The sequence below is a fragment of the Leuresthes tenuis genome, unplaced genomic scaffold, assembly GCF_036924035.1.
Source record: "Leuresthes tenuis unplaced genomic scaffold, fLeuTen1.0.hap1 SCAF_9, whole genome shotgun sequence".
Classification (NCBI taxonomy): Eukaryota; Metazoa; Chordata; class Actinopteri; order Atheriniformes; family Atherinopsidae; genus Leuresthes; species Leuresthes tenuis.
The window spans coordinates 20,619,284-20,907,641 of NW_027325363.1; the positions used below are offsets into that span (position 1 = coordinate 20,619,284).

Below are 288,358 nucleotides of genomic sequence, written 5' to 3' on the forward strand. Positions count from 1 at the left end.
GAACATATTTTTCCCCAAGTAGAACAAGATCCTTTTTTTTTCAGTAAACAGTATGTTTTTTTTGTATGTATGTACAGCATGTAATAACATGGATTTTCTCTCCTCTTATTATTATTTTCCTCCTCTCAAACTTCTGAATGTTATCTGGCTCGTTGGCTCTTTTTTCACTATGTGGTCACTATCTAAAACAAAAACTATCAGCTGAGAGTTGCTGAAATAGAGTATAAAGTGACAACAAAGCTGGGTAATAATTTCCCTCCTTTTGTCACTGCGGGTGAACTCTGACATTGAGATCATTGTTTAATCAAATAGACTTTGGTTGATCACTGAAAGATAATGGTGATTCATTTACCACAGCTTTTTAGCTCGAGGGAAAGATAAGCACTGCTTAGTCATTGACATTCAAAGGAACAACAAAAGTGAGCAAGTAAAGTAATTTATTGCTTTAAGAAGAAAAACACAGAAGAACATTTATTACATGATTAGAAATTAGATTGGACTAACAGAGTTATACTCATTTGTATCACATTTACAAGATTTTGTGGTATTATGAAGCTAAAGTTTGAAGCCAAAAATGTCATGTAAATATTTTGCTTAAAAAGAAAAGCTAAATGCAGGTAGTTGACAGTTTAAATGGAGACTTGGGTTTGAAAATCATTTGACATGAAAAGAGCAGCAATAAGGTGTCTGAGGTAATTGGGCCTTAGATTTAATTCAACTACAATAATTATTCGGCTGCATCTTTGACAAGAGACTGAACGTGTTGAGGTTTAGTTGTTTTAGTGTGTTTTACCTTTATGAAGCGAACAGAAAGTTCCAATAAAGTCAAAACGATATAGTTGAAAAAGACATGCTTTTGAAAAATGCATTTTGGGGATTTCAAGACATTTAGTTATCTCTTTCCCTGTGGTTTTTGATTTTATTCTTTTCTTAATGATCCCTTCCACACCTGTAGCTACACCTTCATATGAGCACATTTATCAATATCATTTTACCTTTAGTCAAAACAAATATGTTTTTTTTTCTGTGTTGTAAATATTATCTGTTAAATTAAGCATCAACTTTATGCTCATTTGAATAACAGCACTATGAACCTGAGCAGTGGTTCAATGAATCAGTCAGGGACAAAGCTGCATCATTTTCAATTTTGGGGATCATTATAGTTTTATCTCGCCTGATCGTCAACAGCAGTTGATGCAAATGATGCATTGACGTCAGTGGCAGTTGTAGCAAGAGAGGCTGAAGTCCCAGTTGAGGAGCCGTCACGGGGTTTGGCGCGGGGCCTCATCATCTCCTCCTTGTTGCGTTCGGGTTTCACCAAAAGAATGTAGCATTTGGGAAGGAAGATGCAGGTGAGAAGGCCGAAGCTGGAAGCCAGGATTGCGAAAATCTGGACGGCAACCATGAACTTGCCACGCGTGCTGAGGTAAGCCGGGACAAAGGAGATCCACACAATGAAGAAGACCAGCATGCCGAAGGTCACACACTTCGCCTCACTGGAAGATACATAAAAAAACATACGTAAAGGTTCTGAAGTTTAAAGAGCAACATCATTGTCAAATATGCCAAACGACATGCCTGACTTGTCATATTTGTTTTTACGTGTTCCTGGGGCTTGGTGCTCACAGAATATGAAGAAACATTAACAGAAGTGTCTGTGAATAAGTAATCCCCGACAATCGCAAAATATTCAGTTTCACCTGAAGTGGTCCTCCAGTTTGCGGGCTATGAAGGCAAAGACGAAGGCCAGCAGAGCCAGCAGGATGTCATACGCGAAGATGCAGCAGATGAAGATCACAGAGCCTTCGTCACACTCAAGAATGATCTTTATATTTTGGGAAGAGGTGTTCTTCACAGGGTGTGGTGGGAGAATAATGAGCCACACTGTACATGCAATTGCCTGGATAGAGGGACGATAATGTCAGCAACATTTCAGGGGGATGACCTGATGTTTGAAACGTTCAGAGGTCAGTTGTGGATGTAACCTGAAAACATGATTCTCAGCCTGTGATCAATAGATTTAAAAACACAAAATGTGCTAGTTTCCTTTTTGTTCACCTGTATTAATGTTGCCACAGCAGCTATTGCCCTCTGATGGGCGAAGGTGAGCGCGTCAACTTCAGAGTTTGGTACGGCACTGACATCGTTGTTATTTATGTTGGTTACAATCACATCGGGACTGCCACTGTTAACTGCAGCTTCAGCTGCAGCTTTTGCTGCTTTGGCGGCTGCTTTGGCTTTGGCTCGGACTGCTTTCAGGGCTTGAGCTCTTAGCATCAACACTGATGCCTTACCTGAAGCAAAGAGAGGTCAAAATAAGACACATTTTAAGATGAATAAATATCCCTTCTTTGCATTTGAACTGTTTGCAGAATCCGAAAGGGCTGAGGCCAAAGTAAAGGTAAATTAATTGGATCTGGTAACTCACCCATGATAGAGGAAAGGCATAGAGCAAAGCCTAGAGCTAAGGCTACTTGACTGGTCATGCAGCTCCAGTGCTGCGGCTCTCCGAGGAAAACAATGGAGCAGAGGAAGGTCACCACCAGGGCGAATAGAAGCGAGAAACTCAATAGGGCATCATTGGCTTTGACCAGTGGGGTGCCAATATGCACAAGAAACACCACCTGAAAAAAAACAAAAAAAAGCAAGTGAAAGATGTCATTTTAGGTTCTAATGCTCGACATCAAGAGATGCACCAGTAAGTGGGTTTTTTGTTGTGCGTTTCTCACCCCAACTCCAATGGTTACTAAAGCTCCAAAGGCAGAAATAACGATGAGGGTGATTCCCAGTGGTTCTCCAAAGGCCAGGAACTCAATTATTTTAGGCACACAGGCATCATGAGCATCGTTGGACCAGTTATCTCCACTGCACAAGATGCATTCACGGGCATCTGTCCAAGAGGGAGGAGAGGGCAATAAGAGGGCTGCAGGGTTGTGTATTTCTATAGTAAATATATAGTTTTTTTTTCCAAGAAGACATTGATCACCTTATTTAAAGTTTAAGTTGATGGGGATGATCTCTTTAACATAACACCAGGAAAAGTGATGTGTCTTACAGTCTGGTCTACCAGCAAATACAATTTTGTATTCTTTAATTTGTACAATCCTGGACTTTGACAAAAAGGGTTAAAATGACATTTTACCTTAAACAATAGTGTAGTGCATGAGCCCAAGTAAGGCCCATGTGTTGTTCATGAAACACAACAAAAGTTTCAAGGCACTGTCAAGTATTTAACTCAAGTAGAGTTAAAAAAGGAATGAAAAAGAACAACATGAAACCACTGGAGTAGTGGATGTTGCGATATACCTGCACTGATGATAACTGTGACATTAAAAGAAAGTAACATCAAAATTGCGTTGACAATACTCGAGATAACATTGTGATTTGACCTTAGCAGACAAAATATAAAGCTAAAGGCATGAGTCTAATTCAAAGAGAAAAAAAGAGAGAAAGTAAAACCTAAAATAGAATTCAATAAATTATTCTGATAACAACATATGTATTTTCATGTTTTCTGTTGATATTGCAATAATGTTGTTATGGGGAATGCTTTTGGCCATGATAATCATGCTCTAAAAAGCAGATGTTGAGGCAGCCCTACACTGGACTAACACATTATTTAAAGAAATGCCAGTTAATACAATGTATGTTGAAATCCGGCTTGTTAAAGCCTGACATTTACTCAGTTGATCTAATGGTTTAGACTATTCAGGAAGATTTATATTGAAGGAACAGTTTTAAATGCTAGTATACTGACTGGTTGTGTTGCTGATTTCTCCATCAGCACATGGGATACAGTCAAAACAGCAGACTGGCTCTCCCTGTCGGATCCCCTTCCTGGTGCCGGGCTGACAGTCCTCGCTGCACACTGACCGAGGAGGCTTATGCACACAAAAGCACAGACATCTCCCATGTGGACTCATACATGAGAGAACTAATACTGACATGCAGAGCATGTGTTTAACTGCTGTTAAAATCAATATGCAACTGACCTCCGTCACTTCATTGTTCCAGACAATGGAGCCATTCATTATGTGCAGTCTGTCCTCTGGAGCTGCCGATCCATTAAAGAGTCCCACGTTGACGTAAGAAATCTCCCCATCACTATTGACTTGCCAGTTAATGATGTCATAGAAGCCCTCTATGTCCCCGTCAACAAAGTAGATCTCCTCCTCCGTGTTTGGCACTTTGAAACGCACATTCTTCAGGTAGTACATCAGCTGTCGAAAACACAGATGGCGAATTACAAGTACAAAGAGCGCCGCACACACATGTGAAAGAGAGCTGTAGAATATGCACATGCTTACCTGCCATGGTTCAAAGTTAGTGATGTCAGCACAGCTGTTGCCAGCAAAGGGCCCTTTTCCTGCTTCACAGTGCTCCAGGTTGTGCAAGGCGTGCGCCACAGCATACACTGCTTTGTAGACACTGTGGGCAATGCTTTCATCTTAACACTATTACTGTCATTCAAATTTACGCTTTGCACAGATGACTTTGCATTCAGGTCCATTGTGGGAGATGGGTACTGCATTATAAATCTCAAAACAAAGAAATAATCGTGGTAAATTAGAGATTAGAGTTAAACAGCAGCTGCCGTTGCGGTTATTTGTAGCATTAATTATTCCCCAAGTGGTTGTTTGAGTTGTAGGAACTGACCTGTAAGTGATTCGTAACTGGGAGACGTCGGAGTAGGTGTTATTGAGCTTTACCACAGACTCTCTCCCAGTGCACAACCCGTCAGGTACCTCCCCCCCTGTTCTGGACATGGTGCTGTTCACCTCCTTGGCCCTCTGACTGGGTATTCTCAGTGCTCTTTCATAGTTCAACGTGCAGTTGAACAACTAAGAGACAAAATTGAGGTTACAAAATTAGCATCCTTTAGATGTGAGCGTAATTTCTTAGTTTTCATTTTGCCTCTGAATGTGCAGCAGCTGTGTCTTAAGTTATTTGTCACAGCAGAGAGGTTTCTCTCTTGTTTCATGGGAATCTATTGACACAAATCAAGTGCATTCAGTGAAAGAAAACGTACCATCTCCCAGAATTCCTCAGTGAACGAGTCAGTGTAAGGATCCAGATCTAGTAAATGGTGCTGAAGACCTGGGATGTCAGCCCTCTTCACGCCAAAACCCAGAGTACCAGCCAGGAGTGAGCTCACCTGAACAAAAGAAGGCACAGCAACTAAAGTGAAAGTGTGATACAAAGCTCGGAAAGTCTCAGACAGCTCAATTATCGCTTTAAACATCAGTTAGTTAATTGCCATCAGTCGACCGAGCGCTCACCCCAGGCTGGTTGATGAGAGCAGAGGTGACCCAGGCCTCACTGGCAACCCAGGTGCGATTGGTCACATTGTGGCGAAGCAGCTCACTGATGAGAGGACTGAGGTCCACATCTGATGAGAAGACTACAATGATCTTGGCTGTGGACTCGACTACAGTTTCAACAATACTCTGGATGGCCTCTGGAGAACTCACCTAAACACAGGAAATAGTTTATATTATCTCTCTAATGACATTCCACTGAACACCAAGGCAATGGCAGGGATGCTGAAATATCTGAGATGTGAGGATTCTGACTGAAAAAGACTTACCTTGGGCAAAGTCTCAGAGAAAGATATGCATACACCAGCCTCCTCCACCTGTTCCTTGAATTCTTTTATGCCGTACTTTCCATAATCATCATCCGCAGCTATGATGCCCACCCAGGTCCAGCCAAAGTGTAGCACCATCTGGGCCATAGCTGAGGACTGGTGCTTGTCATTAGGAATGGTCCGTAGGAAGGTGGGGAACTGAAACTTATTGTTCAGGGCAGAGCATGTTGAAGAATAGCTGACCTTAAAACCAGAGAATACAAATGTTATTTCCTTATTCCCCTTTTCTCTTGAACTCATCTGCTTTTGTGGCAGCCATTAGTGGCCCTACCTGTGGAAAATGATAAAGCCCCATTATTCTGGCTGTGGCAATGGACAGATCAGATCCACCGGCGCCCACTAAAGCAGCAAGAGGCGGCCCATTGCCACAGCGGTAGTTGGGCACCGCTTCATCTTGGCCCGTCAGGTAGGTCAGGGTTCCCTCCACGGCCTTAGAGATGGTGAAGCAGGAGTCATAGATGACGTAACCCAGGTCAGTATTGGGCAGCAAGTCCTTCCTTGTATTAATTTCATTGATGGCAAACAGCATGGTCTGAGTCCAACGGAAGGTGCGGAAGTTAAATCTGGGGGATGAAGAGGCAGCGATTAAGTGAAAGCTCATTTCAGTGGAAAGTTTTATTTTACTATTTCCGTTTTGTTTTTATAAGAAAACGAAGAAAAGCACAATTCACAGATTTGAAAACTGAAAGATCAATTTCACACACACTATGTTGGTTGTGTGGTGTTATTATCCTAATTAGGAGTCCACAGACTTGTCAATTATTATTGCAAACTACACTGTAAAGACTTTTCTCCATGTGCTCTTTGTGCTCTTTGTAGCAAACAGATCCCAGATCCCAGAGGAGCTGCAGCCCTCTGTTTTGATTTCTTTGGTAAAATCCACAGGTTCCGAACAACACTGTAGGCTCAAGTAAAAATGAACCACCTTAACACAACTAAATACAAAATGAATTACTCTGATATGCTCAACACATTATCTGTTGGAGGTTTTTTTAAGCCATAAAAGTCTAAACAAGCTTAACTGCAATAATGAAAAAGCTACATGAAGAGGTTTCAAATGACTCAGCTCACCCTTCACACCCCGAGGAGACAGGCACCCTTGAAGTGTTGCCATCACTGGAAGCGATACGCATGTGAACGGGAAACATCCCCCCAATAACAACCTTCTTCTTTTCTACATCCTTGTAGCCGTTCAGGTTGAACTTGGCCTTTAGCTTGCATGTAGATTGTGCGGACAGAGAGCTGCAAATGCAGAAAAGCCCAAAAACTCCAAGCAAAAAGCCTCTGATTTCCATGCTTTGTAAGCGCTAAAAGAAGATGGAAGAGCTCTTTCTACAGCAGACAGAGACGTGTGACAGGTGTGTCATCGATTCTCAGAGGAGAAAAGTTGCAGGAGGTAGCACAACAGATTCAGCAGAGCAAAAGAAGATGGGAGGAAGCCAGGTTGCAGCAAATGGCTGCTGGCATTTTGATTTAGGTTTTTTTTTTTTGTGAAATACAATATGTAGCTTCTGTAGTTTTAACAAACAGAAAAGCTTTATTACCCATCATTAATGATGTGAAAAATCATGTCACACACGTTTAGTTTCCTTCGAGGGAGCACAAACTGGACCCTGGATCACGAAGAAATGCAGAAATATACACATACAAGCAAAATTTCCAGGAAACTTCCCAAAATTTCTTTGAATCTGTCCTGTCTCACTTTACCTCCTCTAAGGACACTTCATTACTCTGCTGAAGATAAACTGCCACAGGCCACAAGTTAATTGTCAGCTGCATGTGGTAACTTGCTCAGTCTTTATGCAACAGGTTATTACACTGCAGTAACTGATTCAAAATCGTGCCTTTTCCCTTGAGTATGGGTCAGCAGAGAGTTGAACTTGTCTGGGCTTGTCTCTCAGTCTGAGGGGAGCTACAGCCACCTGAACAACAGCACACGACACGACACACTATCAACAATATAACAGTTTAGCTTGTGTGTCACTTTTATGGCATTCAAGCTAAAAATATATATAAGCTCTCACTCAGAAAGCAGCTGTGTCAAAACAGAAAATATCTAAGTGAATTCTATGCAAAGTTTCGGGGGATATGTATCCATCTTTAGGCTGTGTGCATGTGTGTTTTGGTTGTTGAGAAATTTACAAATATGGTTCATTTCAAAATCCAGCTGTCTGCAGAGACTTTAAAAGAGACATCTGGCCAAAGAAATCTGCCATATTTCCCTCTGAGAGACTCTGCCTCCCTAAGGTGCTCTTGTTGCATGCACAACCATCACACTGTCCAGTTGCCAGTTAATGTTATTGGTTGCAACCTGTTCCTCCCGCTGTTTCTTTTCAGCCCAACTTGATTAGCCCATCTTTTAACCCCTTCTCAACTGTTTTTGAGACACGTTGTTGACATAAAATTAAAAGAAGCCAATATTTTTCATAAAACGTCAAATGTCTTTCTTTCAGAATTTGATACGTTTCCCTTGCTCTATTGAGCACACAGTATTGGACGATGAGATTTGCAAACCATGGCATTCTGTTTGATAGGTGGTAGAGAAGATCTTGGAATTTTGCTCATGAAGCCACTTCACTCCCACTACAGCACACTACGTTTACAGCATTTTTCAGTAGGAAAACCAGAAAACCTGCCAAATAAGTGAGAATTTTAAGCTAATAACTGCGTATGCATTACCACTGTCAGGACAGGCTGACAAAATCAACTTGTGTGCTTTCCATTTTTGTTTTGGAGCCTGAAAGTGCCCCCTTACAGTTTATCTCTCTGAGTAATACAAAACCACCGTTTCTATTACAGATGATTTATTTCTCACATACCTTGAAAGAAGAAATGGCTGATTGTAGAAGTTTCAACATTGAGATCTTTATTAAAGCTCAGTTTTCCATTGTACAAATGTCATTGTTGAAACTGCATGCAGTGGCTTGGATCGAGGCACGTTACTAAGGAGAACGAACATTGCTGAACAAATTAAAGAAGAAAAAAGAATTGCATAACTTAATCTTATTGGGTATCAATTAAATGTCCACTGTTAGCTGTTCTATGGAGATGTGTGAGAGAAATATATATATGTGTATAAAAGGCGGAACAGAGAGAGAGAAACACAAATAGCTGTTAAGACAGGTTAGGAAAACCATCAAGTTTGTATTAGGAGTTTGCCATTAAAATTTAGGGGTATAACAGAGTGATGCGAGGCACAAAAACAAATTCTCGAAGCAGGAAAACCACCATGACTGAGTGAAATGTCTGTAACGGGGATAAAATACACCTTTAAAAACTCAGTTAAACCTGAGCACTGTATTCACTGAGGTCTACGTGACAAGACTGACGAGAGATAATGATGCACTTAATGTTGTGAGAGGACACAACAGCGATAATAAGCAGCATTCTGAGACAGTGAACTTATGCTGATGGCAATGGAAAATTAATTTAACTCGACAGTACTGTGATACACTTAAGGTGAAGTTTCCACTTGGTGTATGATCTGTTATGGTGATGTAGCACCGAGGCTTTACGAGTGAAAAAAAACTAAACAAAAAGAAAAACGTGCAAAAAAATGCGCACAACACAAGAGCAGCCAAATCATGAAGTGACAACAGCAACTGACACAATGTGGTTATAAACTCTACCGTAGTTATAAGTTTGATATTAGTCCTCTTGTCTTATTCTTCTTCATAAAAAGCCTACAGTTTGCAGCGTGAGGAGAACAGTGTTATATCCTCCTCTCTGGACGCATCAGTCCAGGTCAGGTCAGGTCACACCAAAGAAAAACCACAGAACAGGCACGTACGAAGTCACCAGTCATATCGGGGTCCTTCACAGCTGCACAGGAGTCAGTACACTGCAGGTATTTCTTAGGATGACGGCCGTCCCTAACGGGCGCGGCTAAAAGTCAACAGCTCCTGTCAATAAATGCATTTTGGAATAATGGTCAGGAGCCCAAAATCTTATAGGTCACTACAGCATATTCTACTTTGGCAAAACAAAGACAAAAAAATAAACAAAAAAAAAACCCCAAAGCTTAAAAATTGTTGATTGGTCACATGGGCCGTCTTTTCAGACAACCTTTGTCATAGCACAGTATACAGGCAGGAGGTGAGGACGAACAAATACAGGGGGCACAACAGTAAACAATAACATCTGACAAAAAAAAGAGCAAATGCAGAAGATTTGACACCCCTCCCCTCGTTTACTTTTTTTTTTCTTTCTCTCCTTTCATGACAATATTGTTTGCTTGTGTGTATACTTTAACTCATTCTATAATGCATCTTGAGGCACAGCATCAAGTCCACTTAACTGTCACAGTTCCTCGCCGCTTGCCTTTCATGGTCGAGCTCACAAAAGGAAGCAGCAATTTACCTTTTCATCACAGCGAGGAAATACATTGTTGCACATGAATCAAAAGTGACAATATATTATCAATAACCAACATTAGATCAATCTCTATCGCCAAAAATATTAAGACCAGGGAGGAGTGGTGGGGAGAGCAGAGCAGTGGCGCCTCTGCACGTGCGCCCGTCACAGTACGGTCTGCCTTCCGAGGGAATGTTGAAGATACAGGGGAGATACAGGAGGTGGGATGGGAGGGGGGGGCTAAGGAAGGAAGGACAGAAGAGGAGAGCAGTTCACCAGCCCTCTTACATATGCTGAGTGTGTTTGTGCAGTGTGTGTGTGAGAGTGTGTCCTATCCAGATGAAGTCATGTTGTGTTCTATTCCCACTCTGTGGTGCCGGGTGGCTTGGAGGTCAGGTCATACATGACTCTGGAGATGCCGGGGATCTTCTTAATCTCATTTACCATCTTCAGCACCACCTGCGGAACCAGGCAAGAGAAACACCTTTCAAAAAGGGGCTGATTTAGACAGAGTTAAGAGTTAAGATGTTACCCAAAAAAAACAAACTTGGAGCAATCATTTATTCCATTCCAAATCCCACGTTTAAATCAAATGTTTTACCTCCTCAGGGATATGGTTGCCAGGCATGGCAGGGATGCCCGTCATGAAGTCGCTGGTGATGAAGGTGCGGACCACCACAGAACGCCGACAGGACGGCTGTTTTTGCAGGGGGTCGCGGTCGAAGTGCAGAGGGGTGAGGATGACCGGCATCTGGCTGATCTTGCCGGAATAACCTGAGGGTGAAAGAGGGAAACTGGTAAATTGTGCCTGTCGGTAAGAATTTACCGTGGCTCTAAGGGCGCCTCGCCATCTGCCACCCAGAAACATTTACGATGTTAGCCAGAATGCAGCAGCCTGACAGCCAACGTCAACGTAGAATCATATTATTTAATGTTCTACTCCAATCATCGCTGCTCTACTAGGCAGAAACCATATGGTGCTGATTGGTTTATGGCTTTGATGGGTCACTAAAGTCGGAAAATTAACTGGGTAATCCTTGAAAAAAGCCTTCATATCGTAGATAGTGCGGTTTTTTTCCAGTTTGCAGAAGCAGGATCGACTTCCCTGTGTTTTGTCAAAAGAGAAACTTACTGAAGTCATTTTTTCTAACGATTTCAGATCGTGGTGATATAAATCACACAAATGCTTTAGCTCCCACTCTCCAGCTTTTGGATAATGTTGATCATTCAGCACTCGGGTTCATTTCTGGGGGATGGCTGCACCCCTTATTACTTCATCCTTAATAACAGAGTGGAATAGTCCTCTCTGGCTGCGAGATGTGATAAAAACATTCATGACAATTCATCCACAAAGCTCTCGTAGGAAAACGTCCGCTGCATTGAGCAACATTGCAAGACTGGAGCCATACAAAGACGAAGAGGTATCAGATCAACTGCTTCAGCTTCAGAGTTTTTATAAGGTTACTAGAACTATTACTAGTAACTTTCAAGCTGTAATCCAAAAACACACATCACTTTAAATGTCTGAAATGACTCACCAGACTCTCTAAGAATAGAATGAGCTACGAAGTCTGCCTGTCTGAGCGTGCTCAGAACACCTGTGGTCAGGAAAGTTGGGGTAATGTCTGCTGGTGGCTCCTTTACGTGGGACCCAAAAACATACACAACTCTGGAAAAAGGAGAGAAATAAATTAATCATTGACTAGATGGGTTTGTAGGGTCCAGTGATCGCTGAAAACACTGAATTCTTGCAGTTCTTTTAATCATTAGAAGCAGTTAGGATGGATTTCTGCGTTACCTGTTGATGGTATGGCACATGCGAGGGATGAGTCTGGCTAGGAACAAAAGGGATTCCCAGTGTGGGGATTCTTTACTCGTGACACCGCACACATAACTGTAGGACCGGCAATCACCCTGAGACAGAGACGGACAAAGACTTTTATCATAAAGCCCTCACAGAACCGGTCCATAATGAACACAGAACATACAGGAGAAATCTCGCAGGACTATTTGATTTCTTTTTTGTTTCTTTTAAACTGACAGTAGATGGTAGACTTCAACAGTCTCCATAAACGGTAGGTTTCCGTTTTCAGCAAAGGCAATGAAAGCTGCTTGTGTTTATCCTCAGCGTCCCGTCTGGCCCACAGTTTGAGGTTTGAGTCAAATTTAAACCTCTGATGTCAGACAGGAAGTAAACGCACACACCCACAGACTAACACACACAGTTATTGGCTGACTGCAATGTTTGTGTGAGGAAAGAATTCGGGAGCATCTCTCTCTGCGGTGAACAGACAGTTTTAACTTTTGGACAGTGGGTTATTTATGTCCCGCGTAACCATTTATAGCGGATACACCCTTTCCTAAGCTGAACCGACAGAGGAGCATAAAGAACTTAGAATTTGAGAGGCTTTGTGTGGGTGTGTCTTGTGGTTGACAATTAAATTATAGTTCTAACCCAACAAGAGACAAACAGCTAGTGACAGATAGTGTGTCATGGTCTGACTGTCTCGGAAAACACATCGATCTCCACACATATGCAACAGCTGGGAAGTCTCAAACCAAAAAGCTGTGTTTGTGCTGACCTTTATATTGTTTTTTTGTGTGGAGCCACTTAAGCTCTACATCAAAACTATTCTGAGTTCAGATCCGACCACAACAGACGTGAAAAAAGTTGGAAAACAAATCCGTAGATGCTCATCTCCTTAAACTGTCTCATTACTGGGCCCAGAACAGGCAACAAAAAGAGAGTTAGTGATATTTTTGGTGCGTTACCTGAACACCAACAGTTTTGATGGGCAGCAGGAAGGCATTGAGTGAATGAAGGCTGGTAATCTGCATGAGCTTCTCTTCCTCCTCATCTGATATACATGACTTTACTCTCTGGAGCAAGGCGTGGGGCTGGGGGGGGGAGAGAAATACAGGAAGTTTGCACATATACAAAGGGAGGGATAGCAGCCAGCATCGTACTGACAAATGTTAAGGTGTAGCTGCCTTTCCTTTAGCAGCAATGGGAAAGCACATGTAACTTTAATCAAACTTTCGACTTCACTCTTTAAACTTTCCTGGTTCTTGGTGCAGTGTGACTAATCAACCAGCAGAGGCTGCAAATCATCAAGCCCACAATTAAACCAGACAGGGGAAAAAAAACAGCCCCAAAGGTTTTCTCCCTAAGTACGTAGGCAGAGCTGCCATAGTACGGTTTCCTTTCGAAATAATTACAGCTAGATGTTGTTTCTCAAGTGAATCTGTAAAAATCAACCTTGTTGCTAAGGAACTACAGGGAGTCTTCATCCGGTCAATTCAGAGGAACGATTCAGACGTGTGCATGCACTGTTTATGTATGCAACAACATTCTAATGAGCAGATTTTCCACAGGTCTGTGCACTGCTTTGAGCCGACTTCCTTTTTTACACTTACAACACGGAATACAGAAGCTCTAATATCCGTTTCCGTTTGTACTACCACTGCTGTTTGAAAATCTACAGGGTCTACAGGACCTGTTGCCACTGTAGCCCGGCTGATTGAGAAGAACTCATCAGATTAAGGCTGTCGGACAACGTTTGCCAGTCCACTGACCTTTTTGACACTTGCAGAAAAGTCTGTGACGATTTTGAGGATGTTGTTCGTTTCAGCAAAATCCTTACAAATGTAAGGCTCCTCTGCACAAATCACTCTGATGGACAAACCAGGACCTAGAGAAAAGGAGAACAATTGATCACCTTTTAACAAATAAATAAGTGGTGTGTCAGAAGGTGTGTGTGTGTGTGGGGGGGGGGGGGGGGGGGGGGGGGTGATTGAATCAGAAGCTTGTTGCAACAAGAAGAGGAGATGGATTAACACAAGACAACAAAGATAGAAAGGGTCAAAAGACACCATCACTGAGCATCGTGTCAATGCAGTCACACTCGTGACGATCGACAGGCTGAATCCCATCAAAGATCAAAGACATGCGTGTTTGTGTACTTGCCAGGGAAAGGATGCCGAGAGACAATCTCCTCTGGCAGGCCCAGCTCTCTGCCCAGCGCCCTCACCTCATCTTTATGGAAATCTTTCAGTGGTTCGATTACTTTTCCCTGGGGAGGTAGAAAAAAAAAAGAAGAAAAAAAAAAGAGTGGTATTCGTATTATTATTGTGGGAAACTATACGCTAAGGTGTAGCATTTACATAAAAGAGTTTATCAAAACCACCGAAATAAGACATGAGCACAAAAAAGCTAATCTCTAAAAGTAAAAAAGCATTTGAAATTAATCTGAAGAATCTAGAATGGACACGAGTCTCTGTTGTCCACCTGTAGTCCTTGTAGTATTGACCAATCCCATTTGAGTGGCTGAATGAATGCAAAAGTGAAATACAATCTCATAGCGACCTGACAGCGATTCTATTCGGTTTTTCACATCCAACTGCATGCAAAGGAAGACCAGCGCACAGATATCAAGTTAGCGCACCTCATCTCTGAGTTTACGGATGAGCTCAGTGTCGTTGTGGTGTGTTTTGATGACCTCCGCCTTGCCGCTGGCAATATGAGAGGCACTCTCAATGAGATCAGGCCTCAGTGTACCCTGGGCCAGGAAAACCTCCTCTGGGTTCAGATTCATCTCTCCAATTACTTCATTTGCCACCTGAGAAGCAAAACACATGTAAAATCAAACCGTAGACCACAGAAAAATGATTACTTTTTACATAAGGTGCCAAGTCCAAGTTAAAATTAAATACTAATAAAAAATAAATGTAAATATGCAAATGCACAAGAATCATCTAAACGCCGATACTCACTTTGACAAATGTGTCTCCAATAATTTTCCTTTTCTCCTCAGGGTTGGTGGTCATATTCAAGGTCTTGCTGATGCGTTTCCGTGGCGTCCTATCCTCCTCAGAGATTGGAAGGGTTGTTGTTCCATTATAAAAGGTGTGTGCTGCATTTACCACTAAAGAGGGGAAACAATTATTGAGGAAAGCTTTTAAGACAAAAACTGAACAACTCTTAAAAAAACACAATGAAGACTAAATTAATGTAATAAACAGAGAGATTTAGTCTGGACTTTGGTCTTTACCTTTGACCTTGATGCCCAGCTTGGTGAGGGCCTCCTCCACACTCTGACTCTCTCGCTTCCTCATGAAGCCGTTGTCGATGTGAACTGCTATCACCTGGTCCTGGTTGAGCGCTTTGTTGAGGAGGGCTGTGCAAACTGTTGAGTCTACTCCGCCACTCAGAAGCACCTGAGAATGTGACCAGAAACAGTGCCTTTAGAAGCGAAGTTGCAAGAGCTCGTCACCAGTTTATGACTGTTTTACCACTTAATTATCTGCATGTGTGTTGTTATTCTTTGAGTTATTTTAGCTTCTCATTACATTAGTCATACATGTGTCGTTTCATTTGTTAGGGGGCTGGAAACCATTAAATCAACGCTGCTTTAAAGTAAATTTACTGTTAGACCAACTCTTGGTGATCATAAGAAAATGCAGAAACAGGCTACAGCAGAGTAGCAAGCAGACAGTTACAAACCCAATCTACACTTGAAGAATAAGAACAGTGTAATCCTGTGATTTGAGCCTATTTTGAACGCTCATTTATCGCCTTCACACTCCCCTGAGAAGAGGCCTAGTTTGAAAGAGCTCAGGGAGTCGGCTTCCTCTTCTCAGATAGACAATGGTTTAATTTAAGCAGCCGCCGCACTTCACGTTATCCCAGATAGTCTGATTAAACGCAGCAGGAAAAATGTTTTCGGTTTTCTTCCTTTTGTGAAGTCTGAGCTCTGACTAACAAACCCGCTCTCTGAGCTTCGAGCGGTTCCACTCACCAGAACTTTAGACTTGCCAACTTTTTCTCTGATCTCGTCGATGCAGGCCTGTTCCCGGTTCTGTACAGTAAAATTACTTGTGCATCCCGCGATCTCAAACAGGAAGTTACGCAGCATCTCCATGCCTCGTTCCGTTAAGTCGACCTCGGGGTGAAACTGCGTCCCATACAGCTTCTTCTGTTCATTAGCAATCCCTGGAGAGAAAAGCAGAGATCCCTTAAAGGAATGAAATCCCTCTTTGAGTGAATGCCACTTATGGATCAACCATTTAAGACTAATATTAACAAATAGAAAAAAAATGACCACTAAAAACGAGTGTAATAAAAAAGACACAAATGCAGCTGCTTCCTCTTGCATGCGTGTCTATGGCAACAATGTTTATGCAGACCAGAGTCTGAGCTTATCATGCGTACTGCTCACCAGCAATAATGTTTCCTGATTGGGCCACCACTTTGAAACCATCAGCCACTTTATCCACACTGTCTCCGTGGGTCAGCAGCACCAGTTCCTCCTTCTGAAGGCCTCTGATAAGAAACACAGACGTCAGTGGAAGATAGGCCGGGTTTTTTTAACATGTCGCATGCTAGTTAAATATAATTATAATTAATTCAGCAACCTTACACTGTTGTAATAACCACAGTAAATGTGTGACAGCTTGAAACTTGAAACCTTCATGCGGTCGGCTTGAGAAAATGCAATACCTGAAAAGGGAACACGTGTTGTCCAGCCCAATGTTGAAGGCTCCGTCCTCCCTTACGTTCTTTTTGTGTACTGTGCCGCCGAAAACCTTATTCATCATCTGTAACATGCAAACACATCAGATTTAATATGTAGACACCGACTTCATCACGGGGTGATTGAAGCGAATGGTACAAAAATCTCCAGTTTTAGGAAATGTGCTTTAGATGTTACAATTTTCATTTTCAGCATTTACAAGTCAAGTGATAGTATGTGTGATGTGTTGCTACTCAAAGACAATCTGTGTAACAAGCGTGTCATTGGGGGGGAAAAAAGGCCTCCATTAAAATTCTGACACCGCTTTTTTATGAATGTATAATTGCATGAGCACAGATACCTGCATTCCATAGCAAATTCCCAGGACTGGCTTTCCTATGGTGAATATAGCAGGGTCAAACCAGGGGGCATCTTCTGCATACACAGAAGCCGGACCTCCTGAAATTATGATTGCCCTAAGGAGTGGAAAAGAGAGAAAGACTATAAACTGCACTAGAAAACACTTTCAACTTATCTGGACAGACAAAAAAACATACTAAACACGTTTTTTTTCTCTCTCTCTCACCTGTAACCCTGCTCTCTGATGGCAAAGGCTGGGGTTTCTAAGGGGAGGATCTCGGAGCGTACACACATCTCACGCACCCGTCTGTCAATCACCTTCCCGTACTGGGCCCCTGCATCCAGGATCGCCACCGCCCCCTCACATGACCCATTCTGCTGTGAGCTGCTGATCTCCAGCTGTGGAAGCAGAATCAGATCAACAGTTATTCAATCTGTGAGTCTATATACCAATCTCTAAAATAAGAATAATGTCTTAATACTCTTTAGTGTCAGTGTGTTGGTGGTTTGGGTGAGACTTGGCACAAGGCAACTATTTTCTTTAAAACTTCACTGCACTCCACCTTCGACCTGCCCATGGAAAATGTGACTTAGTAAGGCATAACATGATTAAAGACATGTGAGCTGCAACACGGACAGACAGCTACTTTTGTGAAACGTGCTGCAACCATTCAGCGCAATCACATGAAACCCCTAAGTCAGTCTATGGTTATTAACATGGACAAATTACTAACTGGGCCTCCTGTCCCCGGGTGCAGTCATCCAAGGAGGCAGTGGGGGCCTTTGTCTTATTGCAGGAATATGGTATAAACATGGAAGAAATGCAAATTAAGTGATGAAAAACTGACCACGACAATCCACAAGACATCAACAGTTACATAGAAAACACGACTTAAAACAGCTTCCCGATTTTATAGAGATCTAAAAGTCGCACAGGTCCTTGCGTGACAAGTTAAGAAAGGTATGGTTTCACTTCTCTCGCATGACCAAATGTGAGAAGGGTTGGTCCCAAAAGCAAAGCAGCCAAAACTACTCAAAGTAACTGAAATGAGATGACCTCATAGACACAGATAAGCTACAAAGACGCACTGGACAGCCAAATCTGATTGCAAGAAACCACAGAGAGAAGCAAAAGACAAAAAGATCAATATGAGGAAGAGTAAAACACACTGGTAAAATAACCATAAGGACTAAATAAGACCAAACAACATTAAATATATCAAACTGAATGTATTTTATTTTTTTAATTACCAGAGATAAACTAAATGTCAACATAATGATCAAAAACAGGCATGTCCTCTGCAAGGTTTACAGCTGATGATTGAAATCGAGTACAAATAGTACCCTTTGTGCATGACTTGTGGTTTTCAGTGGGTGTCTGAATTGTGGGTCCGTGCACAGGGATATCTTGTCCAATGATCCATGGTTATAGGTCAGTATATTAATGATATTAATGTACACGGCTATTAACTCTTACTTAGTATGTTGCTTCTTTCAAGTACACTTATTCTATGTCATTTTAGAAGAAAAAAAACGTGCCAGTGTGTAAAACAAACTTCCGTTTCAGACCGGGAAAAACAAACGACAACTAACAGTAAATGAATCCTCACAGATAACAAACCTGGGTAAACGAGGGCGGCAAGAAGAGAAACATGACCCCACGTGGTTAGTGAAAACACTTCAGCCGTAATGTTTCTGAGAGCATGTTACAGGCTGCCATTCACCTCACAATTATTTACCTGAAGTTGGCAACACAATGTAGGCAATCCCGTCAGCTATAGCAGTATAATCACAACAAAAATATCTGAGAATTTCCGAGCAAACTTTACCAAATCAGCTGGTAACACATCAGTAGTAGCTCCATTTGTCACACCGGTAACCACAAGTTGGCTCATAGTAGCTTCGTGACGATGTTAGCAAACTGACAGTTAACGTTGTGTTAATTCAAACTGTGTGACAGCAGCCGTGTGAAACATATTAGTTTGACAGAAACTGAATTTCAATCTCCCAAATCAGACGCTATAGCTAACATACATTAAGATTTCCCCTTAACCGTGCTGTCTTCACATATTCTGCCCGGCTAAAGCGAGCTAACAAATTGTGCTAGCGGACGGATAGAATGAACTGTAGTAACGAACGTTAGCTTGTTAGCAGCTCGTTCTGCGAGTGGCTGGCTAGGTCAGCGGAGCTATGCTAAAACCCACGCGGTGCTTGGAACTGAAGGGTGTTGATGGCATCCACAATGTAAAGAAGGATACCACGCATGGAAATGTATTATTTATGCTAAATATCCAGAACATGACGTCCAGACAGTTAGCAGCTATGAGCAACATGTTAATGTAAAACTGCAACAGGCATACAACACCGTAGTAATTGCGCCTCTGCGTTACATGCTCTCTGTAACTTTCCCCCGAGGTGCCGAGAGGCCGTACTTAACCGGGGGGGACTACAACAGTAACAAGGGTCCTGACATCAAGTCTCCCGGGCTACTCAGCAACGGAGCCTCGTGCCTTCCCCGCTCCACTGACCTTGCTGTCTCCGTTGCACAGAGCCATGGAGGACTGCCGTGTTATGTGGAAAAGCTCTCCCCTTTGCTTCGGTGTCCCAGGTCTCACACAGAGAGTGGTGTTGGTTAGCTTCTGAATCAGGCACGCCGACTACTGTTGGAAAAGCAGACTGGGTTGAGGGTTTGGTTTGGACTGTCTCTCCTCCTCCGGATGGGGACTAAGTTTCACAGGGGGAAGCAGACAAAATAAATATGTCTGTGTTTCATGGGTGGAGCGCAAAGTTAAAGCCGACAGATAAGGGTGAGAGGGGTCGCAATGGGGCTTAGTAGTTTTGACTCAACCTACAATCTTCTATCAATAAGCATTTGAAAATGCACATAATTCTCCGTTGTTTTTCCCCCCCTTTGATCAAGTAAAAACAGTGCTGAAAATGGAGACACAAGATAGTGGTGTTTTAGATGCATTGAGACTGTATTTTCATTTATTAATACTTTTTTTTTTGTTAGACGTACGTGTTCTGATCCTTCCACTTCTTTCTGGCCTCCACTGCGCAAAACTAACCAATCTGGGTCTATAAGACAAAACTGGACACCAGTACGGAAAATATGGGACCTGGGAAAACTAGTTTAAAAAAGAAGAAGAAAAAAAGGATATTGTGCATAAGACTATTTGATTAAAGAAACACTTGAATCTATTATTTTAACATTGGTGTGAAATAGTCCTGCTCACCTAATGCCAACCACTGACCCATACAATAAGAGGCATTAAATGAGCAGCATGCCTTGAAACTGAAGATGTGAACATTGGCATTTATATATGCTGCCATGTCAAGTTACCATTGTGCCAATAAACGTCCCACACTGTCAGGCAGAAGCAGCACCTATGTGAGAGGTGAACCTTGTTATTTAACATGTCTGCTGTACTGTACTGTGGAGGCTTTTACATAGAGTGTGAATTATAACAAGTTATTTTCAGGCCCCTGGTTCATGCGTGGTTTTGAACTATCTTTTTTTGGGGGGAGGAGGAGGGGTCGGGCAATGATAATTGCTCAAATGTGCTCAAATTCTTCAGCCTGAAGCCTCTCAAATGTGAATGAGAAATGTCACAGAAAATATATACATTCCAGCAGCAAGGTCAAGAGATTTCCCCCCTCCTGCAAAGCAAGTTTGAGTCTTTAAGTTGTCTTTGACTGAAGAACCAACAAAATACAAACAAATACATCCTAGTAAATATGCGATGAGAGTTAAGTTTAATCATGTGAATGTTTTTGGTTCCATCGTGTATTTCCAGCTATTACAAACCAAGTGTCTGCTGTTATGCTTTCTCAGTCATTTGGGGGAGAAAAAACAAGAAAGATAGAAGACTGCTCTCCTTCTGCTAAGGAGATCACACTGTGAGAAAGTTAGCTTTTCTGATGTTTCAAAGACAGAAAACGTGCCTGTAATGGATTGTTGGAGGAGGTGTTTCAGGTCAAGATTCGCTGGAGGAAGAAGATATCAGCGCCATCCTGTGGAAAATGCAACAAGCAACGCTTTATAAAAGACAGCATGGTCAGAGGAAGTATTCGTTTCTGATGAGTTTGTATGTGTCCTTAGTAACCAGTTAGACTTCACTGAGCTATTATTTAAAGCCAGCGTACAAATGATGTGAGTGTAGCCATAGAAACAGCATCATCAGTTACATCACCGGAGACATGATGAATATAACCTTATGCATGTTTTGATTAATCCACCTGGAGTCAAGAAATAAATGACCTGCAGAGGTAGTATACATCAAATATATCCTCTCTAAAGTTCATGCATATTAAGCCTAGATATTTCATGAACATTTTGCTATTTAAGCTTGATCGGAGCACACTTTCCCAGGGGTGTAGGTGCAATGACTGGATCAGAACCCCTTCTTAAAGAGTGGCACATATATCTTCTCCTGGAGTTAAAACTGTAGCTTCCACGGTGCCTTTTTTACCGCATGCTTTTACTCCCAAATATGCTGTGTGTTGTCACATGTCTGCCGTAGGGTTAAGCAGCTGCACATGCACTCACAGTAACCACAAGGCTGAGCATGATGCTACTCATTACCTCTAAATTAAATGTGGGGTCATGGGTGCTTCATGACCTTTACCAAGAGATCTTTTGATCAAGAGAGAAATGTCATTGGGTACTCTGTTTAAAAGCAGCGCCGATTTCAGAAATAAAATGCTTATTTTAAACAATTTTTCATTTCTATCGTACTTGATTACAATTTTACATTTTGTCAGACCTTCAGAGTGAGCTCGTGTCATTGTGCAGTGTGTGCTGGCTCCGAATCAAGCGTTTGCTGGGAATCATGGCTGAGGCATCAAGAAGATCTGCAGACTTCTTTTTCAGTGTTTAATCGTGAGATTGTCAGTTTTCAATATGTTTGAGTGTTAAATGATAAAAAGATATCCCTTTCACTATAAGTTATTTTGCCAGATGGAATTTTTGTTTGAAGAAGACGCTGAAAATATATTTCATGATGTCCATCACCCACCCGTCCATTTTCTACACCCATTTAATCCAATTCAGGGTCTCGGGTGGTTGGAGCCTATCCCAGCTGTCATCAGGAAAAAGGCACGGTAGACCTTGGACAGGTCACCAGTTCACCACAGGGCCAAAAAACCATGGACACTCACAGGCACTCTTAAGATCAATTTAGAATCACCCATTAACCTAATGTGTGCCTTTTGACAATGAGAGGAAGCTGGAGTGCCTGGACAAAAGCCACACATGTACAGGGGAACACACAAACACCATACAGAAAGCCTTCAGCTGAGATTTGAACCAGTAGCCTTCTCACTGTGAGGCAACAGTGCTGTCTCACCATTGTGCTGTCTGTCATAATGGTCATGTTTAACTATGATAGAGGAAAAGCAAATACTTGTATATGAGGCCAAAAGTAAAGTACAAATGGCCTCATTTGGGTATTCCACAGGTTTCATATTGGTCTAATGTGAGTTGCCCACCTTGACCCACAGATAAGATGCTTGTTTTGGGCGAGTGCTTATTCAGTTTTCATAAGTACTCATGATCAATGTGGGGAATTCACATGAGGCTAATATGGAACCCAGATACAATCCCATATGGGGTCCATTTTTCAGCTCATCCATAACTCACATAGACCAAACATAGGTTGGGTGGTGCCAGAAAATAGAAATAGAAATAGAAAAATTCTTTATTCATCCCCCAGTGGGGGAAATTCAAATTAGTCGAGTAGCTCAAAAAATCTTAAATATTTACAATGATTGCATACTAGACAACAACAAGAACAATAATATTAATAATAATATGAATAATAATAACAATCAATGACGAAATAAATAAATTTGAGAAGAACATGTCAGCAGTCACAGTTAAAATCGCTACTCCTGGTATTTAAAAACAGTAAGAGTTACTTGATTTTTTCGTCTTTGGAAATTTGAATATATGTTAAGTGTTGGCATCATAAACTGTCTACTTCGTAAATAATTCAGGATTAAATTATTCCGTGATTTTTAACATGCATTTCTAAGCGGAACTCCCCGCACTTGTGTTTTGACACGTCAGCTGAAGGCGCCGGACTCGTTTACACGCTGCACGTAACATACTTCCTGGCTCTTCTATGTTGATGTCCCCCCCGATGTAACCTGTGTTAAACCAAACGGTAGTTGTATTTCTCCTGTTTATTGTCTCTTTTAAGATGCCGTCGACTTTCAGCTGAATAAATTCGATCATTTTTGACGTTTTTTGGCTCTGTGATTCCGCCGTTTGTGTTTTGCTTTGATTTAGCATGCTATCATCAAAAGGTATGCATGAATCCATCTCTTTTCTTTTTCATCTCGCGCTTTTCTACGACTGTTTGTCCCCAATAGAAAACATGTTTGAACTGTTTCCTTTATCTAAGTGTGTTTGCGCTAATTTTCTTTTTAACACTAGCTTTCATATTACTGTACTTGGTCGCTATAAGGTCACAGCTGCAAACTTTTTCCATTCAGCCTATTTTCTGTGCAGATGGCCCTACACTCTTGCCACTCATCCGTTTCATATTCAGAACGACATTGTCTTTTATGTCAAGACATTATGGTACGACAGGTCAAAGTAAAACTTTTGTTCTCTGTGAAGTTCAGACTATTAAAACCTTTTCATAGTCGCTTCACAGACTTGGACTTTATTGTGAATTTGTTTAGCTGTTTCACGTATCTCTCTCCTCTCTCAGTAGATTTGCTCAGGGCACAGCAGATTTGATGCCCACAGCTTCATCATGGAGCCCTTAGATCTGACCACACATAAGAACGGGCGGCAGAGGAAGCTGACCCTCCCACCTGGACACATGAGGGACATAGGAGAGACGACCTCCTCTGAGCCAGAGGTGGAGGAGGAAACGGAGGGTCTTATCAGAGGGTCGGACTCCGAGGACAGGGGGCATCGCAGAGTCCGTCCTGGGATCCGTGGCGAGCTGGGGAATGTGTTGCTACTTCTGTTCCTGTACGTTCTGCAGGGGATTCCTCTCGGACTGGCTGGCAGCATTCCCCTGATCTTGCAGAGTAAGACCGTCAGCTACAAAGACCAAGCCTTCTTCAGCTTCGTCTTCTGGCCATTCAGTCTGAAGCTCTTCTGGGCACCACTGGTAGACGCTTTGTACTTCAGCAGGTTTGGTAGAAGGTAAGAAAGAAACTCAATGCGGTTGTCCTACCTTTTTTTTTTTTTTTTTTTTTTTTTTTTTTAAAAATTTAGATGGATAGTTTTCCTCACCTCTCAATGCTTTCTACAGGAAGTCGTGGTTGGTGCCCACACAGTACCTGCTGGGCCTCTTCATGCTCTACCTTTCTGTAAAGGTCAATTCACTGCTGCAGAGCGAAGGAGGACCGGACATTGTGACGCTCACTGGGGTCTTCTTCATGCTTGCCTTCCTGGCAGCCACACAGGTAATCATTAATAAAGACAGGTATACAAGCACATACTATATTCAGAAAGCCACATACTCATATCCTCTTTTAACTCTCTCTCTCTGTAAGGATATAGCTGTGGATGGCTGGGCCCTGACTATGTTATCCAGAGAAAATGTGGGCTATGCATCTACATGCAACTCTGTAGGTCAAACAGCTGGCTACTTCCTGGGGAATGTGCTCTTTCTGGCTCTGGAGTCTGCTGACTTTTGCAACAAATACCTCAGAATAGAGCCCAAAGACTCGGGCATTGTCACCCTGCCAGGTAGTCTTTGCACATTAGCTAACAGATTAATAAAACAGATTATTTTTGTTTTATTCTATTTATATCTCTCTTTTTATTATTAAGGTTGTCAATTCATATAATCAGTTTGCTGTCGTGTAACTTGTTTGTTTTGCTGTTGCTCCTCTGCTGCAGATTTCTTGTTCTTTTGGGGAATAGTGTTCTTGGTCTCCACCACTGTGGTAGCCATCTTTAAAAGGGAAAATGAACACGGGAAAGGGAAGAGGAGAACTCCCGCAGAGACACAGAGCGTCATGGAAACCTACAAGTTGCTGTTCTCTATCGTCAAGATGCCCACAGTCTTCACATTTTGTGCCTTGCTTCTCACGGCAAAAGTACTTAGCCGCTACTAGACTAATGTTTGATTTAACTTTGAAACATACCTTTAAAGGTGTTGCTTTCACATGTCTGCTGGGTACAAAGAGCCACGAGGAAAAGTTTTAACTTCAGACCTCTTTGTGCGCTTTAGATTGGTTTCTCCGCAGCAGATGCAGTCACTGGTCTGAAGCTGGTGGAGGCTGGAGTTCCGAAGGAGCAGCTGGCGTTGCTGGCAGTGCCCATGGTGCCTCTGCAGATCCTTCTGCCTGTGGTCATCAGCAGATACACAGCGGGGCCCCGACCTCTGGACGTTTTCTATAAAGCGTTCCCTTTCAGGTGGGCCACAAATCCACCCACACTTGAAAATCAATAATCGGTAAACTAAGATATAACACAGTGTTGTTCTGGTTTGCAGGTTGCTTATAGGGCTGGAGTATGCTCTCCTGGTTTGGTGGACCCCCAGTGTAAAACAAGAAGGAGGATTCCCAGTTTACTACTATGCCATAGTGCTGCTCAGCTACGCATTACATCAGGTTTGATGTTAATTTGCTTATTCTCTGGCTCAGCCTCCTGTTTTCAGCTTTTAGTTAAGACCATACTATCAGTTTTCTAGGTGGTGGGATCTTAGCAACACAAGGGCCGAACTGCAGCTGACTAAATGGTTATTTACTCCCTGTGCAGTGTACACCGATGGCCTGTTTGTAAGACAATTTTGAGCACTGTGTGTCTGGTTTTCAGTGTTTGTTTTTTTTGGTACATTTATAGAAACGGTGTTTCACTTTTTTGGTATAAATCTTTTTGTTCTTCTGAAAGATCTGTAGAGATATAAAAGTCCACACCAGGAAAGAGTTCTTCTCTCCCACAGTGGATTCTGCTCCTGATTTTTCCTCAAATGCCTTGTTTGCGTTGCAAGGCTTTTTCCTCCCTCACTAATCTACCTAATGGTGCAACTAATTTCCATAATAACTGCCGAGCGACCTGTTTGACACATCTTTGAACAAAGAAGGAGCAAATGCCAGACGACGCCATTTTTCTTTGTACAATCGATCATATCCGACCAGACCAGATAAGATAAGGCCCATTGGGGGCACTAAAGCAGCAGGGCCTTAAAGAGACAGAATCTAAAATGGAATATGTCAGAAACGAGGTGCCATATGAGGAAAAATTCAGATTTTTGTAATAAAAGGAAAATTCTGAAGCTGCAGATGATGCTAACATGGGCTCTTGAAACAAAAAAAAAGGGAAAAAGAAACCTGGTGTGGAAAGCTCTTTCAACATCCCAGGAAGTGAAGCTCTCGTGTTTTGTCTCCAGGTGGCGCTGTACAGCATGTATGTGGCCTGCATGGCATTCCATGCCAAAGTGAGTGACCCCCTCATAGGCGGGACCTACATGACTCTGCTGAACACAGTGACAAACCTCGGAGGAAACTGGCCTTCCACTGTGGCTCTGTGGATGGTCGATCCCCTGACCTCTAAGGAGTGCCAGGGAGCCCCCGGACAGAGCTGTGGCTCTTCAGTGGAGGCCGGGGTAAGTAGGAGGGAAATGACGGTGTGTATGTTCTCATCCTGAAAAGTAAAAAATAGAAACAGCTTCTGATGCGGTCCCCTTTCCCGTCTCCAGCTGTGCACAAAGGAAGGCGGTGTGTGTGTGACGACCTTGGACGGCTACTTCGTGGAGTCTTTGGTGTGTGTTGTGATCGGTTTGGTCTGGTGGTTGTGGTTGGGGAAGAAAATGAGGCGGCTGCAGGAGCAGAGCCCTTCTGCATGGAGATGCAGAGTGAACCAGTGACATTACTCCACATCATCACAGTCCGCACTACTGACAGTTGCACCTGCATATTCTGCTCCAAAAATGAGTATTTGCTAGACTTGCTGTAATCCCATCATCTGTCTGGTCTAGTTTCTCTGGTCCTCCTTTAGCTGCTACATTTACCTTCAAACATGTCCCTTTTAAGTGCACATGTGGAGAAATTCATCTTTGTTGTCTCGTCTGAAGGTTAAAATACGTAAATCATAATTCCTGTCAGCCATTAAAGTGGCCCACTGAAACCTAGAACTGGTCGAATTTGCTAGAAATATACGATATGTATTTTAAATTGAAAGCAAAAGTTTAATTTATTTATGTTTTTTCTTTTTTTTTAAACTACCTTATGCTGCTTGAACTAGCTCGAGGAAACCAGGGCTGTGTCAAGTGTGTATGTGTGTGTGTGTGTGTGTGTGTATGTATATATATCTATAGATATATATATCTATAGATATATAGATATATATATATTGGTTCTTAACATTTGAACCCTCTACATAAGAAACAAAAATCTTGTGCAAAGAAGTAAACTCAGCACTTAAATCCCGGATTTAGCTTCATTTAACCTACATGAAAGGAGTATTTTATAGAAAAGGACAGATCTGTGTGTGCAAGGATGCGACTTCTTGTTCATATGAGACCTGATGCAGTTTAACTGTGAAGAACACCTTTCATTGCTGTTTGACTCCAACTGAAGCCGATTGTTTGTTTTTTTTAATGGTTATTTAAATACGTTAGTCTCCGCTGAGGTCTTTTGTGCCTTGTTTCGTCTTTCAAAGTTTTCGGAAGAATCGGTTGAAAGCCAGCGTATTCCGAGCTGTAGTGTCCCTAACGATGGTAAACTGATGGTAAACTGATGGTAAACTGATGGTAAATGCTCACCATGTGCTCTGGTTTCAGTAACATGCTGAATAATCAACACGGCAGCTTTCATCCCTCAGTTATTCCTCTGAGTTTGAAGTACACATTCCTTATGAAGAATTTAATTTGCACCTCATGACATAAAACTAGAGTTTTGTTGGAGCAGCCCCCCCCTTTTCTTTTTTTTCTCTGGACCAACTGATCATTTTGAACTATCTTTGTATTCGAGGCATTGTTAATCATTCAGAAAGAAGACAGTTTAAGCCTGCATATCTGGTCATTTGATTATCAGTCTACATTTAGTTTGAAGTGGGGCAGCGTTCTCAAATTCTCTAGCTGCATTGCTGCTACATATACTGCACATTTATTCTTATAGCAACACATAGTTAAAGGAAAACAATGTAACATCCATGTTGTCTAAACCTGCGGAGTAGCTCAAGGAGGCATTTGCAGATTCCACCTTAATGCCATCGGGGAGAAATATGCAGCTGTAGCTGTAATAAATCCAACTGACTGGTAGTTCCAGGACTGCCTGGATAGATTTATTCTGGACATTTTGTTGGCTTCTTAAATATACAGCACACGCAGCTGGTGGACTTGTGGTTCCATCGCTGTTGCTTGTAATAAATAGACTGAATTTACTGCTGACAGAGTGATTCAGATCCCAGAGCAGCAGCCTTGGGAGAGATGATTGATAAGCAAATGCTCCAGCGGTGAGTTCATACTGTGCATAGAACTGTATGTTAAGAGTATTTTGTCACAATCCAACCCCTCTGTCAGGTGTACTGTCACCATTTAGGAAAGATCTCATTCTGATTGCACATGCCTGCTCTGTGAACCACAGGCTCCGACACTTTGGCTGACTATTGTAACGGCTGTTTTGGCTTTCCGGCACCGATTCTGCTGAAACTCACACGTTTCCTCTCAGACTGTGCATCAAACTCTGCTTACAACTTACAATCTGCTTACATATGGGGCCTTTCATGTTTGTGTGTGGCGGTTTGTTAACTGCCAGTTTCCTCCAAAGATTTTTTTTATTTTTTAAGACCACAGAGGACTGCGTTTGTCGATCTGATTTTCTTTCACAAACAGAATAACTGTTAGATTGTGTTCTTTTCTTATAATGATTTTAGTCTGCTAAACTGGCCTTTAGGTGGTGGTGAACTGCTCTGAGATCAGCAACAGGAAATCTCAAATTCCCTTGTAATGCTTTAGTTGATAGATATTTTTTTTTAACATTTCAAATCGGTGCTTTTACTTTAATTTGCACACATTTTGTTTACAATGACTTCATTTTGACCCCATCGTTACAGGAAGAGCACTGTGTGATTGTGATGGAAAACTGAGATCTGAAATCTTTGTAATAAAAGAAATTCTACACTTGTGTCTCCAACTGTTTTTCTATAAACTTATATAAAATACTCTACACAAAAGACACAACGCGCTTGTGTTTTTTGAAATTGTCTTTTATTCATAACTGTCTTTGCTTGTCAGGAGGTTCTAAAATTTCCGTTCCTGAAAAAGTTAATGCTGATGCAAGAGGCTGTAAATGTTGAAGTCTTTGGAGCGTCAAAACCCCACAGCTGCAAACCGTGACCAGATCAACTGGCGCTACAGTCTCAGGCCCCTCCGAGGGCCCGCTGAGGCCCAGCGTCTCCTGGCAACCAGGCGGTGAGGAGGGCGTGGTCGGGTCACTTTGTTTTGGGTGGCGATATGACGTGAGAGAAGCTAATGTTGCACCCAGCTGAATTACCCAGGGATGCAACCCAACTGAAGAGAGATGGCTGAAGTATGGATACCACATCAAACAAACCGCTTTTTTTTTTTTGTTCTTTTTTTTTCATTCACAACACCAATGCTGAAAGAATGGAAAGTCAACTACTTCTTCAGATCTAATTCAGGCTCTCTGATTCCTAGCTGATGTATAGCACAGGTAATACACCCGCTTTGTAAGACTGTGAAACGCAAAGCTACTCTCATCAACCACAGAGCCTCTCGCTCGTCTGCTGGAGCAAACATCTCTTTGATTTTACTTATTTTTTAAATAGCAATCTATAATGAATTCATTCTCTTTCTTTCGGAGCCAGGAAGCTTTCTGTCACAGAGGAAGACTCTTTCCAACAGAACCTCCTCGCTGGCGTTCACTGAAGGCGACACCTTGTAGCGCAGCTGGAAGCAAACCGTGTGAGGATGATGATGATGATGATGATCGCCTTTGATTTCCAGGCCACAGACGTGACGAAGACAGAGGTCGGCAGACCCGAGGTGTCGGTGGAGGAGTGGTCAGAGCGCGATGTCGTCGGCCGCACGCCCGATGCACGCACGCACAAACTCCATGTATGTGCAGATGTGCGATTTTGGATTTTCATTGTCTCTAGCATCCATACCTTTTTTTCTTTGTTTTTTAAAAAAAAATATCAACAAAGGAAAAAAAAAAAAGACAAAAGAAAAAGAGAGTCATGGGTCATAGGTTCATACGTAGATGCTCGGGCCGTTTGGCCACGACAGGGTAAGCCTGCTGCTTCATCTGAGCCAGGTTGGCCCCGGCAGGCTGACGGATGGGGAGAGGCGCCGAGGCCTCGGAGCTGTTTGTGACGTCCATCTGCTCTGGAGTGGACACCTCCATTGCCTGGTCCTGAGGAGACTGGAGGACACTCGGTCCTCCGCCGGGGAGGAGGGCGCTACGGGACCACCCGGGGCTGAGAGGACAAAATAAGAGTGAGGACTCCGGGATGGAGAATTTGTTTTTGAGTGTCAGTTCAACGCTTATGAATTCTACAAATGGATTCCTCTCTGAAGCACCTGCTGCGGACGGGCTGACATACCTGAGAGGCGTTCTTGGGCTGTCTGTGATACGTCGAGGTGAACGGATTTTTGGCTCAAATGAGAACCTTTCTTTGATGTTATCCAAGACCGATGGGGCAACATATGTAAAACCCTAAAACAAATTAAAAAAAATAAGAAGGTTCCAGCTGAATACTGAGCCAAACAGCTAAAACATCACCAACGTTAACAAAAGTGGAAGAAAATACACTGAGATGTTACCAGGAAGGCTTGATTGGCGCTCTCACTGAGGGTCGAGTCATCCGGGCTGTCAACTGGCGTCTGACTGGTGAACTTTGAGTCAAACTGACTCACATCATCTGCAGATTGCTGCAAAGACAGAAGGCAGAAAGCACAGATGATCCACTAAGTAAACAGGAGGACTGCCTGAAACAGAAGAAGATACATTGCTGAAACTTTAACTACTAACATCAGCGTTAGTTGTGAACATTTCTCAAATTTCCCACCCAGTAACAGATTTAATGTCCAATTCCGCCGTCCCTGTAGTCGAGCCCTGGTGATACTCACCAGGATAGGCTTGAAGGGAGGCTCCACTTTCCGAGCCAACAGATCCTCCCAGTTGATGTGTCGAAAGAAAGGATGTGCCTAATGGAGAACAAACAGAGTGGGTACAAAAACGCTGCCACGCCTACTTCCACAACAATAAGAGGGCGAGTGTCAATACAAGTGCGTCCGGGGAGGGCGTGTTGAGTCTCCTCCGTGCTCGAGTGCTTTGGAGAACAGGAGGGTTTAAATAAACCAGCTGCAGCTAAAGAGAATTCTACCAACGTTTACTTCTTTAGCTCCTTTTCACCATATCAAAATGTGGATTTCTTCTTATTTCAGCGGCACCGATCAAAACATCGTGATAAATACGCCAAATACTGTAGCTTTGGCATGCGATATAAAAGAAAAGGTGCTCGGCGACAGGGTGCCTCACATTCTCACCTGCACTTCTGTGGCGTCACCCGCTCCGGCTCCCAGCCTCGACGAGGCGTTTCTCTTCAGCAACTGTCCAACCAGCAGTCAAATGTTAAGGGGAATACTACCTGGAGAACCACATCGATGAGCACTTCAAACAACATGAGGAAATACCCGTTTCAGGAGGTCTCTGGCTTCCTGCGTGAGGTAGGGCGGGAGGCTGAGCTTGCACTTCAGGATCTTGTCGATGGTCTTTTTGCGGTTCTCGCCGGTGAAAGGCGGCTGCAGGTAGAGAAGAGGTTGATTAATGGTGGTCTGTGATTAATAGTGATGCAGGGCGCTCCTGAAGGCTGGAAATGTTTGACTGACCGCTCCTGTGAGCATGTCGTACATCAGGGCGCCCAGACTCCACCAGTCCACCGCCCTGTTGTGCCCGCTTCTCATTAAGATCTCTGGGGCCCTGCGACACATAAAAGTCCACATTTTGTATTATCAGAAACGAGTAAAAAAAAAAACCTTGGTGAGGAAGTGTACAAAAGGGAAGTGAAAAATGCAAGAGCGGAAATGGATCGGCTGAGAAAAGGAAACGACCGTACATGTATTCGATGGTTCCACAGAAAGTGTGTGTGACCGTCCCGTCGTGAATGGATTCCTTACACAGACCAAAGTCGGTCAGCTTCACGTGACCTGGAGGGGAAGCGGCACATTTTGAAACACAAACCCCCACAATTCTCGCACCAACATCTGGCAGCTTTGCATTCATTCACAATTAGACTGAAATAATCTGACAGTTTAAGATAGAAATGGGCCTCCTCGGACTCACCTTGGCTGTTCAGCATGATGTTTTCAGGCTTCAGGTCTCTGTAGATGATGCCCTTCTGGTGCAGGTGACCCAGAGCCATGGAGATCTCTGCCAGGTAAAAACTGGACAAAAAGAAAAGAAAATACATCAGCTTCATGCCAAGAAATAGCACATTACTTCTACATTTGCTTTCAGTTTCAGTAAGTTATCTACAGAGCTGATTCTTGTATGCTAAGTAAACAAAAGGGAATACTTTTACATTTACTTGCAGTTTAATATACTTTTAGATTACATTACATTACATTATCTGCATTTATTGGACTATTTTCTGAGGGAATTAACCGACAGTCAGCTTAAAAAGATAAAAGCAAACGCTCACCAGGCTGTGTCTTCCATGAAGATGCCCTCCCTCTCGAGCTGCATAAAGAGTTCTCCTCCTGAACAGGTGAAAACACGGGTGAAAAACATCAAGGCATCATAGTGATGTGAGGCGAGAGCGACATGCTTCTGAGGCTCTGTTGATGGAATTCGGCTGACTTTGGTGGTCCAAAAAGCAGAAATGCACTGTGGTGTCCCTGATTCATACAGAATGTCTACTCACCACTCAGGTATTCCAGGATGAGGTACAGCTTCCCTCCTGTCTGGAAGGCATAGATCAGATCCACGATGAAGGGATGCTTCACTTCTTCCAGGATGTTCCTCTCTGCCTTTGTATGGGCTGTGTCCTTAGCATTACGAACGATCATAGCCTGACGCCCGCGGCGAGAGAAAAGGAATCAACATCAGCTCAGAAACGCATACAGATGACGGCCTTACGAGCCGTTTACCAGCTGCATAGATGGCGATGACGACATGGTAAAGCCACAGTGCAAAAGACTATTACAATATGCACGATGTAATAATATAAAAGAGGTTCTCGATAAGATTCAATGACGAGTAGGAACTGAAACCAGATCAAGATCTTTCACTTTAAAACATCTGAACTGCAGGTGTTTTGCTGAATAAACTCCAGCAGCAGGTGGATTTTCATTATTTCTGTAAATCTACACAAATTAATAGATTTAGCTTAATGAGGCAGGATAAGACGCAGCCAAATCATTTCATTATGTTCTGAGTTTTTCTTTTAAAAACTTTTATTAATTAAGGCAAGGCAAAGGCAAAAGACGAGGCTTTAAAAGACGCTTTTATAATTGTGTGGGGTGCAGTAATATCAGCAGTGGACAGATTCTGTTCCTGTAGCTTTCCACAGCCTCTCCTCTCTCTGAAGCCGCTCTTACTGCTGTTTACCAAACACTTGGTCCGACAGCTGACGAGCTGCATGTCAACAGCAACGTTGTCTCAGCGTTGAGGGTTTAGAGCTGCGACAGCAGCCTAATTAGGAATTCTGTTTTGACCTCATATTCGCATGCGGAGCAATGTCATATAATGAATAATGACAACCATACTGGTTTAGCACCACTTCCTAAGTATTTATTTTGTTTTTAAATCCATGACGGGCTGTGAGACATTTAGACTTGTTGGGAGGGCTCAGTTTTCGACAAAAACAGTGAATATTTGACAAAATTGAAAGAAAAAAAATAAATCAGTTTATTTGCATTTGATCTTCGAAAAGCTTATGATCTCAAATTGAGCTTTAAATGAGCTTACTGCAACTAAACTCTTTCCTACAGCGTGTCTACAGGCTGGGAGCATCTAACAGGTTAGGACAGTTCTGCCACTCACCTAAATCCTGGAGAAAGGACGAGCTCCTCACTTTAGAAACTTCCCGTCAGTGAACACGAGTACAGCAATGGTCACTGACACGTTTGGGCAAGCTGGGACTGATTTCATACCCTGAACTTGCACCATAAACACGAGTTCTATAGGTTCTACCAAGGTGTTTCTGCACTCAAATGCACACCGCCTGTAAGCGTGGCAACAGGAACAAATTGCTGACATTTAGCAGATCTTCAATGTGTCACTGGTGTCACGTGAAGCAGAAGCAGCCGTCAACATCAAGCTGAAGCTAGCGGGCCGAGGCGGAGCGTTTGAAGTTCAGTGCAGATGGCAACCTACCAGCTAGCAGTGAAATCTTACCCCACCGCTGGTCTCAGCGAAAGCCAATATTTGTGGACAGAAGCACCGTACCGTTTATTTGTAATAACATGCAACATGTTGGCATGACACACACTGACAGCAGCTGCTGTAATCCAACCAGAGCAGGACTGTCCTGCAGCTAATGAGGGAATGGAAAAAAGAAGAAGATTAAGTACCTTTTTTAAAACTTTCATGGCAAATATTTTGCCCGACGCAGCTCCAACAACTTTTCGAACTTGGAAAACCTGCACGACAAAGAAAAAGAGATGCACACGTTTAATATACTCAAATAGTCAGATTGGAGTGATATGGCTCAGCTTAAATCTTATTGAGGCTAAAGGATCCACCACAACGCCACACCTTTCCGTAACCGCCCTTCCCCAGGACCCGCAGCAGCTCGAAGCACTCCGGCCTGATGTTCTCTGTGCCCTGGTTGACGTTGTCCTCAGAGATCTCAATCTTCTCGCAGTCATCCATGTTGCTGCAGTGAGACATACTTTGTGAGGTTTGCCCAGTTTGGACATTAAATGTTAAAGACACAACAGACGCTTAAATACTTACAATTCAAATCCACTGCACTGCTCCATGATATCGTTAATTTGAACCTGGTGAAGTGGAAAAACAGACAATAATTGAGTTGTTTTTCTCCTTTGTATAATCTATCTAATGGACGGGCGGAACATCATGTCGCTACAGCGTTATTCCAAGCCATTTATTCACATTTAGCCTCAAATTTGTTCCATCTCAGTTAAATGATGCACGGTACATGTGTGCAGGGTTGGGCAGTAACCATTCCACGTCATATTGATCATTTACCAAAATAAATACATTATAATAAAGACTGTAAAATGCATTTTAGCTGTAATGAAAAAGTAACGAGATGTTTAAAGAACAGGAGGAACTGAAACGTTTGTGGCCGTGCCCATTTTATTTAGTACATTCAACATGTCATCCAAATGTATTCAAGTTAAATGACATCTTCCTGTAATTCAATAGGTTGCTTTACTAATGACATGTAATATGTAGGCAGTTACTGGTTTAAGTAATCTGACTCTGCCCTGCATGTGTGTGCTGATCAGTGCTTTACTGACTCCATTCAGTCAGATAAGTACACTCCCATACAGCAAATGCTGGAGGCTTTGTTGCACTCGTGAAAGGACTGAAATGTGCATTAAAAAAAACAACAACTTGATTTTAAAATCACTGCTCAGTTCACCCACAGAAGCAAGCGGGTGTCAGCTCTCTCAGTTCCACTCAGTGACATCTAGCCAAAATAAACTGTTGCACACGGAGACACATTTACCACTGCAGCACCTTTGGCCAAGTAAGGCTGGCTTGCACAACTACATCCTGACAACGATGTGTTTGAGCTGGTCGACGTCAGCGACGCACGCAATTAATCACCGGCTAATGTTGAATAGTGATAGAAAAACAGAACATGTGGCGGTACTGTCACAGTAGCTGTCAGGCTAACGGTATTAGCCCTCCTGTTTGCAAAGGCCCGACAGCGCTGGCTGCAGGATGGAGCAGGCCTGCGGTCGCCGCTTGCAGGCTACCAGGCTAACAGCTAGCTAGCGTGCGTAAAGAGTTTCTGCTGTGACAGCTCCCGCAGTTGCGCTCAACAGCCTTTATCTAAGTACCTCCTCATTCTCATCATCGGAGACATTTTCCTCCGGCTGGTCCAAATCAATGTCAAACACTCCAGCCATGGCAGCGAGTTACTCGAATCGCTCTGTGACGGACTGCAAGAACAGCAAACGTCCCACACCTCATGGACAAACACACTCCGCCGCCATAACCGGTTACTACACTGAGCATGCGCACTACGGTACTCATCAAAGGGGGCGGTAACCTGTTGTATTGTCCCACAATCAGATGCAGCTCACTGTAGTCAACTACGGATTCACCGCATATGACAGCAGTTACTGCCCCCCAGTGCTATTTGATTAATTCACTTTGTTAAAATGTCCACTTAAACTTAAAAGGCTAATTTAATCTTAATCAAATATTTATATAGAACAAGGAAAGACCTGTAAGCTTGGTTTTTGTATGATTACTTTTTTTTTTTAGTCTCCATTAGTCGAAATTGTTTAAACGGTAATTAAATAAAAACAGATAAAGTAGACAAGTGTTTTACTGATGATAACTCATGACAAAACTATAGTACTATGGGCGTTCATAAGCGCTTTAATTGAATAACTACAGTTTATAAACAGTATCAGGCTCAAAGTATTGTATACATTATTAAAATTGAGCATGCAGATACATTAGTTGCCTCATAAAATATATATTAGATTCTTATAAACCCCTTAGCCACGCTTAAAAAAAAGTAGGGCATGAAGTTGTATGTGGGGTTTTTATTTTGAAGGTTTCTGACCAAGCCGGAAGTGCGTTTCTTAATTTCTTGTGGAGGGATCGCGAGCGCAGCTTTTAAACACAATAAAAAACCCTGAATTCAAACGCGTGGAGCTTCGGTTCGCCGCTGGGTCACTCAGGTGGGCTGTCGCACTCTGAAAGGTGGCTGACTGTGGACTTGACATGTCGGTAGTGACAGTTCAGCTCGGTCAGTGCGGTAACCAGGTGGGTCAGGAGCTGTTTGACATCATCTGCAGCGATGCTCAGGAGGTACAGAGGAAAACGTACCGGACGGCCAGCTGCGAGCGCTTCTTTCACCAAACCGCACAGGGAGGTAGGACTCTTCCACCGGGACGTAAATAAGTTTGACTGCTGTTTTGCTCGGCCATCTTTACCGGTTGTATTTTTCCGTTTATTAGAACTTGAGGCCAGGGCGGTACTGATCGACATGGAGCCCAAAGTGATCAACCACAGTATGGCCACAGCTGCCAAGTCTGGCCGGTGGAGGTATGGAGAGAACTCTCATTTCAGCCAGAAGCAGGGCTCTGGAAACAACTGGGCTAATGGGTAAGGAGAGAAAGAGTCCTTTCACGCACCGTTTTTGCAGTATTTTTGACTATAAACTGTGGCGTTTGACACCAAAAACGTTGTAAGGAATCCTCAGTTTGAGATTTTTCTTTTTCAGCTTCAGTCAAGTAATTTTCTCTGTGGGGGACGGTTATCCTGAGGTTTGGACTCAAAGGGGAGTTAGCTGATAATGCTTTTTGCCTGCATCTGACCAGGTACTGTGTCCACGGTCCGCGTCACAGAGACCTGGTGGAGGAGCTTGTCAGGAGGGAGGTGGAGCGCTGTGACAGACTGGCCGGGCTCATACCCATCATGAGTGTTGCGGGGGGGACAGGGTCAGGGGTCGGAACCTACACAACTCAGTGTCTCAGAGACATCTACCCTTCGTCTTTTATCCTCAACCACCTGACTTGGCCGTACGGGACTGGGGAGGTACAGAGACTCAGCATCAGGCTCATCTTCAGACTGATGTGCCTCCTCATCACCTTTTTTTTTTTTTTTGTCTTTTCTTCAACTTGTTCTTTCAGGTGATCGTCCAGAACTATAACTCAGTCCTGACGCTGGCACACCTCTACCAGCTCTCCGACGCCATCCTCGTACACGAGAACGACACGGTGCACGGGATCTGCAGCCAGCTGCTCAAGATCAAACAGATCTCTTTCAGTGACGTCAACAGGGTTATCGCTCACCAGCTGGGTGGCGTCCTGCAGCCTGTGCTCACCCCCGACTCCCATGGAGTGTACAGCAGGAACCCTCTTGGTGAGGGAGACTAACACGCACACACACACACACACACAATTAAAGACTTTGTTTGATTGAATTCACATAAAAATGTGCTGGTGCAAAAACACGGTGGAGGTTCCATCATGCTGTGGGGATGCTTTTCCGCCTGTGAGACTGGAGGCGCTGCAGGTATCAGGGGAGAGAGTGAATCGGGTCATTACCGTGGGTCGTGGAGGTCGGACGTGTTCGCTCGTGTCAGAAAACGTGCTCTGAGGCGAAGGCGTGGGACTCTTCAGCTGCACAAACCGAAGCTTACGTCCGACAGCATGAAAGAAAGAAGGGTTGAAAAAGGAAAAGATTAGACGGTTTTAAACAGTGCAGGACCGGGTTCTGACTCAGTAAGTTCCACCGAGAGAGTTAAAGTACACTCCTGCAAAAATGAACTCCTGAAAACGGTGCAACAGTTTCTGTCGTTCAAACAGTAGCTTCAGGATGGCTGAAAGGAATGATTAGAGGCTGGCAAATATTAGTAATTAATAATTCTGACCAGGAATATTTGTCACAAAATATGACCAAAAAAGGTGTAAAGCTCATAGGTGTCTTAGACTTGGCTTATAAAATGACTGCAAGTGGTGCTACACATTAGCTTGAAACATGTTCAGAGTTTTGTGCCCCTGATAAATGACTATCGATCACATCAGGACCTGATAGGTGATGAAAAGAGGACGTTTCTTAGATAAAGAAGGCCAAACACTACCCTCACTGTTCTACCCTCACTGTTCCACCATCACACACCGGCCTCGGCTTACTTACCCTCGTGGCTTCTGTTCTGCGCTGTCTCTCAGGCGAGCTGGTGAGCGCTCTTACCTGTCACCCGGAGTACAAGCTGCTCAGTGTGTGCACCATCCCTCAGATGCCCAGTTCCTCCATAGCCTACAGCACGTTCAGCTGGCCGGGGCTGCTCAAACACCTCCGACAGATGCTCATCTCCAACACCAAGATGGAGGAAGGCAAGTTCAGTCGAAACTCACACATGGCCTTATTCACACCACTCTCAGTTTAGTATGTAAAATCAAGATGTTAAAATGATCATCGAGTGGTTTTATGGTCTGAAAGGTTTTTTTTTCTTTTCCCTCCCTGTGTCAGGCATAGACTGGCAGGTGCGCCCGCCTCCAGACTCTGGGCGGAGCAGAAGCCTCACAGGAAGCGGCTTCAACAGCTCGCTGGCCAACCTGCTCATTCTGAGAGGGAAGGATGTCTACAGCGCAGACACGGGTCAGAGGGAGGCTTGAAATGTGTTTGACTAAAACAAAGCAATGTTTCTTTATTGATTGATGTGCAAATTTTTGCTCCCATCCACAGGCAGCTTTGAAGACCCTTCCATCTACACGCCCTGGCTCTCGTCAGAGGAAGCTTTCAGCCTGTGGAAATCCCCGGTTTCCTTTAATAAGTACGAAAAGTCAGCCACGCTGGTCAGCAACAGCCAGGCTCTGCTCCGGCCTTTGGGCGACATGGTGAGGAAGGCGTGGAATATGTTCGCCTCCAGGTGAGTCCCAGCCGCAAGCGTCTCTTTAAGGAAAATAATATAAGAGGTGCACATATCTGGGCATCCTGGTTTGTCACGCTTTTGTTCTTTTTCATTCCGTTCCAGAGCCTACATACATCGATATATTAAATTTGGCATCTCAGAAGAGGACTTTCTGGACAGCTTCACATCTCTCGAGCAAGTCATCTCCAGCTACAGTCAACTACAGTGCTAGCAGTGGGACAAAAGACTGAATTTGCTTTATCGGGATTCTTTGAATTTGTCTGAGTTTCTCTGACTTATGTCGAATAAGAACGGAGGCGAATTATTTACCAAAAAAACCAACACCATCGGAACACATTCACTGCCTGTTCAAGGGCAAAACCATTTTATCACAGGATGGATATTTTCATTACCGATTTATCAGCCAATTATTTCAATTCAAGTATTCTACAAAACGATAGTAAATATAGAAAAATAAAAGTTTAATTCTGTATTGATATTTACTGGGTTTCCTGAGCTGTTATTCCCATCATGAATAACATGATGACCTCGTGTCAAACCCTTAGAGCTTTGCAGTCAGAACTTGGTCATCACTCATAATTACTGAAACTAAAGGCTGTAGATGCTGATGATGTATTCCAGTCCAGCGCATTATTCAATGCAGGCTAGTTTATTTGCATTTGCACAAGGTGTGTGACCTCAAGGCACTTTAAACAAAGTATAAACAAGTTCGACACGAGCCCAGTTAAATCTTATTCCAATCAGCAGTCTCTGAATAAGGAGTAACCAGTAAAAGAGATGAAATGACTATGACATAGTATGAAATGCAAAATCCTCCAGTTTTTAAACCTTGATATATACACGCTGCATTAACAACATGTTTGTTTGCCCCATTATTCATCGAGTCTCTTCTATAAAGAAGATCAGCGTCAAACTCGCCCCGACACTCTCCAGCCCTGCGGTGTTGATGGCTGCTTGTTCCACCGACCGTTAACAGCTACAGACTGCGTGTAAGAGATGAACGTTGCCTCCTGGTCTGACAAATTAAGCCAATGCAAAAGTGCGCTTCAGCCAGTAGGGGGAGGCAAAATGAAGGCATATGAGAAAAAGACCCCACCGCTCATTTTTCTCAACTCAAAATGCGCTGTCTAAGATAGTTGAGACTAAAGTCAAAGCTCAAGTTTTTGAACAATACATAAGCCAAAAGATGGCATCACTGTATCCATCTTTTATACATAGTCTGACAGTTGATGTAAAAAATAAAAATAAAAATTTAAAAAAGCATTTTTCTTATCTGCTCATTTCTGGGAAGAAAAGGGGTAAAAGTCTGGAAACAGATGTTTTTCATACTCCTGTTCCCAGTCTTATCTCAACCTGGGAAATAATAACAAACTCCATACTTTCCCAAGACAGTCGCAACCTTGTAAAAGGTCATGGGGTCCAAATACAAAGATAACTGGATAGCATCAAATATGGCTACTTAATGTGGTTATTCAAGTGCATTGATGACTGTTTGGGAAAATATGAACACTTTTTTAAAATTATTAAAAAGAAAAAAAAAGCCTTTAAAAAAAGCAAAGAAAACCAACAAGAGCATCAGACGAGAATATTTTTCCCCACCGCTTTATTGTTTATTTCACATGATACAGTTGGGCTAACACGAAGCAGATTATGACTGAAGACGGGCCGTCACAAGCAGAAACAGACCAATCACAGAGCGGCGTCGGGATGAGCCGAGACGCTCGGCCGGAACGCTGAAGGCCCACAACTTCAGCAAGCTTACAGACCGCTGCTGCCATGCAAATTTAACTGCCAACACCAGTCTGATAAGCTAGCTGACGGGTGGGAAAAGCAGTGCTGGAGAGTACATCTCATCCAAGAGGTGGAGATGATCGAGGGGGTCAAAATAGACTATTTCAGGCTAAACTTGAGGATCCGTGAATGCCAATTTCCTCACTTACCTTGTAGATGATGGTTTCTAAGAGGAAACTGAGCATTAGGTTTGAGGCAGTGGGTAAAAGAAAAAAACATACATAAATAAAAGACTCAGACTTGGAAACGAGTGCTATGATTTCCATGTTTTATATATATTCTGATCCGAGATTTGACCTAAGTGTACAGAATAGAAATGGGACTATTTGTTGAGAGTACAATGTCACTTTACAAATGATATCACCTTTTCTTTTTGTGTTTTTGTTAATGTCCACACTGGCGACTGGAATAGAAATTAATCTGAGCATACTGTCAAAAGGAGATTAAGATATTTACTCAAACCTTCAACAACCCCCCACTGTTTTAAGGTGATATTGCTTTTTTTTTTTTTTTTCCCCCCCACCAATCGACAGTTCCAGAGACAAAAGAAGACAAACTGGTCTTACTGTTAAACAGGACAAAAACACGAGGACAGTTAAACCCTGAAAAGAAACCCCATCCATAGCAGTTATCTTGGCAGCACACTATCCAATCCAAAACAATCTCCATCCATACTTAAATGTTACAAAATTAAATAAAAATCAAGTCCATAAGACAAGAGCTATATTCAAGGGAAGTCATACTTTCCCCTCTTGCATAAGGCATAGCATCTGATGGGCGCCGCCCTTAACACAGCAGTAACCATCAGACCACTGCGTTACTTCTGAGGTCGATGAATGAGAGGATTTAACGTTAACGTAACATGTTAAGATCAGCAGTGGAACCAATCACTACTCGAGTGAGATGGGAGGAAGAACTACAAAACCTGAAGAGGGGAACAGTAAACAGCACACACATCCTGAACAGCGCGCGCACACACACACACACACACACACCTGCTTCTTTTTTTCTTTCTTTTCTTTTCTTTAAGCATTCAGCCTCTCTGAGAATGGATGAGGGTGAGGTTTGTTGTTAAGTTGTGAGTGGCTGTGGCCGAGTGGCGCGCTCTCAGCGGCAGCAGAAACACAGTCACTTGGATGCGTACGCCGCTTTGTTTCGCCATCACTTGGTCTTCTCTTCCGAGTGTCTCAGCTGCTGCAGCCGCTTGGCGTAGCTCTGAGCCATGGAGTTGATGATGGAGATGACAAAGTAGCAAACCATGACCAGCACCACCTTCTCGAACACCCACGACAGCCAGTTCTCATCCTGGAAAAAAAAACAAAAAGAAAAACGAATTAAAGTGGATATGCTGTGAATTACCCACTGTACAGGAGTTCATGAACACACAGTTCCAGGTATGTGGTCGGCTGATGATTACAACAAGCTTTTCTTTTGCAGAATTTTACTAGTTCCTTACAAATATATCAGTATTGGGGTCAATAAACAGGAATCAACACTTCAGATATGCCCAAAAACAAGAGATTTATAGTTTCCTAGTTAAATAGAGGAGAAAGTGCTGACTTTTACATTTTACACTGTTTCTAAATTATTATTAAATATAACAACCTGAATAAAAAAAAAAAAAGTATGTGACTTTCTATACTATCAATTCCATTCATCATTATAACAGTTAGTTTTACTGATTTATATTAGGTATGAATTAACATTTGCCGGTACACAATCTAACAAAAAGCAGGTCCCACATAGTTGTTGCTCAGAGCAAAAGCATGAATGAAGCTCATATGTCAGGAGGTGAGAGAGGCTGTCACTTGAATTGTTCAAGAACACATTGTTCTTACCGCTGGTGCACTTCCTCCAGCATGGTGCAGCTTGTTCCTCTGTGCTTCCAGGTACTGACTGAAGGGCTTCCGGAGCGATGGTCCTAGTTTGGGCACAGACCTGACACAGCACACCCACGAGGCAGCAAACCATACAAAGAAAAAAGAAAGAACACAAAGAACACAAAGAAGGAAGAATATTTAGTAACTCACCCTCTCAGCCACAAAACTGAGGCTGTTCAACACTAGCTGTGAATAACGTCCTCTCTTTCTCTAAACACCAACAAGCTGATCCACCAGTCGACCAGCTGCTGCTGAGGGCCCCGTCCTGCATGCGTACCATCAGGCCCCCAGTCTCCCAGCTGCTGCCGCCTCTAATTGTTACTGTGAGCAGAGGAGGCAGCTGAGAAGAATGAAGCAGAAACTCCTCAGCCCTCCTTTTATAATACTAAGCTCTCTATAGGAGTGCGTGTCAGCCCCTTAAATCAGGAAGTTGAGTCGACATGATGTCATCACCTTTACCACCACTGCTGCCTTCACTGTGGATAGACAGCCAATCAGGGTGTGTTTATGTCCCTATTAGGCAGTGTGGATTTGCTCACCAGGAGGCCAGTCATAACATACACCCTGTTCATGTCATACATGTTCCTGTAGTTTTACATTCTGGTTAGCAGCAGGACAGACTTGAGCGGAATCTCTATATGATGACAAACTATTAATTACATGCACAGAAAAACGTACTGCAGATAATAGACGGACACCAATTCAGTTCTGTCCGTAGTCAGGACATAAACATGTTGTCTAGACTAGACTAGACTAAGCAAAAAAGATGAAAGATAACAAACAGCAAATGGGGACAGTCTAATTCCTGATGTTGAACAAATCCAACTAGATTCGAGTGACTCATTATCATCTCTCCCATTCTGCATACAAGCACACACGAATACCCCCAAAAAAACATTCTGCATCAGCACTGAAGCATCATTCGGGCGAATCATAGCGAGTCATGGGGAAAAAACCATGAGCTCTATTTAAAAATCAGAAAGAGACATATTCTGCTCTAAATACAGTCAGAGTTACCTCCTGCACATCAGCAGCAAATTAACTTATCAAATGCTGTATTTTCTATAAAAGACGACCACGATCTAAATAATAACCTTCAGTTAAATTTTCATTTCTAAATACCTAAAATCTTCGCCAATTCTGCCAAGTGTTACTTTACCTTCTACAACCTTGAAATTAGCCAAGTTGGAGATTAGTAAGAAGTTTGAGAGTGCTTATTTTGCCCAATGTCTATGATTGTGTTTCCCGCCTAGTCGGGCCAGTCCTCTCAGTCAAAGCTCGACTTGGTGAGTCAGATCAACATGTTCGGACGAGACCTCACACGCCTGACCACCAGTGCTGCAGAGACTGATTGCATGTGGAGGGGTGTGGGGGCAAGAAATACCTTTGTGTGGAAAGGGAAAAAAAGCATTTATTCATACAGGATCCCCAGTCAGTGGTTTACCAATGCACTGCCAACCGCGACGTCAGTGAAAAGCTTATTAACACGGAGCGGGCAGACACTTACCCGAGGAGTGACACCATTTGCTCCACTATGTGCTTGCTGAAGGTAATGATGACAAAAAGTTTCTGGAGAAAAATGAGAAAGAGAGATGTGTGAGTATTCAAGGAACAAATCAATCAATTGTTGCGAAGGAAACTGGAAGACATTTGTCGTGACTTTTACTGACGGTGGCACATCTGCGCCACATCTGCCACCGTTCACAGACACGCTAAATACAAAACTCAAGCCTGGCACTAAGTTCAACTTCGGGCCGTGAGGGGCTTAGTGTGGTTTGCAATAGACCTAAGCAGCGGGCTGGGGGTGGGGTGGGATCCAAAACCACATTTATTTTTCTCCGGTTCTGAAACTGATCAACGTTAAACAGCATGACACATGGCCCCCTGGACAAAATCAGACAGGAAACGTCACGTGATGTCCAAGAAGTACACAAATCCCCCCCCACTCCCCTTGAAGTTTTTGTTACAGTCTGTTCAGTTTCCTTCTCTCAGGACAAACTTCTCATGTCCACTCAACAGCATCCAACCCCCCACCCCCCCACAGTCTGACAGTGCTCTTTGTCTGGCAGTGAGATCACTGACTGGTACCACCAAGCAAGATTAACTCAGTTTACTAAGATCCTCAGCGACTCACTTGGACACAGACAGACCCTTATTGACTCTGCTTATATTAGTCACAATGCTGTGGCAGTCTCAACTCCATAGACTCCATAATGAACCTTTTTTGGATCTGGTGCACATTTTAAGAATCCAAACTCTCGTTAATGACTTCTTAAAAACGTCCCTCCTTTCACCTGCGGCCCGTCTATATGGTTTGGAAGCACACCGAAGCTAAAAGAATCTAAAAGGAGGAGGAATCCCCAAAGGAACCCAGCACCATCAGAAAGAGTTAAGCAGAAGTGCGCAATAAGGAGTTTCATAGTAACCGAGTCATAAACTCGGCAGAAGGTTTGAGCTTTCCCACACGTTCTGAGGCTGAGGAGATGGTTCAAAGTGAGTCAGTCAGCACTGCAGACCTCTATTCTTATGAATGTATTTTTCAGATGCCTCATTACATTGTGGTCAGTGAATTGCGATGATATGAAACAGGATGAATTCAATCAGATGTCAAGATCTAACGTGCATGTGAGCATGTGCCTGTATGGTTTATGTTCAAGAGGGAAAAGACATCACAGAGGAACTCAAAGTCTGACCAATCTTTGATAAATGCTGTATCTGCACTACTGACCTGTATGTGCATCTTGATGATGGCTTTCCCGATCAGAGTCGCTCCAAAGAAGGTCCAGAAAGGAACCAAGAAATGGCCGCAGGTTATACCGGCCAAGTCAAAGAGAGGATTGGGAATCTGACAAAGACACAACAATCTTACGGACTTGTATTCTTGACACGGCCATGTGGATCATCTATATTACACTTCAGTAACCGAGTCAGTTCAGTGAGGTGTTTACTGGTAAGAAACACAAATATTTCCTTCAAATATGTCAAATAAAAGTACAGGAATGTTTTAAATGAGACCCTGAGAATATAAATTCTACTCACTGAGGCGCAAGCCAAGATCCCAAAGAATCCCACTTTCTGCACCATGTGCTGGACTCCCAGCTTGGCTCTTGTGACAAAGTCCTGACAAAAAAAGGGGAAGAAGAAAAGGAAAATCAATTGAAATGCTTTTTTTTTTTTTTTTTTTTTTTTTTTTTAAATAATCATTGACTCCAGACACGATTGGGAGCGATTGTCTCCAGCTATTTTCAGGTGCTGTGTGGCTTTCAAATCTTGTTAGATTTCCCTGGATTTAAATATTTACAGACAAACGGAGATCTCCGAATACACAACCCCCCCCCTAAAATAACCGCAACGCTTGTTTTTTTTGTAAATCACACCGTTTGAGTTATAATAAGAAACAAGAGTCTCGGTAGGAGTAGGATTTCTAGGCGCTGTGAGTTTTTAAAAGTTTGGCCAATTGTGTGGGACTTCAGCTAAAAGCTGTGTGGTACAAAAGCACCGCAGCTCTATTGATTACATCTCTATTCCCAGATGCTTTGGGGGCTGAAATGTCTGTGGTTACATGGTGAAGATCATAGCCGAGCCAGGAAGTAGATTAAAAGGCGGTTTCAAACACTGGCACCTTATCTTAAGTCATGGTTTAGTCTCAGTTTAAACAATTAAAAACACTCACAAGTTACAAGCTCTGATTCAGCTCTGTATTTTCCCCTCCCCATCTTAGATTCAATGTATTCGTCCCCATAACTCATGTGTCGAGTCTTAACAAGACTGCCTCTGACTCGCTCAGTAGCTGTAGAGACTCTGAATAAAACCCCATAATAAACAGTCCGATGTGAGGGTGGCTTTCTCAGCTGAAAACTAGTCAAGTGAGATTAGGCGATGGACACAATATCCATGACCCCTCTGCTTTCTATTCGGCTGACTCAGCATCTGATCTCAGCAGTCTCCAGTCATGTGAACTTTGTTCCTCACGGAGCTGTCCGTCATTCAAATTAGAGGCCAGTGAGAAAAGAGATGGAGGGCGGGTGGAGGGAGGGAGGGAGGCAAAGAGAGCAAAGCCTGAGGGAAGATTAAAGAGGGAGCTGTGATCAGGGTGACTCACCCACGAACAAGCAGATTTACTGGAAGAGCAAGGAGGGAGGGGCTTCACTGAAGTCACATGCTGCTTTTAAACCAATCACTGTCCAGTGGCACCACGGTCAGTTGTGCATTATAAAAGTGAGACCAAATCAAATAAGATATCGCACCAGCGATGAAGGACAGCGTGGAAACAACTGCGCTGTGATGAGGCCGCTTCTTCTACTTCAACAATAGCTGCTGAACCTTTTCCAACTACGGCTGACGGTCACAATTAAAATGAAAAACAACTTCTTTTTAAAAAAAAAACAAAAAGAAAACACGGCTGTTCCTCTTCCTCGAGAAATATTTCAGAATCAAGTAGGAAAAAAAACAGGCATTTTAAATTAATCACAACACCTGAGGCTAGTAGTGCTTCTCAAGACAATTTACAAAAGAGTATTTTGATTTATGAACCTGTGTATAAAACCTTCTGAAAAAGTAAAAAAAAAAATTAAAAATGACCAAGTCAACTCTCTGCATAAATGCTTATGTGTTTGCAACTCTCACCTGAGCACCCTCGGCCTGCTCCAGCATCTCCTCAAACTCCTCGTAGTCTTCATCATCCGGGTCAGCTCCTGACTGACGGGCCGCTCTGGCCATGAAATACGGAGGCAGCTCTCCGATGGCAGTGCCTGCACCCTAAACACACGCAGCGGAAAATGTTCGCTTCACATTTGCCTCCTCATTTCCCACATCGACACGCAGACTTACAAAACTCAGATACTTTTTACTTCTTGGGATTCACGCACAAATGAGATAAGCAGCATTTTCTGCCAGGCTGCCGCATAAAAGCATGCAGAAATAACATGACTTCACATACTTGGAGAGGTTGTCAGCTGCCTCTGCCAAACATTCTTGCCATTTTATCACTTTCAGACCAATGAGTTGCATCCTTGTTTAAACTACAACTCACCCACATACAAGCCTCCAGGCGGACCTTTGACATGATGGAGAGGAGGGAGATGCTGCCCTCCACCCCTCCAACTTGGGGACAGACAATCTGGTCTGGGTAAGGAGGCTCTGGGAAGTCTGTGGACCCGCACTCATATGCTGCCAGGGTAACCGATGCTATGTGTGGACCCTGAGAGACAGAGATGGAAACAATGAGATACTTTGACGGACTGGAAACCACACTGACGAACAGTATAACAGGCACACGCACTTAGGATGACTGGATGTCTGTATCAAAGGGCCCAAATGTGAGAGCGGATGTTCTGAACATGGTTAATTGAGCGAACCAAGAAGAGAAACACACACACACACACAACCGGAAATATATTAAAAATATCATTATTAAGCTGTCAACGATAGGTATTCGTAACAGAAACAAGAGTTTAATGAGCACTCAAGTAGTCCAATAGCTGCAATGAGACTTGAGACCATGAGTGCGTAAGGTTCGGTTTGATTTCCAACCGTTTCATAAAGGTTTCTGAATCCGATATCGAGGTCAGTGTGGGGCCTGCAATATGTGGTGATGTCTAACTGCATTGGAATGAACTGTTTCTAATTTGTAGCCCACCGTGCTTAAATGTAATTACATTTGATCCTGTTTTGAATGGTTTAACCCATACAATATGCCCGCAGTCACATGCGCACACATCAACTGCAGCTGAGTCACAAAGTCTTCCTGACAGGTAAGGAAGTCACCATTTACCGCTGTCAACATGTCTGCTGAGGCAGAGCCACCTGGCCTCAGGAACAATCGGCCCACCTGAGCCTGGAACACAGCTAGTAAAGTTGTGCTTCTTCAAGGTAATCTGCGGCGGCAGATGGACGGCACGCAAAACGTCTGCGTTGAGTCAAACCGCTCCATGAAAGAACCCCAGTCCAAGCACTTCATTAAATACCATCCCTTACATGACACAACAAGCCGGCGTTGGCATACGCAGAGAGAAACACAGCGCTGGGACTCGCTCTTTGATGAAGAAAGTCCCGTTCCAGTCACCTGACCGGTGATGAAAGCTCCCTGAACCAAATCCCTTTGTTCAGTCGCGCAGGTAGAGCTGAAAATTCAACGAGGGTGCAAAAACCGGTTCCTCGCTCAGATCATCAAACACACTTTAAACGGACTCGTGGAAGTTTGCCAAGGAACATTTGAAGTTTGTTAAAAATCGAGAGGGCTGAAAAGACTGCTTAGCGACTTTTCTACGAGCACGACGGGTCTGACTATGTAAAGGTCATCAGGTGCACAACGAAATGACGCCGTTATTCCTCCATTAGCTAACCACTACATTTCTAGCATTTCAAATAAAGAAAGAGAAAGAAAGTTTTACAGAAAAATACTTTTGGAATACTTTTTTTTACATGATTTATAAATGGCAAAAGTGACATCATATTCTGGGAATCAGAAGAACCCCCCCCCCCCCCAACAAGCTCATCGGTAGGAAATACTTTATGATCTCTGCCAGTGGCTACAGGACAGATCTCATCTAAGTGAATGTTTTTTTAGTTTTGCCAGGAAATCCAGCTGTTAAAACAGTGACCTGTAACCTCAAGGTGAATCAGGCTGTTGAGAACACTGTGAGCATAATGATCTAATCCTTTCCGGGGGGCTATTCACTAATGCTTTAGGCCTGAGGTCAATTCACAGAAACTCTGCTGGTGGGTTTTCTTCAGAATTAATATGAGTGGCTGTGACTTCTTTAACTGTGAATGTAAAGCTATATTTAGTGCGCAGGTTTAGGTTTTCTCGTGTGCAGCAGACTTACATCATGTGGCCGACAACGTAAAGAAGACTTTAGCTTTTAGTGAAAAATGAGGAATGATCACAGGGATTTAGAGGCCCTCTGAGGGGCATCCTCGATTAAACTAGACAGGATATGAAAGAGATATATGATCAATGCCTTCTTCTCAAACGGCACATCCTGGACAAACATTCAAGTGGAGGGCCTTGGAGAAGAAAGTAAAGCATGCAACAAGAGCATGCTGAGATATTAACAAAAGGAAGTGATGACCGGGTGGGTTTGTGCGAGATAAATTGATGACTTTGGGCGCTTGGCGGGACGTGTATCGGAGGTAACTGTGCAAAGAAAAACCAGCGGATTGGCGGAATCATGTTTTCGGGAAAGTGTCCGATTCAAAGCGCTCAATCTCAACCTCTCCATCAGCGTTACAGCCTCAGTAACATGCCGCGGAACTGATCATATCTTGCATCCAATTTGTTTAACATTACACTCGGTCATGCTTGGCTCCCCAGGATAAACACATGTGCAGGAGCCCAGAAATGGACAGAAAGAAAAAAAAAAAGTAGAGCGGATTGAAGTAAATTTTGTTTTTGGAAAGCAACAATCAAAACAAACGGAGTTTCTTACTGTTAGTTTAACTTTAGGAGGTTAGATCTCTCAGCGTTTAGCGCAGGGCCGCTTTGGTATTGCCTCGACTTAAACGGTAAAAGCTGGTAATCAAAACGGCTGAAACCGTCAACATGCCAGGTTGTTCCATCTGTGGGAAATGACAGTCTGTCTACTCATAGGAAGAAACCTCGCCTCACACCAAAGAACAAGAAAGAATGAGGTCACACCTCCCAAGTGTTGTGACAAATACATTGACACACAATATAATATGAGCACCCGTCCCTACGGAATTATTGCTTTTTAAGAAGCATAGAACAGAAGGTTCAGAATAGTTACGCAACAGAAGATGGGGAAACTGATGAAACAAGCATAGTGAGCTGGCAAAAAATTAATTGAGGGGAGCACACTAAAAACAGGAAGTTCACACTCATATCGTTGCCTAGCATGTCATTCTAATGGAAAAAGCTGACTCAAATAGTCCACAGTTCTACAGAACAAAAGCCACACCGTCACCCAAAAGTGGAATACAGAGAATTTCTCACACCCTTTCTTTTTTTTTTTTTTTTACCTAAGTCTCCCTTTTACCACGACCAAGGCAAATGACACATATTCTGGTGACTCCGTCATACGATCGTTCTGCGGAAAACTCAGATTTTTCCGCAGATTGAAATGGGTGAGAAAATTTTTAAAAAGCTGACTAAGACGACAACTTCTGCCCGAGGATGAAGTGTGATGCCATCCTGTGGTGACACCGGGCACCGTCTGTACCAAGTTTGCAGTCGCACCAGTTTTATGTCAGATATGCAGACATGAGGTGTGACTCACATCTTTAAAAAGAGATTATTCAAAAGTTAATAAATAACACCGACATATGCATATAGTTAGAACAAGCAGAACACTGGTAATATGTAAGAGATAGAGAATCATTTCTATGTACAGCCAGAAGAGCAGAACTCCACATTTTACAGAGAGTTCATGTTTTTTTTCTTTGTTGATACTCCTGATATACTAATCATTTCACTTCTTGACCGACATAACTTCCCGATGAGTACAGCTTTCTCCCAGCTGTTGCTCTGTCATACTTTCATTCGCATCTGCAAGGAACCGTCCCCACCCAAAAAAAAAACATCCATTCATTTGAAAGTTTATTAACAATCAGGAAATAAAAGCGCCACCTCGCTTCTGCATCATCTTATCAAAAGAATATCTGCGTATACATGCCAGTGGTGTTCTCTTACCAGATAAAGAAGGAAGGTATGCAGTCCAGTCCCAAGTCCTACTGAGGACAGGATCCCAAGGCCTACCCAGTAGGCACACCATAAGAACTTCTTTTCCAGGTATTGAACATACTGCAGGAAAGTGAAGGCAAACCCATAAACATATAGCAAAGGGGGAGGCAGGTGTACATATTCTAAACATCTACTTTTTTAAAAATTGTTTAAGTTACATAATGATGTATTTACACATGTTTAACACCAAATTAACACTTTCAGTCATCACTGCTACAGTTGACTCTGAATCGAAACTAATCTTGTTTTGCTGAACACTGTTTAGCGTGAATTTTCTTTTAAAATTTGAAATGAAATATCATCTGTTCACTTTACTCATTTCTGACTTGCTGTGGTGGGGTCATTTGCCAGCTCGTGATTACTTATTTCTAGGAAGGCATTAACTCCACACCGGAGCTGGGTGGTGCTTTAACTGAGAGGTGACGGACTGGTGCGCAAACACAACTCTCAGCCAACCGACTGTGTGATCAAGGGTTACTTGACAACAGAGCAACGGCACATTATCTACTGACACAAGCTTTCTTCAAGGAAAGGTCTAAGAGATAAAAGGTTACTTATCATTGACTGTTAAACAGTCCGCTACAAGGAAGTGGTACTGATTAATAACACATCTAAAAGAAAAACAAAGTCAAACCTTACTTGTTGGTGCGTTCCCTCAGTGGAGTACGCAATCGAGAACAGTGAACACAACACCAAAAATAAGAACACTGTGCCTCGTTGATGCCAAAGCCTGGGTGGGAAGATAAGGAAACAGAGAGATCAATAAAATAAATTCCAAACATGCATGCTGAAAAAAAAGATGTAAAAATCTCCGATAAACATCATTTATAAAACATGAAAGGTGCTCAGTTTAACAGAAAATCTATAATTTAACCCCACAAATTCAAACGTCTTTGAGCTTTCTATACGGCACAACCGTGTTCACTGAGGAATTAAGGAAATTCAGCTCCTCTGCGACACATAAATTAATCTTAAAATGTAATCCTTTAGGTACATCTGCTTTATGAGGAGGAAAACCTAATGTCGAGACATAAAAGAGTAGAACATCGCTCCCAGAAGTAAGTCCACATATCCTCCGACAGTTAAGCAAAAGAGACACTTGAAAATCTTGTTTCACAGCTTACTTAGAGGTACACTCCTTGAGCTTAAGGAGGGTCTCCAGAAGAAAGTAATGCAGAGTGGTGACGGGCCTCCTCCATAACAACAGAGAAAGACGCTCTTCTTTGTCTCTCTGTCGTCTTTCTCTTACTGATAAGTCTGAAGGACAAAAAGAGCCGTAATCATCCTGAGCTTCTGCAACACCGACAGGTTCATTAATAATTACTATATCCTGTGGAAGGGATAATGCTAAATACATAACGTACATCAAAAAGTTATCAGCACCTATGCAAAATGAAAGGAACTTAAAATGAGCCAACTTCAGTGTTTATATGACGTGTGTGTGTGTGTGTGTGTCATGAGGTGGCAGTTGGTTAGTGCTCTTCAAAGATAAGTGTAGACTTCCCCACTGTACTGTTAAGAAATTAAAGTTGAAAACCAACCTGCAGACTTGCCATTCTGTTTATCTTTGGGTCCTGCACGCTTCTGAGTTTGTTCACAGCTCGCTCCATTGGCTGCCATGTCAGTCACCGTTTAGCAGGTCAGGCAGTCTTGGACGAGAGAAAAAAGGGAAGACGAGTTTGTGTTTCGCGTTAAACGGGGTTCTCTTGTTTATTCGCTTTCACAAGAACGAGGAAGCAGGACTGACACGGAGCGGGACTATCATGAAATCCTTATCAGCGGGTCTTTAGCAATATGTGTCAAAGTGAACATTTCGTAAACACGCCGGCTAGCTAACGTTCATATTTTTGGTGATTTCAGAGGACAGTATCACACAAATAAACGTGGAAAAAATATTACAAACTACCAAACGAAAGTAAAATAGACAACGGGCTAAAATCCTGTATTTTTGTAGGTCATTCTGTAACTAGATATGATCCCAAAGACAAGCACATCACAACCCTCCACATGCTAACCGGTTAGCCAACATATAAACGGCTAAGCTAGGAACACCGGGAGTCTGCACATTAAAATAAGCGTTTAAAAGAAAATTACATGTCGCCTCACTTATTGAGGAAGGTATAAAACAAAATAATGCATATATGCTTCTGTGGTATTGGGAAAACAACCGTTATATTGAAGATAAACAGTGAGATGTTGGTTAAAATGAAGATATCGTCGTACCTCGTCTGTCCTCTTCACCCGGAAACAAACGGTGGACGTTTAAAAATAAAGTATACAGTATTGTAGAACCATGGAGTTTCCGACCAAAAGTTTCGCAGTGAAATCAATAAAAAGAATTATCTGCATAAGAATTGAGACAAGTTACAATTCAACCGAAGCAATTTATTGGTTTCGGTTAAAACATTTATGTTTCAACTCATAACCTTTATTGTGAAATTACCAAAGAGACGCGTTTCCGTCAGTTCCGGTTCGAGGTCCAATCGGAGGTTGCCAGATTTGCCAACAAAATGTGACAACTTCGACAATGTGGACATTATGATGCGACAGTCGTTTTACCATGTTTTTTTTTAACTCGTTTTTGTCTCTTGTTAAATCATTTGTATCCCCAATTCAGTGAAAATGTAAAGTATTATAATTATAAAGTATACCGGATGAGGTCAATGAGTTCATTTTCAAAATAAATAAATAAAACTCAGACAACAGACCGTAGTCACAGCAGACATTTTGACACACCACATGAGAAAATGTACAGTTGCATGACAGAGTAAAGTCTAGCCATTGCACATGCTCATCTTTTTAGTTATCACTGGAGCACCGGAAGTAAGTTAGCCATCATTTTGGCTTTTCAGGAACTAGAAAAGGTCAATACCAAAACAAAAATAAACGAAATATATACGTATATATGTATGTTGACTTGCATGGGACACAAAATAAAGAAGCTTCAGCAATCAAAGCTAATAATGTATACTGAAAGTGTGTGTGTGTAAAAACTCTTTGTTTTTCATTGCAATTGTTCAATGATGAGTAGGCACATTTAAACAGTAACAATGCATCCGACTCTACCTACAAGAAAAAAAAAACTATACTATGAAATGTTATATTCACAACATATTTCAAAGTTTCTTTAATCGATCATGTTTTTAAACACAAAAGACTGAAATAAACGAGAGCTCTTCATTCAATATGATTAAATTACTGGTGGAGACTTGTTCCAAAAAGTACTTTGATAAACCAACCTTGTCAGTCAGTGTAAGCTGGATTTATCAAAGGAGAGTCAAATATTGACCAAAAAAATGTTTTGAGTCGCCCATTAACAACATGCGTTCACATATGTCAAAGTGTCCCCCAAAATTGCTGTGTTGTATAGAATACTGACGATCAAAACAGAATCGAGAAAGAAGCTGAAAACAAGTCAAACAGAAAGTGCCATGGTTGCCACACTGCTGCATATCACAGGATCCTATTCTGTATCACCTACACTAGAAAATAGTCTAATTACAGTTCCTCAATAGCTGAAGAAGAAATTGCAGCTTATATGGTCTCAGAAATAGTCCCTAAGAAACCACAGACACAGATTTAGCAGATGGCTTGTTCTATTCCTGGATAGTAACCTAAGTAGATAGTGACATGCTCATCCTTTCCTTTTGGTGTGTCCAGTTTCATTCATCGTAATGAAGAGAAGATAGGAACTTATCCACATCCAAATCATGGGGGAAACTATCAACAAGTTTCTTCCTTTCCTGTAAAAAACATGAAAACACAAGTTAGATAACAAAGGAAGCTACAAGCACTTACCATCAGTTGATGGCAGTCAAGGGAAGATCTGCAGGCTTTACATAAACCATTCTTGTTCATATTTACCATTATTTTCTTTTAAATGTGCCAGTACAGATTGGAGATTTGTACAATTAAATTGCCCCAAACCCTCAAAGTTAGAGGCCCTGTGTTATGCCCATAACACACCAAAATGTAAATGTTAGATGTAAAATAAAGAGAAGAGATCGTCTATCTCAGAAGTAACTGGAACAAATGGCTTTGGCTTGATGGAGGCAAAAGAACAGAGAGGTAATGTGGCTGCCCGGAATCCATCAAGCCACTCACTGAACTGCTGTTGTGCTCCACAGAGGGCATCCTGAACAGCACACAGCAGGACCGGCACAGGCACATTTACAGCCATCAGCCGACATCAACTCACCTAACCAGTGATTCTTCTCAAAGATTTTTTTTTATCCTTGTTCGTGTCAACAATTTAGGAAAAAAACAAACAAACAAAAAAAACCCAGTTTCGGTAATTTCTAAGATAGAAATTTCTAAATAAAAATCTTAAATCCTCCACACATATTATTTCCTCACAGCTTATAGAACAAGCATCTAACTGCGCCTGAAAACAACAGATTGCCGACGAAGCTGTGATTGAACATTTTTAACACCCAGTGGCTGAATGGCAAACCGTGTTGTACTCACTTTCTCTTTCATTTTGCTGGGAGATCGTTTGGATTGTCTCTTTGTAGGAGGGCTGTCTGTGTGAGACGAGTGTTTGCGCTTCTTATTCTTGGAGTTCTTTGAGCTTGTGGGCGACTTTTCTCCTACTTCCTCCTGGCGCAAGCTGTCCTTCAGAGGAGTGCCTGTCCTGGCGATGGCGGCACGTGAAAGGATCATGAGGGTGTGTGCAGCCATATTAATGCTGTTTTCACTCCCAGTTTCACTAGCTGGGCTGCAGGTGGGCACATCTGGGGTGTTAGGAGGAAGTAGATGCTTGGGCGTCCCGTCTCCATCCTTACCCTTCTTTCGGGAAGGAGTCCTGGGATAATCAGGAGGTGCCTCATGGGTGTGACCAGTCCCAGGAAGACTGTTGTCTGAACTTCCAGCTGCAGCCTTTTTCACAGGGGTAGAAGGTGACTTGAGCCCTTGAATGTCTTGCAGCATCTCGGCTGCTTGCTTAGCCAGAGAGCTAGTCTTTGATGGGGCCTTTGCAGCTTTGGGCTGGGTATTAGATACCAGCTGTGTGACAGCTGGAGGGCTGAAGTCTCTTGATGATGAGGATGAAGGTGTTGTTGAGTGCTGCTGCTCTTGCATGCTACCTTTTATTTCATTCTCCTTGTTAGCTGCTACATTAGGTGTTTCCTGAGAGGAAGTCCTCTTCTCTGTCCGCCCCTCACGTGATTTCCCAGCAGTCTTCTCTGGAGGTTCCTTCCCGCTGTTTTCCTCTTTGTCCTTTCGGCTTCCTGATTTTACTGCAGAATCTGATGACTTGGAGCTATGAGCATCTTTAGCTTTTGTGTCCTCGTTACACGCATCATTATTGTGTTTTCTGTCAACAGATTTCCTCTCCCCTGATTCAGACTTTTTTGCAGCATCTGGCTGAATAACACCGCCAACACTTGCACTTTGAGACTCTCTGTTATGAATGTCATGTTCCTGTTTGCGAGAGCTCTTTCTAACAGGATCATTCGGCTGTTTTTGTAAAGTAACAGAATCCTTTAGTGAGCCTACTCCAGCCCGAGGATCCGATGAACACCTAACAGTCACTATCCTCCTCTTAGGTTTGTTGCCACCCAAGATGTTAGGTTTTGTTCGACTGACTTGCTGTATCTCATCTCTCTCTGCCTGCTGGATAGGCTGGGATCTGGATGCGTTTGCAGCCATGGATGTAGTGGTCTCCGATGTCTGTGGTTGAACTTCTGATGCCGAAGAGTCGAAACATAAAATTCTCCTGTGACCAAGGCCTTTTGCTGCATCCTGCTGATCCGTGTTTTCTGGATGAACCATGTTACCAGCCACATTTTTCTCAGTGCCTGGAATTCAGAAAATGAGACTGTGAAATCCAAACATCAACCCTGGGGCCATTCTTAACTAGAATTCATCATTATGACATTTTAGGCCACTGTATACTTTTCACAAACAGGAAGCACTATTGCAGGTTAACTGCCAACTTACCAGAAGCTGCAGACTCTTTGACTGCCACTGTGGTGGGTTTGGGCTGCTGTGCTGCCATACTATTAGGCATCTCAACAAGCTGTAAGGAAAAAAAAACAAAAGTAAACAACACAGACAACATTATCACTGCAATGATGTCTTACAATAATCTTGATAAAAACTTACAAGAAAGGAATCATTTTTCACTCAGCAAGTTGAAAATAAAATCATTTCACCTGATTGGACACCATCTGAACCTTCCCCAAAGTATTCTGCCCCAGAACAGAGACAGGAAGCACCACAGGCTTTACAGGCGACGGTAAGATGAGTGCTGACCCTACACATAAAGTACACATTTTTACGGTAACACCAACTGAGAAGACATCCCAGCTGAATATGCAAAGCTCTAAACCTGTAGACAAGGTTTACAGTGGTATCAGGAAACAAGCCTTTGCTCTATGGTAACACCAATCCCGTCACCTTTAATCTATTCAATTTTCCATCTTCCATTAAAGTAAATCTTTACTACGTTTCCTGGTCTGATAATGGGGACGTTTACAATGTAAATGAATGAATTGTGAAAAATGAACAGTTAAAAATTAATGCTGCACTCGTGCATACAAATGTAAATTTAGATACCAGCACACACATAAATACAAAAACAATAAAGGTAAGCTGTGCTAAAATCAGTGTCTCCTCAATTTTTTTGTGAGTAGGTTTTCCTTAAAGTTACAATGTTTCCACAGCAACCTGTGTGTAAGTAACAAGGGAACACATGCGTATTGTTTTAAATGTACAGAAGTTCATATTTACATGTTCATAAATTAGAAAAGTTGTATTTTTCAATGTTTGTCAAGCACACGTTTCGCATGTGAGGGAAAGAAAAAAATAAAACCATCCAACTAAAGCTTACTTTGTGTCCATTTTTTGTACTCACCTGTGGAGTAGCCTTGGGAGTGAGTTGTTGTTGTCACCCCATACGGGTTGCTGGGTAAAGGCTGTCCTGTTGAGACGCCAGCAGGAAGTAGCAACTGTCTGGCTTGAACATCTGGAGTTGGGGTTACGAGGAAATAACTGGCAGCGGATCCTTGGACGCCAGGGCTGGTGGTGTCCATGGGTAGCTGAATTACATATCTTTGCTGTGCCTGCGATGTCCCGGTTAATGGAGATGCTATTACTGCTCCTGCTTTATAGCTGAGAGGACTATCGCATACCTCGGAGCTTTGTAAGCCACTTACTGCCTGTGCCACCTCATCAAAGTTGGCCTTTGGAGTGCCAGGACATCCAGGGGACTTAGCTGGCGAGGAGAGGTAGATGGTGGGTATCTTGTCCCCAGAAATGCTTGAAATTGCCCGATTCAAAGTGGTGTTGCTGGAGGAGTCAGCATCCTGGGTTTCACTTATAATGATCTTCAAAGACACTATATTGCTGGAGTCTCCTCCAGTCTTGCTTGGAGTAGTTGGGTTGGAGGTGGAGGCACTTTTTGTTGCTGTGCACGGGGCACAGTAGGAGGGGGATGCAGATGAGGAAGATGTGGATGAGGTCGCTGTAGCTGTAAGAACTGCAGATGTCGAGGCATTTATGTTTGAGCCGGCTGCAGGAGTGGAAGCTGATGAAGGTGAGGCAGTCGCTAATTTAGCACCTGCAGAGACAGACAGTATGGGGAGAGTAGACCCAGGCAGAGAATCTCCTCCACTGCTTGAAACTGATGCACGGGGTAGGCCAGCGGTCGTCAGCGAAGAGTTATTCAGCTCAACTTCCACAGGAGACAAAAGCACCTGTAGATCATGCACAGCTAGAGAAAGGGTTGTAGCAGGATGCACTATAGGTTCTTGTGCTAGTTTTGGATCTTGTTTTTCCCCCACATTTGAGACTGATGTCTCATCTGGGACAGCAGATGCAGCAGCGTCTTTTGATAAGGGGGCTGTAATTGATTTACTTAGGGCAGCTGAGGTGGAGGTGTCGTCCTTGGCGGGCTCCTGAGTGGTCAAACAGTCTAAAAGAGGGGGAGGTGTGTTCAGTGGTTCATCAATATCCATTGGTGTTACACCAGCACTGTTATTCCAGAGTGAGGATTTTTCTTTTCTGTTGGAGTCCTCTGCAGCAGCTGAGGCCCCTCTGTGCTCGCCGTGACTCACTAACAGTCTGGCAGAACTGTTCTCAATTCTGGACGCCCTTCCACTGGAGTCAAGGAAAGTTTTCTTTAACAAGGTGGGAGCAGCAGACTTTCTGGTCTTACGCTCTTGTCCAGCTCTCATCTTCAGCACCACTGCAGTTGTGTCAGAAGCATTTGAATCTCCAGCTGTAGCACCTTGGAAAAATAAAACAGAGCAGTCTTCAGCATTGATTATGTCCCAACTAGTGTGCTGTTCTGTCTTCAGCAGGGGTCTAAAAACTGAAGCAACACTGAGCAAAGTGACAAGATCTTACCCATTTATCCCATCTTAATAACAATATCATAACTGAATCATTGATTTTTTTTTTCCAAAGCCATTAAGCTGCCAGTGTGCCAGTGGTTGAGAGTATGTCAGAGTTACAGCCTTGTCTCCTGGGAGGTTAGCTCCTGAAGTTCTGAATATATTGTAGTCCCCAGAGCTCTAAGGACTTCAAACAGGAAAGGCTTTAACTTTTAATGTGAGAACAACGTGTAAGGATCTCACAGGTGAAGCTGTGAAAAAAAATGAGTAACTCCCCACAACTCTGGTACATCTTTAAGACTTTCATCTTGGAACTATAAATTATGAATCTGAAGAGTTTTGAGTGATTCTGAAGGTTTGGCTCCAATCCATCGACACATTCAAAGGACATTCCGTCCACCGTCCTGTGTGGGATGTGAGAGCTCACATCTGAGTTGTTGGAGAGGGTAAGAATACCTGGATCAGTACTTTGAAGTGGCCGGACTGCAGATGAAGGTCCAGCGGTGTCAATCTCTTCTGGACTATTGCTAATATCTCCATCTCCTGTTTCTCCATCAGTGAATTTGTTTTTATCTGCAAATATAAAATAATAATAATAGAAAAAAGGGCTGTTATGAAAGATCACTCAATTGAATTGTCACATACAACAAAGAAGTGTAACCAAGACACATAAAAATACAGCAAAGTAGGTTTTTACTTACGGTAATCAAAGAGGTCAAAGAGGGCCTGAAAAGCCGGGTCAGACTCTGTTTGTTCCAAAATGTCATGGATGGCGTCGTCACTCATGTGGATTTCCCCCTGACAATGCATGTCATAAAACACTGTTTCATTACACAGAAACTTTTTCAAAAGGAAAAAAAGAGATGACACTTATAATATTGGCATGCAAGTTGTTTTCGTACCTGCAATCCTAGAATTTCGTCTATAGACTGGTCTGCCTCCACTGTGCTTGAGGACGCCTTCGATGTCTGGGGAGCTGGCTCACTGATATTAGAAATGAGAATTAGAAGACTCATTTCAGGCTGAGCATGCACAACACATCATCCATCACCAGCAGCTTAATATATATGCTGAGACAATGCAGAGTTCCAACTTACTTGGCGAGGATTTTGTTAATGTTTTCAGCCAGTTTCTCCTGTAACGCTCTGTCCCCCAATATCTTGTCTCGAGCATTTTGTATCACGAGTTGCTGTGAAGATTGAGATGTTTTGTGGCATCAGAAAATATTTGATGTTGGAAACTTTAAAGGTTCAATACCATGAAATAGACAGCACCTAGTTTCTGATACAGTCAAGTTCTAACCCAATAGCAGATGGTATTGGCGATAATCCCCAGGTCGCCGACTATACTTAAGTCTTAGAGACAACACATTGCTTTGACCTATTTAGCTGTTGATCTTTACAGCAAACACATTAAAATTAGATTCAATTTTTAAGTGTCAAGTCCTGTCTAAGGGAAACAAAATCTGACACAACTGGCACAACAATCAGACCAAACTCTGGAAGTTCAAGCCTTTTTGCTCTGTGTCTAGAATATAAAGTGTGCCTCATAAAGTCTGATGACTTTTAGGAGTTCCATCACAATAGAAATAAGGTAATTGTATGAAAACAGTTCTTCACCTTTTAAAAATAGCTTAAGGAACCTGAACAACATTGACACACTTACAGGAAAGTTTTCATCCACAGCTTCCTCAGGTTGGGGTTCTGCATCAAGGCTACTGACGGTAGCTGCAGATCTGCCAGGGCCACTGGACCCACTTAGAGCACCGCTTCTCTTCCTGGGAGTTTCCCTGAGGGCAGCAGAGAGGTTTTAGAGTAGGTAGCTACTTGTACAGAGCATTAAGGGGAAAACAATGAGCATGACAAAGAGAAACTTCATTCTAAGACATCGCACGCTGTTGACTTTTCAGTCAATGTCTCTCTGACAAAACAGACTCTAATATTAAACTTCACACTTGTCAGTTTTAAGTATAATCACTTTCCATTGATGTGTAACAGTTTTATGGTCACTGACTTACTGAATCGGACTACAAATATTAGAGCTATGTAATACTGACTGGAACCCCGAAAAGAAAGCAGTTAACATTGATGTCTGCTCAGTTTGAGTGATAGGAAAGAAGCCACTCCAGCCACCGTAGGCGCAAATATGTCAGCAATCCTCACCATTTCCGTCGACCAGGAGACAACGGACCTGGATTTAGCCGGTGCTCTGAAACAATAACTTGTACAGGTGAATCCCCTGCAACAGAAGAATCATGTTCCATGTCATACAAAAGCTACTTATGTTACTTCTGCGAGAAAATGAGTTAAGCTGTGGGTTTCAATGAGGACATTTTCTGACTCGTCATAAAGAAATAATCAATAACTGCCTGAATGTTTTACGTGTTGGTGCCAACCCTAAACCATCCAAATTGATTTTGAAATAAAAGATATGATATATTAACTCGTGTTTTACGACACTGACTGGGTGTACTTAGTAGCCGGCTGCCCTCGTGGATTTGCTGCGACGTACTGCTACCGGGAGCCACTCTGGTGTGTGGGCCAGTGAAGGACACTGGAGTGGAGTGGCTCAGCATGCTGTGGGAGGTGTGTGCTGGGCCGATGATGGAGCTGGTTTCAGAGACAGTTGTGCAGACGACGCCTCCGCCAGAGGCCATGGTGAGGACCCGCTGCCTTGCCATGTTTGCCATCCCAATGCGAGAACGTGCTGCAATGAACAGAGGCTGGTAAATAGAAGGGCCTCCACACAAACCCAGAGTAAACACCAAACTCAGTGGTGGTTCTTTACTGTCTGAAAACCATGGTAATAAATTACTGATAATATTCTGGTGCCTACGATGGTGGTCATTAATGCACTTAATTTACAAATTTACTGTATACGCAGTAGCGTAATATATCAGAGGAGAGAGCGTCAAAGCAAACTTACTTCTTTGACTTGCTGAAATAGCTGGGGAATTCTGCAACGATCTAGACAAAATCCAAAAGAAAAACAGTACAATTAAGAGGAAGGTTGTGGTCAGCTCAAGTTAAAAAGCTCTACTGATCTAGATAATGAGGCTTGACAGTCATTACTTAATTTGGTTGAGGGTAAAATCCAGCTTTTTCCACAACGAGGTCATGACAAGAGGTACTTCATGACTGGACTCTGTTAAGGGAAAATAAATAGGGGACATAAGTGCCAAACAGCTGACAAAAGGCAGAATAAATTGACTTAACGATGACAGCCACTCTTACCTTTTGTTTTGGTAGCCACATACTCATTTAAAATGGTTGTTAGGCCTTTCCCAAAGATGGACTATGGAGGACAATGAGCTTGTTAATACCTTCATGTGCATGACATTAACTGAACAGTTACAGAGTGAGCAAAGCTGGGCCAAAGCCACACTTACAAAAACACAGGCAGGAATGGCCCCATCTTCTGTAGTGTGCTCGGCATACTCTTTCAGATTTGGGCTCTCGTGAATGAAAGCTTGGCTTGTAGCTGACAGTCCCTCTTCTTGGAGGTAACCTGGGGAAATACGTAAGTAAGCTCTCACTAAAGGGGAAACTGCAGTACAACATGCTGAAGTAGCAAACTGACTGGTGTCCCAAACTGCTGGCGAAGGTAAACCTTGAGTCGCCCTATTTAGTCTGATATCGTTGCAGGCTAAAGCTACAGCTTTGCTACGTCTGACTTGACTTACCCAAAACAAGCCGAGCGACGTCGGAAGGGAGCAACATGACAGCCTAGCGGTCAAAAAACAGATTATGAAGAGAATAGTTAGCTACATGTTCGTGAAAAGTCTCCCAGAAAGCAGTTATATAGCATAAATGTAATGGACGCCAGTTGTATTATTGTGAAGGCGACGTCCTGAGAGTAGTATTGCTTTTTCAAAAGGCGGGGAACTCAAGCACTTATAACCCGGAAGTATCAAAATCAGCAACTGTTTAGAATTCTGGTTATTGTAGTTCAACCTGAATAGTCAAACCTCATGATACTCAGCAAAATACCGTATAAATATACAAATATTTAATGTATGGAATTGGACTAGAATTTATGCAAATATCACTACCAGACATTTCAATTGTACTGAACCAAAAAAAAAAAAGATTTAGTTTCTTTAAGTCGGGTGAAATGAACTCACTAAATATTTACCATGACCAGGATGTGATATGCCGCCTCCATCACTTCTGCTGGGGCGGGAATATCCTGTGTGTGTTTGCGTGATTGCGTGTGGCCACTAACTCCCGTCAAGATGGCAAAGTTATCATGGGACGCACAATAGTACCTTAGCTAACTTTCGCATCTGTATGTGAGACACCTTCACGATTACAATCTCAGCCGTCTGAGGTCAGTGGACACAGACTGAGGGGGTTTGAATGGACGCTTGTGAATCAAATGCAAAGCTTAATAGGAAATGTAGTGGTGCTAAAGTGTCTCGCCTGCATGGCGAGATAGTGTGAACATTGTTTTTATAGAATCTAAGTTAACAAACACGTATTTGAACCTTTAATTTAATTTGTGCATAGTGCTTTGGAGAAGAACGTGGACTCATGCATGCCTTGTTAAGTAGCTATTGTGCAGATATAGATTTGAAGAAGAACAACATCCTTTTTTCTAAATACACACTTTATTGATCCCGCAAAGGAAATTGTTATGCTACAGTAGCATATCACCTGTGATTTGTTTGTGTGTTGCTACCATCACATTCAAGATGAAATTATTGTTGAAATAGTGAAATGTCTCCCTTTGAATATTTTGTGTTTTCTATGTTCCAGTTTGCATTGATTTTGATATTCGAGTCATTACATTCTGCAGGTCTAACAGTCTACTTTGTAGATCCACTGTGGGACAAAATGAATCTCGCTCTCAGTGAGCTCCTGGTGTGCTGCAGAGGGCTGGACAGTGACAAAGCCACAGAGAGGAAGGTAATACACAGACAATCAATGGAAGGAAACTTATTTTGCCATGCTGTCAGCCCTATACTTTATCGCTTGTGATGTGCCCCCCTTTTGTGCCACCAGAAAGAAGCGGAGCGCTTCAGGCGGCTTCTTCAATCTCCACAGACGGTACAAGAATTGGACCTCATTCCAGGATCTAAAGCTAAAGGCTCTAAGCAACTCACATGGGATGCCGTTTTCAGGTATCCTGACTCTGCACTTTTGCTTTATAGTTGCACATAAACAGTTATCCATGGAAGATAATGCTTCTTGTTTTTACACACATTATCAAGCTAAGGTGTTGCTTTTTTCCTCTTTCACCAGCCTGCCTTTCAGTCTTATCTTCCTACTTTCGCTGTAATTTTTTTTGCGTAAACAAGAGTTTGGCTTCAGTTAGATTCCAAGGTGCTGTGATAAATGAAAACCTTCTTCTCTGTTTTGCATAATCCCATTTGTCCCACATCAGGTTCCTGCAGCGCTATGTCCAGAAGGAGACTGAGAACATGCAGTCCGGCAAGTCCAACGTCACGGCAATCACGCTGGCCATGCGGAAAAAGAAGATGGCTGAAACGTGCAGCCTGATCAAGTTCTTCATACGCTATGCAAACAAACGTGAGAGCCCTGCACTGAGCACATCCAGATGTCTGTTGCAATATTATCCAATTTCAAATTAGATTTGAAATCTTTCGTTACTTGACCGGACCGAGCCACCTTAGTTTTTAAAAGTGAAAATACAAGAGTCGTGTTGAACATATTGTGGCGACTGCAGTTAGTGTGTTTGCTCTCCTGCAGGCGGACCTCGTCTGAAGTGCAGTGAGCTGCTGAAACATGTGATGGAGGTCCTGCAGAATTCATACTGCTGTTCAGCTTATGGAGAAAATTACAGCAGCCTCCTTTTAAAAGACATCCTCTCTGTCCGCAAGTACTGGTGTGACATCACTAAACCGCAGTGGCAGAGTCAGTGAGCTGTTTGTTGTCATGGATTGAGTTTGATCTTTTTACATGTTTAAAGTCTGTGAAAAGTACGGATGGTTGGGTTTCTTCTTCCTCGTTGATCCTTAGGTCTTTTGGATTTGTACTGTGACTTGTTCCAGTCGTCATCCAAATCCATCAACCGTGTTCTGCTGAGCAGAGTCATCCACACGGTGGTGAAGGGCTGCTGCAAGCAGACTGATGGATTCAATGACGCTCTGTTTAGCTTCTTCTCCAAAGCACTACTTAATGTCAGGTGAAGCCTTTTTCTGAACATTGAAATACCCTTTACTTGATACTTTTTGCTCTCGTATGTCGATAATGTTCTGGAATTAGCTGTTAGCATGAAAATAAACACCATGCACTTTTTTCCCCCCTTTGAAAACTCCAGGCAGGAGAAACACCTGACCGTTTTGGAGCACCTCATTTCAGCTCTGAACATCTTCCTGAGATCTGCGGCCATGAATTGTAGGATGAGAGCGTGTCGCCTGGGGGAGGAGCTTCTGCCTTCTATACTTTATGTGTGGGCGGACATGAGACCCAACGCACCCCTCAAAGAGGAGATTGTGGAGTTCTTCAACCTGCAGATTCGTGTTCACCACCCTGAAGGAGCCAAGACACAAGATGCAGGTTGAGTGATGCTTCTCTTTTTGAAAAAAAAAAAAAACAGTTGTGGCGAAGCTTTTGCTGTATGTGACATTTGGTATGTGACATACGATTTCTGTCTGCTATTGCAGCTCCGTAGATGTAGGCATGTAAGGTGCCCAGAAGATTTAGTAATAGCTCAATCTATGAGTTTGTGTTATGAAACTGTAAAGCCAACAGAGCTCATACGTATTTTGTGTTATGAACTAGTTCATAACTCAAGTTTCTTGTGCTAAAATGTTGAAAAATGCTCATTTATAGCATAAAAATTAGGAAAAAAGTCAATGTCTGATTTGTCTGATGTATCTGTTTGTTTTTAAAAAAAGAGTTTTTTTTAAGATTTGAATGGTAATTAACTGAAATATGTCAGTCACAGGCATGTTATCCAACAATCAGTAAGTGTGGTGGGTCCATATTTCAGGTGCTCATGCTGAGGACTGGACCAGGTGGCGGAATCTGTTGTACAATCTTTATAACGCTTTGGTCGTAGAGATCAGTCACATAGGCAGCAGAGGGAAGTACGTCACGGGGACCAGACACATCGCTGTCCAAGAAAATCTCATTGAGCTCACAGCTGACATCTGTCACCAGGTTGGAAAAAATCTCTCTTCCTTTAAAATATCAACCACGACAACGTTGGTGCAAAGCAAATAAAACTTTTTTTTTTTGCTGTAGCTGTTCAGCGATGACAGCGACAGCCACATCTTGGAGGTCACCCAGGCTTCCCTGAGAGCCACACAGATGGGCAGTCCCACTCATGGAGCAGCCAGCAAGCGACGGCGCATTGAAATGGGCTGGAAGGTCCTCCGCGACCATCTGCAGCCTCAGCAGAGCGACTTTGATGTCATACCATGGTAAGAAATAGGAAAAAAAAAAGAGTTAGCACTGGATATACTCTTAACTATTTGAAACTTTGATATTTAGCCAAACAAGGGCGTTACAATACCCTATTTTCACGACACAGTTACAGTGGCCAGAAGTATCACGATAGCGATATTATTCTACATTTCTAGAAAATTGGGAAGGAAAACTCCCCTTCCCAGAAAGTTGGCACGTTATGTAAAATGTGAAGAAAGATTGAATGCAACGATTTGCTCATCACATTCAAGATTAGCTAATGTTTTTTTATGCATTAGTAAAATGTCTCCGTCTGTGTTATGTTCAGAATGTAATATTAGTTTTTGAAGGTTTTTATTTTACTGAGATTGTTGATACTTTCTTCCTCTCTTTTAATGATTTAAAAAAATAGGAGATAAGAAATGGTTAAAAAAAAACAGATTGCCATCAATCAGCTTGAATCAAATCAAGATATTATCATAAGTGTATTGTCAACACAATACTGATATTTAATTCTTCGTCTTCATATTACGATTATCACCAATATTCGACATGTACTGTTGTGCCTAATTGAGACGTCGAAGCCCACATTTTTTTCCAGACTGAAACCGTCGAAGTACATCACATAAAAACAGCTTTTCTTCTCTCAGGCTGCAGATCACGGCAGTGCTCACCTCCAAGTATCCCTCCATGGTGCCCAGTCATGAGCTGGTCCCGCTCTTGTCTGTGTTGCACCAGCTGCTGGCGGAGCAGCGGAGGGGAGAGAGGGGGCTGTATGTGCTGCGATGCCTGAGGATGGTGGCCTACTGTCAGGCCCGCTACCCGCAGAGAGCACAGGTCCACAGAGGGGAGCTGAGCAGGCTGTGGGTGCGGATATCGGCCCTTGCTGTACGAGCGGTCAGCTCACCCCAGACCGAGCCCCTCAGCCTCGACTTGCTGGCCTCCATCGTCCACGGGGGGCTGATTAGTATGGACAGAGAGTTCTGGAGGCTCTTCTCTGGATCTGCATGCAAACCCTCCCGGTGAGTACCAGTAATTTCTCAGTACACAACGATCCAGTTTTTTTTTTTGCAGTTTTTAGTTATTTTTTAATTTTTTTTGCAGGAGTGCTGTGCTCTGCTTAGCCCAGGCTATGCTGAAGTATCCAGTCTCAAAAAGTGTCATGTCAAGTTCAGGCTGGGACTGTGCGGGAGTCACAGAGGGATGTGCATCACCTAATATAAAGGAGAGCCTTGTAGCTTGGCTGCTGATGAGTGACCAGAGTGAGGAGGTGGAGGAGAGCAGCAGACCTCACCCCATAGTCTGCAGGTTTGGCTCTGTGTGGCTTTTCCACATTATTTGTCTGACTGTGCGTGGCTTCCTCCTGGTTTGGTATTTTCTTATTGAGGCACGTGAATTGTAATGTCTCAAGATAGTGTACTTTTACATTTAAAAGAAGCTTGTGTTAAAAAGTAGCGTTGCTAACGGATTGGACTTTAATTGTCGCTCATATTGTACAGAATATATTTGAAAACGTTATTTTGTTACCGTTTGCAGAGACTTTCCTCACAATCTGATAGCCAGCATTTTGGTTTCACTGACTTTGAAAGACACGAGAGCTGGCCTGAAGTTTCTCCTGGGTGCTGATGGAGCGAAAAGGTAGAAATAGTTGTCTTTGTCTCTTTATGATAAGAAATCTGCCCTCATTTTTTCAGAGTTAATTCTTTCTTGAATTTCTGTCTTCTTCGCACTCACCAATGTGACATTTTGGATTCAGAGTGACCCTTTTTTATCATTTCTGTTTTATTCAAAGTGCCTTTTTTCAAGAACAAGTGTCACCTGATGCCAAAGACAACCTGGAAGAGATTGAAAGACTGTACCAGCAGTTCAGCTTCAACACACTGCCGTCAGATGTCCGAGGTTCTGACGAAGAGTCGGTGAAGACGGCAGCAGCAACCTGTCAGTTTGCCGCTGTCCCCGGCCTCAGACACCGGCTGGAGCAGTCTCTGCTTTCCATGGCTGACAATCTGCTCAACTGCTACTCTCCCGATGTGAGTAGAGGTTGCTGTGTTGGTGTGTGTTTAATGGGTCGGTGCAGCCCTCACTGACAAACTGCCATTTATTCCGCAGTCTCAGTCCACGCCTCCAGAGTGCCTGGTGCGATGTTTCAGTCAGCTGACCGGGGTTCTGGCAGGTTATGTCTCAGTTGGGCTTCTGACTGAAGAGGAGGCCTGTGGCTCTCAGCTCTTCACTAAAGCAAAGGTGTGCGTTCGGTTTAGTGCATTTCTACCTTTTGTGTGTGATGTAGTCACGTGAAAAAGAAATGATCGCACTTTAAATGCTAAGGTTATAAGTATAGAGAGTCAGGACGTAACTAAAAATCTTCTGGCTGTTGCCTGGTTTTAAAATTGGATAAATATAAGCTCCGATCGACAACAGGGGATATACCGTGTCATACTTTATTCAACAAGCTTGTCGAACCACATTTAGCAGTAATGATTTGAAGTAATATAGTTCTGCACAACGCTGTCAGTCACTCATGTTGTTGTGGAGGAATTTTGTTCCACTCCTCTTGGCACTACGGCCAATCATCTGCACTTTGGTCTCTTCTGTCCAAAGGATGTTGATTCTGTTTCATATTGACTTACACATATCATTTTATCATTTGATATTCAGTTTGCTAAATGAGGTCTGTAGAGACTGACATGTAGCTCTTGGGTTTTTTTGGTCATTTCTTTGAGCAGGGCACAGTCTGACCTTGAGGGGAGGAACTTGTTGGGATGTCCACTCCTGTAAAGTTTGGCAGTCTTGAATGTTTTCCACGTGCAAATAATCTTTCTCATTGTTTAACAACAGACTCCAAATTGTTTGGAAATGGCCATATAACCCTTTGCAGATTGATTGGCAGACACAATAGCTTCTCCATCATCACTGCTGATGTCTTTCCTCCTGAGCATTGTGGTGAAACACAGCTAACGGCCTGCTTTTATAGAGGTGGTTGCACTTACAGTTTTCAGTGAATTGAGTACATTCAATAGGCAGCACCTGGCTGCTTCTCACCGTCTTTATTCTTGTGGAAGCAGAAAGGGACTTTTTCACCCACTTCTTCTGCATTCTGACTCAGTTTTTGTTTAATAGTGACACGGTGTAACATGTCCCGCGTTGTCGTTCTTCTGAGGTTGTGTTCACCTCATTTTAATAACTGGTAAAGACCAGATTATTGGTTTTATAACACCCTGATTAATAAAACTTTTGAATTGGAAAAAGGGTGCACTTTCTTTCACACGTGACTTTTGTACTCTGCTACTTAAAAATTGAAAGTGGATGTTACATTTGAAACTGTTGTGATGTTTTTGTTACCAGGCCTTGGCCCAGGAACTCAGTGGGTTTGTTTCTGGTGTGAAAGTGAAAATGACCGAGGAGGGGACCATGTCCACACTGGGATCTGTAATGAGACTTTGCACACAGTCCACCAGTAGAAAAACCAAGGTGACAGAACCCATCATCGTGAAACGGAGCCGATATGTTGCTCAATATGGCAGCTTTTGATTTATCAAGTCAAGTTGAACAGATTCAACAGCTCAACTGCTTTGCTCGTTCCTCCACAGGATCCGGTTTGTCACATCTCCTCTGGTTTGTTTATGATGACTCTACCAGCCAGCCTCCTCAGCGAGCTGGCGGAAATCTGCAAACTGCTGGTTAGAGACAGTTCGACTGGATGATATCACAAATTTTAGATTATGTGAAAGTAGCATTCTTAATTTCAAGAACAGGGAGCCACTTGCTGAATTAGGCTTCCTCCCCTTTATCTGCAGCTAATCAATGTTTCTAAGAGAGCTACTGCTGTGGTCGAGGACGAACATATGGATGATGACTGGGAAATGACCAGAGCTCAAACAGCCGGGGACAATGTTGACCTGTTTGATGATGACGAGGAGTGCCACAGCAGCACGAATGGGACCCACAGACTGACGGGAGACAACGCCGACACCTCCTGTGGCCAAGGTACAAGGAGACCGTGTCTTTAAGAACATGTTGTTGATGTTCCTCAGTTCCTTTTTTCATTTAATGTTGTGTGTTTTCCCAAAGAGCCAAACTCATATAGACCTCGGTCATCCTGTGAAATGTATTACAAAAGCAATGTTTTAGTGTAGCATGACTCGGCGCTGATTTCTTTCGTTTGAATTATGCCATGCATGTGAGCCATCAGTGTTAAAAAAGCAGACTCTTTGAGTCATGATGTGTAAGGCCATGCTGATCCAAGTCTGCCTATGTGCCAACAGTGGGAATGAAGCAAAAACGGGCACAATGTGTTTTTTTTTTTTGTTTGTATCAGCCGGACAACAATGAAAATGCTTGTGAACGATCCTTGGTTCTGTTCTCTGGCAGGAGCAAAAAGCCTGCTCGCAGAGGACTATCTGGCGCCGCAGGACCTCGCTCTCCTTGCGGTCTTGGAGTTCCTCTGTGCGTGCGGCTCAGTCCAGCCCATCCACAGCCTGCTTTTCAAACCGCAGGAGGTGCGGCGCAGGCTGCTGCTGCTGGTGGAGCCCATCAGCTTCAGCAAAGCCCTGCACCTGAATATGGTGGGTAGTGGCCATGGCGAGCAAAGCTTGCAGGTGGTGACGAGGCTTTAGCTGCTCAACTCGTAACGTCCGACTCTCTTGCAGTACCTCGTCCTGCTGAAGAAGCTTCCTGCTGAGGACTCGCTCTCTCCGGAGGAATTTGATTTGCTGCTCCGTCCTCTGGCGTAAGAAAACGCTTAGCGTATGACAACGTCCACGGTTTGATTCGTCCAACATAAGCTAACAGGTCTGTGTTGTGAATAATTTGTCGTATCTGTTGCTGTGTTCACAGGGACCTGTGTTCTTTGTATCGTCAGGACCAGGAGATCTGTGCTGCTGTGCTGCTCAGTTTGTTACCCTCCATAAAGTGTCTGGGGAAAACTCATCACAGGCCTGAGGAGATGAAGCATGTCCAGGGACCTCTGCTACAAGTGTTGTCTGGCTTCTGGTTAGGAGTGCCACAAACACACGACTGTCTTGCCTTTAGACTAGATATAGCTAAATTTATACTACAATCAAGTCGTCAATTAGTTTTTATTTTTTTTAGTCACGATTTTGGAAGGGTTAGCTACAGACAGACTCTATGAACATTTAGCATTGTCTTCAGCACTTACACTTATGCTTTCTTGCCCGCTGTCCTATTTTTCAGCTTCCTGAGTGAGACGGGGAAATGCGTGGCGACTGTGCGAGCTGCTTTAGTGCAGTGTCTGGTTGCTTTGCTCGAGGTAAACTCTCAAAGGCATTTCCTGCAAAACGGTCCCAGCATTTTAATCGCGCTCATTACAACACCTGCCAGAACAGTTTAGTTTAAAACTTATGAGTTAATCGCCAAAAACCGAGGTTAGAGAGTTGTTTGCTGTTTTTGACACTCTCCCTTGCTTAGGCTGATCCACGCTGTAACTGGGCAGTCTTGAGCCTCAAGAGAGCTGACGCAGAGGAAGACCAGCCAGTGTCTTCTGTCCTTTCTTCTCACCTGGCGGATGCCCACCACCAAATCCGCATGCTGGTTGCTATATCAGTGGAGAGGTATGCATCAGCAGGCTGACAACTGTCACTAGAAATGCTGAAATCAGATTAAGATGGATAGACAGATGGATGCGAATTATTATTATTATTATTATTATTATTATTATTATTATTATTATTATTATTATTATTATTATTATTATTATTATTATTATTATTATTATTATGTGTATTAAATCTGAACATAGAGTTGAGGTCGGAAGAATGATGACATAGGATAAAAGAAAAAATCCCAGCTCCAGACCATGATGCTACCAGTACCATACTTAGCAGTTAGTACAGTGTTATTGGGGTTTATTGCCTCACCTTCGGCCTCCAGACATGCCTGGGGTCATGGTAGCCATCTGATTGTAAAAGATTCCTTCAGAGGGCTTTTTTTTGTCAATAATAAGAAGTTATGAGGTATTGGCGACGTCTGCAAACAATTTGGGGACTCAAGTACCACTGAATTAATCATATAAGTGTTGTATGAGTGTTTCTGAGGTTGTATGTATAATAATGCAAGTTCAAAAACCCACATTACATTTAAACTTGTACACAATGTTTTAGTCTCTTAAACATGTGTTATACAGCCACGCTGCTCATAAAACTGTCCTTCTTACTACTATAATATCTTAACACTGCTGTTTTGCTCGTCTGTGTCTAGGCTCTTTCTGGAGATGAGGCCAGAGCACCCAGACAAAAGGAAAATGCTGCCACTAAAACACCAGCAGGCAGCTTTTGAGAACATTTACCTGAAGGCTCAGGAGGGCATGAGGTTCCCGGTAAGATCACGTTGTGCCACCACACGTCCACAACTGTGTATGTTTTATGCCTCTGTGCCCCTTTTTGCACTTTCCTCACGCTTTCTCTGTCCTCGCATGCGTTATGGTGTGACTGTTAACAGAGAAGCAGCTCCTCAGAGGACCAGCAGGATGAGGCGTTCAACCGCATGGCCACTCTGCTGAAGAGTTTGTCCGTTGTGCTGTGCTGTAGCCCAGTGTGTGAAAAGCAGTGTCTGTTTGCCCTCTTCCAGTCCTACAAGGAGAATAACATTGAGGAGCAGCTCATTAAAAAGGTAGCAGGTCTCCATGCAACCTTGTTTGCATAACTGATTGATTATTTGACTGAGTTTTGTGCCTTTTTGGCCTTTACATAAGCTGTAAAACAATAATCCCACTGAAAGCTCCAGCTGTCCCTGTTTTCATCACAGATGCTGTGCAGTGTGTCCAAGGTGCTGGGCTACAGGAATGTGAAAACATTTGTCAGCTCTCATCTCTACTACTTGGTAGCTGAATGGCTCGCACAGAGACAGTCTGATGACCGCTACACTCTTGGATCTTTTCCCTACAGTCTGCTGGATCACGAGACTATCAAAGATTTTTATAGGTGAGAAGAAATGTTCCCATTTCCAGGTTTTCACTCTGCATGTATTTATGTAACTAATTCAGGCAGTATTATCAAGTTTATGAAGGTAATGGTGAATGAACATCCCTCTCTTGCATCCTGATAGCTCTTCCTACCAGGTGCTGATTCCCCATCTGGTCTTCCTGGATGACTTCGAGCAAGTAAAGTCGATCGGCAGATGTCTCGAGAAGGACTGGAAACACTTACTGGCCGATTGTTTCCCCAAGATTATGGTCAACATCCTGCCGTACTTTGCTCTGCCCGGGCAGGATTCGCATGTAGCACAGCAGAGAGAGAAGGCCCACAGAGTGTACGACCTGCTCAAAGATTCCAGCTGTCTGGGCAAACAGGTAAAGGCAGCTGTGGAGCAGCAACAGACGTTACATTACTCGCTCCATGGCTGGTTTTTCTGAATGCATCTGTGAAAGTCATTTGTAAGCCAGTCGATGCAGAAATAAGCCACTAACCCAGGATGACAAACATACCTGTGATGGCAATAAAAGCTTTTGCTCCTAGAACTTCTTTTTTTCACTTGTTTCCCAGATGGAGGAGAAGATTGAAGGAACTTGGAGCTTATATCCTAGCTAAAACTTTGCTCATGTTCTCAAATGATAAACATGGGAGAGACAACAGTTTAGATCAGACTCAGAAAATGGATCAGACAGTTTTTCTTTCCCACTTTAGGTGTAGATATGGATATACATTATACCTACAGGGAGTAAATCTGACTGGAAATGTTAAACTAAAGCTACGTCTGCAGTGCAAATGGAGGAGGACTGTTGAGGTTTCCAATAGTTTTACTGTGACACATTTTCAAATGCGTTCCCAGGAAATTGACAACCTGATCCACAATAACCTGGCAGACATTGTGGTGGAGCTGCTGATGACTCTGTATGAAGGAGGTGGAGCTGGAGGAGACCTGAAACGTTTTATTGGGTTAGTTAGTTCAAACGTACCATTTCATTCTTCACTTTCTCTTTTCGTTGATCTTAAGTCAGGTAGAATATACAGTTAAATAGTTTTTTTTTATGCCTCTCAGAGAGTTGGATCCTGTACCAAATCCACCATACTTCAGCTCTCAGGTCATCAAAGCTACACTGGACTATCTGAGCAAGTGCCACAGTGCCAACCACAAGTCGCTGGTCACCATTCTGTCAAAAACCCCGGTACAGTGTGTCATTCTTTGCATTTATTGATGTTTTATTGTGTCTTGACATCAATCCCCTTTTGTTGTGTGTGTTCCCTCGGCTCTATACAATGAAGCTAAAACTCCTCTTTGCCGTAGATTTCCATCCAGAGGATTCTGCTGGCCGTGTGTGAAAGAGCGGCAGAGACGACCAACAGCTATGAGCGTCACCGCATCCTCCTCATGTACCATTTGTTTGTCAGCCTGTTGCTCAGGGAGGTGAAGGAGGGTCTGGGAGGAGCCTGGGCCTTTGCGCTCAGAGACATCATCTACACTCTGATTCACCATATCAACAGCAGGTTGGTGCCGACACTCGCATGGAAATTGCGTCTATATTCTGTATATCACCAGAGGAATAAACGCAAACTGAACCACGACGTGTTCCTCCGGACTCCAGACCTCTTCAGTGTGATGAGGTTTCTGACCGAAGCCTCTCTCTGTGCTGCGACCTGCTGGCCTCGGTGTGTCGGGCTGCTCTGCAGTTCTGTGATGACGCTCTCGACTGCCACTTACAGGTCATAGTGGGGACTCTAACTGCTCAGGTGACCAGTCGACCCTCTATCTCACAGCAGGTAAGAGAAAGGATGTTTTTTCAAGCTCCTGTTAAGTTAGTCCATTAATTACCGGTACGAAGGCATATCCTTTCCCTTTGTTTTAAGCACGACTCAGATCTTAACAACTTAATTCAAGCATACATTGCATTGAAACAGTAATTATGTATCATCTACTAAAAGTGTAGACGAATGCACGCTTGGTCTGGTCCGAGTGTTGAAATGTGAAGATATCTGCTTCATATGACATATCTGTCCTTGACTTAATTAAAAATATCAGAATATAACAAATCACATTTGGATATGTGAGTCAGCAAAAGTTGAGACATGTGGCCTCCTTTCCACACGTGTAAGCCTCCCATTTCAATTTTGAATTCTCTTTTGCCCTCGAGGTGCTCAATCTGCTGCAGTTTCTAATCATAGAAAATCAGCAGAAGTTAAAAGGAGCCATCAGCAGGTTGGAGCCTTTTCCTGATATCCCTGAATTTAGGCAGCTGCGATCCGTCCAGCACAAACTCAAATACATCACCGGCAACTTCACACTAAGACAGGTAACTGCAACCAACATGCATGCTCCTCATTTCTCTGTATTAGTTGCAGTTGTGATGGCTTAAGTATAAAAAGCTCAATTTGCTAATATCCTGTAGGTAAACTGCTGTTGTTTCCCTCTTACAGGAGATAGCACATTTCCTGTCAGTGGCGTCCTGTGACTCCTTACCTCTGACCAGGCTCGAGGGGCTAAAGGAGCTGACCAGACAGCTGCATCACAACAAGGGACAGATCCGAGAGCTGCTCAAAGAGTGCCATGGTGTGATGCTAGCAAAACAGTCTTTGCACAAAAAACAAACTGTACAGAAATGAGCTTTGGTTAGCTTAATGTTATCTATTCGTTGTCCCTCCATAGCTGACCCCACTGACAGTGTGCTGGTGAAGCTCATCCTCAGTCTGCTTCAGCTCTGCAAGCTCGCCACCAGTCACCCAGGAGGAGCCGACATTCTTGGTATGTAATCAAGTCGCTTCTAAAGCAGCCATATGCTAGCTTGGCAACTATGAGGTTTTGTGGGATTTATATTAAGCTCAAACCTTTTACTGCAGAGGCAGCAGGCAGCTGTCTGGGAGAACTGGGTCCAGTTGACTTCTCCACCATCGCCCTCCTCCACGGCAGAGACCCCCTCTATGAAAAGGCCGTGTCTCTCTTCACCTCCACTGAGTCGCAGTGTCTCTACATCATCCTCAACTGCATGAACGACGCGCTCACACAGCGATGGTACAGAGAATGCTGCAGATCCGCCTTTTAAACGTAGTTGTCTGTGGAAACATGTGGCGTTATATCACTGTTATTCTCTGCCAGCATTGAGGTGAGGCGAGCAGCAGCTCAGTGTGTGAAGAACATCCTCGCCACTCAGTCCGGGGTCGACTTCTGGGACCAACACAAAGACAACAGAGACCCTATGCTGGCTTACCTCAATCCCTTCAGAATAGCCAAGAATAAGGTGGGTTAGGGATGTTATCACGTCATGTATTTTACCTTCTCTTGTGTGTTAAAGTGCATATTTGAGTAAGCGTTGTTATTATTGACCCCGATCAGGTGGCTGCTGGAAGTGCTGAGGAGAGTTTGGAGGCTAAGAGGAAGCTGGAAAGCCAGGAGTTCTGGATTCCCCAGACAGGCAGTCACAAGGCCTGGCTGAAGGCTCTGTGCACAGCCTTGCTGGACAGCGGAGGGGTCCGGAGTGAAGCGCTGCTTCTGTCGCGAACACTGTGTCAAGTGAGCTTACTGAAGTCTTTTTCTTTCATTGCACACTGTATGTCACCCAGTTTCAGTTGAAATCCATCTGCTAATCAAATTCCACGCCAGATCTCTCCTAATTTGGCCCGTCTGTCTCCAGGTGAGGGTGGACTGCTGTCAGAGGTTGCTGCCCCTCGTCATTCACTCCATACTTCTGGATGATTCCAGCGGCTCGTGGAGGGAACTGCTTTCCTCCCACATTCAGGACTTCTTCAGCTTCTGTTCTAGAAGTGCTCAGGCCACCAGCCGATCCGCCACACCTCTCAACTCTGACTCCGGTATTTTTGTGCCTACGACAGAACTAAAGATATATACGCCTTGAATGATAGCTGTCATCACATTTGTCATGTTTGCTTTTTTTGTTCTTTTATTTGCTCCCAACAGAGTCCGACACTGCCAGTCAGGGCTTGTACGACAAGACATCTCTGCGTACCATGCTCGCTGTTATCGACTATCTGAGACATCAACAGAGACCGCTGAAAGCTGACAGGTTTGTAATAATATCGTAATGACATGCTGCTGTCCCTCCTGCAGTGATGCAGATCTGATGTTGATTAAAGTAGATATTAAGGAACTTTTCATTTTCTATTTGGACCTGCTTTTATCTTCACCAAAAACGACATGCAGCATGTGCAAATTGCCTTTGATATGATCTCCAACATCCTTCTCGTAGTAACTCCTGTGGCACGGTGTGTGACGCAAACTTCTGGCTTGACCTGAACTATCTGGAGGTGGCCAAAGCTGCTCAGTCGTGCTCAGCTCACTTCACCGCCCTGCTGTACACTGAGATCTATGTAGACAAGCTCAAAGCTAACATGGAGGAGAGCCACAGGTACGCAAAGAGGCCTTTTCTACTTATATACCATATTTGAACATTACTTTTTTTCTCATCCATTTCTCTCCTTTTAATCAACTTGTTGAACAACTTTGCAGAACAAAGTCGAGAACGACACGCAAGCTCACTTTTGAGGAGAACAGCCAGAGCTTCACCATCTCCAGTCTGACTAACAAGAGCATGGAAGACACCAACTTCAGTCTGCAGGTCTGTCTTGCATGGTGGATGCGTTTTTGCATGAATGAATATGTTCTACGCCCACACTGTAAAGCAGCTGGGCACTGATATTCAGTTATTTCTACAATTATGACCCACGTTCACCTGAAAATGACTCCCTCCTGATGTGTTGATAGGAGCTGCTGATCGAGGTGTATCGCAGCATCGGGGAGCCTGATAGCCTGTATGGCTGTGGAGGAGAGACGATGACCAGTCCGCTGACGAGGTTTAAGATCACTTGATAAAAGAAGCCATCAGATCTTTGTCATTATCAGTGTTGATAGGTCAGTGTTGTTTTGTTGCTCTAATGTGCAGGATTCGAACCTATGAACACGAGGCCATGTGGGGAAAGGCCCTGACCTCATATGATCTTCACTCTACTCTGCCTGAGGTCACTCGACAAATAGGTATATTGGAGGTAGGACGGTTAAAGCTGCACAAAATTAGAACAAAATTAATTAATTAACATTAATATTGACGTCTGCTTAATCTGGATGTTTTTTTTTTTTTTGTTTGTTTTTACAAATGTGTCATCAGGGCCTGCAAAACTTTGGTCTTGGCAACATCCTAGCCACCTACATGAGAGGTCTGGAGAGTGAAGGGGTGGAGTGGGGAGCCGAGCTCCGAGAGCTCCGCTTCCAAGCAGCCTGGAGGAACACCCAGTGGGACTGTGAGCTGTCAGAGAGGTGAGGGAGGGGGATTTGTGTTGTGGCTGTTGCGTTTGCCTCGTTCGAAAGTATCTTTTACTTTGTACCTTTTTATTGTTTTCTCTCTGAATATGTTTCGCTGTGTAAGGAGTGAGAAATCCAATCCCGGCTTCCACGAATCTGTGTTTTGTGCCCTGCAAGCACTGAGGGACAAAGAGTTCTCCGTATTTGATGAAACTTTGAAACAAGCCAGGTGTGGTGGAAACATCAAATGACAAACATAAAAAAAATTGACTCGGACTTTATGGGATACACTCAACTATGTGCTTGTGCATTTCTGCAGGGGTGCTGAGGTGGAGGAGCTCTGCAGAGGCAGTCTGGAGGCTGTTTCTTCTCTGTACCCGGCCCTCAGAAACCTGCAGAGCGTCAAGGAGCTGGAGGATGTTAAACAGCTCTTCTTCAGGTGATTTAATCTGTTAAAACACAGTAAAAACAGAGTGCAAGGATGCATCAGCGGGAGGTATTTGATGCCAGTGTTTAATGTACTTTTACAGGCCCTTTTCTGATATGGTTTTGAGTGAAGTTTGCAGCCAGTGGCGGCAGCACTCGCAGCTGCTAAGGGACAGCGACTTTTCTGTGGTGGAGCCCATTCTCACCGTGCGCTCTGTGGCCCAGCAAACCCTGTTATCCAGGTTGGAAAACCCCGACAACATCGCGTACCTCAGTTCTGTGCTCACAGATCACCTCATGGAGCTCTGCCGATTGGCTCGCAAGGCTGGAAATACTCAGGTAGCATCCACGTGTGCCCATGTGTTATCAGATTTAAGGCAAGGTGTGCTTTATGTTGCTGTGGAACTTTTCAGCACGGTTTCTACAAAGTACTTAAAGTGTTATGACTGCCGTCCAGCTTGCAGAGCGCTCTGTCCACCAAATGAAGCAGCACGGCAGTGGAGGGACCTGGGTGTCACTCCCTGTGTCGCCATGGCAGCTGGAGGAGGCCCAGGTTTTCTGGGCGAAGGGAGAACAGGGTCTGGCTCTGGGTCTACTGAGACAGATGATACACAACCTTGAGGAAAAGGTCAAACACAGCTGCACAATCTCGAATGAAACGGCTCAGAAAAAGGGCAGATTTAACTTCATTGCATTGAAAACCATATTTGGTTTAAATATGAAAAATCGTAGTACCTTTTTAACCTTAAAGTCAGCATGTCTAAAGGCTCGATCAAACTGTCGTCTTGCTGCGTGTGTGTTGGCCAGGTGGATTTCAATCCTGCTTTGACGCCGCTCTACACCGAGTGCCTCAGGCTGTGTGGTAACTGGCTGGCTGAGACCTGCCTGGAAAGTCCTGGAGTTATACTGGAGAACTACCTGGAGAGAGTAAGAGGACGCGCACGGCTTTATGAACAAAACACTCTGCCTTTCAGTTGAAATGTTTTCACACGTCTGAGTGTCCACAGTTCTTTTAAAACGTGGCTCCAGAGCAGAGCTATTGCTCTGATAGGAAAATACTCGGAAGATATCGAAGGGTCTCTCTCTTCTAGGACACAAACAGGAATCTCAGAAAGGTGTAAAAGAGACTAATATATGTAATTTTCCACTGCCCTGAAGTATACACATATAGTATGAGCAGCCCTCAGAGAAACGACTCGTTATCCATCAGCCAGGCAATATTTGGCCACCCGCACTCATACATACTCATACAATCACACGCATGAATAATTTATTTGTCCAGATGAATTAGGAGTAGGCGAAGACATAGATATTACATTTCTGCAAGTTTACTGTTTATGTCCTCTGGCTCAGGCAGATTCATATAGTCAAAATGAAATAATTCATATATATGCGTGTCTTTATCACCAGCTGCACGGCTCAGCGAATCGGGTCGCCCTTTTTCTGTGGGGTATTTTCTTTTTAGTTGTGTTTGTGTTCTTTTTTTCATCTTTACCTTTTTACACTGCTTTTTCTCTTGCTGACGGCACTCTTTTGCGTGATCTTTTAGGCCGTAGAGGTGATAGAGGGTGAGTCGGGGGCCCAGGACCCGAGGCTCCAGAGCCAGCGGACAGAGGCCTTCTTGTCTCTGGCCCGCTTCTCTGACGCTCAGTACCAGAGCATCGACAAGTACATGAACTCCTCCGAGTTTGAGAACAAGCAGGCGCTGCTGGAGAAGGCCAAGATGGAAGTGGACTTGATAAGGGAGCGTAAAGTGACCTCCAACAGGTTGTTTTCCCCCTTTAGCTCCACAGCTTAGTGATTTTTGCGTGCGTGATAAACTTTGAAGAGGAGCAATCTTGAGTCGCTTTGAAGGTGTGGTTTCCTGCGGTATTACTCCACAGGTACACAGTGAAGGTGAAGAAAGAGCTGGAGCTGGACGAAAAGGCCCTGACCAACCTCCGAACAGACAGACAGCGCTTCCTGTGTAAGGCGGTGGAGAACTACATCCAATGTCTGGAGCAAGGAGAGGAGCACGACACCTGGGTGTTCCGCCTGGCTTCGCTCTGGTTGGAGAATGCCGACATTAAAGTTGTGAACGACATGATGAAGGTTAGTGAAACATCGGAATGGCTTAATGCTGCGCTTGAGCTTGTGATAAAAGCCACCACATAAAACGGAAGGTACTTTCAAACTGTTCTGTTTTACAGAAAGGAGGGAAGCAGATCCCATCCTACAAGTTCCTGCCTCTCATGTATCAGCTGGCTGCTCGCATGGGAACCAAGATCGCAGCAGGCGTCTCCGAGGACACGGGCTTCCATGATGTTCTCATTGACGTAACACGGCACTTAATCCGTTTTCAGTAACAGCTGCTCAAAACGAGTCTGATGACTTTCTCGATGATAATTTAGCTGTTTCTTTGAGCATAAACACTTGTTTATTGTCTGTTAAACTCCAATGATCCCACTTACTTTATACAGATAAAACTACAGCAAGGGAAAATGTTCTCCTGCTGCTTCATCCTTTTCTTTTTCCTATTCCTGTAGCTTATTTACAGAGCATCTTTGGAGCACCCTCACCACACGCTCTTCATCATCTTCGCCTTGGTCAACGCCAACAAAGACGAGAGCTTTTGCAGAACCCGACTGTCTAAGGGCGCTCCACGGCAGCCCTCGCCATTCGACCTGGTGAGGCTGACGTGAAACGACGTTAAACCCGACTAACATTTCTACGCGCGTTTCATTTGGACGAATGACTCCCTGTGTTCATGCAGACCAAAGTAAAACAGCCTGAAACCACATTTGGGTTTTTGTGAAAAACCAAAAAAATGTTGCACATTTTCCCAAAAAGCTCGTGTGCACGTCTTTTCTATCCGTGACAGCATGTTTATGTTGAGTGCAATTTTCTGCTGGCCTTTGTAGCAAATCCTGTCACTGTTTAATTTGATGCTATGCAGCTGCACAGCATCCTCTTATTGCCCTTTGGTGTTTGGTCTGTTTTGGTCATCGCTGTATTTTATCTCTTCGCTGCCCCGCGGGCTATAAAAGCAGCACCGAAGATGAAGCTCTAACAGTGTTTGACTTTTTTTTTTTAATCTGAAGTGTTCTGCTAGATAAAATCATGACTCTAATATTTTTTTTTTTTACAGCCGTTGCTTTTGTTCTTCAGTACTTTAATTTCCAGTGTTGTTAGTTGGTGAAATGATAACAAAAAAGAAAAGGTCCACGTTAAGCTCCTTTCATCATCAGTTGTCTTTAGAACTTTTTAAACACCACATTCTCTTCTTCGCGTGCTGACGCAGGAGCGTTCAGACGTGGCTCTGAAGATCATCAGTGCGATCAGGAAAAAGCGAGGCGGGATGATTCGGGGGATTGAGCGTCTGTGTGATGCCTACATCACTCTGGCCTATATGGATGCCAGCAGGCACAAGACTGAGAAGAGTGAGTAGAACATAAAGAAAAAATATGGCAAGATTCCTGAGACTTTGTTTAAGTCAAATTGAATGTAATTCCTACAATAAAGCTGATCTTTTATTGTTTTTGTAATGGTTCTCACAGTAAACACATTTAGAGCAAGGTGGTTGGCAACTTCAGGAGATAACTTTTTAAAATGTCTGGCTGTCTCCTGTCTATCCATTTCAGAGGCGATTCCCATCCCTGCCGATCAGCCCATCATGCAAATCAAAGCCCTTGATGAGGTTGTCATCCCAACAATGGAGGTTAAGGTAATACATTATGCAACTTGCCTAAAGCATGGGTTGATCAAGGTCACCTGAGGTGACCGACCCACTGGATATTCTGGTGGAAACTCTCCACCACCAGTTCTTATGATTATTTAATCAATTGTTCGTGTTGGAAATAGGTGGATCCATCTGGTTGCTATGACGACCTGGTGACTGTTAGATCCTTTCTCCCCCACTATCGCCTGGTCGGAGGAGTCAACCTGCCCAAGATCATCGACTGCTTGGGCTCTGACGGCAAGAGCAGGAGACAGCTGGTCAAAGTAAGCATGTGTGTTTGATGGTGTTGGGCGTGTGACACGAAGTGTTGGAAGTACGCCTTTGATGTCACTGATAAGTGCAGCTTAGTGTAGGCACAAATGCACATTTCTGTGTGTCCTCAACTAAACAAATGTGCTCTCATCCCTCATTTAGCTAAAGCTTGACATGTCGCGTGATTAAAAGCCTGACCAAACCTGGCGGGGAAGCTGCTCGCTTCGAACTTGGTTGTTTTAGTTTAAATGAGTTATTTTCCGCTTGGGTTTGGCTGCTGGTAATGATTAATCCTGCGTTTAAAGCCAGACAAACATGCTTTCACACTTTCATGATGAATACACTCTTCAGGAGACAACAGGGGAGGGTTTGCATGCGTGTGTGAGAGTGCATTCGTGTTTGCAGGACTATTTGAAAGACACTTAAAAGCTAATCATTTACCACTTAAGAAATGTGATGGAGAAACTGTTTTTGTTTCTGATCTTGTAAGTATTTTTTTTTTTTTTTTCCAACTCTGTTTTTACAGTTAAACCCAGATTCATGAACAGAGAGTTCACAAAAAAATAATAAAAAAGAAAGATAATTACTTAAATGAAAAGATATACTGGTCTGACTTTGGTTTTAAAGGCATTAGGAGCTGGAGGAACACTTGTACTATATTATGTAGAGGAACTTTATTGTTTGACCGGCGCCACACGCCAAAACACGTAGATCAAACAAAGTTGTCAATATTACAAGTGTTGATTGAAGCCTGACCTCTTTAATACTTTTCACTCTTTGTGCACCCTGGAAGTAGGTGAAGTGGAATCTTTCAGGCTTGTGGTTGTTCACGGAAATATGTCAATTCCAAAAGAAATGCCGGGAATGCCGTGTACAGTTTGAATAAATACATAGTGATTTGCAGAATGGACGATAGAAAACAAATCAAATCAAATATTGAAAGTGAGACAAAAAAAGAAGAAAAAAAAAACGTGTTTCTCTCATTAAAATGTCGAGAACAATTGAACATCAATCTCAGTTTCTTTCTTTTATGAGTGTAACAGCGGTGCAGAAATTGACCGAGGACAGAGTTTTCCAACATTAAAGAAAGATTGTGATCAGGGAGACCAAGATTCTTTACGCCCTCTGGAAGCCAGAAATTATTATAGAAGGTTATGAGACAAACAGAGCACTGTTGGTAGAGTGATTTTGTGTTTTACTGAGACATGTTGTCGAGTAGAGGAACATTTCTGCATTTATGAATACTGAACTGATCGGGAAATATTACTCCAGTTTTCCTCACCACACATCTTGCAGCATAACCTTCGTGTTATTCCGTGTATTTATCTTAAGATTAAAGACACATCCAAGCTAATTTATTTCAAGCAGAATTCTGTCAATAGCATGTTGGTGTTGGTTGTTTGCCCTGCCTTTCATATATTGTACCAGACAGTTTTAGACGTGCAGTTTTCATTCTGTTTCCAATTCATTTCGCTATCCCATAATCGTCCCAATTTCAAACATTCAGATGATTGATGGATGGATCTACATGCCATGTTTAGATCATCTGACACAGGAACGTTGGAAAGAGTACTGACAATGCAATGCTGAACATTAAACAGAAAAATGGAGGATTGATTCTGATAAATCGCATTGCAAATACGTTCTGTAAATGTTTGCAGAGTCACAACTGTACAGTGAAGTGGCTCGCTTAACACTAAAATTTAAAAGTTTGTTGACTGTAAAGATGATAATGATATATAATGGGGAACAAATTCCATTAAAAAGGATTTAGCTTATGTGACTCGTCCATAAGTTGTCAGAGTCCCAGCTAGTTGACTCAGATCTCAGTTAAACTTTCACTTCCTTTCACACCCAACATTCAAAATAACTGACAATAACCAAAAGCTTCACAATCAGATGAACGGCATTCCTTGGTATGACATAATACCTTTTAATGCTCTGTCCTTGTGACCAGGGCCAGGACGACCTGCGTCAGGATGCGGTGATGCAGCAGGTCTTCAGCATGTGCTCCATGCTGCTGCAGCGCAACATCGACACTCGCAAAAGGAAGCTCAACATCAGACGATACAAGGTCAGCGCTGTTTTTTTTTGTTGATTTTGGTTTTTTTTTATGTCAAGAAACGTAATAAATCGGAAACATTCGGCACCGTTGGATAGTTCTTTTGATCTTTGTGTTTATAACTTAGAAATTAGTTTCTTAAAAGGCAGTTTCAAAGCTGCTTTAAACCATTTAACTGCGTTTTGATGGCTTCACACGCTTCCTCCCAGGTGGTGCCTTTCTCTCAGCGCAGCGGTGTGTTGGAGTGGTGCTCTGGCACGGTGCCCATCGGGGAGTTTCTGGTGGACCCCAATAAAGGAGCCCACAAACGCTTCCGGCCTCAAGACTGGACCAGCCTGGCCTGCCGCAAGAGGATGGCGGTAATGATTCAGCAACAATGGTGTCAAAAGAAAACCATACAACACACCTGAGCCAAAACCACAAAGTTCTCACTGGTTTTTTTTGGGGGTTCATCGTTGACTCGGTCTTAGGCCCGAAAAGAATTCTTGCACATTCTGCATAACTGCTCCTGTTTATCCATGTTATCTGCTCCTTACAGGAGGCTCAGAGGCTTGCATTTGATGAGAAGCTCGAGGCCTACAACGAGGTGTGCAAAACGTTTCGGCCGGTCTTTAGGTATTTCTGTATGGAGCGATTCTTGGATCCCGCTGTGTGGATGGAGAAACGGCTGGCTTACACTCGCAGTGTGGCCACCTCGTCTATAGGTACACATCATCAGCACGACGGTGCTGTGTGATCGTGCCAGTTTGTGCTCTATAGATGTAGCATGTTGCATACAAATGTACAGCGTATTGTTATTTTAGTTAAAAGTGTTGACTGTTGGTGGATGGTAGTTTCTTGAAGACAAAAATTCGAAACACGCCAGTTTGTATTAAAGTGCGAATAAACGCAGCATCTACAGCCAAAAAACAGGGCCGAACCATAATAAGAGAAACAGCAGCTGACGTAGTACGGGGCTCCATGGTCTTCTGACATCTTGTCAGTATAAACACAGTATAAACACTAACCAGTGTGACTTCCGAATTTCATCCTGTACCAGGCTGCCCCTGAGGCTGTTTACTGCAGCAGGAACAAGAACTGTTTAAATTTTAAATGAATTATTGGTAACAATGAAAAAAAGAAAAAAATGTGATAAGATGAGCAGATAAACCCAGCTTCACTTTGACTAATTAACTGCTTTTCTGCCACCCCCCCACACACAGTTGGCTACATCGTCGGCCTGGGCGACAGACACATCCAGAACATTTTGATCGATGAACAGACTGCAGAACTGGTGCACATCGATTTAGGTGCTTTTTTTTTTCTTCCTTACTTGTCTAAAAAGACTACAAAGACGTTAACTCTTCCCTTCATCAAATATGGAAATGGAGGCTAACCGCCTGGAATGGAAGGGACCTGTTTTACATTTGTGAGGTTGTATGAAAATCCACTTCCTCTTCATATGTTTTGGTGTTCAGGCGTGGCCTTTGAGCAGGGAAAAATCCTCCCCACCCCTGAGACTGTCCCCTTCAGGCTCTCCAGAGACATTGTGGACGGGATGGGCATCACTGGCGTGGAGGGAGTTTTCAGGAGGTGAGAAGGAGTCGCCTGATTGCATTCCTGATAGCGCTCTACAGTCGCCTGTTTTGCTGTCCTCGTATTGTTGATTTTGTGAATTAGCGGTAATTTCCTGGGTGCGTTAGAGGATATTTCAAAGCCATCCTTTAGATCAGTCAGGTTTCTGTTTCATGTATTTTTTTTATCTTCATTTCTTTGATCGATATGCCATGTCTTTTACATATATTTTCTTGCACTTTTATCACACCAAGTGCAAAGAAAGTACCTTTAAATCACTGTAGAAAATGCAAGATGCTGTACGTGATACATGTTTTTTTTGTTTTTTTTACTGATCAGATGCTGCGAGAAGACGATGGAGGTGATGAGGACCTCTCAAGAAGCTGTGGTGACAATTGTAGAGGTACAGGCAAAATGTGGTTTTCAGGAGAATACTAACGCTTCTTTGCTACTTTTGATTTCAGTCATGTATGAAACAATGACTTTGTCTGCTTTATGTGCTGTGTAGGTGCTGCTGTACGACCCTTTGTTTGACTGGACCATGAACCCACTAAAGGCCTTCTACCTGCAGCATGACGAGCAGCAGGAGCTCAACGCAACACTGGGCTCCACAATGGGAGGCGACGACATCGACAACCATCGTAAATCCAGGTGATTCAGTCGAGGAGGATCTCTAAACCCTCGAGTGGGATTTTTTATCCTTAAATTGCTAAATAAATGCTGTGTCCTCTGAAATCTCTTGCTCATCCGTCCCTCCAGCAGCGACAGCCAGAGCTTCAACAAGGTGGCGGAGCGGGTGCTGCTGCGGCTGCAGGAGAAGCTGAAGGGGGTGGAGGAAGGTACGGTGCTCAGCGTAGGGGGGCAGGTCAACCTTCTCATTCAGCAAGCCATGGACCCCAAAAACCTCAGCAGACTCTTCCCAGGATGGCAGGCCTGGGTATAAACCTCACAGAAGGTACACTTGGACTGGATATGCTCCTGCTTTTGCAAAGATTTTTATTTTTTCAACAGATCAATGCCATTACTGACTTTGCAAATCTGTCTCTGCCAACCTTTGCACTTTAGTATGAAGTCAAAGCAGTAAATTATATGTTGTGTTTCTTGAAGATCGAAACTGAGATGAGCACGGTTTTTTTTTCCAGCAGTGACCTGTAAAGTGCCAAGTCATGAAGGTACAAAACAGACCAGTTAGTTTGGTTGATACCACCTTGGTTTGAAGGATGAGGATGATGTTTGCTTGTAAAGGACGATTTTTATCTGTATCTTTACCAGCTGTATGTGAATGTTTTCTTATTGTCAGCTGAGGTATGAAATGATTATTGTCAGTGACAATATGTTTTGAATGTTTGCTACATTATGCATGGCATATTATCCTTATTCAGCAGGGCTTCTCTACACTTCAGATGTTTAACTTTTACTCGTAAGTTGTTTTAGTGCATTAGCTGATTGAATGTTATGTTGCTCTACAAGGTGTAGAGAGAAGAAGGGAGAATTGCATGTACTGTTTGTACTATTCATCAGCCTCTTTATTCTGCTTTATCACTTTATTTTATTACTTCCCTGCTGCTCTTTTAAAAAAATGACTGTATATTTCAAGGAGTATCAACACATGTTGGTGCAAACATGTTTTCAGTTTAAAATGTGAATAAAAACAGAACCTGATGATTTGCAAATCCTTTAAACCCTACTTTTGTTTTAAATCAGTACAAACGTAAGATGCATCAGGACATGGGACTTTTATTTTTTAACAACACAGTATAACAGTATTTAACAGTATACGCTCCCTCAGAATTTAAAGCAAGCAAAATAAATAAGTTGATACATGAATAAAGAAAATTGGAAGAATGGCAACTAATGACTGGTGAGGCTGTTCGAAAGGGAAAAAATGCCACAGGAGGTTGCAGCTGGAATGTGTAACTTGCATATCTATATTGACCATTACAGGGTCCAGACCCATTGGCAATCTTTGCGATGTGCTGGAGAAGACTTTTCTGTGGACGAAATATTATGACATCGCATTCAATCTAAACAATGCCACAGTGAATACGTGCCACAACATATTAGTGTGTAGATTTTTTTTGGCTGGACAGCATATATATGGATATACTGTATATATCTATAGTTTTAAAAGCATAACCCTAACCCATACTGGCTGATTTAGACAATTTCTTATTCAGGCAAGGTGTTGCTTATTTCAGCAAGACCATGTCATACCACATTTTGCACATATTAAAACAGCATGGCTCGGTAGTAAAGAGTCCAACCTGCCTGCAGTCAACCACTGAAAGTATTTGGTTGTTAAAAGACAAATTCCTTCTCTGAACACTAACTAGCTGCATTTTTTACCAAGAGTGGAAATGGCTCCCTTCATTTAACCTATTACTCACCAACCCAAGAACTGATTGTCTTTGCCTGTATAGAGACCTTTCCAGTGCATACTCATTGCAACGGTTATTCACCACACCACTGATAACACCATCAGGACATTTGGACTAGGCAACAGCTCTTATTGTGCCCGTTGTGTGCTCAGCGTGGAAATTTAACAGAGAGACGCAGTGTAGGAGTGGCTTTAGACGTTCATACAAACTTCTTTGTTTGATCTTTGTGGAGTGAGAGCGCAGAGCTGAACACAGAGGAGATGCTCGAGGTCATAGTCCTGCAAGAGGCTCCTTTCTCTCTCAGTGCGAGACTCTGAAATTAAGCTGATTTTTTTAAATTTTTTGGATCAATGTTTGAATTACTACTGGAAGGTATTTTTCCAGCTGCAGTTTAAGGATGGTTAAACAGAAAATGGCCGCCAATCCGGTAAGTTTTCCAGTTTATCCCTTTGAAGAGTTGACACTATCTAGAATGCTTACTGTTATTTGTGCAACATTTGATCAATTTGAATTTAGAAATGGTGAGGAGTGGAATTCACTGTCAAACTGAAGAAAACTCATTTTATCAGGTTTTCTTATTGGGAAATATTGGGCTTTATTATCATCCTGCTTTACCAACAGTATCTGGACTCAAGTCTTCATTTCATCCAAGACGACACAAGGAAACTTCCCTCACTGAGCCGATCAGATGTTAAACCCCAGTATGTTCACCATCTGGCCCAGAATTCCCCTCCTGAGATCAGCCCCTCCGTCCCACCAAAAAAAGGTACTGTTTATCTAAAATATTAAAATATTAGAAGCATGTACATCCACAGACACGGTCCCGAATCATACTTTTTTTTCTTGTGGGTGTCCTCTCTCATCGGGTCCCAATAACTAAAAAGAAAACCAAACGTTTTTTTTATGATTTGTACTGATTTTCTTTTCTCTTTTTCTTTTTCTTTTTTGTTGTTCAAAGAGAAAACATTTCCATTTAAAGTTTTGATTTGCAACTATTGAACCTGAAAAAGAAAAGGGGGGGGAAAAAGAGTCTTGTATTTCAGTTTAGATTATTAGATTATTGATTTTAGAATGAGCGTTAAATAACCGCTCATTCTTTTTAAATTCTTTTTTTTTTTTCATTACTGTTTCTGAAACAAAATCCAATGACCAAAGGACACCAAAGCCCATCTGTGAGCCATAGTGTTGGCAATATCATGCTCTGGGCCTCTTTTGTTGCTTGCGAGGTAGAATGGCTTTACATAACCGATGACGGCAATGAATTTCTAAATTTACATCTGCAAATTAGGAAAAAGATGATGTCAGCAGAAAATATCCACGAGCTGAACTAGGTTAAAAAAAAAAAAGTGTTGTGAAGCAAGACAGTAATGACGAAACTCACAAGTCATTTTAATAAAGAATGGCAAATGAGGACAAAGAATATTATGGGTTAGTACGGTCAAGTTCATCCCCTGACTCTGATCCAATAGAAAAGATGTGAAGTGAGAAGTTCCAACATTCCACCGGTGAGGCTTTTCTGAGGAATGGGCTGAGACGTGTGTTTGTGTTTCAGGTCAAATTTGTGCACAAACATAAATTGATTCAGGACAGCTCACAAATGTAAGGCAGAAGGAGCGATGAGAGTAAAGGGGCTTCCATTCACGCTGTGTTGTTGTTCTGGCAGGTTTCAAACAGAGGTGTGTGAAGTTCACTGTGGTTGCTGTAATCAGCCTGCTGCTCCTCCTGCTGCTGGCTGGAATCCTCCTCGGTTACTACTGTGAGCGCAGGATATTATCTCACCCCTTCAACGTATAAGTGGTACAGTCTTTGAGGAAGAACCTGGATGTAATTAGCGCGTTCTTGTTCTCCCTCGGTTGGTCCTGCCTTCCAGATTCCTCGCCCTGCGTGCACGGGATGAAGTGCGGGGATGGGAGCTGTGTGTGGGAATCCCAATGGTGTAACGGGGTGAAGGACTGTCCAGAAGGCCAGGATGAGGCTAACTGCGGTAAACATCCACTAAGGAACTCTTCACCAGCCTTTACATTTCCCACAGTACTGTCTTAACACCTTTAACAGCTGAATGGGTCACCTTTACATAATGTTTTACTTCAATTTATGTATCATATGCAACAGATTCCAATTAATTTCTATGATTTTAAACCTATTCTGAAATGGTTCTATGGTTTCATTCTGAAAATTACAGGACATTTTGTTTTTTGATAACACTTGGACTCTTTCTGTGGTAACTGACACTTATATGTGTGTGCTGCTCGACTCTGGACTGGGTGTCCTCTTCACCCACTTTCCACTCTTTTTAGAATGTCAAGTCCCTGCTTGTGTTTGTTGTTTGCACACAGTGAGGCTGCATGGCTCCAGTTTCCTGCTCCAGATCTACTGGACTCCGACCAAAGACTGGAGGACCGTTTGTTCTCACGGCTGGAGCGACCAGCGGGGGAGAGCGAGCTGCCAGGACATGGGATACAGCAGGTTGTTGCAGTTCATACAGAATAACGAAGAAGACAGTTGTGAGGAATTTGCACGGTTCACAAAGTTTTTATTTTTGATCTTGTGTTTTGACAGGGGCACATATTTTAAATCGGGCAAACAGAGGACTGACTCTAATGGTGGATTCTTATTGGTGAAGTCTGGCTCAAACCCTCAGGCGTCCATAGTGCAACAGCTTGTCACCAGGTAAGTGAGCTGCTAAATGCTGCAGCTTCATCAATACTAGACTTAGTTCAGGTGTTTAGCTTTTTTTTTCCTGCGTTATTTTTCTTCGCAGCAATTCGTGCCCTAGCAACAGCCTGGTGACATTGAGTTGTACCGGTGAGTTATCGCACATTCTGAAACACACACTCACACACACACTCAGCTCGATCCTGCCCCTCTTTTCTACCTGCTCGCAGAAGCCCGTAGCGGCGAGATGCATCTTTTCTAACAGAAGTCTTTATTTTCAGACTGCGGGAGCGGGGTGAACTCCAGCAGGGCCTCTGGACGCCGGCTCGCCCCCCTGGGGTCCTGGCCGTGGCAGGTCAGCCTTCAGGTGGACGGCTCTCACCGCTGCGGAGGAGCCATCATCTCCCCGTACTGGATAATCACTGCAGCGCACTGTGTGGCCAGGTGAGGCCTGCTTCCCCACCCTCCTTAAAGCAGTAACTGCGGTGAGATCTCAGCCCGATTCTCTTCTGTTTTTCTCCCTCTGCAGGACATCCAGTCCTGGAGACTGGTCGGTGTATGCTGGGATACTGGGTCCCTTAGACACTCTGTTTAACCCTGCATGCTCTGTGAGTCGCATTATAGCGCATGAAGGCTACGACAGCCTGACTCGGCAGAATGACATCGCTCTAATGAGGCTTTCTAAAGCTTTGGACTTCACAGGTGCTCATAGACAGATATGCATGCAGTCATGTTAAAAAAGAAAGTAAACACACTTTTCAAACAAGCTCAAATGAACAACAAACACATGGCCGATTAGACTGTGCCATTATTTATTTAAACAAACACACTTCATCAAATAAGCTGTGGAAGCAGTAAGGATGTATTTAGTTTTTCAGGCAGGGTTTCTTCATTAAGGCGTGGTTTTTGTTAAATAAATAATGACACATTCATACGTTTCATTTACCTTATTTTATGACCTGTTGAGGACCAGATGAGCTCATGTTAGGTCCTTATGTGTAAAACCTCAGGGTTGGAAAAGTAAGTGCTTTCTATATCACATGACTTTAAATTATCAAAAGAGCCACACTTGTTGCAATGTTAATCCACAGTGTTAATTAATCACTTAGAGTACTAAAAAAAAGGAAATCAGATGCTGATTTTATGCCTCCTTACCCAGAAAAGCAGTAGGATTTAAAAAAAAGTTATTGGACTTATTACAACAGACCTTTCTTTGGCAGCCTCCAGCAAGATCGGACCTGCATGCCTCCCAAATCCTGGTCTGAACGTCACCGTGCCTGAGAATTACTGGATAACACAGTTTGGTCCCGCAACAAATGAAGGTGAGACAATGATTCTGGTCATGCGGTTTGAGGGAGTCCACATTATGAGACATAAGAGCGTACACAATGCTGGGAAATGAAACAGATCCGAGTTCAGTGTTGTCTTTTCTTTTCTTTATGCTACCACTAGATGGCACCAAGGTTCTGCACTTCTCCTTGCTTTGATCTCTTTAACCATACGCTGCTGAACTGTAACAAAATACAAGCAGAGGTTTTGGTGGTAATGTATCTGCTGTGGCCCTTTGACAGATTCTCGCTCACTCCATCTGATGGAGGCTCAGGTGACTCTCGTAGACTCGACAGAGTGCAGCGGCAGGATATCAGAGGACATGCTCTGCGCCAGACGGACGGACGCAGGAGCCAGAACGTGCCATGTAAGACGTGCGCACGGCATCTTTTTCAGTTAGCAGAGTGGAAAGTACCCTTAAATGCAAAAGCCAAGACAAATAGAAGCACTTTGTAGTTCGTAATGACATGAAACACTATTATTACTGCAGCCAAAGAGTCAGCACGCTGGCCCACTGTTTTTAGGGTTCATCTGTTGAGTCTGTATCAATGGACTCAACAGTTTCTGTAAAATAATGCACTCATACGAAGGGGTGTTTTATTTTTTTTTCTATTGCAAACAAACCGGTTTCTGTTCTTGAAAGTATTTCAAGCATTTTTATGTTCTTATGTAACTTGCTTTCAAAGGCACAGTCAAACAAGACCCGCACTATGTTCTGTACATGGCAACAGCTTTAAATAAACCCTATAACAGACCACTGCTGCACTCAACAATCAATGTTAAGTCTGGAGCAGTGGAGGCAGCTGACTGCAGTGTCACACTTCATTCATTTCATTCTGTGCTTTTAATTTGACCTCAGAAACCCATGAAAGATCTTAGATGCTTTTTAAACTGAATAAATAAACATCCGAGTCTTTATCTCTCGCCTCAGAGTCATTGTAATGGCCTCGATGATTGGCTACAGTCTGACCTTGACCACTTTTCTATGCATTTGTCCCGAACTCCTCCCAGTCTGATGGCGGCGGCCCTCTGGTGTCCCTGACTGATGGACTCTGGTGGCTCATAGGTGACAGTATTTGGGCGGAACACTGCACTGGGCAGAATAAACCGGGTGTTTATGGCAACATCACACAGTATCTGGACTGGATCTACAGTCAGATGAAGGTAAAAACTAGCAAAAGTCAACTCATCGAAGCCTTTTCACAGAATGTGACTGCACTTATAGGTTCAAATTTTACAAAAAAATAATTTTTTGCATTTTGTTTGACCCTCCGATTCAATAAGATTTAGGTTGACCGAGTGGATATAATAATGCATACAGTACAGCGGTTTTTTAATCTCAGTGGGGCCTTAATACAAGATTTTAGTGCCGTGTGTGATGTCATTTAGTCAACTGCTGGACACATGAAAAGGGTGATCCATGCCCAAACCTTATGTGTCACTGGTCTGTAGCCTCCATCCCCTCCGTGGGCTGAGGAGAGGTACAAAGTTGGGCTTGGCTAGGTTGTTGGTGAGCGGAAACGAAAACAAAAGTTGTGCTGAAACAATCAATCAGCTGACTGACAATGTGTATTGATTTCTAATCAACACGATTGTTCTGGCTCCAATTGTTGTGACCAATTCTGTAAATCCTTTAAAGATTGACTCTTGATTTACCAGTCTTGTTTTTGGAAGTCGTTTACATGACGTGAAAATTAAGCTTTTCAAGTAGAAGAATATTCGAACAACGAGAGCAAAGATCTGAAGCTGTGTTTGTATTTCCAGAAGCATCAAGATGCCTGATCACGGGACCAAAGTGAGATGAATGATGACATCACTGCCTCATCAATATCTACTTTATGAGCATATATACTTCTATTTTTTCCTCATCACCATCCTCAAACTGAACAACAGCACTGTTTGATCTATAGTATTCTTAGCACATGATTGAAAATGTCCGTGTAATCCGTGTAGCGATGTACCATTAAAAGAAGGCACCGCGTCTCAGCACAAAATGTCACGCACAAATCACAAGGAACGTCCCAAAATATTTATTCATTTAAAATTTCTGCCTTTGATTTGTCAGAAGTTCTTTTATTTACAGCACAAGTACAGTTTTGGCACAAAAGAGATAAAAATAAAACGCACTCATAAATAAGTGGACATTCAAATATTCCTTCAAAAATGTCAGTGTCAAAGATCCTCCAAATTTAGCATTTGTTTTCTGACGTGTACAAATACCCTCCAACGTTGTGCTTACATTGCAAAAGATTTGGAATACTATCACAGTAACATTCGAATAGATTTCAATTTCAAAGCTGAATGTGTACAGATTTAGCTAAATTACATTAATACGACAAATTGCATAGCGTGCTGAGAAATATTGATGTGTCACCTTGTATCACACTTTTGATCAACTTCAGAAACAAAGTGCAATGCAGCAGAGCCAGTCTCCACCCGCTGATCCTGCTGATCCGTTTGTCTCCGACTGGGAGGCACCACAGTCACTGTAAACGTGTATAACTTCTCAGATTTTCTTATACTAACAGTGTTTGTTGAAGCAGCTTTACCTTTAAACTACAGTATACACACAGACACACACAACATTACGGACTGGAACCTCAGAAAGCACGACGGCCCAAACATTTGATCAGAGTTGGCAAACCATTTGAAAGCCTCAAAAGAAAGACCTGCTGCTTCCATAATGCTGCATGCCCTTCGAAATAATAATATGCGTGTACTGCCAATGTGCTCTCATTCGCTCATTTCTGATGGTCAAACAATACCAACTGCTGGTGAGATGTGTAGAGTGTTTCAGGAACTATTCTGGTGGTTTTGCATAGTTTCGTTGACCTTCACGTGTTAAGTGATGTCCTCAATTTTCACAGAAAACTCTTTCACAACCCAAAAGAGAATAAGCCCCGTTTTGATTAGAGTTCTCTTAAACTGCTCCTAGTGAATGTCCGTGAAGAGGATAGTGCTGTCGACCTCCCTTCCGGGAAGAAATCATAATCCAAAAGCTTGCTATGGGGTGAGTGGAAAAAAAAAAACAGAAAAAAAAAAAAGCACCCTCATCGAACCTGGATGTCCTCAATTGTCTGAAAGCATCTGCATACGTTGTTTGGTCATCGGTGAGGATAACAGAGGTACACCAACGAGGAAGAAAGCGGAACATACCATTACCTCTCACAGCTGTATTAAGAAGTATTTTGGGGGTGGGATTTCCCTTTAAGGGGCAGTTAATGTGTTTGCGCGTCTACCTCCGTGGGCCAAACCGATGAGTGCAATCTAGAATCAGTCAAACATTCAGGGCCAACCCCCACCCCTTTCTGCACATGTATGGACGGGGTCTGCTCGCTGTCCGTCTGCCTATTCGCCGCGCTCGCCCGTCCCTTTCCTCTCAGTCACTTGATCCGGTGTCGGACCAGCGAGGACTCATCTGTGATCTCCCCCGAGCGGTCGCCGCGCCTGCAGGGCAGGAGCAGCAGGACGAGCAGGATGATGAGGACCAAGCCGCAGACTCCCATCAGGGTGTAGGAGATCACCCACAGAAGAGGCTCCTTCAGTGGCCCGGTGGAGCAGTCCGCCGCCACGTCCGCTGCTGAGAAGGGTCCCGCGATCTCTGACAGAGCCACTCCACCGTTCACTGCAAAGAAAGACCAAACCGAGCTCAAACCTCACTGTTTCAGGAATACAGCCAATCCAAACCTGAAGAAGCCACAGAGGAAATGTTAACATGCGACTTAAACGTGGTCATATATACATGTTCATTACATACACATGTTATAAATAAAGAAGTACTTCAAAGACTGGTAAAGCAGGTGCAACTGAAAGCAAGATTCAAGATTATACCGTACACAATCTGTAGATAATAAGCAAAAGCTTTTGGGCTCATGAGTCGTTGAATTTTTCCGGATTTTGCCAGCCCACTCAGACAGTTTGCAGCCCCACTGTCACAAGCCTGCATCCTTAGCCTTAAGCCTACGTCTGCTTCAAGTGTGTTTGCTTAATGCAGGACAAAAGTGATCTTTGTACTTTAAAACCGGAGCGGGTAGCCTTGCCCAAACTCGCATTTGCACACATTTCTTTCCCTGCGTCTACAGAACGTCTTCTCAAGGTCTTTATATGTTAAAGTTTAACTTGTGCTGGTTAGCTACGGTCAGCTGGATGTTTTATCAGTGAACATTGGTCAGTTGGTCAGTGAACATGCACGCGTTATCAAACAGTACATCTCTCTGAACGGTTTTCAACTCAAGAAGTGCAGACAGACGGCATTCTCTGGGGACGTTTTCCACTCCGTTTAACATCACACGTCTTTTAATCTTTCCAGGAGCATCGTCGGCAACATTTGCCGCAGTTGAAATCTTTCAAATTTGGTGCTGTAAATGTCGAGTTAACGATATTTCCTCTTTGTATATGTTCAAAACACACTCGTCTCCCACTCACTGTAAGTATACTGTAGGTTTACTAAAAGCGCATTTAGGTCAGTATTAAATTGTTCTGATGATTTAAAAAGACATGACAGAGCATGGATAGATCCCCTTTTTGGTGTGCAGACATGTCTTCTACTGTCAATTATAAAGCACAGAACTTCATACAGAAACACAATATATTATATATTTACATTTCATCTGCTTGTTGAGAACAAGAATTCTAAAATCCCTGGTGAATTATTCTGTTAAAATAAACTTACTGTAGCCAGAGGCTTGATTTAATGAGTATATAGCGGTCGTACTAGTCACAGGCATGTAGAAGAATTGTTGTTAAGGTGTCAACAGCGCTTTGCGTCCTGTTTGTACCCTCACCTGCACAGCTACTGAGTGCAAAGCCCAGTCTTTTCTGAGCACGGTCGAACACCACATAGAAGCCTTCCATAACGGTGGCCCCAATCACCAGACCACTAGCCGAGGAGGACACCCCGAAACGGAAGCAATCCAGCGTGCCGTCCACATCTGTGATAGGCTGGATGTACAGCTGGAAAAAAAAAATGACAAGACACCGGGACCAGTGAGTTATCTAGGGTTGATGGAGAAACTGAAGAAGGAATCGCCCAGCTACCTGAGGCAGGATGGTAACGCGGAAAGACTGGCTGGTGTTTGTGGCTCTTAGGTAGATGGAGAGCTTGGGGAAAAACTTCCACGGGGTCTCGCCCTTCATCCAGCATGCAAGCTTGGTGCCGTCCCAGAAACCTGAAGAAAAATCCTGGATCTGAATCAAAGGGAAAAAAGAGAGAGAAAAGAAGACGGCCAGGGAGAGTGAAAGATAAAGAGACAGAAACAGAAGGTCAGTACAGCACCAAAACAGGCTTTGATGTTTTCTTTCACTTTGCTGTAAGGGATTCTTCTGCAAGGATGTGGCTACTTTAACTGCAAAATGTTCAAATTAACCTTGGATGCAGCTCCACCAGGTAAGAAAAAAAAATAAAATAAAAAAGTGTGACGGCAGAATAACTGCAAATAACTGCAATCAAATATATTTTCATAGTGGGAAAAACCCAGGATTCTTCCACCAACAGCTACTACGTCCTTGAGTGTTTTAGCTCTGACAAAACGTTTCATCATTGCCTGTGGAGAGAAGGCAGCGTACCAGAGAGCTGCGTGTGATGGCGTCTACCACAGCATTGAAGACATTGACAGGAAGGCGCAGCAGCGTGGTCCCACTGTCAACTATAGCTTTATCCATGTTATACTGAAAGAGAGAAAGTGAAGAGCGGCGTTTGGGGTTTTTTCTTTGTTCAACAAGCTTCTATGGAAGACCTTGAACCAAAAGAGCAGAAAAAGCAGATCACACTCCTTCGCAGTGATGCATTTATGTGGTTTAACCTTGACACAATCATCCGATCAAGGCCGAATATTAACCATTTCCACTGCTTGTACACTTTACTCTTAAAGATCCAGTTTATGGTGGAGTGAGGTTCACACAACCAGAGACATTACAGCCTGTGAGGCGTACCTCTCTGCAGTCCAGATTCAGGTTCTGGTCTCCGACCTCCAGCTTCAGAACCTCCACTTGGTAGTACCACTCTTCCACTATAGGGGTGTACCACACCGACCCCCGATACAGAGTTGGTTCAGCCCCACCCATTATCTACGGAAGAAACAGACAAACGAGTTCATTCTGGCAAGGGTTTAGCCCTCTGCTCCCATTCTGGCACACCGCGGTACATAAACACACAAGCACCCAGCCATCTAATCCATCTGTCTGCATCAGCGGGTCACATGATGGAGATGCAGCGAGCGAGGCGCCAAGGTCGCCTGTGTAACAGCGACAGACCTGCTCTCAGCAGGATGCTATCTTAGCTTAATTAGCTCCTCTCTAACTAGACTGGGCCTTCCAGAGGGGAAATACACTTAGAAATACATTTAGTTTATCTAAATTGCACTGTCTGATCCAGACAGCTGCTACTGCACACGTGCAGAAGAACGGAGACATCAACAACTGCAATCGAGGCAGAGATGACAAATAAAAATTTTAAATCGATCTGTTGATCGTAATCAAACTGATCTAGCCACCCTGATTACTCACAAGACTCCCGGCCGGAGGATCGGCTGCACTGCTGGCTGCCAGTCCAGCGCCGCACATCTGGAGGGAAAAGACGTCCGGAATTCCCAGCTGTTTCACCACAGAGTTGAAGAAGGGCTCCACGGACGAGTCGGGCTGATTGAGAAACGGGAGACGTACAATCGTCAACTTCAATCAGTGGATTTAAACTTCGGGTTTTGAGCTTTTGGTTCGTGTGGTTCTCATTTGTATACTTTTATTTAATCTACGCCACAAGAACAGGAAACCAGTTAAATCAATTTAAAGTTCAGGAACACAATATTTAAAAAGGCGTCATTCCATAAACAGATGGATTATAACATTAACAAGGGAAAAGTAGCAGAGTAGTTGTGTATGTTAAAGCACTTTTAAATCTGACAAGCTAGCCACACTACTTAAAACATGAGAAATATGCCAAGTTGCAGTTGCATCTGCAGCAGACTGATGACGCGCCACTTTAGTTCTATTACAACACAATTTAAAGAAGTATTCAGCATTTTGACACGTATTTTACTGAGGATTTAACAAGAGGTTTCTGACCCGAGGTCACCGATGTGTACATGAACTGGGTTCAAAGGTATAAAGCAGTGTTCTGCCCCCTGACTAAAGGATGTTCTCTCTAGTTTTCTTCAGAAAGTTTTTCATGGCAGTGCTGTGTTACCATGTCATGCATGACAAACAGTCTTCGGGCAAGTTGAACCTGATCTCTCAGGAGACACCGACACAACAAAGTGGTCAGTGTGAGCATATCTGCTCCACAATCGCTGGTATTTGATCCCAAAGGTTGCCGTAGTCAGCGCAGACTGAAAGGCTTTATTGTGCCGAGCTGCAGTGACGTCAGTCTTTCCTCAGCAACACTAAATAATCACGCCGAAGAATACTGAAACTTAACAAAGCACCGCGGGTTTTATCGCCTCGGTTACAATTCGCATGTTCATTTATAGGATGTTCCGCGAGGAGAAGATGGAAGCTAATACGCAACAAAGCTAATTTAAAGCCACCCAAAAGCTGCACACCTTGGCTGGTGAAACTTCTGCCGTCACGTGAAATGTCAGCGATTAGACAAGATAAGATGTCAGACTGAAAATATGCAGAACTCAGAGATCTGTGGGGTCGAAGCAGGAAGTTATGCTGTACTGCCAGATTCAGCTGACAAAGAGTGGCATTATGAGGCAAATCTTTCCCGGTGATCTCTTATGTTTTTCTTCCCACTTCAACCGTCAGTCTCCTATGTTTGTGTCATTTTCGTGTATAGTTTGTGATAACATGCTCAACCCTGTAAGAGAGAAGGGAAAAAATTGCTGATTGCAAGGAATGAGACTCTGGTATTTTCAATCTGACCAACACACAAAATATTCCAAATAATTATTTTTTCCCTCCCATATGTTAAATGCAGTATTTTCTTTATTTTGGATCTTAATAGTTACAATAATAAAAAATGTGAAAAAAAAACATCCTTTATCAGCTGCTGAATATTACAAATCATTCATGTTAAACAGAACAGCTTTAAGCTCTTAATGGATGTAACCTTGAAAGCGTCTATCTCACCCGTGCCAGCATAGGATAGGCCAGTCCCAGGATGCCCTGCCAGTTAATCCCGGGGAGAAAGAAGCCGTCAGATGACAGGATGGCAGCGATGTTCATGGTGATGGTCCCATTTGGCCCCTTAGGGATGGAGACGCGGTCAATGCCCAGCTCACCTTTCCAGTTGCCCTGGGTGTACCTGACAGCTACAGGCCGACCGGCTGACTGGTAGCTACTGGAGCTAAAACACGGGGGAAGAAGCCAAAGCGTGAGAATGGTGGTGCGCAGACGTATAGTGCTGTTAGTGTTAAACAAGCTCAAGGACTTTATGAGGAGAAAAGAAGACAGGCAAATGCTGCCATGACAAACTGATAAAAGTTTTTACATATCAGGGCTTAACTTAAAGGAAAAAATCTACTGAATGATGGACTCAAAATAGTTTGGAAATGGCCTCATAGCCTCTCCCAGATTTATAGGCAGCAGGAATTGCTTCTGAGATCCCTGCTGAGGTCTTTCCTCCTTGACTTTTTGTTAACGCACGGCTGAATGTTTCAGATCAGCAAAGTGTGAAGCGCATTTGATCACAAGCTCCTTGCTACTAACCCTTCTAATCCCTTTGGATTAGAAGGGTTAGTACTTCTGCTCTTTGGTTTAGTTTAATAATCAATCTAAGGTGTAATGTGTCGTTTTCCGTCTGAAGTCATAATAACCTCATTTTAGGGGGCAAGGTGAGTTCTGATGTGTCCTGAAACATAAAACCTGGGCGGTGCAAGGTGGCACGACTGCACCGTTCCAGCCACTCACAGTTCAGTGTTGAAGTAGAGCGTAATGAACGGGTGTGGAGCGGCAGCCACTGCAAAGTTACTGCTGCCCGTATCCACCAGGATGTTCAGCTGAAAAACACAAGGAAGAGTTTGCTTAAACAGTTACCCGCCCTTACTTACATAACTCCTCGTCACACTGGAAAAGCAAACGACAACAACGAAAAAAACCCCAGCAAAATCATACATGGCAACGAGGAAGATTTGAATAGGAAAAGAAGGATTTAATTTCCTCTGTATCATGTATACATTCTTCTTGTAGTTTTGTGTATATAAAGTAATGTATAAGACATATAGAATGAAAATTAAACATAGCACAAGGGTTGTTTCTTTTTTCTGTTATCTGTCAAATCTCCTGTTCAAGACATTAAGTTGAATCCATCTGAAAGGCCTGTGCTAACTTGTCATCCATGGGCACTCTGGAGGCTTTAATGGTGTTGCATGTGCTTTACATTTGAGGAACACTGGATTTATCAGGTAAGGAAATGAAAGCATGGCCACTCTTGTTACATGTTGTCAGTTTTCGCTTGCAGCCGATCACTTCCAAAAAAAACAGCAACAAAACACTGAATCTTTAGAACAGCTTTTTGTGAACATATATTTGGTACTGACCACGCTGTCGTAGTAATTTCAGTATCACACAAAGTGATGTTCAGACCTCTGCAGTGGAACAGACTGACACAATCACCAATGTGTGATCTGTGTGACGAACATGGCTGTCTGACCCATCCAACCAATCGGGTGCGTGTCATGTGAACAGTGGGGACCTGCTAACAGCAGTTAGATAAATCTGCCTTCCAGGTATCAAGTCGGCGAGCGGGAACTAATTAGCCAACAGACTTCTGTCACCTCCGTGACCGAGCAGAAGCCATATAAACGCTCAATAGAAAGCATTCCTCGCCATGATGGGGGTCAGAGACCTTATGCCCCACAACCACCTGACTGCTCAGCTTCAGAAACCTCTATGCAATGGCTCTTTAATGATGTCTCCTGATAGTATATGGAAATGTTAAGCTAATTCGGCATGCTCGGCAGCAAACGGCAACAATCACACTATCATCGCTCCTCCTCGGTTGTCACTGTTCGGCAGACCGGAACAGCAGGAAGTAGTGGAAAATGGAAAAGTGCGAGAAGTTACAGCATAACTTCCTCATGCTTTGCTTCTTGGCCAATCACACCATCTTGTTCTTAGTTTAACTGCGCAGAGACCAAAAGTATTCTAAATACTTCCTCATAGCTCATACCACAGTGTTGTGCTCAGGTGTATCTTTAATCAAGAAAAAAAAAAAAGGTAATTATCAACCAAGTGTGATTCACTGGTTCAGTTAGCTTGGAGCCAGGCTTTTCAGTTCCTCCTCATTGGGCTGGCTCTGGTCCATCACTGTCACTGTGCCATCTGACCCCCCCCACACACACACACACGCAGGGCCCAAACAAACCAGACAAGCCAGACTAGAAACTACTGGAATCCTGTGGTGAAGAAAGAGGGGTGTGGATGGACAGCGAGGGCACTTCCTCGTTCCCAAATCGCTGTACGCTGCCTGAGCTCAGCTTCTGAGCCTCAGGCAAATCTCTTCCCCCGCTGCGACAGCCTGCAGTTGAGCATTCACTGTCTAATTGGCAGAGGCGCCATGGTGGCAACGTGCATCTGCTACCTGTTTGTACCAATTAGCAGATGTGAGACTCTCCAGCCGACACCTCAGCCTGGCTGTGCCACATGTTAACAGATGCGGCAATTAGTGGCTGATTTGAATAGCACCTCATTTAACACCCCGGCCCTGTAATCACATCATCATTTAGTTCAAATAATATTGAGAGTATAACTCAATAGTATTGAATTACAAGACATTTTGGCATGACATAACCAATTAGAACCAAAGTGGATTGAGCTCTGCAGCCGTGAATAACTGATGTAAGGGATTCACTGTAATTATGCACAGAGGACAGACTTGTAATGGCCGGCATGTCTGGGGAGGAATATCAAAAGGTGGAGGAACCGTTCCGTCCTGTGCATAATAACCCCATCCATTACAGAATGTGTAGTCTACAATTATTTCAATGTGGGATCATCCTGTACGTCTCATTTTGACAGTACTTAAAACACTTACAAATCTTCCAACTTAGATGTTAACACTACAAGAAACGCAGCTCGATACAGCATTTAACTCGAAAGCATCATCCACGGTGTTTACGTGAATGTTTCTAAGGAATAATTCACCCAAGTCCACGTTCACATGTCGTGGAGAAGTCACTCTGAAAAGACCTTTGTCAAAGCCGACATTTAAAACACTGAAGAATAACATCATTGCCACTGAGCTCTGCGTAGGTGAACTGGTTTCAGGTATTCAGGATTACAGAGAGTTTGAACAACACGGATGCATCGTTAGGGTTATCAGTTTTACCCGTGAATGTCCACTATAAAACAGATGTAAGTCAACAGCTGAGGAAGCCGTGCCACGCTTATCGCTCCCATCACACGTCACTGCAGAGTTGATGCAATTTGGGGCCTTTTTTTGGCTTTGTGGGGGGGGGTAAAGAATTGTTCTGGTGTAAATAATCAACTGGGGATGTTTCATGGTGATCTGATTTACTTGAAATTTTCAAATAAAAAGTGGTTTCCATTAAGTATTTATGGAACTTTACAAGTCATACTGTTAGCTTTCCCCCGGGCTAAGACTGAGCACACAAAATGTTCTGTAGACACACAGATTCATAGCCTGATTGACATAAAAATTTTCCAACTAGAGACATGGTGACTATATTTATTTTTCTCCTCAGGCTGTTGAGTGTTTTCTAATTCAAAGACTGACATATGGTTTGATATTCATCAAATGCCTGTGTGGCGTCTCCCCTTAAACTAAAAAAAAAGTTAAACAGTTTGGAATGTGTGACGATTACAGAATTCACTAGTCTTATGGGATTACTCGTGAAAAATACAGCAGATCTGCTGTTATTCATCCATCTGCTGAGTGTTTACACCTTGAAAAAAAAGGAATATCCTTATCCCTGGTGATAATTTGACAAGAGTACCGTATGCTCTGCATGTGGCCTGGAGAACGTCTGCGAACATCGCTTTGAATTAACCATTTTTCTGAGCAAACATTACATTTAGGGTAACTGGCCACATTCTTGGAACATTTGAAATTGTTCAATAAGAACGGGAGATGCTAAGCTGATTTTCTTTTCTTTTTTCTGAGCATACAGCTTTGGGCTGCTTTTAAAAGTGTAGGGAAGTGTTCTAGGGGAAGTTCTGCCCCGTGATAAGACTCTTTGAATCTGAGAAACTGTGCTGTGCCACCAAGGAGTCATGAAAGCTCTGATCTGTTTAACTTGAGAGGCCTGGAGGGCAAAAGGTCACCTTACTAATGAGATAATTCACCTTTGGTTTAAGCTCTGCTTAAAACACATCCACTTACAACGCGATGGCAAACCGTTGTCACCCTTAAGGCCTCATGTATCCTTAACTCCAACTCATCCACGTTCAGCCCTCTTTTTAATAGGATCTTGTTAGACACTTAAATCACAAGCAGAATAGCCTGACGACTGTATGTTGACTGGAAATTTTCGGTGCAACCAAAAAGATAAAAAAAAACAGTCGGGTTAGAGCTGTTTTGTACAACTCCGGGGCTGCTCTTTGCTCCCTGGGAGCCTCATAATCCCCGTCAGCTGCCTGGAAAGAAACACTGGTCCTCACAGGCAGCATCATGTGAGTGCATGTGAGCGGGGAGTTCAGTCTACCTACAGACCCCCAGGGACTGAAAACAGTTACAGCACCCTTTAGCTATAATAACCCCTGATGGTCCCAAGAAATGAACAGCTGACTTTATTTCATAAAGATGGTCACACTAAAACATCACAGGTTAATGTTCTCATGACCCCTCTTTTCCCCCCTCTTCTTCTGCTATTGCAGTAGCTTCAAATCTTGCTTATATTTTAAGAGTATTGAAATAGCAACCCTAATTCCTAGGGTGCACCAAAGAAGCTCTCACACACAGCAACGTATCCGATGGTGGATGGACTGGCTGGTGTTCACACGCAGCAAACGCACCACAACAACTCATGAAAACAATCAAAAAACAAGACTTTGTTTTAAGTTACTTCGTCCAAAGTAAAGCAGAGGTAAAGAAGTGGTATTTTAGAGCCAAATATTTCTGAAACCACCTGTGCCAAAGATAGGAAACAAAATGGAAACTCGCACACACTAAAGTAAATGAGATACAGTACCTTTTGACCCGGGGTGCCAACTGACATTTCTATGTAGTAGCCTCTTCCAGAGTCTCCTTGTAAGTTATTCACCATATCCAGAAAGTTCACTGTACCAGTTGGATCAGAGGCCAGAGAGAGGCCGTTTCCATCGGACTTTAACGCGACAAGCCGGAGGGCTGTTAGATTCACACCCGTGGATATGTTGTACTTCCCCGGGAATATTTTGAGTGGTACTGAAAAGTGACATTTCGACAGGCCGAAGTATAAACCAAAAACAAATGTCCAAATCAGAACCGAAGTACAATATGTCATGGTGGTGGCGGACCTTTTTTCTTTCTTTCTTTCTTTTACAACGTTAATGATAAGAGGGGCAGCCGCGGAAAGGAATCCTGCTCCTTGTTCAAAGTTTGCTCCTTAAGTTTTCAGGTTGGCCATCACGGGAACGCCTGTGCTGCTGCGGACGCCATTGTGGAAACGCTGCCTTTTAACCGTCACCAAGACACAGCACACACTCATATGGCAACCGAGTGTTACTGGGAATAAACACTTCTGGCAGTCGGTATTTTTCTCCAAGAAATTTCGGCTCCATCCACTCCTTTAAACTGTGTCACGCCGGCCGAAATAGGAGAGATGACTTCCGCTTCTCACTTTCAAAGTAAAGGAAACTTTCGGTTAATTTGTGAAAGCGCGCCGCAACGTTACCTTAAAAGGCCACTCGTACCGTTAAACGCCAAAGAACAGTAAAAAGCTTCTAAATGTAACGTACGATACGAATATTATTCTCAACGGTACATGTCATACAGCTTTGAAACTGTGCACTTCCGTTCAGATTTAAACGGTTTGAAGAATCCCCCCAGTATCAAGTTTATCTGAAAATGCTAATATTTAATTTTGAAGGCAAAGGGGCCCAACTATTGGTCATAATTTTACAACATTGACATCGTTGATTTCACTACTTCCTGCACAGCTTGCTGACAGATTTACACCAGTCACTCATGTCTTCGACTTCCCACCACATCTTAACAATTGGGAGCCTGTGTTGATTCTGTCAAAAGTGAAACAAAAAGTTGCATATTGCTTCCCAGTTGTTCATTCTGCTCATTTAAACCAAAGGTAGGGAGGTCAACTTTAGACTGGTAGGCCAACACATCCTTTCCTAAAGGAATCCTGGGCTTTTATAAATGAGTGTCTTTACACTCTTTTTAGTCATACTTACATTAGAGTTATGTCAGAGATGATTGATAAGCCATCCCGTGCATTCAAGTCAAATCAAACACAGTCCATTTACAATCTGTACAAAAATAACTTAATTTGTCTTCGATACAGTGTGTATTTATAACCACTTAAACTTCTTAAATACAGTAAACATCCTTATAACCTCATATTTAATGTTGATTGAATAAGTCCAAAGTGTATTACGTTGCATGTCCAGCATTACACAAGCACTTAATTTTCTTTAGTAATGCTCCTTCTCGTTCTTTTCCAAGATCCCTCCACATCTGCTGAATTTTCTCTGCACTACAATACATGGAAAAAATAGCAGCTTTTAAAATGCGTAGAGAAACCACAAATTTCCCAAGTTAGAAATGTTTTTTTCTTCCGGCCCGGGACAGTCTCATTTGCCACACTGAGAATGCAGAGAAAAAGAGAGAACACCCCAGTGTTAAAGCAAGATGATTGTCACAGGGCTTCTCCATGCTGCTTGTTTCACACGGAGACAACACTGTCTCACATTGATATCCTCATGAGTCCCCAGTGACACAGTCACATGTTTCCCCCTCCCCTCATTGTAGTTAATCACTATAGTTAGGATAACTTAAATAATGTGGCAGAAGACTGTGACAAAAAATATGTTTCTGGTGCATTGCTTGTCATGCACTGGGTCTTGTGAATGACCCATTTAAGCACAGTTCCTGTTTCTTCATTCCTGAGACTGAGCCAGTTTATGGCCTGAGAGTATAAAACAGGGGGAAGCACTGAGAATCTGGTGAATGATCATTTGTACTCAACATCCAGGGGTGACAGGGTTTCACAACTCTCTCTAGTTATTGACCTCAATTTCAGACAACATTTAAAATCGTATATCTATATCGATATACATCTATATATCAATATAGATATATATAGATATATATCAAGGAACCAGAGGCCAGTGGAGCTGCCATATCAAGCTGATTACGGTGTATACACTTCAAATGAACTATCAAACCAATAAAATGTCTTTATCAAGAAAGCAATCATTTTCAGATAAGTTGCATTTAATGTCAAAGTCTGTAAACATTGATCCAGCTTTAAACTTGCAAAAAAGGAAAGAAAGAAAAAAAAACACAGAGAGAGAGAGATGCATTTTCAAAACTAAAAGGGCTTATTATGTCTAAAGTTGGCCCTAATCAATCAGTCCAATAAATGGGAATCATGTCACAGCTGCTCCTCGTGACTTTCATTGACATAGCATCATTGTATTCTAATGACATGCCTGTCTTTTATCTGCTGATTCATTGTTTCTTATGGAGCCATGCAGCATCTTCCTGCAGTTTCGCTGTTGGCCACAGCAAGGCGCTCGACACCATTCCCACGTCTTTAATCCAATCTGAAGGAGCTGAAGCGTCTGCGGGTGAACAAATTAGGCGGTTTAGAGGAGCCAGTGGTCCTACATTTGGCATTGCAAAGCTCCTTTACTGGGACATCGGTGCTTAATCCTCACAGCTCAGATCACTGCAGCTGATGAGAGGAGGAGAGCACCCTACATTGTTTCATATGTTTCCACTCCCCCATTTGCATTCTCCAGCTAAACACAGATGCCGCCCTGTAAGATTTGAGGCCATTAATGATTGCAATTATGGATTAGAGATTTTTCCCCCCTCCTTTCCGCAGTGTGGGTTGATTTTGACCCTACTGAAATCTCTGTTCTTGTTTTTTTTTGTCAATTAACACAATACTTTTCAGTATTGCATCCTTTGTATGCTGTGTTTTTTTGTTTTTTTTTTGGCTCACCCTTGAATTATTAGCCTAAGCATTCAAAGTGAAATGTAGGTCACACATTTCTCAAGGAGATATTGACATTTTTCAATGTCTCATTTCGCCTGATCGTTAGTCCAAACCTCAAAATCCTGCAGTTCACAGTGACATAAAACAGAGAAAGTTATCAGATGTAAACGTTTGATTAGATAGAATCGGTGACCTTTTGTTTTATAAACGATTTACAGACTCAAAATTTGCAGTCAAGTAATGACTTTAATAAGAACTAACTTCAGAAATACATACTTCAGTATTTACGCTTTAAGTTACACTGCATGGCACCACAGTTAAAAATTAGATAAAAAAAAAAACTTTATTTAAACATTACATTGATTGATCATAGAACTCAATATTGTGTCATGACATCTTGAATTAGCTATACTTCCGCCTCTCACCCCCTTCTTTTTAGCACCACAGAGGGCTACTATAATCAGTCCCACGGCCCAGTCACTGTAAGTCTATAATGCCGATGAGAGATTTGCTGAATCTGCTGGTGTTTTGGATGCAGCGTAATTACAGCACAGACATGATAGAGCTGGATGAGCAGTAAATGGGGATCACAGTGGAGCAGATTGTCCACATGTTTCAGAGGCAAATCTCATTTTGGTATCCAATCTACCATGCTGTTTTATTAGCAGAACGGCTGGGGTCAATTAGCTTTTAGTCCAGTTCATTCAAATATTTAAACTGTTATAAAATGCTGTGGTAATTAATTTAGAATGCGATGAAAAGAGGATTTGTACACTTTCACATTTTTATAAAAGATCTCTTCTTTATCTCCTGTCTGTTTTTGTGCTTCCTCCAGTGGAGGCTGACATGTAGATAGCTTTCTCTTCATAACAAGCTACTTCCCTGTGTCTCCCTCTGCCAGAACTGTCAACCCCCTAACAAGGTGTACATATTCACATCTGCTTCTGCAAGAGAGAAACTCAAATGAGGAGAGTCTGGAAAAGATGAGAGGGACCAGACAGACAACAGGTGCATGGAAAAAAAATCACTTCTTCCTCTTTCATGCTGCACTGTGTGTTTCCAGCCATATAAAGGACAGATGGTAGTGATTTACTTAGTTTTTTTTCCCCTCTTCTTTTAGATAATTTACTTGTAGGTGCATGGCAACTCTCAGAGCTCACACAGGCAGGAGTATGACTAAGGGTGTCTCACCCTTGTCTTGCAGTATATTCACACTTACCCCCCCCCCACCCCCGCCTCGTTGGTAACGTTGCTTCTCTGCAGGGTATCTGTATCTGTTTGTTCATTCATAGGGGAAGCATTAGTGACACATACTGTATATGAGTCATAGAGGCTAGTGTCTAAGCAGGCCATTTTAGGAGTCAGAAACTCTGCCACCCCTCTGCTCCTCGCCTCAAGGCTCTACTCATACCCTCGCCAGTCTCCCTGGTTACTCTGCCGCTTACATACACATACATATGCCTTCTGTGTTTGTTCAAATACCACGGATCCCACCTGATGCTTTGGGTGCAACAGAGCAGATGTTGTTGTAGTTGTAGGCGAGAAGGCAGTGATAGGCTGTGGACGTCCTCATTACTGAGATGCTGTTTGGGCACTGCTCTCAAGTGGGATCTGTTTAATGAAGTGGTTCTTAAAATCATCCACTTCCAAGGCCCACACGGAACCTGTAAAAATCCCCTGTAAAAAACAGTTTTAGAGTCAGTTAAAAACATAGACAAAAATAGAAATTTAGAAGGCTTATATTCTGATTCATTTCTGACTTTCTAATTCAGAGCTGAATAAATGGGAGCTTTCAGGTTTCTGCTTTGACTATGCTGTGATATTCCCAACATATTGCAGGTTTAAGGTGTTAATTGTAGAGCAGACATATGGAGCAGGTGTGTGTGTGTGTGTCACATTCCCCCTGGGACTTCCAGAGGTTGTATCAGATGCAACACCTGGAGTCTGGTTCCTTATTATCATGGGTGTCTCCAAGGTTTCCCAATTAGAAAAGCTGAACCTGGCTCTTAGTACCCAGGAGTAGAAAGAGATCTGAAGCAAGCCATTTCTCATCAGCAAATTACTTTCACAAATATACCATAATAGTCAGGCTAATTGCAGAGTGAAGCCCACTTTATTTCTGTTATTTCCTCTAATAAACATTTTCTCACTCTTTGCTATGTTCTTTCCTTCCCACATCAAGCCGAATAGGCACTCAACTCTGACAGAATATTACCATTAGGGTTGGTGAACCAACTCACCTTGCGATGTGGTGTTGAGTCTCCTTTGTGCTTGACTGTGCCCCTCTGTTCTTGCAGCTATCTATCAGTTTCATAGCATGCAATCTGCATCCTTCCAGCCTCCCACCACCCGCCCACCAGTGCTGTATCTGTTGTGTGCATGTGCTGTGCACAGACACAAGCACATTGTGTTTTTGCAAATGGTGCGTTCATGTTTCCCAGCCCCCTCCATATGAAAAGAGAAGACAGCTCCTGGGCAGAGAAACCCAACACAGAGCTGCCCCAGCAAGGGTGGAAGAGTGTGGAGTGTCTGTCCCCTGGCTGGAAGCAACTCATTTGTCAGTGTGGTTGTAGGAAGGACTGAGCGAAAGAAGGCAGGGAGGAGGTTAGAAGGCTAGTGTGTGTGTGTGTGTGTGTGTGTGGGGGGGGGGGGGGGTTCTTCATACATTTTTATGACCACATAGATAAGGTCAGTTGTGTGCCATCGTTACTAGGCAACACTGCGACCCTGAGTTGGATTGAGTTGTGAAGCTGAGAAGTCAGATATTCTTATTACAACAGCCCTGCTTCAGTTGTGCTGTGTGCATTTGTTAACAAGCAGCCTGTCCATGTGTATTCTGAGAGTCAAGGCTGAAGGACAGCTATAACAGGACGATTAACTGTGACACCGAAATAATTAGAAGGTCATTGATTGGGTTATTATGTTACAGCCATGTTGGTGATATACTGGTATCTGTGCCCGTTAAGATACGTGATGACGGTAATGGTGATGAAAAATGGTGATGGGGAGGTTGATTATATATTTTTAATGATCCAGTTCATGTGGGGATACACCAGACTGTGGGCGTATTGATTTTTCCAGTTTTCAAGCAGAGAATGCAGGAGATGGAGACCAGGCGAATATGCAGCCAGAGTACAAATCACAAAAACCCACCCTTTTCTCTCCCTCCTTGTACTTCCATTCTCCCCCTTCAACTCCTCCTTTCTCTGTCCCCTCTCCTCCATCACCCTCTCAGCTCTCCATCCTCACTTCCTTATTTCTGCCACTCCTCCAGCAGCCTTTCATTACATTTTTCCCCCCTCTCCCTCCTCCTTCTACGCGCTCCCCTGCCTCTCCTACTCTCCTCCCATTTCTGTCCCCTTCAGCGTCCTAGTTTAGCACGTCAAGGTTGGCTACAGATATGCTCCTCTGTGCCTTCGGGCTAACCAATGGGAAACTGACTGGGGTTGCTGTAGCAGGCTTGGGTGTTCGAATCATGAATTGAGGGGGAGATGGGAAAGGTTACTGTAGTGCAGGAGCCGTGTGGTCCGCATCAGGCTGAAAGTGAAATCTCACATATGGTGCAGGGTTAACAGCAGATCTGAAATACCTGAGATCAGAATGTTTAAAAAACTTGTATTTTTTTTAAACTATTTTGCCAGCACCACAGCTAACTAGTTAACTTGAGTACTTTCATCAGTCACCATAGCAACCACTGCAACAAAAACACATCTGAGTGTGTTCATCACCTTTTACTGTCCTCTGGAAACATTCCTGTGTACTTGCCCCCCTCCCCCGTATTTGGTTGTACTTTCTCACTATTTGCACCAACATATGGTATTTTGGGGTTCAAATACACAGAAATGTCATTTAAAAAATATCACTGTAAAACAACAATAAAACAATGAAGGCTTGGATGGCAGTATTTTATTGTACATTTACTATAACTTATTTTATTTCCATATATTTTGGGTTACGCTGTATGAAAGCAGTATAACAGTATATTTTACCGTATCTGCCAACATTGTATATTTAATAAAATCTATAACTTAAAATGTAATTTTACTAAATGTTAACAGGTTCACAATTCAATATCACCACTGATATCACTGAGCTTTGTCAGTGAGTGGGTGTAAATGAGGTCTCTTATGGGAAAATAGGCACAGCGTATTCTATTTTAATTTACATGTGAGAGATACAGATCTCATTATAACTTACAATTATTATGAAACAGATACTGACTTAAATCCATGATAAATGTACAGCGATGCCATACAGTGTACTTCCAGAGGAACAATTGAATGTTTTCTGCTTTCTTGCTGAAAAGTGAATAAGAATCAGTATCACTACCTCACATTTGTATGCTAAATAGGAGGCTAATACTTGCAATGCAAATATTGACCTAATTCTAAATAAGATAGTTTTACGATTATGGTGTTTACATAAGCTGCAGAAAGGATATGTCATTAATTTTTCCTGTTTACAGTGATATGTACAGTGCATAGTCTGATTAAAAGACTCTTGTCTAAATGATATTTTCAACCTTTAAAGGCTTCATCCTTCACGAAGATTTGGTCACGTAGAATTGATAGTGAGGGTCACTCAGCATTTCTTGTAGCCATCTAAGTCTTGCACATTTCTGCTGGTAGTTTCTGTCATTATCCCCATCATCTTTTTAAGTTCTTTTTGGAGCTGCAGATTTCAGCTATCTCCAAAGGTTTTCAATGTGAACTAGGCCTGAACTCAGTGCTGTCCAATTCAAAATGGTCCATCTTTCCCTTCAGAATGATTCTCTTTGGCTGTTGAATGTGTGCTTCAGGTTTCCAGTGAAATCCATGCCCTTCCGCTCTAATCTAGTTTTTGGACACTTGGTTATAGAATTTGCCTCAAAATGCCTTGGTAAGCTTCTGACTTGATCATTTCTGTGACTCATTCAGTCTGTCCTGTACCATGGAAGCAAAGTGACCGACTTATTTTGTCTTCTTCTGACCTTTGCAATAAGCTAAGCGGCCACTGTAGTTTTGAACAGACTTCTGCGGTATATTAAATTTTGCTCCATCATTGGCTATTTTCAGTCAAATGTTAAAAACTTATTTTGAATTTTTTTGCTTTCAGTTCTGTGTGAAGTTCCTATTGTCCTTAATTCATTTTACAACAATTTACTTTATATTGGTCAGGGCAACTTTTCATTTTTAGATGCATTTATACTGTTTTGTCAGTTATTTGCTTTGGTCTGTGTGTATTTTCTTGTTTTTACTCAACTTTACTTGACACAATGACTTCTGAAACCCTGAAGCCTTTGACACAGTTGGCACATTCCCAACTTATAGCAGTCCTAATTTAAAGAGTGAGCATGTGTCCTAATGCTGATTGACCTGCAGGTGTCTTTTCATCCCCGGGAGACCTCAGAGTGTAAAAGTATACCACCCTGAACTCTGTTTAGGAGCCACATCAATCTGAGCCTGGCAACATGTAACCTTATACGCACTTGTATCAGGAGCCACGAGTGAGGCTTGTCTCTTATCAATGTCATTGTCTTAGCAAACAAAGGGGATCATTATAGCAGTGCTGAGAATGTTTCTATTCTGAGTTAATTGTAAAGGCAACCTGATCGTCCTTTGGGTGACGAAGGAGTGAGCTGAGGGCTGACATTTTGCCTATGATAGGCCAGTCTGTGTTTTGTTGTAAGAGACACTGGGCTTCACAGGAGTTGTCAAAACAAGAGGCCCCATCCTGAGGGATTACCCAGCTCTTCTGCACACACGCCAGGGACAGGGTCGACCAGAGAGACAGGGAGGGAGGTGTGAGAGTGCATGAACATGTGTTGCGTGTGAGTGCCCCGCAGGGAAGAAGGTACTAGTTAGTAGTCAAGGCGGCTGAAGGACAATCATCCGATCATTGTTAAAATTAGTGAGTGATAATAGCTGTTAGTGATATTGCATTCCAGCTTGATTGGGATATGTTTCACTCAGGCAAAAGGAGAGGGAAGAGATCTGTTTATTAGTTTGGCTGAAGGACTTTGCAAAACAGGGAGAAATATGTTGAGTGTCCCTCTTCTGACACTATACACCCTTTTATTTATTTGTCTATCGTCAATAATCATACTGCAACAATGTCATTTCCATTTGGCAATGAAGAAATGATTACCCAATTAAATTCAAATCAGTTGAATTCAGTTAATTTCAGATCAGTTAAATGCTACATTAATGCTCTGGAGCACATCAGTGGGGCTTTTTCAATTTTCCGTGTCAATCGTAAGTACTGGTCATGAAAAGGATTTTCTTAGAACTTGTGTTGCTGAGATTTGGACATAGAGTCTCCATTTAAAAAAAAAAAAAAAAATAGGGGAACCAACTGACAGTAGATACAAAACATACATTACACACTGAGGCTGTAGCTGCAGAATTGGTGGGTAAAATTATATCATGATGTGATCATGGCCAGAAGACCGGACAGAAAATATGATCATTTCCTCTACTTCTTTACATTGATTTAAATTGTAGAGATTATGATGACTTTGCCATTATGTAACATGTTTTTCTTTGCTTTTGTCTTTTTATGCAAATGTTTAAAACATCTCAATTATTAATTAGGAAATATTCAAAATAAGAATCCAACTAAAGAAAAAAGAAATGTAGACCACAATATAAGAGACCTAATAATGTGTTTCAGTTACTTTTGCTCAGCTCACACCTCAGTTGCTCAGAAACCCTTCTTTAAATAATCTGTTTTCTTTACATCTTCCCACTGTTTCATAATCAGGTTTAAATGTAGTTCGATCAAGTCTCTTTCTTTAATGATTGCAGGTGCAACATCTATACAGAATTATTCAAAACAGCGATAGCACAAATAATAGTTCTTACATTGCTGTGTGGGATTAATTAAAAACAAAACAGAAGTACTTCTTGTGTAGCTGCTACCACAATTCTGATGAACAACTTTAATCTAATTTTACCATCCACAGTGGAACTGGCAGTAAGATAAAGAGCACTGATAGATCCCATGGTAGTGTCAGTATTATAGCCACAACCTTGGCCTCATGAAGTGTCTCATATGTGCTCCACTGTCTTCCTTGTGTCTATCTACACACAGATATGGTGTCACATGAAAACACACCCGCAGAAATGCACGCATGCATGCCCACACATCAAGGCCAAGACTGTCTGCAGCAGCCCGGGGGTCTCATTGTCACATTCACTTACCAATGTTTAGGCGTAATGCTGAGGGTGGGCTGGGGAGGCTGAAATGAACTTCTCCCTCCCCCGATCCATGCAGTCAACTCAAATCCCCACAAAAATCCCTCCTGTTTATATTCAAAACAGCTGAGGAGAAATTGAAAAATGTCTAAATACTATTGAAGTTCCATATGTTGTTACGTGTTCATATCGATTCATATATTGAACATCTTCATTTGTGTCCACACAACATCCACAATGATTCTTTTTTCTTTTTTATGTTGGCTGTGTCTGATGAATGATAACAGAGTCCAGCCAAAATCCCTGCATGAACGCTGTCTCTAAGGTACTTGAAAGGTGGTGGTTTGTCAGATGACGACACTCTCAAAATGCTTTGAGTGACCACGAGTCAACTCTATTTTCAGTTTTTGACATTAACCTCCGACAAAAGGAAGAGAAAAATATATGAATGAGCAGCTTTAGTTGGAATTTGGCTTTATTAATATGCACTTACATGAGAGTGTTTTTCCAAAAAGTAGACAAGAGCTTCTCCAAACTGGACTAATACACCCAGATAATGAGGTTGTAGCTGTAGAATATATTGTTGTTACATTCTGATAACATGACTCCGTTACTGTGCTGAAAACAGTCTGTTAAGGTTTACCACCAAATACCTCAGACCACGAGTCACGAGGTTCTGGCTCTTGTTTCAGAGTGAAAATCAAGATATTGTCTTACACATTGCCTGTTCAGTTGTACAGCTGTTCCACTGATGTACATGATAAACACTGTCAATTGTACTGGGATGGAAGAGTCTATGAGCCACAAACAGAACATAGTTAATCTCTATGAGATTCTCCTTTGCTGTGATGCTAACACCGAAGTGTGATAACTTGCATCATAAGGCATGTGGTGTTAAAAGCTTCTCTAACAGCGTCCCTACATTTAAAAACAGAGCAGAGGAAAGTAATTATTTTCTAATTACAGTTTTTAATGTGAGAAGGCAATTACCTGGGCTAACTAAATGTTAGACAGTACATAAGGATCGAACACGGTTCACACAGATAATACTGTGATTATTGAGAAAATAGTAATCAATAGTACATTAATATTAATGTATCTCAGCTGATAATGTCATTGTACTTGCTTAGATGTATATGATGGAAATCCTCACACATGCACACACACATGTGCTGTCATTTGCCCGCTGTAAGGTCATTTGGTCAGTGTCAGTGTGTGTTAATGCTGTGTTTGTTTGCTGTCAAACACACATAGTGAGACTGTGCTTATAGTGGGGGACTCCCATGGAGTGTGTTTATTTTGTACACACAACACATAACCCCTTGCAAATGTTAACCTGGCCTTTGTGACTCCAAGCATGAGCATTAGCTTCCACATTCCATGCCAACAAATATAGCGTTTTCATTTGCATTCCTTTAGTCATTCCGTTTCTTCTTCCAAATTTTTAATTTCAGCTCCTCATGAAATCCTGTTTGCTGAGCTAGATCACGCCAATGCTTCATTTCCACTAAAATGTCAGATGGCACCCTCTAATACCACAGATCCCTCTGTCAATCCCTTGAACTTGCAGTCAGCTCTATTTTTTCTCCATCTTTTGGGAATATTTGTCTTTGCAGGCTGTGAATGTCACCTTTAGTTACAAAGAGAAAAAAAACCCCACATTGCTGAAGACTGAGCCATGGAAAACCATGGCTTCTGTTGTGTCTCATAACCTGTAAGGTGTGAATGGGCTTTCCTTTTCTGGCATCATAAGCTCACAGGTGGTCTTCACAGACAAATAAATACTGAGAATGATGCCCATCAGACATTTTCGCCTGTAAAAGCTCTGATTGGAACTTAATTGCATCTTAATTCTGTAAAGTATCAGTATTGTCTACAGTGCATTTGGTCAATACTGAGAGTGAAAATATGCATATTGTGAGGAAAAACTAATCTTATATGGATGGACATCTAAATATGTGCAGCAAATAGTTATATCTTACTTTCGGCAGCAGCTAATGAATCAAGAATCTAGATCTGAAACACCAGCACAGCCCTGATAATCCACTCTTAACTGACAGGCAGGATCTCTGACCCACTGCCCTGATTCATCAGTGTTTTCTCCTTGGCACCACAGAGACTTAAACTTGTTTGGGTTTATCTCACAGCTTAGGCAAAAAAGTAAGCAACATTATCCTCTTACTTAATTAAACATACATCCAGTGGTGACAATGGCTCAAAAATTAGACACAGATTATCAAAGAGCTATTTCATTTGAGCAACTGCTGAATAAATCAAAAAGAAGGGAACTGCAAAAAAAGGAGTTCTTAAAATATATATATATACATATATTCAGGCAAGCTGGAACAATGTGTTCTGGTATAGACTTCAACAATTGCAGAGCAGTGTTCCTGTTTGTCTGCTGCACTGGAGTGAAGAGAGACAGGCAGACAAGTGGGCAGATATTGTAGACAAGAAGCCTGGACAACAGGCAAAACACCTGCTCTTAGAAAGCCAAAGAATCTACCCACAACCTGCATCGCACACACACATGTATCAGCTCCTTTACATATATAAACCTGCGTAGCTATAAAATAATGCTGTGCGCGCGTGTCACAAATAAAATGTTCCTCTTATTTTTCTGCTCAGAATTGTTAAATCCTTTCCCGAGTTTGGATGTAAGCAAATGAAGTGAGTACCCTGAGGTATGTAATCGGGATTTCACTCTGAGTAGCATTCTGTCATGTGGGATAGAGAATGAGCTGCAGACTGCGCTGCTGGTTAGATCACATTCAGTGTAACCCGGCTCTGTGGACGGGCCCACAGGCTTCTACAGCCTTCCACAGCTATACCCTTGACTTCAAGGCAGGCATTAAAATGGAGGGGTGGTAGTAGCGGGTGGATTATGGGGCAGAGGGAGGCGGCATGGAGTCTGCATGAATGTGTGTGTATGCGCCTTTGGGGTGGGGGACGCTGTATGTTAACCCCATTTTCTCCTGTCTTGTCTTTACTTTCTGTTTTCCTACAATTACTGTGCCGCTTTAAGGAGTTTTAAAGAGTTATTGAATTAAACGAACAAACAAAGAAAACAACGTCCCAATTCATCCACTTAAATGAACACAAAACATTTACTTGCATATTTCTATCCCTACAGGGGGCTCTCCTCTGTTCCTAAAAACACCACGAGGTATATTCAAACCGGATCTGGATGCTGAGTACACCTGCACAGCAGCAGACAGCGCCTTCTCATTGAGCCGACGCAGCTCCGTGCGTAAAAATCCTCGGTGCGTCAGGTGCCTCATTTCCTTAATGCAAATTTGCCGCTCTCTGCGTGCTCTCACACTCTCCCACCTCCACTTGTGTCCTGCCCTCACGACCGACCGGTAGCCGCCTCTGCTCCTTTAAGGCAATGAGGAATTAAAGCGTCTGCAGGGGCAGGGGAGAGGGTTATTCTGTGTAATGCTCAGAGAGTCAGTGTGGTGCGATTAGACAGCGGCAGCAGGGAAGATGCGCTTGCTCGCCTCTTGCTGGACGCTCAGAGGCGATAAAGATGATCTGACTTTGGAGTCTGAGAAAAAAGCGAGTTTTTCATTCTTCCATACTCTTTCCATTATTCTCTTATTTGCTCTTTTAGTTTTTATTTTCTAAAAATTTATTTTTCAGTTTACCCCCCTCAAGATGACCCATCAGCCAGTGTTTCATTTAGAAAATCGGACCTTCTGACATTCTTCTTCTTTCTTTCTTTCTTTTTAAGATTCAATTGAAACAATTTTGGGAAGTCTTTTTTGGTATCAGGAACTGCTCTCACCGGGCTCTGACTCAGCATCACATACACCTGAGCTTCACCCCTTCAGCATCCTTTTGAATAACAGGGAGAAGCAGCAAGACGCGGAGAACAGGAGTCTGAGCGCAGCTCTCCCCAAGACAATCACAGAGGCTCATTTGTCCAGGCGCAAAAAGGCATCTCGGAAAGGAAATCAGTGTCGCGAAAAAGTAGGAAGGAGATTTCAAAAGTAGAGACTCGGATCGGTTTGCTTCAGGACAGAGGCAAATGTTTAACCTTACCCCAAGCGCACAGAAGAGAGACCCAGGAAGGCACCGGTCGGAGGAAGAAGAGAAAGCATAGCTTGGGGGGGATTGAACGGAGCAGGGCATGTGGATATTGGCTTTTATCTTTTTCCAGAGCATCTTGAATGGTAAGTTTCACCTGCTCGTCTCTTCTTATTAGTCCCTTATTACCTACTACAGAAGGGAAATCACTAGTAGACAGCTAAATGACTGAAGGGGGAGGATGGAGGTCACCTGTGACCCACATGGAATGGATTTTATATGGTTGTCAAAAGGCTGACACCCTTGATAGAGGGAGAGAGACGGGCGAGGCATGAAGTGCGTTTTAAACCCTTCAAGCTCTTCCACAAATCAGACACATTTTTGGCCTTCAGACAAATATCCTGAGCTAACAAATATGAAATAATAGATCAAATTTGTTTGAGGATGCGTGAAAGAGATGTGTTTATTTATATAATAAAATCTGCCTTTTTTTGTTTCAAGTTTTTTTGCTTTCAAATACAGCTAATTGATGGGATTTGTTTGTTTTTATTTTATGCCTGACACTACTCATTCTGTCACATCCTTGTTCCACTGTGGCCCTTAGTAATAAGTGACGTATTTGATATAATGGACATTTGGTTTAACCCTTTCCCCCCTTCCCCCACTGTGAGCATATTTTTCAGGTTCAAATTGGCCTAAATGAGCATTAGATATTTAAGTGGTCCATTTATACATGTCTTAAAGTCAACAATCCCCTTTTGCATCCCTTAAATTCACTCTACTGAATTATATTCACGGCTTTTTTAGTGTCATGCACATCTCCACAATCAAATTTCTCTCAAATCTGATCACAGTTTCTTGTTATTTACCTTCAAATGACATTTGGAAATGGTAAGAAAAAAACAACAACACCACAAACAGAAACTGTTCACCTTAATAATTCTAAAAATCTTTTAAATTCCACAGAAGTCACATTTGTTTTCAGGAAATGTTAAAATAGTTCACAAATACACACAAAAGAAATGGAAGAATACATTCCATTTGAAAGTAAGAAGACATTTTCTATTCAAATTATGCGTTTGGACACCGAGATTTAGTTGTCCGTCTTGTATGTTTTCCTGAACTCGTGTGTATTTGCATGCATGTGTATCACTGCACACATGCATGTAGTCGCCACCACGCACCGCTCATATTTGTGTGCTCATATAGTGTATCCATAATCAATAGTGGAAAATTGATACAGTTTATTGCATCCACTTATTGGCCAGAGTCCCTTCCACGGGGAGGGATTATGGGTGACTGGGTGTGTACAGAAAGAGCGACAGGGAGAATAGAAGAAGGAGAGCAAGAGGGAAGGAAAATGGAAACATTTCTGTAAGAAAACATATCAAGGTGACAATTTGGGGGTTGTTCATACAGTGAAACAGAGCAAGCCAACGGTTGGTTGCTTTGGTATAAAAGCCGAAAATAAGAAAAAAAGAAAAAAAAAAAAGCTGATTTCACCAAGCAAAAATTGGGGAAGTGAGGATTTTCAGGTATGAATATGTTTAACCGCATCAAGGGGCTGTGATGTGATATTGTGTGTCCCCCCCCCCCCCAAATGGATTTTCCCCTTCTGGCCAGAATGATAAAAAAAAAAAAAAGAAAAGAGAAAAAAAAAGGCTGAGAATTGGATTTTCGTTTGTGTGTCGACTCTTTTTCAGCGCCGAGGCAATCCTCAGACGGTGTCGTATTTTGACATTGACTTCATATAAAATGGTATCTCCCTCAGCCCAGCTTGTGCTGAAACTCATAAAGGAACAATAAGGGATCCTCATTAATCATAATCATCTGACTCTGACATTAGATCAACTGCCATGCAAGATTGTGTCCGTTTATTGCATAAGGGATTATTGAAGAGGCCTGTGGCAAATAACTGATAGGGATTAAGCCGCAGACAGTGTTGAGTGCAGACATTGCACTTGATGTGCTCGTCATCTGGGCAACTAATTTTTTTTAAGATCTGCTTTAAGGGACTTGTTTGCATGACTTGCTTTCCCCTCATTTCTGCATCATTGTACTAGACTTTGCCCTCCGTGGCAGGATGTTTTTGTTGATTATCATGAAAATGAGGTGCTCATCGGCTGAGCTGTCGTTCTCAGAATGAATGAATGACCTTGTAGGTTGAAGCCAGCTCAGAGATTGGATTCCAGACAATTCTTGCTGTTTCAGAGTTAGGCCTGCTCACTGGCCTGTCTCTATGGTAACCTCCTTAATGGGCATCAGGGGCTGCGTCCTAAAACGTTCCCCCATTCACTCTTCACTGTATGGAGTAGAAAGCTATATGGTGGGTTTCTGGTGTCATTTTAATAAACGTATAGTCCACGGCATTGGCTGGTTAGGGTCAGTTTCTTATTTAATTCTTTATCCAGAACATGTTGTGATCATATCTATTGAGTTTGCTGTGAGTAAATCTTTAGGAAACTGGACACCACTACAAAATGGCGGACCCAGAAGAAAGTAGAATGACTCCTGACATGGAATTGTGAGTTTCGCTGTTGCAAACAGAGTTTGCCCAGAACTATTTGATTCAGTGCTAATCACATCCTGTTATATCAGTGTGACCACAGTTGTGTTAGGTAAAAAAAAAACACGACAGCCAAACTGTTCACTGGTTTCTCAGAACCTTTTCTGTTGCTTTGTAGCTGTTTGATTGGATGTCATCTTAATGAATTCTGAAACCAGTCAAAAAAGGGAAAAGAGATACCTGCACAATGCTAACAAATGTCAAATCTTGATGTAAATAATTGCCAATCAGTAAAAATACAGCCTGAGTCTCTCCCATGCTCTCGTTTTACATCACACACTCAGAAAATAAATGAATGAATAAATATCTGATGCATTCATCAGCTAACAATTATTTTAATGTTATCTATGTAACTGTTCATGCTTCCGCTATCTCTTGCGCTTGTCAAAGTAGATTCTAGAAATTTAGTCATCAACATAAGAGAGGAAACATTAAATATCTGCCTGAAAGATGCCTCTAGGCAAAATCACAGCAAGCTAGACTGGCCTATTCAAATTCTCATTGGAAAGATATAACGAGACAAGACTTCTCACCGAGTCCCCACAAAGGCTGCGATGATTTGTAGACACGCACACTGCTTAACCCGCTGCTCGTGGCTTAAAAAGGACTTATCTCCTACGCCGTCAATAAATGAACATTTACGAAGAGGTCATGAAATCCTGCAATCAAATTTTGATCTCAATTAGCTGTGACCTTTCTGCACACACATCCACTCTGAAATAAGGGAGCTCTTCCAGAGCATCCAGTCCTGTGTAGCTTACAGTACACTTAATAGCTGCCAACTTCAGTTTGCTTGCCAATTTTACATGAACTCACATTATTAGCAACCTCAAACTCTGAATGGAAATGCCACAGGGACTGGGGTGGATAGATAGATTGAACTTGGCTGCAGGGAGGGAACTGGTGTTTGTGCGGCAATAAGTCCACATGAAGGCGACGAAAGCAGTGCACTGATGAGCTGGAGCTGTGAGGTGGTTCTCAAGTCTGCGTACAGATGTCCAGTTCTTAGTGGCCTCCCAGTGGCTGTTCATATAACGAAACAGTGAAACCTGACCAGCTTTACAGCTGCACTCACAGCCAATAGTCTGTTTGGTAATTAACAATTAGGGTTCGGTTGCACAAGAAGTATCACAGCTCATGAAGTTAAATTACAGCACCCTGTGAAAACCTGCACCGTGCAGTCTAGTGATAGATCATCTTGTGGAGTCTTTACTCTTATAAGAATATCTAATGGACTAAATTAAGTTTACAAACCTACTTAACACTTACTCACTTGTATGGGTTATGAGGGGGTTTGTTGGGTTACATTTTGAACTCGGTACATGATTCCAGTTGAAAGAGCTGCTAATGTTGGGTAATGGATGCCCTGATGTGTGATCATAATAGATATCCCCTAGTTCATACATCTTAACTCTATAATGAGGGCTACTTTACTATACCGTACCTCCTTGAGTCTGTCAAGCTAATTAGGAGCAAGCTTTGGTGACTCTATGAGTGTGTGTCTGTGTGTGTGCTGCATTTTACCCAATGTAAAATCTAATTACCGATCACACTGTGTCTGTCTGGATACCAGCGAATCAGAGGTGTAATTGCGCAAGCCCGTGTGTAAATGTCTCCTGCATTAAAATGTTAACGATATCATTTAGCATCTGCGGGGAAGAGCAGGAAAGCCCTCAGCACCCAGATGTAGGTGTTTGATCATGCGTGCAAAGTGAGGATGTGGTACATCTGGCGTGGGTTTCCCTCTCAGACAGGCTTCTCAGTAGAGAGGATGTTTTTAATTCACTCAGCACCTGTCAAAGTGACATGTTATGTCATTGTGCTGCACTGCACAGGTACTGTAGTGGGGGGACTCATGTAAAAAGCTTCAGTTTAAAACGGGCTAAGTGGACAAAGAAGCGCTTCTGCTCTACTGTGCAGAAGTGCTCCTTGATTTATTTTCAAAGAATTTAAGAACATGCTGCCTATGTACAACAAAAAAGTTTGTTGACTAATGACTAATGACTATACGAAATAGAGTACTGGCCCTGCAGCTTTCTTCTTGACCCAACAGCCCATATTAAAGAAAAAAATAGAAAAAAAAAGCCAGCTCTAATTTAGATTTGGTAGAAGTCAAGATCTTATTTGATTTTTTTTTTACAATTTCAAGACAGTAGCCAGACAAAAAAAAGTCTGCTCTGAATATAGATATGACAATCTCTGCATGTAATTTTCTCTTATTTATATTCAATACATTTAACTTACGCCTTGTTAGAAACAGTGCCACACAGTTTAGTGTTGACAATATGGTTACAGCAGTTATATCAGAATAAATTAATTTAGTCTTTTATTTCATCAGTCCACACAGTATAGTGAAATAAAACTTTGCAAAATTGAGAACCAGCAGCAGTTCTGTGGTTTACATACAGAGAATACATAGAGCATATGAATACTGACAGTCTTTTCTTACATTTTTTTCTATGGTAACTAAAACCATCCTCTGCTAAGGTCAATACCATGCAACTACGAATAATAAAATCTCGATTTGGATCTTCACCAAGCATTATCACCTCTTCCGCTGGTTTCACTCAACCTTTCCGCAAAATTTAATTAAATATGCCTCATTGTATGACTTCCTGATGGACAAATGGATAAAAAATGGCATTGAAAACATACTTAATCATTTAAAGTCCTAAATGTAAGATTTATGGCGCTCTATTGATAGATTTGCAGGATAAAACTTTTAACTTTGGTGTAATTAATGCAGGATTGCATTAAAATAAGTATTGATGGGGCAATGTTCCATTTGATCCACCATGTTGCAACACGGTGTCTAAACAGCAGCTCACCCTAGTAAAATACTGAATCTAAAGAAGCTGCCGTGTATGGCTGCTTTATCAGAAAATGTTTGAAATATCTGTTCCTCGTCATAAATGATCTCATAAAAGGTTTCTTGTTGACATATTAAATCAGAGAACAGTTCATACTAGAAACCATCCCTGGTGTCACATCTGCTGCAACATGTAACCCAGTATGGTTACATGCAAAGTCATGGTTACAGCTCGACTGTGCCCTTTAATTCCACCACTATTCTTGTCCCAGAATACATCAATGAGAGTGGAATAGATTTATTGGTTGAAGTATGTCTGAAGCTGTGGCCTGTGTGGCTAAATCCTCAAGACAATCTGCTGCTTTCTGTGTGGAAGATCATTGTACATGTAAATATGCTCAAAATCATCGCACAGCTTTTGTCTTTAAGTTCCCTAAATGGTGATTTTGTCAGATGATGTTGCTGTTATAAAATCAGGATTTCATTAGAGCAGAGCGACAGTCTGGAAATACTTTAAGCAACCGTGAGTTACCTCGTAGTCTTAATGGGCTGGTTTTCAGTCAAAGTTTCTGACACGTTTAACATTAGGAAACAGAAAAATATATGTGTGAAGGCAGCTTTGGGAATATGGCTGTGTTTATATAGACTTACATTTTACTGAATTTTTAGAAAAGATGCAAAAAGATGGAACCTTGAAGCATCTGCAATTCACATAGGTCTGTTTGAGCCTGGTCGAGCTTATTATGGTGCAGAGTGATTCAAATTCGAATTGCATTGTTTGAGTGTGTTAGTCTAGGTTTGAGAGCTTTGCCTTCATACGATTTCCGTTGGACTAACACATTTACATGCATTTTAAGGTCCAGTTTCGGTTGAATTAACACAATTATTTGTTTAGTTTTTTTTCTTCCTTGTGTCATGCAAATGTGCTCAATGAATTATTTGACTACGTGGACAGGATCATGAAGTAGCAGGGGGTGATATCGCTGTGGCCCCTATATCTCCGCCGACCTTTACCCAGTGCTCAAAAAATGTCAAACTTCCTAATATTTGATGTCAACTACACAAATGTGAAGTATCTTTAGTACTGTTTGTACACTTTCGAACTCTGTTATTAAGAAAATTTCTCAAAAGACCAACAGATGAAAACAAGATTAGACTCACTTTGGTTGCTGGTGACCAGTGCAAAAGGTTCCACGCCTCATCTTGTCATACGATTGTGCTCGGCCTGTAGTTTTCTCAAATACATGGACTGTGCCTCCTTGTGCTCAACCTAAGGAAATATATTTTTATTGGTTAAATGACTACCTTACTGCAGCAGTTTGAAAGGATCCTTTTAAAAGCTGGAAATACAACAATATAATGCAAGGAAATAAATGCATTAGGACGACATTAATAATAAGAGGTGAAGCAAGTTCAAACAAGTTAGTCAGTTTGGTTGTCATTTTCGTTAAATGTGTCTTTAAAAGGTGTAAGAACAACTTCATAGGTTACATAAATTCCATTAACTTTAATACCAATGTTGGCCAAATAGTTTTCACTTGAATCTGTTCAAAACATACTGATGAGTTTCACTGTCAAGCTAGTAGTTAGAAATGTCACAATATTCAGATTCCTATTTGTTTTATTTTTCAAAATAATCCTGACATAGAAATGTTATCAAATGCATAATGTAGCGTTTCCCACACCTCATAACTTTACTCATAATTGTAGCCGTTAATTCAGAAGATACGTTGAAACTGAATAAAGACACAATTTAGAACCACCTAAATGTTTAAAGGGATAATGTAACGTGTCTACCGCCTGTCTATACCAATATACAGTCATTTCTATAAATCTATAGACATACACTTTTAAAGCTCAGATAGAAAATGGCAGAAACAAATACCAGAATTTGACAATTTAGCCTTGTCCCTTAATTTCTCTCCTTCCTAAGCCCCATTTGCTTACAGTTTTAACACACAATAACAATGTTTGCATCGAAGAAACTCAAATCACCCTCCTATGGCTGTAAGGATGTGGTTGCTCTACATGTAGACTCACCTGAACTTGGTAGAAAAACCTGGCCTGTGTCCTTGTCAGCGGATTGATTTTATAAAGCCTGGAAACAGAGCCAACAGGAGGAGTAGAAATCTAGTTTCCTCATTGACCACTTGAATCCAATATGCTGAACGGTTTTCATAGAGTTTTCGCCCAATGATGCCAAAATAATACTGCCTTCCCCCGGTTTACTAGTGAGTTGAAGCCCTGGATAGAGCACTGAGTGTAAATATCCACATAAAAGTAGTGCAAGCCATCCGTTCTTTACTGTGCACTAGGCCGCTAGCCCTTGTGGTGTGTGGCACACCAGAGCTTTTGTCCACGATGGAAGACAGGTGGCGGAAGTGTGATGAGTTTTCTATCTATCACCCATCCAGACAAACAGTCACGCTGCACCTCATAAATACTACCTCTTAATCCAGTCCTCCACATACCAGGGCCGGGCTTTGAACTCGACACACTCGGCAGCCCTAGGCTGAATTGATCCCCACACTCCTGAGCATGATGCATGTGCCTGATGTTCTGTAGCTCACTAACAGTCCACCAGCCTAACTTAATGCTGCCTCTGAGCTTGGCTTTCTGCTACTGCATGTCATGGGCATCTTGTGGCATAAAATCACATCATATATGTCATCAATCTCCTTGTTTTTTTTAGTAATTGTATTGTTGCTGCTTTTGCAAATCCCATTTTTTAAGGCTGCTTTTCTTGTGGACATTTCACCACCAAAGTCTGCCCACCTTCCGAATATTAAAGTAGGCTAAAGGATAATGGAAGAGGCAAAGCTGGATAGACAGTATGACAGAAAGACAAATGGGTCCAGCTTGGTTTCTCGACACTGCTCCTTATTTTTAAACCTGGCACAGATGCTAAGATTTAAGACCAAGTTAGTGATGGTTATTTTTAGCCCGCCATTTTTAAAGCGCTGTCATCTTGTTCGTACCGTGTGAGATGTGCATGTGTGTGTGTGTGATGCGTAAATTGGGTGCTTGATTTGTGTGTTTTCCAGTGTTCATGTGCATTTCCGAGCACCTTTGTACTGTATGTTGAGAGGATTTGCAGGATATGCTTTCTTGTGCGTATGCACGCCACTATGTGTGAGTGTTTAATTGGGGAGCTGGGTGGGTGGGTTGGGTGTGACATGGAATGGAGCCACAGATTTATGTCCTTCCAGCACTTATCGATCCCCCGACCCAGTGTGAGACTGAGTGCATTGTCAATAATCTTAACACTTTGTGGTATTCCTAGATTCCCAGCCCTCTTTTTCTTAGCACAAGGTGTGATGCTGCAGTAAGCCATCTTGTGTAAGATCCAATAAGGGGGCACAGGGCCTGGCTGTAGTGCATTTGATTGCAGCTTAGTCTAACAGTGAATAGATCATTTTGCAGTGGCTTTACTGTTGATAAAAATAGAGAATTGACTCGATTTTCTGTACAAAAAAAAGCAATTTGAACAAGGCCCTGCATGGTTCCCTTGAAACATTTAGCAGTTATGTTGTGCTAAGTGTCCCCTCGACATTTAGCAAAACATAGAAGATGTTTATCAAGGGCTGTTGTGCATCTCTCTCTATCTAGACCATCCATTCCCACAAATCATTATGCTCAGAAGTGTTTGATCACATGATTGAATTAAACCTCAATTCATCCAAAGTACTAAATGCTGAGAATACATTTGTGCCTGCTTTAGTGTCTGTCTGGAGTCCCCCTGGCATCCCATTCACTGAAGGAAAGGATGACCAGAAAAATTAGAAGGAGGAAACTGTACAAAAATGCCTCACCTTTTTATTCAGGCAGCGGGACATGGAGAAGCAGGGATGATATAAAGCAAGCTGCGGGGACTGAGGTAGTAAGGAGGAGAGGGAAACGAAGAAAAGGAGAAAATAAGTGTGTGTAACGTGGGGGTGGGGTGGGGGTGCTAAAAGGAGCCGTGCTGCGGTCCCTTAAGTGTTGAATAAACATGCTTGGTTTAGGGAAATGGCTGCGATAAATGTTTAATATGATAAGTCCATAAAGACGGTCAAATGAGTCTGGAGTATTAAAATGAGCGTGGCACGCAGAAGCAGTTTGCAGAAGCAAAGGAAGAGGGGGGTAGGGGGGGGTAGAGGGCTGATAATGGCAGCCAGAGCTAACAGGATGAGAGCAGCCAGCTGCTGTGACATCAACATTAACACACTCCACCAGCTGCTGGCCACAGACGTCTCCTGGACAAAACAGGGACAGTGTTACATCTTCAAAGAGCCACTGTGGCCTCATAATGCTATTATTACCTATGCAAGATTTTTTGAGAGAACAGCATGGTTGTGAAGCTGTTCTCAAAGCAGAGTTTAAAAGTGCCATAAACAAGTCTGTTGAAGGGAGGCAGTTCAAGATGAAGAAATCTGGTAACAAACCAAATAAAGCTAGCGACAACATTGAGTATATACATTAAACAGTTAATCTAGAGAAAGTGATTGTATAATGATTAGAAAAAAGGAAGGCTAATTGAGTTAGGAATCATATCCTATAGCATTTCTGTCTTTAGAAATGACATGTTTTGTCAGAAACACAGTGCCATTAGATCACTGATTTAAAACATGTTTGATGTGTCAAACAAGTCTGAAAATGTTTTTTTTTAAATCACTCATGTTTTTCTTTTTTCCTGCAATGTCCGCTGATGCTTTAATTAAGTGAAGCATAATCAGGGAAGACATTTGGGTTTTTCTCCTAACCTTCAGTGTGGTATATCTAGTTTCTGCTTAAATGTTTGCAAAGCTGTAAAGCCTTAAGTGTATGAAAGAACAATTTCTCTCCATTAGAATCAAATCTCCTTGAACTGTATTAAACATCATATTTTTTACTTGTTAGTGTCACCGTGTAACGTATTTGCTTATTGCCTACCTAGAAAGCAGCTGAATGAGAAGCTGGCCCACTCTTCACCATTATTTCCCTGCTTAAGCCACTTTGATTATGCACTCCTGGCATCTGAGAAACTGAAGGCTTGGTTGATATTTTTGATTGCAAAGTCACAATAAAATCTTAAAGTGTTGTATCATATCCAGGTAATATAGGAGAGATATATTAAGATATATTCACTTTTGAATCGCACATGTTTGAGCTTATGTCGTGTGACTTTCTTGCCCTGCATTTGCTTTGAGCACCAGTGGTACACATCTTCAGAAATGAACTGTGCGTACACAATACACAGTATGGAGGTGACTGGTAAGAAGCAGTGTATGGGCAAATGAGACTGGATGTCCAATATCCTTGATTTAGAGGCATTACATAACTTATCTAGAATACTGCACCTGTTTCTTATTCTGCTGGGATCTCAACACTAACCTCCTCGATTGTCACCATCTTCAGTGTTTACATAATGCAAATCTGGAAGCTTCATCCGTTCTTGGTTCGCTGGCGTGCCCTTAAGTGGAATCTTCCAGTAACAAGTGTAGTACTCAGGGAAAATATGTGAACAATCACACAGACAGCAGAGCTCGTTGCCTATATGAGCCCAAGATTAAAAAGCAAATATAATTCTGGCCTTAGATTTGATCGTATACCTACAGATCAGAGTTATGTCAAAATGCCAACAGCTCCCTTTGTTAGGCTTGTCAGCCTGGTGTTTAAGGAAAGCCTTAGAAGACACAAGCTAAACATTTCAGACTCAAAAGTACTACAGCAAAGTAGGATATGAGAAAGATAATTTAGTTTTTGAACATGAAAAACTGTGAACCTGTTAAACAGCATCCTTAAAATAACATTACGAAGCTCTTTGAAAAAAATAGAACAGGCTTGTTAATGATTGTTTTATTTGGGTGCTCAGAAAGTGATAATTGGTTTATTTACATTTGTGCACTGATCAACCAACCATACCAAAATGCTTGAAGTGCTTCAATATAGCACTTCCCTCAGCTGATCAAAATGTTGCCGCTGAACCTAGACGTTTTTTTTAAACCCTCTAAAAATATAAACTAATGTATATTTTCTAACCATTGCTTGTGTTGTGATTAGTTTTGGCAGAAATAAGCAGAAAAAGTTATTCCTGCCTCCATTTAACCCCAATGTTCAATGGGTGCATAACAGATCAGATAACATCAGTGAAATACAATCTCTGAAGCCCAAATGGTGTCTGTGTCAGGTCACACTCTTCAACCTCCTCTCATGTCACAGCTCAATCCCCCATGAAGACTGAGACCTCCTTTAGAGATGCTGTTACCTTAGGTGGCATCCAGGTGGACGGCGGTCATGTTTAGACATCCATGAAAGCAACATCTATGAAGGCCCTTAACCTAATGTTTGGTGACATAATAAGGTTGGTTGTCCAGTATGTGCCCTGTCTAAATGAGGTAAGGTCTCTACCAACAGGCATCTGTTCATCAAGAACTATGCTGCTTAATTGTATTATCAATGGAGGATGTGTATGCTGACCATTAGATTATTTTCAAGGATATTTGATTATATCTACCCAAGTCTGAAATTAACTAGTTTAATTATAATAGTTGAAAGTCTAAAAGGGTAGAAATTTCTGTTAATCAAAGTTTTACTGGTCCAAGAAGGCCACAGGCAAAGAACCATCCATCCATCCATTTTCTATACCCACTTAATCTAACTCAGGTTTGCGAGGGGCTGGAGCCTATTTCTGCTGTCATTGGGCGAGAGGCAGCGTATACCCTAGGTCGTCAGTCCATCACAGGGCCACATAGAGACAAACAACCATCCACGCTCACACTCATTCCTAGGGTCAATTTGGAATCAATTAACCTAACAAAAACCGATTGGGCAATATGCTGCAAAATTTGAGCATGTTAATTACAAAGGCTGCTGCTTGTAGCTTTGCTAATTTCAGTATCTAAAATGTTCAGTATTATTCAGAATATTTAATTGCATTACGCAAGTTTGAAAAAGAATGAAAAATGAACTAGCTACATTGTTGTTGTGATTGTTGCCACATATATAAAAGCAGAATTAAAAAACTTATTTTCAACAGTTTCCTAATTACCATGTGTCATTCCACCAATGTTTTACCTGACACGAATAAACCACCCATAGAATATAAATGCATTCTCCCATGTCTATTTGTCAGAGGATTAACATTAGCCCTCTATGGATATTTTTATTTTTGTTAATTAGATTGAGGAGAGGAACAACTACAGTGCTGCTCTCAGTTCTCTTAAGATTAAAAATAGATTTTAAGTAATAGGTAAAATGGCACTTTGATATTTTAATTGAATAAGCGTATTATTTAAATAGAAATACACAGTGAATCTGTGTGACACTTTGAATGTATTATTTATTTATTTATCTTTATTACAGATACAGGTTTCCCTCCATCTTCGAGTGTGCTTGTTACATCACATAATAACATTGGATTTCTACTTGTGGAGGTTCTTATTTATCAGGTGCAGCAGCACAGGGAGCTGCGATAGTTTGCTACAATATAATCCCTCATCAGATTCCCTCTTGTGCACCCATCATCAGCAGCAGCATGATTTAGACATCAACGTCTTCATTGCTCAGTTTGACTAAGACACGGTCCAGGCTTTGGCTTCTCCTCAATGAAACAGGCAGCCACTCTGGCCCATTTAAACCATGAAAATAGACTGGGGGTGGAGGAGGAGGAGGCTCATCTGCTGTGGGGCCTCGTTTTTCTGTTGCCCACCCCTTCAAGACATCAGAGGACAGATCTGTCGGTGTGGATCAGCAGCTTGCGTACACCCAGCCCTTTCTACTGTCATTGCCCTGCTTAATATTCATGAGAGCAAATTGGTAGACAGTCATTTAACTTGCGTGCATGGTGTATTGCCTCTGGGCATATCAGATCAGTGGGAATGCTTACTCACACTGAACTCCCTGGCCCAGACTGGTTATCATCTTCCATTATTAGGACTTCAGGTTCGTGGACTTTGATATACAGAAAAATCTACTTTGGTGTTATATGACTTTCTTTTCTTTTTTGCCTCCATTTAACTGAACGACAACCTACACGTACCCTGCATTTGAAATTTGGGTCAAACACAGGTCAAAGTCCTATTTTTAGCTTCTGGGAAAACAGCTTTATCCCATGCACCACATCTATCACACTGATGCTGTTATCCATAAATACACAGTTGGAATAGAAATTTGTTTTTAGCTTGAAAATTGCCTCAGCTTCTGTTAGTCTTGAATGTGAGTGAGTCAGGTATGATCTTCACATCCCAGGCAGACTTGCCCTGAGGGCACAGAGCAGAGAGATGCTTTAATTACCCAAGGTTCCTGCTGTCACATTGTCACCATGAGGCATCCGGTGCCACACTACCGAGCAGTGCTGAGTCCCCCCGCTGAGGTGGCGATGACAACTCAGACAATGGATCTGCTCACTATACAGATGCAACACATGCGCCTTCTGAAACATGGGAAGCTGAATCAAATCCACTGTCTCTCTGATTCTCTCTTTGCCTTTTTTTGTTTGCTCTATGCTGTTGTCTCTTTTCGTACGTCAGAGAGAGTTCATGACAAAGCATAGTGGACAGAATATGTAACTGGAACCAAAGCAGGAGTTACATGTTACATACACTAAAGGACGTTCATATAGATACATCTAAAACATTTCCCTTGTTTTCATTCTTTCACTTATAATTTCCAGATCTATCGACCCCGTATATTACATGGCAAGAACCAACTGCGGCCTTTATTAAGCCTTAAAAACTAGATCAAGCTCAAATTTGTGAATGTTAATGAAAATATAAATGTCTAAAGTAATTTAGTTTGGAAAATGGGATCTATTAAGCATTCTTTCAGCCCTGGTTGCTCTGCTGTCAAAAAATATGAAAAAGCAGATCTGTGCAGTTGTCAAATTAAGAGTTTTTGAGTTTTTTTTTTTGCACCATCAAAGAACTGGAATAAGTTATTTGCAGGTTTTTATTCTCCTCTTTACAAGTCTACTGCAATGCCACTGCATGTTGGTTTCGATCAGTTTTTCCCCGCATCATGTGCAAATAGTTCAGAAGAGAGCAGCTCATCTTTTAACTGGCATGAAAAAGCATGAATGAATCGTTCCAGTCTTGTTATCCCTTCACCGGCTTCCTGTCCATTTCCAGACTGATTTTATGATTTAATGAATCACTTGTTTTGAGTTTCATGGTGTTAAGATTGCCATCTTTAAAAGAAAAAAGCAATTTTTCAATGCAATTATGATCTAAAGTCACAATTTCAAATGCAGTCTGAGGTCATTGTTGTAGCAAAATATCTGTTATGATTATATGTAATCTTTTGCCTAACCATCTTTGTACCACACACTCTTTTATCCGTCCATATACACTTGCTTTGTTTGGAAAACTAATAGATCAATTAAAAAAATTAGATATGATTTTAAACAACACTATATGCAACCTTCACACAGACGAGACCATCAGCAAATGTACAAGGTGAAGCAATTTACACCTGAAGACTAGATGTTTTTCTCTAGAGTTGATCAAGACCATAGCTGAGCTAAAATGAGCATGATTACTAACTTTGCTCCAGATAAGAAAACAAATAAAGGGGATCTACCATGGCTCCATGATGAATGCAGAAAACTAATGAAGTCAAGGGACCAATTACTTTAAAAAAGGCTGGTAGGCAACTATTCAATTCAACTACAAATAAAGTAATTCAAACAATGCCAAGGCAAATGTTTTTATGGCAATTACTGCAAAAGGAAATGGCAAGAAGATTTGGCAAAACATTGATAACTGAACTGGTAGAAGGAGAAATCAAGGCAAAGAATTAGAATTAGTAAAATATCCTCTTGCCATGGCAACCAAATTTAATAATTTTTTTAAAAATTCAGTTAGAGAAATCTCATACCTTTTTACTTCACATGAAAGTGTATCTTATTCAGTTAATGAGTCCTTACGTATTATATTTATTAAGTCTGAATTGGTCTCCATTATTGGTGAATTAAAATTTTCAAAGCTAAGGATCAGTATGATTTGGATACTAATTTCATAAAGACACACAAAGATGCCTTGAAACATCCATTAACACATATAATCAATCTATTAATCAGACACTCTGATGTTCCTTCAGCATGGAAAGTGGCCATGATCACTTTAAATAAAGCAGATGTTAACAATTACAGACCAATTTATATATTACCAGTTATATCTAAAATGATTGAAAATATGGAAAGCAAAACATTTAAAAAAGACCATTTAAATAAAGGTTGCACTCTTCTGTATTCTATGCAGTTTGTTTTTTGTGCAAAACACAACTGAAATGGCAATTAATTTATTTCTAGAAAAAGTAACATATTTATAGGATACTTGGGCTTTTCTGGATGCTGTTTTTCTTCATTTAAAAAAGGCGTTTGATACAGTTGACCATCAAACACTTCTGTCTAGGTTAACAAAATTAAACTTCGCTGAAAAAGCTGTCCTTTGGATGAAATCTTTCTTGGCAAACAGAATTCACTGTGAGTCTTTTCAGCGGTATCAAATCCTGCCACCTCAACTGGGAAGTTGGAGTACCTCAAGGCTCCATACTCGGACAAATTCTGTTTTTCTTTATATGTTAATGGCTTTCCAAATGTTTGTCAAAACATCACCTCTCAGATGTATGCAGAGGATGCCGTCATTTTCACACAGGCAAAGTCCGATATACGATTCACATAAAAACTGACATCAGCCATGAACTGCATTCACGAGTGGCTCACTAACTCATGTCTTCTACTTCATTTAAAAAAAAAATATTTAAATTTGTATGATTCTCTCAAAACATTCGAGCTCATGTTCAAATGTCCTGCTGAAAGGAGAAGAACTTCAAATTGTATTGAAATTAAATTCATGGCATCACTATAGACTCCACCTTTTCGTTTAAGATTCAAGTTAAAAACAGCCTAAATGTATATAAAATATATAAAATCATCAATTTCACCTTACATGATTTCAGGCAAATCAAATCATCACAGCCAGAAAATGCAGCTTGAATGTTTCTCCACTCCAGGATTTTTTCTCATAATGAATACTACTTCACCAACTGGTCACTGGTAAACATGACTACCCTAAAACCAATAGAATCTCTTTTTTTAAAAAAAAAAAAGCTTTAAAAGTATTAGATAGAAAGCCTTTTTCCTTTCAGCATGGCCTCGTACTTGAGAAATGCAAAAATCAAAGTTTTCAAAGAAAAATTTTCAAAATTCAAGCTTTCCTCTTCCATTTATGAGATCTTACATAGACTTGCTCAACCCTCACTGGGTGAGTTCATCATGTTAAAATCGAGTACTAGTGGGAAAGTAGCAAAAGCCTCTACTTGCGGTGACTGTGTAGTGTAAAAAGGCTAGTGACACTGAGAATTACATTCCAGCTGCAATAAGAGACTGTACCACCTTCGATACATTTAAAACCGATCTCAAATGTTGGCTGAATCTGTGATCATGAATTTTATGCCAGTATGTCTGTGTATTTATTTGTTGTTCTGTGTTCACTTATTGTACCGTGGTTTCTCATTTGTGTTTTGAAGTGTCTGTTTTGTTGTGCACTGTTTGACGGTGTGTTGTTTTTCTTATTTGCTGTTTGTATCGGACCCTGCTGGGGTCTAGATAGATAGATAGATAGATAGATAGATAGATAGATAGATAGATAGATAGATAGATAGATAGATAGATAGATAGATAGATAGATAGATAGATAGATAGATAGATAGATAGATAGATAGATAGATAGATAGATAGATAGATAGATAGATAGATAGATGGGTGATCTATTCATCAATATGCACTGTCCCTTTCAAATAAATGAATTACAAAGATAAAAAATACAAAATGTTAATTGATATCCATCATCTTTATCCGTTTCAACGCTTTTCAAATTCAATGTCGGTGGTGATTAGTAGAATTGAGCTGTTTCACCCAAGGTGTAGATTTTTTTTTTCCTTCTTCCCTACTTCCTGAGGATATCCTGGTGGAAAAAATCCCGGTCAATTATAGATGCATATAATGCATTATTGAACAGTGTCATTTATTTCACCTTTACAGTTGAGCTCATGAAAAATTATACCAATTACTGATTTTCTCTCAGGCAGTGTAGTAAGTGGTTGGGCCCTGAGGCCATTTGTTGGGGCATGACATGGTGCTCTTTGTGAGGTCAAAGGGGGGTGATGTTCCTGCGTGACTGGATCGTTTGTGGTCTGGCTCCTGGACTCAGTGAATTAGGAAAACGAGTACAGCAGTGATTTGCACCCTTCCACCAGGGTCCATTTCTTTTTTTTTTAATTAAATCAATCCTGCGATCACTCAGCTAGTCTCAACTGAGTTGCTCTCACATACTTTTCATATGTGAAATAGAAAAACATCGAAACTGCTGCAGCATTAATCCTAATCCAATTTCACCATTCCTTGCACTGAATAAGATTTCCAAGTTAACGCACAGTTCTTTGATCTTTCCTTCTCTCAAACCAGCTGCTATTCTTACAGTGTACGCCTGTTCCGTCACTATTCTTTTAAAGGAAGAGCAAATAATACAAATCACTTTTGTACAACGGTCTTTGTCTTCTCATACTTCCCTAAAACCCCTTCATGCACAGTTCAGTCTAATGACAACCATATGATATAGTCAGGCAAATTTATTCAACTGACTGTCCACAGGCATACTCCACATTCAGAGTCTCCTTATGAAAACTGGTGCCGAAAAGTAACTTACCTTTAAAATGTCATCTTCACATTCAGTTGCTCGTTGCTTTTAAGTAAGTTTAACTGACTGTTTCTTTGCTCTTTTAAACATTACAAACAACTTGGTCAAGGTTAGGTAATAAAAACAAGATGGTTGACGTCAGATATTCAAAATGAGATGGTAGAGGTTGGGAAAACATAGCTTGCATTAAAACTGATCCATGATAAAGTGTTTTAAAAGTGCGTTATCCTTCACACTTACCTTGAGCACTATCCGTGAACAGGTCTAGTTTTGACCCCCACCCCTCCCTGCTGTATTATCAACAAAGCGCTGAGAAGATTTATACTACCCGAGCCAGCCGAAAAAAGAGAATGAATCAGAATTTAATACGACTTTGATGTATTATTTTCATCTTGGCCGGTGCCAGAGACACATCCAGAACCTATCACACTATCTGGCTGCATTTTAAAACATTCAAATTGGATAAAACCTGTTTGATGTAAGAGAGAGGAGACAGGAGTGTATACAGATTTCACCACTAGGAGTATACTGCACTGTCTCGATAAAATAAGCTTAAAGAACCAGGGTTTCATATTAAATATGCTATATTTACCCACTTTGCCTTGCACATGGCTGACAAACACTATATTTACATATAATCTATTTATATTTGGATTATGGGAAAGACCTCTGATTGTACGGCCTAAGTATGGATTCACTGACCACTTTAATAGGGATGTCTGTGAAATCTAACCCAATCCACTACAACAATTCCACCATGAGCTCTACTTTGTGAACCCTCTAAATTTTCTTATGTTAAAAAGGGGATTCTTTATGTTTATGTACTTTTACATTTAGGAGAGCTGCTATATTGGAATTGCATTTGATATCCCCTGTAGAGTCAATGCAGGCCTACTGGCATGTCCAAAGACAGAAGGAGAGGCTTCTATTGTCATATTTGAGGACCTGTAAATAGACAGAGCAAGTTATACAGTATATTTAGAAACTAAAGATCTTTGCAAACCAAGTTTAGATTTTTCATATGCATTTTTTAAATCTGTCATATCACATGCGTGCACAGAAAGATTTCACAGTAAAATATCTTATGTACCAAACCAATGTGAAGAACTGTCAATGAAAAGGTGGCCCCCTGCTGTGCCTCCTCTCATTGCCAGCGTTTGAGCAAACAAAACAGCACAGAACATACCGCAGAGTTGACTTCCAACTGCTGGCCAGGACTTACAATCTGTGCCTGAGCAAAAAGACAGAGCTCAGAAGTGCTGAAGGGGGCTATATTAGGTATGTTATACAGTGAGGGAAACCGAAAGACCACACGGATATAAAGGAAAAAATAAAAGTAAAAATAGCAGCATATGCTTTGTTTGTCAATACTGTTATACAGTGCTAGAGTCTTGAGTCATGATTATTAGTCCCTCTTCAGTTACTTCTCTCCTCGTGGTCATGTTGTTGTGAAAATGCTGCTTGTTGCTTGTAAATCAGATGCAAATCTTTGATTAATCAAATCTAGATATTTGTGGTACGAGGCACAATGGAGCCATCAAGTAGTCAGGATGAATTTGTCCTTCTCTCACTTCTTTACAGTTGAAAAACTAAAAGTCCATCCCGTGTGGTGTAATGAACAAGGAGAGTTTCACTCACTGAGAAAAGAGCTGCAGAATTTGTTGTTTTTAAGTGCATGTCAGTCATTGAATTGGACCTCGAGCAAGTTTGAACCAATGACTCTGCATCTTTCTTTTCTATAAAGTGCTTGAAACAATGTCAGTTGCCATTTTGGACAAACAAGTTTGGACAATGAAGTTTGCATTTACTTTATTTGGCTCTAAGCGGTCAAACGAGTCTCCAAATAAAGAATAGAAAAGTAAAGAAAGACAAATGAAATCAGACTTGTTCAGCTTAACTAACCTAAACATAGGTTTAGTTGGTGTGGCTTCCTCTTGACGTTGTATTTTCTTGTAAATTGTATACTGGATATACTTGTTAATTCTCCTTTTTCCTTGTAAGTCGCTTTGGATAAAAGTGTCTGCTAATGCATAAATGTAAAGAAAATGTAATGATGAATACTGATTTCAGAATTAGTGAGTAAATATGATTGATGTGATGTGACATCCTATTTATTTGTGCAAAGATTATTTGTGCTATTATAAGTGCAGTAATTGCAGATGGCAGTGCACGGTCCTGGTGGGAAAAGGCCTTTAATCTTTCTGGACAGAAAAAAAAAACAAAAAACATGCATAGATCCAGAAGTAGCATATTGTACACTTCATGTATTGTATGTGCGCAGAAAGCCAGGAGACACACATGTGCCATTAAAAATTCAATCAGCAGATATACAATACATACCTGCAGCCGGCATAGAGACATATGGGTAAACAAATAGTCCCTCTATTCAATCATTAGACTGTCCTGCTGCTGCTACCTGGAGGCTACCCCACAGGCTGAAACACAGCCGACATGTTTAAGACAGTGATAAAATTGACAGCAACAAAATCTCATCTACAAATAGAATATCCTATTTCTTGCTATTTCTTCAATAGCAGCACTAAGAGGCTACCACATGAGGCTATAGAGGACAATTTTGTATCTAATATTTATTTTGACACAGGATTTGAGTCCAGTCTGCACTGATCAGAGAAAAGTCTTTTGAAAGTCAGGTCATGTCAGGTTTTATGTGTCCAAGGTGTGTTTTAAGTGACAGATATGTGGATATTTGCAAACAATCAAATATTGGGAGAACCTAGCTGGCTAAAAAGCAGACGTTTTAATGCTCAATCCCTATTTACTTGTAAAATACTCCTTTGGTATATTCTGATATTAGTGTTAGTTTGGTCCTGCTAAACACATTTCATTTTAGGATTTGTAGTCCTCAGTTAGGGGATAAAAATAGTCCAAAAGGTTAATTTATTCTTTTGCCATCCAACTATTTTGTTTTAGCAATACTACACTTGATCCGATAATGGCTTTTAAAATTGTTGTGAAGTTGATATCATGCCACACTGAATTTGTCAATTGGGTTTGCTTATATGCCATATGATCCTGCTATCCTGCTACACCAAGTTTGCTTTTTGTATGCAAGGACCCTACACACCAACCCTCAGGATCATGTTCTTATGGACACATTTTTAAGGTCAGCCTCAAAATTCATGTCTTAGTCCATCTGCTCAACATGACAAATTAGTAAACATCATTACACGTTTTAAAACACATTTTCAAGATGTTCCAAATCATAGCAAATCATATCAACAATACAGTAACTTATAATACCCACTTAATATGATTCCGTTTAATGAACACACAGCTGTGAATGTACTGCAATTAAAATAGCTGTAATTGGTTCACTTAATTTCAAGGGCCTAAAATAGTGGGAAGGATTATGCAGGATTATAATAGATTTCCAGAGATTTAAAATTTCTTTAGACTTGTAACTTTAAGCCAGTCAGTTCAAAAACAGTCTGTAATGTGCATGAATGTGAGAGGGAATAGTTCACCATGGTCAGTGATCCAGTCCCAGCATCAGGGGGATTGTTTCTCACAAGATGGCGCTCCCATCTGGGCATGCATACCTGTGTGACACTTGCAACCTTCACATTCTCTATATAAGACTGAGATTAAACCGCTATTTCTACAATGTCTACATCACAGAGAATTTGGTGAAGAAACATATGGCAGTTGTTTTAGATTCAGAAATTATGCAGATGTCTTCTTGTCCAAAAAAGTACCATAGTATTGATTAGCCGCGTGCTAATAAGTTTGAATGAGCATTCCTAATCTGTGATAACAAATGAGTGTTGTGTGGATGTGCGAGTGTATGAGCAGGTCACTGGAGTGTCTCATTGCTAGTTTAGAGCTGCTGGAGCAGAGAAAAAGATGGAAACGTTTGCAATTTGAAACCTTGTTAGGAATTTATGAAGTGCTAAAATGCTTTCTCCCCAGAGAGCGTCCAAGCCAGCTGCCAGTGCCACTGTGAGCCGTTCAGTGAAGAGCCTCGTCACCAGGCAGAGATGGCAGGCATAGTACACACAAAAATACTGTGCCTTTGCCTGAAATACAAACAAACTCTGTCTCTCACATCTGCTGGCCTGGCTTCCCTTTACTCTGAAATCAAACAGCTGTAGATTTCAATGGTGCTAATTGGTCCAACATTGACATTTATTACCCTCCTTTCCTCTAGAGAATGCTCTTACACAAAATGCATTTAATGTCCTCTTTACTGTGATGCTGGCTTAAATTGAGCTTGAACACGATCAAGGCAACTGACCTTATTTCATAATTCATGGTAGTGCATGTTAATTTAATGTTCTCAAGTTCCCACGGATAGGAATACGCTAATGAATCCAAAATGACTGATGATGATCTATGAATAGATACACTTAAAGAGTGACTTCATAAGAATACTTAGAGATTTCTAAATTTAACCAGTTTTGTAATTAAATACAAACAATTTTGAATATAAAGAACAAAAGTGCCAAAAGATCTGCCTCTACTTCATCATTTAGGCTGATGTTTCAAAAACTTAGTTTAGAGGAAAACAGAGTTCAAAAGTGACCTGTACAATGAAATGTTTAAGAAATGCATAACACAGAAAAATGAAAAAAAAAGCTCATTAAGAATCATACAAATGCATCATTGTAATGACAAACATCTTGTGTTTTCTCTTTTCCAGTTTTCAGTGAAGATCTGCATTCCAGCCTATACTTTGTCAATGCATCTCTGCAAGAGGTAGTATTTGCCAGCACCACGGGGACGTCGGTTCCCTGTCCTGCTGGGGGCGCGCCACCTGCTTCGCTGCGGTGGTATCTGGCTACCGGCGAGGAGATCTACGATGTCCCCGGCATCCGCCACGTCCACCCTAATGGAACCCTCCAAATCTTCAACTTCCTGCCATCCAGCTTCAGCAAGCTGATTCATGACAACACGTACTATTGCACTGCCGAGAACCCTTCTGGCAAGATTAGGAGTCAGGATGTCCACATCAAAGCCGGTGAGTCTGCGGCAGAGGGAGGACTTTTGGTGTTATGGTGTTGAAGAAAATAGTGAGAGAAAAGCTAGTGTGATTTGCACAAGATGACGCGAATAATGTAGACGTACTGATTTTTGTCGTGACTACATTCTGCAGTCGTGCATCTACAAATTCTTGAAAAGTAATTTCAGAGTAGTGTTTGCAGGTGATGTAGATTGATTATGTGTGTGTAAAAAAAAAAAAAAGTTGCCATGTATCCAAGACAAAGCTAGAGGTCAAAGTTTTTGCTGTAGTGTGCAGATCTGAAGTAGGAGGAGCAATCTGACGCACACCTGCTTCCGAAACGTAACCACACTCAGAGCTGAAGCACTCTGTCCACTTTAATACCAAACTACAATCTTTTCCTAAATTTAGCCAAGTACATGTGTTTTTATAAGCTAAACCAACACTGACAGAAAACCAAAAATACTAATAGAAAATTGAAATATTGCTGAAAAATATGATATTTTGGACTTGAACTTTTGCATTTTAGTTGCACGTCAAATAGCATAGATTCAGACACTGTAACATAAACACTGTAAAATGAGGTTTGCTGCATTATATATCCCCTCTCCTGATTTCTCGGAGCCTTTTAACAGGAGGCCTGTCTGACAGTAAACAAGGGACAGATTTGGACCTCCAAACTTGAGAGTCCTAGAAAGATCATTTTCAGCTAGCTATATCTTTCATTGACCGCATGGTGCTGTGGTGGTTAGCCTCACAGCACAACAAAAAACAGTTTAGCTAATATACATTTCATTTGTCTCTGTTTAACAATTAGGATACTATCTAAAGAAAAATGTTAAATCAACTGGAGCCACTGGCCCCAACTTGTCCTCAATGGCAAGTCTCTACAGTCAGCTGCTTATGTCCCTGGCATTGTACATTTGTTTTCTTCTTAGATGAGGTTTTGATCATGAGCCTAAGTGTTACAAAGCCTACCGAAGAAACACTTGGACTTGCACTGATCTAATTAATCATTTAATTAATGTCCTGTGAATGAGACTGACACGTGTTTCTGTTTTTTCTTCTTTAATAGTTTCACGGGAACCCTACACAGTCAGAGTGGCAGACCAGAAGGCTATGAGAGGCAGTGTAGCTGTCTTCAAGTGCATTATTCCTGCTTCTGTGGAGGCCTACGTCAGCGTTGTATCATGGGAGAAAGACACAGTTTCCCTCAGCTCAGGTACAACAAGTAAACCTTCAATACTTGCATGCAGACCTTAATACAAAGTTTTTTACAACTCAAATCATCCTTGGTTGCTACCAGATAAAAATGGAACTTAATGTACAATATTTTCACCTAAAAGATGGGCTAAAAATGACTGACTGCATTTGTACCTTTGTACAAGGTGCTTCAGTCCTCACAGAGCAAAAGGTCGACTCAGATTTGTCTTGCAGAGACAGAGAGCAGTATTCCCTTCTTTTGGCTGTTTTTCACAGCCCCTTCCCCGATTTGCTTTGCTCTCTACTCTTTGGACTCTATGTGCTGTGTGAGTCATCTTCTTATCTTTTTACTGTTGTTGTCTGCCATTACTATGGCTCTGCAGACTGTACAAGCTATGTTCTGTCACTAGCCAGAGGATGTTGATAACTGTCACTTTGAATCACTGGGTTTCTTGTTCCTGTACACACTTCTCTTCAGCCAACTCCATTTAGAGTCACAGTTTACATAGCACCGACCTAGTTACCTTCCTTGTTTGAATCCAGCGGCACAGCACGATAACACAAGACACCAGAACATTCTGAGGGTTGAATTTTTACTCAAGGTAAATAGGATGCTTATCTCTTTGATTGCTCCATGTACTGCCCGCTGGCTGATTCTGCTTCATACTGGGGCGTTCAGGGACCTGTAAGTGAGCACTTGATGTCATTTGACTGAGGGCAGAATCTGGGACGGTGTTTTGGTGGCATTTTAAATGTGTCTGCTCAAGCATGAAGATGTGTCTTCTGATCCATGCCACTGACTTATTTACTCGAGGTTACTCGAGTTACTTGCTGCGAGCTGCAGGTTGAAGACATTGCCTGATGTTACGGGCAGTGAGCAAATATACAGCATGTAGATATGAATCATGTACACATCGTTTACATGTTTACCTAAAAATGTGAACAGAAAAAGGTGTCCAAAAGTTTGTTTGTATGAACTTGGAAGCGTAGCAGAAACATCTTTTTGTATTACTATGAAAATAATCTTTGTTTGGTACTTCTTGATCAATCAATTCTTGCCAATTAAATCAGCTCTCTGCGTGATACGGCAGCCTATAGAATGCCATGTGAGCTTTTATTGGATTCTACTGTATTTTCTGTGTTCTTTTGAGTGCTTTCGCAAGCGTTCAAAAGAACAACGATATTGGATTGTCCGTGTTTACTCCAATAAGTATTGCAGCAGGCGAGTGCTGTCAAAAGCAGGAGCACACGGTCAAAATCACTGCTGCTCGGTGATAAATATTTGATGGTAGATTCTGATGCATGAGCGAATTCACCTCGCACTGTTATGGAGAGGCTATGTTTACTCAAGGAGTGGGGGTTAGTGTGTGTGTGTGTGTGTGCGTGTGTGTATGCTCATAGGCTCAAGAGCAAGGGTGAGACACCATAAGGAAACCAAACAGGGCTTGACAATGGCAGCTGGATGCAGTTTGACCCGGCCTCGTTTTTTAAAACTTTTTTTAGCAGCCTTTCTTCTCGTTTCTTTTCTTTTCTTTTCATAAAAGAAGATTCAGCCCCAGTCGGGAGAAAATAAAGCTATCCTACAGCTGCACTCAATTATTAATTTCAGGTTTTTGTGGGTAATGGTAACATCAAGTGCACTTGTCTACCATTGTACATCAGGATGAGAGCAAAAAAAAAAAAAAACAGGTCTTGAGGTATTACTCTTAGAAGACACCCAAATAACAAAGAAAGCAAAAAATAAATAAATAAAACTGCAGATAATGTCACTTTCGTATTATGCAACTGTCAGTGAACTATCATTGTTTTCAAACTCTGAAGCAGATTAACCTTGTCAGCAGTGCCTAGTTTACAACTTGAGGTATAAATGTGCTTTTTAGGATCAGGATGCTAACGTGTAAAGAATAAACTGACGTAACCCCCAGCCGCTGAAATCTTCGACTATGCTGCGAATTGCACGAGGGTCGAAAATAGATGCATAATTACAGACTAGGCCCTGTCTTAATTAATCAGCTGTGATTGAAAAGTTAATTACAATATGAATTACCTTTCAGAATGAGGACTGCTTAGTAGTCATTTGAAGCGGCCTGTTCAATGTGAATGAGCACGACGCAGGCTCACCAGGTCCTAATGTTGCCACTAACATACCATTAACCCGTCATGAATTTTAAAACGCATCTCGAACCACGGGCTTTCAAATGCCCGTCTCCGTTCGCCTCCTCGCTTCTTTTGATAAACAATTGACAGAGCTAATAGAGAGATGAAAGGGGAGAAGAGGAAAAAAACAAAGAAAGTAGAGCGGAGAGAGGAGGAGTTGAGCTGTGCCCTTCTATGCTCCTGCCAGGATTTTATATGATGGACCTTTTATTTAAATGCAAGTGTGTGTGTTGGTGCTGTCGTGTGTGCTTTTGTGCATCAGTGTGCACACATGTATGTCTGCGTAGTTGCTTTTTGCTGTGCGCACTTGTGTGTTTGCATGTCAAGTGGCCATGCTTTTGAAAAGGGATAGCGCTGGGATGGCGTGTTTTTTTGTGTTCGCCATCCACCTTCCTTTTGTCTCTCCTCATACATGATACAAGGCATCGTAATGAGCTAGATGGCCTTGGTAGCAGACAAAAGCTTCCGCAAAAGCAGTGCTCGGTTGTGGAATGAGCTACAAACTACAAGATGTTGTTACCTTTAAGATGCATGCGCATGAATTCAGGTTCTTATTGAGGTAAGATCTTGGACGGTTGTGTTGTCCTGATGTAAAATACAAGGTGTAATCCATCAGCTCATTGATTATTTTCTCAATACTTATTTGATGTAACTATATGATAGAAAACCTTTCTGATGAGCCTTTTTATTTTCCTGTTAATCATTATATGTATATGAATAACTAAAACTCCGAGATACAGTAGAATTGGAGTGGCCACTTTTTATTTTTATTTCCCCCATAAAACATCCCCTCTTATTCATTTCTAATGTCAAAATACTGAATCTAAATCTGTGTTTGATTCTCTGTTAATCAAATAGTCATTTGTGAACTACTTTGTTTGGATATTTGACTGAGGGGAATGTTTTTTAGACTTTTACGATAGTAAGCTACATCTCTGTGGATTTTGTACAGCCGGCTAAACAAAGCAAGACATTTCAAGTCATGACCATGTATGGGAAGAGGATTGGAAAATAAAAGTTGGATAGAGGTAGAGAGGTCCTCTCTTTCACGGAGAAATAGAGTCTCTCCTTTGTCATAAACATGAAGCCCTTTCAACTGTACAGGTTGGCGATTAGGCGAGGACTAGACGACAGGAAGCTTTATTTTGTATTAAGATGCAGGCTTGGTATGTGGACAAGTGGAAAGGATAAGTCTTTCTTTCTCCCTTGATGGGACGCCATCTTACCATTTTATCGCTCTGATGACAGTTTCATGGAAATTTTCTTTGAAATATCAATGCTATTTTGTATCCATACTTTGATTTAACCAAAAACTATACTATGTCAGCATATTGTATTTCCCAACTACTTCATTCATTATTTCATGTCCTACGATGTGTTCTTCTATCAGAACAGGTGAAGTGAACAACATTGATTATTCAGACCAGTTATGTCCACATTTAAAAAAATGTAGTTGCTTCACAATCCAGGGTTAGAAATTGTGAGATGTGTGGTGGGAACCGCAATCAGCGAGAATTAGACTGTGTAGGCCGTGACAATGTGTGGTTTGCCAACCCCAACATGTACATGACATAAACGTGTGCATAGATTTTTACCCCAAACATGTACAGACTCTCTAACCTTGACCATATGTGGGTGGGAGCAATGTAGAAAAGTAGGTAATGGCCAAGTAGAAAAGCAAAAGAGCTGTGGAAAATATAGCACAGGACATGATTTGAACTTGCAGTGTCTCTCTTGAGAGTCATGGGTCTAACACCATCATCATTACACCTTCTGCTGAAAAAAGTTTCGGCTGTCGAGATACTTTTCGCGACAGGATTGGAAATGTCATCTTAAGTGGAATGAGAACTGTATCACTGTAAAGCACTGAGAAATGGAGACATAGCAATTGTACATTCTCTAAAGTTTTGAGAAATTTCCACACATCATGGACCAACATAGCTAATGTCCAATCTATCATGAGATTGTACTAGATTGTTTTCTTACAATGACACCTATCAAGAAGTAAAGTGTAGATGGTTGGTCAGGGGGCTTCAGTTACACTTAGATGGCATCTGGAAGCTGTTGTGATGAAAGAAAAAACACCAAAGTCGTCAGAACCAAGTCTAGCTGTGGAAATGTGGGCTGTTTGGATTAAACATCAGCTATCTACGGAGGCCCCACCTCAAGAGGCTTTGTGGAGTCTTGCCACTATATATTAAGCAGGTGGTTTCCATGGTGCGGCTGATCTAAATATTGATGGATATTTTCTTTAAAACTACATATGATTATGATAATGGGATAATGAACTGGATTCATGTCAAGCTTCCATAGCTGGACCACACAACTGACTAATTAAAGAAAGATGTTCATGCATATAATATACAAAGTATCCCCTAATACACTATTTGTTCCTTATGGAAAATATAACTTTCTGACATTGTTTATGTAAGACTCTTGGGAAAACAGTTGTTTTATTTTAAAACACTTTTATTTAGTTTTTTTCATGCTTCTTTCTGTGTTGTTCAATTCATTTGTTTTTTGCCCTCCTCTTTTTCTTTTCTTTTCTTCTCTTCTCTTCTCTTCTCTTCTCTTCTCTTCTCTTCTCTTCTCTTCTCTTCTCTTCTCTTCTCTTCTCTTCTCTTCTCTTCTCTTCTCTTCTCCCCATCCTCCTACGCTGGCCTTGACTATTGGACTTCTTCTTTTTTTCCTCTCATCTCATTGCATAATCTGCTTGGCTCAGTGCCCCAGTCAATTTCCTGCTGTGTACAAAAGACTGTTTTTTATTTGCTTTATGCAAATAAGTCCATCCAATACTTACAGCATCAGTTAAAACAAATCTCTAGTTACATTTTTCAGCCACACACGTCGACTTTCCAACTGGTGAAAGTGATTCCTCACTCTTGCATTCTGCTCACTTCTCTCTCATGGGTTCTTGTGAGTGCTTATAGAGGCTAATTAAACAGTTTGCTTGCTAATAGAATCACAGTCTGAACCAGCCACGAGCCCAGCCACTGCAATGTTAAGCAAGTCTTCAAAGGGGCTACTGTAGGTGTTTGGCTTACAGCATCACTGCTCGAGTAGGAATTTATCATGCCAGTGATGTGCCACTGCCTCCATTTTTTACTGAGATTGACAGTGAGGGCACCGAAAGGCAGGCAGAGATATGGCTGTAAATTCAACACGCCCAAAGTCAGGCCAACCTTGAAAGGAGGGCACAGTGGTAGAAATTAGCTTGTGCGGAAAGAAGATGCAATGAAATGTAGAGAGCGAGGAGGGCAGATTAGAGAAAAGGAAGTGAGCGGAGAGAAGAAGGAGGAGAATTAGAAGGTACTGAGCAGAGTGGGTGAAGATTTTTCTTTGGTAAACAACCGACTGTATTATGTTAGCAGCAAGACTTTGCCCTCTCTTTTCTTACAATTTTCTTCTTGCTTCCTACTTTCTTTAATCAGTCCTCCTTCATGCGCTCTTCTTCTCCCACAGATTTCAATTTCTCCTCCTCGCTCAAACATGGTTTGTTGATCTTGTTGTTTGGAGGCTCGAAAGTGGGTCACGGCTCAAGCGTGAGTGCGTGATCCCTGCATGTAACCACATAGAAATTGGGAGTCAGATCTAATGTAGATACTTATATGAATGTGTGCTTATACAGTACATATTTGGTACCTGACTCTGTGTTAGCAGGTGGATGGATGTTTCTTTATATTTTGTGTACTCTACTCCACCCATCCTGCAGAGAAACCTTATGAAAACAACACAGCCCATCATTTTATACCCCCCTCCTCCAACACAGATCAGCAGTTAGTGAAATGCTGACCCTTGTCTTTCACTGCGCCCGTTTTCCCAGTCCACTCACACTCAGCTGCCTGAAAAAACTAAAGGAGAAGGGGGCGCTTATTGCTTGTATTTTTCCACAAAGGTGCTATTGTTGTGTATTTATCACCAGATAAAAGCATGGTATTGTTTATCCCAGTGAAAGTTAATGTATTATTTGAGATAGTGTCTTGGAAGTATTTTGGGTTGGGGGCCTGAGGGCGCTCTTTTGAGAGAAATTTATTTTTAAAAAAGCAAAGAAAAAAAAAATCAATAGTTGTGTGCATTAATCACGCTGCTGCCACACAGAATTATGGGAACGGGAGCTGAAGGATGCATTTTATGCATTTGCAACATATGAGTGCTGTGTGAAGGGGAGTTTGGGGAATTGGAAGAGGACGAGACAAGACCCTTTTAGCAAGAAGTGACATTAGTGCAGAGGTAGTTGGGGGTTGTTGTTTTTTTAAGTACATGCATTGTGTCCACAGTGTGCTGCTTTTTGTTGAAGAATAAACCCTCTGTGATCTTTAAGCTAACTGCTGGATAGCATTCATTCAGTTTTACATGGAAAGGTTTTATTGCACAGCTTTTAAAATGGCTGAGATTGCATTTAGTTGCAATAAGTTGTTTATTCTTAATACCATGGCTCACATTTTTAGTCCTTTTACTTTACCACTTGGTTTCACATCTTGGCTCAGTAAGAGATTTTCCATTTGGAAAGAAAGAAAGAAAGAAACCTTGCTCTCCTTTGACTTTCTCTTTGAGCTGCTTCTGTTTGAATTCTCCATCTTAGCCGTGCTGAGGGCTTGAGGACGTGATACATATTTGATAAGGATCGATCGGAGGGTTACTGAGACTGAGATGGAGGGAAATCGATCTTGGACTGGGCATCCCAAAAGCATCTTAAACCTAAGGTGATCTTTAGAGCATCCTTCTCGTTCAGCTGCAGAGGCAAAGACTTGTAAATTTTATTGAAATACAATGCAAATTCTAATTCTTTCTTACTTTCACATTCTTGTTCATCAGTCGAACAATTTAGTGAAGCGGCAATACAAGAAGAGAGCTTGTTCTCAGCTCTCAGATTTGTTTAATGTCTTATCTAAGGTTCATGTTTTATATTAAGGCATCTACTCAGGATCACTGCACATAAAACAATAAAGCAATCTGTTTAGTGACGGGAGACTGAACAGCAGACAACATTCTGGCATGGTGGCTGTGATTCCCAGCTGATACTCCATACGGATTGACAGAATCAACAACTGTTGAAACGGGCATCCTTCCATCAGTGTTTACCAATAAACAGTAGCAATATGGCAGCCATTAGGCTGTTTAGGCAGGGAATGATTAGGGTGGTGATGGCTCGGCGCAATGGGAGACTGAACATGCTCTCATCTTTAATAGGCAATTTGGCTATGGGGGATGCCTCTTTGTGTTTGACTTGGACTGAAGACAGAAGCTTAAATGAGCACTGATTTGGAAGAGTGCGCTGTCAGTACGCTGCAGTAATCTAGTTTGTGGTGATGTTATAAATTTGTATGATGCAGGCCGATGAGATCTATTGAAATTAAATGTAAAATATCAAGACTGTATACAGTTTAACTTCATTGTGGATCTTATGAAGCTCTGTTACATAATCAGCTCATTATCACTTTGGAAATAAGAACTGCATGTTTGCACACAGTAAAATACAGTAATAGTAAGGGATGAGTTATGTCGCTTGCTCAGAAAAAAAAGTTCGGAAAGCTCAATCAGAGGTAAGCGTTCATCCTACCAGAACTTATGGATTGCTGTAGAGCAGCACTTCTGGACTGGAACAGGGCCAGAACCAGCCTGGCATGGAGCCAAAATACAGATTAGTAATAGGCATGGTGTGAGCTAATTACAGCCAGAACAAGCAATTTATTTCTGTTTATAACTCTCCTGGATGTGGGTTTTTGTGACAGGTGGTGGAGTTTATGGCCATACGTTCTCAGCTGAAGTATTGAGGTAACTAGAGACAAACTGGTGAGCGCAGTCACATCCCATAATGCAGCAGTGTCTGATAGGATCTTAATAGTGACTGATTAGAGTAAAAAAGGCACTTAATAACTCAAGTCACCCTGCTGACCCTAATAGGGATTTTTCCCTCCATTATTTCTTCCTCATCTCCCATCCAATCAAGGATTAATACATGCTCCTATTCCTCTCCCAGGGTGGTAAATCTGGAAAAATACAGTAAATCACATTGAGCCTCTTCACTTTCACATAGCGCCTCGGAGCTTTTGGCCCCATGCTGGGCATCTGTAACACTGATTAAACATGATCATGGTTTTAGAACACCTGCTGGACACCAATCAGAGGAAGAGATATAATTGAGTGCCTTTGCTGGATTGGCATATTTCACATTTATCTCATAACACACTGTCACACAATCCAGTTTACTTGTGACAAAGAGTGTAACGGAGCCTGTAAAAACAGTATCATGAATGCTGTGGGTCAGAAGGGGGCTGTCTAGATTCTGAGAAAATTACCACATTATCTCAGCTTGGATTTGATGGCTACAAATTTTACCAGACAGCGAGTATAGTATTTGAAAGACACATAATGTTTTCCTGTGCTTGTTCCCCTGCATAGCTCAGCGGTAGATGATTATACTCGACTCGAGGAGAACTTGTTCTGTCACGATAAGTTGAATAAAGGTTTTTTTAGGCATGTATTCATTAGCCTAAAACAACCCTGACATGGACTGACATGGATCACGCACATCCAAATGTCAGGACAAATACTATAAATGGCATTGTTTAAATAAATTCACCATGAAACTAGAGATAGTGCTGAGGATGCTAGCAGCTCTACTCCAGATAGCGGTTAACCTAGTCCTTATTCTCTTATAAGAATAACAAGATTTATGAATAAATGTCCAATTTCCATCAATACAAAATGAAATAAAATGAGAGGGACAAAGATGAGTAGATGGCAGAACAATTTCAGTTTCAGTTTTTCCTGTTATTCTGGCATGTTATGCTCATTTAGCTTGGATTCTAATTTTGTTTCATAAAATGTTGCAACCCTAACCCTTTCATAGCAAAATACATCTCTTAAGCTCTAAACTCTTGCTAGCAATCATCGTAAGATAACTTTACAATCATTATTATCCCCATCACTGTTATCATTATATACTTTTCTTCATTAACTATTGCATCTGTATCAAATTGACATCAGATACACTGTTCCTGTGGCTGAAAACATCATTTTGAGTATGCAACACTGAAATATAATTTGCAAATGTTCATTTAAGGGTAAAAGAGTACAGGTGACCTCTCTGTGATAAACCCTTAATGTCTAAAATATTACAGGCTTGTTGTACCATATTAGTTACAGTTAATTACACTTGTTTTCACCAAATTATTCTCCAGATTGAATCCCTCAGTAGCAACTGACGAACTGACTTCACAACAAGGTGACCCTCCATCTTATGCTTGATGTCTGAGGCATGAGGCATCATTATTTTTTCTTCAAGGCTTGTTTTCTCTTCTTTTGCCTCTTCTCTGGCATTAACCTTGTGAATGCACTCAGATACATTCGAACAATCACACACACTTTGTCTTCTTAGAGCCTGTCTTTGACCTCACCTTCCCATAGCACAGCCAACGACTTAGATCCAAACACCCAAACTCCCTGCAGACTGCTGCTAAGTGCCTGTGGTAAAAACAAGGGGGCTGGCTGGGCAACAGGGAGTCTGTTTCTGAGATACCCTTGCTGTATGTTATATGATCAGGGCCGTGTGTGTGTGTGTGTGTAGGTGTGTGAGTTTAAAAACAATTGAGGTTATTTGTCTGAAATACTTGATGATTATTCTGTTATTGTCATACAATGAATTACAATAAATGTATCATTCAAAGATTTGCCTGGCATCATTTCTGTAATAGGCTCTTAAATCTGAGACGATGTGCCGGACTGAAACATTTATGATGGAGTGATGTAAATTGCAGGCTTTGCTCTCCTGGTGTGGCCAGTCACACTGTCATTTGTGGTGGTGACGTCACAAAGTGACAGCCATGAACGGAGTGGCCTTTTGACAGACGCAGCCTCCAATCTTCACATCAGCGTAGGAGGTGAGCTGGCCAATCAGAGCCGAGCACCCATCGCTGCACACGCTTATCACCTGCACACAGCTGCTGCTGCCCCTCTGAGCAAGCAAGAGGAGAGGATGGAGAGAAAGCAAAGAAAGAGAAAGAATGAATGGTGCTCCCGAGACAGCAGGGGATTTGTGTTCTGTCGTTGCACATTCATTCCCACATATTTTCATATAATCTCTGAGGAGTACTTTTGAAGCTGTTATTTTCTAGGTACTATGATCTACATTTGTTGTTTCATTTAAATCAGTTGAAAAATCCTTGTTCATTTTGGGTTTTTTGTTGTTGGTCTTATTAGCCGCTGTAAAAGCCCAGCAATAGTTAAAATTGGATTCAGGCTTGAAGCATACATGGGCCTTTTGAAACGAGAAGGGAAAGAGAAAGAGGGAGAGATAAGCTCAATCTGAATTGATTTTTGTGTTACTTTCTGCTGTACTTGAGTTTCCATAGCAACGATGTCAGGTTCCCTCGGCCTCCTAGGGCAAGTGTAATTGTTGTCTGTTTCTTCCACCCAAACTCCCTATTTCTCTTCCTTTATCTTCCTTTCGTTTAACTTAGTTTCCTTTCCTTTCCTTTGTTTGCTTTCCTCTGCGTTCCTTTGCATTCTTTTCCTGTCTTCTGTGTTTCTCACAGCAGTTGGAGCACAGTACAGAAGTGATTTCTCTTTTATTTAATGTTCTGCAGCTTCAACAACTACCAGATGAATTTTCTTAACATAATTTAATGTTCCTTGTAAAGGTTTTTTTTAGTTTATGTTTATCTTACTGATGTGGCTAAAAATATGGCTTCTTCTCCTTACTTTAGGATTGATATTATTTTCAAATATGTGTATTCTTTTAACTGCAAGTAACTGCAAATGTTGTTTTATCCTAACTAACATCTAGAAACCTAAATATATCCAGTTTACTTCAATTTTATGGTTTTCATTGCAAAATTAGTCTTTGTCTGAGAATGTTTCCCGTTGTTTTCTGATGGCTGGTAGTTACTGCTGTTACTATATGACCAGTGATACACTGCTGTGTGTATAAAAAAGCATTCGTAGCTGTTGAAAGCTATGAAAGCTAATGGTTCAAAGAAGCCTTGCCTGCTCAGCAAGAAGAGATGGAATGGATCTTGTGTGTATGATTAGAACTGTTGATCTGGAAGCATTTATGTTATGGCATTCAGAAGTGTCCCTCCATGGTAGATCAGAGCTATGACTCTCAATAATTCACAAAATAATAGAAATAACCTTAGGAAGACAGAAAATCTCTGGATAACATGCTTATTGATATTTAATTGAAACAGGACATTTTGGAGTAGTTGAGAAGTTAAAACAGTTCTGTTAATATAAAGAATTGTTTTAACTTCTACCTGGACATTGTTGCACTATTGCAATCATAGTGTATTGCCCTTCATAGGGATGAAAGTTAACTGTCTCTGAGATGTAAAATGCAATCTGTGCTCTATTTAAAGTATCAGCAATAGCCTTGGACCTGCCCCAATCTGCTCCGTGTTTTCTGCTCCAGATCAATGCTAATTAAAACACATCTCCCTCAGGGACAGTGGGGAGGCTTGCAGAGAATCAGAAATTGCCATCAGAGGTTAGGGTTGATCTGGACCACATATTAAGTTGAGGAACCTTCTAAAATAAAATTCAGGAAGCAGCTGGACCCACACGTCACGTTTCCATCAGTGTTTCAGTCATAAACTACATTTCAGGTCTTGATGCTGATTGGACAGTCAGTGTTTTATCTTGTGGCACACTGCATTTTAATTGGTTTATTAAGTGGTGGCAACGCTTTGTCTAATCACGTGCTTTAATGCTAATCCGGGTCAGATGAAGTTCAGCCACCCACTTCTTTTAGCAGCCATTTTTCATTAACACACGGCATCTAAATCCAAGAGTGTGCACGTTAACAGTTTACTGTACAATTAGCTGAAAGATACAGACTGGTAGTGCCCATATAGACTTCCTGGTTCAGTCTCCTGTTTGTCATTCCGCCCTTTTCTCTCCATCTCTTTCCGAAATGCTGTGTTAAAACAAACAAAAAAAAGGAGACATATTTCTTTGCATGCCTGGCGGACAGATAGGCGCTGCATAACTAGCAGTTTCCTCTGAAGTAGGGAGAAATCTATTTGCTTGTAGAAGCTGCTTGCATAATCCTTTAGTTACACTTGCCAGCTGTGAGCAAAGATATGGCACTCTGGGATTTGGCATGAATATCATTGGGAGGACAAAGAAATGAAACTGATAAGTGTTTGTGCACAGGGTCCTTTGCATAATCCAGGATAACTCCTAATCTGAGTTCTTTAAAATCATGCCCAAATAGATGTGGTGAGAAACCATTAATGAGAGCATACTGTTTGGGAAATGCAGCTTACCTCAGAAAAATCTGAGGATTTCAGCCACTCTGAAATCAGAGATGAGGCTTGAGTTGTTTTGTTCAGATACATCCTGCTGAATGACAGAGTGAAATTCATATAAGAGCCTTTTGTGAGAAATGCACTTAAAGTATCCCTATGGCCATACAGTCTGCACTTGTTTTGGTTAACATAGTAAGAGTAAAATCCATATGAAAGCACTGAAAGGATTTTAGTCTTGCTGAAATACCTCACTCTGCTGCATATTATTCATCTTTCCTTGTGTTTCAGCCAACAGTGTGCACAGCAATAAAATAAAGAAAAAACCCACATCACTCAACAGCTTTCAATCCATCCTTTCTCTCCCTGCCTCTCAGGGTATTTGTTTGCTCAGACTCCTCTGCCCGAGCACCTGCATTTTATACTACTCTCAAGATGTTATTGGACAGTAATAGACAGCTGCTGAAAACTAGCATGCAATACTTGTGTGCTACAGTGCGTGGGTTACACAGTGAGGACCCCATGTTGTCAAATCAACAGAGCTCTCATGTCTAAAAGATGTTGGATGTGATAAACCAAGTTTCAGTACGAAGTGTTGTTTTTTTCTTATTAATGACATGGTTTGTGAATAGCATTTTGCAAAATATTCAAACCACCACATCTCTTTATACTTTAAATTACTAAGAATAGTCAGTAATCTCATCTGTAACGTAACTATGTACGATTAAACTTTGTCTCCCAAGATGTGTTAAGTATAATTGATTAAATTAGACCAAATTTAAAAGAGTGCTCAACAACAATTAGGTCTAGCTTAAAAATGAAAGTTATTCTAGGTATTATGTAATTTCCTACAGTCACTAACCCATCTTTTCCTACTTAAATCACATATATTGTTTGATTTAATATTATTAGATTATTTTTGATAAACAGCCAAGCCATAAAGATATGATACATGAAGCTCTTTCTTTTTTTGTCATCTGTTTTCAGTCTTGGAATTCGTTGCCCTAATGTCTTTTGACAGAAGCAGAACAATAAAGTATATGTGGGATTATCTGAAATAAATTTTGATATAAGAGGACTATTTTAACTTTTTTTAAAAAAAACTTGACACTCTATAAGAAGCATGTCACGGTTTATGTTTTGATTCTCTTGTTTTCAGGTTCTTTTCCAGGTTCCATGTTAATTTCTTGTCATGTTTTTTCCCCTGTCACTTAGTTCACTCGTGTCACCTGTTTTCTGTTCCACAGCTGCACGTCATCACCAATCACCTCCCAACAGTATATAGTTTCCTGGTTTTTTTCTCACTCATCGCAAATTCCTCACTCTACCTTTCATGCCACAGTCATGTTTGTTAAAGTAAGGTTTTACCACCATAGCCACAGTTTATTCATAATCTTGTTTCTCACAGTCTGGTTATTCATAGTCTTGTTTGTTATTTATCATAGTCTTGTTTTGCTACGTTTAGTATTTTTGGATATCCGGCTCAGCCGTGTTTTCTGTTTTTGCCTTTGGAATAAACCTTTTTGATTTTGAAGACTGCATCTGGGTCCTCTCTTCTCTCACAACCAAGATCCTGACAATGCAAGAACAAGATAGGCTTTGATTATACACATAGTAAGCTTTGATGCTTTCTTGAGTCTTGTTACAGCCCTGTTTCACATCCATTATGTAGTAGTTTCATAATCCAAGCTTAAAACTGTAAGAAAACAGTTTTTTTCACAATGTATATGGTATGTACATTAATTCCGACCCCAACCATGTGCTATCTACTCCTAACCGTAATTGTTAGCAGGTACCAAAGTAGAAAAGCAAACACTTTAAGGAAAAAAGGCTGTGAAGGACAGGATTTGAATAAGCAGTCTATTGCTTGGAGGAGGGACTTAACCAACCCAACATAATAAGACATTTTGTGTTGGCGACTGTCTACATCGTCATGTCACAACCGTGAATGTGTAGAAACATCATCAGAGGCGTGACGGGGGCTCTATCTCAGTAGGGAATTGCAGAAGCAAAACATAGTTATTGTCCAATTTTTGAGCCTTCTTTGTTCCATTGTGAATTTCCTACATATTATTTCATGGACCAACATGAGCTCATGATCTGTCACGAGATTGCATTGCTTGTATCTTGTTATCTGTAGCTCTAATCTCTAATCTCTAATGCCATTTTCAATTCACATTGGAAGAATGTGAAAAAAAAAGAAAAGAAAAAAAAATCCAAATGAGTGAAGACTTTATATGTTCTCTTTAGGTTGTTTTACCCATTTTGAAGAAGACTTGATAAGCAACAGGGGGAGTTAAAAATAACTTTGTCAATCACATCTGACATCAAATGGCAAAGATTAAAATGACATGACTCACCAGGTGTTTCCAGTCTGGGTCAGCAATAAACTTGTGACTGACTCGCGTCTCCCCAAATTATTTAGTATAACAGATATTCCCAGAGATGTATTGAATTCCTGAAGAGGAGTCGTCTCTCTCTCTCTCTCTCTCTCTAATTTCTTCTTGTGGATGTCCACCTCAGTTTTTGTTATCTTTTTCCTCCCCAAGATGTGTTTCTGATTGGGACTACTGGAACAACTACAAATTCGCTTCAAACCAGTCAGTGAAAACATGACTAGCTTTTTCAGATTCGCTTCGCTAGAGAATAATTAAACTTGTTACTTGAAAACTGTAACTGTGATAGGCCTTCTCTATGCACTTTACCTAATAAGAAACACTTGAGCAGCATCTCTCAAGCCTCTAAGAGAACCATAGTTTGCCTGGTTTTGCAGCATGGCTGCCATGGTTGTCTTGAGTTTACAGCTTGTCTCTCATGCCCATGTAACATTAACATTTAATTATGCAGGGGAAACAATTGAAATATACAAAACAGAAAAAAAATTGAAAGGGACTAAAATATTGATGCTGTTGCAGGTAGATAACTCAAAATCTGAGCGCTGCAATGAAAATGGAAGCCATGAGGAGAGAGAGCAAGGCGAAGAGGGGAAGACATCACTTGTTAAGCTGGGCTCCGAGGGGCTTGGGCGCATAATCAATGAAGTGAAGTGTGTGTTGTAGCTGTGGCATTGAGTCGGCTTCACAGAAGCCAATCCTATTTTTACAGGGTAGACAGGTCTGTTGCTATGCTCTTTGAGAAGGACTCCTACAACTTGAGAAAGACAGAGAACATCCACTCTGGGTTCATATCACACCTTCAGGGTGGACAGAACAAAAAGACAGCAGTCTCAGTGAGGGGAACTGCCTCCACATGGTGACAGATTCAATTGATTATTGATGATTTGATCCATTATACCATTAAAGGAAGGTGTTGACACTGGCAGAAATAGACTTTGCCCTTTTTCATTTCTTTTTAGACAGAGGTGTGAATGCAGTCAGACACGCTATTTGGCAGAAGAAGAGGTGCACATGAAGAGTGTGTTTTAACTATTTATTAAATATTGTTTTATTTACTATTTAGATAATAATTTCTAAAACTCGCGGTCTAAAACATGTAACCTATTCAGTTCTTTCAGCTTCAGCGCATTATTGGGGTTTTAGTGAAATCAGTTGATTAAAAACTTGATGTCAGACCATCCCTGCTCTGGGTCCTTGTAATCACTGTCTGAAAGAAATGTTGTTTTTCTGTGTTAATTTGTGGTAAACATGCAGATAAACGAATGCTTACACAAATGAAGTTACTGTACAGACAAGATTATTGTTCCCAAACAAGTCAATCAGATTGTCTCTGGGCCATGTTTTTTGTGTCTTCTTGTCCAGCTGTCGTCTATTAGACATCAGATTAGGGAGAGTGGTGTTGGATTAGCCAATCCAGAGCCAGAATCATTTTAGATTAGATTATGGTATATGGACATCTGGGACTCTGCAATGGCTCTGCTCAACCAAAATAACATTAAGTCAGTGTTACACAGCTAGACAGTACACAGACTGTAATCAGCCGCCAAGCAGAAGGAGGATGACAGCATTAAGACATAGACGGATGAGAAGCCCTTCGGTTTTACAACTTCCCAATTACAGCATGGCCCCAGACTGCACAACAAAAGCAGTGCTGCTCATAGCTGTCCGTATGAAGTCAAAATTATAAGGCAAGACAGGAGCTGTGTATGTGTCATGTGACTGCAGAAAGCCCGGAAAATCTGAGCTTGTGCAAAGAAGGTGATCAGGGCTCCAGTACAGGCAGCCCTGTCTACTAATAATTATGGTTATTTTCTCCTCTTCTCCCTCCCGCTCTCTCTTTGCTCAGCGTTTGTGCTCAGGCCTCCTGGCAGATAGATGTGCAGAGATTACACCTTCTAATTGGTGCTAGTGGCTGTGGGACGGAGTGGTTCACTGTAGTTTAGTGCTGCGTAGACAGGTTTTTATGTATTGTAGATTTGGAGTAATGATGATAATGACTTTAGAATGGTATGTTTGTTGTGTGGCAATGAAGTGTACTAAAGCATGTAAATTATATCCAGTCAGGTGAGACTACACTGAAAGAGTACATTACCCTTTACTTCCTCAGCAAATTAAATACACGAAATGCACACTTTTGGGAGGTATGTAATAAATGTTTTATGTCAGACACAAGGTTAAATGAATATGATAATGGCTGGTTTTGATAACCAGTTCGTTAAAGCATAATCCTACAGGGCTCCTGATTGTAATGTTTCAGTGTCTTTATTAAAACTGAATGATGGGAAGATTTGATCTTAGATATTTAAAGCATTTTTAGGCATAACATTGCCAAATATTTTAAGGTTGAGAAATAAATTTATCACTGCTCTCTGGTTCACATTGTGACACTGATGTTTATGAATGATCTAATGTCTTTGGCATGTCTTTACTTAATTTACTTCTTACTAATTGTTTAGCATTGATCAAGATAAAGTATATTGGCTCGTTAATACCTTCGTACCTCTAAAACCTTACATTAGATTTTACCATGACTTTTCTTTTACACAAAGTTCTGAGGAGGGAAACACTGTCTGGACGTACATGAACACACACGACCCTTGTTAACCTGCACCCACACACACTTAAAGCATCAGTTGCGGTATACTGCAAATGAGTGAATCAGGATGAACAAATACCTGACACAAGCCATATGAGGAATGAAGTTGTTAATGTGTGACATTATTGGAGATGACAGTTTGATCTGGATGATGTTGCAGTGGGCTTGGCTATGGGATGGAGTCTCTGCTGCTCAGCTTCTCTGTCTCTTACATTCTGTAGTGAAGTGTAAAGCAAATGATCCCAGAATGAAACCCGACGTGTCATTTTTTTTTCTATTTACTGCACATTTTGCAAAGGGTCCCATGATGCACATCTGCAAGTAAATGACATCAAAGTGCACATAAGCATGTGCACACAGTATGTCTTCCGTATGTCATTTGTGCATACAGTACATGTGTGACAGCCTGCCTCTCTCTTTGCAAGTGTATCTATGAAAATGTGTGATTCTGGTTGCATTTGTCACTCTTTTTTCCTGGGGTATGTGTGTCATGTCTGATTAAAGTTAACCCGAGTGAGGCGGCTGGTGCACCCCTCCTCTGGATCCCCATCCCCCCTCCGACGTTCCTTCCCCTCTCTCTCCACTCCTCCACCCTTCTGTCACTCCATCCCTGTTCTCCTTCCTCCTGGCACTCTGACAGCTTAGGAGAATATGCTCCCTCAAGGTCCCACCCTCCTCTTTCTGGCTCCCACGGGTGGCGTTTCCTTGGAAACAGTGTCAGAGTTGACTGGGTGGGTGCAGATAGATGGCTGCCCTTTATCGGACTATACCATTGGGCCATTTAAAACAACCAGAAAAGACCTCTGTGATCACACGCACCCCTGTGTTCTCAACCTGAATGGACCGTCCTACCTGACACGCGTGAATATTAGCTCGACCCAGGCTGAAAGGGTGTGTTTGTGTGCGTGTGTGTATCTGTATATGTCTATGTTCTTTTTTTTCCTTTTTTTCTCTGCTGTATTGAATATTTTTTACTGCTCTTGTACAGAGTGTGTATGCAAGTGTGTGACTGACTGGCAAAATCTCCACTGAACTGGACATATATTCTGTGCAAGTGTATTCCCTCCTCCCTGTCCTTGGGAACGAAACAAAATGGAGACTGTTTTTTCCTGCTTTTGTCTCCCTCTGCTCAAAATGATGTAGCAAAGGAAACTAGATCCTTCCACAACTAGCTTAGTGAGAGGGAGTGCGATTGATCATTTTAAACTACCGTATTACACTCCCAAATAAACTGCATGGTTAGAATAATTGGCTGTTTAATTATTTAGATGTAAACAATTGCAACTGGTGTCGAGGCCACACATTAGCAGAGTGCAAAATCATGAACAAACTGTGATGCTTAATGCATGAACGGGCTGATGTAAATACCTCATTGTTGAATGTGTTAGTAATAGCTGACACTGTACACAGTACATATAAAAAAACACAGTATATGAGCTGTTTTTGACTAAGAGCACAGCGTTGTTAGAAAGTTTAATGTAGTCTTGATCATTGTGGAGTTTTATTTTCTTCTATGGAATAGATAGAAAAGAATAGAATAGAACAGAATAGAATAGAAAGCCTTTATTGCCATTATATCAGAACAAAAGATGCTACATGCTACAGCCTGAAAACAAAATTAAATGAGAAAATGTAGTAGTATTTTAGCCAGGGCTTGTACAACTGTGTTAGAGATTCGATTTCATCATTAGTTGAAGACTGTTTTGAATAGTTGAAGTGTTATCATAATAGTTGAAGTGTCATCATAATCAGTGTTATCTTAACTCTGGTTTAGCTACTAGCAAATGTATTACATCTGATCAAAAATACACATCTTCCCCTGAAAATGTGCATATTTGTCTTTTTGCAAAAGTGTGGTTACTTGCACATCTTCCTTTTTAAATTCAGACAACTTTTTTTCTTATGTTGTGTCATCATCTGAGAAATGATTCAACTATAAAATTGAAGCATAATGTCCTCTCTCCCTTGAAAATCAATGCAGTGGACATTAGACCCCCCCCCCCCCCCCCCCCAGACACACACAGTATTATGTATTTAAAGTAATTACCTCAGGCCTGATCCAGACTGAGTTTAGTAGTATGCAATAATCCATGAAGGTAGCATATGGAGGTGGAGAATTAGTAGTCCAGTAGAAAAGAGAAATGAAAGTGTCCTGGTGTCTGTCTGCAGGAGGGAACATTGGGGTTTTCTGTGATACTTTAAGGGGTGTGTTGTGTGTGTGGCTATGTGCGTCTGTCCATGTGTGTGTGTGGGGAGTGAGATGATTTGTAAGTGGGATTAGACACTTTCTGTGAGTGCATCTAAATTATGAAGTGTGTGTGATCGGCACTGGGGATGAAAGAAGAGTTAAAGGAGAATGTTGTATGCCAAGTAAAAGAGTATTAGACAGATGGTGTAATTAATGACATCACTAGATATAGAGTGTGTGGCTGCGTGCCGCAAAAAGGGTCATCATAATATCATCAGAGGAAACCTCAACTGCTTGATAATGAGATAAAGGAAAAAATCAGCTCCATATTGTCAGAATCACATACTAATTTGGATAACCTTCCCCACAGAGACTTTGTAAATTGATTGAGCTGCCACAGAGCCTGTACTTTCGACAAATTCTCATCCAATTTCACCTCCTGTTTTCTTTGGCACCAGGGTATCTTTTCCTGGTTGATTTGCATCAATAAACCTCAGTAAGCAAGGCATTGTAATGCCTAATTGGGCGGTAATGAGCTGTCGCATTATGCAGAGTGCTGAGGTTCAAGCTTATTAGTTGCTTGGTTGCCCATAACATTTTCCTGTCTTCCCTCTGCTACTTCAGTGTTGCATGATTGTCAATGCAATCTCCCTTTCTCTCTCACCTCCTTTTCTCGTTCTCTGCTCCATCCCTATACTTTGTCTCAGTCTCTATCCTGCTCCCCCCCCCTTGTCCCTGCTGTTCTAAAAATAGTCTCCTATTATCCAGGAGGCCTGGGCCATGTACAGAGAGGCAGCAATCAGCACGGCGGCCATGCACATCAAGATTCACAATAGCTGTCATTCTGCTAATGCTAGCTGATATAATTCTCTCTGCATTACTCAGAGCCATGCTGGACTTAACTCAGGCTAATTAAAGGTCCTGTATTTTTTTTGACAAGTTAATACACTTCCTGGAACTTCTCTCCCTTGTACCGAAAGGTACTTCTAAACCTCTCACAAATGTTGCATTTTTGATCCTTGTCCTTTTATGTCTTAGTCAGAGACAGCTCTGGATTTTCCGTGGCTATCGCTTTAAATGTGCATGTGGCACTGCTCACCACACCTCCCATCCAGAGGCAAGAGCAGACGAGGAATATCCTAGCATTAGAGTTTAACTGTGGCAAGTGGAAGACGTCCACTAGTTAGATAGCTGGTTCTTGCCACTTGTTGATCCCTCTGAGATACATCTTTTCTTTGAAAATTAATATTTACCCCTAAAGATGACATGACCCCCTTCTGTACAGAGCAAAGTGGTAACCAGCCTTCTCCAGAAAACAGCACTACCCCGACTCTGCAGTTGTGCTTTTTAATGGCAGTGCAATGCAGTGTAGCCATGCTAAATGTTTTTGCCAAATGACCCTGAGTTTTATACTGTAAAGATGCGGTAATTGAATCAGAATAGAATTCATCTATAGAGCTAATATTTGTATGCACACGGCAAAGTGCAACTACTTGTAGTAAAATCACAGATTCCAAGAAGCTCTTAGTACTTAGTACTGAAATGTTGTCATGTTACTGTTGCTACTAACAAGTCAATCTTGGAGCCCATCAGGTTTCGTCTGATGACTTGATGCCTTCACGGCCATCAGCCACTAATTCTGGGCTACTGGTGCAATCAGCAGATATCTAGATAATGAATATCCTGCCATTATTTGTTTAACTAACGCGCAATCAGATGTGCTTGGTCCGTAGTGTTGGGGCCACAAATGGACTAGTAAGGAAAACAAGAAAGCTTTTGTTACCAAAACTCTTCTCCCCTTGAATACAGATTCTGCATATTTTGTCACGCTGGGTGTGTAAAAATGGAGAGACGCACCAAAGAGGAAGGCAGGCGATGAAATTAATCAACTTTTATGAAACATTGAAAAAGATACAACAATGGCAGGGAGTCCAAAAAATTTTGTTTTGTATAATGAGTCACATGTTTTCAGTCCATAATTAAAAGAGGATTTTGAAGTAATTTTCAAGTGAGTTGCCACATAAAATATCACTGCCTGATCTAAAGATTAGACTTTAAAGGTGGACTATGGTTATATATGTCCACCTTGTGGTGTAGCGTGTACACAAAGCCCCTTGTGACATAAGCTGCTATTGAATCACATTTCTTATGATACAGTAAACTGCAGGAGCGAGGCCACCTTGTCTCATATATTCACAGTTGAACGATTAAGCCACATTTACAATAATTCTAACTGGAAATAATATTAATACTTATTAGACAAACAACATTCTAAAAGTGTGAACAAGCTGGATGAGGGTGGAGGAGATGTCACTAGCAGACAAACTGTAAAAATGTCCCAGGGCTCCCCAGCCCGTTGCCTTATGGGACTTGCAATTAGCACTATGAGGAGGACAGTGTTTGTGTGTTAGGGTGGCAGTGGAGGGTGGAGGGTATGAGTGGTGGGACTTTGTGCTACATTTTCATGTTGCAATCTCAACACAGTAAGGAAGAAAAATGTGCCCTGAGGCCACTGTTGACATTGCGTTCAGACTGAGCTCTGTGCTGAGCTCCTGCTCAGTATTGTTATAATGTATTTATATAACGGTGCTAAATGGCGAGACCTGTTCCACATTCATCTACATAAAGCAGCACTGTATTGCCTAGGGGGAGAAACATACACACATATACATACACAGAGATGAGATCTTTAAGTGTAGCCCTTCCATTGCTTCCCCAAACCCAGCAATACACCCTGCATTCACTGCTGATTCCCATGCTCACTTGTCACTTGTGATTGCCAAAAAGCAAGGCACCATATGCCATTCTGTTTGTAAGTATGACCACCCCATGAGTCATCTTAAATACACACAACCACAGACACTGACACATACACCTACATTTCTTGACTATCACATGCGCACGCATAACAGACACAGTTTTCCAGTCCCAGTCAAAGACAACTGCAAAATACAGTTCCCCTCCAGCGAACGGCTCTCAGATCATGAAAGTGAACGGGTTTTTTTTGCCTCTGATTTTTGATGTGCAGTGTTGATGTGATCAGAGAGGTATCACTTTGAAACTATTCCCTCTCTCTCTTTTTCTCAGCTTTTTACAGTCTGTTCCAGCCCCCTGCTGCAAGAGAAAACACTCACACTAGACAAGAGCAAACAGTTCCCAGCTGCTTGCTAATTCTTGATCTTTTAGTCTGGCTAGCAGGTGTTTTCCAGGAAAACGGTGATTTTCACATTCAGTGTAAAAAGAGAGTCTACCTGAATTTCTCCTCTATCCTTTCACTGGGAATCTTGCATGTTCTGTAGGTGAAAAGAGGATTATTTACCCAGCAGCCCTTACAGCTTTATTCCCAGTGGACTGTGGACTGGATCTGTTCACATGTTGTCACATTGTAAAACAAGCTATGAGGAAACATCTGGTTGCGAGAGACTGCTGTCATTACCCTTCATGAGCTACTGGTTCATCATCACTGCGCCGACTGGCTGACTGACAGCAGTAAGTGATTAACATATTGACTCTAATTGACTGTCTGGCTGACCATCTAAATGACTGATTTAAGTGAAGACTTACTGACTGGATGGCTGTCCTGCTTAATAACTAACACAGTCACATAGCAGGTTTACTAACTCACTAATTAACTGACTGACCCACTAAATTCTTGGCTCTCCTCTGACTGGCTGATTGACTTGCTTTCTACGGACTGACCACATGACTGTCACTCCAACTCAGCAGTCACAGGATGTGTTTTCGTCACTGTTATGAGGGAAGCTTCGCTCCTGATATCAGCACAGCTGACTGACAGGCAAATTTCCATTTTTTCCCATTAAGTCAGATATGGGAAGAATGTGAAGAAATGATGAGATATAAAAAAGGGCTTGGAAAGAAAAAACTAGTGGCTCTGCCTCTTTTTGTGCATGTGTGTGTGTGTGTTTATTTAAATGGAAGACACCAAGCCTCCAGTCTGCTTCATCCATATTGACAAAGTTCTATCTAGCTCTGTTGCATTTGTCTGTAATATGCAATCAGTGTGGAGAGGATTTGGAACAAGTTGCTGTTATGGAGCTGCTGCCTGATTTGCACATTCAATTTCTTGCTTGTATCAGGCTTCATTTAATTTTCATCTCTTTTTTTTCTAGAGCTCGATTTCTACTTTGTCCTTTTCTGTTTTATACAGACAATTGGCATAATTATTAAGTAATCTAAAGTTTTACCTGAATTCCCATTTTATTTGACGCTATTAGAATGCAGCTAAAGTCACCCGAAACATAAAGTACAACCTCTTTCTGCTTAACAGATCTGCATAACAGGACATAATGAAATCATCTGTTCCTTACAAGGTCTCATGTAAATGCAACCAAACAAAGCCAAAACTCAGAATCAGTGTGTGAAAATAAATATGATTCCATAGCTCTTGGACCCGCCTTTTGTAGCAAAAACTACAATTAATCATTTTCTCTATAATATTAAGAGTCTCTCAAAGTGTTGTGGAGGCATTTTGTTTCACTCTTCTTTAAAACGTTGCTTCAGTTCATTGAGGTTTGAAGCATATCAATTTATGCATAGCTCTTTCAAAGTCCCATCATCACATTTAATTTCAATGAGGTTAAGATCTGGACTTCTTACTGGGCCATTGCAGCACCTTGATTCTTTTCTTTTTCAGCCATTCTGTGTAGATTTGCTGCTGTGTTTCGCTTCATTGTTCTGTTGATGACCCAGTATCAACCAAGCTTTAGCTGTCAGAGAGAGGGCCTCTCATTTGACACTAGAATACTTTGGTATTATGATCATATCTATATACACTTTTTCATAGTTTTCAGTTGATGAAATAATGATTCATGGTGAACTCAAGGTTCCTAGGTGTCTAAGTTCCATGGCTGCAAAACAAGCCCAAATCATCACCCTTATACCACTGTGGTATGAATGTTTGTGTTGTTACTCTGTGTTTGGTTTCCACCAAATATGCTGCTGTGCATTGTGCCAAAACATCTCAACTTTGGTCTTATATGTCCAAATGACAGTGTTCCAGAATTTTTGCTGTATAACTTTGCAAACTGCATGCGTGCTGCCATTGCTGCCATGTTCTTTTAGCGATAAGCAGATAACAGGTTTTGTCCTGGCAACACTTCCAAACAAGCCGTGCTTCTTCAGTCTTTCTAAAATTGCACAGTCAAAAACTTCAACATGCAAAATGCTAACTGGTGTCTGTAGAGCGTACGTAGATGTAGCTTTTTTTTTGTAATTTCTCTGAACATTCAGACAGATATTTCAGTCAGACTGCGCAATGTTCTGATCGTCCACTCCTGGGAAGATTGCCAACTGTCTTGAATGTTTTCTACTTATGACTAATCTTTATCACTGTAAAATGATGGAGTCCAAATAGTTTTAAAAATGGCTCAGATTGATGGGCAGCAACAATTGCGCCTCTGAGATCATTGCAGATGTCTTTCCTCCTTGAAATTATGTTAATCCACACCTCCAGACCAACAAAGTGACATAACCTCTGAGGTGCTCACACTTGCTGATGAATAATGAATTAAATGCATTTAATTAGCAACACCTGGGTGCTGCTGACCCGCTTAATTCCCATGGAAGCAGTAAGAGTGGACTTAACATTTTCACACATTGTTTCTGCATTCTGGCTTAGTTTTTATTCAAAAGAATAATGACCCTATGGCCATGTCCTGTTGTTCATCTCAGGATGCAGTTACCTAATTTTAAGACCATTATTAAAGACGGGATGATTTCTATTATCTCCTGATACATGAATACTAGAATAGAAAGAGGTTGTACTTTCTTTTTTATGTGACTATTCTTCATATTTTATTAATGTTTACATTTATGTTAGGGTTATTCGATGTCAAAATGTGTTAATCTTCTGACCTGTGTGCCTCCAGATTTTACATGGAACTAAAGCACATGTTGGCAGAACAGCAAGCAGGTGTCACATTTATTAACAAAGAAAAACTAGAATCAAGAGTTTCAAAGTCATCAAACACTTCCGATCCCACCTCATCTTTAACTGTTCATTCTATCTTCGAGGCATGCTTAGCTGGTGAAACTACATTTCAATATTGTGATGCTAAGTTTGCCACAAAGATCTTGGTTGTGATCTGACTTCACAAAATTTAGGCAGTTATTATTTTGATTTAAACCAGAAATCAGCAGTCTGATTTCTGGTTTAATTTTTTTTTTTTTCTACTTAATCCTACCATGTTAAGTTGATAGAGAGGACGTATAATGCGCATGTAAATATCTGAGTGTTTGCACAGTATGTCTATGGACATTCTTGTATGTGTGTTAGTGACTGTAAACATTTGTGTAGTGACTCATAAAGCACAGAAATGAAGGCCATCTGTGACAGCTGCTACATAATCAGATTACTACTGCTTCAATTTGGGTTGGTTTGTGTGCCTGTCTGTCAGTGTGTGTGGCCAGAACACATTCATTCAGTCTTATCCTGTTACCTTCTTTGTACCTCTAACAACAAAGTCAGTGCTTGTGTGTGTGTTTTTGGTGTTTGCACATGAGTGTGGTATGTGTTTGTGGCTGCAGGTTGGTTCACAGGAGGTATCTGAATCAGAACAGCAGAGCTTAAAAGGAAGCACAGTGTGTCAGTGTGTCACACAAGCTGTGCTTTTACATATTCTGCTCCATTTATTGCAAGCACACCAGTCCTCTCATCTTTTCCTTTCATCTGTTATTTTCTACATCCCTCCTCTCACTCTCTGACTCTTGTTGGATTCTCTTAAAGTAATTAATGTTGAAAAGGACATTTTTTTTTAGTAAAGTCGTCCAAATGCATTTTGTCTTCCCCTCTGGGCTTATCAAATCCTGATTTCCATTTCACACAACCTAATTTAGAATTTTTTTTAAGTTATGTCCTTTGTGTGGGCAGATGAAATGTACTTAAAGATACAGTATACTTTAATACTTGCACACGCAAATAAGTGAATATTAATTTCCCACAAAGCTAACAAAAATATATTTGCTTAGTTCCTACACTTTCCTTGTTATTTCTAGGGATCATTGATCTTAAGATTATCAACAGAGCATCATTATTAGGCCCGACAGCTTTATTCATAACACCTAAGCGTTGTTGTAAGGCACTATAGGTCCAAATGCCAGCTACCTTCCTGCTGCCATGTGTGACTGTAAACACACTCTGTTGTCAGAAACAGAAAGTGAACCACTGACCTCAGTCAAACTATATTTCCAGGCCAGCTGGTTGCCCCCTGTGTGTGTTTTACCCCTCTGTAAATCTCCATTGTGGGTATTGTGTCTACCACAAGGGCATTTTGTCACCTCCCAGCTGGTCTTATCAGAGTCTTGCAGAGCTTTATGGCGTTGGAAAGGTCATCCACACCGCAGGAGGCGGCAGCCAGATACTCACTGCAGACACAGTGCACTGTCATTTTAGCTCCTCACAGGCCTGTGGACCCCTTGTCTTTGGGTTTCCTTTTTTTCCCCTGTTTGTTTCATGTGTGAAAAGACTCAGTAGAGGTCAGGAGTGGATGACATTTTATTTCAGTTCCTGAGACAGAGAGCAAGTCAAACAGACGAAGAGAAAGGATTGCATAAAATGTCCTCAACATCCTCATCATCTCTTTGGCTGCTTTTGCCCTCCTGTGAAACTGGCATGCCCTGCTTCATTACTGTAAGGAGACTATCTTAAGGGAGGGATGGCAGGTTTCCAGCTGGCTTTATCAACTTGTCAATCAATCCGTTCTAATCTTGGCTCTTTCCCTCAGTGCTACCCATCGTTTCCTGGTACTGTGGAGCAGTGAGCAGATTCAGTGTGTGCCTAATTCCCCTGAAACAGATAAGAACTTTAATGGATGGTCTTCTCAATTATGCAACAGTGTTTTGTTGTCTCGTTTCTTGTTGTTTTCTGTGGTCCTCCATACTGTGCCTCTTCTCGTCTCGTCTCTTCTCTCTTGCAAACACCTAGTTTAGTATATTTTTTTATAATTTTTGACAAAATTAGTGATATTCACCACTGAGCTAAAGTCAACATCCAAGACATACACTGCAAAATACAGATACAATTGAAAAGCTCGTAATCACACATCCACACACACAGACACACACAGACGCTAACACATATACTGCTCCCTGCCATTCTGCCCGTCATTCTCTGCTGTTGTCACAGTAACCATCTCACCTTCCCCTCACAGTCCCGCCCTAATGAGACCACTGGAGGACAGAGAGAGAAGCAGGAGGGGGTGGAAGAGGGACGGAGACACAGGGAAAAGCAAAGATATATCACGGAGGAAAGCTAGGCAGCATAGAGGCAGGATTGCCATTGTCTTGTATCTGCTTTTGCGCACATGCTACCCTCTCTGTCAATTGGCCAGGATCATTCTGGAAACAAAAGCCACTGCCCTGCCAGCCACATCTGCTGATTGCACTGTCTGCTCATGATCACACCACAGTTTGCTGCCTGGGCATTTCCATATAAATCCAATAACATTATCGTTAATAGATAATTACCCCGCACTGCATGATTTGTGACCGCAAACAGAGATTAAAATTCAATTAAAGGTAAAAGTGTGTGTGGGTGCTGCCTGCTCTGCTTTGCTGAGTGGCTCTTATTAAACCCAGTGAATCACATTCGGTGATTATGTCTAATGCACAGGTCTATAATAAGACTGAAAATGTTAATTCACTTGATGAAAGCTGCATTAGAATAAAATGGGCTTTTTATACCATGACAATATTACTGTCTGTGACTGTGATCATAGCCACGTGAAGGTGAATAAACAGATACAAACAGCTTGCAGATGCAAAGAAAGAGAGAATAAGGCAGAACAGACCAGCAATATTATGTTCACATCTGTTTCTTTATGTAATTTTAAAACCTCCCAATTTGCTGTGTTACTATAGAAGCCTTAAATGAAGCTGGGTTTGTCACTGTCCTGCAATCATATATCTCAACATTTTGGGAGACCTGTGCTGGTTCAGACCTGACTATTTCACATGGGAAGCACATCCTGACAGATGTTAATAGGCAAGTCACTTAGACTGGAGAATTAGTGTTTGCAACAGGCTAAGAGGCTCTCTGATGAAGGCATACCCTGAACTCATCAGGGTGTAATGATACATACAGCATACAGTCTTGTTACATGGATGCAAATGTCTTTATTGTGTGTATATACGTGTACATGATGCTTGAGGATTTTCGTGGTGTTTTATTGGTTGTTATGTCGATTGCTCTAAGTTCAATCAAAGCCTGTTTACATGGAAGACTGTTTGGATCAGCTGATGTCTTACTGGAGAATGGAAGAGAGGCTGCTTGCAAATGGAAGTTGCTAAAAGGGCCACGTTTGGACTGTGTAAAATAAAAATAAAAGCACAATGCAATATTTGCAAATACTATAAGCCAATATTTTAATCACAATAGAACAAGGAAAGCATGTCAGAGTTTTTAAAAAGTTAGACATTAAAATATTTAAGGAAATATTGGCTCATCTTGAATTTCATGGCAGCAACATGTCTAAAAAAAGTTAGGACAAGGGGATCAAAAGACTGGAAAAGTAAGTGGTACTAAAAGAAACTGGAAAGAAGTTGGAGGAACAGCTCGTAAAGAATTAGGTGAAGAAGTAAAGATGGGCAGATGTTCAACAATCTGTGAAAAACCATGTCTACAAATTGTGGTGAATATTTTCCCTCAATATAAAATCTGGACTAGAAAGGAGAAGGGCCGTCCAGCTTTCTATCAGCCCTCAGTTATGGGGGTGCATTAGTGCCTGTGGAACTGGCACCTTGCACAACTGGAAAGGCACCATCAGTGCAGAAAGGTATGTACAGATTTTAGATCAACATACACTCCCATTCAGATGGCATCTTTTTCATGGAAGGCCTTGTCTACTTCAGCAAGACAATGCTATACCACATACTGCATCTATTTCAACAGGATGGCTTCATAGTAGAAGAGTAATGGTGCTGGACTGGTCTGCTTGCAGTCCAGACCTTTCACCCAATGAAAACAGTCCTAGGACTGCTCCCAAAGGTCCAGGAACCGGTCTCCTCAATTCACATACTTTTACAGACTATTGTGAAAGGAAGAGAGGATGCTACAAAGTGGTAAACATGGCAATATCCCAACACTTTACAGATATGCTGATGCCATCAACATGTGCTAATTTTTATGAAATAGTAGAACGTCTCACTTTCAACATTTGATATGTTTTCTATGTTCTATTGTAAATAATATATTGGTTTATGAGATTAGCAAACCATTACATTTTGTTTTTATTTTACATGTTACACCCAAACCTTTTGGAATTTGGGTTGTTGTTGATGGTAGATGCTTTTCCCTGATACTAAAATTGTTTAGTTGCCTACAGGGGTTAAATTGGGATTGTGACTTTCAGGGTTATCAATCCAAGAAAAAGACACAAGTTCTAAATGTTTTTTCCAACAGCAACTCAGACACAGCTCACAGCTTAGTTTATCTCAGTTAAAGATAATTAAATCATCTATTGCCTGGTAAGAGATCTACAATTATACAACGTGACTGTCAGAGAAGGCTTTGGTTATATGACACTGTACACACATTAGAGCTATGGTAAAAGTACTAGAAATTTTTTAAAATTGAAGTGAAAGAAGAACTGTTAAAAGCCTTTATTCATGTGTTTTGAGGTAACAAAAATTTGTGATTCCTTGGTCTTTTAGTGGATGTACCTATTTAAAGACATCTATACAATGACACCTATATAGAAATGCATGGTTTTTTATTGAAAATGGGAAATGAATATCCACATTGAACAAGTATAAAATGCATCAGATTGCATAGAATTGAATCAAATCATTCTGTTAAAGAAGGCATTGTCCCTGAATGACATCTTATCCCATGCATCAACATATCAGTTTGCCTTATATGGGAGAGATACACAATATTGTTGTTATTATCTTTATTACTTTTATTATTATCATAAAAATTCAAGTGAAAAAATAATAAAACAGAATGTTACAAAAAAACAGAGGAACAAAAGATTGAATGGAGGACCAGAAATTGACATGGTAAAGTCAACTGTTGTGTCTTTGTGAAAGGAATCATGTTTGGAGTTTGGTGAACAGGTGCCGCTTACATGGCCATTAGCTGAACAGCTGTAGTTGGTGAGCTAAATTTTAACAAACAACTCAGTCAGGAACGCAGGATTGCAAAGAATGTAAAGAATTGCAATACTGTCACGGTGGTACAAGATACAGCAGCAATGGACCAAGCTCATTTCATTCCTGGTCACAGACGACAGTCATTAGAAGTCCTGCATTTCAATATCTACAAATATCGAGTCTCTATGTTTCTGTGCTGTCAAATAAAACAATCCCTCTAATCTTATATGGTGTTGTTTCAAACGTAGTCATTTCTTTAAATCATTTTTCATTTAATCTCAACAGTGTTGACAGTGTCAACAGTCGACATTCAACACAACATATAAATCCACATTTTCTGTGATGGAAGCTGATTATCCTGACATTGATCCAGCTCTTACAGTCCTCACCCTGTCATACTGTTCAACTTCCCTTGTCAATATTTACCATCATCTGCCTCTGCCGTTACATCAGCTGCCTTAGCCGTGCTCTTGGTCCTCCGTCGACTTAATTAGTCACATCTCTTGGTTTAATTACATCAAGTGGAAAGCGGTTGCAATCTCAAGTAGATCAAATTAAGCCCTATGCAAATGTTGGAGTGTCTCATTCCAGGTCTCTGTGGCTGCAATGTCTCTATCTCCCTTATTTCTGTTGGGAGAAGAAACACGAGTCTTGTCATAAGTCGCTAAATGAAATCTTACACTAAAAATCACCCCTATTAGGCTGGTTAAGTGGTTGACTGCCTGTTTAAGTTCCTAGTGAGAAGTGACTAATCTCCCCAGTGTGTGTGTGTGAGGGAGGGAGGGACAATCTAAGAATGAGTCTAGTTATTTATTTTTTGTTAAAAGAGCACAGTTGCACTGTGTACTACCTGTGTTTTGATAGTTAACTATGAGTTTGAAGCATCACATTTTGAATATAAAAAAAATGCTTTTGCATGGGTGTAAAATAAACCTTCACATTTACATTTTACATCCAGATTTGTTGATGTGGAATTGAGAACAAAGACACCTATGGAAAATACAGCCATGCTGCTGCTCGTGCTCATTCATTTTTGACTAATGTATTATTGACTCTGCAAACTTATCACTTACCAGTCATTACTCACTAAAAGGGCTCCGTTAGCATTAAATTACTACTGCTCAGTTCTCCATTTTAGCTGCTCAATGGAAACAAATGACTAACTTTAATTGTCGTTTGCTGCCAGTCAGTTAACATCTAGTTATTTTATCAAAGATATTTGTAATGCTGTGAACAGAAGTTTAATGCATCTACATATGAGAATGAATAAACAACATTTTGCATGTGGGTAGTAAAAACTAAATATTGAGCTGAAGGGATGCCAAAATGTTCCTTAGAGTGGATGGGGTTTTGTGGTCTGTTCCTGTGGTCTTTAAATACAGATTTTTTTTTTTTTTCAATTTTAACCATTTTCAGCGAGTTATTATTTATATTATTTTGCCCAATTAGATTATCACAACACATACATTCATGGTACATCCACAGATTTCTATGCTATCAACCCATCATCTGGGTGATAATTTTCCTGAGACAGCTCTACTCATGTGTGGTGTCCCTCTGGGTCCTGGCCAGGGCCCCATCCTTTTCTACCTATTCATTGCACTTTTTGTGTAGAGACAAAAAAAAACATTTCTTTTCACTATTTATCTGATGACATCTAAATATACTGGGCCCTAGATCTAAAGTCTAATTATGTCATTGAAACCTCTATTTAACTGTCTAAATTACATTAAATCTTGGATGAACCTAACTCTCCTCAACTTGATTGAAAACAAGACTCAGCTCATATAGTTTGTATGTTCCAAATGAATTGCCATGGACACGCTTGACCCTCTAAACCCTGATATTCAGCCCTCTAAAAAATCTTGGGGATTATTTAGATAGGTAAATTTGACAAGCAGATTTTCTGTGTTCCTACTTCTTTTAGTTGAGTCTCACAGCCACTGTAAAAGCCTATCTCCCCACAAAGATAGAAAGACGAGGATCCATGCTTTTATCACACCTCATCTTGATTATTGTCATTCTTTGTATGTAGGTACTGACCAGTCATCCATGCATCGCCTGCAGCTTGTCCAAAATGCAGCAGCTTGTCTCCTGACAGTGAAGAAAAACAGAGACCATATTACTCCTTTACTGTTTACCCCTGACCGACTTTCACTGTTAGCCTTGATATCCCTCAATGGACTACCACCAACTTACCAAGCCTAACTGCCAAACTAGAAAGCTGAGGTCATCCAGTATCATATATTATCCAAATATAATATATTTCTGTTTCTGTTGTTCTGTTTTCCTTTATGCAGTACTTTGATCAACTTCAGTTGTTTAGCATGTGCTGTATAAATAATATTGACTAGCAGTGTTAATATTAATAAAAATGTAATAATCAAAAGAATCACATTTTCATCACACATAAAGATGAATTTATTCCCAAATGTTCCAGATCCCTGTTTTGGTTATAGATGTTAATTGTTGAAATTCTTCTTACTTTTGAACTTGCCACAGAAGGTTCTGATATACCAAAAATCAAATGAAATAGGTCTTCTTTTATATTGTAAATCAGAAATCTTGTGTTCTTTCCCCTGAAGGAACTGAAACTCTCACAGTTTACATTTAAGTCACAGAACTTTTCTGTCCAAATAGTGGCAGTAGTGGCAGTTGCAACTTGACCTTCGTGTCTGTGCTCCACCCCAGAGAGCAGCTTTTAATTAAAATGTCCTAAATGCAAACAAATGCAGTGACCTTGTGGCACGTGGATTCCTCACCAGTCCTATCCACCGTGTCCCATCCACTTCCTCATTAAAATTCCAGCCAAGATTTTCTTTCTGACTCATATGAGACTCACTTCTCCAACCCCCCCTTCCCCATTCCTCTGTACTTTCTGCACATCTACAGGAGTAACGCATCAAACACATGTTACTGGGAGAGAGCACACTGAGCCTCATATCTGGCAGATATGACAGGATAAAAGGGAATTTGAGAATGACGATTAGCATGATGATTGTTTCAAGCCATCATCTTTGACATGCTGCACTGCATCTTAAAACAAGTCATGATAAAAGCAGGTTTTCTCTGTATGTGCTCCTGTAAAATATGACATGGCAGATGACTTATTGTATTCTAGATTCGCCTTGCTTAAATGGGACAAAATGATTCCATGTTCAGGATTTGTAAATGTACACATCATGTTTCGGGCTGTAATCTGACACATGGTGTACATTTTCAGCCTACACACATTTCCTTTAGTGTAGGCTGTTGTTTTGTGTTTTGGTGGGCACAATAGCACTAGAGACAGAGTGCCGGCTAAAAGCAACAAATGTTATTTTACTGGTGTTTTTGTGAATCTCTCTAAGAAAAATGGAGTGAAAAAAATAAAAAACTGTCAAAACTATGATTATAGTTGGTATAGTTACTATTTGATTCTGTATAACAAAAAAGCTCTGAGGCATGCATTAGTCCATGAATAAAACTTCAAATTCATAACAGAAAAGTGGAGCAAAAATAAACTCTGGAAAAACTCTCACAAATCAGCCAGCACAAGAAGCGGATCACCTCTTTAAGTATAACTCTAGATATTCCTTAAAAAGGAAATGGTTAGAGGGGTAATATAAACAAGAGATTTAATTAAAATGGCCCATTCTGTAAGAATCTGACTCATCATCATCATTATCTAAGATATGTTTACAGTGTGCATTATTTATTGAAATAATGAAAATTTTAAACAAGAGAGTGAGAAAAAAGGATATACTGTACGTTATACTTGTGACTGGAAATGTACTGGATGCAGTAGTCATTGAGAAACAAATGTAATAATACATTAAATCTTATCTCAGCAAGGCTATATAGTAGTTTATGTTAAATCCCCCACTTCTTGAGTTGAAGGAAGGCACTGGTTGACACTAAATATCTCCCATTACTGATCAAATGGAGGTAATTTGTGCCACGATCTGACATCAGTGACAGGCTGCGCCCGCTCTGTATATTCAGATGAGACTGGAGAGGACAGACGAGAAAGGAGGAAGGGAGGCAGACAGAAAAAAAAAAGAGGGAGACTGTGCAGCTTTCTCAGACAGCTGGTGATGTGCAGCTGTCTGGGAAGCTGGATTACTCCCGAAAGTCCTCTCTACGAAGAGGTGGAAGAAAAGAATGAGTATGAAAAATGAATAAAAATGGAGACCAAAATACGGGAACAAAGATGTAGAGATGGAGACCTGTGATGACAGGATAACAGCACAGAACAAAAGAATACAGATTTAAGTTACTGAGATGCAGAAAGAGTGGGAGATAGACATGAAGGAGTTAACCAGAAGATGAATCCAACATGCAAACTCATGATAAAATCTTTCAATATCCCTACATTTTCATCATAAATATTTTTAAAATTGTATTTTGATTAACTTTAACTGTCTTAAACTTTGTTCCAATAATATTATTGCTAATTAAAACACTATTTGTGTTGTTTTGCTGAGCAATGACTTGTTTCATAACTATGGATTTAACCATTTACTATGGTCTTACCCTGCTGCTACTCCCATGTTGTCTTTGCACATAGAATAGAAAAATACTTTATTCATCCCCCAGTGGGGGAAATTCAAATTAGTCAAGTAGCTCAAAAAATTTTAAACATTACACATGTTACACTCTGTCCCCTACAGTCCAAATTACGTGAACCAGTGATTCCGAAATTTGCCATAGGTGTGAGTGTGTGTGTGTGTGTTTGAATGTCCTTCTGTGTTAACTCTGTAATGGGCTGGCGACCAGTCGAGACCACCTCGTGCACCATGTCCAAGCTGGTTAAGTTAATGGATAAATAATGAAAGTCTCTCTGAGCTTTTGATAGAAATTGTCAACAACAAAACTAGATAATTTTGTCTTGGATAAAAGACACATTAAGGTAATAAATTTTATTAATTTAGTACACCAAACACTAGTTCACTGAAACAATGTGAAACAACTAATTTTATTTGATACCTACGATATGAGCTTTGTACTTTCTCTCTGCTGTGTGTGCAAGGTTGTATTTTCCTCGGATGTTGCATGTCACCATCTGGAACAGTGGCCAACATGATGTCTATTTCAATTACTTAGTCACCAGGAAGATTTCCTCAGCCATTGATGAGAGTTAAAGTGATTTTTGATTCTGATCAAAGTCAACTTTGTATTCTCTGTATCTCAGAACAGAACAGAGGAGTGAGTCAGGCCGGTACTGTCTGGAGATCAGTTGCAGATGCTGCTAAAGAACAGGAACAGTAGCTGGCTGGCTGGTATAATAATCAGACTCTCTTCTGCCCATGTGTTCCCCTCAGACTGAGCTAATATAGTTTTTGCTGGGTAATGATACCGAGACGCGAGCTCACATTCCCCAGTAATTGATCCTGCCAGCTACCGCCACACACTAACGAGCTAAACGAGGAGGAAAACCCTCCTGGCAACTGGAGGGTAAGAGAAGTACAGAGACACTGAGGGAGAAAGCGAGAGAAGATGGTTTAGACAAGCAAATAAATGCATGTGAGTCAAACTAAGGCAAAAGAGGGAGAAAGGCTTCTAATACAAAGGCGCTGAGATTTTGATCCGTTACTATGACGGCAGCATGCTGTAAGGAGATCAAAGCAGGTGGTGTAAAATGGTTGAAGAGTGCAGGAGCTACTTGAGTATTCACTTTCTTTTTTCTGTCTATTCCAGAGAGAATGAGCAGAGAGAGAAAGAGAGAGCCGTGCGGACAGAGCACCAGTGCACGCTACCTCTTTCATCTCTGACAACATCCATGGGGGGATTGGGCTATTGTGAATTTGGAGTGAAATATTTCAAAGGGGTGTTGGAGCAGAGCTTGGGCTGGGCTCCTTGGCTGGGTTCAGGCTGTGAGATGAAACGCACCTGGTTTCCAGTCTCTCCTCTGATTAGATGAGGGTTTGTGCCCCCGATACCACGGGCACTCACAAATTAATCTGCTCTTTATTTTACTCCTCACTGATAGTAACAGATAATATTCTTCAAGGAAGTTTTGTCTCTGGCAAAGCCATCAAAGGCAGATCTTTGTGTTTTGTACCAAAGGTTGGATCCTTTGCATCCAGAGATCAGCCTAATTTTTGAGTAAATCATTACACACGATATGATCATGTTGTGTTCTGATTTTGCAGCACAAAAATCTAAACATTCCCCTTTTTCTGTTTCTGTTTCATGCTTTCCTTCTCTGGAAACAGGTAAGTCTTATAGTTATTCTGAGGTGAGAAAAGTCGATTTGGTATTTGCAGAACGGACTAATATCTGCACAATGTGAGAACTGCGCCAGTGGTTCTTCCTTGGCTTTTAATCAATGGCTCTCAGATATATGCTGTTCATACTGTAGCAAATGAGGAGAAAGAGACAAATGAGCTAAACTCAGCAAAGCGTAAACAATGCCCATTTTGAAACAGTGGGTGCAGGAGAAAGGCCGTCTTTGTGTACATGTACATGTTTGTGTGAGTGTTTGTGTGTGTATGCTGGCAACTGTGTGCATGCCCCTACTGTTGTCTGCTGAAACGGAGATGGAAGCTGCTGAATATTCATGGCGTCTGTGCTAAGTTGGGGCCAAGAGATAAGACGTTTATGTTCTGGCAGCCAGAGAGGGAATGTGTTTATGTGTGTTTGTGTGTGTGTGTGTCAGTGTGTGAATGGTGCTGTGGGGGGGTAATGGGTGCGGCAAAGATGTGTTGACATCAGTGGTTTAATGGTTTGAATCTAACTTGGGCCAATTAAAAGGCATGCCGCGTGCACTGGGGTGCGCTCCCATTCATTTCGGGGGAAATTGAGGTTGAAATGAGCCATTGTCGGCCCACGTGGCCACTGTGCATACTGAGCGGCAGGCCTGCAGCAGCCCTCCAAAACGGTGGATAGAGGACAGAGGAGAGTCTTAGACTGTGGACAAGGAGAGGCAGTGTTTGCTTTCAAAATGAGAGGAAGAAGAGAGGAAGGGGTGTTCACTGAGAGGGGTGCAACGGATGGAGACAGATGAGGAGAGACAGAAGGAAAGAAGAAGTAGGGAGAGAATGACAAGAGGCAAGAGAGGACAGCATAGAGAAGTCACTAGTATAAAAGTAGGACAGAAATGGACAAAGAAAGTAAGGGCAGGAACAGTTATAGGGGCAGATGAAAATAGCAGCATGGACGGAAACAGAGAAAGAAGCAGATGAGAAAAACTCATATCAGGCGAGAAGAAATTACACATACAGAAGAAGGGGACCATATGGATGCCTAGATTGAGAGCCTTTATGGGATGTTGGTTGCCTGGCTGTTTGGTACTGTAGCTCCTGCCCTCCTGACGTCAGCTGGACAGCACACCATGGAAGTGCTGACTGAGCCATAGGCACACACTCACGCACACTCAGAAAATGCCTGCCAATGCCTGAATATTGTACAACACAGCATATCAAGCAAATGTGTGTGTGTGTGTGTGTGTGTGTGTAAACGAGGAGCTCCAAAATAACAGATGTCCTACCAGATCCCATCCACTGACAGCACAATTCCTATCTGTGCCATCGCTCTTTATCTTCTGCATTTTGCAGCATCTTTCCCTCGTCACATCCGAAGATGAGCATGTGTTTCTGACTGCTAACAAGCCCCTTGTCAAATACAGCAAGCTAACATTTTTCATTATTGTGAGTCCTCGCTATCCAAATCCAGATTTAAGTTGCCGGAGGCGGTTATGTCACACAGCATCCGATGGAGAAATAGGGGCGCACAGCTCAGAATGTATCACTTCCTGTTTGGCTGCCCCCACATTCACACGACTTGATGATAGGATGTATCCCTTTGAGGCTCAGAGCCATTCCCAATGTGGAAGGAGTCTACATACGACCTTTAGTTAATGTCACACGTCACAGACTTTTATCAGATCACTCAATGGCAACATGACTTGACAGTAATGTTCGACTAGAGTGTGTCTCCTTCACAGAGGAACGGAAGGCCTCATCAAGGATATTTCAGTGCAGCCGGGCAGCATTAATTATTCCTGTGAGTTGGTTCGATGGAAGAAAGGAAGTCGTACACAACAGTGCTCATCTGTATTCTTATCAGTGTATTTGTCTGTGAAACCCAAAGATCTTCTCCAGAGAACACTCACAGAGGACAGAGGGAGGTATTTAGGGTGACTTCACTCCTTTTTTTTCCACATATTGTTCAGAACTTTGAGCATCTCAGATGATTCATTTTTCGTCTTTTTGACATTGTGTCTACCAGAAACAAAGCACTCTACGAAAAGCATAAAGAAAAGCCCTCTGCCACTGTAGGAGTAAAGCATTTGAGTGTGTTTGGTGAACAAAATGGAAACAGTGAAGTCTACTGAAGCTCACAAAAAACATTGCATTAATATTTCAAACCTGAAAACTTCTCTGAAAAAAGAGACCGAGGGCACATGGAGGAGACGAGACAAAAGTGAGGCGGGTGCAGATGATATCAAAACTGAACCTTGCTTATCTTAAAAGTTGTTACGTAGATGGAACTACGGTCAAAGCTGTCCAAAATCTATTACCTTTCTAAAGAAAAATTATCTTTCAAACATTCAAGTGCATAGTTGCCATGGTTAGACCTCATGAGAGCTTCTGAAGCTAGGCTTATATTTACTGTTACATGTTGGTGCAGCAGACAAAATAAGAAAGTGAAATGACATCTTACATGATTTCTTTGGTATAAGACATGAGCTAGTGAGGCCTAATGAGAGAAAGCATATCAAGCTGCAGCAGTGGCAGTTTGACTAGCTTTGTGAATTTAGTAAGTTTTGCTAGGTTTGCTTTTTATTTTGTATGGGGACTTTTATCTACTGTATATCAGCTTGAACAGAAAATGTCCTTGGATGTCAGTGATTGAAACATATGATATAGAGCAGAAAAAAATAATCTAGAATAACTGGCAATAAGCTATTAGTTAACAGCAGTGAGCAGAGGGTAAGCATATCTGACTTCATAAGGTGCTCAAATCAAAGGCCCTGTACGCCTTTTGTCCACCCACCCAGATGTCTTCATCTATCGGATTGCATCCTGTCTCAGGACCATGGCTGTGTACAAAGTGTGCTTGATTCACAACTGAGTGACCAGACTGTTCTCCTCCCAAATAGGATTTGCTGTATGCTCACGCAGGCAGATAAAACCTGTAATTGCGTTTGAAGAATGTGCAGCTTTTAGCGGTCTTGAGAGCAACTGAGTGTTGGCTGTAAAAATGGTGTTCATGAGGGTGACAATAGAAGGTATAAAAGGAATGTTTTTTTATGTTGTTATGATTGTCTAACCTTAACCAAGAAATTTTGATTTCTGTCAGGTTACCTTATTGATGGGTATCTATCTTAGTGATCGTTGCAACGTCATCACTGAGATTTATGTGCAATCATAGGGCCAGAAAGCAGCACTTGAAGTCAAGCTCCTAAACAGAATAAGAAACTGCTAAACTTTACCCATCACCTCAAAAGAATGATGAAATTGTTTCAAAATTCCAAGAGGCTCACATGCTGTTGCCAAAAGCAGAGGAATATTGTGGATACAGGCCTGTAAAAGAGTGACTGAGGTCCCACGAGTCTCAAAGCCAGCAAAGTCTCAGCAGTGTTCACTCTGTGTCCCAAAATGCAATGTATCTTAAGACTCATCTATTAAAACTACATTGTACCATGCTGTGTATATCAATAAATCCATCATGAACTGCGTGAATTTTTTAATTTTGCTATACTTTGTATAGCGACAATAAAGGAATCTTGAATTAAATATGCTGAGAAATTGAGATCCAGACACTATTCCGGATAATGACTGGTTTGAATGGCCTTGTACAGTAGGCGTAATTTCTGTTCAATGTTTCCAGTTGGCCTGGGGGAATGCACATCCAGTAATGTTTCTATACAAGAAACCCGTCTTTAGCCTAAACCCAACAAGAAAGTGGCAAGAAGACAACAAGTTGTGTTTACTTGTAACAAAAGCAAAAGGAACCTCTAAGATATTGTAAATGCAGTATACAACATATTGCTTACATCGAAGTGAGTTTGCTTATTTTCATGCTCAGGATTTTGCTTAGCTCTATTTCCTCTGCGAGTTAAGTATCTCTTTTAAAATCATCAGAAGTCATATTACAAAATATTACAGGCTACAGGTTTGCAGTGCTGAGGTAGAATGCTGTATTTTATGTGTCATCTATTACTTGGAGCTGTTCCTTTTCTTTATTTAACTTTTTCCACCTTCGTCAGCTTCTTCCATGCAAATACTGACTTTTATCAGCACCTGTACATAGTAGAACAGACACACACACACACACACACACACACAAACACACACACGCACGCGCCTATCATGCCTCAAATCGCTGTGACTTGTTCTCTCAGGTAGATTAGGGCTTGTGCTGAGTGTCTAATCAAGAGCGAGTATTAGACCTTTCACATGATTTATTGAGTCATTTTTCATAAAGAACAATGGTCCTTCAATCTAAAATAGATATTCTTGTGAATCTTTTTGCTCAGTCTCAAAGCACAAGCATGACAATAAGCTTGTTTCCATGGCACTCGAAAATAAATACTTGTTGCTTTAGTCCATCTAAAACTGGACTTTCAAAATGTATGTAAACACGTTTTTTTGACCAAAACCATACAAAATTAAGTTTCCAGACTAATACATCCAATTAGTGCTGCTGTAGTTTTTTCTTTTTTTTTACCCTGAATGTATCAGTTGGACTCAAATGGGCCTAGTTCCATCTTTTTTGCATTGTTTTGTACACTGAGGTGTAAGTGTATATAATTATTCCCAGTTTAAGGGCTCTCATTCATATATATCTCAGTTGTTTTGTTTTTTTTATCAGATGTCTAAACTACAGAAGCCCTGAGAGGCATCAATTTCTGGGGATGCATTTTCTGAGTCTGATCAAATTAGCTTTTTCTCCTCATTACAGAGCCATGAAAGGCAAGCAGTGAAAAAAGTTATTTTCTTCACTCGCCTCTCAGGGTTTCTGTACTAAGCACCTCAGAAATTATGATTGAAAATCAGCCCATTAAAACAATTTCAGACTGTCACTCTGCTCTAATAAAATCCTGATTTCATAAAGGCAGCTTCATCGGACAAGTAATTTACTTATATGTATGCTGATCATATTACTCAATTACTCAACTCCACTCTTGTGAATGTAAAACTGTTACCAGAATAGTAGTCAAGCTGTGGCAATAGCACGACTGTGGAAGTAACCATGAGGAATGTTTTTTGGCGGCTATTTCTGTCAGACGTGTTATTTCTGAGTGCTAGATATAGGCCTTTCTCCTAACAGGATTATTTACCTTGGTCCATCCTATCACTGCTCAGGAAATTCTGTGCAGAATTCTTTTATTACTTGGGCCAATTTCATAACTTTTATTGCAATAAAAGAGAAATTTAGCTGAGATAAACTGTGAAATGTACTTTTTCATTTACGTCACAGAGTTGCTTATTATGATTAAATTGCAGGCAATAGTTGCAACTGCTGTTACTGATATCTTGCCCGGAACTGCATATGTGCTGAGGTTTTCCAAAGGCTTTTAAAAGAATAGCCATCAATAATGATATATTTTCCAATCTCTGCTTTATATATGACAAATGCATTTTTGACAGCATGTCTTTCCTTGGTTAAATAATCAATAAACAGATTGATATGTGTTATTTAGAGTACTTTGTGATATGTAGGCAAAGCGGTAATGGAGGGTAAACATTATACTAGCAACGTTAGCTTCTTTGTATCTCTAAGGGTCATAACACAGTGTTGTCCTTATTTGCAGTTTTCTTCTGGTGCTTGTTTTTCTTGTACTGAGCATTAATCAGTGACAGCTAAAACTATTTTGGATTCATGTCTTTTTTCCCTTTCCTTTTACATGAACTTGAGCATTATGAAGGATTGTGTTAGAGAATGTTGCATTTTGCAGACAGTTGACAAGCAGCTTCATACTGTAGACACTGGAGCAGAAAATGTGGGTAGATTCTTGGTATTTTTGTCGCAGTGTGTGTGACTATAAAGACTAACATGTCTCCATATTGAATACTTCCCACATTTACTGATAGAGGGGCATATGTATCTGTTCAATTGGATCATTCTTAGAGTTGCTTGGGTGCCTCTGTACTGTACCTCACTGAGTACCCATCACTGAGTCTCTGTAGCAGCTTGAAGTTTAATTCAAGCCTAAAACCTTCTCATCCCCACACCCTCCACCTCTCCATTCTATCATGTGACTGCCACTAACTTAAGAAGAAAAATATAAGCAACATTTGTAGCATGATGGTTTGTTAGCTGGCTAGTTAGTGTGTGTTTTCTGCCCCAAAGGTCAAGACACATAATTTCTGGCAAATTTGAGGACCTGCAGTTTTAATGCAGTTTTGAATATTTCCAATACTCTCATTGACCAAAGGTGCTTCCAAACCCACCTGAATGGCCACCTTAAGGATTTCTATATTTTATTCTATTTTGAAGTAGTAGTATGATTTAGAATCTGCACATATTAGGTCTGAGTCCATAGAAACAAAGTAGTTCATTTCACAAAAAAACTTCAGGGTATGAGGTACCCCGGTTGGGTTTAGAAAATGGTTAGTGCATTTCAAATAAATTTCCTTTAAAGACATTTACATTAGGAGCTAGAAGTTCAGACCATATTCAAACACTATAGCTTATTCTGCACAACTTTGAACAAATCACTAATGTGGATTACTTTCAGAAACGGGCTCAATGTGATGGATTAGAGGGTCAAGATCTTGGCATTGGTTGTCTTCTCAGCAGTGAGTGACATCTGAACTCTTGCCTCATTAGTACATTTTTCATCCCTCCTACCTTTGCAGACTTTATGTAATGATGCTGACTGCTTCTATTATGAGACTGAGGTCTGTAAATGTCCACCCTCTCAGTGCTGGAGCTGAAAGAGATTTCATTTGGGAGATTGCTCTACATTAATTTTTTTGTTTTTTGCCACAGTTTTTTTTCTTTTTTAGGTGTTTTGAATAAAATGCACATGCCTTGGTGTTTGTAGTGCAGGCTTGCCTGCCCTTCTTCCACACTGCATCATGTCCAGGTGCAGTCCGTCTTTATCATATGAAAGTATGTCACAGTACATGTGCATTTGCTAGTGCAGAACAACCTAAGAAATCGATTACTGAGGGAGGCTGACAGCTCTGCCTGCCAGATGCAGCAGAATGCGTACTGTAGCAAGGGAGCGCCATCAGTTGCCCTGACAACACCAGTGCCTGTCAACACCTCCGTCTTAATAGTGACAAATTGTACTTATTACATCAGCGTTAATTCCCCCCGATCTCCCTCAGATGAAGATACTTAGCCTTGCGCTGATCAAATTGTGTCAGCATAATTACTGGGAACAGAACCCTATTAAAAACCAGGGCCTCAGACGTACTGTCCAGACTCATCTACAGGCCTATCACTCAACATGCATCTCTGCGTAGGAAGTAAGGGAAAGTGGGGGAGAAGAGGGCAGAGAGTGGAGGAAGACAGGGAGAAGGGGAATGAGGGGGATGAAAAAAGGGAGGGGGGATGTTATTCTGCGGCAGTTTTATGCACAAAGACAGCTAGAGTTGTTCACCTTTAACACTTTTGTTCTGACATTGACGCATCCTCAAAAGAGGTTTTGTTATGAAAAACCCGCAGTGATCATAAGTTAGGGATGGTTAAATAATCTTAAATAAATTATTAATACCTTTTAGATAAAAAAACAAAAAAACAAATGGCAAGCACAAACAATTTGACAAACATTATCAAGAAAATGTAGTCATAATAGAATGATGTTTTTTTTCAAAAATATCTTTAGAGCTATGAAAATGTTGGCTCACAGAAATGAGTATCAGCTGATGTGCAGCTTCCTTTAGTTTTACATAGAATTTTTAACATAGTTTCTCTTGTGATTTTGATGGTTTTGCTGTCCCCAGCAGGTAGTTGCCGTTCATTAAAAAAATTCTAAAAACATGGCTTTTGGGGGATGGTGGAGTTAAAATATAAGCCAAGACATAGAAGAAAAGGAGAAAAAAAAGTAAAAGGAGTATGTGTTTATTTATATATATATATATATATATATATTGGTTTTTTTTTGGCAAATAGACTTGATTCCAAATCAGTGCTAATGTTGCTTTCATCATACAGACTTTCAAAGGAAAAAATCTTGACAATATTATGTTTAGTTGTGGTTTGGAGTGAGTTTTGTTTAGATTATATGGGTCATTACAGTATATATTTTCTATTGATCTACTATTCGAATATGCATTAGAAAACAGTACACTTAGGGCTATGAATGTAGGCTATGAATGTATGGGGTTTGTGAAGTTAAAATGGGATTCTCCATTCCCCCACTGAGTTTTTTCTTTTTTGATACAACATTTTTCATTTATCATAGAGAGATGTCGTGGAGTGGCATGATGTTCCGATGAGGAAACACGGGTCCCCTCGGGGGGAAAACCATGTGGACTATACAAAAACAAATGATTAAAATTTGAAATTTCATTAAAACGTCAGCCTAGTTTTACAGTAACTGCAATTACCATAAGCAATTTTCACAGCTCTATAGATATAGATTCAGCATTGCCTGTAGCCCAATGCTGAAATAAGTCTCCCTCTCTCTCTCAGTGTGTTGGTCCTGAATGGCGCTGGAATGGAATTCACAAATTAGTGTCGTCTGATGGAAATGTGCTAATTGCTGTTGTTAAGCTGCTGCAATAATTAGGTTATGACGGCAGACTGCTACACACATTGCATGCGCACACAAGGCACAACCACACATACACAGTGATGCATGCACACGCAACCGTGCAGCCCAAAGCCAGCATCCCCTCTCCAGTATCGTGAAAAAAAGGCAAGATTTAATTACTCATTTTACTTTCCATCTGCGAGTATAATTTTACAGACAGAGTTAACACAGAGTGCTACAGCTGACAACTTCACTGCTGTGGCTCAGAGATTTGCTTTTACTACGGTATACTGTCATGTAGTAACACTTGGTAAATTATTAGATTAGTCATCTGGCCATTTGGCTGTGGAATATCTGCCTAATAAGATGAAAGAGACAAAGCACAGAGGCAAGAGGATAAAGGTTGACGTAATAAGAGCTTGGATCATCTCCCTCCTTGAGCCATGCCACAGATAAACTTGATGGGCTTTGTGACAACATAAAAAGGGTGATAGAAGTGGATCTACTTGAATTGCATGACACCTTGCTCCAAATAGTCAGGTTACTTCCTTTGGGGAACTTCAATAATGGCAAACTGATCAAGCCTGGCCGTTAGACAGCAGCAAGCTTAAAACAATCTATCTGACTATCTGGATTTCAATACCACAAAAAATTCGAGAACATTACAGCTAAAGCTGATTCATGTCACATTGATGTTGATCATGTATCTGGTGGCCATATTGGGGCCACTTGTTGATTTTTAGCTTTCTGAAATGTGATCTTATTTTATCACATCATTTTTGAGTGATTGATTCAGACTGATGCAACTTCCCACTGCTGCTCATGAGCTCTTAAAACACGGCAGTAAGACGAATGCAACCAGTCGCTGTGTTTCGCTCAGTCTGCCTTTTTCATAGTTGTCTCCTGGAAAACTTTGACTACCTCTGTGAATAGTATTTTGGTGCTGAATTAACAAATCGGGTTTGAGTTACAGATGGATTTGTGTCCGTAACTTGTGCTTTTGTACCTTTCTGAAACCAACAGTACAAAGAGCTATCTGAAGCTGTGAGTGACACCTGTTGTTTTTATCTTGGGGCCTGCTGATTGGTTCCAGTTTTAGTCTTCTTACAATCTGGTCTGTTGGTGATCTACACAATTTTTAACAATATCAAACGAAAACCCCATCAACCCTGTGTGTATTTAGCTCAACACTCAACGGGAATAAATTTGAGAGGATATTGTATGCAAGCACTTGAGATATATACCAGTTTCAGCAAATGGAAATTTTAAAATCCACTTTGCACGATAGTTCATTGTCTATCTGATCTGACATCATCATGGCAATCCTCCTTCTTTTCTAAAAAATAGCCCTAAAGTTGTGTTGTTATTTTGAGATGCTGATGTCCTGCCATTCTTTAATGTACAGACCTACTTATCAACATGCTGTTTAATGGCTCTGTGCTTCAGCAGAGATTACTGGATTGCTAACCTCATCAAAGACTTCAGCACCCCCCAGACTCTTTAACCTTGGAGACCTGACTGTCTTTTTCAGCAGTTCTTGTGATGTATGTGCGTGCGTGTGTGAGTGCCTGCAGCCTAGCTCAGCATCTGCTATACATTATTGTAAAATTAATCCTCTCACCATGTGGTCTTGCACAGAGGTGCCTTCCCATTGTGAACATAAACCTTTTCACTTAAATTCAATGTGCTGCTTTTTCTTTAGCTTCATCATTGTGGCACACTGTTGTTTCATGTGCAGGAAACATCAGGAGATCACTATGGGGTTTGTGAAATTATTTTTCTGATAAACGAGGGAGCCTCTGTATATCTGTGGGTGTGTTTGATCAAGCAACTCACGCTACTCCATTGATTTTATTTGTTATAGTTAGCCAATGATACACAATGAAACACAAATGGTTTATCCAGTTACTGTCAAGTATTTTTAAAAGTGTCCATCCTTTTCATCCTGTTTCCAAAAGAACATTTATTTTGTTCAAGTTGAGCATTTTTTGTGTAACAAACCATCTGGTGAGTCATGTAAATACTTTCACAACAGTATGGTTTTAGTGACGCCTGCAATGGGAAGTCATCATCACGGACGTTGACTTACAGGTAGGATTTAGTAAAAGTATTTCTGCAGCTGTCTTCTTTTAAAAACAGTAATCTTGTTTGTGTTAACTGTGCTCCTCATGCTCACATCGCACTGTTTTGTGTGATTATTGCAGCATTAACTGCTGCAAGCTGATTCAAATATTCAACAGACCACATACTTATTTGTTTTTTGTGCTTACTGACATTTACCTAGATAAAAGATGTTGAAGTGCATCGAGGTTATATATTGTTTCTCTGTCAATCCTCATCTCTGCACGTTAATCGCTAAGAATCTATAGCAACTGTGAATTCTCTTGTGTTATGGCATTAAAGCAATATTACATCATCAAGTTGTAGTCACGTTAACCTTGACAGCCCTGCTTTGCATATAACATCATTCTGGATAATTTCATACATCAGGACACTAATCCAGGACCACTGTTGATGAATCTTTGCATGTAGATACTGGCAAATAGAATCAGCTGTGTATTTGCTAGCAATTCCTCGCATACCAAATGAACCAGTAGTAAAGTTATTAGGATAGCTATTAAATAATCTCACTCAAAAAAATGTACAGATGTTATATGCATTTTATGTGTGAACCTTGATGTTGCTTCACAGATAAAAAAAACAAACTATTTTCTATGTGAAGATCTATTTGCTTTATGATGTTCTTACCAAAGACCACAATCACTTTCCACCTTTGTTGTAAATTAATTTACCCACTTTTGTTTTGTGGCAGTATGTCCAGCCATGGCAGTACAGTGAAATCAACCTTTCAGATTTTCTTCACTCAATATATCACATGCTTCAGCTTAGAATCCTTCTACAAAGACAGGAATAAGACAAGAGTTAGGTTCCACCTTTGTTTTTGGTCCTTTTTTTAGAATCAGATTCTGCTGGTCCAGTTTCACATTGAAATTGTTCAAGTTCTTTGTTAAATAATTAAGAATGATACATTGGTGTTTCTTGTACTATAACATTAGTTTGGTGTCTTGTTTGCCACTCAGACAGATTCACTTCACATGCAACATCAACCTATGCAATCTATGCACTTTAATTCCAGACACTGAGCATATTCGTCTATCCTATACACTCACAACGTGGTAAACACATCAAGAGCATTTGTGAGCCTCTATGTTTTGTTGCTTTGACATGTGGCCTGGATCAAACCAATGACCTTCTGATTAGTGGACGACCTGCTCTATGTCCTGAGCAACAGCTGCAATCTGACCACTACTAAGGGCACCCTCTGAAATGGGCGAGCATGGAGCATGATTTATTAAAATGTCATCTTTCACTTGTTTGGTTATTTATTAAATATGAAGTGTTCATCTCATGGCAGTTGGAGATTTTTTGCATGAATTAAAATGCACAAATTATTTATAATTAAATGAAAGAAAATGTTTAATTTATAGTCATGGTGGTCTAACACAAGCAGTCACTGCATTTCACTTTGTCTACATTTTCTGTAATGAGTCCTTTTTGAAAATGTGGAGAAAAAAAGTTGAATACTTAGCTTAATGGCAACTGAGTGTAATTTAATAGATCGTGTTTGAGTGCGAGATTCAGACTCGTGGCAGTAAATGGTGTTTTGTTGTAGTTGCAACAGCAGGGAGTGCTGCAAGCTAAAGGCAATACACACAATGGCTCTCAAATGGTCATTTGTTGTTGATGCTTCAGTGACTCTATGGTATTAAAAAAAGCTGATTGGGTATATTCATGTATTCAAATATTCAAAATTAATCCAAGGAATGAGACAATGAAAAAATAATCTTATTGTCATAAATTGATTCAAGAAAATTTCATTAGTAACACGTTAATCTCTTTTGAAAGCTGACATTCTTTGGAATAAGGCTGAAAACAATAACCAAAATGGCAATTGGCAATCAGTGGGAAAACATCGGCAAATCAGATATAAAAAATATCAAATATAAAAATATCGATTAAAATATTCACCATTGGGGGTATTTTCTCAACATACCTAGAACTATTAATATTCATTTTCAGATGGATGCCATAGATGTTTCTTATGTGTTCTGCTTCTTAAACAGTTGTTTGATAACAGCTCATACTGTCTATCTTGTCAGCAGATTTGATTGCACATCAAAGCGAACATTGTTGTTGTTGCAAAAAGGATCATCCATACACTTTCTCTCCTCTGCCCTGTGTATGTAGGCAGAAGGTAGTAAAATGAGTACCAATCAGAGGTTTTATCATCAGTAGCTTGCTCCAAATTGTTGATGTAGCGATTGGTTGAAAACTGGACAGGCGGCAACAATTCTTTTGCTTATTTGCCTATAATCAGCCACCAATATATTGCGCATCCTTCTTTTGGGTCAGTTTCTCAGCAAAGAGAGATGTTCAGTCTATGTGGGTGTTTGAGAATGCAGGATTTCATTGCAGTGTTCTGACACAGCCAGCCACTGTATTAGCATTCAGGACACAGATAGAAAGGAGGAGAAAGAGAGAGGCCAAGCACAGGAGAGTGAAGAAGCAGAGGAGGAAGTAGAATGAGCCAAACAGGAACACAGAGGTTTTTTGAGGCTGAATAAGAAACAGAGAGCCTCTTTGCATTCCAGCTCTGATGCCAAAACTTTCACCGAATCAAGGATGCCTTCTTCATTGGGGCTTCAATGGCAGCTCTGTCATTTATGTATGCATTTGTGTATTCCTAAAATCTATTCACACTGCAGGTGCATTGATAGAAAGAGATTTTTATAGGTGACTTTTACAGGTGCTTAAGATTTGCTCAGATTTTTTATGAGCTCTCATATCGTTTGATTTACAAGCTAATTTATGTTTTCTTTTTCGGGCAGTAATAATCTGCTTGCTGTTGTTTTTTTACTTGCTGCCTCCAGAAAGTTGGCTTAAATTTTTTTGACTGACATTTCAGTCAGGCAACAGGAAAAGTAAAAACTTTCCAATGGTGGTACTATAGAATCAACTTTATATTCTAACTGTTATTTTAAAAAGTGCATGTAAATGCCTCAGATCTGAGGCTGAAGACATATCCACGACATACTGTTTTTCTCTTACAAATTCTTTACCCCACCAAGTCACTTGAACCATCTTGTTTTCTTTTAAACTAAATAAACTAAAGTGCATAGATTCGGTCTACTTGACAGCCGTGCCAAAAACTCCAATAGCTGTGTGACACACAAGCAAATCTGGCACTGGTGACGACATTGAGACTACCCATATGTAAATGTTTGGGATTAAGGTCATCAACCGCATTTGCTAACAGATCTAAAGAGTCTCTTCCAGGTCAGACATGCAAAAGGAAAAGGAACTTTGTCTTCTGATCTTTTCGTTAGAAAATCACTCACGGTTTCACCATCCTAGCAACTCTCACTGATTTGGTGCTCCCCCAGTTTTACACCACAGCTGCTCAGGTTACTTGACCAACCTGAGTTATGTACATTGACTTAAGGAGTCAGAAATGGAAACTTCAATCCACTGCATAATGTGTCTAACCTTTATAATGGAATACTCTGCTATTTTGAGCAATATGCTTACCTGCATTCTGGTTGGTGGTGAGTTAGTTGAGTAAATAAAAAAAAACACTCATGTCCATTTATTCGTCGGAGGCTACTAAGCACAGCTTAGCGTAGCACAAATGCATGAATGAGTGGGAACTGTTTTGGCTTATTCCAAAATCTACTAAATATGTCAACACCTGTAAAACTCACTAACTCACGAATCCTTACATAAATCTTATCTTCTCCTTGTTAATTTTTTTAAACAGTCCTCAAATTGATAGACTTTCATACGATTTGCTCTGATTAAGCTTTCAGACCACAAACAAACCGTTCAAATGTGAATTTGCACTGAAGACTTCTTTGTCAGCGTTTTGAGAGGCTCAGACAAATTGCACTAAATGCTGCCAACTGGACAAATGGGGGCACTGTTTCATTTACAAATCCAACAGGTAACGTGTGAAAATAACATTTTGTAAATTTTAGCTGTGCACTATGATTTTTAGAAACCACTTCTTTCATTTCGATTTCAGCCTCCAGAGTCATCATTCACTCATTCCCCTGCACTTCCTCTTTAAAACCAGATTTTGCTGACTTATCATACCTGCAACAGTAACGTACATAACTCATGTTGTAATGTACTTATGGACACTCTTGAAAAATAGAAAAGGTCACTGAGCGTCCCGTCTGCACTGCATATATCCTGGGTACCTTTTCAATTCACTTTTCTGACACCATATGCAATTGTTACATCAACTCCATGTAGCTGTCGATATAGATGGATATCAGATATTCAGAAAATCAAAGCAGAGAATTAACCATACAAATTAGTTTTTTGTCTGCCTAATAGTCAGCACTGATTTTAGTTTCTCTGCATGTTGCCACGCAGCCCTGAGGAGCTCTGCAGTGGAGAGTTCAGTGTAGCGCTCTGACCTCAATCAGCTCAGATTAAAGCTTTGGTCCAACGTCTGGCCCCCTGTGACCTTTTTGACGAGGCAGCGTACCTACAACTCTGAGCACGCAGAAATTAGTCTGAAGTCTGAGCTCTCATTCCTCACTACCACAAGAGCCGGTGCACTGTTTCTCCTCTATTGCTTCTGCAGTGTTGTATGATTGTTTCTCTACATCTGCAGTGAAAATAAAATGGTGGTGTGGTTTTCCCGACTCAGTGGAGAAAAAACAATAATATTTTATGCTAAAAATTGTTGGATAGTAGAATCTTTTTCAGTGCATGGTACTAGCCTGTGAAAGGCAGATGCCTGTTCTTAGCTTTATCGTCCAAAGTGACACAAGAGAGTTGAAGTGGGCCAAAGAAGGCACCACACACACTGAGAACATTCACAAGTCCATTTATCATCACTGTGTCTCTGCTGACCCGACAAGAACTGGGCCCGTCTTTGCTGCGTCTGACTCACAGAGAGTCAGTGCCACCTTCCTCTTTAAACAATAACAACATGACTCATTAACTGAACCTTTGCAGAAGTGAATACCCTCTAAACATTTTTGACATTTTTTCATACTGGGCTTACATGCAGTCTCAATTATTTGGTGTATTATCTGTGTTGCTTTCAGTGCAACAATGTAACCAGACTGACAGAAAGATGTTGAGAATATTATTTAATCTATTTATTTGTAGATATGTCTGTGTGTGTGTGTGTGTGCGTGTGTGTGTTTGCCACACTGAGCTGTTTTGACCAGCAGCGTCACTAAAAATATGTTTATTATTGGCAATAAGACAGATGTTTGATCAGCCAACAACCATACTGAGCTGAATATGTTGACCGCAAATCCAATAAGGATAAAATGTTGATAGTTTGCAGCTAAATCAGTCCAAACATGCAGATTGTCAGCTAAGACCAGACCAGCTTGAGTTTCATTTAAATCACAGTGACTTCGGAGTGTCTGTTGACAGTGAGGATGCTGTTATACCAGTTTATCTGTACGTTGAGGCATATTTAGGCTGGTGAGAGTGAGAGCCTGCTGTTCGTATTAGACTCTGACTCTGGCAAAGTGGGGATGATTTGATAAAGTGTGTCTGGTGGAGTGGAATACTTTTACACTTTACGGTAGCAGTGTCTGTAAATGAATGGAGCGAGGGACTCCACTTTCTGACAATAGCGCAGAAATGTCTGCTTGGAGGATTTTATTAATGCATCTGAGACCTGAGGCCTCTATTAGAGCCTTCATTAAACCCTTGCAGTTTATGTAATACACTGTACTACACTAGTACAGTATACACTAGTAATAGGACGAGTTTCACCATTCTTGCACAGAAGTGTTTTAATGATAGTATGTATAATTCTTCAGCTACTGACATTGTGCACAGAATTTCCTCCTAAAAGCTGATATAGTGAGCTAGTTAAAGTAAAAAACAAAAGAAATGAAGAGGAACAGGTCGCAGAGAAGAAATATAATACAATATGATACAATACAACACAACAGCACTCCCCTCCCTATTGTAGTGTCCCCTCTGCCTTCATTTCGTTCTGTCATAACACAATAACTGAGCACTGACGTCTTAAAAGGTATTGCAGGAGCATAGAGGTGCTTGAAGAGAAAATTGCAGCAGCTCACAGCAGCTGGAGTGAAATACCATTTTGTCTCACTCAAGATGGATTCCACAGTGAGATTTCAGAGGACCAGTACAGAATCAAAATGGAGAAGCCAGAAGGGAGGAGAGGAAAAAAGGGGAGAGGCAGTGTGTCGACTGGACAGCTATGCAGGAGATGTCTGAATTTTGTTTTTGCTGCTGCTTTGAAATCTATAGTTTTCAGGGATGCCACCTTTTTCAGATTAGTGCTCTTTATTGGTGAAAAATGTCTTGTTGCTTATTGTCTTCTCTTCGAACACATACACACACAACCCTTCACAGAGTTAAATATCCACAATGGAGATTATTTATTTATGAAACACATATGTACAAAATCAGTAAAAATATAACTAAAAGGCAAAGGCACTGATGAAGAATAGTGTTTTTTAGCTTCTGGCCTCCTCGACCCCTAAGATGATCTCCTCTTACCAATCGTCTTGCTTACTGGCATGCGTGCATGGCTGCTGGGCATCTCCACACACACTCACATGCACGCACACACACACACACACACACACACACACACACACACACACACTACCTCCCTCTCTTTCTAGATTTCACTTGCTGGTTGCCCGTCTCACAGCCCTGTATGTAAACCCGTGAAACCCCTTCAGGACATGAAATCCGTGGAATTTGTTGTCGGTTCTATCTAGGTCAGTGCTTACAATAGCTGTACAGTTTTGTTTCGCTTCTTCCACGTCTCTATTTATTTCCCCTTGTTTTCTTAACCCCACAAGGTTGATTTCACTTTGCCTCTGTGAACATAAAAAATGCACATGAAATGTAAGGATATTAAGCACGCTTTGCTTCTTTCATACATATTAGTCTCAAGCGGAATATTAAAACATGCCGTGACTTGATTTTAACATAAATGCATAATCTGATATTACATTTAGGTTATTTCTGTTTTTCACAGCAAAATGGTCTGGGGTGTGCCATTATTCAGTTAAGTCTAGTAACACTGCAGCAGTGCAAAATGAAACATAGGGGAGAGACTGCAATTATAGTTTCATACATTTGTTTTCACTATGATCTTTAGTGGATGATGCTGCATGACCTCAAGGAGGCTGCATTTAGTTCGCTAACCCACACATTGAAGAGCTGTACCTGCTTGTCTGGGCATTTTTGATAGGATCTTTAAATGTTTGTTTGACCAGTTATGACTAAAATCACAAACAAGTATAAATGTTAAAAATGTATCACTGTAGAACATAGACTGATTAATGCTTGTCTTTTTTTATCATGGATTAAATAATTGATTTATATGTATATATATATATATGTGTGTGTGTGTGTGTGTGTGTGTGTGTGTGTGTGTGTATAGATAGGTAGACACACAAAAATGTATCATCTACCCTTGTTCAATTTAAATGAATTACCCACTTCCAATCTGCTTTAGCTGTTCCCACACAGCCCCAGTTTTCTCTCTTTTTAGATAAATTGATAATACGACTGCCTTCAGACACAGGGTGCAATCAAAAGCAAATATGCAAAGGGCTTCTTTTTTTTTTTTTGCTGGTTGAAACACTTGCAAGCTATCACAAAAAGAAGCAGAATGTGCAGCCTTAATCAGAGCAACCCTTTGTAGGTCTCTGCATGCAGTTTAGGAACATGGATGTACAGTTTACAACTATTCCTCACTGCACAAGCTTAATCTAGCAAAGCAGACACAAAGTCTTCATTTGTTTTCATCCATGTGAATCATAATTTTCTAGTTCTGGTTTTTCATTTGTGCAAAAAAATATTAGGCTTACTGTCAATCAAAAGGCACTTATAGGAAATACAGTTTGAAATAAATAGGTAAATACTGCAACTGTCCCTTTGCCATTTGTATTGGCAGGCGACTCAGAAGCTCCACCATGTCAGAAAAAAACAAGTTTTGTGTGCTTTCATGAGAGTTTAATTTATCTTTTCCCACTTTCATGTTTAAATCTTTTTGATGGAGGCTTTTTTTTCTTTCATCAGAACATCTAGTAGTACTTTGTTCCACAACTCTACATGTTCCTCCTTGGTTGTTTTTGTTTCCCCTTTTATTTCGAGGCTGAACAGTAGTTTGCATCAAAGGGAGAGGTTTTTTTTTAGGTCCTAGCCAAGTAGCCAAGTCTTCTTTTGATTGCTGAAAAGATAACATGTAACGTATATCCACATCCTGAAGCACATTCTTGATGCTGTGCGATCAAAAGGGATTTCTCTGCACCAATTAGCTCTTTCTTTTAAAAAAAAACATTAGGTCACAGATTCAACTGACAAAAACTGTCCAAATAACTGTGGTGTTGTCTCTTAATATTCCGTATTTATATCACTTTAAGAGTCGTAGACCAGAATGAAGAGTTGCCAAGATAACTTCAAAGATAATACTCTGATGTGTGCAATTTAACCCTGTGATGTAACAGTGAGATATTTTTCATCTTGACCCCTCCAATTATTACCTATAGTTGTTCTTATTCTGGCTTTAAAGGCTTCTTCACTATATCTGTGTTAACATCCCCACTACTACACAGAGAAGACAATCTCCTGTAAATTGCTTTTTCAATCTGTTCTGACATCAGTCTGCTCCCATGGGAATGTGGGAATCCATGTGATGGCAGAGAAGACGGTTTCTTTTCTTATAGATGTTGACAACCCCACTCAGCCTGGTTTGATGTCAGAATTAACATAATATTATCACACTCAGAGAACTGGCTGTGACAGCCTAAGAGGGATTGGCTCTCTGTATCAATCTGATACAAAGACAATAAAAAGCACAAAGACAATAAAAACACTTAAAGGTCAGAGATGCATAAGATGTGCAAATCCGAGTTCATTCCTTTGACATGACGTGTGCACTGTGCAGCATGATTGCTTATGGGTATATTTTGTTCTCCATAGCGTTCAAGATTATTAGAAACTATTTACAATACAGTTAGCCTTAAAAGTCTGTCTCAGCAGCAAATATCGTATGTACATGTTTTTGCCACCACGTCATTTAGAATCATCAAATACTTTCTAAAGGTTTTGTTTACTCTGAGATTCATAGTGCACCAGCACCCTGTGGAGAAAGAAATCCTTCAGTTCTGCTAGATTGTATAAATATTTTATTATGTTTAAGTTGTTTTGATTCCACTTGCTCTTCTTATCTGCTCCAGGACAAAGATATCTCATCACATCCACGGGAGCCTTGTATATTGTGGACGTCCTGCCTGAGGATGGCCTGAATAACTATCGCTGCACAACACGGCATCGCTACACTGGTGAGACTCGGCAGAGCAACAGTGCGCGTCTCATCGTGTCAGGTCAGTACTGCGTTTATGCTTGAGTCCGTTTTAATTCAAAGACTTATATATTGTCTAAATAACCACTTGTATATCTGATGTATCTGCTGCATAGTTTGATAAAAGGAATTAAGCATGAAAGATGGATAAATAAGGACTAATTCAAGGTTCCATCACTGATTTGGATGTTGATGACAGTGAGATCCATCCTGAAATGATAGTTTTACTTCCTCACGTAACAAACTATACAGTTTATGGAACTGAATGTTGACCTTAAGAATCAATATTGGATTATACTGTCAGGCGCCTGGCAATGCTCACCACTGATTAACACTAAATTCTCTGCTCTTTCTAGACCCCACCAATGCTGAGCCAGCCATCTTGGATGGCTTTGACCACAGAGAGGTGAGGATTAATTATCGGGTGGAGCTGCCCTGTAAGGCCTCAGGCTACCCAACACCCAAATACCGTTGGCTAAAGGACAACAGCCCTTTGGAGCCTGACAGCCGCTTTCGCCAGACCGTCTCAGGGCTGCTGATAGAGAGTGCACAGCCCAGTGACTCGGGTATATACGTCTGTGAAGTGTGGAACAGTTATGGCAACGCTGAGGTCATGGGACGGCTGTATGTCAAACGTAAGTCTTTTTCAAAAGGAGTAACTCCATTTTTTTTACTATTTTCAAACTGTTAATCAGTTATTTTACTTAACTATTGTAAAACAGCATTTCTGTGTTTTCTGTGTCCCTAGAGCCCCTGAAAGCAGTGGTCAGCCCTCGAAAGGTGAAAGGCAGTGTGGGTAGCAAGGTGTCTCTGTCCTGTAGCGTGAGCGGCTCAGATGAGTATGAGATCTCATGGTATCGCAATGGTGAGATCATTTACCCTGGCAACAATGTTCGCTTCACTGGGCTTAACCGGGAGAACCTCATCATGGAAGGAATGTCAAAAAGTGATGGTGGAGCTTACCAATGCTTTGCCAGGAAGGGCAAGATGTCTGCGCAGGACTTTGTGCAGGTTATCCTCGAAGGTAAAGTAACCTTTGTATCACAGCGTCCATTGCACACAGATGCTAGACCAGACTTCAAAGTATAGCAGCTGTCCTATGCATAATCAGTGGGTGAGCAGATCAATACAGATTTTATGCAGCTTTGACTCTCTTCCACTGCTAGTATGATCATTCTAGACTTCACAAAAACACACGTACATGCACTCTTTTATTCAATAACCTTACTTTGGCAGCGTTGCTTAGGCAACTGTCTCCTGTGGTCAGGGAGCTGTAAGAAGAAGATATTGATAATCTATAATCATGTGGGATAGACTTAGATTATCAGAGAGAAGCAGCAGGCAGACGGACATTTCAAAAGCCAACCACACCCAGTGTGTGGGAGGAAAGCTGCTGGAACAGTGCGCATGATGAAAAGCAGCAAATGATGAAGTCTTGATGAAGAAAAAAGAAATAAAAACAAACAGGATTATTTCGCCGAAATTTGATTTTATGACAAAGACATACCTTCAACAATATATCATAACATCTATTCTGATATACTGACATAGTGTTCAAAAATGAGGGTGAAGGAGGGTCTTTGTGATCTGACCAATAATGTTCCTGTTACATGCAGAATCAAAAGCTGTCGTAGATCTTGTGATGTATTTATCATACTATACTACCATTTTGGAATTATATCAGAGACTATATACTTAAATGAATGAATATTTCCATGGAATAAATCCTTGAAAAAAGTAAATAAATTTATATGTTAAAATGAGCTCATTTAGTTAAAAATGTTTTTATTTTAAAAACAAAGGACAGCTTTCATTTCACAATCCCAAATGTATTAATATCACTGGATTTCTACTTTGTACGGCATCATTCATTTCCTATCCTTTACTATTTCCATTTCTTATATTCAAATAGAAATGGGTGGATCTCTTACTGCGTCAGTCAGACAACATCACAGCATCAGCACCAGAGAAAGCAGAGCCGATCCGGTCTTGGCCGGCCCCGGAGACCGGGGCTGTTGCTTTGTCTTATTAAGGGAAATAACCTGATTAAAGTCCTCCGAATAAAACAAAATGTGGAATTATAAGACGATTACTTTCCTTATGAAAAAAAAAAAGTGACATTTTAAAACAAGTTCCATGAATAAACAAAAGTTGTCCTTTGAAAAATATGATTCTTAAAGTAAAAACATGAATTTCTTCAATTGAACTACATTTACAATGAAAAGTTTATCTATTTAAAGTTTTTCAATATCTATACATATATGTATATATACATAGATGAAATGTAATAGATGGGAAACCTTTAGCATTCATCAATCATGTGATGCTGCCACTTGTTCTTTACTGCCTGGCAATTGTTTTAGATTCTGCTTTTATTGCTCACACAGTAAGTCAGCCTGTTCTCACATCCCTCACTGCCAAAGTCAGATTACCCGAACTACTGTACAACATGTGACTGAACATTAGCTCAGAGTTAGCTTCTGTTTTATTTACCACCATGCTCCACTTTGTCCACCAACGCAGATGGTACTCCAAAGATCTTGTCCTCATTCAGCGAGAAGGTGGTGAACCCCAGTGAGCCCGTCTTCCTGGTCTGCAACGTCAAGGGCACGCCGCCTCCCAGGTGCACCTGGTCACTGGACGACGACCCCGTCATCAAAGACAGCCACCACCACCTGGGCCACTATGAGACCCACGAGGGCCACGTGGTCAGCCAGCTCAACGTCACACACACCCAGGTGCAGGATGGCGGGTTGTATCGGTGCACGTGCAGCAACTCAGCGGGGGTCGTGTACCACCAGGCTCGAATAAACGTAAGAGGTGCTTGTCAAATCAGCTCCTCCAAGAACAACAATACACATACCTGTCTGTCTCTCTGTGTGTCAGTGAGTGACAGTTGTTTTTTGGGCCTGAGATATCAATTGCATTTAGTTTTCTTTGCAGTTTTGTTGGTGCTCTTTACTTTTATGTGTGCTCTTCTGAAGAATTATTTGCTTCTGAATTTACTTTGCTTAGTAATTTGAATTGCAATATTAAATCTTATCGCATTAGCATCTCCTTTAAGGCTTGTTGCATCAACGAGTTTCTTTTTATGTGGTTGTCTTTTTCTTTTGATCCTTGTATGGTTTTTAATGTCATAGTTTTGTATTTTTCTCCTCAAATTATTACTGTATCACACTTTCCCACCATGCCTGTATGTTTAGGTCAAATTAATTATCCTGGTTTGCTGCTCATAAGCATATCAGGACATGGTTTGTAAATAGCCGGAAGAAAAATACTTTTTCTTCTGTCTGAGCACATTCTTGGGCTGTGTGCTTGTGTGTGCAAGTGATTATTCATGTGTGTCTGTGTCTGCGTGTATTTACTTAAGCAGCCAATTCGACTCCTCACAATCACATGTTAAAGCGATTACTCTGCTTCCATTTTATGAGACACAGAGCGAGGCTCTGAATGTATTACATTTTATGAGACGCAGAGGGGAGAATGTATTGCAGCTCAGTTATCAGTAGCGCTAGTACAGTGGTATTTAAATGTTATGTTTTTCTTCAGATGGTTAGCACACTTTAATCTGCTTGTCATTTCACCGCCTTCTACTTGGAGTTACGCATTAGGTCTTGTGGTACAGCAAACAACAAAAGCTTAAAGCGGCAGGTCCCTTTAATATTTGGTGTCAGGTGCCATGTGTGAAGCTGTGGAAGGATGCATTTTCATGTGCAACATCTAAGTATATTTCAAAAGTCATGAATTCATTTACAAAAACACCTAAACAAAGCAATTTTCACGTCTCTTGTGATGTGCCCACTGTCCCTTCAATATTTTTCATAGAGATTTCTTTTTCAATCTCTGTCCCCTTTTAGGTCGCGCCAGCATTCGTCCAATGAAAAATATCACAGCAATTGCTGGTAGAGATGCTTTCGTTCACTGCCGTGTGATTGGCTACCCCTACTACTCCATAAAGTGGTACAAGAACTCTGCGCTGCTACCATTCAACCACAGACAGCGTGCATTCGAGAACAACGGTACTCTAAAGCTGAGCAATGTGCAGCAGGTGGATGCTGGCGAGTACAACTGCAAGGTGATGGTACAGCCCAACAAGATGGACTCCCAGAGTGTCCATGTTCGTGTGAGAGGTGAGTACATGAAGTAGTAACAGTAGTGGCATTTCTTAAACAAATTAAATTTCTTCCAAAAAAATTTGGTGATGTGGTTATTTTATAAAGACGTATGCATTAGGTTTTAGGAGTGATTGTATTGACAGTAAAGATTTGTTTGAATCTTGGAATAATCTATTCACTGAGGAACATAGTGTTCATATCAAATATAGAAAGTGAGACATTTTACTATTTAATGAAAAATTATGTCTCATCTTGATTTTGATGGCAGCAACACATCAAGAAAGTCTGGACACGGCCACATTAAACACTGTGTAGCATCACCTCGTCTTTTACAACAGTCTGTAAATGTCTGAGGACTGAGGAGACTGGCTGGCAGGCCAGCCCAGCACCTGGACTCTTGAAATAGATACGGCCTTTCCTGATAGGAACGTCATGGATGGATGGGAGCATATGTTGGTCTAAAACCTTTATATATCTTTCAGCAGTGATGCCACCTTCCCAGATAAGCAAATTACCAGTTCCGTAAGGAGTAATGCAACCCATATCCTCAGAGATGTTGGCTTTTGAACTAAGTGCTAATGACAAGCGGAATGGTTCCTCTCCTCTTTAGTCCAGAGGACACAGCGTCCATGATTTCCAAAAGGAATTTAAAACATGGCCTCAGTCCATTTTAAATAAGCTTTGGCCCAGAGAAGACTATAGCATTTCTGGATCACATTCACGTATGGTTTCTTCTTTGCATGATAGAGCTTTAACCAGCATTTGTGGATGGTACGGTGAACTCTGTTCACAGACTGTTTTCTTGAGGTGTTCCAGAGTCCATGCAGTAATTTCCATGACAGAATCAGGTCTTTTTTTTAAAAATGGCACTGCCATCTCAGATCCTGAAGATCATGAGCATCATGAAGATTATAAGTCTTTTTTGGTGTAAATATTGGTGAAGAAAACTCTAAATGTTTTTCTGCCAAATTCAGTTACTTTATAAAACTGAATTTGATAGAAGTTTATGTTCAAAATTATTCACTCCTCTTTGCCCTGTCTACACACAAAGATGTATGCAAGCAAATACATTTAATCAGACTTGTAAATTAATCTAAAAGATAAAATTCCTCAGGGCATCAGTGCGGTTTATTAAGACTGTATTATTGCTGCATGATATTACAGGGCTGAGTGACTGATCTCCTCTGAGATCTTGCAAATGTAATAGGTAATACTGAATAGGGCTTCCCCATAATGCTTCCATTTACTTCCCTCTGAGCAGCATGTTGTTACTGTAATACTCTATCCCATGGAGCGAGGGAGACAGAGGGAGAAACAGAGTGATAGTGAAGGAGAGAGTGATGATATAAAGCAACACTTCCCAGTGGTGCTGTAGCGAGCGAGTGCATTTGTTAATTTACTCTACTCATGCTTAAAATGCGGAAGTGGTTTGGGGGATCCCAGGAGTCCATTATCTCCACTTTGTTTTGAATTAAATAAGCTGCTAAAGTGCTGCTCATTTCACTGTTGTTTGAATTTACTGGACACTCACACAGATGACTTGAGCTATATTTCCCAGAAAATATAGCACAAGCAATTTGAATAGATTATTATGATATGACTGTGTGATTACATAAAACAGGAATTCTTTTACTACACATTGCATGGGCCAGTGTAAGACTGTATTGTCCAAACATTAATAAACTACATTTTAATATATTTAAAAAATAATAATTACCTGCAGATTATAAGCAGATCATAATCAGAGTAATGCTTTGAACATACTTCTGCAACCTTTTTGTGTAGGGCTTCCCAAACAGACATGAACATGTTATAGAGTCTTACTGATTCCTAAGGGCAGCATTAGAAATATGTGGAAAAATCAGAGGTATCTGCTGCTTTTTGCAAAAGGCATAAGTCAAAATGGACAAAGATCTACTTTGTGGTTTAAAACTGAGTTTTAGAATAGGGAAGATTGTCCAGTGCAGCTATTTCCTATACTTACCTTGACCTCTCTGTCATTTATCGTTTTTGTAATAAAATTTGTTGTTGTCGGCCACTCCTAAGTCATACTAACTTTCAATCAGCATTCAACCTACCGGTAATTTCATTTTTAAAACGCATCAAAATGGAAATTTACTCAGGCTGTGGGCTTTGGAAACAAAATGATTCAACTCAAGGGATTTTAACTTCTTATTAATTTTCTTAGAATGAATAAAGTTTTTAGGTCATTGAAAAGAAAAAAACTACTTGTACTACGTGTACTAGCCACATGTAATTAAATATAATTACAACCACATAAGGTGGAAGATCAGTATCTGTGATGATTTTTTTGTTGTTGTTGTTCTGATGTGGCTTCTTGTGCTAAAAGGAGAAAATGTTCTAGTGTAAGGATGACAGGGAATAATGGCAGAATGTTTTCCTCTTCAGGTTTTTAATGTTCCTCCAGTTATCTCTTTAAAGAAAGATTGCTCAACGATTTTGGAATTTCTGTGCGGAAAAAAAAAGAACATAGTCCTGCTGCAGAATCCAGAGACTTAAGGTGGTCTAAGGTGGAAATCACATTTGATCCTTTTTTCTCCTTCTATTTGCAGTCCCTCCCTACATCCAGCCCTTTGAGTTTCAGCGTTTCACAATTGGTCAACGGGTCTTCATACCCTGCGTGGTCATGTCAGGCGACCGGCCGTTGGACATCACGTGGCAGAAAGATGGCAGGCCAATCCCCGCCAGCCTGGGTGTGACTGTCGACAACATTGATTTTACAAGCTCTCTGCGAATCAACAACCTCACACCTGACCACAACGGCAACTACACCTGCATTGCTCGCAACGAGGCTGCTGCTGTGGAGCACCAGAGTCAGCTCATTGTGAGAGGTCAGAGAACACAAAGGGACTGATGGCACCTTAATCTACCATAATCTGCAGCATGTGTGCAGCATGTGTGCAGGTTTTTATATTTGTCAATCCATTTCCAGGTATTTCCAGTTGTCTGGCTGAAAGTAACATCAGCTGGCATAGTGTTCTAGTGTGAGAACGCACACTGTGTCGAAAACACCAAAAATAGTTATTGGTAATTGATGTGTTTCTGTCTATGTACAGTTCCTCCTCAGTTTGTGGTTCAGCCTGAGGATCAAGATGGAATCTACGGGAAAACTGTGACTCTTAACTGCTCTGCTGAAGGCTATCCACCACCAACCATTGTCTGGGAGCACTCCAAAGGTACATCAAGTACAGTAAAAGTAAAATATGCTTTCCATATGTTTATCTGTGGATACAATCAGATTTCAACACATGAAAATGTTTTCTTTTATTACGCTCCGATCTAAAATATCAACTAACACATGGACAAGTGATTTGAGTGGGTGCCCTTTGCCATTTTCACACCACACATACAAACACATAGTCATCTGCACTGTAAACATGGGCTGCAAGCTGGCAGGGTGTCCAACTGCATCATTAGAAAATGATCAAGGAGAGACAGACGCTGACTCAAGCAGACAGATAGACAACAGGGATGCAGGTGAGCTCAGCCACTTGAGCAGGATAGATGAAGAGGGGCCCCAGATGTTTGCTCTGTCATCCATATAACCTGGGATAAAAGCTTTCACCAACTGAAGGACAATAAGCAATGCAGAGTGGTGTGGGTTTGCTTAAGTGTATGTGTGTGCGTGTGTATTTGTGTAGTAGGCCCCATGATCAAAGGAATGAAAGAATCAGATGTGTTTTTCACCCTTTTATAGGATTTATGTGTGCATGTCTATGTGTGTGTGTGTACCTATGAGACAGGCAGGCCTCATGGCTGATTAGTTCTGTCTGACCAGTCCTGATCAGTATGTATGAAGAGATCAGGCTGAGCAGTGTGTGCATCTACTCACTTATAGAGTTTGAGACAAGCTTTACCATTCCAGACAGAAACACCACAAGGTTCAGTTCATCACACTGCAGCTTAGTTTTGGTGATGTTTGGGGCTTTCATCTCGTATTTTTTCTTCAGTTTTTCCGCACACTTTTAGTTGTTCCATCCATACATCCATCAATTCTGTGTCACTTATCCAGTGCCATGTATCAGGGCCAGTGGTTTAAGCACATATCACCACACCACCTTCTTCACAGCCACCCCCTCCAGAAGGCACTAAGTTGCTCCTAAACCAACCAAGGGATATAATCCCTGGATCTGCCAAGAGGCTTCCCCCTGGTGGTACATATCAGAAACAATTCCCCAAGCATCTGGATAGCATTCTGACCAGATGCTTGAACTACTTGAACTGGCTTCTTTCAATCTAGAGGAGCAATGACTCTACTCTGAGCCCCCCATGGATGACTGAGCCCCATCCCTAAGCGTGAGCCCAGACACCCTCCGTCACAGCTCTCAAGACCCAGTGAAACCGAAACTCCTCCACTTGAGGAAGCAACCCAGCCCCAACCTGGAGTTGGTAATCCATTCATTTCTGACTGCGGACCATATCCTCAGATCTGATTCACACTTGGTTGTAAACCGCCAATAGGACCATCTGCAAAAAGCAAAGATGCTACTTCTAGTTGCTCTGGGATATGTTAGCGCATATATAAATCAGAATAAAGGGTAATGAAAATCACCACTGCTGCTAGACCTCACTTTGTCCAGTGAGTAGCTGTCTAGTGTGCATTTACTGAGTAGAAGCAGGTTAGTGTCTCTGGGAGATATGGAACAAAAAGTAAAGGTCAACCGTTACAGTGACTAGTTCTATTTTGATATGCACAAGCCATAATTAAAGGAAGAACATGTCTACCGGCTTCTCCCTCTTTCTCAGAGCCAGGGGAGCAGCAGCAGAGTCATCACTCGACCCTTTTTATAGCCACAGCCAATTAAGTGCATTTTAATTAAAAAGCCAAAACCCACAGCTCCCTAAACGGCCTAATATGTACATGTTACCTTTAAAACAAGCTAATGCAACATCTGTTAAAGTTTACACATGTTTGATACTCCATTAGCAAGGTAGTATTCAGGGCTTCCATCACACTACTGCAGAGTAGACTGCCCTAAAGACATGAGCCTTATAAGGGAGCATGTCATGAGAGTGTTTATTTCTGACAAAAAAGTGCTAGCAGAGCGCAGGGAAGTGCTTCACTTCAGCGTTTCTTCAAAAACCAAGAGAGGGAGACTGGAAGACTTATAAAAAGCTTTGTTAGCATGCTAGCAAATATAGTGATGAAAGCTCAACACTCATCAACAACATTCAGTGTCAGGGCAATCTTGGCACTCACAAAAAAAAAAGAAAAACAGCTTTTCATTATTTGTTGGTGTTATTTCTGGCTGACATATGGTAACCAGAAGATTTCAAGTCAAATTTTAAGGGCTTAGAACAGTGCAAAGGGTCGTATTTCATTCGTAATTACATAAAAGAATGTTTTGGGGTTTTTTCAGTGAGAGCCATTTATGTACATTAACTGTTCTTTTTGGAATTGTTCATTCAACAACCACAAGTGAAAATTATACATTATGCACGGAAATAGCCAGATAAAATCCCTTACCTAACTTCAGTGGACATTTGGAATCTCACCAGCTGGGCTCAGTGTTGAAGACCTGCTGCATTATGAGGTCTCTCTGCCCCAATCTGCCGACATGTTGAACATGGGCATTAATGTCTGTTCTGATTGCATCACTCCAGCAGCTCTGTCCTCTCTTTCGCTGTGCTCAGCAGCTGTTTGGCGATTTAAGGATTTAAGCCCGGTGTTAAGAAACATGTTTACAATCCTCCCTAAATCTGATGGGCTTTGTCATCAAATCTGCAAACACAGAGGCATGGTCAAATTGATGCACGTGCTCACACACACACACACACACACACACTCTAGGTCATCTTACTCTGAGGCACTGTTTTCACTTTATTCATATTTCACTCAGTTTTACTTATAAGTATGATAGACATGCTGAAATGGCGACATTAGTCTTAATGTTTATTTTCAAACTTTTCACAAAGTCTCCTCATCTTCTCTGACTAGGTGCGGGCGTCCCCCAGTTCCAGCCCATCCTTCTGAACAGCGGCTCTCGTATCCAGCTGCTGAGCAACGGTTCGCTGCTTATCAAACACGTGCTGGAGGACGACAATGGCTTCTACCTGTGTAAGGTCAGCAACGACGTTGGAGCTGATGTCAGCAAGTCCATGTATCTCACCGTCAAAAGTAAGAGCCTGCGTTTGATGCTGCACAGATCAGTAACAGCTGATGGACTGTAATCAATTTGTTTTGTTGTCCGGGCTGTTTTTTTTTTTTTTTGTTCGTGATACTTCTAACAAACGTGGCTCAGATAGGCTGTGACATGGTTAGAAAACAGTGATGTGTGTAATTTGCACAGCAAGGAGCTCGCAGGTTTGACATAATGTGAGGTAAATTTGAAAACACGCAATAGTGATCATTAATTTCAAACATATTACTTGGAAAATGAACAAAAAAAGAGACCCTTATCCAGTCTGTCAAAATAGTGGAGCATTATAACCATGACTATAGACAAAAAATAAATGAACAAGAGCAGTTTAAAGATTTTTTGTCTAATAATCTAATTGTGAAAAGACAATTTCATAGCTTTAGACCTCAGTTATACTCAGCACTTCCCTCTATCTGTGCTTTTGCATATCAGTGTTCTCGTTAGCGGATAGTATGAGAATGTCGCAGGCTACAGGCCTACTGCCTCCATTTCAGCATTAGTACGAGCTCCCCTACAGTGTTAGGAGTGGCTCCTCATTTTCATGGTGCTTGGATGGAAGCGGGGGTTACTTTCCCTTTGCTACAGTTATCAAACTGGAGCACGAGGCTCCCCGCTGATGGGCAGCCCTCTCTCTGTCACATCCTGCTCTCTATCTGTTTTTCCTTCATGCCTCACTAGCCATGTCTGATATATAGAAATGTGTACATACACGGAAACATAACAAAAGTTGAACACCCTGATAGGAGAGATTTTATGTGCTGAAAATGTTCTCTGTCTGACCCTGATCTTTGACCAGTCTGTGTAACAAAATAATTCATGTAGAACTCTCCTTCTGGGTAAATCTGTTTTTTTTTTTTCATCATTACTCTCTGTTGGCATGCCATGGATATTTATGTGTCTCTGCAAAGTATAAGGCTGCAAGGCTGTCAGTTCTGCAGCAGCAGGTTCAGAAACAAACATACTGCGTTTTCATAGGTCAGTTTTCTGACTGTGGCACCCAGTTGCTATGCAGCAATTTGACCTATGGCTGTACTAACCGTTTTTTTCTTCCTCCTTTTTCTACCACGCAAAGAGCAAACACTGTGGCTGCGGCTACAGTAGACTCAGCTTCCAGTAGTGTAACAAACTCCAATCACTGATTTAAAAAAAAAAAAAACAGATAAGGTATAGAGAATCAATTTGAGAATTCAGTTGTAATTTGAGAAATTGATTGCTGAGAAATTAAGAAATAAATTAAGTTGCATTTGATTTTTACTTGAGCTATTTCTGTTAGACTTCATTAAAACATTAGTAATGTCAACGCCAGCTTTATTTTTTATGCACAATTAAAACAATGCAAACAGAACCAAATTGCTGTACTGTAAAATTTCATAAAGATACAAAAAAAACACAAGGGGTGAAATGGATGAGATTCTTACAGCAGATTCCAATTAAATCACAGTAAAACACAACAGACAAAATCAATGTGTCAAGTTGTATACAAATTTACAATAGCTGAGTTGAGATAGCCTTCAGTACATGTAATGGGTCAGTAATAGCATTTCACATTTGTCTGCTGCAGGAGCTCCTGGTATCCAGCCTGATGTTATGTTGTCTGCTTTCTGCTGGTCCGTGCGCATGAAGTTTACATACATGTAATGAAGATGGATGTGAAAGTGTATTTTTCTCTTTCTGCTCCACTGCCTTGAGAGCAAGTCTCTGCTGAGACCCCTTTGCCACCGAACAAACGTGTGTGCGTGTGTTTTGTAGAGATGAACAATAGACAATACCATTAAGGCACGGTAGAAAGAGCAGGTTTGTTTTTCAAGTTTTGCAGGTGTGCACTGTGTGGTGATGAAGGAAATGAGACAGAGAGAAAGTTAAACAAAAATTGCATTCATATTGTTACACTTTGGTATTGGTTTGTGTCGTCAGCTGTGTCACCCACCGTAGTAGTTAGAGTGTGTGGCTAAGTTAGGTTACCCCCCAAATGCTTTCTGCTGTTGCTCCAGGTTGTGTAAATTTATCAAAATGACTGTATTTTTACACTCATTTTGTAGTATTTTTTAATTCAAATTAATTTTTGCTATTGCCTCAATTTGAATGTGATCGTATACACAATGGTGAAATTACTTCACTTCACAATAGTGGAGAGGTGCCAGTCAATTATTTATTTTTCCTTTGTATTTTTTAGACCGCTAGATTTGTTCTTACATCTGGAACGAATTATAATGTGTACAGTTTAATCAAATGTTTTGCTCTTTAACTGCTGATTAGTAATACATCTACACACAGCATCTTTTCTGACCTGATGGTGGAAACCTCACTCAGAAGCTGGGATGCAGAGGTGCAAGGAGTGTTTAAGAGTGAAAAAAAAAGTGTTGTGCAATTGCGCAATGAGAAACTGAATTCTTAGTAAAGGCTGGAATTTTGAACAAACGAGGTGTTGAACAGCGAGGTGGTTGTGCACATAAAATGATGCATGAAAGCCTGTCAGGCAGAAAACATTTTAAGACTTTGTCTTACATTTGCAATTAGCTCCAATGCTTCCAGTGCAAATTCTCTAAAATCATATGATTGATTATATGAAATGCTGAGGTGGACAACTCTCTTCCTGTAACAGGATATGGAAGGCAGACCCCCTATGCTCTCCCTATGTTAAGGGCAGGCACAAGTTTGATATAAATGGCAATTCCACCAACTATGTCAGTTTTGCCAGAATATTGTCATTTTGTCTTGTTCTTGCAATAAAAGCAAAATACCAGTGATTCTTTAGTCCTCTGACTAAACCTATGTAAAACTATTAAAATCAGTAAAGGCCGGGTAGCTCAAGTGGTTGAGCAAGAGCCCCATGCACAAGTGCCAAGTCCTAAATCTGACCCTTTGCTGCATTTAATCCCTCTTTCTCTGTTATTTGAAACCCTGTTATTTAATTAGACTTGGCACAGAATGTAGTGTTATTAATATATTTATTTCACTGAAGAGTTGTTGCATGTTGCAACAATAATTCAGGGAGCTTGAATAAAGACTTTAATCTCTTGGTTCTTCAAGACACCCCCCCCCCCCCCCCCCCCGAACCGGAAGGCCAGCTAAGTAGAACTGGGGAGGAGTTTTAATCTTGACCTGCAGAGAGAACGCTTCCATTTGGAGAGTCGTTGAAGTAACACGTGTGACTGACTCACCTGACCATAACGTTTGCCGTTGGTCATTGTCACCTGTGAATTAAGAAACAAATCCACTTTCCTTTTGTCAAGCTCCTAGAATAACTGTGATCTGAACAACTGAGAATCTACGACAACGTTTGCTACAATAAGTTTTTGCTCCAATAAGTTTTTGCTCCAATATTTCATTCAGCCAGTACATGGTACTTCTATTTCCAAAGGTTTTTCTTTGCATTTTTTCTTTGCATTTTTTGCAGTGCCTTTTTAAACCATCCAAATCTTCTATGATTCAGTTAGCTCCGTTGCAGCCCTGTGTTCTTTGGGCCTGTGCTAATACTGTGTGCTGTTCTTCCTCTGGTTCCATTGGCTGCTTAGTCATGACATGCTGGCTCAGCGTCATGCTTTTCACTCAGTAGATCACATTTCAGTCCCCAAAATGTACTCGTGCATTCAAGATGCTTTCAATAAAAGAGTACTTACTCGCATGAGTGCTTTGAAAAAGGGAGACCATTACTGTACTCGTATTCACTAACACCATTATGTCAGTAGCTCGGTCTTCTTCTGTATGCATGCACAACAACACATTTCTTGTTATTTATAAGCATACTTTTTTTTTTACATACTGTGAGCTTATTTTATTATGAGCATGTGTTTGTGTGTCCATGCATGGTGCAATTTGTGCATTCTGCTTGCATGCTGCGTGTGTAGTTGTGAGCGGACGAATGTGTGAACATTAGAACTCTTGAGAGCGTTTCTGCCTCATTTAAATCAGTCAATACCTCAATTAGAAGCCGACGTTGGGCTCAAGGGAAGAACAGTCTGCATGTTTCTCTGCTTTATTTGCACTCTCAGTCTGTCATTGTTTCTTACACATCCAGCAGTAAGAGGAAGACTAAATGGCAAAATAACACATTATCTCTTTCATTTCAAAGCCCTGGTCATGTGCTGCCTGCTGTGGATGTCATCCAAGTGTATAGATGTGCTAATACTGCCAACAAAGCATACATTTATTTAACATTCCAGATCCCACTGCTACCAACAGTTTAAAATGAATGAATATGAGAGTAATACATCATATTTCAAAGTCATTGTACATTATTTAGCCATTAGTCCTCCTTCTAAATCACATCAGCACAGTAAATGCTGTAAAGCGACATTCCCATGCTTGTAGTGGAGCAGTAAAAGGGTTCAACTCATTTTAAAAAGGCTCTTTTTACAATAGTTTATTCAAATTGGCTTATATTCGCATTGTTATTTCAAGTAGCATTCAAGCTGTCAGTTGGTCAGTCTAACAATTATGTGTTTCACTAAGCCATTAATCACTGAGTCTATGAAACATCAAGATAAAAGGGAAAAAAAACATCCTATTCAATTTACGGTTCAACTTTTTTTAAAACGTGACACTCTTACAGCTGGATCATAAACCCTCTTACAAAAATGAATTTGTCAGAACATTAACTGTTACTGTTGTATTGCATTTTGTACATGAGATTCTGCATGCTTCAGTGTTAATAGGACTGTTGTTACAATGTAGGAGTTCACTAGAGGGTTCTTCTTTTAATTTTGTTTTCTTCCGTCTCCAAAAATCAAAGTGCAAAAGTGGAGACAAAACAGTATGCTGCACTAATTTAACTGAAGCCATAACTGTGTAGCTTGTCTTTAGCTTTAGCTTGACTTTTTAGCATGGCCACACAACATGTACAGTGACCTGCACATGATTCTTTCAGACACATTTTGCAGGGCTCAGATATTCAGAAAAATTAAAGCATACCTTGCCAACTAAAACTGATAGCATATTCCAATGCAATAATTTGATTACAAAGTGTTGGATCTGTTAAAATTTTCCTTAGTGCTTGAAATGTGACTAAAACTATTAATCATCTTTCAATTAATGGTCACCAGTTAATGTTTTCTTTTCTTGTTGATGACTGTTTTGTCATTCAATTTCATTTAATTCTGTTTAATTATTTTAGATACATATATAACTATAGACATATTCACCACAAACCTAATCTGGTCACTAACTGGAGAAGTGCTTTTTTTCCTAAACAAAATATTGCCATTCTTCATTCAAACTGTGTTTATGTTTAAATTATTCAGCAGAAAAACCGACGCTATAAGAGAGACTGACAGTGTGGTCAGAGGATATGAAAGGGTCCACCTCTTTCTATTCACCTTCCTGTCTTATCTCTCTATACCTCCCTCTCTCATTCTCTGCACCCTGCTCTCTTTGTTACCTCTCTTTCCCTCCTTTTTTTACCCCTTCAGCTTTCACTCTCTGCCTCATCTCCCCTCTCCTCACTCTCACATCCTCTTCTACCGATCCGTGTTTTATTGCCAGGCCCCTGTAATATTGCTGGATATTAAAAAATATACATCAACTGAGCAATTACAGGCTATCAAAAAGAATAGGTTTAGCCCGAGGCCCTGCAAGTGGTGCATGGTAGATGCGTTGAGATGAGATGAGGAGATGAGAGACCCTCATCTTAGCACGTAGCACTGAAGCCCAACCAAGATCAGTGAAGATTATAGAGCACATCAGCTGCTGCCTTCTGCTTCACGTTTCATTCACACTTGCATATACACTCTTGTACATGGTCAAGGAAAGATTTAAATGTTTCTGAGTACACATAGATGTTTTCATATATTCATTTTCAGGAATATCCTGTATGCGCATAATAAGAGTTAAGCATGTGCTCATGAGTAAAGAAATAAACATTGATTGTTATTCACACATGATTTCTCCCTTGTCTCCTATCATCGTGTGCCCTTTTTAGAGTTCCTTCACAGAGCAAACATGATTCTCACTGATGTTAACTTACACTGCCAAGGCCTCAGATTTAGATGAAGAAAATAGCCCCCGTTAAGGGGCAATAACATTTAGAGAAGGAGCTGAGAAGACTCTGTTAATAGGACTCACTTAAAATTCATAGTTGCTATGCAAAATAAATCAGCGGTTTCCTGTGTGGGGGCAGTGGGTAAGGGAATGATGATGTGGGGAACGAGGGAGAGGGTGGGGCTGCCCGTGAATAAGAGATGAGGTTTAAACGTTGGCAGTCTCAAGTCTGACACACACACAAAACCACACTGACGTACATGCTCCTACACACATGCACACATTAACACATGCAAGCAGGCAGCACAGCTCTTTTGATTTTTGCTGGCTGTTTCAAATAAGGAAATGTACTGTGGGGAAAGAAAGATGAATGTGAATGTGAATGTGTTTGGGTGGAGGGATGTGTTTGTGTGCATAGGATATGTGCTGGTGTGTATACCGAATGTGCTTATTAACCCTCTTGATTTTTAAATGATTCATTAAGAAGTAGACACCCAAAGAGACAGTGTCTTGGCTGATGTTGTTATCAATAAGTTATCACAGATACATAGTTATACTGTATTTTCATCCATCCATCCATCTTTTCTGTAAGCTTTGTCCTGTAGAAGGTTGTGGAGAGCTGAGGTTTGTCTCAGCTGACAATGGCAAAGTAGGTTAAGAATTCACCAAAAACTTAAATTTGTAATTTGTTCACATATCTGAACCTTTACTTTACAGGAACTAGTATTTAGGAAACAATTTTTTGTGTGTGTGTGCCTCAATTAGTATTCAGAAAATATAAACAAGTCTAAATGCCTAAAAGATTGACAAGATTTTAGCTGTTCACAATAATGATCCATACATTTTCAGTAGAGGAGAGACGTTGACAGCAGGCAGACTGGTTAAGCACACACAGTCTGAAAAAAGCCAAGCACATCTGGGAAAGATGTCTCTTTGATTTGATGGTATCATGTGTTTTTTCCAAAATTCCAATATACACCTCTGCATCAACAGCACCTTCTCACATATGCAAGCAACATGCCATTCACCCCATCTATATAAAAAAAAATGCTGGACCTTTTGCTTATAACAGCCTGGATAGTCTTTTTCATCTATGGCACGTGGGACCAGACATCCATTTTCTCCAAAAAAGCAGCTAAATATGGACTCATGTACACAGAACACGTGTCTACTGTCTTTCTGTCCATCTGAGATTAACTCATTGCTAGAGAACTCAGCAGTGTTTCTGCTTCTTCTTAGCACAATACAGTTTTAGGTATAAGTCTTTAATACTGGGGGAAATTAGTGCTTTAAACATACCCCAGAGGCCATGGGTCAGTATTGACCAAGATGGAATGATAGTTTCTCATGCTGTGCTAACTGAGGGATCAAAGGTCATAGTCACCCAACAACGGTTTCAGTCCTTTACACATTGAGATTTCCCCAGACTCTCGGAATATTTTCAGAACATTACGCACTGTAGATGTTGAAACACTCGTTATGCGATGTGACATTTTTTGTTTTTTTTTGTTTCAACTGATTGATGATTTTCTGAAGAGTTGCAGTGAGCCACAACCCATCCTTTCTTGGAAAGACTGAACCTTTGTTAGATGCTCCTTTTATACCCAATCCTGACACCCTCACCTGTGAGCAATTAGTTTGTTTATTGTAGAGTCTTCCAGAACAGTGTTGCTTGTTTATTCTATAAACTTGAGTACATTGTGGGCTAAAAATTCAACAACAATTTTCAACTTTCTAACCACTGCACATTGGAGCTGGTCAGTGAAGATACTGAAAAACATTCCAATCGTATTCGTCTTCATTAAATACAGGTTCCATTAGATCAAATTTACAGATTTAAGTTAAGTTAACTCAAATCTTAAAAACTAATGAAATTCCAATTGACCAGCATTGTCTAATGTTGTGTGTTGCTAATTAGGAAGCATGCTAACACAATAACCTGCTTTATATCATTGTTAACACTGTTATCATAAGCATGTTTGCAGGCTCATGTTGCCATTTATTTCAAAGAACAGCCCACAAAGCTGATAGCATGGTTGAAGACTCTCCGACCTCTTTAAGGTCCCATTTAGGAAGATTTGCACCACTGATAAACAGCATTTTTCAGACTGGATTAGGTTTAACACATCAGGGTAATTCAAACATCATCAGGCAAATTGCTATTCATACAAGTACAGGATAATAAATGGTTAATTATAATTACAACTTCAAGTACTATAATCGACTTGTGATTACCTAACCTTCCTAACACTCTTTGTATCATCAAATGGTACCACACCAGTGGCTGTGTTAAGCCAAAACAAATTCTGTCTGACCCAGGGAAACACTGTGCATGTGGGGAGGAGTGTGTGTATCTACACTATCTCTTCCGTTATGTATGTGTGTCACTGCTTCTGGTTTGGTTTTTATATATTTGTTATACATGCACTCCTGTTTTTTTTATCAGTGCGTACGGATGCACATCGCAAGGACGGCATCTCTGTTTTTGTCTTGATTTGTGCACTTCCGAATGAGAATGGGTGTATGTGTCTTTGTCCGTGCATGTCTGTGTAAGTTTGAAAGCGCATGTGCCTGTGTGAAACAACAGCACGGCCAGTGGACTTGTCTGCTGTGTATGAATAATCAAAGCCGTCCCTCTCATCATTAAATCATGGCTGTCCTGGTGGGAGCCTGAGGAGGGAGATAGAGGGAGTGAGTGAGGGATCATAGTTAGCGCTGCAGGGGTACATGCTCTTTCCTTCTCCTCCATCGTGTACTGTGGCTGAGATGTGTCATGAGCACAAGTCTTTTCTGCTCTCTGCTCTCGCCCACTTAGCTCCCCCAGATACGCACACACTCATACATATGCACACATGGTAAAACACTCCTGCTCACAGATATGTTTTTCAGGAGTGTACAGACATTCACACACTGACTCAGACACACATATTGCGTTACTTCTTGGAGCCAAAGACCTCCAACCACAAGTACCTGCCACATGTAGCTGCCATTACTGTTCAGTTCAGTGACACAGTGTTCACTACAGCATATCTGCTCTCCAGAGGCCAGAAACTTTATAATAAATATCATATTCTATAACATTCTCTATGAAATGTAAAAACTCTATCTGCGTTTCTTTGAAAGAAAACAATAAGCTGATTAACAGTCTAAGCTGCGCTAGTAAATTATTTTAGAGTAACAATGGCCCGAATCATTATGAGTAATGTGAGGAAAGTCACTCCTACTACAGTTTCAAACCCAGTCATCACAGACTCTGAGAATTTCCTCAACTTTACATAACTTTATACCATCTTTCAGCACTTTTTTTTTAATTAAAACCACACCACTCTCCCTTTGTTACCAAACAGAGAGAGTTAATGGTGGGGCAGAGAACACAATTACTAAAGGGTAAAACATTTATCTAAACATCTGCTGGAAATCAGAGGAGATCCAAACGATAATAGCCTGGCATCGCCAGACAGATGTCAAAAGGTGGTTTTATTTGAATTCTGAAGGGGTGTTTTCTACAGGAACAGCCCAAAAATACCTGTGGATAAATTATCATATGCCTGAAACTAATCAAAGCAACAAAACGTGTTGCATAGTATTGAAAAATGTGCCTCAACGACAAGCTATATGGCACTGTGACCATAACGCTGTAGCAAGCCATTTTTACCACCATGTCAGAACAGCCAGAGGCCAAATTTTGAATCTTACAGGTTTTACTGCTGCAGCACATCAGCAACTGTCAGTGAGAAATGCAATATAGAAACATTCTTTCTATTTCATGGCATTTCCTATATTATTTACAGCAGCAACCACCATTGCTTCTGCTCGTGGTAACACTGCACAAATGCTTTGCTGAGTCAGTATTCACTAACATTCCGTGCACAGGCAAGATCATACAGTTGAATAAAAGTAGCGGCTATCCACAGTGCAACGACGAGTCTTTATTGCATCTGCATCATTTGCCCAGGTTTTAGGTCATTTGACTTGAGAAAAATAAAAGAAATGCATGACCACAAGTTGCTGTTGAGGCCCTAGGAATTGTACTGGACAGAACATATGTTGATGTTCCAAAACGTGGCTTATCTTAACCTCTTGGACAGGAGAGTGCTCTATGTTTCTGACAAACTGATCTGAAATGACTATATGCTTGAAATTGAATAAAAAAGCTGGAGTGAGACATTGAATCAAAAGTTCTCAGTTTTCAGCTTATTTTGTCTGAGAATTAGAAGTCATCACATAACAGGCCGATCATTTAAAGTGTTTCAAATGCATTGTGAGGTATCTGGTGATAACTTAACAAGGCCCACCTTGATGAGGATTAACATTTTCATTCAGTCTGCTCAAACTGCACAAGTTAATATGTTGTAATCCAGTTCTTCTCACTTTAGAGATCATGTAGTGAGAGCTTCATGTAAGTAGAGAGAAAATGACAGAATGAAAAAGGTGTAAAGTATGAGAGTATGAGCATAGTGTGAGTACAGATTGTGGATGAGGCACGTTCACGACATGTACTCATTCTGCAGAACTACAAGCACTGGCACATAGGCTAGATGTGTTGCTAATGAGCCCGGTGTGTGGTTACGGCATAGAGTCATACCAGCTCTGCACTCAGACTGATGGGAGTTCAGGCAGGAGTCACGGCTTTTTTTCTCCATTCCTCTGCCTCATCTTCAGAAAGCAGCATGTCACTGCTCACTGCTGTTATCAAAGCAAGCCCAGGTTCACCTGAAGGGCTCCTTCTCAATCTCTAAGTATTGGGGGAGACATGCAGAGTTCATGATAGTTCCCGGAGTGTTTAAGTGGTTGTCACAATTGTCACAGAATTCGTGAAACTGAGTTTTGTCAGCACAACGCAAGAAACACTGTGAATGTGTGGCATTATTGCTTTTATTTCAGGATTAAATCTATGTTCACTTTGCCATATTCCATTAATGTGTAAAATAGTGTATTTTCACAGGGATTTGAATTCTTCAATTTTACATGTCTATTAAAAAGCAATGATTGTACTTACTTAATTCCCATTGATTTTCTTTCAATCTCACTGCCAATCTAGTCCCAGCCATGATCACCTCCTACCCAAACACCACTCTGGCCACGCAGGGTGAGGAGAAGAGGATGAGCTGCATAGCTCATGGGGAGAAACCCATAATGGTGCGCTGGGAGAAAGAGGAGCGCATCATCAACCCTGAGACCAGCCGATATGTGGTCACTGTCAAAGAAGTGGCTGATGAAGTCATCTCTACCCTGGTGGTGAGTGTTTAGTTTTACATAAATCAAACACAGTTTCGTCTCTGGGGCGTGCTCCAGCTCTCAGTCATTTTTTTCTGTTCAGATGGAAAGCAGAGAGAGAGAGTAAAAGCACACGAAGGCTGTGCCCATAGAAAATGTTCTAAATTCAAGAAATATGCATCAAAGAGGTTTTCTCTTACTCTTTAATATTTTTCAGTGTAAAAGATTCAACTATTGAATATGAGTGCACTGGGCATCTTCCTTTTTTGAAAATAAATGGGATAAAACAAAATTTAAGTTTTATGACCGAGAGTTCAACTGTGCCCACCTGAAAGCCTTGATTGTGGCTTGTTCCTCTGCAGATCATGCCAACTGTCCGTGAGGACTCAGGCTTCTTTTCCTGTCATGCCATCAACTCCTTCGGCGAGGACAGAGGTATCATACAGCTGACAGTGCAAGGTAAGCTTTGTCTCCCCTCAGACTCTGCACAGAAAATTAATTTGGAGTAGTAAAGAATGCCTTTTTTATAACTTCATTCCTTTATCAATTATTGCAGTTGCTTTACCTTGTGACTCCAGATCTTTTCCCGAACCTTATTAAAATGATGCATAGATCTGGTCTGCCTTCCATGCAGTTCTGTTTCAAGCTCTAGAGTCTCTGCCTACTGTTTTGTTCACATCTCCTCAGAACCACCCGATCCTCCTGAGGTAGAGATCCGGGAGGTGAAAGATCGGACCATAGCTCTTCGCTGGACCATGGGCTTTGATGGCAACAGCCCCATCACAGGATATGATATTGAGTGCAAGAACAAATCAGGTAGACACATAGGAAAAAGGAGATCAATTTGAACTATGTTACATATTAGGCAAAAATGTGTGTAAACAATAAATGCACAATTTTCTTATTTGTTGCTACCAGTCTGCCCACCTTTTCCCAATTTATTTCCTCTAGCATCATGGTTATCAGCACAGGTAACCAAAGATGTGTCACCGCAGCTCAACCAGGCCACTATTATTGACCTCCACCCTTCCTCCACTTATAACATCCGCATGGTCGCCAAGAACATTATAGGCAACAGCAACCCCAGCAATGAGCTCACCATCACTACTGATGAAGCAGGTCAGTGAAGTTATTGTGAGCATGACCCACCCATAAACTCTTTGATAAAGATATGTGCAGCCAACAGGTCTGAAATGTGAAGCCAGGGAATGAATATCCCAAAACCATTAGAAATGTATCTAAAAGCATCAACTTCTTCCATTTTTTCCCCACAATGTATTATAATCTTTATGACATCCAATCCCTGATTACTGCTGGTGGTCATTTTAAAAAGAAAGAAAAGAAAAAAAAATCACGTATTTAAATGATATTAGGTCTCCAACAGCTACAGAGTTGTCCAATTAGGTTTTATGCCTGTCACTTTTTCTTTGAAGTTTTGAATGTCCATTAAAAATGCAGAGAAACTTCAAACATCGGTAACCTGTCGGAATTCAGAAATGGCTGTCAGTTCTTCAAGAACAGGCTGAGTACATGAATGCGTCAGACTGTTAGAAGTAGCTTGTCTTGTGATACAGCAGAGGGTGCTCTAGTATTAGTCTGACCCACTGCATGTTTTGGTAAACAATCGGTGAAAAAATCCGATCTTTTGTTTGCAACATTACTGTGAAATGGAGGAAACTAGCAAGCAAAGCCATCTAAAAGAGACAATGATGACACCAAATTATCTGAAAAGTGGTGTTGGAAGTATTTTGCATCTTACACATCTTATAGCAGCAAACAAAAGGTCCTCAGGCAAAGGCCTGTAAAAATAGCAAGACAAGATAGCAAGAAAAAGGGGAGACAACATTTGAATACATTCAAACAATTGCAAATAAATTTGAAAAAGTGACAGCCCTGTCAGGTTTCCAGTATCACTCTCTAGATCAACCCTTTACACCCACCTTTTATATGCAGTCTATGGATACTCTATAAGTCAACTATTCTATAATGGTCATTTATATAGATTTATGACAGTTTTACTGAAGAGGATTTATTCACACATCAAAAGTGGCAACAATATTGAAGTATTGGCAAAAATGAAATAGCAGTGGATGAAATTATTGTGGCTGGACAGAAATGTACTTTCACTACCTTTAAATGTTCAAATATTGCCATTGTACGTTATTTTTGTACTTGAAAAGAACATTGAGTCATCTTGCACATAATCAAGTCGTAGTTGTATTAACGTGAGACTGTAATCTATTCGAGACAAATCAGAGCACTTTTGCTCTTAGTTCTCTCTAAGTGTTCACTTATCCTCTATTCCTTTTAATGATCTCCCCTGACACATTTTACTACAATGGCAAATGGCACATTCTGTGTGATGCATTGCTAATATTAAGTATTAGATTTCATCTATGATTTTGTGACATTATATAAAGGGAAAGTTGTATATGTTACAAGTTTCTTTTTGAATTGATATTAAGTCAAGGTGAAAGCTCTAAGGTGCATGAAGGACCAAGAGCAAGAAGTAAATCCCATTCCCAGCTCAACAGTACCATCTAGTGAAAGATACCAGAACTTCTGTCACATTTTAAACAGATATGCAGTTAAAGTAAATGATGTGGCTCATTTACAGCCCCTGATGGCCCTCCACAAGATGTCACTCTGGAGCCGACCTCACCCCAGAGCATCAAAGTTTCCTGGAAGGTGAAGTCCAAATGTTATGTCTCATATTATCATTAGAGGCAGTGAAACTGATCCTATCGTTTTAAACATTGTGTTTGTTTAACAGTTAATTATGGAATTACGGTTTGATGTAGATACATAGAACTGGCAAAGATGGAAAATAATTGTATTTTAAATGTAAAGGACAACAATCATTAAAGAAGCAACATACAATAATCTTGTCATATAATCTGATGGTGGGCGTTTGGCTGGTTGTGACTCTAGATTTGGCAGTTATATTCGTCTGACCACATTTCCTCTCCCTGTCTCTTCTGCAGCCTCCCCAGAAGCACCTGCAGAACGGTGTGATCCGCGGCTACCAGGTGGGCTACAGGGAGTACAGCCCTGGTGGGAGCCACCAGTTTACCATAATCAGCGTAGATACAACAGGAGACACAACAGAAAGCATTGTGTTGGACAACCTGAAGAAGTTCACTCAGTACAGTGTGGTGGTTCAAGCTGCAAACAGAGCCGGCACTGGGCCATCTTCACAGCAGGTGGTCACCAAGACCCTGGAGGATGGTAAGCATGGGATGTGGGTGGCTTTATACTTTAACCATGAGCTGAATATCTCACATGTAGTTTTTCTGCATTTGTCTTCGTGAGTTTGTGTTGTATTAGTTTTTGTAATGATGTAGAGTAGATGCAGCTTAAGTTGCCATTTTGATCTGGATGTTGATCACCCACGCCCCCTCAAGTCATTGAGTGAGCCTCTGCTGTGAGTCTCCCTGGAGCTCAAATCTATTGTTAGGTGAAGGACTCCATCTGCTGGAGGTTTTCTTAACTACTGTACCACATACACAGTAAATAATGTTTGCATCATAAGTACCATACTGCAGTAGATACGTAAGTTTACAGACTTGACATTGTGAAAGGTTGTTTCCTATGTTTCTTTTTTTGGATGAAACTCCCTAAAGGGGTTATTTGATTACTTTGGTAATCATTTGCATTTAATGACATCAGTGTATCTTTTTTTAAAGATAAAATTTGTTCTGATTTCTCATTGAATGATTTTGAAATGAAGTTTTCTTCTTAAGATGAGAATTATTTGAAGGTATTGTAAGTTAGAGTTTTTTTTAAAGTGGTAGACAGGCCTTCACAGGACTCGGTGACTGCAATTAAAGAAATGTTATTACATCAGTTATCAGCAATAGTGGGAAAGCCGTCATTTTTATGATACATTTAAAGAAGTAGTTCATCAATTTTGGATGAATTTAGTTTTTTTTCTGCATTTCCTTTAGTAATAGTTACCTTTAGACTACTCTTTTTTAGTGTTTATATAGTTAAACTTTATGTTAAACAACCATTTTTCTATCTGGACTCAAGTATGGGTCTCTGTTGCCTCAAATAACAAAATCCATTATGCGTACTTGCCCCGACAATGGCTCTAACTGCCACTTAAAAAGCTTCTATTAAACTCCCAGTTCAATGCTTTTTTTCCCGCTCTTTTGTCTTCGATAGTACCATCCCGGCCTCCTGAGAATGTCCTGGCAGTGGCCAAGTCCCCAGAGGTCATTTCCCTGTCCTGGATACCTCTGCCCAGAGAATTTCTCAATGGCAACCTGCAGGGCTACAGAGTCATCTACTGGGCCAACCTGCCTGATGGAGGTACATTCCGACACACTCACTATAATATTTTGATGAAATCAATTTTCTTGGCATAGTATATTAGCAAGTATTTTAGGCCAGTGCTTTACTTACCTGATTAGCTGTTGCTTTGTTGCTGTTGCTTGTTTATCCATCCACTAAGGAAAGCAGTGTTTTTTGGCATATTGTTATATGTTGTGTGTGTTGGAAAAGGGAATATTGAATATAAGTGGTTGCTTCCAATTAGGGTTTGTTCACCACCAAATGTAAGGTATTTCTGACTTGTCCTGTTTGTATCCAGTATAAGACACTGATGGAATGGAATTTTCAGCAGCTTATTTTGCCTACTGAATACACATTTTTTATTATCATTTTGTATTATCTGTTAGCTGACTTTAAGACTTTATATAGATATATATATACACATAAGTGTTTTTTATTCCCTCTTCCTGTGCATGACCATATAGCAGGTATTCAACGTGCAAGAATTTGAGCCATTCCCAATGTTTAAGCTATGAGAGAATGGGTGTAAAGGGATGACGGGAGAGGAGATGAGATGACAGCAAAAACTAAAGTCACATCCCATAATACCTGCTCTGCTGGATAAACATACTTTGTTATGCAGAAGAGGTCCCATTGCACAATCTAGACATTCCAAGCTGGTTCCCTGGGCAGGCTTGCTGTTAATATTCAATCAACAATCCCAAGATGTGGCAATATATTACACTGTGTGTCAGCTATGATATTCACACTGTGTAACATATGTCCTCTACTATGTCAGAACTGGGAGAAATTAGAAATGTGACCACCAGCCAACCGTCTCTAGAGCTAGATGGTTTGGAGAAGTACACCAACTACAGCATTCAGGTCTTAGCTTTCACAAACGCTGGAGATGGAGTCCGCAGTGAACAGATCTACGTTCGCACTAAAGAGGATGGTATGAGAAGCAGCGCCAGATATCACAAATTATTCCAGTGTTATCGCTACTGGAAGATTCGTTATGTGTATGGTGCTGTTTAATCTTCTTCCATAGTTCCCGGTCCTCCCGCAGGAGTGAAGGCCGCAGCCTCCAGCACCTCGGCTGTGTTTGTCTCCTGGCTGCCTCCACTCAAACTCAATGGCATCATCAGGAAATACATTGTCTTCTGCTCTAATCTGCATCCGATGGTAATAGCATTTGTATACCACAAGATGTCCGTGATCTTCTTTATATTTTTCTCCCATTGTGTCAAAACCAATCCAGCTGTGACTTTGTATCACACAGAAATAAAGCAACCCCATTCAACTACTGGACTGCTGCTGCTGCCCAGTGATACATTAATCTTTTCCATCTCTGTTATTTGCAGGTGATGAGTGAATTTGAGGCTTCTCCAGATGCATATTTCTACAGGATCCCAAACTTGGCTCGAAACAGACAGTACAGTATCTGGGTGGTGGCTGTGACAGCTGCAGGCCATGGCAACAATAGTGAGAAGATCACAGTGGAGCCTCTGGCCAAAGGTTCAACATCATCTAAACTGGCTTGATAGTTCCCCAATCCTTTTGTGCTCTAGGAAATTAGCCTAATTGTCTTTTTTTTTTATTAAAGTATTCCCTCAATAACGGCACTTATAAATCACATAAAGATTTTTGAAAGGGTGAAAATGCTCAAACTCTCTAAGGATCTCAAACCTGAATGTCATTTGTGCTGCTCTCAGCTCCAGCCAGAATCCTGACATTCAATGGCACAGTCACCACTCCCTGGATGAAAGACATTGTTCTACCATGCAAGGCTGTTGGAGACCCTCCTCCCACCATCAAGTGGCTCAAGGGAAAGTAAGTTGCAAACATGAAGAATAACACAGGTATCACACAAAACTCCCAGGAAATTAGCATCTTCCTATCTTTCTCCAGCACCAATGGGACTCCCACACCTGTCATGGTGGATGGTCGACGTAGTGTCCATGGTAACGGCAGTTTCATCATCCGTACAGTGAAAGCAGAGGATTCTGGGAATTACAGCTGTGTGGCCGGGAACAATTGGGGTTCAGATGAGATCACACTCAACCTGCAGGTCCAAGGTATGTAGTCACAGCAGTGCTTCAGTTACCTAATCATTTTACTAAAGTATCTAAAAGTGATACACTGTCACAGTCACAAATTTTAGAGGTGGAGGACCCAAATTCAGAGTCAGACAGTTTTAAAAGAAAGGAAGCTATAACTTGATATCAAGTTAAATCAAATAAAATCAGTGCAACTATAGTTGAGCAAAGTGCTGAACACAACATTAACACACAATAACAATAGTAGAGCAAGTAAATCCTAATGAAAAGGAGTTTATTGAAAATGTTCAAGTAAAAACATTGAAGCACTGGATTTACTAAATAAAACAGAAATAAAGCCAATGTAGCTGCATAAGGAAACCTGGTTTCAGAATCAAGTTGGCCAGAATGCAAAATTGGAAATAAAAAAGATAATAATAACTTTTAAAAAAACAAGGTTGCCAATAAGATGATGAAAAATAAGGAACATATTAGAGTACAGAATATCTTAAAAACAAACAAAAACAAATGCAGAGTCCAAATAGATAAATGAAACTAGAAAGAAAAACCTGGGCAAACAAATGTATGACTAAAGACATGCAAATGGATACCTTGGGCATGGATTGTATATAAAAAGGTGGACATCGTCATACAGTGTTTGAGGTGAGGCCAGTGTAGAAATGCCTTTAAGTTCAGTACCACTGATGATTGCTAGACACGAGTTGCAAAACATCTCTGACTCCAGTTAACTTAAATTCATGAAACATCTCATTTTCTCATGAAATATCTTCCACCAATGTAACTGACTAAATGTACTCCTTTTAATCAATGTGCTAGTGGTCCCTCTGAGAGTAATTCCATAATAAAACAGACTTTAGGCCGACAAGGAATTCTGAAGCACTTGGAACTTGCCTCTGGCAACGATATCTCAAGGCACTAAAGTTTGTGCTCCCTGTTATTGCAGCCAACATCTCAGATAGAAAGAAAAAAAATACAGCTGACAAAACATTTTCAACATACTGCCATGCCAGCAAGACAAAAAGTGCAGTCCTGGTGCCTGAAAAGAGCTAACACAAATACAACCTGTTTAATGTGCAATAACCTTTTGGTCCACAGTCCCTCCTGACCAGCCACGCCTCACGGTTACCAAGACTACCACCACATCAATCACATTATCGTGGATACCTGGAGACAACGGAGGGAGCTCCATCAGAGGTGAGACTGCCAACACACATGCACATACAAAGAATTAAACAGCAAACAGCAATGGTCACTACGATTAACGCTGAAAGTGAAAAACATGTCCACAATTAAGCTTCAGCCACGTCGTTATTTATAAAAAGAAATCCCCTCCTGTCAGCAGTTTGAGATGACGCCTCCTCCACTCAGGTCTAACACTGCTGTCCTTGTACTTGTGTCTCATTATGTGCAGGTAGCGCACAATTCCCAAGTCCTAAGAGCTAGATTTAAAAAGCAGCAAGGGAGATTAGATCTGTTTAAGTGAAAGATTAAAGCATTCCATCTTACAGAGAGAGCAATCACAACGAGACTATTTGTGTTGATTTATTATCGCTCCTAATCCAGAGGCTCCTGTCTTCAGAGTCGCTAGAGAGGCTGTCTACAATATCTACTCTGTGATATTTGTTTTTGATTCCCTGCTCACAGCATCATCCATCACCAAAGTACACACACCTGGGCTTACCATTGTCTTTTTGTAGCCTCGCTTGCAGCATTCTTGATGGATAGCAGTTATAGTCTGTTGGTCACTCTGTCCTCAGACTTTCACCACAACACCTTTTAATAAACCATTTAGTCTTTATTCTCAGTGGTTTGACTAGCAGAAGTCTGTTACATTCATGTAAAATGTAGCATCGAGCACCTCAAACTTATAGTTCCATAATTTTGTCTGCCAAGTCATCTTTCAGAAATAGGAGAAGCTTAATAACCTGCATCTGAGCAACATTTTGGATTATGACAGAAGAAAACTAACATTATCATACGCATCAACCAACTATCTATAACTATTTATTCTGGTGAATTCTGGTGAATTGCCACACAAGGCCAAAAATGTGTAGTTAGTCGTGTTATTCTTTTGTCATTATTTCTGCACAGGTAGTAGCAGACTGTTATCTCATGTCATAAAACAGAAGTTAAATTTTTCTTTACTCAATTTGCTCCAAGTTTCCCATTTGCCATGTTTTTCTCCTTTACTCATACCTCACTGATCTCCTCCCTATCAGGTTACATCCTGCAGTACTCAGAGGACAACAGCGAGCAGTGGGGCAGTTTTCCCATCAGCCCCAGTGAGCGCTCGTACCGTCTGGAGAACCTTAAGTGTGGCACGTGGTACAAATTCACCCTGACAGCCCAAAATGCAGTGGGACCAGGACGCATCAGTGAGATCATTGAGGCTAAGACCCATGGGAAAGGTAAAGAGTTCAGCGCATGGCAGATCAGAATTTGTTACTTTGGTATCCCCATAGTATGTCACCACTTGTTGTCAGGAATATAATCTCAACTAAGGCAAAATTACAATTTATCTGATGCAAAAAAAATAATTAATAACCTCAAATTCATCCAAACCTTAGAATTTCAGAATAAAAATAATCTATTTAGACTTATTTTACTTGTAGATGTTATCTTGTCGGTACCAGACTGTGATATTCATCTGTGACAAGGTTCTGCTGCCTCTCCACCTCCAGAACCCCAGTTTGCCAAAGAACATGAACTCTTCACCAGCATCAACTCCACCAGGGCCCGGCTCAACCTTGCTGGCTGGAACAACGGCGGCTGTCCAATCACTTCATTCATTCTAGAGTACAGAGCGGTAGAATCAGCCACCTGGACCACAGCCCAGCGCACCTCGCTCACCAAGAGCTACATCCTGTACGACTTGCTGGAGGCGACCTGGTACGAACTGCAGATGAAGGTCACCAACAGCGCCGGCTCAGCAGAAAAGCGGGTCACCTTCGCTACTCTCAATGCTGATGGAAGTGAGTTGGCCGTTGCCTGTACAGCTACAGAATAGTTAAGAACTATCAGTCAAAACAAAAGAAAATAGTGTGTTATTTAGACTGAAGAGTGGCAGCAACATACCAGATGAACACTCAGATGAGGCTGTTGTTTGAACGTGAACTACTCAGGAAAGGTCTGAAATCTGTTCATTTCCTTCAAGGTACCATCCCCCCGCTGCTGAAAACAGGAGATCCCATCTCAGACAATATGTCGGGCAGTGGAGGTCTGAAGATGGTGGTGACCATCACCTCTATTCTCGTGGTAGCTGTGCTGGTTTTTATTATGCTAATGGTGCTAAAGAGGAGAAGGAGGGAGCAGAGGCTCAAGAGACTCAGAGGTGGGTTTGAAATGAAATTGTCCTATTATTGTATTTATTATGAAGTCCATTTCATTATCTGACAAATAAAAAGAACACAGATTCTTTAGTCCTTGAGCACATTTGCATACTCAAGAAAAACACATTCAGTGTATAACATGTCTTTGTGCCAACATGCTTGACATCACACCAATGAGTACTAAGGTAGCAGAGAAGCATACATTCAGAGTGCTGTTAAAAAACTGCATTAAACCCGTTACTAAAGCTAAAGTAAGCTTTTACCCTTGGTAAACTTCAGCAGTTGTCTGTGTTAGTATGTGCATGTGTTTCTACAGCTCTGCAACGCACTTGTGTTGTCTTTTGTAAGAGGAATTGTCAGTGTTTGTAGAGTATTTCCACTGCTTATCAACTAAAACGGGACTATTATAGTATTAACTCCCTCTTTGCTGACTTCACAGATGCCAAAAGCCTAGCAGAAATGCTGATGAGGTATGTACTGTTAATTTTAATTTGTGTGCGCTCCTTTCCCTGTAGCTGGAACATAAATCATAGCATAGCTGAGAGTTACAGCACCTGTCAGTAAAAATCAAATATATTGCTTTGATTCTTTTCCTTTTTTTTTTTTTTTTGCTCTCATGCGGCTACTCATCAGCTGAAGTGGAACGGAATTAGTATTTCTGCTATACAATGCAAAGCTGAAAAGTAAGGAATTTTTCTAATTTACTTCCTCAGTAAGAACACGCGGACGCCAGACACCGTGAACAAGCAGCAGCAGACACTGAGAATGCACATCGACATCCCCAGAGCCCAGCTCCTCATCGAAGAGAGGGACACCATGGAGACAATCGGTAAAGTGCTCACAGTGAGAGCTGTGCTCGTCAGTCACTGTATGCACAATACTTACGACGTACTCCCTTCTCCTTCACTTTTAGATGACAGATCAACGGTGCTGTTGACAGACAATGACTTTGGGGAGACCAATAAGCAGAAGTCTTCCACAGTAACCCACACCGTCCACTACCAATCTCTGTCCCAAGCCACTGGGCCACTGGTGGACGTGTCCGATGCTAGGCCTGGAACCAGTGAGTCCCACCACCGTCAGTGCTCAACATTTCTTTTCTTTTAGTACTAACAATGATACTATTTCTAGTCCCGTGTTACTAACAAAAACATAAATGTCTTGTGGATGAAGCATTGACTTTATTTTGTTAAGCTGTTTTGCAGCTGTGAGTCTTTAGATTTCAGTTCAAGAGAAGTTTGCACGAGCAACACAAAATATACAAACCATTGATAGCATTCTATTGAACATTTATCTGAGTTATACACAAGGCAAATAGCTTTTCAGTCTTGTTTTATTTCAACCATACATAGCCCTCATACAGTACAGCCAGGATGAACTGACACGGCCGCGCTGCAGGGCGGCTGCCAGGTTACAGATGTTTTAACTCCACTGAGGCTGAACTGATGAAGAGTTGTCATCCTCCTGCCTCTTCTTGACACATTTTTATCTGATTGCGTGCTCTAACCAGGCAGTTGGGCCTGAGTGAACATGCAGACTTGGACATACAGAACACACTTGGTGATGGACTCAAATTATTTTCTTCAGGCAGCTGCTCAATACTGAATGATTCACAGCTCAGGCACTGCTTCCTAAATGCCTTTTTTTCTTTTTCTTTTTGTCTTTGATAATGTTACAATTGTAAAGTTAAGTTGCAGCAACTGAAGCAAAGATATCAGTTCAGTAAGATGCAAATCATTATCACAAACAAACTACTTTTTTTTCATTCAGTTTATATTTACATAGAATTTTCTTAGGTACAATTGGAACAGTATTGGAACAGCTGAATATATGATATATAAACAGACATAATGATATAAAATGCTCAGATCAATACCACATCTGTGCAAAGACAACCTTGCATGCACAGACACAAGCCAAACATTCATCACAGTGGCACACACATGCAAAGGGTCACATGATTGGTTTATTTAACCAAAGCACTGTGGCATGAACTCAGATTGCTGCGTCAGCTCTTTTCTGCTCCTTGCCGTTGGCCAACAGCTTCCATTATTTCATCCTTCCATTAAATTAAATTAAATTACTGTCTGACCCACTACAATTACCAGCAATACTCATCTCTGCCCTGATGCAGTCCAGGCCTTTGCTAGTGCACAGAGCAGCAGCAGCTTGTCTGGGTCAGGCTGAATGTGTTATTATTTATATACACCAATCAGCCACAACATTAGTAACCCCCACCTAATATTGAGTTGGTCCTCCTCGTGCTGTCAAAAGATCTCTGACCAGTCAGGGTGTTGACAAAGAACATCCAAGTTGTCCAGGAGTGTCTGCTGCTGGGATGTTAGAAATAGATCATTTGGGATCTGTGGGTTGTGGGGTGGAGTCCTCCCAGATTAGCTTTGCTTCCCACAGATTTCATCTGATCCCACCAAACTGGTAGGATTGCAAGTGAGAAAATTCTATGAGTGGCGTGTGTCTATTGAAAAGTAGACTGTGGCTGTTGAAGGTAATGTGTTTCTGGACAGTTTCCCTTAGTTTCCATACAGTTTTGATACAGGGATGGAAAGAATGATACAGTCTGATGTAGCAATTAATCGTGTTATCAGTAAAACAGTAATACGAAAGATATTGGGGTGACTATGACTCAGGCAGAAGAGCAGGTTGTTCACCAGTCGTAAGGCCACCACTTGATCTCCAGCCCATTCTCACACCATATATCTACAAATATCTGTTGTGGAACCCAGCTAAGTTTAAAATGTGCTTTGTCAGTGCAAAACTTTACCTAATTTGTTACAAGCACTAATATCTGTCACATAGTGGAAGCTCGGAGGCTTGAATATGTCATCAGATTTTTAAAAAAGAAGAAAAATTAGTGCTCTGTCAGATAGCTTAAACTGAAACAAACAGAAAAACCTGATTGTTTTGCCTCCTCTGTTTTTACTAGATCCTACTGCCAGACGTACTGCCAAAGCTGGTCCTGCCGCAGCACGGAGCCGCTATGCCAGCCAGTGGACTCTGAACCGTCCACATCCCACCAGCTCCTCACACACCCTGACCACTGACTGGAGACTCCCCACACCACGTGCCACTGGATCTGTGGACAAAGAGAGTGACAGCTACAGTGTCAGCCCCTCACAGGACACAGGTAGAGTTGACATAGGCGAAGGTGATCATCACAGCTTCCCAGGAACAACATGGACTCACAGCATTGTTTCTCAAGGTTTAAATTAAACAGAAATCATGTTGATTTTGTGAGATTATGCAGTGAGAAGGTTGTCAGCACGTAGTCAGCATGGTTCTCATGTTGGAATCCAACATCTACTGAATTCACGTCTTTGCGATCCAAAATATTTTGCCTGTGGTTTTTCTATGTCATAGTGCGACTTTGGGGCATACTCTTGGCTGTTATGAATCCAAAATGTATGAAAACATTTATTAAAGCATAGATTAAAAACATCCTTAAAAACCATACGATATCAACACCAAAATGCAGCAAAATGTCCCCTGAACTCTAAAAGAAATTGTGGTGCCGCACTCTACGATATCCTCTTCAGTAATTAAACCTGTGTGTCGCAATTTGTAATTATCAGATCGTGCACGGAGCAGTATGGTATCAACAGAGAGCGCATCCTCCACCTATGAGGAGCTGGCCAGAGCGTACGAGCACGCCAAGATGGAGGAGCAGCTCCGCCACGCCAAGTTCACCATCACTGAGTGCTTCATCTCTGACACCTCATCTGAACAGATGACCGCAGGGACCAATGACTACACTGACAGCCTGACCTCCAGCACACCGTCTGAGTCGGGCATCTGCCGCTTTACAGCTTCCCCGCCCAAACCTCAGGATGTCAGCAGGGTCATGAACATGGCTGTGCCAAAGGCGCACAGACCTGGTGAGGAAGTGGAGATTGTCACACCAAGCATACACAACTTTTAGCAACATTTGGCGGCTTAGTGTATGGCTGAGCAAATTTTTCTGTTCAAGTATCTGCTTGAATATGTACTCGAGTATACAGTAGGTCATATTTGTTCAGTTAAAACTAGCTCTTACATTAATTTTCTACATGAAAACAACTTAGCATCTCATTGGAGTAAGTATGTAGTTTCTGAGCATTTATCTGGTAATAATATGATGTATTTCCAAATAAACCAGAATACATGGGCAGTGTACAACCATAGCAAGGATCATCACTACCATCACAGCAGGATTATTTGGATGTGTGGATAGTCCAACAGATACAGAGCACTTTCATCTGCACGTTTTTGCATTTTAGACAAAAATGATTTTTTATAATTTTTTTCCAGTTTTTTTAAATCCGAACACACAATTATTTAGCTCGGTTCCATTATTTGAAACAATTACAAAGTACATTAGAAGTGGTTTTTTTAAACCTTTGGGAGTGGCTATTGTATCTGCACTTATTATACCCTGAAGAGAGTATTTAAGCCATCAGTTGTCATGAACGAGGATTAAGAGCAGCAGCTTTCCCACAGTATGAACTGAAAAAACTGAAAAACCTCTTGTTTTTCTGGTGTTTTTATTTTGAAACTGTATGAGGATTCTGTCTCAAAAGCCTCTCATGTACATCTGCTGTGAGGTTGTCTTACCTTACATGACCCTCTGCTCCTCGAGGTAGCTGCAGATCAGTTACAAGATCTGACAGGCAGCTGACCACACACAATGCACAGACGTCCAAACAGACAGACATCTCTCTCTCTGACACATGTACACAGCTCATCTATCATCTCTTCTGCTGTCATGTCATAGTGTGTCTGGAGCCACTTATAATTAGCGATGTTGGTGGTGGTGGAGCGAATCGAAAGTCTGCACGTACATGGACGAACCGTCCCAGAATCCTCAGTTTGACCAGACGAGAGTTGAGGCCATCAAATGGGCTTCTTAAGTTTCAGTCCTCATTATATTTTGAACGTTTGTGCACAGGACGGTGGACTCGTATCACCCGTCTACCAGGGAGAGAGGGCAACTAAAGGCTATCTGTCAACCTGATCTGAAGCTATTGTCACTCAGTACAAAACAGCACTTTGCTGCCACAGTGGAGACCTTTCAGTGTAATACCAGACTCAGTCTTTCAGGCTGGTGTGGCAGCGCTGAGTGCAAAGACCTTGGTGTCAGTTACTTTAGGGATACAATGCAGGTAAATGAATCAAGCCGTGTTATCTCTACAGTTTCCTGAGGAATTGTGTAATGAGCTCTTAAAATATCGGACAAAAGCAAAATCATGTCTGTGTTTCTTACGTGAGTCAGACTTGAATGTGTATTATCACAGTCCTGTATGTGCATTTTCAAATGTCAAACCTTGCATTTCAGCTGAGTCTGCAGTCACTGGACTTTAAAATGATAAGAATTAGGCTTATTGGAAGACATACGCTTAACGGAACCTTTCCATAACTCTGATAATTAGTAGTTAGAGATGGTAAGGTGCTATTGGTTTTACACAGTACTTTAATGAATGGGCTTAAAGGAAATCCAGCTTTTACTGTATATACACTGGTGTTTGAAAGTTTGTAAATCTTTCAAAATTATCTTAAATTATAAATGGATATGACAAAAAACCCACCCAGAGATTAGATTTTCCCATAAGTCCCAAAAGAAAATGAAGAGAAGAGAACATATATATATATATTATGTATATAGGAACAATATATAATTTATATATTGAAGTATGTGAAACTTTAAAAAAAAACTATTATCCATCTTCTTATTTAACTTTTGGAAAGATATTGAATTTTCAGAACTGTCACACTGTTCATTTGAACATATTCTCTCCACACTTGTAAATTCTAAGCAGGGTGTATTACAGTGTTGAAACCCAGACCCGGTGGGGAGGCGAGTGTTTCTAACCGTGAGTGAATGATACATCTTCAGCTCCATGTTTGTCTCTGTTGCATCTGAGTGACCTGTGCTGACCTCACCTGTCTGCTGCAAAAAGTCAAAGGCAGAGGTACAGCATCTTCTTTCATTTGACCAGCCTCATCTGACGGACTCTGTATGAGAGTGACGCTGTATTCATTTTTCTTCTCTGCATCTTGAGAGTAAAATCCACTGGTCCTGTGTGTTATTTCAGTGGGTTCCTGAGCATGACAGAAGCAGCACTCATGATAGACCTGTAAATAAGTTGTATGAAATACAAATATCGAAAAATATTAAAACGTGCTCCTGCACAAAAGACTGAGCTAACGATGCATGGGACACATACACAGATTAATGGTTTGGCAGAGAGTTGCTGTTGTATTGTGGCTGCACATAGTGTCTCATTACTGTAACATCTTCAATTTCCTAACTGATGAGCTTTCAAACTGCATTTCTAATGAGCTCCTGGGGAAACACTTAAATCTATATTTAATTCAATTAACACTCCTAGCCATTCATCATGCTTGCTAGCACTAATAGGGCTTATTATAAAACTATTCACTATAAACTATTCACTCTCTCTGGGAACCCAGAAATCCATTTCCGAAGGTCACATGTTTGACTCTATCTGCTTAGTGTCGAGGGGCTTGCAGGGAGTGACTGTGCACATACAGAATACTTACATTTCTACATTTGTGAGCTGTGTATACGTAAATTTGTCACGATGTGTGGGTGAGAATTCTTGCTGAAGAGTGATTTTAATTATGAATCTATCCTTTTAAACGTGTGTCGATCTCTGCTCCTCTGGAAGAATAAAGTTTCATTACTGTTGAAACAATACGGATGATACTCAGGGCGTTAAGGGTGGAATCTCCCAGCGGTTTGTTACATCTGGAAACTCACTATTCTACTGTAATGGGGTTAAATGTGTGATCATTTCAATAGAGTAATACAGCAGCAATTTGACCCGGTTAATGTTGCTACAGGTCTGAACATTTTCTTTTAATTTATTTGGTTTTTGATTTTGCTTTTTCATGTGTGTGATAGTACAGCTACTCTGTCAGAAAACTGTCAGATCTAAGGATTCACATACAGGAATTAAACAACAGAGACAAGATACATCATTTAGCTTCATCATAGTGAAAAAAGGATTACGGCAATCCATCGGTACTTAGCAAAAATAAAAATAAAAAAAGTAACGTCATGATATTTAACTTTCCATTAAATTAGGTGCTGCACATTTTTTCAATTCTACGCAGCTATTAAATCAGATTGATTCACACTTAGGGAAGATTATCTGAATCATAAACGTGTAAAAGCCTTAGGTGAGGAGGTGTCGCATCGAGAATGGGAGTTTAGATATGGATTATTGGCTTTCTTTTCATTTCAATTCAAATAATGTGAATGAAGTTTATTGGAGATAGATTAAGACCTGCTGAGAGCGCATAGTTCACACAGAATGAGGATCTTGGAGAACTGCTGATCTAAAATAATAGTATAAAGTAGAATAATTCAGTTTTCTCCTAAAGGGACGTGTTGCAGTTTATATCAGTTGTGACATTTACAAGTGAAGAAAAGCAATGCTAAAGATGTTTTTGATATCTTTATATAGAGTCAGGACAAACTGACACACAGCACATATATACGCACGGTGACAGCAAATGCTCCGGAATATTTACTGACATGTTCATACATTGTCCCACCGCAGATTTCAGGATGGAAAATTTCTACAAGGAGTCCAAAGCAGTTGTTTCAGACAATTTCGGCACTCACTTGCCACCACTTTGGAAGGTCTACAGAACATTCCGGCATCCCAGTGCTTGTGTGAAATAGGCCATACTGCAGCAGTGTCTCAACCGGTACATGGCCCCGCCCCAAAACATTCAACTATTCAACATCAACTATTTTACTCTAAACAGGGACCATAATTCAGAAGATGAGCATCATTCTCTGTTAAGTCAGACGCGAAACAAGCAATTACGAGCATCGACTTTATTCAACAGAATGTAGGTTGAAGGCATTTCCACACTGGCTTTATCTCTTTTAGAGGAAGCAATGGCCATCTTTCATTTATACTGAAGTGATGAACATCAAGACCAGTATAAACTATTGGCTGAGCACTATCCAAACAGGGTTGGAAAATAGCTGGTGAACATACTGCAGTTAAGAGACAGATATTTTAGTTGCAGGGTAAGCTAAAAGGGGACTTCTAGGTTGTCCAGAAACTCTGCAAATGTACTACTGTTTCTCTGTGTTCACTGGATGTGCAAACATTTCCTTTCCTTTGTGTCTTCTTGGTGAACTTTATCAGGTATCAGTGTTTCAGTCTCCAACCCACAAGTAAAACTTATTCCTGTTTTCCAACAGCATGCCATACTATCAGTGTGACTGGAAACTCACTGTAAATCAATTAATCCTAATTTGTCACTTATGTGTTTCCTTCCAGGGGGAGAGTTGGTCCATTTGCCACCCTACCTCCGTATGGACTTCCTGTTGAACCGCGGCGTGCCTCTACCAGCCCGAGGTGGGGGGGTCAGCAGCAGTAGTGGCAGTAGCAGTGGAGGAGGTGGAGGTGCTGCAGGAGCAAGCGGAGCTGGTGCCGGTGCTACAGGGGAAACAAGAGGAGGTGGAGGGGCCATGGGCCAAGCCTGCCTTGAACCCCAGCGGAGCCGTACCCTTAAGAGGCCACCTCCCATGGAGCCCACCCCCATGGAAGTGCCCTCTCCCAGGGAGGTGCAGCAGTGGCAGCCAGGAACTGCCTCCACCCTCCCGCACAGGGATGCCCGGGAGAGGGGAGAGGCCCGAGGTGAGGTCCGTGGAGAGGTCACCTCCTCAGGAGATCTAGCCCAAGCACAGGCTGCCAAGCTCAGCACCTCACAGGAGTCCCTGCTGGACTCCAGAGGACATCTGAAACAGAGCAACAACCCTTATGCCAAGTCTTACACTCTGGTATAACACTGGGACACACCAGATTGCTACACACAACAGGACAACTGCAGACACAGTGGAAGAGGAAGGACAGGAGACAGACGACAGGCACAGGATGGACAGTTTTCCACAACAGAAATTGTTGTATATAGAGCCATTTCTGACATGCGTCTGAAGTGGATGCTTTTCTTTGAGTCTGTCTTTCTTTCTTTCCCTCTTTGCTTTCTTTCTTCTCTTGCTCTTCTCTGTTGCTTTCACACTTTTCATTCTCTCACACCTTGCTCCTCTTCTGATGAATTTTCTCTCACAGTTTTTATTTTGTACTTGAGTATTCTTTTATTCTAAAGTGACAAAATATGAGGATTGCCAAAATGATTTATTTAAAATTTGAGAAAGAGAAAAAAAATCATATTGAATTTATATCAAGGACAATTATAGTCATTATTATTATTATTATTATTATTATTATTATTATTATTATTATTGTATAAAAACAGAAAATATCTAAAAAATAAGGGAAAGGGAGGAGGACTCTGGAGCACTCTGCAGGAGAACATTGCTTTCGTAATTTATTTTTATTTCATTGTTGCAGTGTGATGAAATCTGTGATTTGGAAACCGATGGGGTTTTTAACACTATGAAGAGCCAATAGAGGAGAGGAAGAGTGATGCTGGACACAACCGCCAATGCTGACCAATCGTAATGTTTTTCAACCTTTCTGATGACTGCATGGCGACTGATCAAATGACAATTAATAGGAATGGCTGGAAATCCAAAAAAAAAAAAAAGAGAATTTTTGTCACACTAAGAAATTATACAATGTGAATATATATAAAGAGATCACTTTTATTTGTGGATATTATGGGGGAAATGATTTGGTTAATAAAGTCCTTAGTCATGTTTGCACACATCTGAGTTTGATTTGTACAGTTCCAGACTGACCCTACCTTTTATTGTCCCTTTTCCTTTTGTCCTTTCCCTTTAAAGCACCCATCAAGTTTGACGTTTAAGTATTTGCATGCCATCTGTATGACTATAAGTCACCAGTACCTGGCCCAACAATATGACCATAAAAGGTCATTTTGAAGGTATTCTTAATGCTATTTCAAAGTCATGTTTCTGGAAAATAATTTGAAAATGTTGATGAATTCCCCTGCATTCAGGGGTATATGCTAATCCAGCATCCAATGGAAGGCTTTTTCAGATGTCAGAAGACATGAAATTGATATAAAATTATCACTTTGATCAGGACTCTGACCAATCAGAGTATAGACTGAGATTTCTGGGGTGGGGAGCAACCGCCCTAACTCCTTTCTTGACTCCTTGTTGAGGCCTGTAATTTACTGAACACCCTTTAGTGGTTTTTAAAACTGCAATCAAATTATTTGTACATTAAAAATCTTTGATGTAAAATCTGGATCAATGCCTTAAATATACATTTAGTTTGTCCTCCTAAAGCTCAGTTTTTTTACCAGAGACATGAAAGTCTGAGAGTTTGAGGCAGTATTGTCGTTGATCCTAGTACAGTAGTTGTCTGGACTTTAAATGTTGTAACTCAAATCTGTTGGAGCCATTTATCTTGTCTGGGGGTCACAACCCCTAACGATCCTATTATCACACTGGCCACTTTGACTTCGCCATCCACCTTGTTCTTGAGTTTTTTTTCCTTGACTAAAGAATATACAATTCCAAAAGTATAACCATTTTTTGTGTTTCAGCCATCTTAAAACAGATTTAATAAATCGTTTTTCATCATTCTGCATACAATTCTCCCCAACCTTTGACTGAAATGGCAGCCTTAAGTTTTCCTGGAATTTCCCAACAATGTTGGTACACTTTTCATCAGAATTTTTTTATTGTTATGGTGGTAGCAGTGCTTCAATATCGGTCTTCAGCCCACAGGTGATTTTAGGTCTCACTGGAGATAACCAGCTGGTTTCAGGTCCAGACAGGATGAGTCAAGGACTTTCACACAGTTCTCCTGAAGCTGTTCCGGTGTTTTCTTGACAGCATCTAGGTGAGAAGTAAACCTTGCTACAGCCTGAGATCCTAAGTACTCTGAAAAGGGTTTTACTCAGATTGCTTGTGTTTATCTGCATCCATCTTTCCTGCTAACTTGAATAGTCACCCAACCCTTGTCACAGAAAATGTTCTCCATATCACCATGTTTATTAATGAGGTGGTGCTTATTACCTGATTTTCGTAAACACATTTGGGAATTGTGGACAAACATTTTAATCTTTATTTCAGCCAGAGTATTTGGCTTCTAATAATTTTAGAATCGTCCAGCTACCTCTTCAATTGAAAAATTCCCTGCAGGGAACCTTGTGCCTTTTAGTTAAGAAAGGCTTCTGTTTGGGCAATCTACTATAAAGATCCTTAACTATTGGAGTGAACTGTCTTTCTCCAAGGTTATTTTATCTCCACAAAGGTATTTTGGATCTCATTCAAAAGACATATCAGTTACTTATTTGACATTATCAGTTACTTAGCTCAGTTATTTATTTGCCCATTTAGCCGAGGACTTTCAGCTTGGTTTATTCAGACTGACTGTAAAGCTGACATATTTAATTTAAGAATAATGGAGGCTAGTTTTGGGCATATGGCCACTTTTAAACTGGCAGAGAATAGAACAAGTAGAAAAAAAAATTGTCCGTATGCTTACATATTATTCTTATGCTTATGCAAGAAAAAAACTTATAAAAGCTATTGGAATATTTGTTATAATTTAGCAAATAATAGATCAAATCTAGTTGACTTTTTTTGGCATTTTCAGAAATTATTGTGTTTTTAAGAAATAAAAACCTTTTTTACCCTCCTGCTCAGAAGCTATAAGTCAGCAGGAACGTAATATTTGGTCAAACTTTAAAAAACACATTGTCACAATTGTTTTATTTGTTTACTTTACTCTCAATCTGTATTTCAGGGAAATAATTAACAGGAATAATTGCTTTTTATAGAGCTCTGTCTCTTCACTTTTAAAGCAATAGTTTCAAATAGAATATATAAACCATTTACTTTTACTGTTTTAATCCCTTTTTCAGGGAAACAAGAAAAGTGTCCAAAACAAAAAAATGGCTCAGCAAAAACCTCATCATAAGATGTTTGAAAGGATTATAATTAGGGATAAGAGGAAAATGTTGAGCTCAAGCACAAACATGACCTTACGCTTTTGAATAAATGGTGTGTGTTGGCTTTGATCAACAGATGGCACTGTGCTGTCACTGAATGAAGTCCATTTCTAATAAGTGATTGTGTGGTCTGAAGAAGAGGAAAAGGACGGTTCACCACAAAAATAATTAGTGACAACCTGAAGAGAAACTTCAAGGGCAACCCAACAATCTTTTCCAGCATGTGCCTGCCATTTGCACTGGTCCACCACCCTGATAATGGTGAATTATTCATGCCCGAGCTGACATTGGGATCTGGATCAGGTTTACACTGGCAGCAGTGACGGAGCAAAGATTGAGAAATAAACACAGACTATGATCACCTTTAAGGAAAGCACTGCTACTGCTGGTGCATTAGGTTTTTCTCTGTTCTTTGTCAGAAAATTGTATTGACAAAAAGCACATTTTACTTGACACTGGATGAGATGTGTCTGCAGTTCCAGTAAAAATAAAAAAATCTGTATGCTTAAAAATTAGCTGCCGCCTTGATCTGACCGGAAAAAATGTCTGAAGTTATTATAAATGATCCCAAGAAAATTGTGGCAGTATAAATTGATGCACAGTAGGCAGCAGTTTTCTTTCCTCAGAAATCTATGGACACCCCTTTCTTGTGTGTGATAATGACGATAGATTGCCCAGCTGCACACTGGGAATACTTTTTGCCTGTCCACTTGTGAAACTTATACATTTGGACGAGGCAGGATTGATTGATATGGTGTTAATGTGTGGCCAGCTACAGGCCATTATCACACCTCCCACTGCTCTCAGCAGCCAGGAAAGGAATCTAAGATTGGGGAATTGGAAGAGGGACCCTCACAGCTAAAAGTCTATTGCAGTGGTACTGCTCTTTTATGAACTGTCAAATTTAAAGTGGTCAGGGTTAGCCTCAGAAATACAATAGCTTTACAATACAATATAAAATGCTTTTCAAGTATGATTGTAATTTTTCTTTTTTAACTGCTTAAGTTTAATTACTCAATCAGTCCACGTTTCCTGGTAACTATAGTACCCAACAGGCCCAATTCCTGAGACATTATCATGCTAATATTTGAAAGAAGCCCTTAAGATTTTCTTTTACCCAGTGCATGTGATGATGATACCAAAGCGTGATGAGGGACAGACCAGTGCCCTCCCAACTGGGTTTCATAATGAGGTGCCTGAGGAGTAGGCAGGAGGCAAGGGGGCAATTTGGAAGGCATGAAACGGAAGGACATTCCTCCAGAGTTCACACAACACTTCCTTAATCAGTCACACCTTCACTTCGGTCTCTCTCTGTGGCCTCTAAAGGACTACGTTTGTTTCCTTGACATTGTGCTCACTATGTTCATCTCCTTTTCAGACCTATCATTTTTCTTCTCTGTTTTGATCCCTCTCCGCTCTCTATCTCAGATCCAATTATAGATCCAGCTGCTTGCCCATCCTTGTCTTCGGTGAGAAACTTGAAGAGCACAGGATGTTTCTGACAAGAAAATTGTTCCCCTTGAGCTTCTTTGTCAGACCAAATAGACTGATGTGTTCACAGTGACTAACAGGCTACTTTGCTAACAATTTTCCATGGATTAATGCTGTGTACCACTGTGGATATGTTGCTTAGTACATATACTGTATGGCAATAAGTGATATTGAGAGAGAAAGAACTCTCCACTGAGAGAAAAAAATATTACACTTGGTATTATATCTGCATTCCCTAGAAGTCCAATAGTGCAGACTTTAGTCTTAGTGAAATTAAATCCCCCCCCAATGTGTGAATAAGTCTAACATACCACTATCTGCCTCCCATTGTTGTGTAAAGAAGCCTGTAATGAAGCTGTGCCCCTGCCAGCACCCCATCCCCACACACAGGATATTCTGCAGGCCAGCAACTCTGATGTGCCCTTCTATAAGAATCACTGGCCATAAAAGGCACATACCAAAGGCACATAACCAACATGTTAGCCATTTTTCCACTATAAGATTTGTAACAGAAACCGTGCTGGCATTTGACAAGGGCATACGACAAATTGTGTTACATGAGAAATAGCCTCTTTCAAGTTTACAAGACTATGTGGGTTTGATTATAGCTGATGTGCCCTTTTGTAAGACTCAATGAGCATCATACAATTTAGATTCGATGAAGGAAGGGAGGGGAAGGGAGTGTTGTAAAAGGTGTGAATGTTATAGGCGAGAAACAACCATAAATAGGGAATGCCTGGCACGAAGACCCAGACTTCACAATGTCACAACCAAGAAGGATCAGTGCTCAGGAGGCTTTAGCAATTCTACAGAGCATGTCGGACTGTGAATCTGATGGTGGAGATGTGGACCTAGCATTTCAGAATGAAAACCGTTGTCACGGATTCATCAAGTGATGAGGATGCGAATGCGACTGCTTCAAAGACACACCAGGAGACGAGTGGTCAAGTATGTGATTGAGCAGGACAGTTCAGACACAGAGGCCACGTCAGATGAGGAGGAAGACACAGCGCATGTCAACCCCCCTTGTAATAAAAAACAAAAAGTTGCAGATGTGGACATAACACCTGGATCCACGGCGAAGGTGCAAAATGGCACTGTGTGTTTCCACCACAAAGTTGGAGACTTTTCTGCTCATTCAAACAGTAGTTTGGCCTTTGTCTTTACAGGCAGCAACCTCAGTGGGCGGTGGAGTGGCTGTTCACAGTACAATGGAGATAGTTAGCACCTTGAGAGGAATACACAGTTTTTTGCAGAGGGGAGGGGGCATGGAGCAGAAGTAAAAATCTATGGGCCTGCTAGTGTTAAAACATTTCCATTGTTATTATAAAAATAAATTTAAGATAAATCACTGCATTGTAGGACCTCACAGTTTACATGTTGGGTGTTTGAAGAACGTGTAAAGAAGAACATGTTACTCAGACCAGTTCAGCTTTATTTGTATAGTGCCAGTTCATAATGAAAGTATCTCAAAGCACTTCAACAACACAGTCCAGTTCAATCCAATTCTAATCAAATTAAATCAAATTCATAAAACCCATATTCGTCCCATTGATTTATAGCTGATTCGTAAAAAGGTTTCTGGCTAAGTAAACCTGTGGCTTGTGTTATAATTGGCTTTGATCTTAGACATTATAAATTCATATTCTGTATTTTACTAAATAACAGTTCTTATTTTACTAAATAAATAATGTTCCTAGCTGGTACTTTTCCACTCTGCTCATACTGCACAATCGATGACCTTAAAAGGGTCCAAGACCTTAGAATGACATAAACAACTGGGTCAGACAAAACATCTCTATTAGGGCAGATAGGTCTGGTACATTAGATCCACGCCTAAAAACAGCACACACACACACATTGTTTATCACATCCAAAGAACACAACAAGGACAGCAGCTGGCCTGATCATGCCACTAAAAACTGGCCAATTATCCTCTGACAAGTGTGAATACAACTTCTGTGAGATAAAGCTGAATATAAATATGACATGTTTCCGGATAACGGGGCTCGGCCTGACGGATTTCCTGCAAGAGCTCTGGCACTCCGAGTCCAGCGCTGCAATATACTTTACTTGTGACCACTAATAAATACTTTTTTAATAAACGATTTCTCCAGCTTATTCTTGAGCTTCCAATGAAAAAATCGGGCTACCACTCGCATCAAATGTTCTCTTCAATCCTCTGTCCTGAGCACACACAAGGTGAAAGTGAATAGTAAGAAAGTAAGTAAGAAACCGCCAGTTGAACCGGACTCAGCAAGGGCGGCTCTCTGCCGCAGGACAGGAACGAGGTCAACAAACACCGTAACACCAGACGAGGGACACTTGCTGAGAAAGAAAAAAGAGTGAACGCTGCCCAATCCAAAGTGTTTTTTTTTTTTAAACCAAAAAAGTTATCTATGTAGCTATGTTATTATCTTGGAAAATTGTTGCAATGTAATCGGCAGCAATTAAATTATGCATAGTCTGATTAGTAGTGGTCAATGTCTATGTGTATGTCATTTATGCCCCAAATTAATCATTGTGATCATTAACTGGACACATGTTAGCAGTCTGTTGAATGCACTGTGCCACAAAGGAATAACCCATTGTAATGTGTTTACAGTGAGTTCGCTTTTGATCTGTAATGAAGATGTGTGGACTGGGGAACTAATTCAACCTGTCAGGCATCTGATTTCTGCTGGAACTGCTACATTCATTCTTATGCTTCCCAAAGCTTCCACCAACTGCCTCAACTTATTGTTTATGCTCACATCACTGATCTAATTTGAACTCCAGCTGTCTACATACGGACTAATCAGCAAGAAAGCACTGCGGCTGGTACTGTATCTCAAAGATATTTTTGGCCTTCTCAGCAAGACTGTGTTCCTGACAAACCAAATTACTGTAAATCTAAAGTATTGCATCACATTTAACTATTCTCAACTGATGGGCTCAGAAGTGTGGGTTGTCTGCTCAGTGATCTACTTGTGATACTCGTTGTGTATGCACCGTGTCACATGATTTTTTTCTCAAACCATCACTGACATACATTTAGATTATGCCTGTAACTGATCATACTCTACAGTTTTTTTTTCTTTAGTTTTTTGGCATTTCTGTGTGACTGCATGAACATGAATCTTATTGACTAACACATTTTAAGGGACAGTGGGATATTCTTTAGTACTTATGCTGTAGAGAGCAGATTTTGCATCCACACTGTATTATTTGTTGACAGCATACATTATTTTGCAAAGTGCGGGATGCACTCCTTTGGGATTTTGGCACACAGTGACTCAAAGCGTCACACATTCCCTGCTATGTTTTTGTCCTAAGGAAATCATTTGGGTTATGACGTGTGCAGGGGAAATAGCAGTCACATGCTTTTGGAGCTCACCCTGAGAAAATGATCTGGTGTATCCATGGGAACAAAAGAACAGATTTGGGACATAAGGATATGCCCCAAAAACAGTGACGTAGCAGTGATGTTCTACAGTTTCGAGGGATCTGACCTGATATGTGTATAGTCATAACGTAAGACAAACTGTTACATATGGGTGGGTTACCACAGAATGAAAAGCCTAAGTTTGACATAGTTTTAGGATTGTTTGCTTCTTGTTTTTTTATTATATTTTTTTATGAGTTGACAAAATTATGAAGGGTAAACTGCTGCTCTGACCAGTTTGTTTGTGGTATATAACACTGGACAGTCAGACATGTCACACTCAACTGTTATGTTTGTACCTCTCTGTCTGCAGGCCAAAATATTCACTAACAATTGTAATATTCACTGAAACCATTCAGTATTTGATGCTTATATATTTCCTTTTACAGCTGAAAGCCTTCTTTTGTCCACTATGAAGACCTAAAAGAATGATTACAAATCTTTGGGGAAAGATTATGGTGTAGAATAAAGCATAGTTTATAGTAAATTCATATGCGCCCAATATTCCTTTGAAGGGGGATTAGCAGTTGCAAAGGGTGAAGTCTCATTAGTGAAGGAGAGAACCAGGTATAAATAGCACCTGGTTTCTAGGATTGATTCACAAGGTCAGTGGAGCAGCAGTACTGCTGGGGGATCAGGCTTCTAGGACAGCATTCAAATACCAAGATGAGAGAATATGCTCCACCATGCATCGAGGGAGACCGTTAGATAGCAGAAACTAGAAGAGACTGAAAGAGTGGCAGATTAACCAACAGTGAAATGGGCTCACAATAGATGCTTTTGTTTTAATTTCTTTTTTAACATGCTTAATCTAGCAAGTTATATAACAATTATACATTTTGAGCACCACAGAGATCTTTGCTTTCCCCCCACTTCTATCATGATCCATGTTTTTTTTTATGTTTTCATTTTACAGTCCCCTGGTTTCGAGTCTTTTCTATGGTTTGATTATTCATTAGTTCCCCAGTTTACTCTCTGTTATGTATTCTTTACTGGAATTTAGTTTGAGCTTATACCTTGTATTGTGTTTTAGATTCTTGTTTGTGGTCATTACCCCGAGTTACTCTCATTTCCCCGGTTTGTTACCCAGCTCCACTTTCACACCTGTCTCCACTCAATCAGCCACAGCTGCAGTCAGTTCCTCATTAGTCCCCCTCTGTATATAAACTCCCACATGAATCTCACTCCCTGTCAGATTCTTGCTGTACCTTCATCAATGAATATTTTTCTGGTTCCAAGCTGCTCTGGCTTCCCCCCTTGTCAGGTTGTTTTGTTATTTTGTGTTTGTGTTCCAAGTTTGGCTTTTGGTTTCCCGGCTCAGCAGCTTTTACTGTTTCTTTTGATAAAAACCTTAGTAATGATTTGTTGCCTCCGGATTGGTGCCTCCATAACCATTCACCAAAGACACTGCGACAGCTTATGCATTATGTGTCCTGCTGAGATCAAAGACGTTAGACTCCTTCATTATATACTTTCTAACTATGCACAGTATGTTCACATGGCAACATTCATCAGAAGCATCTCATTCAGCTTCATCTTGAAGTTTGAAGTCCCTTTCCAGCAGTTATCAAATACCTAACAATTCATCTATGTTCCTGAAAATTGTGTACTTTGAAGTTTTGCCATGGAAAAAAAAACCTCATTCCTTCATTTTGTATGGGGCATTAATCTCCAGCTTATTTCTCATTAGTGAATTGAATGGTGATCTAAGAATATGGTTCTATAACCATGCCCACATAACCACCTGCCAGTTCAGAAGCTCTGCAAACGCTCCTCTGACCATGCAAAACTAGTTCTGCTAAACTCATATAAACAGCCAAAGTGTAAACACCAAACAACATTAAGAAAATAATTAGGGCTGCAATTTTCACTGAGCATAAGACGTATTGGCTTCTCACAACACCACCTGCTTGTACTCTATTTATTTCTAAAGTACTCTACTGTATTTTCAGTGACTTGCCAGCAAAGCTGCCAGAGCAAAGTCGAGCAGAGCTGTCTGCCTGAGGCATAGTCAAGTTCCTTGATAAAGACTAATGCTTTTCAAACCAGTTATGTAGGAAACACTGCAAGTATAAGCAGACATCTTGGTCATCCAACAATTCCTGCATTCATTCTACTGGCGCAGCAAAGAGTCAATGCAGGCCTCTCAAGGAATGAGCTCTGGCCAAAGGTGAGCTAAGTCTTGGCAGTTTGAGTACAGGACAAGAGTGGGACAAAGAGATAGCAGGTTGGGAAAATAATCTTACAATGACTGACTGGCATGCTTCTCCCTTATCGTGGTGTCTCCTGGATAAATAGTAGAATCAGCAATAGTCTTTATAATTAGTTAAGGGACAAAACCCCATCAACCTTTTGTCAAATTTGCAAAGCAGTGCCTCTTCTCAAAGAGAAGAGTGCATTGTTTCCAAATCAAATTAATCCACCTGTACTTGAGAAAAAAAAAACATTTGTTTAAGGCATGTAGACCTATAGAATCTGCCATTAAGGTCATAAACAGAACATGTTAAGTAGCTCCACTTAGCATGTGCTAACATTCCCTTTGCTTGCTAGCTTCTCATTTAATCAGTTCCCCACAATCCATTCATCCATTCTCAATTCCCAATTTTTTTCCAATTCAGGGTTGAGCGGGGTGCTGTAGTCAGTCCCAGCTGTCACTCCTAGGGACAATTTAGAATCACAAATTAACCTAGCATGTCTTTGGACTGCGGCAGGAAGATGGAGTACTCGGAAAGAGCCCACACATCCATGGGGAGAGCTTACAAACCCAACACAGATAGGCTCAAACTAAGATTCGAATTAGAAACCTTTTTGCTGTGAGGTGGCAGTGCTAACCACCACAGCGCCATGCAGCTCTCGGTTCATTACAGCCCAGCCAAATTAGCTGTATAGCCCCACCCATCAAATAGTCAGGACTTGTTCCTCCAATGTTCTGTGTGGAACATCTAATCTCCCCTTTCTGAGACTGTGGGTGGTGCTCAGTAGATTTAAAGCAGAAACCGCCAGAAAACCTGTGGTTTGTTTTGTCTTTGGGGGCTTTGCTTTCTGCACACGAAGTTCACATTGAGACAAAGATGTCTCAAACCCACTGAAGATGTACTGTTAATCGAAAAATCCACTTCAACAGAAATGGTCTAGTTTGAACGATCTTTTGGGTCTCTTCATGTTTTTGGTGAAATGATGAATGATGGATGACTTAACCTGTTTGCTTGCACTCCAACTTTTACTGGAATGCCTTTAGTGCTGGAAAACACCACCTGATGTATGCAAACAAAAACAACACTTGTTCATAGTAAATACAATTGTAGTCATAAAGTATTAATGCAACGTACACTGTTGTTGAAATATTAATAACGAACAGACCCACTTGCTTTGGTTATTGACTATAATGTTGAATGTTACATTGTAAATATGATTAATCAATTATTGCACAACTGCAAAAAACACTTGTCAGGCATCTGAAAAGTGTGATTATTTTTTTCAGAATTGTATGGTTGATGCTAACTGTAAATGGCTATCTAACATTTAGTGTTATATATTTATTACCTGAGACAAAATGACAAAGTGAATGATATACTAATGATATATATAATTAATAGTAAGACAAAGGAAGAGGATGTTATCATTAGTGAGTGGTCTTTACTGTGCACTGAAGAGAAGCTGTGCAGAATAAACTGAAGTAAACTTTAAAATGCATTTAGCTCAGAACTTTTTTCGTACTTTAAAAACATCAATAAGCTGACATATTCCACACAGATATTGTGGGTCATTTTAGACGTAAAGTGGTAGTAAAAAACTGTTTTCATGACTTAAGACTTAAGTTTTTATTTAATCCATAAACCCTCATGTTCCTGTCCTCTTGCTGGAGGTAAAACATCCATAGAAAAACTCTGTGGCTCAAAATAAATAATCTTTAAAAGAATATGTAGCAAACGGATGAGAGGAGAAATCCTCCAGCTGTGCCCTGATAAATTCCAAGCAGAAGAATTTAAGAGGTGGAAGTTGTAATTACTCTGATTCCACTAGTAGCATCAGTCATTTGTCCACACAGTAAGCCTTTCCTTTTTTTTTTCTTGACAGTAGCATTCCTCACACCACGCTCACAGGCGCACACACTCATTATTTAGAACAAATTCATGTTACTATTAGTGTGACAAGCCTCTAATGACTAATGCAATTTTAATGAATCAAATGTAGTAGAATCATCCATCTCCACATCTACTGGGACCATTAGACTACTGCTCAGGAAATACGCACGTCTCCAAACAGCAAAGCAAATCATAAATGTATGAGATGGTAGACCTTCAAACAAACAAACAAAAAAAAGCTATGTAAAAAGTCAGTGTTTTATTTTCAAGGAAATGTAATAATAAGTAAATGTGCACTGCGGCATGTGACCCAAGCATGAAAATGTCAGATTTTATAAGAACATGCATGATTGATTATTATCAGTAAACCACATAGTGTGAAATTGATTTGCATCACTGTCAGAACACAAGCAAAGAAAACTGTGTTGTGTCACAAACACTGAATTCCTGTTTTCCCTTTAAAGAGTAGTGGAAAAGGACAAAGATAATTTGATAGACTGCACAGTGTAACTATGTTGCTACTTCACTACCACAGGATATTAAAGATTTATTATTCCATCTGCATGGATGATATCTGTCTCTCGTCAGCCCAGACAGCATGCAGACAATTGCATAGTCCTATCGGGGCAATTTGGGGCATAGAGTCTATGGACATTTTCAGTGAAGGAAATACAGTTACAGTGCAGGTTTTAACATGTCATTATCACTACAATGTTCCACTAATGTCTACTGTGTATCCTTGTTACAGTTACTCTTGGGCGTTATTCATGTGCAATGTGCAAACAAGCATACAGATAGAGCCTTCTGTCCATTCTCTGCATTCAGAGAACGCAAAGAAAGTGTGTCTGTGTTTACTTTACCCATTCCGAATAATTGTTTCAGAATTTGACAACTTTGTCAAGAGACAGCAGTGTAGTAATCTATCTCCAATTTCTTGGTGAGAGAAGCGCACCATCCGCCCACACTCCAGGGACGGAGGGAGCACCCAGAAGCGAAGATATGAAAAGAGAGAAAAATAGTGGAAAGATGCTTATCACAATGCAAGATCAGAACAAAATCTCCATATGTTAATGTCATGATTTAAATTATAGTACAGGACTCATATGGGACAACCAGAAAAATGTGTTTGGCAGGACCATTGAAGCAGTCCTATTCTCAGTGGGATCCTTTTTATTCGTCATTAGGATGGAAAATAAAACAAGCAAACAAACAAACAGCAAGGTACCAAAGAAAGTGTGCCTCGTGCACAAGACCTTCAGTGAAAATCCAAAGGCTTTTTAAGGTACGTGACTTTGTGATGACACCTGCTTTTGTGGTGGTTCGTTAGCAGGTAAATGAGAAAAAAGCACAGAGACGTCACTGAAACATTTGACAGTTTCATAATGGATAGTTCATTATAAAACATAATGGAAGTACTTTCTTTTAGTATTTCTTATGCACCACATGGCCCATGATATCAAGAAATTGGGTGCACTTGTCTTGGCACTTTAATCCTCCCGGGTTTACAAACCCGATCTGCAGAATCAATACCCACTGGTGCAAAGACCATCCCTGACCTTGATAGGAATATAGTTCAGGCACCCACTTCTGGACTCGGCCATGAACCTGATTATAAGATAACCTGAGCAACTTCTTTTGAAATCTCAACCATTTTGACGCATAGGCTCATTCTCATCACTTTCTTATAAAGTGTAAGAAGGCTTTTTCTGCCTTCTATATTCACTGGAGCAGAATTCCTACAAAGACTGTGTAAAAAAAAAAAAAAAAATGAACTTGCTTCTAAAAAGACTCAGACCACAGTTACAGCGGACTTACATGTGAGCCTCATATCATTTATAGTATACACATTGATAATAATGATTAAAAATGAATAATGTGTGGTGCATAATTAAAATTTTGATATATCTGCTGTCCTAACATATTTGGCACAACTGTAATTAAATGAAATATCTACATCAGTTCAAAATGCAAAATGCATCCGTATCATAATAACGGCTCGGATTTCTGATCACAGATGTCTATCTTTGACTTGTTTGCTTCACTTTGCTGACAGAATAAGCTCCCTTAGAAGGTGGAGGAGGCGGAAGTGTAGTCAACCATAAGAACTTTTACCAGGAGACTGAAGTGTGAGTATTTCACAGTGTTATGTTTTCATATATCTTATCATATTGTTTCAATTTATTTCCTTTACTTAGTTTTTATGTTTTTGTTTAATTATTTCTATACATTATCTTTTCACATATCTTTCTATTGTTTTTTTTTTTTTACTTACAATTTCAGTCACTGCTTTGGGTCAGCTTAGCCAACAAAACATAAGTGTTGTTGACATGATTAAGGAATTGATTGTGGCGTGGGTTCAAATAGACCCTCTCATAACCTTACCTACATGTAAGAAAGCTCCATTTCACAGATTTCTCGAAGTTGCAAGCATATGCTGTATAAGTGATGGCTGAAGCCCACACTTAAACCTGAAGCCAATGCAGTAGTGCTATTAAGTGCAACAACACCAACAGCCACTTCATCCAACAGTCTATAGTTGCAACGTTGATGTGGCTAGCCCACAAAAGTAAAGGTAAACTATTGTGATTTGTGGTGGGATACAACATATCTATTACATATTTTGTTGTAAAACTGAGATTAAATAAAAACTGCTGGCAAAACGGTTATTGGTGCTTTGAGCTAAGAGCTAACATCATTATGCCAATGACAAGCTAATGTACAGATTTTAATCGGATTTGTGTTTACTATGGTTAACATTTCAGTATTTTATGTCATGATGCCATCACCAACCAACTAAAAAACAGAGGGTTTCATCCTACTGGATGTGTTCATTACATTTCATTTCAGTGTTTCGAGTAGCTGTTGAGGCATTTCCATCAGAACATCAAATGTCAACCTCATGTGGTGGCACTACAGGAAAAGTCATGATTCATCCTGTGCATGGATGTCTGTGCAAAATGTCACTCCAAACCATTTGAAGCTTATTCAAGTGTTTCTGTCTGGACTAAAGAAAGTGGCACAACAACCAAACCGCTGTTTCAGCCACAAAGCTGCAATTACACAGTGAACTTTTAAATCTGGTGTTCAATATATCAAGTATAAATAAATTTCTGGAATATGTGTGTAATATTGTCTTTCAGTCTTTCTTAAAGGGACTTCAAGCTTACATATACGCTACTTTTAGTTTCCATGTTTCCTCATCCAAACCAATGAGCAAAACACTGTATAATGATGATAGCTTTGTGCTGTTCTCTGATCCACGTTAAAAGGAGGGAAGCTTGTTTGTCACTTGCGGCTGAAATCTTGGCTGCACAATCATTTACGCAGAGCTAAGGTACAGTTATAGAGTGGAGCAGTTGCTGGGCAGCTCAGGCAATAATAAAACGTTAAGGCTCCTTTAAATTCCCTTCGTTGTTTTTTAGTTGTTTTTTTTTACATGAATTTCTATTTTGAACTCAGAAGAGACAAAAATAATGTTTTCAAATTATCCTGGAGCAACATTACTGTACAGTCCTGAACTTAATACAAAATTTAACCGGGTGTGCCTGGAGCTGAGGTGAGCTCAGTGGGAATCAGTCACTCAGTTAGCCTGGCTCCACATGGAGAAGGTCATCAAGCTGAGAAGGGAATAGATTCAGCCAAACTCATTGAGAAGAGTTTCTATTTATAGATTTGTCATCAGAATATAGTGAGTCCCTCTGAAAACTGCAGCAATTCAGCAGCCACAAGCGGCCTGCGTGTTTGACAGATTTGGGCATGTTCATGCACTTCACACAGTTTCCACACATAGTTTTTATTTATTCAATCTACACCGATACACAGCTTTGATAGTACCATGCAGGTAAAGAAAAATCTTTCTGGGTGAATGGAAAGCTCCAGGCTAAGTTTCCTAAAAACGGCCTTTACTCTAACATCAGTTCACACTCCATCTACTCACAAAATAAGGATGCTTATAGGGAAACAGTGTTTAGCAGTACAGAAAGGGATGGTAAAGAGGTAATTGTAAGGACAAGTACAAAAACATATTCTAACACAAACATCAACTAGACTTCATGATATGTGGAACATATATGGCAGGACAGAAACAAGATCCTGTTAGCTCTTTCTGCTATTTATTGATACAGTAGTCGAAATAATAAATAATGGTAATAATAATAATAGGATAGTGAGAATTCACAGACATGTCATATGATTAATAGGCTATTACATCCCCCCGCCCACAATCCCATCACAACCCCTGGAGTTTCAACAGGTATGAATTTGTATACATGCAAATGTCACACCGTCGTCACTGTGCCATCGGTTCCACCTGCTCACCCTACACACACAGTAACAGAGCAACATGGCGCTCACTAGGACTTCTCATTGCGCTTCTTCTTCTGGAACTTCCTGAACTGGGACTGGATTGCGACCGCTGCCTTTTCGGTCTCCGGGTCCTCCATGTCAATATCAAAATCCTCTGGGACGTCTGTCTTAGACGCATCTGGGGGTGAAAATAAAATTAAAAAAAGGTCACTGCGGTGTAAAAGCGTGGCTATAAGGTCAATACAAATTAAATTATTTTAGTGGGGGGAAAAAAAATTGCTCACTTCGTGCTTAACAATGAAGAAAGGTCAAATTTTTAATTTCTCCTCTTGTTGGAGCCTGTGCATGAGGCAGAGGCTAAAGTAATACTAAGATGTAATAACAAACTGGTGTACATTACTGTAGAGCACAGTTATCTGCTGGAAACAGGTCTCTTCTCATCATTTATTTGAAACCAATTTATGAATTATATAACAGTCAGTTAAATCATTTTTACATTTATGCCTTTACTGGAGAAAAGCAACACTTTTTCAGTATTAGAGGGGAGGAACTTTACAATACACTTGTGAGTACTGTTATACTGTATGATTTCAAGTACTGCAGTGTTTCAGTACAGTTCTATTCAAACACTACAAACAATAATTTACTCGTACTGTATTTCAAAATCAATACAATCAGATTATACTACCAGCATTTAATTTGTGAGCCTGGGAAAAAGGGTTACAGTGTTACGTTCGATGAAAAATTGTCCACTAGTACTCGGCATAACCCTCATCCTTCTTTGGAACAGTAGAGAGTTCCTATAGGGTAGTTGTTTTTCAGGTTAAAGGACAAAGCGTAAACTGATCATCAGTTCTTAATCCTCTCTGGAGCTCGGTCAACGACAAAGAGGACACAACTGTAATCCCAGTAAAATCTGATTCAAGATGGGTTTATCACGTATTAAGGAAGAGGAGTGCTTTTTATCTCCAGGTCAATTAAGTACCACATTGTGTTGCACCCTGGTAGTCTTTATGTAACAAACAACTAGATCATTTGAAATTTGGACTGAGTCTTCCTTACATGTTGTTTCAGTTCATTGAGGTTTGCAGGTATTCATTTAAGCAGAGCTCTCTGAGGGTCCCATCATAGCATTTCAGTCATAATGAGGTCTGTACTTTGATTGAACCATCGCAACACCTGGATTATTTTCTTTTTCAGACATACATTTGCTGCTGTGCTTGGATCATTGGATCATCATGTTGCATGAGCCAATTCCAGCCAAGTTTTAGTTGTCAGACAGATGACCTCACATATGACTCTAGAATACTTTCATTTACAGAGGAGTTTGACTCAGTGACTGCATGTTGTCCAGGTCAATGCCAGGGATGCCATGGGCTAAAAGGCTTTAAATTCATGTTGTCATGCTGATTAAAGTTGTTAAAATACTAAAGAACCAATACATTTTTTTAAATATACCCTGATATGCAATATATCATATTATAATATCATCATAATCTATTTCTGTATAATATAATTAAATTATGATTAAAATATGCAAAATATATAATAATTAAAAGAGGGAGTACTCTTTTTTACATGCCTGTATTTGCTTCATTACCTTTGAATCATGTCTTATAGGGATTGCGAGCATTTGCATTGATGCTCCATAATTTAGTTTAGTTGACATATCATCATCATTTGTCAAATGGTTATAAACATGACAAATTGGAAATTCACAGGTAAACGATCTGACTAATCAAACTACTAAGTTGTGGTGTTGCAGATGAGTTTTACTGATTGAAAATGTGTCCTCTGCTATAATTTCTTCTCTCTGGCACAGGAACATGCACCCCTCCCCCGAGGGGCGAACATCAACAGCTGCTCAACAGCAACATCAACAGCTGCTGTAATGAAGCGGGCCAGTCAGGACACTGAGAGGCCATAACAAGCTAACATTTATTCAAAGTGATTGGAATGCGTCCTGTCAGGAACAGCTTATGAATAGCACGATTATGCTTCTTCTGCCCCGTGAAAATTGTGATTCTTGAACTACGATTAAATCCTATTAAAACAAGCTTTTCCATTTCCTTGAGAAATAACCATGTCTCAACAAAGCTCAACAAAGTTTATTCCAATTTTTCAATGCCTTACAATGGTCTTGCAAAGAATTGATCTGCTTGAGTTGATCTGCAGAGCTTACTGTAGAGAAAGACATGACAGACGAGTAGAGAAGCAAAGAGGCGACTCGTGTATTGACTGTGTAGCTAATCCTCGGGTTCCCTCAGGGCTGAACTTGAGTACCTCTCTTCGTCTGTTCAAGGAGGAACACTAACTGCTGTGTGAAGCTAAGCTTTGAATCCTGCATTAATTGATATTGAATTTTCCAATGCACTAGTGCCTGCAGTTTTCATCCCTGCAGCATTAGCTATTGAGTTGTCACTTTAGCTGTCTGCTGCGTCAAACCCAGACATGTTCACAGCCTATGCTCTAAAAGCAGGGTGATATTTTTTCAAAAATACGTCTCATTTTGTCAGTGAATGCAATGGAAGATAGTGCTTAAATGACTATTGTGATTTTAACTGGAAATACGCACAGTACTGTAAAGTAACAAAAGAGTCAAGAGTTCTTAATGTCAATCTGAGGCACTTGTGTGTCAAGACTGACAATAACAAAAGATCGACATGCTTCCTTTGGTCGAACCTGCTGGTGAATTCAAACAGGTTTTTGTTAACAAAAAGTGATAACACTGCAAAAAAATCATTTGGTCTTTGTTGAAAATTGCCCAAATCTTACTGATATCACCTTACACATAAACAGAGAACATAAGAAGAGAGTTTCTGTGTGGAGGGAAGTTGCTGCAGTGGTGACATTTGTAAATCAGAAAAGTACACTAGCTCTAAGGTCAAATCTGTTTGAAAAATAAGAAGTTACTGCTGAGCTTTCACTGCACTACTTACACTATAACATTTGCAGACTATTAAACTCAGAATTGTGATTGCACTGATCAATATTCCTTTGTAACCTGTTTCCGATTACAGCAAGAAGTAATAGGCTAATATGATTATGCTGAACACATCTAGCTGAAGCTACACAGCCATGAATGAGGCAATGATTGTAAAGCATGAAAATTAAACTCTGGATGTTAATTACCTAAAGCAGTTTCAGCGCTGTGTCTGAACCAACTCTGTGCTACCTCTGTGCCTGCCTTGGAAGGAATTACCAGCCAGTCACTGATTTTCCCCATTCATCCATGAGATGCCCTTGGACTTTCTTTACTTGCGCACAAGAAATATATAGCTTCTACACATCTTGGCCTTTCATCTTGAAGACAGTTCAAGGACCCATGGGTTCACTAGGATGTAATATAAATAAATGAAAAAGGACTATAATAAATTAACAAAGTGTTGGTTTCTGTGTGACACCAGCTCTGTAGATTTAAAGACAATGACAGAGTCATAAAATTAAGTTGAGAAAAATACTAAAGCATAGCTTTCCAGTACAAAAGCAAAGCGGAATCTCTTTTTCTCTATTATGGATGTTCAACACATGAGTGGAACTATCGTGTGAATTGTCAGAGCATGCAAGAGTGGGCGGTAATGTTCAGAAAGCCAGCAGGAGCAGCAGGGGAGCATCAATTTTAGAAAGCAGTCATGTTCATGTGTTGATCACTGAAAAGGAACTCTTTGGAAAACTTTGCAAGTTTGACACAGACAAATTAGCAAAGTACCTGTTGTGGCATGCTTTTGACAGAGCATTCATTGAATTTTTTAGTTTTCATGAGGACTCTTCTTTTTTTTTCAAAGTTCAAATGTTTGATATTCTACACCTTAATCAGGCATAAAGCATCAACTTGCAACGAACGAGTGTGTTGATATATACTAATGCTACGACTACTCTCCCCCTCTGTGTACCTCATATTTCCTGCTCATAAGCTCTTTGTTCTAATTATCCACAGCATGTTGAGGCTTGAGCCTCTGCTCTTATTATTAAAGTCAACGAACTGATCCTGTCTTCTCATCGGTCTGCCTTTCGGTCCTTGGTCTTGAACTTGCAGCATTTATGATACCACATTTTCAATTGTTTTTCTGTTTTCTTTCTGTATTTTCCTTTTTCAATCTGTGACTGCAGAGTCTAAACTAAATTACTGTCTAAACTATAGATTAGACAACAAAAATCTGTATAACGATGGTAAAATACAGTTGCTATCAAAGATCAATTATATCAAACAGTTCTAAAAAAGTTACTAACCTTCTTTTTACCACATCATCGCCACCACGGTCAGTTTAGATTTCAATTATGTGTGTGTTGTACATGTTTTTGTAACTATAAACTATAAACTATAAACGACTGAAGTCTTAATTCTGAGGAGTCAGACATCAGTCTTGAGAAGAACTTTGAGTCCAGACAGAAGATTTTTATCAATTTTTGCCAAACTTGAGGCAGTAGCTGAATGTGATAGGGATGGATGGTTCTCAGTTTGAGGATCTGTCTCCTCGACAGGCACACACACACACAATGGATTATCAAGTCCATTACGTCTGACAGCACTTTCAGTGTCCCTGTCTTCAACAAATGAGTAATATCCTCTTCCTGGGTGCCATTGCGGATCATCTTGAAAGTGTTTTCTACAAGGGGGAAAAAAAGTGTGTTCTGATATGTTCTGGCTCCTGAATTCAAAGCTCATATTCTACTAGTTCTAATTCTCAGGAGAAGGACTTTTTTTGTGATATGACTTAACATCATGCTGCTTTATCTGTAGTTTGTATGGAATGGATTTATAAGTGACACAATAAGACCATTCTCGGTTGGTTGTTTTTCCAAATGTCTTTTAAAAGCCTCTCTGAAGCCCAGTGAAAGTTGGGACGTCTTATTGATTTCATTGCTTAAATCCTTGAGCGAAGAGAGGGATTTGTGTGAGCGGGTGACAGCGCCTATAAAAGAAGGACTTTTAGACCTTGTAGAAAGTAAAGTGAATTAAAGTGCTTCAATGTTTCACACGGGGTGTGAACATCTACCCGAGATTAAAATGTTGCACTCTGGGATCGCAAAGTCAGCTCTTTATGTATGTCTGCTGAGAGAATAAAAAGAAAAACAAATGGGTCAGAAAAGTTTAGAAAAGGTGTTTTTATAAAAAGGAGGGACCGTTGTACATCCTCCTCTGATGCTACAAGTTAAAAAAATATTGTGCTTTTATTTATTCTGTGCTTCTCATCTTTTTTCAGAGAGTAACTTTTTTTTTTTAGCACTTTGCAATTATAGTAGGCAGAAATGAGGCTTTAATTTCAGAGGTGACAATGAAATACCTGACAACTACTGCTACAGAGTGACAGCCCTTTCACAGCTGCTATTACTGTAGACCTGTAGAGAAGCCTTCCAGCATGGTTAAATACAGTTTCAAGTGCTAAAAAGATCAAATTTTATCTAACATTCTAAACTCTGTTTTGGGGTTTCAACTTCTAGTGGTCATGTGTTCTCACTAGTAGTAACTTGCAGCGTGTAAGGACTGTGTAAGGACTATGCTGTTGCCAAAATGGTGCAGTGATTTGTTAAAACAAACAGGTGGGAGAGGAATTAGCCATGGAAGCCAATTGCAGTAATCTCTAATTGTTGTAATTCTGAGACCAACTTCATGAGAATTAGGCTCAGTCTCATTTCAACTGTTGCCCAGCCCTCCATTTTAAGTGCATCTCGATTCTATGAAGGATGGAGGTAAAGTGATATGGCCGCTTCAAACAGAGTGTTATGGGAGATTTCATCACACAATCAACACACAGTTTAAATAAAGTGATCACATCATGTGTGCATAACTTACATATGGCAACTAGCTTGTTGCTAACTCCAACATACGATTGAACCGTGTCCACCTGCATTTACAAAGCATGCATCGACATACTAATTTAGGTCAAAACATGGTATATGGGGGGCTGCATGGTGGTGTGGCAGTTAGCACTGTTGCCTCACAGCAAGAGAGTTCCTGGTTCTAATCTCAGCTGGGACCTTTCTGTGTGGAATGTGCACATACTCTCTGGGTACTAAATCTGTGATTCTAAATTGACCTTAGGAGTGAGTGTGAGCATGTATGGCTGTTTGTTTGGTTAGTCTGTGCTGGCCTTGGGACTGTCTGCACCCTGTCTCTCAACCAATGGTAGATGGGACAGGCTCCAGCCCCCCAACAAACCAGAATAGGGTTAAGCTGGTATTAAAATGGATGGATGGATATGAGAGATCACAATGACGCCTGTTTACATTGCATCTGTTTACACAAAAGAAATTAGTGACACAAAATCGGTGCATTCTGTTGGTTTCCTTAGCTAGGATATTATTTTTTGAATTGGCGCTATATGAATTAATTGGATTATGATTACAATTAATTGAATTCGGCTTGAATTGGACTATATTATTTAAGTGCCTTGAGATGACAATTGTTGTAATTTGGAGCTATATAAATAAAACTGAATTGAATTGAAATGAAAAGGAATTTGTGACAACTCCTGATGCATCAGCTTCTTGAAGTGGGTGTCCTACAGGGGAATTTTACATCTGCTACCCCCAGTAACTCAGTGGCATTGAGACTTATAATAGTAGGCCTAAATAAAGCAATGGAGGAACATCCATCACAATCACAGCAATAAACTTAAGACACCTGAAACAACACTGAACATGTGCAATTTCAAGAAGTCGGCAAAGACAAAAAATCAGAAACTAAAGCTAGAGAAAGCATGAAACAGCAGCCTTTCTCTTGCCTTTCATTTTATATTATATTAAATAAACTGTAATTAATTTAAGTTTGATTTTATCTGTACAAAAATATATATTTTTGATTACTTTGAGCACTTTATTTGTTTGCAAGAATACAAGTAAGTTAAGGGCAATTCTTTTTTTAGTTTGAGCATTTAGTTGAATTTTCCAATAGGTTTCTAAAAGTAATCTGTTGAGTGATAATTTATCCAAAAAATGTAGGAAATGCAAAGTTAAGAAGTGAAAAGATTCAGGCAAGAAAGACGTGACCTCTCCTAAATGGCTTGGCCAGTTTTTGCAAAGTTTTGCTTTATCAATTCATGTTTATAGAGAGAAAAATTTGGATTTGTAAAAAGTAATACTCCTCACAGTTCCTTTAAAATTTTGATGCACTGAACCGCAATACAAACCTTAGTGTGGAAACGATTGCTATAACACAGTGGAAATAACAGGTAATAAATCAACCAGGTGGGACATGCACACGATGTAACAGACATGAGTGTTTGAGCTTGTGCAAATGTGTATTGTGCATATACAGAGAAATATTAATATTTGTATATATTTCTGTGCATAGGGGTGTGTGTTAATGTGTGTGCAGTGCACCTACCAGTATTTCTGTCTATAGCTGAAAGTCAGAGTGTAAAAGTAAAGAAAATTTCAACAGCCCTATGGCCTTTGAACTCCAGAGAGGCAGCGGAGTGTAAGATAGTCCATAATAATCAATACACACACATGAAGGGCTGGTTGTGTATTGACTGGCACTGTGAGTTTGGATTTTCTCTTTGGTTCAATTTCTTTTTTTCTTTGTTTTGGAAAAACCCGTGTGTAACCTACTTGGACGTAGATAACAGATTTGCAAAGAGGAAGCAAAAAATTGGGGGATGTTCAAAGCGCTGGAAAAGGAAATGTGTTTTCAGCTCTTCCCAACATTTCTAAGACAGCAATGAGGTGTGCGTTTACCAACAAAATATGAAGGAAAAATTCATTACTGCAATGATTTAGTTCAGCAAAGCTAATTAAAAATGGTGAAGAAAATGGGTCATCATTACTTTTAGAGCTTGTCCAAAGCTAATTATAAAAGGATGACTTTGATCTCTAAGGTGAGCCTATTTGAAATTATGCCTTCAATGAGGGGGGATGGGCTGTTGATGTAGCACTTTCCACAGTGCTTTGCAACAATACTCAGATAGCTTAACTGTTACGTTAAGAAACTGTGCAGTTTTTTTTTGTTTTTTTGTTTAATCTGTGATGTCCCAAATATCCAGCGTGACAGTGTCTTACCAAAGGATTATCACATGTTTATCCTTTAATGTTGCAGACAGTGTGGTTCATGATGTAAAGCTGCCCGAGCAGCTGTTGCAGTGACAGTGGCAGTGTGTGATATAAAGGTCAGTGTAGAAATGGGGCATATGGCAAATACCCACATCTGGGCTACAACCAAGTCGACCAATGTCACAGACGAGCACTAGGTTTTGTTGTCATTAGATACTGAAAGCTATAGTGGCCCGTGAACATTTCCAGAAGCTTCACAAGTATTTGGACTATTTTCTACTTTAACTTCACAACATTTCACAGTGACATGTTGTACTTCATTCAATAGCCAAAACTCATAGGTTACAACACAATAATCAGCTTATAAGATCTGATGCACTGTGAAAAGAAATTTTTTTTATATAATCTGGGATAGCAGTAAAATAGTCTGTGATTGTGAAAACTATGACCAGCATGGAAAAAGAGGCCAGTTGTTCCAAACAAGCAGGTGAAAAGCATGTGCTCATGTGGCTCACATGTTTACGCAGTATATACTGATATCTTGCTAGGACTTTCCATCTTCTAAACAATTACAGTATAATGTTTACACTGACTTTTTTTTGGCTCTACAATTTTTCAAAATGTGGCTCTCTCTGCAGGTTTGTGAAATCTCGAACCACCAGGAGAAATAAAAAGAATAAAAAAATAAATGTGAACCATACACCTTTTAATATTCTGTGTAGAAAATGTGATGTCAGCTCGATGACAAAAGAGAAGGAGCGAAGCGGTGAGTATGATTACGAATAAAAATTCGACCTTTTTCCACTCGCAACATACTGATGCTCGGTTAGGTGCCGGCTGCATTGGTTTTCAACACACAGGGTGCCACAAAGGTGGGTTTCTTGAGCCAGTAATGTACCAATTCTGGGACAGGTTATCATGGCAACATAGGGGAATGTCGGTGAAGCTTTCTACGCTAAAATGTATGTTGTTGTTGTAGCCTATACTAACACCTAATCATGATACTTTGCTGCTCTTAACAAAGTGTTTTTAATTTCAGAATAACATTTCCTATAGATGCTGGCAGTGTGTCACTAACTGCTGCGGAAGGCTTACTGACAATATGCATCTTGGGGTGCTCCTGACCAAAGGGCAGTAGATAGCGAGCTGGGAATGAGTATGTGTTCATAGAAATCCAGTAAACTATAATGGTTGACAGCTTGAGCATCAACCAGATCAGGACAGTCACCAAAGATTGAATGGGCTACACACGCCAGAACAAATATGTCGCTTCGAATCAAGGCCGTCTGTAGTTTAAATTAACAAAGCTGACAATTTACACTGAAGAAGTAGAATATACTTAATTTCAAAGAGCTTTAACAAGCAAAGCAATAGTAATCCAAAAATGTAATACAGTATATACAGCAATATAACCCTTACAGAGGGGATATTTTACTAAATGAGTACCATAGTCTTTTTCAAAATTTAGTTTAAGCTGGCTGTTACAGTACTTTCTGAATGCAGGACATTTAATTGTACATTGCATTTTTGCACTGTGATTTGGTATTTACACAAAACTATTATCACACAAAAACACGTTTTCTTTCATTTACATAAGCTTGTATTCTTATTCATCCAGGCTGTCCCTTGACTGAGTGTCTCCTGTTACGTTTGTATTCTGTCTTGAGCTAAACATATGCAGGATGCTGCAAAGCCTCCTGCACTCATTGCTTGAGTCAGTTGATAAACCTTCGAACTTGTTCTGTTATCTTTACAGTTAAGACTTCACCCTCCAACTGCCCTGTAACTGCTGATATCAGCCTTTGCTGCATCATGGAGCGTAACAGCTGTATGTATATATCCACCAAGTTCAAATGAAGTTCCTCTGAATATCAAAACATCTGTTTGTGGCTGTCCTTGAGCATGTGAGAGGTTGTCTCTGAAGACCGTGTTCAGCTGTGCGCCGGGGGATGCAGAGTGGGCGAGAGTCAATAGCAGCTTTTCTCTCTCCTCTTCCACTTTCAGAGCGTGTGCTCTCCATGTCTCTCTGCATTAAGAGACACGCTGGGAAAGCAGTTTTTACAGGCTACAAATTCATTTTCAAGGTCACGCAACAAAGCAGCACTTTGTGTTTGTGTACTGCAGGCTGTGTAGTTTCTTTCACTCTTTCTTTTAAGTAAGTAGAAAGGCAGAGCTGAATTTTACAGGTAGTGAAAAATTGGTCTCCTGCATCACAATGTCTCAACTACTAGAGATAATCAGGATCCCATTAATTGCCACTGGCGAATAATGTAGCTGAACGGTGACTTTGCTAAATAAGGTGATTTATTATTTCTTTTTCAAACAGGAGCGACAACCTTTCTGTGCAGGATATGGGCTGTTTAACCCGCATCTACATGACAGAAAGTTTGCAGAACTTTTTAAGCAATTTTTGAGGCGGACAATTCGATAAAAAATATCATTTAAAAAAAATCAAGGGTTGAATGGTGGTAAGCAGATAAAAAAAAAAACTTCAAACCAACAATATACTGTATATCACTGCTTTAAATCTTTCAGAATTATCAGACATCTTTGTACTGTCTGTAACAATATGTAACTATTTCTAACTTTGTGTTTTACTTTTTCAACTAAAATACAAAAAATACCTAATTGGTCATATCAGTTTTGAGTAGTTTACTCTGTGTCTGTTCTCCAAAGAACAAAGAAGAAAAAAAAAGAAAGGTTGTTGAGAGAGTTAATTTCTTTTTTTTTCTTTTCTACTGTAAGTATTTGGAAAACTAATCAATCTATTAGAGGACAATTTGCAGTTGGCCCAGAAAGGTTTAGTTTCCTTTGTGTGTTTATTAGCTTGCTTTTTTCTTTTTTTCCTTTCTGAAAAAGTAAATAGCAGGTGTAAAGCACTGGATATTAGAAATGACTGATGCACTGGGCTGAACAATTGGTCGGACTGCTTTCTTTCATACTGACTCTCTACAACAAGCTGACTTACCTTTACTAAGAAGGACTGACTAGAGCATAATGTGCTAGATGCAAAAGGATGTAAAAGGTTAGGGTGCCGTCAGTGAGTTGGCCCAACAACAGGTCTGTATTTTACAGCTGAGAACTTAGTTACAAAAATAAAGTACTGGCATATAGAGTGTACAGATCTTTGCTCATCTGTAGGTTCATAATTTCATTATGTGGGGGTCTATGAACGTTTATGTACATACTTTGCAATTGAAAAAACACTCATTCTCATGCTGAATATTGTTCAGTTTTACCGTCTGTCTCTTTAAGATCTCGTTCCAAAAAAGTCAAAGCCAACTCTGATTGGTCAAAAATTGAGGTGTGTGAAACCAGTGCTAATTATTGCTGCTATTTGCTTAATGTCAATGCTAAAGGCATTAATTTAGTGGCAATGCAGGCATTATGCAAAAAAATTTACATGAGGCATTTAAATGCCAAAGAGGCATTTCAGGCCTCTTTTGGTTTGGAGCTGTGTAATTATGCAGACCTTTCACATGCAGAAATATTTCCTAACATTCTAAGATGGGAAAATGCAGCATCTTAAAAAAAGAGATATAGAATCTTGAGTCTCAGTGTTCAACCAAAGAATTATTACACTGTTGCACAGCTGTCATACTTGGGAAAGTATCAGCCCAGCATGTGACAAATAAGGAAGCACACATTCTCACACAAAAGAACATTTTTTAATACAACAAGTTAGGAGTTCTGCACCCCAAAACAGCAATAATCATAACTGCATGACAAAAATCACATATGCAATTTTTCCCTTGAATAATAATTATCTTTCTATCAATGACACATTTACACAAGAGTGTGAACATTTGCTGAGGTCTCAAATTAACACGAGTGTTACTGCAAAGTTGTCATCTCTCACTAATCATCAACACATTTACTGATTAAAGTAAACACTCTTGTTTATAATATAAAAAATATCTAATTTTGCTTGCTTCTATCTACAACAGTGATCTGTTGCTGAGTCAAGACAGCACATCAAATCACTTCATGATTTAGGGCGGTGAAAGCAGGGAGCATATCAGTTTTCTCGTTGAGGATTTTATTTGCTTTGCTGTGATAGGTTTAATGACAGAGGCTCAACACTAAACATGATTTGTAACACACTTGGCACATGGACCTGATCTTTATTTCCCCAAGGACTGGATGGCTACAGGCAGTCCATCTCTGTTGAGGGAAGCAATTATCAGAGAAATGTGTTTACAGAGGTTGATGGTCATCTCAGTTTTGTCTCCTGGTGTATAGTTTTACCCAGCTCAGTCAGGCGGTTAAAGTTCAGAACAAACTTTCCCAAGTGACTTGTGAGAACACTGCGAGGCAACACCGTTTATTACTTCTGCTAAACTCAATACATCACAGAAACAAGTTGATCTGTACTATATGTCTAAAATTACAGATAACCCATAACGTCCAAATTTAGACCATTCTCCGGTTAATGTCATGATCATACAATCATAACCTGCGGTTATCACATATTATGGAGATGTGGAGAAGAAATGCTTCCCAAACTCTTGTAAGATCATGACTGGATCTGATGGAAAGCCCTGAGGTTAGGTTCTGTGTTTACATGGGCATGTGTGTCCTTCAGCCCCTGTTACTGTCAGTCATTTAAAAATCATGTCAGAAACACGAGTTGTGACGAGCAGTAAAATCTGAGCAACTTATGCTTACATCAATCATTCTCTTTGTAAAGGTTTTTTGTTTGAATGTTGCTGAATAAGATATCACAAACATCTTTCTTTTTGTTTTACCTTCTCCTCCAGAGGTCTTGTTGTTGCCAGCAGCTGCCCCAGATCCTTGTCTCTGCAAAACAACAACAAAGCAGAAGGGTTGATTCGGTACATTTTCTTCCAACAAAAATATGAAATCCACCAAAGTTTAGTAGAAAAACGGATACTTTTTCTCAATAACACACCACACTTTGTGCCCTTTAGTAATTAGGCTTCATTAAACATTATTCTGACATCTACTGCACACTGTGCTGGCATGTTCTCTGAAGCCTCTCTGAAGCTTCCACTGACTCTTGTAACCAGGGAGGTCCTTATTCTGACATCACGGCTGGGCAGAGGAGACCTTCCAGGCAGAGAGTCGCATGACAGTAAAAAGGCCTAAATACAACACAGTGTGTGATCAGGAGTGACACAGTACCCGAGGTTTTGCTGTTTACAAGTGACTTGGTACTGTGACAGAGCAGAGGTCCCATGAGTACTGACATGAACCAAAGCAAATGACCTATTTCCTCCTGAACAGTATGTACTGAAAGCTGCATCATGTGGATCATCCAAGTTTTTTTCTATATAAAATATTTTACTGCTGCGGTGCTCTTTTTTTCTTTTTTTTTCCCTCATTGTTAAGATTTGTTCAATAAAATGAGTCCTGTGATGGAAGGGCAACCTGTCCAGAGTGTATCCTGCCTCTTGCCTGATGGAATTAAATCAAATTAAATTAAGTGAAAAAATGGCAGCTCATATCACCGTTTCCATCACCATGTGATACTAAAGTGGACGCAGCAGGTATGGAAAAGGGATGGATGGATCAATGGGTGGATGGATTAAAAGGGTTCCATATACTACCCATGCTGCTTGATTAATATGTTACCTTCTACTTTGTATATGGCTTTAAAATGTAGCAAAAGGAAAATGTTAATTTGGGCATAGGCCAAATAACAAATGATCAATGCAGAGTTGATCATTTTGAATAAATAAATATACTCTAAGGATAATATACAACCCCAACTCAAAAAATGACTATTTCATGAAAAACATTAGCCCATCTTGAATTCGATAGCGGCAACATGTCTGAAAAATGTTTGGACAGTCGTGTTTACCCTTATGAAGCATCTTCCTAAAATATGCAAATTCTTTTTCTGAAAAAACATCATACCCGCATATTCCTACATATACCTTTCAGTAATGATGGTGCCTCTCCACACATGCAGGTTGTCAGTTCCAGGATAGGCACTAATGCACCCCGCACCATCAGAGACACAGGCTTTAGATTGAGTGCTGATGAAGAGCTGAACAGTCTCTCCTCTTTATTCTGGTGAATGTCTAATTAACGTCCATTATTTCTTTCATTTTCCCTGTTCAAATTTAGATTAAACTGACCTCCTATAGCTTCTGCCTTATATGATGGAGCTTTGACCATTTAAGATTTCTGAAAGTGTTCCTGAGGACATATAACGATTTTCACAACAAAATCATGTCTGTTTTCAATAAAGTGCTACCTAAGAGCCCAAACAGCCTGGCAATTCATTATAATTTTTCATCAGTATCCCTTGTGCACATAGATTAATATTAATCCTTTGATTATGTTATATACTATTCGTGATGGAATATGATAATAACTTCTTGAAATTTTACACTTAGGAACATTATTCTGACAATTCTCCAACATTTGCAAATGTAATTTTTTTGCAGAATGCTGAACCTCTGCCCATCTATGCTTCTGAGAGACATGATATCCAGTCATGTCACTTACCTGTTGTCATTTAATCTAATTAACTGCAACATGTTCCTCCAGCTGTCCTTGTAGTATCATTTATTTTTCCAGCCTTATTCTGACCCCATCCAAAATTCTTTTGAGACGAGTTGCTGTCATCAAATCCAAGATCAGTTCATATGTTCTATGAAATGTTAAAATGTCTCACTTTCAACATTTGATGTGTTTTTTATGTTCTATTGGGAAGAGAAACTTTTTATTTCCATTTGACAACGCATCAGGAATGTTTTTGAAATTGGGGTTAAATAACAACCTTGCAGTATCGTTTCATACCATTACAATTATCTAATACAGGTTTCTATCAACTGTATTTATTCTAAGTGTTTGAAGATGTGTACCGTACTTTCAAATATACTGCTTATACAGAGCTACCTTTTCTTGGTTATATATTATAATGATCAATTAATATTATAATATCAATTAAACTCATTCAAATTTACTCCCCATCATAAGGCAAGGTAGGTAGGTACTTTAACATAATGTGTTAAAGTTTACAGACTAATGGAGTGAACAAGTTAAACAATAAGAAATGCAAACATGCTGCCTACACAACCTGAAGAACATAGACAGAAACTGTGTATACTCTCTCACTCAACAAACTACTGCAGATACGTTGCTGCATAATGGTACATGGACATTCTTAGCTGATATAACATAATCATTATACCCCTACATTCTGAAGCGGCAACATTTATCTAAATGGCAACTTTCGTTGTCCCCGGAGCCATTTATTTGCCCGAGCATATTACCCCTATATACCAAACATACTTGCTTTCATCTTATTAAACTGCAAATGGGAAGCTGATCTCCAGAGAAATACCAACACAGAGTGGCTGTGTTAATGCATGTAATTCAGATTTCTGCTAGTGTGACACGATTTTGTCGATATGTATTTTAAAAGCCAATAAGCGCTTGAAAAGCGTACCCTCATGATAAAATATCTACAGCCAGACATGTTATGGTGTAAATTGCTTCCTCACTTCTGCTTTAAAAAAAAAAAGACTATTTTTTTAGACTATCTACACATGAATATCAAATTTTACATTGAATTCAGAGAGGTATCGACAGCACATGTAAGAGGAAAGCAGATACTACATTAGAGAATCGTATAAGTGTGACACTCCATCACAGTGAACAGCTTAAGCATAGCTATACTTAGAACCATATTATAGTACAGCACATAATATGCAGCAGAAGCAGAAAGGGAGTGGATATCACAGGGAATGACAAAGGAACTTGACGAAGCATTGAGGACAATGCAGGAGCGAGAATGGATTAAGGAAATGAAATAATGAGGAGAGTCTGTGGTGATAGGTTATCGCAATCCTCTTCTTTAAGAAGCACTGGGAAGAATTTTCTGAAAAGAAGCAATTTTCTACTTCAGCTTCCACAAGCAAATTAGAATACCTTCACTTGAAGGTTTGTCCTTATACATGTTATGAAATTCACCTCCTCAATATATTTATCGAACCCTTAAAAAGATTAACGTTAAGAAATATCTTCAAACCCTAAAATACATTTTTTATAGCTCCTAGATCTTTTCTTCATTTAATAAGCTTGGAAAATTGCAATTGCAATTAGCACCATCTCTATCTCCACGGCTGGCAGCTGTTCGCTCTTGTCTCTGGTCAAACTCTCTCAACTCTTCGACTCAAGTATGCAAGAAAATGGCTAAGAATGTGCCACTGTTGTATGGAAACCTGGTTCCCAATCGCAGGATTTGAATAAGTTCTGCTCATAGATTGTATGTATAAAAACGCCATGATGTTACCAAGTGAGTTGTACACTTTGTGTTGAAGCCTTGACTTTGGCATTTGACTCCCACTCTTTTGTTTTTCTCGGCACAAGATGTAATAATATTAGGAAAAGGCAGCAGAGCGTTATACCTGAAACCTAATTGTGTAGTAATACCTCCCTTTGATCCCAATTTCTATTCATACATCCACCTCAACATTCACTTTATCCTGCTCAGGGTTATAGATGGCTGAAGCTCAACATACCAGATATTAATGGAGAGGCAGGATACACAGTGGACATGTTGCCAGTGTATTACATGCCCAACGCACGGAGAAATCCAACCATGCACATTCAACACCTACAGCTAATTTAGAATGACAAATGAACCTAACAAGCAAACTCAGCAGAGAAGGTTTGAATCATGGGTATGCTTGCCTTGAATATTAGCTGGGAAAATTCAATTATCTTCAAAAGACAAACTCCATGACACTGATCTGATCAGATGGAGTAACAACGTTGTATGACTTGTGGAAAAAAACTGGCAGTTTTTATGAGAGAATTTGAGACTGTTTTGGATGCAGCTCCAAGTGGTATTTTCTAACTTCCTCATTGGTTTCACATGTCAAACCTGGTGGCTGGGTTAATTTCTTTAATTAGTTTATGGTTCCACCCCACAAGTTCCTTGGTTTTGATTGGTTTGTTACATATGAAGCTCTGGCTATCTGAATACATTTTTTTAAGTACAGAAACTCAACCAACGTAAAAAATATATAAAACCTTTGGCATTCAGTTAATAACACGAGGATTATTCACTGCCTTCAACCTGATACTAAGCAAATGAGCCTCATGTTGTCTGCACATCTATATCAGCCAGTGCTAATTAATTTAGAATGCAACTATACCTGTCCCTATGGCTGTGTTTGGTAGTGCCTTGGTGGCCCATTTATCTTCGCAGTCCCAATCAAATCCTTCAGTGGAGAGAAGGAGTGTGCAAACTTAACTCCAACACTCCGTTACTGCCACAAAAACGTTCAGTATATACATACATTTTACAAAATACACGCTGTAGAAGAAAGGCCTCCCTATATAACCTCCCACCCAAAAGTCCAAATATTACTGTGAATAAAACTAATTTTGCTGATGGGATTAGGTATAAGGATGGTGCGGCCACGTGCAATCAGTGTGACTCAGTTTAATCTTGGCCATGATTGTGCTGAAAAGCTTCCAATTATTGCTGAAAATACTATGTCTTGTCATCTAATCATGAATGTGTTTATTAGCTGGCAGATAATTTCTCAGTTTAAGGTTCTATATGTACAGCTTGGCTGAGTGCAGGGATGATTTATCCCTCTGAAGCAGGGAGGAAGATAAAGACAGTAGAACAGAATCAATGTCTCCCCCCGCATTTAAGATGTAGTACACAAACAATGGCACTAAGAAGATGAATGACCAGAATCAACTCTTTGACAGCCTCCTCTGGTCTATTAGGAAAAATAGGAAAATGGAGGGGAGTTAGGGCTGATAAATGTATGGTCAAATTGCTGATGGGAGACAAGAACTAATTTAAAAATCAACATGGAAAATTTATGCAAAGATCATTATGTCCATGCATGTAAAAAAAAAAAAAAGTTTGTCGTAATGCTGTGTTTCATCCACCAATCATCTGATGCTTGCAACGGCTATGCAATTTTCTTAGTCACCAGTGAGATATGTATGCAGATTTTGGTGTCACTAACCTGACAAACCAGTCGCCCCAATATCTGACACCAAGAACAGATGCTTTGGTAAAAAGTAAAATTATTCATTTTAAAGTTTTCTTCTCAACTGTTGGGCAAATGTAGGTTTCAGTATCTTGCACAATCCCACTTCAACATGTTGGGGATTGAACCAGAAACTCTCTGATTAAAGGACAATCTACCTCCTGAGTTACAGCTATCAACTCTAATTTTGTTGAGTTGGTTGTCAGATATGATTACTTTAACAAACCTCTTTAACTGGCTATGTCCAACAAAGATAAGTGATAGAAAAGCCATCAATCATCAGATCTTGAAACACTTTTCAACTTTAAAGGAATTTTGAGACATTTTTGTAAACACACTTATTTACCTTCTCCATGAAAGTAAGATAGTAAGCTTGAGACCACTCTCTTAATCAGCTTTTTAGCTTGCCTTCAACTACTTAGCTTAGCCTACCAAAAGGGTAAACTGCTAGTGTTGGCAAGCAGTAGCAAAATGGAGAATAAAGTTTAATTTGTATCCAACCGCAATTATTACCTGCCGTGAGATACAAACTAACTATACTCATGCACCTGAGTTAGCTTTAACTCTTGTTTTATCCTTTCTGAATTCTGTTTAGCTTTGCTTGCTGTTCTTGTTTCACACTAGGTCTCAAGTGCTGATTGTCATACCTTATGCACATTAGTCATAGCCTCTCTGAGTTTCTTTTGTGTTTTGCCTGTTGATTGTAATTGTTTATGTGTTTTGGTTTTCCTCCATGTTATGTTAAGACCTGCTTCCTGCCTCAGTTTCCTGCCACTGCAGCGCCTTCTGCTCCCTTTTTCAGTCAAGAATAAAGTGTGATTTACTTCTTATCCACCCGCCTTGGTTTGTGGGCCTACATTTTTGTCCTCGTCTTACAACTCTGACACACTGTGATATTATTGTCATCATTGGACTTGATATGATCTAGATGTTTTGCACAGGATTTTGAACCTCTGTTAGTGAAACACATAACAATAGTCAAACATGCATAACAAAAGAAAAGTTTAGAAATGGGAAGAAGTCATTCAGAAGTCACTAATGGCAGTAGAACTAACCAAGAAAATAAAAAAACAACCGACTGCCTGAATGACTGAATGAGTCATAGAATGACCAATCTGGTTCCTTTTTTTAAAAAAAAATTAAACAGATTGGCAGTTAAAAAATCTCATCCTGGCAGCCTCTTGGGGAATTTATTAGCAGGAACAAAAGAGATACATGTCAAACAGCAGCATATGAGAATTCCCAAAGACAGAAGATTATGGGATTCTCCTATACTCTCTGATAACATTCTGTGCTCAGAGCATTGACTTATGAATAAAAATAAACAATTACCATTATTGTATTGTATTGAATTTTATCAACCATTTAGTAGGCCTATTGATCTCCTTTTTTTATTATTATTTCTATTTCACCTTGAACAAACGCAGAAGGAAACAGTGTGAACAAGACGTGGTAAAAGAGAGAGATGAAATGGTTTCATTTAGGTAACGTGTATCTGTCTGCCTCCTGGGGGATTTTGCTCCAGTTACTTTCTCCGCAACCTTTTCACAGCTATTCCCCTACTTGTTCAAAGGTTTCCCATTTGGTCATGTCAGAAGGGTTTTCCTGGCTTTAATAGCTGAGGAGTCGAGAAGGCATCATGTTATGTGTCCTCTTTTCTGAGCCTCTCACTCTCTCTGCATTATTAATCCAATGCTTTCAATGAATTTCAAACAGCGTGAGCTGCGCTTTGATGCTGCGGTGAGGCATGTGTGGTGAGAAGCTATGAAGCAACCTCATCAGCTCAGCGCACAACACATTCGTGCCTTTTGGGAAAGAAACATCTCATTTGAGGCTGCTCTTTGATGCAATTCAGGAATTTTCGAAAACTGCTCCTTCACAAAACGTTAATGTGGCTCTTAAGAACTGCTGGAGCAGTACTCTACATAAGAAAACTACCATGAAGCATTCATGTTTGCTTTTGGAGCTTTAATGGTTATGTAATATTGCTGCTTTGTTGCAGCCAGACCAACAGCAAAAACTGGATATGTCTTTCTTTTAAATCACTAGGACATTCAATTTGGCCTATAAAATGAATTTACTGGCATAAAAACCTTCATTTCTATCCTACAGACATACAGTATGCTGATTCATTGCTGATTAAGGATGCATGGTTATTTCAACACATCATCAACTGTTAAAGGCTCCAAAGGGAAATATCCTTAGAAATCCAATATCAAGCATCCTTAGGTCCCAGTTTCATTTAAAAAAGATGAATAAAAACAAACATGTGCCTGGTGACTATGTGCACTTGACTGTCTGCACTGAAAGGCAGGCCATTATGATATGAATAGAAATTGTGATTTGAAAATTAACTTGAGGAAAGACATGAAGTTCTCCGCAATTCCAAGAAAAAAATCCACATATCAATATAAGCAACTGACCAAAGTAAGATGGGAAATACTGGCCAACATGATCTTATTTGACAGTTTGCAAAATATGGAAGTTGGTCTACAAAAAGAAAAACGTGGCAATTTTACAATATAAGCTAACTTTTTTTTTTTAAAAGTACAATGGCTATATTTTTCTTCCTTAGATTTCAAATGCAATAAAACTCCCATCGGCATATTGATGACATTTACACTACTGTCACAACGTGATGAAATTGATGTTTGCGACATAATAATGTTGCCAGTTACCATCCTTGTCTACACACTAATGGTTAGGGTAAGAAAGAATGAATGGATGCATTTTTTAGATGCTAAAAAATACATGATTGGGGTTTAAAACAACAAATTGTCACAGACTACACAGTTTAAGATTCTTTGGTTGTGGTTCTCATCACGTGAAGCAACACTACCAAACGTTGTCATCTCACAATTCTTAAGCCTGGATTGTGTAATTGTGTATTTGGCAAGAAGACTACGTTCCTATATCACACTGACAACACTGATTCTTCACACATCAAATGGATTTATTGACTTCACTGTTTATAAGAAAAAGACCACCAACCTGCAAAAAAGCTACAGTATGACATCAAATTTGTTTTGCAGCTACATGGCAGATATTGTTCCTGTCACAGGACTGTCAGTCATTAATGAGGAAAGCTTGTGTGCAAAATGTCATCAGTACTGATAATTCAATACTCTGATTAACCTGAGAAGTTCAAGAAATGTTCGTAAGTGGCAGAGCAGACAAAATTAGAAATATGAAGCTTTTACTTGTTCAATTTTCTAAGCATCGCAAAAATACAGTGACAGAGAGGTTTTGACATTAAGGCCACACTGTATGGCCTCATCAGTAAGCTTCAAATATCTCCTCAAAATTACCCTCACTGTAAATATTAGCACCTTGGCCACGATAATCATGCTCGCAATCTGGGTTAAACAGGTAATAAAGTTGTTCAAATTCAACTTTATGGCGAGAGAGCTCACAGAGCACAGGGGTGATGAGGAGCTATCAACCTCCCGAGAACAGAACAGAGCGGAGGAACCATTCCGGCTGAGCAGCTCAGGAGCTGAGCCAAGTGTAAATTGCAATAACAGCGGCTCGATGAGTTAGATTACTGAGGGGGTAAGGAGCTATCCTCTCTCTACAGATAAACTTACACATGCTCACACTGGTGCACAAATCAGTACACCTGTACGCACATCCATCGCGCACACACAGGCACTAAATTTATTCCACTGTGCGGAGGAGAAACAAGCAGATGAGAAACCAATCAAGCCAAAAAAAGAAAACAGTAATTACATGAAGCTGAAGAGGGAGATGGAGGTCAGAGAGAGATATATGCTGTGCCTCTCATTAATCATTAGTAGACTCTGAGGTATACACAAGGTCAGCAAACAATGTTTTGATGTGTGTTTTTATGTGGCTTTAGGTGAAAACACACACACGCATGCGCATGCTCACTGTAGCATACTGCCTGCAAACTCCACAGTGGCTGCATCAGAGTTTCTTCCTCCAGGCTTTCAACAGATACCATAAGGGGAAAGCACTCGCATAAGCATAAACAGTACAAACAAGACAAAGGCACACACACGCTGCCCTAAACACAGTCAAGCAGAATAACAAAAGATTCAATGTGCATTTACTGTAAGCACATTGCACATCAGAGCAATGTAAACATGATTTTATCTCTTATGGGGCATCCACTGGCGAGAAGGAAGCGAGTGAGGAGATCTGGATTTTAAGGGAATCTACCCAAATGTACTTCTCTTTTGTTTCTGCTGAGATCCAACCTTTATTTCCCTCACTCGGAGAAGAGAATGCCAGAGGCAAGCTATCCCTTTACACCCAACTTCACATTGTTCTTATGAAAAAGGATCTCATTAAACTCCACATATCAAGTTTCTTTTTTTAAGAGAAACAGGGTCTTGGTTCAGTCTCAATTAAACAGAGCTATAAAGACAATGAAGGAATGTGTTTGTGCTATAATTTCTACTGCTTCAATCCTGTAGCTCACACAGAATCCAGAAATTAAAGAAGCAAATAAATCATTGTTTTGAGAAATGGGGCTGTAATGAAATAGAGGTCGAGTATCACTCCCATGCCATTTTCTATGTCTATTAGCACAGTTTGGCATGAGGACTTGAAACATGAGGAAGTAGCTGGTTTAACACTTAACACAATCAACGTCCTGACAAGCAAAAGTTACTGGCAATTTTCTTGTCACACAATAAGTGTAAGGTAAAACTGTAGAAATAGGGTAAAAAAAAATGTTTTTTATAGTTTCTACGAAATATAGCTGAAACAAGAAATTGGCAACTATTTTGATGAAGAATAGCTGTTTTCATCATTTCTACAAACCAAACAAAAGAAAATGACAGATAGATACCTTTTTTCATTTCAAATTGTAAACTATACAGATTAAAATCAGTTCGACTTCAACCAACTACAACGGTAAATGACAGAGCACATAATTGAACAGGCACAGGAGACAGCGTCTTTTGAGTGCTCTTTCTTTGAATAGCATAGCGCATTTGTACAATAATTCATGCTGTATTTTTTTCTCAAGTAGCATTTTCAATGGAAGACTTTACTGTGTATGTGTGCAAAGTATTGATATAGTGGAGTGTTGTCACCTGAGTGACTTCTGAGTTGCACACAAACACACCATGTTGATTATATGTCTGTGTTTCATTGGTTGCATAGCAACACATCAACACAGGTTCACTCAGGTTTAAAATGGAGGGATACATGTGGGAGTTATGCCCTGTTTCCATTACAGTAACATGTTCATATCATACGAGAAGCGCATCTTTAAGGCTTTGTTCAGTGCTTAAAAGATGCTGCTCTGCTGAAATCTTTCCCACCAGAACACTGTTTCACTTTTGCTCTTCTAACATCACTATCCTCCTGCCTCTTCAGCTCCTCACAAATCATCCGCCCCATCTTCGCTGTGCGTGCAGTGGGAGTGGGTGTCTGTGTATGCTCTTTACTACTGGGGCTGTGTGTGCGCACAGTGTGTTACAGACCACTCATCTGTATGAACTCCACTGGCAGTTACATAAACCATACTGTCATTAGAGCTACAGGGCATACTGAAGCACTGCCAAATCAGTGCTGGGTCAATAACTCCCCACTGCAGTTTTTTGGGGATTTTCTTTTCTTTGTTGGGCAGCCAGTCACTTGAAAGTGAGGAGGAAGTGGGTAGGTTCTAACTCGTGCAGAGTAGCACTGGTTTAACCGTGAAATATTCAATTTCCCAGAGACCCTATTTGTCTCTACAGACAGGCAGAAGTTTGATCATAGTAACTAAAACATAATGAAAGGCAATTGTGAGTAGCGCAGATGCATTTATTAAAGTTTAATTGTTTCTAAGCTGCGAGACTAGACATACATTCAGAATTTATGCTAAAATCTGCCTCTGCAGCCTCTGGAACTGAGAGATGGCACTAATTATTGACTTTGATTTTTCTCATGAGACTATCATGATGACATTTATTATGCTAAGATTCTCTAATGCCAGTCACTTCCGGGAATACCTACTGTTGGTTTTAGTAAATTAATGAGATCCTGTTAATCCATGAGCTTGGTTAAGGAAATAACGAGATCAGGGTTGGCCTCCTTTACGGTGTACATGTAAATTGTGATGATCGCTCTCCTCTGTGGAGCCTTAGGGATATGTGGAGAGTATGCTGAGGGGAAAATGAGATGCTAATTTGCTTGTTGTGGGATACATTCACACAAATACTGTAGGGCTTCACTAAAACCAATCTTCAACACAAGTGTTTGAGCAACAGTTTCAGAAACAGTTTGTATAAACAAAAAGCTGGAGGCTGGTTGATTAGTTCTAGAAAATCCAAAGAGAAAGAGGATCCAAGGCAAAAACTAAAAACTGTGTAGTTGGAACTTTTACAAAAAGAAGAAAAAGCTGGGGCTGTTTGCAAGGCAACATTTCATATCAGTGTCAGTATCAATCTATGTTAATGGCACTCGCTGATAGCATAGAGGCTTACAGACAGCCCTGTTGGTGCCTGTGTCATTATTCCCAAAAGTCTTTGTGTTCAGCCTATTCTCACTTTTACAACATCTCTGTCACCTTGTTCCGATGATTCTGACAAAATGAAAATAATTCTATCTGTGAGAAATTAAATGCAGCAGGAGGTTCATTTTGTTACAGCGCAGGTCAAACAGTCAAACTACAAACAGGGTAGCACCCGTCCTCTGTTAAGTCAGAAAATTTAGATTTGCAACATGCAGTAGGGCTATTACCCTCGACCCTCACCTGGATCACAAAGCAAACTACTTCTAGCAGTCTGATGTATGCTAAATAGCCTATGGCCTGAAGCACGTATTGACTTTATATAGACAGAAAAAGTGATAGCTATTTTCGGACAAACCATGGTTTTTCCCAGCCCTAACTACTGTTTGTGTTTTATATACACACCTAAACTGTGAGTGACAGCAAAAAATAACAAAGCCTAAAAAAAAGGGGAAATTTAAAATGATATCAAGAGTAGAATGAATTCTGTCAGACAGAACTGAAAGGGTCTGGCTTACACTTGGGTTTAAATGACAGGACATGAAAATGAATGCAGTGGCCACATACAGTGTGTTAACCACCACACCACCGTGCAGCCCGTCTCCATTTCATGCTAAGTTGAATTAGTCATGTCACCAAAATATTTATTTTTATTTTAAACTATGATGTATCACATTATGGCGCCGATGTCACATCAACACTGTCTCTTGCCATTGTGTTTAAAAAATATATTTAAAAATGTACACTTATAAAGATCATTTAACATAAATCGTTATATTACAGTCCCCTGCTTTTTCCCCTCCACATTAAATCTATTGTGTGGCACATAAAGGAACCAGCTATTTGTAGAGGATGAGTTTTTCGTCTGGCTCAACAACAATCACCCTTTTAGGCTGACGATCTAAGACCCAAAAGAGACGGGCTGGTTTAGAGGCAGGCCAACATGCTGGCAGGCGACCGTCGTTCCAGTCAGAGCCAAGTGCTAATCAGCTGTGAGGAGGGGTCCACGTGACAAAGTGAGCGCTAGCCACGTAATCAGGCGACCCAGATAGGTCTCCAGTCTGTCTTTGTGGGCCAGGCAGCAGGAGAGTAGCTCTCCAAATGAACTCAGAAGAGCAAGGTGTTCAAATTAAGCCTCTAATTATGTCGAATGATGAATCTGTCCTCTGCTCGTGCTGTCCCACTAGACACCATCAGATAGAAACATCCCACAGAACATCGCACAGGAAAGGGATTTAATGTGATAATAATGTGAGGAATCAGCTCATAATAATAAATTACTTTATGTATTTTTAGACATGGCAATTTGCTCTGTCCGAGAGATTCTTTCCATAACCAACAGACATAAAGAATTCTAAAAATGTAGGCCACAGACCAAAGCAGAATAAACATGACAGCAACCTGCTTCTGCTGTCTTCCAGAGACAGGTGAGCTGTCGGTCTTCCAATAAACAATGGAGGCTACCAACAGAACATCATCAATAGATTAAAAAGACTTCAGTCGATCAAATTTCTTTGAATGGGGAAGAACAGAAGCAACTACAAGCTGGAGAATGCCAGCACACCAACTGCGCCATACAATTCCCCAAAAGCTGCTGTGAATGTCTCATGGAATGTGCATTGTGACTGTGTGGACAGAAATGGTTTTGGAAAGATTCAATTTGACCAAAAATGCTGATAAAGAAGACCTGTTGGACATGGGCTGAACATACTTTTCCCTTTAAGCCTATTGAGAGCAATAATGTGTTTAATTCTGAAGCTTTCACAGTTTAGCTTATCAAGCCTTACTGTCGATTATTTCTGTTTAACTATCATGTTTATCAGAAATAGACATTGAACTTATATTTTAGTGTTCAGGAGCATAGACAATAACATATGGTTCTTCTAGGCCTTTAGCAGGCAGGTGACGCCCAAATTACGTTATGAATTAATTAAATAAGTGTTTAAATGATACTGAATGACAGACTTTCACTGCTGGCTAGTGATTTACATTCACTTGCCAAGTAAATCCATGTTTCACCACAGTGACAACAGCTATTAATCTCTTCTGTAATGTAAGTTTGTCTTTGTTTTTCACTTTACCAAAAGATATACAATGTGAGATACAACAGGTGAAAATGCATGATTTAAAGCAAAATCAAAAGTCCATAATGCCACTTCCATACAGGACTTTGACCCCAGCCCATTGGATAGAAAAAAACCTCCAAATCTAGATTCTAAAGCAGACTGTTTCTGCAAACCCTCGTTTACTAAATGCCATTTAATATTCGGACAAACATTCAGGCACTGCCTTTTTTAGGAGTTCATTGATTGCGATGACAGAGGAAATAAATCAGCTGACATATTTAACTGCCTCAAGTCAGCATTTGTACAGATATCAGAATTAGGGGCCCCAGAGTAACATACATATTTCTGTGACCTGCTTATTTATTAGATTGGCTCACAGACCCCTGCAGTCCCTGAAGTGTGCTGCTCGGTTTCAAATTTGTGGAGAGCATTGCTGTAACGATTTTGTGGGAGGTAAATTTGCAGCTTGCAGCAATATTGGCGCGCTGCTAATTCAGCCTTTCCCCACCCACCGAACTCATCAGCCCAATGACTAAAATATAGACACCAGACACGCACACGGTGCACTGCTGCTGAGACTGCTTAAATGTGTGATTTACATTACTGGGGTGCTTGCAAAGATGACTGTGAGCTTTTCTTCACACAGCAATGGCACCTTTTATCAAACATGATAAAATGTCCTCTCACATTTCAATCCGTTCTGTTACTATTTGAACACTGAAAGCGAACATATTAATATTTCAAAGCAACTTACAAAGTTGTTGTTTTTTTCTTGCATCCACATCATTTAACATAACAGCAGATCATCCATCAGCTGCAGAATGGACCTCTGTAAACACTTTCCAAAGCAACAAGCCTAATGAAGATGTCAATTCTTTTTATTGACTCCCTTTATTGTGTATCGGATGTGCAAAATGAAGTCTGTGAAAGTGAGAAACAAGGCCCAATCAGACTTGTGTATACAGCTGGTAAATTTATGACTAAATGCTAATCAGACAGCAGTCACATGCCTTACAAAAACTGTTTTCTTCCCAGTCACTTAACCACCCAGTGTGTAATAACTCCACTGTGCATTTGGCACAAATCCAAGTGATTGATGATGTTGCGGGTGAGTAAATTGCCATTCATATCTTCTTCACTGTTTATAAAGATTGTGTTGGTTGATAAAGTGTTTGCTGATTGCACTCACAAGGGGAACTAAACCTTATGAGTGTAATCAACTTACAGACATTACACAGACTAGCTTGTTCACAAGACAGTTTACAATAGAAATTATATAATCTAATTACATGCATAATGATGCTTTTAAACCATTTGATTCGAAGATATTTAAATAACTCGACAACAAGTTAAATGTTTCCATTTCAGTTTGGATTGCACAGTTACTGTATATGTTTAAACACTGTTACACATGTTATGTTTAAAACAATGGAAAAGGTAACAAGCATGACATTACAGACATACTTTGCTACTTTTGACTGGTGGTTATAGTTTCTAAATGCAGCCTTTCAAACTTGGTTCTGCCTTCTGCTTGCTGCCATGTACTGCTGTGTTTGATGTCTCTTGAAAGTGGGATGTTGAAATCCATCCAATCAATGCATGGCAATAAGACAAGGCAATGATCTGTACAGTAGGCCCTTAATGAGACTGTTAAGTGCCTCGTGTCTTCATTATTTGACAATGTTTTAATATGATTTCCTTTTAAACAAGACTGCAGTTGGAGTTAGGCTTTAAGCAAAATGTTCACATCACTGGGTGTGATGTTTACATTCACCATTTTAATGTTTGATAGTCACAAAGTGCAACTGAGTCTTTTGCAGCTGTTTGCAGGTTTCGCAGGTATTTTGGTATAAACCAAAGAGATGCACAAAAAGAATTTTTAACAAGTAGAAATTGACCTGACAGTGGAATCAGTGGAGATAGTTGGGAAGTTGTGGATGCACACATAAAAACTGTTCATTTTGATAAGTTAAAACAGACTTCAAGAATTCAATTGTGCATTTTAAACAGCTTTCTTTCCTGGAAGTAAAATATAATTTTACAGGAGCCAATGTCTATTGCATCTCCAGTGAGGTCTAAGGTCAAAACAGAGCGGAAGTCATCCACTGAAGTCATCGCTCCACCCTGACAGTGCTCACGAACCAATGGCATTGGCCCACTGAGCCAACAGTAAGCCTCGGAAGTCTGCTTTAGCTGTATCAAATATAAATCTGTTCATGCTACACACATTGATGGCTTTTGGTTGTTTTCTTTATCATTAACGGGGCATTGATGTTTTATTGCCCAAATCACATCTTAGTTATCACAATAGAGGCTGTCTATATTGTCAGATGGGCCTGCATGCCAGGAATTAGAGCCTTTGCTTCAGCAACTTTAACCTCAAAATCTGTCCATGTTACATATTTCTGAGGGGTTTTGGATATTTTCATTTGTGTCTTAGATCACAACTACTATGAAAAGATCAGAGAATAACATTTTATTTCTCTGAGTTCACTGCTGTCTTGTCACAATCAGAGCGTCCTCTTATTTTGAAGCAGTTAAACCATCTCAATTTGCGGTGCGTGCTCTGTCTTGCCAGCTGTCTCTCACCCCGCTGAGGGAAAGTGTTCGGCAGCTCCGTTCACTTAAACTCTACTTAAAACTACAGGGGTTTTATTTGTGCTTTACAGCATAAAGGGTGTGAAAGAATCTGAGATTAATGTATTAATGGTGTGATTTAACTACTTTCTTGTCACTGCTAGTTTTAAATATTGAACTGGAATGCTTTATGAGCTATTATGGAATTAAAACAGAGCTGAATGAGACAGAAAGTTGTAAATAAGTTACTGTAAGTGCTTGATCAATAGATTCCATCTATTTAAGTAATCTTTCCAATGTAGTATTGTCTTTTTCCCAATATCTTGTAGCCCTAGCCATTAGGCTGAAAAGTCATCTCTCCAAGTGTTCATCTGCCTGCTGAGCAGCATATAAAGATATGGCCAACAACACTGGAGGCTGCAAGAAGGCAGATATAAAGAAACCCAAAAGTCCCCTAATCCTGGAGTACATACCCTAAAGCTGCTTAATATCTAAGCAAAGCGACAGAACATTCCCTGTTGTAAGTCTGCCAACGTGTTGAGGATAGACTTATTGCATATTTCTACTCTGAGGTACAGCATGCATTTTAAGCATTAAACACCTGCAGGCATAGCCACCAGCTAGATATCAGTTTTTAAACTTCTGAAATTAAAGTTGA

At 40.7% G+C, this 288,358-nt stretch overlaps 11 protein-coding genes across 17 annotated transcripts; 5 read left to right on the top strand and 6 right to left on the bottom strand.

Annotated features, from left to right (window-relative positions):
* Positions 1 to 833: 833 nt before the first annotated feature.
* Positions 834 to 10,032, bottom strand: vmn2r1 (vomeronasal 2, receptor 1). The gene is made up of 16 exons (XM_072391642.1): positions 10,007 to 10,032; positions 6,719 to 6,889; positions 5,919 to 6,210; positions 5,588 to 5,830; positions 5,280 to 5,471; positions 5,030 to 5,155; positions 4,803 to 4,841; positions 4,657 to 4,736; positions 4,308 to 4,428; positions 3,993 to 4,220; positions 3,758 to 3,881; positions 2,730 to 2,890; positions 2,429 to 2,624; positions 2,059 to 2,294; positions 1,701 to 1,900; positions 834 to 1,496 (listed from the first exon to the last, which is right to left on the bottom strand). The coding sequence occupies exons 1-16, from the start codon at positions 10,030 to 10,032 to the stop codon at positions 1,166 to 1,168; spliced, it is 2,766 nt and encodes a 921-aa protein (XP_072247743.1). The 3' UTR covers positions 834 to 1,165.
* gmps (guanine monophosphate synthase) lies at positions 8,488 to 19,613 on the bottom strand. Its single transcript, XM_072392727.1, has 16 exons — positions 19,401 to 19,613; positions 17,099 to 17,271; positions 16,874 to 16,988; positions 16,500 to 16,597; positions 16,219 to 16,322; positions 15,799 to 15,992; positions 15,052 to 15,217; positions 14,774 to 14,925; positions 14,446 to 14,619; positions 13,968 to 14,073; positions 13,577 to 13,692; positions 12,773 to 12,898; positions 11,799 to 11,914; positions 11,539 to 11,669; positions 10,602 to 10,774; positions 8,488 to 10,459 (listed from the first exon to the last, which is right to left on the bottom strand). The coding sequence occupies exons 1-16, from the start codon at positions 19,425 to 19,427 to the stop codon at positions 10,358 to 10,360; spliced, it is 2,073 nt and encodes a 690-aa protein (XP_072248828.1). The 5' UTR covers positions 19,428 to 19,613; the 3' UTR covers positions 8,488 to 10,357.
* A 3,330-nt stretch (positions 19,614 to 22,943) lies between these two features.
* slc33a1 (solute carrier family 33 member 1) lies at positions 22,944 to 29,005 on the top strand. 5 transcript variants are annotated; one of them, XR_011917146.1, is made up of 10 exons: positions 22,944 to 23,039; positions 23,595 to 24,037; positions 24,147 to 24,300; positions 24,391 to 24,586; positions 24,740 to 24,939; positions 25,074 to 25,258; positions 25,338 to 25,455; positions 26,235 to 26,450; positions 26,544 to 27,131; positions 27,162 to 29,005. XR_011917146.1 is itself a non-coding variant. In XM_072392729.1 (9 exons), exons 2-9 carry the CDS (start codon positions 23,637 to 23,639, stop codon positions 26,709 to 26,711), a joined length of 1,638 nt encoding a protein of 545 aa, XP_072248830.1. In that variant the 5' UTR covers positions 22,944 to 23,039; positions 23,592 to 23,636; the 3' UTR covers positions 26,712 to 29,005. The 5 variants fall into 5 exon arrangements, 4 of the variants coding, with proteins under 4 accessions (XP_072248830.1, XP_072248829.1, XP_072248831.1 ...); XM_072392729.1 differs by having other exon boundaries at positions 23,592 to 24,037; positions 26,544 to 29,005; XM_072392728.1 differs by having other exon boundaries at positions 26,544 to 29,005.
* A 27-nt stretch (positions 29,006 to 29,032) lies between these two features.
* Positions 29,033 to 36,035, bottom strand: rps6kb1b (ribosomal protein S6 kinase b, polypeptide 1b). Its single transcript, XM_072392732.1, has 15 exons — positions 35,850 to 36,035; positions 34,771 to 34,814; positions 34,570 to 34,690; positions 34,386 to 34,454; positions 32,735 to 32,882; positions 32,513 to 32,570; positions 32,155 to 32,255; positions 31,928 to 32,018; positions 31,701 to 31,791; positions 31,506 to 31,613; positions 31,359 to 31,421; positions 30,939 to 31,016; positions 30,633 to 30,740; positions 30,413 to 30,525; positions 29,033 to 30,286 (listed from the first exon to the last, which is right to left on the bottom strand). The coding sequence occupies exons 1-15, from the start codon at positions 35,916 to 35,918 to the stop codon at positions 30,052 to 30,054; spliced, it is 1,497 nt and encodes a 498-aa protein (XP_072248833.1). The 5' UTR covers positions 35,919 to 36,035; the 3' UTR covers positions 29,033 to 30,051.
* Positions 36,036 to 36,615: 580 nt separating this feature from the next.
* On the top strand, positions 36,616 to 39,934 carry tubd1 (tubulin, delta 1). Its single transcript, XM_072391760.1, has 8 exons — positions 36,616 to 36,898; positions 36,984 to 37,131; positions 37,347 to 37,563; positions 37,659 to 37,890; positions 38,700 to 38,864; positions 39,001 to 39,129; positions 39,217 to 39,400; positions 39,506 to 39,934. The coding sequence occupies exons 1-8, from the start codon at positions 36,748 to 36,750 to the stop codon at positions 39,612 to 39,614; spliced, it is 1,335 nt and encodes a 444-aa protein (XP_072247861.1). The 5' UTR covers positions 36,616 to 36,747; the 3' UTR covers positions 39,615 to 39,934.
* Positions 39,935 to 41,448: 1,514 nt separating this feature from the next.
* On the bottom strand, positions 41,449 to 53,845 carry vmp1 (vacuole membrane protein 1). The gene is made up of 11 exons (XM_072392734.1): positions 53,317 to 53,845; positions 52,900 to 53,032; positions 52,415 to 52,505; positions 51,725 to 51,835; positions 48,107 to 48,274; positions 47,701 to 47,832; positions 46,114 to 46,194; positions 45,803 to 45,919; positions 44,582 to 44,643; positions 43,033 to 43,132; positions 41,449 to 42,499 (listed from the first exon to the last, which is right to left on the bottom strand). The coding sequence occupies exons 1-11, from the start codon at positions 53,393 to 53,395 to the stop codon at positions 42,356 to 42,358; spliced, it is 1,218 nt and encodes a 405-aa protein (XP_072248835.1). The 5' UTR covers positions 53,396 to 53,845; the 3' UTR covers positions 41,449 to 42,355.
* Positions 53,846 to 54,773: 928 nt separating this feature from the next.
* npat (nuclear protein, ataxia-telangiectasia locus) lies at positions 54,774 to 63,992 on the bottom strand. Its single transcript, XM_072392733.1, has 17 exons — positions 63,794 to 63,992; positions 63,500 to 63,618; positions 63,345 to 63,405; positions 63,183 to 63,255; positions 63,037 to 63,077; positions 62,575 to 62,817; positions 62,274 to 62,349; positions 61,777 to 61,900; positions 61,209 to 61,300; positions 61,014 to 61,095; positions 60,813 to 60,909; positions 60,568 to 60,684; positions 58,632 to 60,005; positions 57,931 to 58,031; positions 57,716 to 57,794; positions 56,243 to 57,573; positions 54,774 to 55,518 (listed from the first exon to the last, which is right to left on the bottom strand). The coding sequence occupies exons 1-17, from the start codon at positions 63,828 to 63,830 to the stop codon at positions 55,438 to 55,440; spliced, it is 4,128 nt and encodes a 1,375-aa protein (XP_072248834.1). The 5' UTR covers positions 63,831 to 63,992; the 3' UTR covers positions 54,774 to 55,437.
* Positions 63,993 to 64,324: 332 nt separating this feature from the next.
* atm (ATM serine/threonine kinase) lies at positions 64,325 to 89,413 on the top strand. 2 transcript variants are annotated; one of them, XM_072392735.1, is made up of 63 exons: positions 64,325 to 64,440; positions 64,909 to 65,018; positions 65,115 to 65,233; positions 65,497 to 65,642; positions 65,823 to 65,987; positions 66,093 to 66,258; positions 66,394 to 66,632; positions 67,069 to 67,238; positions 67,323 to 67,501; positions 68,135 to 68,506; positions 68,589 to 68,792; positions 69,021 to 69,122; positions 69,277 to 69,514; positions 69,594 to 69,725; positions 70,827 to 70,952; positions 71,072 to 71,161; positions 71,279 to 71,468; positions 71,853 to 72,046; positions 72,131 to 72,210; positions 72,318 to 72,473; positions 72,675 to 72,750; positions 72,909 to 73,051; positions 73,698 to 73,815; positions 73,938 to 74,108; positions 74,244 to 74,419; positions 74,544 to 74,787; positions 75,267 to 75,373; positions 75,477 to 75,603; positions 75,723 to 75,922; positions 76,021 to 76,195; positions 76,567 to 76,725; positions 76,850 to 76,982; positions 77,079 to 77,174; positions 77,270 to 77,441; positions 77,526 to 77,667; positions 77,763 to 77,939; positions 78,061 to 78,238; positions 78,345 to 78,450; positions 78,634 to 78,792; positions 78,894 to 79,002; positions 79,149 to 79,237; positions 79,327 to 79,429; positions 79,549 to 79,697; positions 79,807 to 79,911; positions 80,002 to 80,121; positions 80,213 to 80,447; positions 80,566 to 80,736; positions 80,916 to 81,035; positions 81,658 to 81,875; positions 81,992 to 82,199; positions 82,298 to 82,423; positions 82,634 to 82,774; positions 83,389 to 83,527; positions 83,729 to 83,811; positions 83,949 to 84,089; positions 86,036 to 86,152; positions 86,350 to 86,499; positions 86,679 to 86,844; positions 87,343 to 87,429; positions 87,598 to 87,712; positions 88,034 to 88,097; positions 88,203 to 88,345; positions 88,454 to 89,413. In XM_072392735.1, the coding sequence occupies exons 2-63, from the start codon at positions 64,947 to 64,949 to the stop codon at positions 88,635 to 88,637; spliced, it is 9,282 nt and encodes a 3,093-aa protein (XP_072248836.1). In that variant the 5' UTR covers positions 64,325 to 64,440; positions 64,909 to 64,946; the 3' UTR covers positions 88,638 to 89,413. The 2 variants fall into 2 exon arrangements, with proteins under 2 accessions (XP_072248836.1, XP_072248837.1); XM_072392736.1 differs by having other exon boundaries at positions 88,457 to 89,413.
* An 889-nt stretch (positions 89,414 to 90,302) lies between these two features.
* LOC140314514 (transmembrane protease serine 2-like) lies at positions 90,303 to 96,916 on the top strand. Its single transcript, XM_072392738.1, has 13 exons — positions 90,303 to 90,499; positions 90,694 to 90,838; positions 91,736 to 91,828; positions 91,943 to 92,056; positions 92,409 to 92,538; positions 92,632 to 92,742; positions 92,834 to 92,877; positions 93,009 to 93,171; positions 93,257 to 93,429; positions 93,948 to 94,049; positions 94,299 to 94,423; positions 95,068 to 95,220; positions 95,821 to 96,916. The coding sequence occupies exons 1-13, from the start codon at positions 90,470 to 90,472 to the stop codon at positions 95,836 to 95,838; spliced, it is 1,401 nt and encodes a 466-aa protein (XP_072248839.1). The 5' UTR covers positions 90,303 to 90,469; the 3' UTR covers positions 95,839 to 96,916.
* Positions 96,071 to 107,749, bottom strand: bace2 (beta-secretase 2). Its single transcript, XM_072392737.1, has 9 exons — positions 107,145 to 107,749; positions 102,904 to 102,992; positions 102,124 to 102,340; positions 100,561 to 100,692; positions 99,988 to 100,122; positions 99,622 to 99,723; positions 99,094 to 99,243; positions 98,841 to 99,009; positions 96,071 to 97,681 (listed from the first exon to the last, which is right to left on the bottom strand). Exons 1-9 carry the CDS (start codon positions 107,436 to 107,438, stop codon positions 97,440 to 97,442), a joined length of 1,530 nt encoding a protein of 509 aa, XP_072248838.1. The 5' UTR covers positions 107,439 to 107,749; the 3' UTR covers positions 96,071 to 97,439.
* Positions 107,750 to 120,645: 12,896 nt separating this feature from the next.
* dscamb (Down syndrome cell adhesion molecule b) lies at positions 120,646 to 243,076 on the top strand. Of its 2 annotated transcripts, none has more exons than XM_072392786.1 (33): positions 120,646 to 121,464; positions 144,010 to 144,327; positions 145,385 to 145,531; positions 202,111 to 202,257; positions 202,592 to 202,870; positions 202,984 to 203,259; positions 204,759 to 205,055; positions 206,093 to 206,365; positions 208,924 to 209,202; positions 209,428 to 209,547; positions 212,310 to 212,489; positions 223,529 to 223,725; positions 224,067 to 224,163; positions 224,392 to 224,520; positions 224,656 to 224,823; positions 226,322 to 226,392; positions 226,689 to 226,932; positions 227,872 to 228,018; positions 228,779 to 228,934; positions 229,031 to 229,164; positions 229,344 to 229,497; positions 229,695 to 229,812; positions 229,891 to 230,057; positions 231,135 to 231,233; positions 232,259 to 232,447; positions 232,721 to 233,011; positions 233,194 to 233,370; positions 233,808 to 233,838; positions 234,082 to 234,197; positions 234,282 to 234,446; positions 236,313 to 236,513; positions 236,959 to 237,261; positions 241,687 to 243,076. In XM_072392786.1, exons 1-33 carry the CDS (start codon positions 121,422 to 121,424, stop codon positions 242,193 to 242,195), a joined length of 6,222 nt encoding a protein of 2,073 aa, XP_072248887.1. In that variant the 5' UTR covers positions 120,646 to 121,421; the 3' UTR covers positions 242,196 to 243,076. The 2 variants fall into 2 exon arrangements, with proteins under 2 accessions (XP_072248887.1, XP_072248888.1); XM_072392787.1 differs by having other exon boundaries at positions 234,282 to 234,431.
* The last annotated feature ends 45,282 nt before the right edge of the window (positions 243,077 to 288,358 follow it).

Bases quoted from the DNA above. Each gene is read 5' to 3' on its own strand.
- vmn2r1 (XM_072391642.1), bottom strand. From the start codon at position 10,032: ATGTATTTCCTCGCTGTGATGAAAAG. The intron at 5,831-5,918 runs GTAGGGCCACTA...TCTGGTTTTAAG, and splicing joins GGCTTTATCATTTTCCACAG to GTCAGCTATTCTTCAACATG. The intron at 2,891-3,757 runs GTCAGTATACTA...CCTCTTGGACAG, and splicing joins AGAAATCAGCAACACAACCA to ATGCCCGTGAATGCATCTTG.
- gmps (XM_072392727.1), bottom strand. From the start codon at position 19,427: ATGGCTCTGTGCAACGGAGACAGCAAG. The intron at 16,989-17,098 runs GTGAGAGAGAGA...TCCACTCCTTAG, and splicing joins ATCAGAGAGCAGGGTTACAG to GGCAATCATAATTTCAGGAG. The intron at 15,993-16,218 runs GTGAGCAGTACG...TTTTCTCTCCAG, and splicing joins ATCAGGAAACATTATTGCTG to GGATTGCTAATGAACAGAAG.
- slc33a1 (XM_072392729.1), top strand. From the start codon at position 23,637: ATGGAGCCCTTAGATCTGACCACACATAAGAACGGGCGGCAGAGGAAG. The intron at 25,259-25,337 runs GTGGGCCACAAA...TCTGGTTTGCAG, and splicing joins TATAAAGCGTTCCCTTTCAG to GTTGCTTATAGGGCTGGAGT. The intron at 25,456-26,234 runs GTTTGATGTTAA...TTTTGTCTCCAG, and splicing joins TCAGCTACGCATTACATCAG to GTGGCGCTGTACAGCATGTA.
- rps6kb1b (XM_072392732.1), bottom strand. From the start codon at position 35,918: ATGGCTGGAGTGTTTGACATTGATTTGGACCAGCCGGAGGAAAATGTC. The intron at 34,691-34,770 runs GTAAGTATTTAA...GTCTCACTGCAG, and splicing joins CAGTGCAGTGGATTTGAATT to CAACATGGATGACTGCGAGA. The intron at 31,792-31,927 runs GTACGGTCGTTT...TATGTGTCGCAG, and splicing joins TGTGGAACCATCGAATACAT to GGCCCCAGAGATCTTAATGA.
- tubd1 (XM_072391760.1), top strand. From the start codon at position 36,748: ATGTCGGTAGTGACAGTTCAGCTCGGTCAGTGCGGTAACCAGGTGGGT. The intron at 37,132-37,346 runs GTAAGGAGAGAA...GCATCTGACCAG, and splicing joins GGAAACAACTGGGCTAATGG to GTACTGTGTCCACGGTCCGC. The intron at 39,130-39,216 runs GTCAGAGGGAGG...TCCCATCCACAG, and splicing joins TGTCTACAGCGCAGACACGG to GCAGCTTTGAAGACCCTTCC.
- vmp1 (XM_072392734.1), bottom strand. From the start codon at position 53,395: ATGGCAGCCAATGGAGCGAGCTGTGAACAAACTCAGAAGCGTGCAGGA. The intron at 46,195-47,700 runs GTGAGAGTTGCA...TTTTTTTGTCAG, and splicing joins AGCAGGCCGAGGGTGCTCAG to GACTTTGTCACAAGAGCCAA. The intron at 43,133-44,581 runs GTAAGTGTCTGC...GTGCTGTGTCAG, and splicing joins CAAATGGTGTCACTCCTCGG to GTCTGTGCCCAAACTAGGAC.
- npat (XM_072392733.1), bottom strand. From the start codon at position 63,830: ATGTTGCTCCCTTCCGACGTCGCTCGGCTTGTTTTGG. The intron at 63,619-63,793 runs GTAAGTCAAGTC...GTATTTCCCCAG, and splicing joins CGTCGCTCGGCTTGTTTTGG to GTTACCTCCAAGAAGAGGGA. The intron at 58,032-58,631 runs GTGAGTACAAAA...CTTTATGTGTAG, and splicing joins CTCCCAAGGCTACTCCACAG to GGTCAGCACTCATCTTACCG.
- atm (XM_072392735.1), top strand. From the start codon at position 64,947: ATGAATCTCGCTCTCAGTGAGCTCCTGGTGTGCTGCAGAGGGCTGGAC. The intron at 67,239-67,322 runs GTTGGAAAAAAT...TTTTTGCTGTAG, and splicing joins CAGCTGACATCTGTCACCAG to CTGTTCAGCGATGACAGCGA. The intron at 67,502-68,134 runs GTAAGAAATAGG...TTCTTCTCTCAG, and splicing joins GACTTTGATGTCATACCATG to GCTGCAGATCACGGCAGTGC.
- LOC140314514 (XM_072392738.1), top strand. From the start codon at position 90,470: ATGGTTAAACAGAAAATGGCCGCCAATCCG. The intron at 90,839-91,735 runs GTACTGTTTATC...TTGTTCTGGCAG, and splicing joins CTCCGTCCCACCAAAAAAAG to GTTTCAAACAGAGGTGTGTG. The intron at 92,539-92,631 runs GTTGTTGCAGTT...GTGTTTTGACAG, and splicing joins CAGGACATGGGATACAGCAG to GGGCACATATTTTAAATCGG.
- bace2 (XM_072392737.1), bottom strand. From the start codon at position 107,438: ATGACATATTGTACTTCGGTTCTGATTTGGACATTTGTTTTTGGTTTA. The intron at 102,341-102,903 runs GTGAGTGGCTGG...CCCGTGTTTTAG, and splicing joins CTCTACTTCAACACTGAACT to CTCCAGTAGCTACCAGTCAG. The intron at 99,244-99,621 runs GTACGCTGCCTT...CCTTTGATTCAG, and splicing joins CCATCACACGCAGCTCTCTG to ATCCAGGATTTTTCTTCAGG.
- dscamb (XM_072392786.1), top strand. From the start codon at position 121,422: ATGTGGATATTGGCTTTTATCTTTTTCCAGAGCATCTTGAATG. The intron at 202,871-202,983 runs GTAAGTCTTTTT...CTGTGTCCCTAG, and splicing joins GGGACGGCTGTATGTCAAAC to AGCCCCTGAAAGCAGTGGTC. The intron at 203,260-204,758 runs GTAAAGTAACCT...CCACCAACGCAG, and splicing joins TGTGCAGGTTATCCTCGAAG to ATGGTACTCCAAAGATCTTG.